The sequence below is a fragment of the Pelobates fuscus genome, chromosome 6, assembly GCF_036172605.1.
Source record: "Pelobates fuscus isolate aPelFus1 chromosome 6, aPelFus1.pri, whole genome shotgun sequence".
In the NCBI taxonomy this organism is placed as follows: Eukaryota; Metazoa; Chordata; class Amphibia; order Anura; family Pelobatidae; genus Pelobates; species Pelobates fuscus.
The window spans coordinates 53,581,355-53,869,567 of NC_086322.1; the positions used below are offsets into that span (position 1 = coordinate 53,581,355).

Consider the following 288,213-nt stretch of genomic DNA (forward strand, 5'->3'; position numbering starts at 1 on the left):
CAGGGGCTGCTGACAATCTTATGGATGAGTGTTTTGCTAAAACCACATCGTTGACTCTGATCCAAAAGGTCACTCCCTTGGCTGTGGAGGCCATAGACGGTAGACCACTGGAGAAACCTCTGGTGACCCATGAGACCAAAGAACTGGTTATGTCTGTGGGTGCCTTGCACAAGGAAAGATTGTCCTTTCAAATAATCAACTCCCCTACAGCCTCTATCGTTTTGGGCTTCCCCTGGTTGATTAAACACAATCCGATGATTGATTGGGGTTGTTTGGAGATTCTCTCCTGGGGGAAATCTTGTCAAAGGGAATGTATGACTCGTGTTTGTCCTGTTGGCTTGCTTAATGTACCCACAGTCAAACCACTATCTGTTTATGTTCCTCCTGTGTATGCAGACCTAGCTAAGGTGTTTGAAAAAAGGGAGGCAGATAAACTACCCCCGCACCGTGAATATGATTGTGCCATAAACCTCTTACCTGGTACTATGCCACCTAGGGGTAAGGTATACCCTCTTTCTGAAAAAGAGAACCAGGTAATGGAGGAGTACATACAGGAAGCCTTAAGTAAAGGTTTTATCAGAAGGTCCTCCTCTCCTGCTGGGGCTGGTTTCTTTTTCGTTGCCAAAAAGGAGGGTGACCTACGGCCTTGTATAGACTACAGGGGCCTGAACAATATAACGATTAAAAACGCCTACCCTATTCCCCTCATCACGGAGTTGTTTGACCGGGTCAAAGGTTCTAAATACTTCACTAAATTAGACCTCAGGGGGGCTTATAACCTTGTTCGTATAAAGGAGAATGATGAGTGGAAAACAGCATTCAATACACGTAGCGGACATTATGAGTATCTAGTCATGGATTTTGGACTGTGTAATGCTCCCGCTGTGTTTCAGGACCTCATAAACGATGTCCTCAGGGATCTATTGCATGTCTGTGCCGTGGTGTACCTTGACGACATCCTTATATATTCCCCTGATTTACAGACACATCATAATCATGTTAGGATGGTGCTTAAAAGGTTATTACAGAACGGACTTTATTGTAAATTAGAAAAATGTTTGTTCGATCAGACCTCGGTGCAATTTCTAGGATATATAATTTCCGAACAGGGTTTCAGTATGGATCCTGCTAAATTAGAAGCCATACTATCCTGGCCGCTTCCCCAAGGTCTTAAGGCTATCCAGCGTTTTATAGGATTTGCCAACTATTACAGGAAATTTATAAGAAACTTTTCACCACTTATCTCCCCTATAACGAAGCTGACTAAGAAAGGTCTACACCCTAGGGTTTGGACTCCTGAAGCCCTTAAGGCCTTCGACACTCTCAAGAAGGCATTTGCCTCTGCCCCAGTACTACGCCACCCTGATCCTTCTCTTCCCTTTGTTATGGAAGTGGACGCTTCTGAATCAGGTGTGGGAGCAGTACTGTCACAGAGGTCATCGTATGACGAACCCCTCCATCCCTGTTGTACTTTTCAAAAAGGTTATCTGATCCGGAAAAGAATTACGATGTTGGGAACAGGGAACTATTAGCTATTGTGTTAGCTTTTAAGGAATGGAGGTACTTATTGGAGGGTTCTAAACACAAAATCATGGTTATAACAGATCATAAGAACCTCTCCTATATAGCTGATGCTAGAAGGTTGTCCGCCCGGCAGGCTAGATGGTCTCTATTTCTTTCATGCTTCCAATACGTTATTACCTATAGACCTGGTTGTCGTAATGCCAAAGCTGACGCTATCTCTCGACAGTATGAACCTCTAGAATCTGTTAACCCGACCCCTGAACCTATTGTACCTGCGTCTCAGATAATAGCTGCTACCCGTTTGGTTGTTTCGTCTCTTGTTCTTGATAATATTAAGACATACCAAACTCGAGCACCCCCTGAGACGCCTGTTGGCAGACTATACGTTAAAGTGAATGACAGAAAGAAGTTGTTAGCTTTATTTCACACCGCCAAAACTGCTGGTCATCCGGGGGTTACCAAGACTTATAAGGGCCTCCTTCAACAGTTCTGGTGGCCTTCACTCAAGCGAGACGTAGTGGATTTTGTGCAGGCTTGCCGGGTCTGTACGCAGTGTAAGTCCCCTAATGTGAGACCCCAGGGTCTCCTGATGCCTCTATCGGTACCCAAGAAACCACTTATCCATGGATTTTATTGTAGACCTTCCTCCTTCCGATGGTCAGACAGTGATATTAACTGTGACGGATAGGTTCTCTAAAATGGCGCACTTTATTCCGCTTAGGAAACTGCCTTCTGCGATTCAACTTGCTCAGGTGTTTGCCAAGGAAGTGTTCCGCTTGCATGGGGTACCTCAAGATATAGTATCTGACAGGGGTCCTCAATTTGTCTCTCGGTTTTGGAGGGGTTTTTGTGCTGAGATGGGGGTCTCCTTGTCGTTTACTTCCTCCTATCACCCGCAATCTAATGGTGCAGCCGAACGTGCTAATCAGTCTGTGGAATTGTATTTGCGCTGCTTCACTAATGCGCACCAGGATGACTGGTCTCGCCTCCTTCCGTGGGCTGAATTTGCCAGGAATACGGTGTCTCATTCGTCTACTGGCTTAAGTCCTTTTGAGGTTGCTTATGGGTTTCGGCCTTCCGTCCTTCCCGGTGCGTTCTCCGACAAGGGAATGCCCGCTTTGGACCAGCACCTCGCCTCTTTGCGGAAGATGTGGGATCAGGTCCATGTTGCGCTGTCCCGTTCAGCGGCTGCTCAGAAGAAGTTTGCTGATCACCATAGGGGTGCGGCCCCTTCCTATGTTCCGGGTGATAGGGTATGGTTGTCCTCCAGGAACCTCCGCCTCAAGGTTCCCTCGATGAAGTTCGCTCCCAGGTTCCTTGGTCCCTACAAGGTGTTACGTAGGGTTAACCCCGTTTCCTACTCCCCGGACTTGCCCTCTTCCATGCGCATTCCGAACACGTTTCACGTTTCGCTTTTGAAGCCCTTGCTTTGCAACCGGTTCTCTCGTCCCCTCGGGCGGCCTGTTTCCCCTCGCACTGTCCCCAGTGATGCGAAGTGGCTGCCCTTCTCGACTCTCGTGTTTCTAGGGGTCGGCTGCAATATCTGGTGGATTGGGAGGGGTACGGCCCTGAGGAGCGATCTTGGGTTTCGTGCTCTGATCTGCACGCTCCCTCTTTGGTCCGCTCCTTTCATGCCCAGTTTGGCTTGTTATACTGACTTTGTGACTTTCTCCTACCCTTTGACCTCGGCTTGTTTCTCGTTATTCTGTTTTCTGGTTCCCCTTACTCGGCTTGTTCTCCTGACTATTCTTTGTGTGCTTAGCCCGGCCACTCTAAGGTCCGGTACTGCATACTTTCTGTGTGTGTGTATGTGTGTGTTAGCGTGTTGGGTTCCCCGAATCGTGACATGGATGACCCCACTGTGGGTTCCTCAACTGTTGGACGTGTGATCAGACCACTCCAAGTAAATTTAATCTCATTCACTATTCCATCACAAATCCAGGTTGGAATTGTCATGACCTAATATTGCAGAACCACGTCAAGCTAATGTTGTGGATGATTTTCATTATTTATGGACCATTGAAGGAGTTTTGGCGGAAGCTGTTGACTTACTTTCCATAGCTTGGGTTCCATGAACCAATTCATCTTACCTTTACACTTAGAGATCTTGTTGGTGCTTGTCATGGGGTCTTGATCTATTATCAATAATATTCTTCAGTTTTGCACTAATATTTTCAATTAAAGCAAACATTTTCAGATTTTAAACATATTCTGCTCTGCGATTTTAGACATCCATATTTTCCTGGATGATTTAACTGAGGGTCAACATCCTATCATTCCAGGAAAACATTAAGCTTTCAAGGCCTCCTAAACCCAAAATAGTTTTACTTGGGATGCCAACATTCTTCTATCCATTCTGGCTAACTGACCATCCAATCCTAAGCTGTCCCTCCAACTGTTTTATGCCAAATAAGTCTCTCTTTTATTTTAATTTCTTGTAAGAGATTCTTGGATGGTAATGCTTTGGATGTCTCCATTAGATTCTTAAACCCTTCTGATATCTCTAGAAGAACTAAGACTTCTATTAAATCTGTTTTCTATGCACTTTTTTCTCGTCTACCTAATCTAACTCTGACTAAGTATCTTTTAACATATGAGGTTTCTACTTCTTGTTTAAGCAATTTTATTTCAAGTCCTTTGAGTCTATTTCAGTGCCAGTCATTGATCAGCATTAAATGTGCATTATATGAGCCTCTGTGTCTTGTAATAAAATTAAAAGATTTCCTCTGTTTCAGAATGGAAAGTTGTGATTTTATTAATGTCATGGAGGGATGTATTAACCCATCTGTTATGTCAGATTTCTTTTTTTTCACCCAGCTAGCATTCTATGCATTTATGAATTTACTGTCGCTTTCGTTCTATTGTTTTTCACATAATTTTTGTTTCATTATCAATTATTTGCAGGTTTTCTCTTTCTAAAGAAGAATATACTCTAACGTATTGGATTTTTCTCTGTATCTTGAATGTCTTTATCTCTGTTTGTTTTGCTAGTGGAAGATGTGATTTGCATGGACCTTTTTACTGGCTGTTCTCTGTTGTTTTCTTTGAGTTTTCCGACGTTCCATTTTGTTTTTTGTTATATCTCTAACAGATGTCCTCTATTGTTCTTCTTCAGCATCTTCTGATAAATCCTTGGCACAGTTCTAATAAAGAGGAAGATCTACTTATAGACTGTATTGGCCGTGGATTGGTAATGTTTTACCTGGTTGATTTTGTGCAGATTATTTGTATGTTTTTTTTGCTGTTGAGGATTCAGTAAACAGAGAGTTAAGATAATACTATCCTCAGTGTCTTTAATAAAACCACATAGGAAAAACCTTGCATTGCAGCTCACGTCTCCTCTTTTTCCCATTGAAGGTACAACTAGGAGATCATCTGGAAACGAGATTGAGAACTAAACTTTTTTTTTTTATTATTTTCCCGGCAATGGCTCAGAATGCAATAAAATATAACCTGTTCTCGACATTGTAATAAAACTTTAATAGCTTGCTTAACAGAGTTGGGGTGGCTAACTTGATTTTATGGTTTTCTGATCTACAGCAAAAGAAAACTGCAGAGAAAACCTTAATATGTTCTCTAGCCCCGAGGGAGCTGTGTGCGCGTATTTCATATTTGCAAGTCCTCCTGAGAGGAGATCTTCCATATGAGCTCATCTTCATGTTGCTGATCAATGTGTTTTACTGCCCTATGCAAAAATCTAGTTTGTTGTTCCTATATTTGCCCAATACTTCTGACTTTTTTCAATCACTCTCTCCCCCTTGTTTCTAGATCTCTCACATTTTGTTGACCCTTTTTTTTTCTCACAGTTTTTAAAAAAAATGTAATTCCCTCATTGCCTACCGGGGCTCGCACATGGAGGGAGCACATTTGGTGGCCCATGCACTTAGGGCCACTGATGGGTATTGCTGAACAAGGGTGTCATTAACAATGTAACCATGCCCCTGTAATATCAGCAGCCTGGGAGGAAGTGAGGGGTGCAGTGTGTGTGATTGTGAGGGGTGCAGTGTGTGTGATTGTGAGGGTTGCAGTGTGTGATTGTGAGGGGTGCAGTGTGTGTGTGTGGTTGTGAGAGGGTGCAGTCTGTGTGATTCTGAGAGATGCAGTGTGTGTGGTTGTGAGGGGTGCAGTGTGTGTGGTTGTGACGGGTGCAGTGTGTGTAGTGTGAGAGAGACTTTGAAGTTTAGGATTGGGCTGAGTGTTGCCGGGTCTTAGAGGGGAGCATCTTTTTAATATATATATTTTTTTCTACATTTTAATTTAATATTTATTTTAGTGTTTCCCACCCCCTCCCTGTTTCTTACTTGCTTCCAGGGAGGGAGCGGGGCAGCATAGTCCATGGTGGTCCGGTGGTACTGCATACCCTGGTGGTCCGGTGGTACTGCATTCCCTGGTGGTCCGGTGGTGTTTTAGGTGGTCCCAATCTTCACCTCTGCAGCTCCGCCGGGTAAAAGGCTCTTCCCGCGAGTCCTGACACCACGTGGAATCGAGCATTGCTGTGGTAACCACGACAACGCTCTGAAAGCCAGGACTCGGCGGCAGACTTAGAGGAGAAGGCTGCCCCCCTTCCTGCTGCAAAGAACCCGGTGAGGGAGATCTTTGAGATCTTTGATTTCCCTCACCAGGTCTGTGTGTATGTAAGGCCCCTTACAAATGAAATCGTTTGGCGGCATATTTGGCACCCCAATAGCAAACACTGCCCAGAATGACTCCTCCAATCTCTTCCAGGCTGGGATATGTATATTCTGGTGCTGCACTCAGAATAGGGACCTGCACTGCACAGTGTCAGTCATGTTATGCAATAGGTAATGTGAAAATGTTAGCTGTTATTGAGATAGCAGGTGGAGGTCTACATCTGTATTCAGTGATACTTTGTCATTTTTAGTCACCAGTGCATGTATTCACCATAAGAGGTAAGAGCAGAATGTGTAATTGGAGGTTCTGCTTCCCTGCAGCACTGATAGTGTTAATAATATATAGGGTCTCTAAATAGACATTCTATATTTAATAGAATCGATTGTCTTTATTTAATGTATTTTTTTTTTTAACTGTTGTCCCTTCTTAAAACTTACCCAATTTTTCCACACAGAAATAAACCAGAAACTTTAGAAACTTCTCGTCCTGATTGCTGAAAACACATCTTATATGGGTTTTTACTTCAATTCTGATTAACGTAATGGTTGATGGGAGACCTGCAGGTGTGCATTCTGATAGCAAGTGCTAAAAGCTCGGCTCTGGATCTCAGGAAATTAGCTACAGATAATCTATTCATTAGTCGTCCCCAGTTGGTGCAACGGTTTCAAAGACTAATGAGTAGCATAGATTGAATAACAGGGATCACGATAAGAAACATTAAGCAGGTGTTGCAGGGATTTAGACCCCTTGCAAATATATCTACTACCTAAAGTCTAATAAACCAACTAATGAGTATATTAGACAAAACAAGTCCCAAAAGTAAAAAAAGAAAAATAAGACGAAGAAAATAACTGTATTCTAATAGTAGTGAATGGTACTTAGTAAATAATGCACAAATAAAATACTATTAAAACTAGCAGGAAACTAGAGCCTGTAGGAAGGCTTAGACTGCTATCTGGTGGTAATGGATCCATGACAAAGAATTCCTACAGTGTTAGTTAAATAACCAGCCTCTATAAGCACCACATGAAGCCTAACAGTATCATCAACATTAATACCCATTCACTGCTATCACAATAATGTCATGTTCACATTATTATTTTTCTTTATTACTTTAGGGACTTGCTTTGTCTAATAGTCTAATTTCCTGGTTTATTAGACTTCAGTTACTCTGAGTTTGTAATTTTTGAGTTACCCCCAGTCGCAAGTCCTCATTACACGACCCCTCGTAGAGACTATTTTTCTTAATATGTCTAGTAAGTTACAGTTGCCAGATTTACTTTTTTTTTTAAAAAAAATTATTCAAAGAAGATGTTTATTGGTACAAACTCATAAACGATAAAGAAAAAAGTAATTGCAAAATTGTTACAGTATACATAGAAGAGTATGGAAACATTAATGTTAACATACGTCACACAGTATGTAACGAGTTAGCGTTTGGGCTCACATGAGCGTGCAGTTTGATACAAGGGATTTTGGTTACTACCAGCTCAATCGCTTAGTAAGTTGATTGCTCGTTGGCTGGTGGACTTTAGTGGGGCAAAAACGTAAAAAAATTAAATATTAAAAAATATGTGCATTGGATTTGATCTATCTGAGGATGCGGGTCAGCACTGGCAAGTGAAAGAGGAGAAGGGAAAAGAGAAAGAGAGGATAAGAGAAAAAGAGGGGGAAAGAGATGGGGAGAGATAAGGAGCAGGAGAGAAAAGTGAATAGTGAAAAAAGAGAGAGAAAAAAAAGGAAGCAGGGGGAGTAGATTGTTTGCCCCACCTCGCTACCCTCCCCCCTCCCAAAGCTTCCCATGCAGTACCACTCCGTTCATCAAGTTGAGGGGGAACGTGGTCCAGGTCTGGCTATGTGTGCACGAATGTAGGTTCAGTGGTATGGTCACAGCTGTTAGGTCAGGAGGTATTAGCGGTCCAAGCTCCAGGTTTGTCTACCTGGTTGTCAGCCATTGGATCTAATGAAACCATATCTTCAGGTACAATTGGTTCCTCCCACTCACCGTCAGATTCAGTTCCTCTATGTTCCTTATGTCTTCAAGTCTGAAGAGGAGGGGGCTGAGGTCTGTTTCAAGGAAGTCAGGATGAGGCTACGTGCAGCGTTAACCAGATTTGGAGTTATTGATTCAGATTGACATTTTTAATCAGGAAGTTTATGAATTCTGCATGACCGGTGTATAGTCGCCATATGGGCAGTCGGAAACCTGGGACAAAACCCCCACATGCCTAATCCAATAATACGCTGACACTAGGGTATATGGGTAAAATTGTCCACAGTTTTTATTAACCATTATAATAATAAATATAATAAGTTTATCATTAGTAATAACAATCATAACAATATAATAATAATTTAACATATAAATATGGGTCATTGCCCCCATACTCCGCCCTCACATCCGCATCCTTCTTTTAATATGACGGGCAATGACCTTACTCCAACATAACAATTTAAGTGCCAACCATAAATAACCACGGCAGGGGTATACCCGGATTCCCCTACCCCACCAGGTTCTGAGCCACCTCCAGGACTCGAAACCTACCAACCACCAGTGACCACAATTTCCATGTCCGTGACGTTCCTCATGGGAGCCTATTTCCTCCTCCTCGGCTCCCTATCCCGCCGCTGTGACAAAATGGGATACCATTATTCATCTCAAAAAACCCAGGGAGGGTGGGTGGGACAAACTCAGCCAGGTAAGAAATTAAATGTGCTCTATCCAAAATGGCTGCCTACTTAAGTAGACCAACCCTTTTCTCCCACAATCCACCAGTCCTCCTCCTAGGCCTGCCTCCTCACCCCTGTCAAGGCCCTCCTCGCTAAGCTGTGCTTTGGCTCCTTGGGGCTACAGTTTGTTAGTCAAGATGTAATAGTACTGCCTGGTAGTTTGCCGGCAAAATGTGTATAAAATCAATTTTTTAAAAAAAAATGCTGGGATACCTGCAATCTCTGAAAACGACTCTCCTTTGTGTAATTCCAATAAATTCAGCCATGTAACACTGCTAATGGCTTTCTGTGTTTTACATAGTTACATCTGAAAACAACGACTTGTGTCCATAAGGTTCAGCTTTTCTCACATCTATTGCTGATGAAAAACTCAGTTTAAAGCACTTTCCAATTGTCTTACAAACTAAGAAAAAAATACATCTCAACCCCAGAATGGCCGTCAGATCTCTCAAACATCAAACAGCTGTTATTTTATGTATGTTAAACGTGTCATTTTGTACCTACACAATATGGTTTTGTGCATCCCTGGACATATTTGAAAATGAGAGAAAGTCTCATTAAAGAGCCATTGTAGGAGACATAACTGCTTTATTTGGCAGAAATGTTATGGTGCCCAGAGTCCATGAGCACTGGGACTTAATCACCAGCTCAGCTTGAGTTTCTCGCAGGACTGCCTTTCACACCTGTCTCATTTCCAGCAGGAGGTTTTTTATGTCTCGTTTCGTTGCCGGCGACGAGTCTTCGTCGGATTCAGACGCACTGTTTGTGGCGCATGTAACCTTGCCACGGGCTCCTGGAGGAGCCTGTTTACCAGACTCTTGCCACAGGACTATTGGCCCTGCAAAAAAAACTGCAAAATACATTTTAAAAGACTCGGTTCATTTGGGTTCCCTGTGCTGTTTGGAACCCAAACAGATCCACGAACTAAAGACCACCCGGGAGCTTGTTAAACAGTATTGACACCTTGTAACGATTCTGACAGCAGTGTTCTAAGTGTTCGTCTGGGTGCCCAAACATGTGGTGGTGACCATCTTGTTCCCACGAACACAGGGAGCGATGTTTGGTCATTGAGTGCATGGAACTAAAACCGGACACTTGACCTCGCGAACACCGCGGAACTTCCATCCCGCCCCCGTTCGGTACTTTACATCCGGGAAGAGCGCAGTTTGATGGAATCATTCGTCTGAATGAGATGAACAAACTCCACCTTATAGATTATGTTCGGTATTTTTGTCACATGGAACTCCCAAACGGGGCCGGCCGCAACCCCTAATTTCATGGAACTGTTTTGGACATAGGACCATGTGTGCAGCCGGTCAGAACAAACGATTTGGCTGTTTTCTGAGCGCTTTTTGGATATGTTGGGCGCTCAGATCCAGGCTTTAATTTTTTGTACAGTATGCTGAGTCACAGTGACACTGTATTTTATGGCACATTGTGGGTGTGTTTATGGGTGTGTTTGAGGGCATGTCACTGTCCTCAGATTCTGTATATAAGTGAGCCATTTGGCTGTAATAAACAGACTACCCCCAGCATTAGGTCTCGGCTCATGTGTGGGGGGAACAGCTATACTGCTATATCACTTGCTATACCTGCTTTACTCTCTTGGAGGAGAGGTATTCATACTGGGAGCTGGATCCTGGTGTTGGTCCAGGGTGGGAAGGGACAGCGAGATCCTAGCCAAGCTGTGGTGGCTAAGGGGACTACGGTGCTTATGGTGTCCAGTGCGGTGCTTATGGTACTCGGCGACAGCTAGGAAGCGCGATTGGCGGTGCGCCACACTGTTGGTGCAGCTTGCTGGGGTAGTCCCAGTGGGTTGCTCTGCATATTGAGATGCCTCTGAGGCCTCGTCCTCACTCAACTCTGCAGGCGCCATCTTGGGAATGGCTCGCAGAGTAGGCCTGTCAAACGAGAGCCTAATATCAGGCAGTTTTCAGGTCTCCGGTATGCAGATTTATTTGCCCTATAATGTAGGCTGGTGTGTGATGCCTGTTGGAGCTTTTAAAGTATTTTAGTCTGCTTTTTTCAGCTTCTTTGGCGAAGCTCCTCTCAAGCATGTCTTTCTTGATGCTCAGTCAGCCACGTCCCCTATATATATCTTTTTAATAACACCCATTTAACATATTTATTTTTTTAAAGATAGATATGTTTTGTAAAGAGTTTTAAAATGGTTTATATCGCTTATTAGGCAATATTTTTTTTTTATTCCTGTTTTGCAAGACTTCAAGGACGATACAGCAAACATTATTTACTAAATTATGCAAAGAGCACTAATGACTTGTTGAACACTTGAAGCTTAAAGCTGAGGACTTGCCTGTCTTAACTCAGGTCTTGACTTTGGACTTGACTCAGGACTTGAATACAAAGACTCGAGACTTACTTTGACTTGCAAAACAATAACTTGTTCCCACCTCTGATATTCGCTAATGGTTTATCATAGACAATCTAAGAAGACGTTGCAGGCAAGGATTTGCCAGAAGACTTATCTCATATTGGTGAGAGGTTAAGGCAAAGGTAAGCTGTAAGGGATAAACAAAATAAATATGTCTTGAAATTGGCTCACACTTTTCCTCTTCCTGAAACCACTAGTTCCAACAGAGCTGATGCCTTAAGGACTCGCTAAACTGTCTACTACCTATCACTCTATCTTGGAAGGGTTATATGGTTCACATTTAAAGGGACACTATAGTCACCTGAACAACTTCAGCTTAATGAGGTTGTTCAGGTGAGATCTATAGCTCCCTGCAGGCAATCTAATGTAAACACTGTATTTTCAGAGAAAATACAGTGTTTACATGGATTGATAGGAATACCTCCAGTGGCTGTCACTCAGACGGCCACCAGAGGGACTTTCTATCATGTAGGGCCCTAAAAAGGCCTTGTACACGTCAGAATTAAAATACGTCTGACGTGTGCAGGAGAGAGAAGGCACTGTGTGCGCGCCTTCTCTCTCCTACCTGTCAGCAGAGGAGAGGGGGCGGGCAAAGACTGCGAGCTGAGCTGTCAGTTAGCTCTGCTTGCGGCCGCGCACACCGCGCGCATGTGCGGTAGAACGCTCAGGACTTCATAGAGCGGCATGAATGCCGCCCTATGAAGTATGTGCGCATGTGTGGCAAAGCCGCGCATGCGCACAAGGGAGCAATGACGCTTCCAAATGGAAGCGTCTGATTGCTCCCTGTTCATGCCCGCCTTTTTCTGCATTTTGACGAAATAGGGGGCGCGGCTTCACGAGGCTCCCGGCGCTGGAACCAGGTAAGTAAAATCGTCTGCCTGGAGTGTCCCTTTAAGCTCTGATAGATTCAGGGAAACAGAAAACATTTTTGCTCTCTAGGGAAAAAGACACACTTGGCCTTCAAGGCCATAGATGGCAGACCATTCTAGATTCCTATAATAACTCAAGAGACACTTCCAATCCAGCTCACTGTTGGCATTTTACACAAGGAAATGGCTAAATGGCATGTTATCTTCTCTCCTTCTTTTCCTGTTACTCTGGGTTACCATGGGTTGCAGACTGGGTAGAGGGACAGATAACTGTATGGAGTGAATCTTTTTTTAGGAGATTATATTACCCTCTTTGTCCCATTTGGTTATTTACATACCTGTCCTCGTTTTATTAAGGTTCCTAAGCAGTATGTGGATCTAAGGGTTGCTTTTCAACTTTTGCAATATATCAATTCTGGTTAGGAATTTCAGATAGATCCTGCAAAGTTAGCATCTATTCTACAATGACCTCTTTCTATAGGTCTCAAAGCCATTCAGAGTTTAATAGGCTTTTTTAATTATTACCGAAGGTTCATAAGGGGTTTATCTACAATCAATGCTCCTATAACTTCCATGACAATAAAAGTTCAATACAAAAAATTGTTCTCCTGAAGCTTTGGAGAACCTCAATACATATTTGCTACTGTCCCATGGTGACACACCCTGATCCTGCTTGTCCTTTTATATTAGAGGTAGATGCATATGAGACAGGAGTAGGTGCTGTCCTATAACCTATAACAAAGACAATCCCCCTGATCTTCCTCTGCACCTATGTGATTATTTCTCCAAAACATTAACTAATACAGAAAGAAGATACAAAATAGGGGAGGGGGAACTTCTGGTCATGATACTAGCCTTTAAAGAATGGAGGCACTTGTTAGAAGGCTTTCCTTCTTCAGACCTGGTTCCAAAAATACAAAGGCAGATGCCCTTTCCAGGTAACAAGAACCTTTGGAAATTGAAGAAATTTAGTTTTCTCCTATCATTCCTATAGAAAAAAAATATTGCTGCTACTTCTGTGTAGTTAAGCTCAAAACCATTAGAAGGTATACAAGCTGCCCTAGGTGAAGCATCTCTTGTGAAACCTCCTAATATGCTGTTTGAGAAACCGCTTCACAAAACCACCTTTTCTGTAGCCAGGCAATTCTTGTAGTATTCTTTGTTCTCTAATATAAGGGCTTTTGTCAATGACTGTCAAATTTGTGCTCAGGCTCCTGCCGTGTAACCTTTCACAGCCCCTTTAGGTCCCCAAGAGACCCTGTTGCAGTTTATCCATGGACTTTATAATGAGTCTACTTATCTCTTGAAGTAATATAGTTATTTTAATGGTAGTGTAAAGATTCACAATTTTGGCCCACTTTGTTCCTTGCCTTCTTCCTCGCAAATGGCCATAATTTTTGCCCCTGAACTTTTCAGACTTCATAGTATTCCCAATTAGATGAATCTCTGATAGATGTACCCCGTTTATGTCATGTTTTTGGAGGGCATTCTGTTCTAAAATGGGTATTTAACTGGTATTCTCATCTGCCTATCATCCACAAGCTAGCAGGACAGCTGAAAGAGCTAACCCAGCCTTAGAACATTATGTGCGTTGTTACGTCTCACAGCGTAAGCACAATTGGTCTGAGCTGCTTCCACTAGCTGAATTTTCAGGTAATAATTCTACTTATGGTTCTTCGCTACAGAGTCCTTTTTTTTCTCAACTTTCGGCTTCACCCTACTTTTCAGAGCATCGGGGCTGTAACGTTAGGAATACAGATATGTATTCCTAACACTACAGTGTTCTTTTTAGCATTTTAAAAGTTATGGAGAAGAGCACTTTTTTAAAATTAATTGCACTAAAAGATAGTAATAAGCGCCAGTTAGTAACTTTTATTTTACTTTGGCATTATTTGTTCTCTTAAGGAAGCACTAGATGGCGCAATGAATAATTTTCTTCCAATTAGCAGTATATTCACGTGTCTGAACATCTGGAAACACTCGATTTGACTTTAAATTCCAACATATAAAAAGGGCTATGCTGTATGTAATGTAGAGCCCTGCTTGAAACACACTATCCCAATCCACTCATGCAGTGCATGACAGCACGCTCTAATGAAACCATACAGATTGGATTAGATGGAATGCGGTGTCATATATTCTGACTCTGCAAAAATTTTTTATTTTTTTTTTACTAACGACAGAACTGCTTACTGCGAATTTACCATCTTGTAGCAAACTAACAACAAAAGCAGATTCAAATGGTTAAGCTGAACTTAAACCATAGCTGACTTGGAGAATGTTTCCAATTCAGCTATTTTTTTGGCCTTAAATGCGAAATTTACATTGAATTCCTAAAAATTCTCAGTTTAGTAAAAAAAACAACCAAAACAAACAAATCCCTGAATGTAACAGTGTTGCTAGGAAGAGAATCAAAGTATTTGTGCAGGGAATATATGTAGCGGAGCCCTAGTCCTATCAGGGACTCCTCTCCGCTGGATCCACCAAAATACAATCAGGAACAATAATACAGCCAAGGAATATCCCACCTCCTACCCAGAAACCGGACGACACACAGTTATTGGAATACAATTGAAGTTTATTGACACATACACAGCTTTTATGCCCAGTCCCATGCAAGGGGATTTACACACAAATATGCAGGGGTTTCAATCCCAGGATTCTCTGTGCCTGGGAGATAATTGCCTGAGAAACCTCCTCTAATTTAATTATCTCCCAGGTACAGAAAATCCAACAAAATATCCTGTACCCCAAAAGTAACTTCAATCATGCCACAGAACCCCACGAAAAGTACATTCCCCGATAGCCACGATCTGAGTGTCCAACACATCCAAGAATGACTCAGATCGGTTCGGCAGAACGGGAATGCCATCGTGGTAAAGTTTTGACCGGCCAGACACGAGGCGCTAGCCCAAACAGTTCCAGGTAATTAGGTTCGGTAGTTCATCTCTCCCGAACATCATTCCTGTAGGTGGTCGGGAACTGGAACGAGCAGCGGTCTAAGGTTTACCAGTGTTCGCGCAAGTGCCTAGCCGAAAAGAGTTCCAGGCACTCGACAACCAAGTACAACTGCCCACGTTCAGGAGACAAGATGGCCGCCATTCTCTCTGCCACGGGTTCGGTTATACGAACTGGCGGCCATTCAGGGGAAGCACTCATTAATTGTTTCCCTTGCGGTTTTGCACTTAAGTGGTTGGTGTCAACGTTCTAGTGGGGCACAGGGGTGGTCCTCACGGATCACTTTTCAAGTTATGTCTGTCTGGACAACCCATCAGCATTTCCGTTTTGTTTCCCGGGGCGGTAGTGGATTGTGAAGTCAAAAGGCTGCTTAGCCAAACTCCAGCGCAGCAGCCTGGCGTTATCCCCCGCCACCCAGTACAGCCAGACCAATGGGTTGTGATCCATGAGCAAGGAGAAGGGCTGTCCGGACAAATAGGTTTGCAACTTTTTCAGGGCCCGCACCACAGCCTTCTCGATTGCAGTGTAGCTTACTTCTCGTGGTAACAGCTTGCGACTAAAGTGGGCAACGGGATGTTCTCCGCCATCGGGTCTGACTTGACTCAGTACTGCTCCCAATCCAAACATAGAAGCATCTGTATGGACGAGAAAGTGTTTAGTTGGATTGGGAGCTGCCAAGAGAGGGGCATTTGCTAGAGCTTGCTTTAACTGTTGGAATACCTGCTCACACTCCGGGGCCCAGACTACTTGACGGGGAAGGATTTTGCGGGTAAGATCAGAAAGGGGCTTGGCCAGTTCATAATAATTGGGCACAACTTCCTGTAATACCTTGCCATCCTGAGGAAGGCTAACACCTGTGTCTTCATTCTGGGGGTAGGTCACTGGGCCACTGCCTCAATCTTAGTGGGCTCATGCTTCTGTTGCCCGCAGCCTACTCTACTGCACCTCAACCGTGCCTATATTACATTTGCTAGGCTTAAGTGTTAAGCCTGCCTCCCTAATTCTATCCAGGACAGCTCCTATATGGGCCAAGTGCTCCTGCCAGGTATCGCTGAATATGGTGATATAGTCTAGATAGGCACAGGCATAGTCTTGGAACCCATCTAGGAGCCAGTGCACCATCCTCTGAAAGGTAGCCGGAGTGTATTTCATCCTAAATGGCAGACCTTAAATTGGTACAGGCCGAATGGGGTAACAAAGGCCGACTTAGGGTTGGTCTCGGGGGCTAGAGGGATTTGCCAATACCCCTTACAAAGATTAATTGTAGTGCGGTACCGGCACCTAGTCATCCGGTCTAATAACTCATCTATCCTAGGCGTCTGACACAGTCTTATCATTCAACCTCTGGTAGTCCACACAGAAATGGGTCGTACCATCCCGTTTCGGCAACAGAACTACTGGGGAGGCCCAAGGGCTGTCAGAGGACTCAATAACCCCAGGTTGGAGCATCTCATTTCACATACTCTCCTGCACCGATTCAGGGATTCAGTATTGGGGTTGGCGTAGTGGGAGTTGACCTGGTGTCTCTACCCGGTGAGTAGCCAAAGGGGTGTACCTGGGTACGTTGGAGAAGGTTGCTTTCTTCTCCTCTAATAGCTGTCGTACCTGGGAACTCTCCTAAGGGCTCAGCCGTTCTCCCAACTTGACCTCCTCTAACTCACCTGACTGACTCCCGTCCCATAGGAGGTCTGGTAGGGGAAAGTTGTCAAAATCCTCAGAGGCAGGGGCGCAGATCGCTGCCACCTCCTCTGCTCATTCATGGTAGGGCTGCAACATGTTCACGTGGAGCATGTGTCGCCCTCCCGCTCCAAAGAAAGGGCCGATCAGGTAAGTGTAGTCGCATTTCTGCTCCGCCACTTGGTATGGGCTCTATATCCCCTTCCCAATGTTCCCAGATAAGTTCTAGGGGTCCCCTCACCGCCTCCCAAAGAGTAGCACAAACGGGGAGAACCCTGTGGATTCCTGCGGCACCATCTGGTAGGCAAACAAGAGGTGCGGCAGGAATCTCTCCCAATCTCGGCTGGTGGCAGCGAACGTTCAGAGCATTTGTTTCAATGTCCTGTTGAACCATTTGCACAGGCCATGGGCTTGGGGGTGGTAAGGGGAGCCAATTAATGTATTTGCTTGATAGTTAATGCACTAGATTGAGCCTCTCTACCAGATTCTGGAGGAAGGGTGTTGTTTGTTTCCAATTCAGAGTTATCAGGTGTTGTGCTGCCAATGAGACATGGCTTCGTAGGGCATTGTGCTGGAACAAGCCCCTGTCTTTTGGCATGAGCAGTAAGTAACTAGTTGGTTTAAGAGGAATCGTAGAGACCAACATATTGGACAACAATTTATAACTCGAAGAGCGTGTTTTCTGTTTCATCGGGTGACTCCAACATATGTTCTCCTTTTTGCAGTCTGCCACACAATTATAGGCAAACACACACAATTACAGATAGTCTCTCTCTCTCTCTCTCTCTCTCTCACACACACACACACACAATTACAGACAGTCTTTCTCTCTCACACGCACACACACATACAATTACAGACAGTTTCTCTCTCTCTTCCCAACACACAATTACAGACAGTCTCTCACACACACAATTACAGACAGTCTCTCTCTCACACACACAGACACACAGACAGGGACGTATTTGCCGCGAGGCAAACAAGGCGAGGGAGCGCTGATTAGTGATCTCTCTACGTCATATTCCGGCTCCCAGCATCACTCTGCGGCGCGCCTGGATTTTTAGTTAGCTGCACGCCTGCCTGAATGCCTGCCTTCCTCCCTGCCAGAACTACTGGACCCCAGGTAAAAATAAATCCACCCAGCACTCCCAAATGTAGGACTTAATTTAAAATAGAAAAAGTAATGGTTAATGTTAATGTTTGGGGAGATGGGTGGAGAGGTCAGTGTGTGTATGTCTGAATGATTGTGTGTTTCTGGCTGTCAGTGTGTGTATGTCTAAATGATTGTGTGTGTCTGGCTGTCAGTGTGTGAATGAGTGATTTTGTGTGTCTGGCTGTCAGTGTGTGTATGTCTAAGTGATTGTGTGTGTCTGGCTGTCAGTGTGTGTATGTCTGTCAGTGTGTATCTGAGTGATTGTGTGTGATTGTCTGTCAGTGTGTCTGTCACTGTGTGGCTGTCTGTCAGTGAGTGAGAGTGTGTGTGTGTCTGTCGGTGAATATGTGTTTGTTTCTGAGTGATTGTGTCTGTGAGGGCGCCTGTGTGTCTGAGTGATTGTGTGTGTGTGTGTCTGAATGATTGTGTATGCCTGTCAGTGTGTGTATGTCAGTAATTGTGTGTGTCAGTGAGTCAGTGATTGTTTGTGTCAAATCAGTGTGTTTATGTCAGTGTATCTGAAAGTGTGTCTGTCAAAGTGTGTGTTAGTCGTTTAACAGGAAGAGGTGTGGAATTGACAGCAAGGGGTGGGACAAATTTAAATTAGGGGGTGCCCGAGTTCAGTCATGCCTAGGGCAGCACAGATACTAAATACATCACTGCACACAAGTACCTACTTCCATTATTGGCTGGCTGGGGGAACAGGGGCACTGCAGTCCCTGGTGTATAGGAGTCTGGGGAGCAGGGACTCCTACCTGCTTCCCCCAACAGTGTCCACAAGTTCCCAGGCAGCGGGGTCGGCTGTATGTAACTCAGCCCCTGCCGCTCATGTAGCCCCGCCCCTATGATAATTTAGCCCCGCCCCATGTCTTATCGTATAGTCCTGGCTGGAGGATATTGAAATCCTCCCCCCAGGTGCAGCGCGGCCACAACCAACATTATAAGTGAGTTCTGTTCACTCCCTCACACAAGTGTGTGATCTGTGTTGGCCACATGGCGCCCCCTGCTGCCATGGCGCCCAGGACCACGGCCTCTTCAGGTGGATTCAAACCCAGAATGTAATCATCGCAGTTTCTAAAAAATAAACAAGCTTCAATGTTTTACATTGCAGGATTAAAGCTAAAAGACTTCTGCACCCAGACCAGTAATGTAGTGGTCTGGGTGAGTTTAGTGGTCCTTTACTTATTGTCCCAAAACATTACTGTACAGTTTTCTTAACATGAAGGACCTGTCAGTTTCAGAAAAAAAACAACTGAATTTTAAATAATTTTATAAATGAATCAAAATATGCACAAATGAATTTACCGTGTCCCTATGTAACATTCTAATGCTATAATGTAATTGAATTTTTCAAGTTCAGATTGAAAAGCAAAAGGAGAAAGCTTCTTCCAAATGTGACCTGACCTTCCCGTGACTCTGTGAGTACAGCTTTTTCCTGAAATTGTTCACTGGGAATGTTTCCTGGACATACTGTGAATAATAAGTAAGCAGAGGAAAAATGCAATTTTGACTGAAATAATAAATATAGCATTTCTATTTTGTATTTTTAATTTTATCATTCTATACGGCAGAGTCTGCAAGTAATAAATTCTACAAACACATTTTATATGTGAGATGGCCATCCCTGGCACCTCACATGTTTGTGATCTATACTGCCAATAAAGTTTCACAAGTTGGGGTGGATAAGCATTATGAGAAGTGTAGGTCTCCATTTATATATGATGTAAATCTATTGTTTTCAAGGCGGTATAGTGACTATGGTGCAGGCTGCAGCTAGAGACTTAGAAGGTTATGTACAAAAGTGAGAATTCAAGGCCAGAGGAGCCGTATTGAAAGTATAGCTGTTTTGGAGATTTTTTTATACTTCGGCTATTTTGAACGTAAATTTGAAACTCACTTTAAAATCACTTTGAATTCTCACCTTAGTGAATAAACCATATTTATAAATATGATTCTTGATACGACCTCTAAGATAGATTATATGTTGGCGTATTTAAAATAGATGCCTGACGGAGGGCGTGGCTAGCCGTGCAGCACACCAGACGTGTCTATGTGGAGCTCCTGCTTCATCAACCTAAAATCAGCCTAATATACTAACAAAACGCAGAACTGAGACCCGAGAACCCAGCAGCCCAAAGCACTAAGACCTGCACAGAGATGGGAAAGAAAAACAAGAAACCTGCCCGCCTGGAGAGCTCCTACCAACCGGACATCAGGCGATCATTTGAAAGGCCGCAACAGTCTCCCAAAATGGCGCCGGGAAGGCCCCGAAGTGTCAGCGACTCAGAATCCTCTATGGAGGAGGAGAACTGCCAGGCCGCAATCCCAACCGCCGCAATATACGGGTCGGAGACGTTAGACTCGGACGACTCGCCTTCTACAAAGGGCGACATCAAGAAACTACTCCTGGACCTACGGGAGATGTGGAAGGCCGACTTGGCTGGGGGGAGGAAGGAGGTGGCTGACGTAAAGGGGCGCCTAGATGCCGTGGAAACCCGAGAAGGCACAAGAGATGCCCTATTGCATGATGCCAGTAAGCAAACGGACACACTAACGCTCCAACTCCGGAGACTCACCCAAGCGGTAACGGCAATAGAAACACGACACCGCAAGAGAAATGTCCGGATACGCGGAGCCCCTGAAGACATAGACCCAGAGGCCTTATTGCACTACGCGAACAAAGTGGCAGAGACAATGGGGGCAAACCAAGACGGAGACGCAAAACCGATAATGGCAGCGTTCAGAATCAGGAAAGCCCCGACAGCCCCAGCAGACGCATCTAGAGACATCATCGCCATCACCCGTGATATCACGGTAAAAGCGGCGCTGATGGCCTACTCCAGGAGGAATCTTACCGTCGCCGTAGACAACCACCACGTGAAAGTCTACGCAGGCCTCCCATTCACAACCCTGCTGGAGCGGAGGAAATTCTTGCCGATCAGCCCCAATTGAGGGACAAAGGCATCAGGTATCGCTGGGGAGCAACGGGCACACTGGTGGTCCCATATAAAGACTCTATATTCACGTTATCCGCAGACTAAGATCCAACAGGTCTGCTACAGACCCTACAGCTGCACCAACCAGCGCTCGTGGATGGGACAGGCGAGACACACGAGAGCAGCATCGGGACGGAAAAGAAGAGGCGCAAACAGCACCTGTAGCATCCCCCACCGACTTGAAGGGGCAAAGGACTGACCCACGATACTCTCCAGGCACTTAACATAAGACGCTTAAACGATCTTAAATGGATGACTTATTGCCTAGTATTCTTGCGATATATGTGGGTGTTAGTCCTAGTTGTAGTATATCAACCCATTGTCTTAGTACATCAGCTCACATGTCTTTGACAGCCCATAGGGACTACCAATGTATACCACACGCCAAAAACCTTGTCATGCACATCTATTTTTACTTAACAGGCCCTCAGAATGTTTAACCCAGTCACGTGAGGCTTCAAAGGTGCAACTTGCCATATACGTATATTTTAGTTTTTATATGTTTTTTTTATTTTTCTTAAATATGAACGTCTCAGTACCTCTCAGTCTTCCAATCCTCAGATAACATGTTGCTGTTTGTTATGAATGCAGCACATTCAAAGTGCTTAACACAGAGAGTCCGTCAGCATCTAGTGTGCAGCGAATATATGGGTACCATTTTATTTCATTTTAAGTCTAAACATGGAGAAAGCTTCATAACATAAAAAATGTATAGCCTGTTAAACGCCTAGTCCAACTCTTCGTTGTTACATAGAGGCATATCGTTGTTGCATATGGTATACGCTTGCTGTTCTTACCTTTTACATATTTGGAAGTGCTGAGAGCAATGTAATTTGTGGTACCTGTAGATACGATTGCTTAAAACGATTACTTCATAGGCCCGTTGATTGTCTAACCCAGTCATATGAGGTTTCAAATATGGATTTGGAGGTTCAACTTGCCATATACATATACTCTAGATTTTATGTTTTTTCGTTTTTTAATTTTCCTTAAATATGAGCGTCCCAGTAACTCTCAGTCTACCAATCCTCAGATACCATATTGCTGTATGATAGGAATGCAGCATATTTAAAGTGCTTAACACAGAGAGTCCATCAGCACCTAGTGTGCAACGACTATTTTTGTATTTTTGTATCATTTTAAGTTTTAATATAGAGAAAGTCTCATAACATAAAACTTGTGCAGCACGTTAGACGCCTAGTCCAACTCCTCGATGTCACATAGAGGCATATCGTTGTGGCACATGGTATAAGCATGTAGTTCTTACCTGTTCCATATTTAGAGGAGCTGATCGCAATGTAACTTGTTATACCTCTAGATATGATTGCTTAAAACGTTTAAATACTGTGTTATCATAAAAACCCAGAAAGACTGTATATGTCATTGCCAGATGCCGCGGGCATACCAAATGACAAACTTTGATCATCTTTGCAGGGCTTTTACCTGGCCCCAAATAGTGACATAGACCGGGAAGAGGGAGCCCATTATTATGTCCACTACCTATATGACCCCACTAGGTTATATTACCCACCCTGGCTATTGTTCAACCCGACTTAGGTTTATAATTGTGCAATTACTATGTACACCATGTCAGGGCTGTGTCTCACAAGCATATACCTGATCTTATGTATTAACTATATCAGACACGTACAAAACAATTAATTTCCCTTTCCTGGCTACAGGATACACAGTCCAGTACGGAATGCTCTAGGCCCGCTTAAGCTGCCAACAAGTAAACCCAAATACTCTAAAACCCCAAGTAGTGGATAGTCTAATATACCATACCGCTCGTACTAAGCCCAGCCTACCAGCGGACAAGACATATTACCTGAACTAAATCTAGGGCCTCACGAGCAGTAGGGGAGTTAAAGTGTACCGTACATCTTTAGCCCGATAGAGCCGCTACACCGCAAAGCCAAACCGGTACCCTCGAACCCAAATGGAACGCTAAAGAGCACCGCACACCCTAAGCCTGTACAAGCGGCTGGTGCAATGTACAGATATAGGCGTTACTATGGTCTCCTCCCCGTACTTGTCACTGAATGCACCAGAGACGTTAACATGCCCGACCAAGAGAGACTCATGTTTATTATTAATTGCTGTATTGTTTGATTCATATTATTTGTACTACTTTTAACTTCTTGTAATGAATGTTTGTAAATTTCCATCAAAACCGGTGGGCTTCTTCCCACCACACAAAAATAAAGAATTAAAAAAAATAAAAAATAGATGCCTGACAGTCGTTGGGATATGGATCTTTTATATCTTTTATAAAGTCTTTCTCAGCCTTTTCTTCCCGAGCAACCCCAATGACAGATTTTTCCAATAACCCAATTATCTAATTTCCTGGGAGTAGGGAATGAAATACAATGAAAATAAATGGTAAGTATGTCAAGAGAGCTCAGGAAGGAGATTAAACTAAGGGAAACATTTATGAATAGTTGATGTTAACAACAATAGATGATAGGAAGTGGTATATATAATTTACAAGCAAAGCTTGAAGGGGACAAAGAGTGACTATAAGTGTAATTGGGAAGGGATGTAGGAAGGAGGGAGTGGGGTTTAGGTTGAGATAGTGGTGAAGCTGGTGAGGAGTGTATTGAGAAATGGCTCAGAGTGAGTGAAGTTTTGTAAAAGGATTAACCTAAAGGATTTGCCTCAAAATTGGAGAAACTCAACGTACGTTCAGATAGTTTTCTCATACATCATGTGCCTAATTGAAAATAACTTCTTGATATAACTATAAAAAACACTTGTATCGTCATTGGTTATCTCAGTGACAAACTGCCTGTTTTTCTTCTACATACTTATGTTGGGACAAGCGAAAAAAGCAAAAAAGTTCAATTATAATTTCTCATAGCATTGTTTTATTATTGATTTATCGTTACACATGGTTGGTGCTTTGCATGCACCTTTATATTACCTGATACAACAACTATAATTCCCATGATGGCATGCATATTTTGGTGGGATAGGAATTGTAGTACATAGTTATAACTATAGTACGTAGTTATAACTATAGAGCTGAATTACCCATCAGGTGGCCACCTTTAGCTACAACTCTGGCTGTCAGGGGACCCTGCTGAGTTGGCAGGGAGATAAACAAAAAAGATCAGTTAGTCCCTAGCCTCCTCACCTGCTCGGAGGAGCTTTGTGGTTAGCACCAATATCAAGAGTCCCTGAGTGCTTCTCAGGCACTTAAAATTGATTTGCACCCAATATTGGTGCAGACCACAATGAACCCCAAACAGGAAGAGGAAAGCTAGATAGCGGGCGAACACCCACTCAGACACACTCAGTTTCCCCCCCACCCCAAACCGTTTTCAGCTTCCTCCACACACAACACTCAGCCACCACACAACATCACTCACAAAAACAGACCCCAGGGCCCTAGGAGGGGCCCCAGTTTGTCACTCTTCCAGATCCCAGAATGACTTTAATCCTGCTCAAATTATAACTACTTCGTTATCAAGAATGGGTTAATATGTCCACATAATGTAGATTTTTTTTATATTCTCGAGACTTAGAACCAAGAGTCCCGCACTCATTTTAAAACTATAGTTCTCTGTATATACTATTGGATAGTATACAAATATTACACCTACATATCCTTTTAATGACACAGCTCCTGAGAATATTGCTTTGTGGGTGTGTGGAGAATACTGGGGCTTTACATTTCAATGCTGACAGTGTATACACGTGCACACTGGAAGCTAAATGTTCAAATAGTTCTCTTGTTCTCATAGTATTATATCACTATTATTAAACATATTTCTCCTGTTTTGGCATGACAGGAGCACCCTAATATAAAAATACATTGAGCGGTAAGCTCATTTTCTGTGCTGTTCTGCTTTCTAGAGTTCCAGAAATATGACACCAGTCGTATTATTAATGAACTCTGTACAGGGCTCTCTTTCATATGTTCCACGTGAACAAGTCACTCAGGTAAAGGGCAGCAGGACGGGTAAGCCTCTGCTTTCAAATCTAGGCGGGAAAGCCTTCTCTGTCTCAATAGAGCTGTTTTGTTTCCTGGCAGCTACAATTAGAAAGGAGGGAAGGCGTGTGTGGATTAATAAAAACAAAACTGTTACATAACTGTTACAAGGTAACACCTAATAATATTGACAGTAAGCTTTCATTTTAATAGGACACTGTAGTCACCAAGACAAGCTTAGTTTACTGAAGCAGTTTTAGTGTATAGATCATTCCCCTGCAATTTCACTGCTCAATTCACTGCCATTTAGGAGTGAAATCACTTTTGTTTCTGTCCATGCAGCCCTAGCCACACCTCCCCTGGCTGTAAATCACACAGTATAGAAATCAGTCTGTGTAAACAAGACACATTATTCTTATGCTAAATTACTTTCCAGTTGCATAAATTGTTATTAGTAAGTCACCTAAACTTTCTCAGAACAGCCCCGCCCCTGGCCACACCCCCTTCTCAAATGAAAGCATGTTTGTCCATTTGACATGTTGGGAGGTTTCCATACCCAGTGTCCTTGTCCTCCATGCACAAGGTCCAAGTGTGACGCTATAAGGGGAAACACACCGTGGTACTCTTTCTATTCTGTCCATTTTCTAGCCCATCACCCAGTTACAATAACATTACAATAAATATCATCCCACTGCCTACCCCCACTTACCCTTATTGTAATTTTAACAGTAGAGGGAGGGTTGATGACACTATGTGGCCCCTCCAAAAGTGCTAAAGAACATTCTAAACACCATAACAACTATAAAGCACTATAATGGTTACGGCACTAAGAGTGTCCTGGCTTTCCCCATTGTAAATAGTCTAGCCATTTTAGAACAGTTTGACTTCTTACTGAGGATTCCACTGGACGAAGCTCCAACATACACTACAGGTGACAGAGAGTCAGACGTTCCTGCTTAACTCTCCTCAGCTAAGACCTGCCTTGCTGGGTTAACTCATTGGCTGAGAATGTCAGCTGATTACTCACCCTGTAGGCTGTAGTGGAGGCGGGGTGCAGACCCTGACAGACCCCAGGTAAGAAGTCAAACTATTCCAAAACATTTTCACTACTTACATTGGGGAGGTGAAAGGGAACTCCTGACACCATACCTACTACAGTGTGCTATAGTGTTTATACTGCTTGGAGTGTCCCTTTAACAGCAACAATACCTGACACCATACCTACTACAGTGTGCTATAGTGTTTATACTGCTTGGAGTGTCCCTTTAACAGCAGTTTGGTGTGGCCGAATCCTGTGTACACTGTACAAATATTTTGTATGCTGGAACATTTCCATATTCTATTGTCTTAAGCTGAGAAAGTGGGCTTAAGATGCCAGAGAATCCTTCAATTTTTATCAAAACTCTTGAAAACGGTTTGATGCAAAATAGAGGGCTTAAATCTATACAGTCATAAGACCATAACCACTACAATAAGATGCAGTGGTTATGGTGCAAGGTGAATCCCTCTAAAAGAAAACCATCACCTCTGGAAATCACACTATTGAAGAAAACATTGCAAATCATCTACAACTTCCATTATCCTTTTTTCCCCATGTGATGCTTGTTACGGACCGTTTCACTTACAAGAGGATAAAACCCAGTTTAAGCGATAATCCCCTTTTCCCAAAAAGGCACAGCTACTGTAAAAGCACCAAAACTCACGAACTGGATATAGGTGAATAAGGTAGCACTCCAGCTGGAACCTCACAAATAGCTGCTAGCAGATGAATAGGAAAAGCAGACATCAGCTTACACTCCTTAGCAATCAATCTCCAACAGCATACAGTGAATCCCCCCAAGAACGAGACAAGGCTCCGTGTTGAGGGTCAAGCAGTGGTCTGAGGTGCTGGGGCACCCAGCCTGGTTTTTATTACATGAGTACACATACAGGCCACACCCAGGGGGAGGCATAAAATAACCAATGACGTAGATGTTACATCCCACACATCCCCTCCCCTTAGTGTGACACATAATCCCATTATGCATACAGTTCAACATATACTTTTACACAACTTTCATAACTTTAAAACCATACATCACATTCACATAAAAATACATATCCTCAATCAATCCATTCAGGGGAACAACATATTAAAAAATGGCATGAATCAGACCAGGGGTTCAAAAGTTACTAAAAGTATCTTTTATTCCCCCTGGCTCAAACAGTAAAAGTAAAACATCCCCACAATGCATCCTGGCTTCCTCCCTTCTGCCCTGGAGATAATTGGAGAAGGAATCTAATTATCCAGGACTAGAGGCAGACTCCATTAACCACATGGTTGCAAAACAACATAAAACTCTTTAAAATACATAAAGTCACATTTTATACATTAAACACAGACATTTAACATATCCCCAGATAGCTCAGGTCTGCGTGCACATTATTAGGTGAATGGCACGCAGACCACACAAATACAGTTTAATTGCCATGGAGCCAAAGTCTTTCCCATAGTCTTTCATTATATGAATAGGCTCCATGGCATAGCCATCTGGGGGGTATCACTGCTCACACAGGGCAAGCACCGAATGGCCCCACTGTATTTAAAGGGCCAGAATGAGTGACATGCACTCTGTTAGGGCTGAATACTGTTTGTAAAGGGCCCAATCTCCCAGGGCCATAGTCCAAAGGCAGCAGGCAGGCAACCAGGCTCCTCCAATACAATGTGGCGAGATTGGTTTCGTCACATCTCTCCCCCTTTCCAAAAAGACTAACAGGGTACCTGACCTCCTGCCGGTCGGTGCCCTTGTTAGTCCAGCAACCCACCCACAAAGCAAAAAAAACAGTACAGCCCACCCACAATAAATAGTTACTACACCTGGGTAGAGGTGCCTCACCACGGCTGTGTAGGGGACTGGTAGGCTGCCTTGGTGGGTTGCTGAGTGGGCAGAGACCAGCGGTACTCTGTCCTGGTGCCAGCACTACCACCGGAGTAGTCTGGTTGGAGCCTGGTTGCTGGAGACGGACTGTTTCCCCCTTAGTTGCATAGCTCTGCTGCTGAGGGGGGAGACCGGTTGTCTCCCCCTTGGATACACAGCTCTGTCGTGGGGGGGTAGGACCGACCATCCCTACCCCCTGTGTGGTAAGTGCAGAGACCACGGTCCCATCTGCACTGGTGGGGGGTTTACAGTCTCCCCCTGGTACATTAAGCTGCCGCTGGGGAGAGGGGGTAACAAGCTCCTCTCCCGATAGAACACTCTGCCCATTAATGATCCGCCGCTGGGGAGAGGTGGTAACAAGCTTCTCTCCCATACATATTTCTAGTCTTTGCGGAGGGAGACCGACTGTCTCTCCTCCCAATACAGAGTCCTGCCACTGGGGAAAGGAGACAGGGCTCTCTATTCCCTGCTGGATACTCTGCCGCTGGAGAATGGAGACTGGGCTCCCAATTCCCGAAAAATCACGCTTCCGCTGGGGAGGGAGGACGCTGCTCTCCTCTACCTGTTTTCCACATTGCCCTCCTGGCATATCACTCTGCTGCTGGGGGGCAGGAACAACTACCTCTGCCCCCTGTAACTCAGCCTGCCGCTGGGGAGGGAGGACGCTGCTCTCCTCTCCCTGCACTTCACATTGCCCTCCTGGCATATCACTCTGCTGCTGGGGGGCAGGAACAACTACCTCTGCCCCCTGTAACTCAGCCTGCCGCTGGGGAGGGAGGACGCTGTTCTCCTCTCCCTGCACTTCACATTGCCTTCCTGGCATATCACTTTGCTGCTGGGGGGCAGGAACAACAACCTCTGCCCCCTGTAACTCAGCCTGCCGCTGGGGAGGGAGGACGCTGCTCTCCCTGTCCCGTAACTGTAATTTCCGGTGGAGGTCCACCCAACGTGGCAGCTGACCATCATCCTCTGCCCGGTATAGCAGAGTCTTGAACACTAGATCCCTCACGATCTTCACGTATTTCTCAGCTGGATTAGGTCCGTAGAAGTTCAGCCGCAACCACAGCATACGGTCAAATTCCTCTACAGAATATCTGTACTCCACTGCTGGTTCCATGCTGTTGCTTTTAGGGTCGCTGTACTGGGACATGCGTTGCCCTCAAATTGTACAATCCAGAGTAATGGTGTCTCCTGTAGCTGTCCTTCTGGCTGTAGGAACGATCCCACCACTGCCACCAATTGTTACGGACCGTTTCACTTACAAGAGGATAAAACCCAGTTTAAGCGATAATCCCCTTTTCCCAAAAAGGCGCAGCTACTATAAAAGCACCAAAACTCACAAACTGGATATAGGTGAATAAGGTAGCTGTAGAATATTGCATATTCTATGTTTCTATTCATTATATATATGGATGTGTGGATTGACAAAAGTAACAGATGGTATAAGTCACAAGGGTTTCTTTGTCTGAGAGCTCTGGAATGTGGATTTGGGGGTCTTGTCCTTATATGGCAAGAGTATGCTCTGACGTCAGTATGGGCACTTTTATATAGTAACAGAGGGACACGAGGTCTCGCTCTCTTCGCTCTAGGCTCTGGTCTCTCTCTGGGCTCTCTCTGGCTCTCTCTCGATGTAAAGATGTAAGGGTGTAAAGAAGTCCAGCAATTACCATCTGCTGTTGAACATCCATTATCCTGTAACATCCTTTGTTGTTTTATTATGTATCAGTAACTAAGAATAAACCTGAAGAAACCGTAAGTCAGATTGCGTATTATTACTTTTCAATAATATAGACATATATTATTGTGGCGAGCATTTGGCCCAAGACTATATACACAAAAGACGTATATATATATATCAATCAACTGAAGACAAGAAGAAATTAAGAAGATTTAACTGTGACGATTCCAAACGACATATTACAGTAGCACTCCAGCTGGAACCTCACAAATAGCTGCTAGCAGATGAATAGGAAAAGCAGACATCAGCTTACACTCCTTAGCAATCAATCTCCAACAGCATACAGTGAATCCCCCCAAGAACGAGACAAGGCTCCGTGTTGAGGGTCAAGCAGTGGTCTGAGGTGCTGGGGCACCCAGCCTGGTTTTTATTACATGAGTACACATACAGGCCACACCCAGGGGGAGGCATAAAATAACCAATGACGTAGATGTTACATCCCACACATCCCCTCCCCTTAGTGTGACACATAATCCCATTATGCATACAGTTCAACATATACTTTTACACAACTTTCATAACTTTAAAACCATACATCACATTCACATAAAAATACATATCCTCAATCAATCCATTCAGGGGAACAACATATTAAAAAATGGCATGAATCAGACCAGGGGTTCAAAAGTTACTAAAAGTATCTTTTATTCCCCCTGGCTCAAACAGTAAAAGTAAAACATCCCCACAATGCATCCTGGCTTCCTCCCTTCTGCCCTGGAGATAATTGGAGAAGGAATCTAATTATCCAGGACTAGAGGCAGACTCCATTAACCACATGGTTGCAAAACAACATAAAACTCTTTAAAATACATAAAGTCACATTTTATACATTAAACACAGACATTTAACATATCCCCAGATAGCTCAGGTCTGCGTGCACATTATTAGGTGAATGGCACGCAGACCACACAAATACAGTTTAATTGCCATGGAGCCAAAGTCTTTCCCATAGTCTTTCATTATATGAATAGGCTCCATGGCATAGCCATCTGGGGGTATCACTGCTCACACAGGGCAAGCACCGAATGGCCCCACTGTATTTAAAGGGCCAGAATGAGTGACATGCACTCTGTTAGGGCTGAATACTGTTTGTAAAGGGCCCAATCTCCCAGGGCCATAGTCCAAAGGCAGCAGGCAGGCAACCAGACTCCTCCAATACAATGTGGCGAGATTGGTTTCGTCACAATGCTCAATTTCTTTCAAATTTTATATTAAATATTCAGCATTTGCCACAGGACAGTTGCTTCCATTAGGCCACTTAGGGCGCTAGCTCACAAGGGGTGCCGTGACAGACTGGCAGACCCAGTAACGGATGGATGTACAATTACTGTAAATATAAAAAGGATGGCAGCTGGGCCACGGAGCAGCCAGTACTCAAGTTGACACTGCCCGCCAGTGCCCAGTGCACACAATCTCTATCTGTCTCCCCAAAGCCTGCTTCAGGCTGAAGGCTGCATGAGGATGAAGCTTCTGTGCCCTCCTGCCCCCTGCACCGTATGTGGGGACATCACATCATTAGTGATGTCCCGAACGGTTCGCTGGCGAATAGTTCCTGGCGAATAGTTCCCAGCGAACATAGCGTGTTCGCGTTCGCCACGGACGGCGAACATATGCGATGTTTGGTCCGCCCCCTATTCATCACCATTGAGTAAACTTTGACCCTGTACCTCACAGTCAGCAGACACATTCCAGCCAATCAGCAGCAGACCCTCCCTCCCAGGCCCTCCCACCTCCTAGACAGCATACAATTTAGATTAATTCTGAAGCTGCATTCATTTTTTTTTTTGTGTTTGTGTTTATTATACATTATCCTCCATAGCCAGTAACCTGTGTTTATTATACATTATCCCCCATAGCCAGTAACCTGTGTTTCTTATACATTATCCCCCCATAGCCAGTAACCTGTGTTTATTATACATTATCCCCCCATAGCCAGTAACCTGTGTTTATTATACATTATCCTCCCATAGCCAGTAACCTGTGTTTATTATACATTATCCCCCCATAGCCAGTAACCTGTGTTTATTATACATTATCCCCCCATAGCCAGTAACCTGTGTTTATTATACATTATCCTCCCATAGCCAGTAACCTGTGTTTATTATACATTATCCCCCCATAGCCAGTAACCTGTGTTTATTATACATTATCCTCCCATGGCCAGTAACCTGTGTTTATTATACATTATCCTCCCCATTGCCAGTAACCTGTGTTTATTATACATTATCCCCCATAGCCAGTAACCTGTGTTTATTATACATTATCCTCCCCATAGCCAGTAACCTGTGTTTATTATACATTATACCCCCATAGCCAGTAACCTGTGTTTATTATACATTATCCCCCCATTGCCAGTAACCTGTGTTTATTATACATTACCCCCCATAGTCATTTATCGTTGGACCTAGGCAGCATGATGTCTTAGGCCGGCCCAGAGAGTGAGTGAGTGAGTGAGTGAATAATATAATATATATGTTCAGAAACATATTAGTAATATATGTAAATCGGGTTCATGCAAAGAGGGTGAAAAGGTATTAAAGAAAAACAAACATCAAATTTACAAAGCCAAACTTTTAAAAGCTTTCCTCATTTCTTTCTCGGGATGAGGAATATATCGGTTGTAGACTGAGGATTTCCATCTGCCCAATCTTTTAATAATATGCACTGGAGTGTCAGTGTTGAAGGAGACCGAAGCTAGAAGACCGAAGCTATTCTAAATGAAAGACCCGAGACATGGATACAACCCAATCTTAGGAGTAGTGTTCTGATGTAGAAGATGAATTTAGCCGTAGTCAGAGGGATTCAGTGAGAGTAGTGGTGAAATGTGTGTGGCATGACTGAGTGTGGGTAAGTGAGTCAAGTATTTTAACTGGGCACTAGTTCTAGGTGGGATAAAGTGGTATAGCGGATGGATGAGTAGTTTGGTTCGTTTTAGAGGTTTGTAGAGAAAGTATATAGTGATCATGATTTTTTGCGATTTCCAATATTTTTAAGGTGGTCCCAGTGCCACCACTCATATCTGGTGTCACAATAGCTTGAATTTAAAAAAAACAAAAACTTTTTTGACTGTAATATAATAGCAGTCAGTTTCCTTCACACGTGTGCCTTTCAGGGCCTGCCAGGGCACAGTGTCACACCAGTGCAACTCATATCTGGTGTAACAGTAGTGTACATTTAAAAAAAAATAAAAAATACAGGGGGCTTGTTGTCACCTTTCGGGGACCCTTGGTGTTGTACGTGGCTGGGTGGAGGAAGAGACCTTCAATGACATCCGTGAGGACAAGGAACGGGGCTTGGTATCCAATCTTGTGCAAATGGGGAGTTTGCGGTTGTGCAAATGGACTGTTTGCGGTGCGTTAAATGGGGAGTTTGGTCTGTCACTGTGAAGCGGTACAACATCATACCTGATGTTTTAAAGCACGTTATTCCAAACAATTTAGAAATGTTAGGTGATTTATGTCCTTTATGGATTAAAACCAGACTCTGCATGTAACTATGTAATTTTCCATGGGAGTTTTGCCATGGATCCCCCTCCGGCATGCCACAGTCCAGGTGTTAGTCCCCTTGAAACAACTTTTCCATTACTATTGTGGCCAGAAAGAGTCCCTGTGGGTTTTAAAATTCGCCTGCCTATTGAAGTCTATGGCGGTTCGCCCGGTTCGCCCGTTCGCAAACATTTGCGGAAGTTCGCGTTCACCGTGGAGGAGTGGAGGGACCACAGATGCAGAGAGGAAGTGGGGCCTCACGGGCTGGACTTTTAAGCTGCCCCCCAGCCCCCTGTGTATGTTAATATGGGTAACTATGGAGGAAGGACTGCCTACTATAAATGACCATGAATACATATCCCAACCTGTGTACTTGTGGGATGGGGACTCCCTGCTGTGAGAGCCAGGTAAATACCTGGTAGGAGCAGACAATTGAGCCAGAAGGTGAGCAGGGCAAACAGCTGTAAGCAAAGGAACAGAGAATTCCCAGCCTCCAGAGAGACTGTGCTGTCTGTATAGCTAAGGAGGGGAGCCAGACCTGCCAGATCTAAGCCTCTTCTTGTGGTAAGTAGGCAATGGCACTACTCGCTAATTTACTACTGATCTTACTTACCTTACCACCTAAGTACGCAGTGCCACCTCAGTACACAGTACCACCTCAGTACACAGTACAACCTCAGTACCCAGTACCACCTCAGTACGCAGTGCCTCCTCAGTATATGGTAACACCTCATTGCACAGTGCCACCTCAGTACCCAGAACCACCTCAGTGCACTGTGCCACCTCAGTGCACTGTGCCATCTCAGTACGCAGTACCACCTCAGTGCACTGTGCCACCTCAGTACGCAGTACCACCTCAGTACACAGTACAACCTCAGTACCCACTACCACCTCAGTACGCAGTGCCACCTCAGCATATGGTACTACCTCATTGCACTGTGCCACCTGAGTGCACTGTGCCATCTCAGTACGCAGTACCACCTCAGTACACAGTACAACCTCAGTACCCAGTACCACCTCAGTACGCAGTGCCACCTCAGTATATGGTACTACCTCATTGCACAGTGCCACCTCAGTACACAGTACCACCTCAGTGCACTGTGCCACCTCAGTATGCAGTACCACCTCAGTACCCAGTACAACCTCAGTACGCAGTTCCACCTCAGTACACAGTACAACCTCAGTACGCAGTGCCACCTCAGTATATGGTACTAGTACTACCTCATTGCACTGTGCCACCTGAGTGGCTGAGTGCACTGTGCCATCTCAGTACGCAGTACCACCTCAGTACGCAGTACCACCTCAGTACCCAGTACCACCTCAGTACCCAGTACAACCTCAGTACGCAGTTCCACCTCAGTACACAGTTCCACCTCAGTACACAGTACAACCTCAGTACACAGTACACCCTCAGTACGCAGTGCCACCTCAGTATATGGTACCACCTCATTGCACAGTGCCACCTCAGTATGCAGTACCACCTCAGAACGCAGTATCACTTCAGTACGCAGTGCCACCTCTGTACGCAGTACCACTTCAGTACGCAGTACCACCTCAGTGCATTGTGCCACCTCAGTATGCAGTACCACCTCAGTACGCAGTACCACTACAGTACGCAGTGCCAACTCAGTACACCTCAGTACGCAGTGCCACCTCAGTGTGTGTTTATGAATGTGAGTATATGAGTGCATAAATGTGTGTGTTTATGAACGTGATTTATGTGTGTGTGTTTATGAACTTGAAGTATATGTGTATATGTTTCTGGTTCACAGTATGGCAGATTAGCAACTTATCATATAGCGGATCATAAGGATGCAACATTCTGATGTCACACAATAGGCAGAGCGTGCTGGGGAGTGCTTCATGTGATGTCACTTTTTGACACTGTTGCACATAGAAGGCGTATCAATAAACTGCAATCTTTAAGTTTGGATTCCAATATTGTTGAATGGGTGAGGCAGTGGCTGAGTGACAGGCAACAGAGGGTTGTAGTCAATGGAGTATATTCGAAGCTTGGGCTTGTCACCAGTGGGGTACCTCAGGGATCTGTACTTGGACCCATTCTCTTTAATATTTTTATTAGTTATATTACAGAAGGTCTTGATGGTAAGGTATGTCTTTTTGCTGATGATACTAAGATATGTAACATGGTTGATGTTCCAGGAGGGATAAGCCAAATGGCTAATAATTTAGGTAAACTAGAAAAATGGTCAGAGTTGTGGCAACTGACATTTAATGTGGATAAGTGCAAAATAATGCATCTTGGACGTAAAAACCCAAGGGCAGAGTACAGAATATTTGATAGAGTCCTAACCTCAACATCTGAGGAAAGGGATTTAGTGATTATTTCTGATGACTTAAAGGTAGGTAGACAATGTAATAGAGCAGCAGGAAATGCTAGCAGAATGCTTGGTTGTATACAGGACCGGTGCTAGGATTTTTAGTTACACAGGCGAAGATGCATTTTGGTGCCCCCCACCCTCGTTTAAAATAAGGTTCATACAAACACAGAAATAATCATACAAAGACATACAGACACAGACAGAGACATGCAGGCATATAAAGACATACATACAGAGGCATACCGTCATACAGACACATACATACATACATACATACATAGACATACAGAAACATACATACAGAGACATCCAGGCATACAGAGACATACCGTCATACAGACACATACATATATACAGGTATACAGAGACATACAGGCATACAGACACATACGTACAAAGACCTACAGGCATACAGACACATACATTTGTACATACAGAGACATACAGGCATACGGACACATACATTTGTACATACAGAGACATACAGGCATACAGAAACATACAGACACATACATTTTGTACAGAGACATACAGGCATACAGAGACATACAGGCATACAGAAACATACATACAAAGACATACAGGCATACAGAGACATACATACATACATACATACAGAGACATACATACATACATACAGAGACATACACAATTACATACTTACATCAGTTCAATCTTGTCCCCTGGATGCATGCTGTCTGGCTCCTTGGAGTCCTGTCCTGCAGCCCAGCCCCATCACAGGGCGCCAGCCGCGCTGTGTGGTACACAGGGAGCAGGGATATGATGTCATTCATATCCCCGCCCCCTCCACACAGCCTGCGGCAGACACCAGGGTAGGTGCAGTGGCGTACACATGACCCATGGGGTCCCAGTGCGCAAATTGATCCGTGCCCCCCCCCTCTCGCGCTTACTCTGCGCGGGCCGGGGCCGCAACACATGGCGGCGGGCACCTGGTCGCAGGGGTTGCAGGGCTGTGACCCCTGCGACCGCGGTATGTACGCCAGTGCATGCAGATGCACACACATTTAAAGGACCACTACAGACACCAAGATCACATCAGCTCAATGAAGTGGTCTGGGTGTCAGGTCCCTCTAGTTTTAACCCTGCAGCTGAAAACATAGCAGTTTCAGAGAAACTGCTATGTTTCACCGAGGGTTAATCCAGCCTCTAGTGGTTGTCTCCTTGACAGCCGCTAGAGGAGCTTCCGCTTTTCTAAAACACTGAACGTCCATAGGAAAGCATTGAGTAATGCTTTCCTATGGGCGGTTTGAATGCGAGCGCGGCAAGAGCATTCGGAGCTGAGAGGCAGAGGGATCCCCAGCGCCAAGGGAGTCCGGCGCTAGAGAAAGGTAAGTTCTGAAGACACACACACACTCTCACGAACAGATGCATACACACCAGCTAACAGACACACATTTACTGACAGACACACTCAGCGACAGACATACATACACACTCACTTACAAAACATACACTCTCACTGACAAACACACACTCACTAACAGACATCAAACAGACTCACTAATACACACACAAACTCACTCAGTAAGAGACACACAGTAACACACTCACTAGCAGACACACTCACTGACACACTAGCAGTATAGTTGTATAGGGAGAGGTATTAGCAGTAGAAAGAGGGAAGTGCTCATGCCATTGTACAGAACACTGGTGAGACCTCACTAGGAGTATTGTACACAGTACTGGAGACTGTATCTTCAGAAGGATATTGATACCTTAGAGAGAGTTCAGAGAAGGGCTACTAAACTGGTTGGTGGGTTGCAGGATAAAACTTACCAGGAAAGGTTAAAGGATCTTAACATGTATAGCTTGGAGAAAAGACAAGACAGGGGGGATATGATAGGAACATTTAAATACATAAAGGGAATCAACACAGTAATAGGGGAGACTATATTTAAAAGAAGAAAAACTACCACAACAAGAGGACATAGTCTTAAATTAGAGGGACAAAGGTTTAAAAATAATATCCAGAAGTATTACTTTACTGAGAGGGTAGTGGATGCATGGAATAGCCTTCCAGCTGAAGTGGTAGAGGTTAACACAGTGAGGGAGTTTAAGCATGCGTGGGATAGGCATAAGGCTATCCTAACTATAAGATAAGGCCAGGGACTAATGAAAGTATTTAGAAAATTGAGCAGACTAGATGGGCCGAATGGTTCTTATCTGCCATCACATTCTATGTTTCTATGTTTCTATGTCACACCATGGACAGAGCATATGGAGTGCAAACATTTTTTTTTTTTTGCCTAGGGTGGCAAAAATCTTTGCCCCAGCTCTGAGTTGCCAACCCAATCAAGTTCAGTCCAGTCACAGCCAGAGAACATACTCCACTGGAGGAGAAACGGAAACATGGGGGTTTATGTATAAAGAGCAATTCTGCGGCAAAGTTCTAAAAGTGGAACAATTATCAGGAACATTACATTGGTATTCATAGTTACTACCCCCCTTTTAAAACTTTGCCCCAGAATTAATTTATATATGATCCCAATTATTTATGATCCTTCTCCTCTCTCTATGCAATCTACATGCTGACAAATGCAGATAGATGACAGGGACGAGGAGTTCCAGCCAGGATAGGTGTAAAAATACTGGATATGGATTTTATATTTTTAGTTTTATTTTTCAGACTTTATGCAGACCTAGAAAGCATGGGCAGTGTACATTTGAAGTGCATTTACCGTGGTATATAACACTTCAATATGCAGGCTTTGAAAATGGCAGAAGGCTTAGAAGGTCTTGTGTTTATCACACCTTTGTACAAGTTCCCCAGATCTAACTCCAGTACCAGCAGGAATGCTAATAGATTCCTTTTGATAGTCAGCAGGGAGCAGATGCATGCTTTTCTACGGCAGTCTGTAATGTTTGTTTGTTATTTAGCATCAAAGCAGAAAATACAAACAGAAACTTGTGTCCTCACACAGCCCTATGAGAAAACCACAGACAGATTCCTTCTATTCTCAACCCGTCTCCCAAGATACCAGCTAACAAACGACCGAGTTAAAAAAAGGAGCCTTTAACTCCTACAGCACATTGTTTTCCAATCGTTCTGCTTCTTCTTTCAGTCTTGTTCCAGGAAAAGAAACTTTAAAAAAGGTTAACGTAAAAGTAATATTTAAAAGAAACCTACCCAAAAATCATTTGCAATGGTACATTTAAAGTTATTACACATTTTCTGTTGAAATCCAGGCTTTTCACAATTAAAAAATGAGTACCATTTATTTGAAACCTGGGGCTATAAAGATGCATAGACCAGAATCCTGGAACACAAAGTAGTTTCTCCACCGGGTAAAGACTGGAGATGGAGATGGTACCTGCCTCACCCCATCCTTTCAAACTCGCTGTCTTGGTGTCACTTTTGATCCTGGCCTCACCTTTGCGCCTCATGTCCAGTTTGCTGCTAAAACCTGTCGATTCCAACTTAAAAACATTGCCTGCATACGCCCCTTTCTTACGCAAGATGCTACCAAGGAGCTTGTTCATGCTCTAGTAATCTCTTGCATGGATTACTGTAATTCTCTCCTAATTGGTCTCCCCAGAAGCCGTACTGCCCCCCTAAAATCTGTGATGAATGCTGCTGCCAGGCTGATCTTTCTCTCCTGTCGCTCCTCCCATACCTCGCCCCTCTGTCGATTCTTACACTGGCTTCCTGTACCCTTCAGGTGTCAATTTAAAATACTAACCCTTACCTATAAAGCTCTAACCAACTCTAGCCCTTCTTACATTTAGTCACTGATTCATAGGTATGCCCCCTCTCTGTCTCTCCGCTTTACTGGCAAACTTCTGCTGTCTGCTGCTCGCACCCTTACTGCAAAATCACGCCGCAAGACTTCTCATAGGCTGCTCATTTCCTTTGGAGCAGCCTGTCTACCCCTGTCAGACTTTCCCTTAGTCTTCAATTCTTTAAGAAGTCCCTCAAAACCCATCTTTTCAGGATTGCTTATGGCCTCCAAGAGTAACTTCTATCTCTCCAGCCTTCCTCTCACTCTCTCCTAAAGAGCCACACTCCACTCTCACCTCCAGTTCTGTTACTTTCCCACCTCGTCTATTTGCTGTCTCCCTCAATACCCTTACTATTGTGTTTTTATGCCCCACCTCCTCTAGGCTGTAAGCTCGTTTGAGCAGGGTCCTCAACTACCTATTGTTCTTGTAACATTTTGTTATTGTCTCATTTGGTAAATTCCCCTTTTATTGTAAATTCGCTGCGGAATAAGCTGGTGCTATATAAATAATACTACTACTAATAATAATAATGGGGCACAGTAAGGAATATAGCCCGTGCATACATGTTAATGGGAGGGAAAGGGACAAATTGCAGCTGTAGTAAGAAAGCACCTCTGAACTCACAATGAGGATGGACAATGGGAATAGAATAAACCAGGGGTAGGTAACATGTGGCACTCCAGATGTTGTAGACTACATCTCTCCTGATGCTATACCAGTATTATAGCTGTAAGAGTATTATGGGAGATGTGGTTCATCATTATCAGGAGTGCTGAAGGTTGTCTACCCCTGGAATAAACAAACAGGTTTAATACTCAGGCGTTTAGGTGTTTCCGGTATAATACAACTCATTTTTAAAGATGTCTATAGCTCTGCACAAGTGAAACTAGCACTGGTTCTTGTGACGGCTTTGTTTGGATGTATATTTGCTATAGCCTACTGACGAAAACACAATTTACATTTTAATTACCTGTGAGTACTACCCTCTGATAATTAGAACTTTGAAGCATGTGGAATGTGGCTAGGTGCTTGTTGACTCCAGTTGCATGATACATTGCTGCGCATACTGTTGACTGTTGTACAAATCCCATGTCATTCTCTTTGATCGCATTATAGTATTAGCCAGCTTGCTTGATTGCCTTCAGAATCCTTATTATTGTTTATTTGGGACCAAGAGAATACTTTAAAGGGTAGCTGTGGTATGCAGCACAGTGGTAGATAATATGGAAAATAATCTTGGAAAAATCAATTTGAAGTTTGAATGCTACAATTTTCGTATACCAGAGAAATGACTAAGTCACCGCAGAGCAGGGTGTATCTCATAGCTGTGGCACGTCTTAATCATTAAAAGAAAATAAGCGTTTTTCAAGTATGCAATTTTGTGATGATGTCTTTTTTTGTCACATCCAATAGCTGCCCCAATTATGGCTTGGATAATCCGAGTAGCGTGGCTAGATTAAAGGGCTACTCCATCCACCATAACCACTGCAGCCCGCTATAGTGGTTAAGATGATGGAAGTACGCAGGGGCTGTTCTCTGGTAATGGGGCAAACCTTTTTTACAACAGTTTACCCTCTTATCTGGTTCTGCCAGTTGCTTGGAGTCCTGTGTAGCAGGGTCGACATCCAGCTTCCAGCAGAGTTACAGAACTCGGATGTCGATCCTCCCACTTATTCATTGTCTGAGAGCGTCAGGTGACTGTTCTCAGCCAATGAATGAGTGTCTGTACTTCTAAATTTGTACAGGATCGACATTGGCCAGCTTGGAAGTCTTATTCCTGGCTGGGTGATGATGCTCAATGACGCTGCCCGGGATAGAGACGGAGTTACACTTCCAGCAGAAAAGGGGTTTAACTCAGTACGTGCAACATTTCACAGCAAAATGCTGTGCGTACAGACTGCAGGCAACATGTCAAAACACTGAAGTGGTCATGTTGCCCGAAGGAACCCTTTAGGCTATTGAAGGCAGGACTGAGCCCATACTTTGAAATAGACCCAAAACAGCCACAATATAGATTTTAATTTTTTACTTTCATTCAATTATTATGAAATATGTTGCTACCGCTACATTGGAGCTCCACTGTGCCAATCTGTCTTTTTTATTAATTAAAGCGGCACTGTCACCGTCTGGGAACTTTTCATAATTTACAACAAAGACCTCCAACAGTGACCTCGCCACTGGTGATCAGGTGTCCAGGGGGGGTAAGATACACTTACCTGAGCCTGTCCCTCGCATGCATCACCATCTTCTTCTGGCTGGTTTCATTCTAGAGCAGGGAGGAAACGCCACTGCTGTGCGAGAGTACAACATTGAGGTCTATGGAGGGTGCGGGATCCTCTATAGATACAGCAAATATCTCTGCAGCCGTCACTGCTGACGGCTGGGAGATTCACACTTCGCCCAGTGTCTAGAAGTGTCAGGCCTAGAGAAAAATGAGTCCCTACTTTGTCTCAGTGTATCTTTTGACTGGGTTTCAGTGAAATCCCAACACAGTCAGTATGAGTATTTCATAAACATTTCATCTTTCTGAAATACTCATTTTGTGAGGGGAGTGACATGTGCTGCTTTAAAAGGACACTATAGTCACCAGTGCAACTACATGTATTCCTGGCCCTATAGTGTTAACACGACAATCTAGCCCCCCCCTGGGCCTCTCATGCCTCCATAAATATAGTAAAAATCTTACTGTATTCAAGCTGTAAATCTGCATGCTGTTAGACTCAGGAAAAACAAGCAGTCTGCTGACATGTGATAGCCTGATCCAAGCATAGTGCTTACCTATAGGATTGGCTGAGACTGACAAGGAGGCAGATCAGGGGCAGAGCCAGCATGATTCAAACACAGTCCTGGTCAATCAGCATCTCCTCATAGAGATGAATTGAATCAATGAGTCTCTATGAGGAAAGTTCAGTGTCTGCATGCAGGGTGAGGAGATACTGAATCACAGGATGCTCGTGCACAGCAGATCTGAGTGGATGGAGGCATATTATGCCTCCATCAACTCAGAAGTCCCTCTGGTTCACTCTGAGTGACTGCAACTGGAGGTGTTCCTAGCTTTCAATGTAAACACTGTATTTTCTCAGGGAGCTATAGTTCTCACCTGAACAACCTCATTAAGCTGAAGTTGTTCAGGTGACTATAGTGTACCTTTAACCCCTTAAGGACACGTGACATGTGTGACAGGTCATGATTCCCTTTTATTCCAGATGTTTGGTCCTTAAGGGGTTAATGGCTTCCTAGTATACAGCCTGTACTGTGGATTGAGGCTGGGTTTCATGTTTGTCCAGTCTCAAAGTAAGATATATAATATTGCAGTCACACAGGAAGCAAGCTCCAGAGGTTGTGCGTACCAGCTGTAAGTATGTTATAGGTCCATGACTGCTATGATCATGGACATGTAAAGAATACCTTGCAGCATTGTCAGTATTATTGCTGTGGACCTCTGTTATACACTGTTACAGACATACCAACAATTTAGAGCTGCTAGAAAAGAGGGACGTTAGGATAGAAAAGAGGGATAGAGGGATCTGTGCCCAAATGAGTCGCTTCTGAACAGGGACATGTGAGAGCTATGATAAAGTCAGCTTCTCTCACTATGCACATTACACGTTTCAGCTCCAGATCCATCAATCCCTCAATCAGCCTGTCACTAAAATCTGATGTTTCGCCATAAGCTGAGCAGTAAGATACATGATATCACAATCTATTGGGCAAAATTTACACTGTGCTAGCAATGAGTAGGCGGATTTGGTAGGATCAATTAATTATTTAATTATCATGAGCTTTATCATTAGTACTGGGAATTGTGGAGAACTGGCAAGGCAGGAATAGATGACCTGGAAAAACAGACGAGTTTAAATACAAAAGTAGAGAAGGAGGTATTTTTTTTTTTTTTTTCTAATTCATTATGTCAAATGTCATCTTTCACTGGGTTTGTAAATATATCAAATATATATACAGTAGGGCAGTTATAATCAGTGCTGACACATCCTTTAATAAGCATATGGTCACCCTAACACTAATGCTATATTATGCAATGCTGTCTATAATATGCAAAGCATGCATAATTAAAACACTTAGCTAATTATAGCCAGAATGTTGTAATACTACAAATCCATTGCCTCTGAAGTACAGAAGAGTGAGTTTATTTTTTTTTATTTTTTTTTTACCAATTTACAAAAGTGTCACTAATCAGCAACTATGGACTTTCCTAACCTGACTATGTAATTATGCAAAACCTATTTAACATACAGAAATCATGCATTGGAGCATGTGTGGCACGGTAGCCTAGGTTTTATTTAGCGGCTCCAGACCAGCAGCTAAGGGGTTAACCTCAGGCCATGCCACCTTCTCTAACAGCTAAACGGATTTGGCCGTTTGAACAAGTTTGTCCCAGTCACCGCCCCCTAGCAGAGGCAGCTCAAATCAGCCAGTCACGTGACCCCGAGCAAGGCTAACAGTTGCACTTGGCAGAGACAGCAAGGGTCACAATGGAATCCTGATACAATGTAACTGACTGATCGAACCCAGAGTCTCTCATTTGCATATGGCAGTTGTTATCCCCAGAGATGGTCACAATAAAGGAAACAATAGCTGGGGAGGGAACTCCATTGTCACCACTGCTTAGCTTCTAGACACTGCCAGAGACTGACAATGACAAGCGACTGCGTTAAATAAATGACCCACCAGCCAGTGTAAAATACAGGCTGGAGCTGCAGGTATTCATTATTTCTCAGATAGAGAAATAAAAAATTCTCTTTAAATATTGCAAGACCTCACTTCAGAAGAATATGCTAAACATTCTGCACTTTCTTACTTGCCAGAAACCAGGTGGGAAATAAACATGTAACCCTGTCCCAAATGCTAAACACCCCCCACCCCCTTGATATTTCTGTGGAGGCAGTGAGGATTAGATTGCAAGCTCTTCGCTATAGGCAAACATGGCACTGGTGTATTTGCTACATCGTGTCACATACATAGTGCAGTTTTGGCAGAACGTTTGTTACAACGTGGAACCCGTCACTATGGAATGTCCACGCTACACAATTCTCTTTATACACAAGTCCCAATGTACCTTCATGTTGTAAAACTGAGCAGTGATGGCAAACCTGTGGCACTCCAGCTGTCCCCGGGCTACGTTTCCCACGATGCTCAGTAGTCATCTTCCTATAGGGTTTCAGAGGTTATTCAAGACACACATAGCTGCACCCTACACCTGAATGGACCCTGAATGCATAAAGACCAGGATTGGCTGGCTGAGCATGATGAGTAACGTATTCCAGAATAGCTGCTGTGCTAAAGGATTGGTATTCCTGCCCTGATTTCCTAGAACATGCATTTACTGTGCACCTGAGTGACACTGCATGCATGCACAGGGGAGGAGGGCTTCTTTCACTCCTTGCCCCCTGCTTGTGCTCCAATAAGCTTTCCCCACTCCTCACAACACAAGCAGCTCCATGGAGATGGGTAGGCAGGCAATGCAGGGCGGACCTGGAATGGGATAGGCTGTAGCCCTTGCAGAAGAAAGGAGGTAGCAGCAGCAGGAGGAGGATCCTATTGTCAACTGGGAAGAAAGTTAAACGTTGGGAGGGAGAGAGATAACTTTTCAAATGCCATTTATCCTCAGCTTTGGTGCCCTGGGCAGGAACTGGTTAATGGATCTGTGATCTGTGCTGGTGAGTCTTGGCTGATGATGAGAATAAAGTCATTTTACTGAGTTAGTGTATGTGTGCTTGCTGGGTAACAAGATCCTGTGAGGATCTATTGTGTCTGAACCCCCCTGGACTGAGTATACTGTATGTCATGGGGCCTGGCCCAGCTTCTTTCTTAGCTCTCTTGGATACACGCTGTACAGTCTCTTGGTTGGTCCCTTGTAGCTATTGTGTTTTTGATGTTTATGGGACCCTTCAGCAGTGTTAGATGTGTTTCCATAGCAGCCAGTAGTGGATGCCCGTTTGTAGAGAGAGGTCTGTTTTTAGCTCACAATTTGCACTCTTGGAGTTTCTGCTTGGTCCATTAATCGTTGTTTAGCAATATGTCCATAGTAATATAAAAAAAATATCTGTGGGATAAATATAATGTATAAAAAGGCTGTCAATATTTGCTCATATTGTATTTAATGTATGTGTACGTGTATTTATGTTTATTTCTATGGCGCAAACAGGTGTACTCAATGGTGTACACACAGCATTGCAGAAAATAGGATGTAAAGTAAGTGAATTAGGTATCCAGACATCAATTGATCTGCGTCTATTAAAGGTCCTTATCCCGCTGTGGAGCTTACAATCTAATGATGGTCTTAGAAATACAGTCAGGACAACACTGTAACATTAGCACTGGTGTCTTTTTAAAAAAAATTTATTGTCACTGACAATTCCAATATGGCCACCTCCGTAGTGAGATTTAGTGGTCATTCCAGCGAAACTGTCTGTAACTTTGTTAGATGGAAATTATATGAATCTCTTGTGTAAAACTGATTTACAGAATAAATATATGTTTAACGGTACTAAAATAAATTTGTGTTGTTTTTTAAATTGTGAACTTGTAATGTTAATGTGTATCACGTCCTAAAGCAATACATGTATAATTTAATTATAAATATGTTGATTACTTTAGTACTGTTATGTTTATATTTGCCTCTAGTGATGAGCTGCCAGTACTGTCGTGTCAGAGCGCAGCTAGTCTGTGCTATCTCCTTTCCACATACATTGGCCCTTCTTAGGAAAGCTTCAACAAACAGGGCTCACCTAACCCAAGATGGTGCCATGATGGCGTCCTCACCTAACCCAAGATGGTGCCATGATGGCGTCCTCACCTAACCCAAGATGGTGCCATGATGGCGTCCTCACCTAACCCAAGAAGGTGCCATGATGGCGTCCTCACCTAACCCAAGAAGGTGCCATGATGGCGTCCTCACCTAACCCAAGATGGTGCCATGATGACGTCCTCACCTAACCCAAGATGCTGCCATGATGGCATCTGTGTCAGTGCATGTTAGAGTGGCGTGACATCGGTAACTTTATTCCAAAACTTGTCTAGCAAGTGCGGGATGAGTTTACCAGTGACCTATTATAACACTGTAGCTGCTATGATGGATAACTGGAGAACTGCCATGTCCAGAATAGTTTGACAGATCAGCGATCGGAACTTTGCATTTCGTCTTACTGGCATACTGCAGTCACCAAGATTACTTCATCTCAATCAGGGGCCCTGTCCTTTTAACTCTGCAATGTAAAACATTGTGCTTTTTCAGACACTGCAGTTTTTACATTGTTGGGCTAATTCCACCTATAGTGGCTGTCATCTTGACAACCACTAGGGCCTCAGTCACATGTCACAGAAGCTTATAGAAAAGCATTGAATCCATGCACCTCAGGACCTATGAGGTGCATTGATTGGACCATTGCTGGAACAGGTCATGCCTGCTCAATGACTTTGCAGGTGGCAGAGAGGTGAGCTGGAAAAAGGTAAGTAAAACTTTTTAATGTTTTGATTATTGCACATGGGAAGGGGAGGATTTTAGTGTTAGGAATACAGGTTTGTATTTCTAACACTATACTGTTCCTTTACGTAAATATAGATTTACTAGCAATTCTGGTAACATAATGTATAGATTATATTTTGTGGTCTTCCATTTTAACTAAAGTTTTGTACCAAGACAGGTACATTTGAAAGTACTCGGAGTAACCAGCATAGTCAAGGTCTTACATGCAGTGTCTGCGTCATTCCTCGAATGCCTTACGCAGTACTGATTATATTATCTCGAATGCAAGCCGTGCACATTTTATCTTTATTTAGAATATATCTTAATGGCACGGTACTATAGACTACAATGCATTTTACACTTTTTGTTTTTTAATCCAAGGACCATTAGTGTTCCCTAAGATAGAAGTAAATGATGGAAGTTTACTGCTCAAATTAAAATGTTTTTTTTTTCTTTCTAAATCCGTATCACACTGTGCTACCCTTTCACATTCTAAAACCCTTCGTGGACTACATTTCTCACAAGCAACTGAAGCATAGTCCTCAAAAGGATGGTATTCCAAAGGTTTATAATCACTGATCTGTATGGGATTTCCTAAAATTGCACCTTTAACCCCTTAAGGACCAAACTTCTGGAATAAAATGGAATCATGACATGTCACACATGTCATGTGTCCTTAAGGGGCTAATCAAAATCATTTGCCTTCAACTTGCGTCTGGCACAGTGCTCCCCTCAGCAATCACTGGACATCTGCAGACTTTGAGGGCGTAATAGATCTTAATGTATCTGTACACCTTAAAACACACGCTGGTAACATGGACTTTCAGCTGACTTTGCATCCCTATTCTCATCAGCCTCCCCAATGCAAAATAACCCTGCTATTTTCAGCTGGCGATATGGTTTGATGTGTCTGCAGCAAATTATATAGAATGCTGAAGTTTATAATTTTATGGAGGGTTCCTACCATTCAGCGTGGAATGACTGTCTACAGGACATGTGGGTCTTTCAAGATCACAGTCTGGGATGGATTCCAGATGTGCTTTTCAAATATCCTGTGCTTTTTTTTTTTATTCCATAACATGATATTATGCTAGAAAAAATGCTATTCTTTTTTGTGTGTAAAATTGCAGATGACCACCAAACTTCTTCTTAATAATTAAAGGCTCTATCTTTGGGATTCTTAAAGAGGCACTCTAACCACTAGTGGCAATGCAGTCACAAGAGACAGTCTCTGTCTCGTAGGCACTCTCACGTGTGAATGCACTGTTATACTGCACAGGTCCTACTGATGAACTTTGCAGGATTATATAATCTCGTAATCACATCTCACAGGAGTTTCGATCTGTCATTTCATATACCTCATGCTCACATGAGTATGACTGTCTACACACAATATGTGAGCTTCATGCGTAAACAGGACATGCATTTGTACTAGCCCCCAACCAAGGCTACGTCTCTTTTTTACACAGTATAATTGCATTATATTGTTAGTAAATGCAATGGTGTTTTATTTGTAGAAGGAAATTTAGACTAGTACTTCCATGCCTTTAGCACAAACTATAAATATGGCACTTGCAAAATTGGCACATGTATTGCCTTTTCAAAATTGGGATGAGGGGTTGTGTCAGCCTTCTTGAACCACTTGCACAAATATACCTTGATTGCTCAAATTAGCTATTTTAGTTCTCTCTCGTCCTAGGTAAGAGAAATAATCCAAGACGATCCCAAATCTTGTCTGCCCCTCCTGATCTATGATAGGTGCTAGGTATACATTGTGATGAGGCAATATTCTATTTAGACGAAGCACACCGAGGCACCATGCAGCCCATAGAACATAGTGGGATGCAAACGTCAAGTAGATATATGCTTTAGTCTGTACCAGTGACATTAACCTGCAGCCACCCACAGGTATAATTCTCTTACAGGCGATGGCAGACAGAATATTATGGGAATTGTAGTAGACAGCTGGAGGGCTGAAATCCAATATACGGTACCTCTTTATATCTTTAATGAGGATTTTACCAGCACAAAGAATAGACAAATCCTTACTAATAAAATCAAACAGGCCTGGAGGAGGAGCGGTACATTTTACGAAGAAGAAAAACGAAATAAAAATACTGATTGTTCACATTCTCTTATAGTGTTGTTACTGCCTTTATAAACGAACAAAAATACATTGAAAACAAAAGTAGTTTTGTCTGCTTTTCTTATACTACTTATATATAATGGTGTGCAACATTGTTTTAACCCCTTAAGGACACATGACATGTGTGACATGTCATGATTCCCTTTTATTCTAGAAGCTTGGTCCTTAAGGGGTTAAAGGGACACAACATACTGGAAGCTACCCCCTGTTTTTCCAATGCATTATATAAATAATACATAGAAGACTAACAAAAGCATAAAATGAAATGTCAGTGTCATTGTCAATATGTTGGCGCTACATAAATGCCACAAATTATAAGATTTCATTTTAAGGTTCTTGTACGTACTGCTAATCCAGGAGTGAGCTCTACTTAGACCAGGAAGACACTGTTCCAAACAGAAGACACTTATTCTAGCCCCCCCAATAAACCACTGCTGGACGTGTATTCCAGCCTCCATTTCATTTGTCCGATCATAGGAGATGGACTGCGGTTGTAGGTTTATTGACAGATCCAGTGACATATTTTTGGGGAAAGTGGCCAACCACGCATGCACAAGCCTTCAGCTCCCTCTGAGCATCTCTGACATGTGGGGAGTTGAAAATTGTTCCAACAGCATACTAACATTTATACATGCCGAGGAGTTAGCACAGCTTCTGATTCTCAGAGGGAGAGGGAATGGGCAGATCTATAACTGTAGTACTTTTAGGAAATCTTTAGTTATAAGCAACTGTGTACGTAGACATGAGACCTCCTTGTATCATGGCTTAATGTGCAATGATAATAAATTGTTAGAATACTCAGACCAATACATATTTGACTTATTTGGTATGAATTAATCATATCTTTATCCAGGAGCCAAACAAACTAGAACTGTGAAATTAGGTGCTATATGTTAATAGCATATTGTTAGAACATTTGGAATTTGCTCATGGAACTTGATAAAGGAGATATTAAAGTGCTGATGTCCATTTTTTTTATAGAACAAAACCCACACAGTGAACTAGTGGGCTGCTTTAGGTTCCTTCCTCATTTTTCAAGCTCAGTCCATTTGTAGCAATCAGTAGTCAGGGCTGTCAATACTTTGTTTTTTTTTTTTTTTTTTTTTTTTTTAATTTGCATTTTATAATATCAACATGCATTGCAGTGTTTAGTACAACAAGGCATCAATTCACGTAATGACAATTTTGTTCAGTTGTTGCGCAATTCTTACAATATATTTTGTGCTTTTCGAACAAGTTGATACTTTAACTTTTGTTAACAATAACGTGTTAATGAAGGGAAGGTAGGAGAGAGGGGAGGGGGGGGAAAGGAGAGTTTAGGGGTAAAGTTGTGTTCACCAGAAACTTGACATTTGTTGCGTAGTTGTCATTGCAAAATGTAGAATCACATTTAGTGTAGGTTGCGTGGTTACCTTATGTTACTCTCAGTAATTACATTCATCTGGTTGCTATGTGGCTAGAGCTACGTACTTATGGTCACAGCTGATGGAGTTGCGTTTTTGTCTCGTATTGATGGGTGGATTTGCATATTGCTAGCTCAGGGTTTCAGCCCTGTGAGGTGGCGAGGTATTTCTCCCATAGTTCCCAAGCTATAGTTATGGCTGGCTTCGGTTGTGCGGTTCTCCTTGCCATTTTTTCGTATAGTTTTGAGAGTTCTATCGCAGCAATGCATTTGGCTATTTTTGGTGGGCATGGATCCCGCCAGTGTCTGCTAATCGTTTGGAGGGCTGCAACTATGATTTGATAAATAAGATATTGGTGGGCTTTTGTGAGGCCATTTGGAAATAGTTGCAACAGAAAAACTTCTGGGGTTCGCTGGAGGAGGACTCCTGTGCAAGCCTGTATTACATGGATTACGTCTGTCCAATATTGCTGCATTATTGGGCAAGACCACCATATGTGGAGCATGGTTCCTTTGTCTCCCATGCAGCGCCAACATGAGTCCGGTATGGTGGGGTTACCTTTGTTAAGCCTTACTGGTACCATGTACCACCTGTACAGAATTTTGCGCATTATTTCCATATGGGAAGTGCACAGGGAAAGGTTCTTATGTGCCCGGAGTATTTGGCCCCATTGGCCCTCAGTGATGTGGACTCTGAGTTCTCGGTTCCAAGCTTTTATAAACGTGGGGACATGAGGACCTTCGTTGGCGCTAAGCATGGCATAGACCGTGGAAATCAGTTTTCTCCGTGGTCTCAGTTTAAGACATATTTTTTCTACCTCCGTCAGCTGTAGACCATTTACACTGTTGTACGAGCATATTGTTTGGGTCCTAAACCATGACAAAAGCTGTCTGTGCGAAAATTGTGCTGTGTCTGGTAGTGTATATTGTTTTTGAAGTTCCGCAAATGGTTTCAGTGTGGGGCCCTGATATATGTGAAAAAGATGTGTGATATTGTGGCTGTGCCACAGCCTGATGTTGAAGCCTGGTATTGCTAAAGACACCGATGCCAAAGGCATTGCTAGGGAGATGCCCCCTTTCAGGAGGTGTGCATCCCCGAATTTGTCCCAAGTTTGTAGCGTAAGCTGTGTTGTGGGAAGGGTATCCTTATGTTTAGGCCTAAATTTCCTAGACATCCAGGCCAGGGTCGGTAGTGTGAAGCCATTAGTCAATACTTTGTTTTTAAATGCAGATAACGCTTTCCCGCCTGGATTTGAAATAACAGGTTTATCCGTTAAATTGCACTTTTACCTGCAGCTTATCTCAGGCCGCACAAGTGAAGATCAAGTGACAGATAATCACATGCTGACATCATTATTTATTTACCTCCCAGGATTGTGTTCACAGTGTATTTCCATGTGAAGTAATTAAAGCTGTTATAATAATAATAGGAATAATATGGACATTAAGGCTTTTTATACATGACTGGGTTAGGGCATCATATGCTTGATTAAATGGACATCATAATGTAGTAGTTTTGGTGCATAGACCCTGTCCGTGCAGTCTGACAAATGCAAGCATTTCTGTTTCGGGGAAAGAGCAGTGTTTACATTTGTCAGTCTCTGTGCCTCTAATGCCTGTCAATCAGGCAATCAATCAAATAATCAGACATCCACCAAAATAAATAAATTGAAAGTGTTAAAGGACCACTATAGAAAACATACTCGTTTTCCTGGCACTATAGGGTCTCTAGGTCCCCCCCACCCTTAGGGTCCCCCTCCTGCCAGGCTCTAGGGTGAGGAAGGGGTTAAACACATACCTTTTCTCCACCGCTGGGCTCCCTCGGCGGTGGGGATTCTCCGCCTCCTTTCCCCATCATCGTCTGAATGCGCATGCGCGGCACGAGCCGCTGTGAAAATTACAGTGAGAAGCGCGGAAACGCCTCTAACGGCTGTCAATGAGACAGCCACTAGAGGCTGGATTTACCCTAATGTAAGCATAGCAGTTTCTCTGAAACTGCTATGTTTACAGCAGGAAGGGTTAATCCTAGACCTAGATGGACCTGGCACCCAGACCACTTCATTAAGCTGAAGTGGTCTGGGTGCCTATAGTGGTCCTTTAACAATCGGCATCATAACGCCCAACATGATGATGCTGATAATTAATATCATAGAGAATTGCAGCACTTGTGCAGTTTCTATGAAAAGCATTGGATTAAACGTAGATCATCACTAATGACATCATAGTTTGTGAAGAGACTGCCACAGTATGACCGGGACAGTGCTAAATTAACAGTGAGTTAAATGTTTTCACATTGCCAAAGGGAAGGACAATAATCTAAATGTTAAAGTGGAGCTGTAGCTACCTCACGTTTACCACAAACAAATAGCTAACTAAAAGTTAGTTATTGGTTGTGTTAAAACTTGTTTTGAAAAAAACCAAACACCTTTTATTTATATATTTTTATTTGCATACTTTGCTGGCCAAGGTCTGGGTACTTTGTAAATAAGTAAACTATAGCAGTGCTGCACACATGGCACATGCATTCACACGACACTGCGACACAGTTATCCAAACGCACATGCACACATACACGCCCAGATGTCTTCCAGATCTCTGGTAGCGGTAATTCCTCTTTAAAAGGAATGCTCTTAATTTATTTCTTCAAAATGTTAGAGCATTTCTTTTGTAATCCAAGCTAGCCCCTTTGCTTCCTCCACATTGCCTGTTTAGACTTGAATACATATTTTAAAATACTTTTGTAGGTTAAGGGGACACTGTAGTCACCAAAACAACTTTAGCTTAACTAGTGAAGTTTTGGTGTATAGATCATGCACCTGCAGTCTCACTGCTCAAATCTCTGCCTCTGCAATAACTTTTGTTTGTGTCCGTGAAGCCCCTCCCTTGGCTGTGACTTACAAGATCTGCGTGAAAGAAATTGGTTTCATATGCAATCAGATGTTAACTTGCTTTAGAAGTTTTAATCTCCTGCTAAAGATCTCCTGCTACATGACCGGGTTAGGGCATCATATGCACTGCCTACGACAGTCTGTTGGATGTTTTTTTTTTGTAGATAAATCATTTAGAAAGTTTTTCTAACCGTATTGAATAATTTATATAATAATAAAAAGAAGAATAAGTTGTAAAAATGATTAAAATCGAGGCCATTATTTGCAGAGTTGCTCTCTGGATTTCACTGTGTGGGAAAAAGGACAAAGTTCTTTGAATGTTGAAGGATGCTGTGTACCTACCATGTCCATGAAAAACACAGTTTATCTTAAAATCCTCCCAGTTAGATTTTATTTAAAAAGAAATAAACAAACAAAACAAACAAACAAAATATATATATATTTATATATCTATCTATCTATCCCAAATCCTCATAGATTGTAAGCCTGTTAAAGCGGACCTTCTTTACCTCTCAAATATCTCCTTTCTATAGTTGTAAAGGGCTGCAGAATATGTTTTCGCTATATAAATAATAATTATATATAATATTAATAATCTGCCTGTAAATTTATGACCTGTGGCTGTTTACTAGCTGACTTGCACTTTATATAGCTAACTGCTATATTTTTATGCTGCTGTGGTATGGTGAATATAGTAAAAAAAAATGAAACAAAAAAAATAATAAAATTAAAAATAAGAACATGGAAAAAAAAGGGGAAAGGGGCCCTAGATTATTCCTTTCAAAAGATCCAACATTTAGTGAAATGCCATAACTGTGTTCTGAATTTAAACCTTATATATCTGTATGTGTATATACAGAATTGAATTTTACTTATCATCTTTTTTGTTTGTTTGTTTAAAGCCAATGATCTGTCACCACCCCATTTAAGTACTAGTACCAAGTCAGTTACTTGAAAGCAAAGTTGGCTTATAGAATGCACTACAATGTGTTACCAATACACTTCTTTTCTTTTTGACAATTCAATGCTGCTGGAGTTATTCGGAAAATTGTGAAATTGTAGGTGATTTTGCTTTGAACCCATCTAATCCTTGCTCTGCTAGGGGGCTGGTTTGTATATCGTGCTATCTATTCTAAATTACTGTTTGAAATAGGAGATTTCACTAAAATAGGCTACACTTTGAATATGAAACCAACATAGTTGGTCTAAAGTCAACAACATGATCTATCAGAAAAGTATATATATCAGATTTCTATACCTATGTCACTTCCGGTGAACCTACGTCACCAGAAGTGATGCGAGATCAGCTGCGCGCATGCGCACTAGCAGGCCTCGGGATGGGGAGGTTAATAGGGGTTATAAACTGGGGAGGAATGGTTGGTGACAGAGGGGATGGGGGCTTTATGGGGGTGACACACAGGGGATGGGGGATTATGTAGGGTGACACACAGCGGATGGGGGGATTATGGGGCTGACACACAGGAGATGGGGGGATCATGGCGGTGACACACATGGGATGGGGGGGTTAATGGGGGTGATACAAAGGGATGGGGGTGATACACATGGGATAGGGGTTAATGGGGTGATACAAAGGGATGAGGGATATCCTAAACTCTAATAATTAATGTCACAGTCTGTATCCTATCCTCTAATAATTAATATGACAGCGTTAATGGGGGTGTCCCATTGGGGATAGAGGGGTTAATAATGGTGACACACAGGGGATAAGGGATCCCCTGACTGTCACTCAACAACCCCACATCCTCTGTCTGTCACCCCCATCCTCTGTGTATCACCTTATTAACCCCCCATCCCCTGGGTGTCACCCCTCATAATACCTCCATCCCCTGTGGGTCACCCCCATCCCCTGTGTGTCACCCACCATAACTCCCCGCATCCCCTATGTGTCACCCCCCATAATCACCCCCATCCCCAGTGTATAATCCCCCATCCCCTGTGTGTCACACCATTAACACCCCATCCCCAGTGTATAACCCCCATTAACCTGCATCTCCCCTATTTCCACTGTAATACTACACAGTAAAAGCTGTGGTATAGAAACCTGATTGATGTACCGCGCGCATGCTCAGTACACCCATCAGATTTCTATAGCTGAAGGATGCGCCGCGTGCATGTGCGGTACAGCCTTCAGGTTAGTGGCCCAGCTGATCTTGCGTCAACACGCTGCGTCTCCGCCAGAATTCTATCAGAATTGTATACCCTGAGGCCTGCTAGTGCGCATGCGCGCAGCTGATCTTGTGTCACTTCCGATGATGCAGGTGCACCGAAAGTGATGTAGGTATAGAAATCTGATAGATATACTTTTCTGATAGAACACTGGTAGATAATTCACTTTTATAAATACTTTTTAAATCGTAAAAAGTTCCTTCACAAATGTTTATGTGCTTTAAGATACTGTAATATGACTGATGTGTCAATGTTGCACCATCCACATATCCAGCAGGAAGTTCATTGCTGTAATGATGCAGTGAATGTCATATTTTTAGGGTTCTTTTGAGTGTGCACCTGGGTAATTATTTTATAAAAGCCCATCATTGCTCAGTCAAAAATAACATTTATGTGTTTGAAACCAAATTGAATCTAGAATTTACTAAAAGATAGGTAAAATGTGGCAACTTTTTAATTGGGTATAATCAGATCTGCTAAAATTAGAATTTTTAATGATTTTTATTAACAAGATTATGTTGCTGTATTATACAGGGACATTTAAAAACACACCTTTTTCCATGGCATTGTTTTAAAATGTATACGCAGCCGGTCCTCACAGAAATTCTATATCCTACCTCCGAACAGTCAGATTCGTTGTCATTTTGAAAGTGTTTGATAAATATCTGAAGTCTTTTACACTGAATTCATGTTTGGTGTAATTCAGATGTTATAGGGAGTTATATATTTTTTCAATTTATTGCGCAGTGTGTTTCAAGAGACACTATATGCACTAGAACATTAAAAGAATTATTGTAGTGGTTCTGGGGCAAAGACCCTGTTTCTGTAGGGTGAGGAATATAAATGCTGCCCTGTCTGAGTAAGAACAGTGCTTACACTACTGCCTAATGCTACCTTTAGTGACTGTGACTCCGACAGGCACTAGAAGGACTTCCTGGTTTCGGCCCTGCGTACAGGACTCCCCAAGATATTAATTGAGTCAATGCTTCTCTATGGGGAAATGGTGATAGTTGCAGTGCTGTGATTTATAGTGCATGCGCACTAGGATCCCAATGATTCCCTATCAGGATAGATGATCTCAGCTGGTGGATTGAGGGCAACAACGGTAAGATTAGTTCGCCTGGAGAATAAAGGAAACCAATATATATATAAAATATATATATATATATATATATACACACATATTTTTTTTTTAAATTGTGTTTGGTGTGGGCAACAATGTAAATCATTAACATTACACTCTAGCATTAGGAATACATGTTTGTTCCTTTAACAAATTTAGACTTTTTTTTGCCTCTTGTCTAGTATCCCTTTAATGATAAATAGATCAGAAAAGATGAACAGATTCTGAAAGAGGAAGTTTTAAGAATCGATGAACGTAAGTTTGAGTTGACAGAACCACTTTATGTCTGGAGTGTTAAAGCCCAGTGTATTGATGTAATTAACAAGAATAACTAGCCAATGACTGACACAGTGAAAGGAAAAAGCAGATTTCAATAGAACTACCACAGGCGTTATACCCCAAGGCATATATTTAACAGGCTAGTTTTGACATATTTTTATTTCTCAAAGGCGCTAATATACTTGAACAACTAGTAAAAACACAGCGGTGTAATAAACATTTTATTTATCATTGCAAAATGTTCCTAATCTGAATAACCCAAGATCAATTATTTATATTTTCTATGAATTAATGTAATGCCTAATTTAAAGAAGGCCTCTAATAAAAAAGAGGGAATTTTATTAATTTAATTACTTCTTTATAAATGTATGTAGAGCCCAAATAAACTGACATTTTTCGTGTTAAAACCCTACTTAAATCTGAATTTCGGAAAGGTGAAACAAAGCCTTTTGCAGTTAAAAGGTTTTGTATTGAATGTATTTCTTGTGATTTAAATGAGAAACACAAATTGGGATGAAAGATGGGACAAAATGTATCAGGGAGGGGTGCCATGGATTGAAAAATGGTGTGTGAGGTCTACAGGGTAAAGTAGATGGTGTTTGTTGATGAGAAAATATTAAGAGTAGTGAGTAGTATCTAGATTCTAGAATATAGTGGGAGTTGGGTTTATATTTGGGAAGTGTGTTTTTGCATTTAGAGAGACTGTTACCAACAGAATAACCCATTACGTACCAGTCTTAATCTTCATGTAGGTTCTTTTTTTTTTTTTTTTTTTTTTTAACTTTTATATTAAATGGACCACTAAGCAACATTCCCCGAGGCTCTGTGTGATGAAAACTAGTTTAGAAATGTTTTGCTGAAATGAATAAATTAACATTCAAATCAAAATATATTTTTTCTTCCTGGCTATTAATTAACCTATTGAGAAAAGTAAACAATGTCATCAGAAATTCCGGAACGCATGAAGGACACAATGATACAACCACTTAATGAATGCGTTTGCATGTTTTTACCGTTTTTGTTTTACTAAATGACTCGTTCTTAAACCAAAAAGTTACTTTTGGATAATATTTACGCCATTTGAAACTATTGTTCTAAAATGATTTCAATAGAAAACAGATGTCAATGTGTTCTTTATTTGTATTTTGTAGGAATCTACGGCATCCGCAGAAAGAAAATCTGTCCTCGTGCAAATGAGAAATTCTTTATGAAAATGCACCATTTCTTCTGAAAGCAATCTGATTTGTAAATTGAAAGAAATGAACCGGCCAATCGATCACATGAAGAGTCGACTAAAAATGCATTCGGCTCCCCGACTAAGGAGTGTGGAGGTTGCGAGAGGAAGATCGGGTTATGGTTTTACACTTTCTGGACAAGCGCCGTGTGTAATTGGTCGTGTTGTTAAGGAAAGCCCTGCGGAATTTGTGGGACTGAAGCCCGGGGATCAGATATGTGCGGTAAATGAGATTAATGTTAAAACAGCTTCCTATGAAGATGTAGTCAAGTTAATTGGAAAATGTTCTGGTGTTCTTCACATGGTCATTGCTGAAGGAATCCACCATCTAGACTCCTGTTCCAGTGACGAGGAGGTTGCTTACTATGAAGGAAAATCCTGTTTAAAGCCCAGGCCTGATTCTAAGGCACTGGGTATAAACAGAGCTGAGAGGGTAGTTGAAGAAATGCAATCTGGTGGAATATTCAATATGATCTTTGATCATCCCAGCATTGGTGCTGGTAAATCTGACAACCATGTCCCAAAACAAAGGTCAAGATCGATGTCGACTTCTCATTATGAAACCAGAAGAGAGAAAATGAAGAAACAAGACAGTTTCTCAAAAGGACATGAAATATCAAAGGTGTTGAGTAATGACTGTCTGTTCTCTAATGGACTACAGAACTTAGATGACTTTGAATTAGATGCAAGCATCCTAAATGTTGGCATGATAGTTGGGTACCTAGGTTCCATTGAACTCCCCTCTACAAGCTCGAATCTTGAGTATGATAGTTTACAGGCCATTCGTGGGTGTATGCGTAGACTAAGGGCTGAACAAAAAATACACTCACTGGTATTGATGAAAATAATGCATGACAGTATTCATCTTTGCACTGACAAAGCAGGGATTATAGCTGTGTATCCTGCTGAAAAACTGGCATTTAGTGCTGTATGCCCTGACGATAGAAGGTTTTTTGGACTTGTTACCATGCAGAGCAGTGATGATCAAAGTTTGGCTCAAGATGAAGGAATTTTAAGGACTTCATGTCATGTTTTTATGGTAGATCCTGAGCTTTTCCATCATAAAATACATCAAGGCATTGCCAGAAGATTTGGGTTTGAATGTACTCCAGATCCAGATACCAATGGTTGCTTGGAGTTCCCAACATCCTCTTTGCCTGTTCTGCAATTTATCTCTGTTCTATACAGAGACATGGGAGAATTGATTGAAGGCATGAGGGCAAGAGCATTTTTGGATAATGATGTAGATGCCCATCAGAACAACAGTACCAGTAGTAACAGTGACAGTGGAATTGGGAATTTTAACCAGGAAGAAAAACCAAGCAGAGTATTGGTTGTTGATTTAGGAGCAGCCCCAACAAAACATGTTCCTCATGCTTTATGGGAGAATCAAGTAGGAAGAGTGCCGAATTCTCCAGTGCCACACTGGAATGGCTATGGTAATGAAGAAGAAGGCCATTTCTCATTTCAGGGGGTACAGGCTGATAAACAACAAAACTTTAAAAAGCACTTAGGACCATCTGCTCGTATTGAAGTCCCAGTGATTTCTCCAAGAGGACCATTGCCACCAATGCCCTCATCAAAAAAGGCTAGCACAATGGATGCTGGAAGCCAGCGGTGGCTACCTGTTCATGTAATACGAGACTGGCAACATGGAAATGTTAGTGATCAGGAGTCATATGCCGAGTCTACTGATGGTTGGTCCAGTGTAAACTGTGGCACACTTCCTCCGCCGATGAACAAAATTCCTGCTGACAGATACAGAGTCGAAGGGAATTTTTCACAACCTCCACTTGCGACTCATAAGGATGACTGGTCTAAAAAAGTCTTTGATGTTCCCAAAATGTTTGGAGCATCACACTCCTCCAAGAAGGGGAAGGAGGATAGAAAGGTAAGGTTATTATATTGTATTATATTTTTTTATTTCAAATCAGGAGGATAAATAGAAACACTGTTTCATATATCCTCTTCTCTGTATGCTTTCTCTGTGCTGACTGCCAGGTACAAAGGACAGAGTGGGTCACAAGTGACTGGGATTGGGGTACCTATATATTATTTGTCCAATGGAGAGACGTGAACATCTACCTTTAATAATTTTATTTGACACCCCTCACAAACACACATTTGTAAAATGTAGGGGATAACTAAACCTGCAGAGTTATTCACTAAAGAGAGAATTCAAGGTGAATTTCAAATTTAAAGCCAGAGTAGCTGAGTTAGAGGAAGTTCCCAGTTCAGCTATTGTAACCTTAAATTAGAAATTTACTTAGAATTTTCACTTTCGTGAATAACCCTGCCAATTTTAAAAATCCTTAAGTAAAGAAGAGAATGCACACCAGAAACCAAAGGTAATATCTAACCTGTTCGAATTAACCAACAATTGGTTTAAACATATCAAGGGCGTTGATAAAGGCAACTAGGTGGTGCCGAAAAGTTGGGGGGTTCTTTCGGATTCGTGTTTCTGCCCTATTAGGCTTGTGAGAACTTTGTTAATATTATTTCTGTTGATTGTTGTATCTTGCCTATTTTTTGTCACTTTATGTGTTATTGTAATTTATATGTTTAAACCAATTGTTGGTTAATTAAACCGAGTTAAATATTACCTTTGGTTTCTGATGTGCATTCTCTTCTTTGCTTAACTATTGTTTATGGTGGTATTAGAGGGAGTACCATTGAGGAATAGCACCCAGGTTGTTATGGTCTTTATTAACAAATTGTTTCTCCATACCGTGTTTATTGTATGAATATTAAAAATCCTGGCAAGTGACTATTCCCCTTTAAAATGCCACAGTTTAAACAGAGTTTTAGATGTTGTAGCGATGTAGCAGTGTTGCTGTACTCACAGAAGAGTAATATGCCACAATTAAAGGGTTACTCCAACCACCACGAGCATTTCTGATGGTGGTAGGAATCTGTATGTGCAGAATTTAGGCTAGTTATACCACTGGCGCAGATGCCTAATATGAATTCTGTTCAAACATTGCGTTTCTCGTCAGCCGCGCACAGCTGGCAACAGATGTAATGAGTTTTCTCAATGCAGGCAGCATTCCTGCGAGGGGATGCTACAATACACCTTTGTCCCCATCCCTCCCACCAGTGACTGTTATTAAAAAAAATAAAAAAAAATCTCCTCCTTTCCTCCGTGCATTTCCTCCTTCCCCTACTCAGCTCCGATCACGTGCATGCACAATGAACCGCTGAAACGGTCTTCTCTGACCAGGGCATTCAGCAAGCTTCTTGCAGATTTATAAGGGGGTGGGGGAGGGCCTAATGAACAATTCTAAAATAATAATAATAATAAAAAAATTATAATGGCACCACTAGGGTAAGGTAAGGGTTAGAGTTGAGTGTTAATCCGTTGGAGTAACTGTCTCAATCATAAGGGGATTTTCATATTCTTGGTCATGAAAGGGTTCAAATATTGTCATATGTACACTTTGGCTGCAAACTCTTTTAAGTGGGTGACTTTCAAACTGTGTTACATGATCGTGGCTCATTGTTTCTTGCAACATTTACTGTTATGAAAAGCATGTGAGCGCGCAGAAATGACAAAAAAAAAACAAAAAACCATAAAACTTGCAAAAACAAAAGTCTATTCAGTTAATACATCTGCTGGCACAAGAAACACATTTCTATACTGAGTAATTATGTGCTTAGATTTTAGGACTGCTAGAAATAAAAGTTTTTTTTTAATGGGATTGCAATTTTCGATTTTGAACCGCCTAAAATCTGTAACAGGAAAAGCTGTTAACGTTACAATAAATCTCAGCATTAAAACATAATTAAAGCAAACCTGTTCCATAATAGTAGTAATCACCATCATAAAGTACGTTATCTTTCATTCAATGCCTCGAGCTGGCTAAAGGCCATGGACATAGTGGATTCGTACCAGTGTTATATTTTGGCACGTTGCATAGGTGGGTTGGTGCAGATTAAGGTTTTCACTGAAAGACTGTATTTGACGTGCAGTCACTGTATGGAATTCTATTTAAATTTTATAGTAAGAGTGCCTCTTTCTATGAAGTTCTAAAAGTGGAGCAGTCGCCATGGAAACCAATGGAATGTTCTTTTTTCACTTTTAGCACTTTGCCCCAGAGTTACACTTAATAATTGACTCGATAATCTTGTAAACATACGTGAAGCAGATGATCTTGGGGGACTAACATTTTTCCAGTTCACATAAGAATCCCATTTGTAAATAGTTTGATATCTGCAAATTCTTTTATACTTGACAGATAATTTCCTGTTTCCATTTTTTAATTCTCAACTGAACAGTAAGTAGATAAGGCTGCGAAGCATTGCAATAGTTATATGCGCCTTGAAACCCAATAACCCAATATTAAGATCCTCACTTGTGGACAGCTGAAAACCATGCAAATTCATTTAAATACATATTTTTTTTTTAGATGTGTTTGAACCAAAATGAAGCACAGATTGTGAATAAAAGTTGTTACATTTTTGTTCACCAAACAGCACAGATGTTTCAAGCAGCTATACAATATATTTTTAAAAAAAATTTTTTTCTCTCTAATTTAAAGGGAGACCATAACAATTTAGGTTGTGGAACAAGGAGGCCTACTGTCCTTGTCCCCCCACAAATCTTTTCTATTAACTAGGGATCGACCGATTATCGGTCTGGCCGATATTATCAGCCGGTATTTTGTATTTTCAGCAATATCAGTATCGGCAAATAAAGATACCGATATTGCCGATAATGCAGACCAAGGTCCATCAGGGTCCTGGGGGGCCCGTGGCGGTCTTGGGGGGCCCAGCACACTCTTACTTACCTTCCGTTCAGCTACCCTGTTTAACTCTCGCGCGGCACACAGGCTGTGAGCTGAAGGGAGCTGCTAGGAAGGGAAGTAAGAGTGTGCTGGGCTCCCTCTGCACAGTCCATGCAACTGGACAACCAGGGAATACCATATCCCCCATCCCTGGCCAGGTAGGAAGCAGGGAGGGGGGGGGGGGACTAAAACGTAATTTAAAAAATATATATATTTAAAAAAAAAAATTAAAAAAAATTAAATGCCACCCCCTGCCCCATTTTACAATTGTACACACTTAACATACCATTCACTAATCAAATACTTGTTTACTTACTTGTTACTCAAATACTTATTTTGTGCATTTACCTTAATAAAAAAAAAGATTTGCAAAAAAAGAAATAAATAATAAACATGTTCAGTTAACAGTAGATTTATGTAGAAATAGGTTTTTTTTTTTAAATGGTAAATGTACAGAATATCGGTATCGGTAAGTTTTTCGGCCTGAAAGTTCAAAGATTATTGGTATTGGTATCGGCTCTAAAAACAATCAATATCGGTCAATCCCTACTATTAACGGCAGAGATTTTAGAAATATTGTTGCAGCTATTAGCCCGTTCCTCTCTCACACAGCCATGCTTCACCTAACCATCCAGTTTGTTCGGTGTGTGCCAGTTCCATTAAGGTTTTCTGATTATTGGAACAGCTGCTATGTGTTAACCAATATGTCTCATTTCCTGAGAGTAGACTACAGTAAAAACATATACACAATTACATTGGCTCTCAGGTCGAGGGCACTCCCATACAAAATAGTTCAATCCCTCCCCTATGCCTGGGGGATAATTGAATCAAGCACTGTATTAAACTTAATTATCTCCAGGCACAAAAAACACACATTTTTACAAAACCCCCAAAATACCTTTGTTACGGGCGCTCTACAGATCGTTACTGGATTACCCTGTTTTATTTTACCGTATACTCTGTTTCAGTAGTATTACTGTATAAACACATTACACGAACAGTCAGGACTATGTATTCGTACATACGAACAAAGACCACCTGGCCCCTGGCGTGTGCCGCCACTTAACCTCTTTCACCTCTGAAACAACCGAACGGCCGACCACCTTATTATTATTATTATTGCCATTTATATAGCGCCAACAGATTCCGTAGCGCTTTACAATATTTTGAGAGGGGGGATGTAACAATAAATAGGACAATTACAAGAAAACTTACAGGAACAATAGGTTGAAGAGGACCCTGCTCAAACGAGCTTACAGTCTATAGGAGGTGGGGTATTAGAAACATTAGGACAGGAAATATCAAGTAGGAGTGAAGCAGAGCTGGAGGAGAGAGCAAAGCACTGTCCCATAGGAGAGAGCAAGAGACAGGTATGTAAGGGAGAGATTACTCTGGGAGGCCATACGCTTTCCTGAAGAGATGGGTTTTAAGGCCCTTCTTAAATGATTGAAGACTAGGGGAGAGTCTGATGGCAGTAGGCAAGCTATTCCATAGGAGAGGAGCCGCCCGCGAGAGGTCCTGCAAGCGCGAGTTGGCCGTACGGGTGCGAGCAGCGGTCAGGAGGTGGTCACGGGCAGAGCGGAGGGTACGAGGAGGGGCATACCTCTGGATCAGTGAAGAGATATAAGAGGGGCTGGAATTGTTCAGTGCTTTAAATGTATGGGTTAGCACTTTGAATTGACTCCTATAGGATACAGGGAGCCAATGTAAGGACTGGCAGAGGGGCGAGGTGTGAGAGGACCGACTAGAGAGGAAAATCAGTCTAGCTGCAGCATTCATTACAGACTGTAGCGGGGCAATACGGCTTTTGGGGAGACCAATCAGGAGAGGGTTACAGTAATCCATGCGTAAAATTATTAGAGCATGGACAAGCTCCTTGGTAGCATCTTGCGTAAGAAAGGGGCGGATGCGGGCTATGTTTTTGAGTTGGAACCTACAGGACTTGGCAACAAGCTGGATGTGAGACTCAAAGGTGAGACCAGAGTCAAGTATGACGCCAAGACAGCGCGCTTGCAGGGATGGACTTATGTGGATATCACTGACTTGAAGGGAGAGCGAGAGAGGAGGATCAGTATTAAGAGGAGGAAAGACAAGGAGTTCAGTTTTAGAGAGGTTAAGTTTGAGAAAGCGTGACGACATCCAGTCTTAGATGGTAGAAAGGCAAGCAGTGACACGTTGCAGGACGGCAGGGGAGAGGTCTGGGGAGGAGAGGTATATCTGAGTGTCATCAGCATACAGGTGGTAGTGGAATCCAAAAGAGGCAATAAGTTTCCCAAGAGAGGCAGTATAAAGAGAAAATAGAAGGGGACCAAGGACAGAGCCTTTGGGAACTCCAACCGAGACAGGACGAGGGGAGGAGGTATCCTTGGAAAAGGAGACACTGAATGAGCGTTGGGAGAGATAGGAGGAAAACCAAGAGTCACAGAGACCGAGCAATTGAAGAGTTTGAAGGAGGAGAGCATGGTCAACGGTGTCAAAGGCAGCAGAGAGGTCAAGGAGAATTAATATGGAGTAGTGACCTTTGGATTTAGCGGCGATTAGGTCATTAGTCACTTTGATAAGAGCGGTCTCAGTAGAGTGGAGAGGGCGGACCTTACAAGCGGAGTGTGCTTACAATTGACCACCGGAAAGCTGCAGTCTGTGTTTAACCACAAGCCTAATTGACTGCCTCAGGGTGGCCGAGGACCACCTACACTCAGGCGTGTGGCCCCAATTAGAACGTTGGGTCTGCAGTTAACCGCAAGCTAGGTACCCCCCTTCATGGCGGTCTCTGTTCGGCTCACGAAGGGCTGGGACAACCATCCACTGAGCGGTATTCGCGCAACTGTTTATCCGTTACTCGCTCCAGGGGCTTTAGGGCCAGGTCCCGCTCTCTATTCACCCGCTAGAAAACATGGCCGCCATCTCGTGTTCAGGACAAAAAGGCACAAAAGGACTTTGTATGGAAAAGACTGGCTATAACGTTCGTGAGATCTGAGCGCTATTCGCCTATCTGCTGCGCTCACATCTGGGCTATCCAACGAAAGGTAGAATATAAAATATGTCTACTAAAATGTTACAATTATGTATTTTATACTGTTTTACCTGTTATAATAACACGTGTGATTTTGGTCGCTTTGAGATAGTTAAATTGCCATAACCGTTAGAGTCATTATTTCCAAGCTGGGCGGTGACCAATTCAAACGATACACTATGATGCCATTGGCCAACTGTTTGTATTGTCCCTGTACCCATCAGGTCCAGAGGGGGCTGTCCCTGGACCTGAGGTTTTGCATAAATAGCGATGTCTGTGTGCCATTAAACCCAGTTCGTTTTGACCCTCAAATCGCAGCCTCGACTCGTTTTGTGGGAACAAGGGTATCCTAGCTGTACTATAGCTAGTGGGATTGCTTTACATTCGCAGATTCTTATGTTATGCTGAACGGAACGGCGCTTCCCTCTCTCCACACTCGTGAACCACGACATCCAAGCGGTCCAGCCTTCAGCTAGCTTGGAGGTAACCGTAACAACCTTAAAACACACAAAATCCCCACAAAAGTTACATCCCCTGATAGCCCTGATCTGGGTGACCAACATATCCAAAATCACCCAGATCAGTTCACGGGTTCAGGAATTTCCTGGAAGTCATAATTTGACTGACCGCCCACATGGTCCCATGCCTAAAACAGTTCCAGAGAATCAGGGCTTGTGGTCGGTCTAGTTTGGTAGTTTAAAAAAAAAAAGAAAAAAAAAAAAAAAACTACAGAAAAGAGTCAATAGTCTTGCCCAGTTCGTCTCAGTGTCTATAGCCTATCCTTGCAGGCATTTTTTTTTTTTTAAATTTGACAATTTTTCGTATTCGGGGTACAGAAGAAAAAAGGGAAGGTAGGTTATAATAGCTTTGTTCAATTGCTTGTTACACAGGGAACAAAACAGAGAAAAGGAGGGAGGGGGGGAAATGCATCACAATATGAAGCAGTCAAGCATTATATCAACAGTAGATCAACCTTGTTTTCCGGTAGAGTGTAAAGGGGGGGGGGGGGAGGGGGAGAGGGACATGTAGGAGGTCTCGTACATCTACTGCTTATGCAATTTGTGAACTTCCATCTCCTTGCTATTAATTGCTGCGCCATCAAGGCGATGTGCCGGGTCAGTTTCCTGACGTGTTGGGGCATCTCTCTAGGGAGATCTAATAGTAGCACGACTGCAAGGTGAATAGGAGGGGCTTTCAGTGATGTCTTGGATCAGTGCGTGGACTTCAGTCCAGTAACGGAGTAGCCGTGGACAGCTCCACCATATATGGTGCATCCAGCCCTCCGCTGCGTGACATCTCCAACAAAGTGGTGAGGTGGAGGGGAAAATCTTATGTAGTCTGGTCGGCAGTAAGTACCAACGGTATAATATTTGACGGTGTTGTTCAATGTGGGATGTCGATTTTAGTAATTTGAGTGGGTCGGATAGAATAGTATCCCAGGATTTATGTGGCACTGTACAGCGGAGATCGTTCTCCCATTGTTGGGCATATTTGGTGGTGGAGAAATGGCTATAATTTGCTATAGAGCTAAGACACATGGAGACCAATAATGGCATTAATTTTGCAGTTATACACATTTGTTCCCATGCAGTAATCATATTTGCATCCCTGGAAGAGTCTAAGCAGCGTTTCGCTTCTGTGGACATATAGGATTTTAGTTGGAGGTATGAGTACAGCGAGAACTGTGGGAGTGCATATTTGTTGGCTAAGCACGTGTAATCTAGGAGTCTTTTAGCAGTAAATAGGTGATAAAGGTGCGTTGCGCCTTTGCGGTGCCATGGTGCGGCATTGAATGTGGGGATGATGCGAGGTAGGGATTTGAGGGGAGTTGCCAGAGAGAGACCAGGGGTGCTGCCCAGCCTGGGTCTATACTTATCCCACATCTGAAACAACAACAGTACCTGGGGGGAAGCAAGTGTAGATCAGGTCAGATGTGACGGTGTCCAAAGAAAGTGTGGGATTTCATGATTACCCAATTGGTCTCGCTCTAGTGAAACCCATTGTGGTCTGGACTCGGAGATTATATGGGGGATAGCCGTGGCTAACACTGCTGCGTGATAATAGGCTTGGACATTATGTAGTGCCAGGCCTCCCAGTTTCTTGGGGGCTTGTAAGATAGTCACTGGTACTCTGGCTTTGCCTCCCACCCACACAAACTTTCCCATGTCTGTCTGAATTGTCTTAAAATAGGAGGGAGGGAGGCGGAGGGGAATGGTGCGGAAGAGGTACAATAGTCTCGGTAATATGGACATTTTCAGCGTCACTATGCGGTCTGTCCAGGACAGGTACATCGGTGACCACTGCTTCAGTAGCTGACTGCACTTATTCCAAACTGAGACATAATTTGCCACCATGAGGTTTGCGGGGTTTTTGGTAATTGCCTGCAGGCATTTTAATGTAAACATTGCCTTTTTAGCGTTCCTTAGTATTTTCAGATATGAGGCCCCTCCACTTTATGAAACAACAAAATGCAGTTAAGCTCGCTGCTAATCCGATGCCGGGCAGTGTTCCTATTTTTTTGTTTGTTTAAATCATCACCACAAATTATCACTAGTCCAGTCCAAGGCTTCTCATAGAGAGACATTGGGAACGTATGGCACACGCATGGCAATCAGATACTTCACACAGAGAAGCACATATTCTAATAAAGTATTCACAGCAATCGGTGATGTTGAATGTAATGACTTGCAGTGCAGCGTGCATGCTCAGGTTGGACTTTCTTTGTTTTACCAGCAGGCTGCCAATCAGCGAATGGTTGTTATCTTTAGTGGCAGTTGTCTAAAAGCAATAGGCTACAAACATTTAGTAACAAGGTTATACCTGCTACTATAACTGCTACAAGATTGTAAACAAGTCCTAAGTAATGTAGAACAACACCGGAGTATATACCGGTAATTTGCAGAAACACATTAGAAATATATTAAAATGGCATCTCTAAGCCTCTAAGCACTATCACCAATTAAGCCGATTTAGTGGTTATGGTTCCAGAGGCCCCCTGAATATTAGCAGATATATCTAATGCAGAAGGGGAATTTCTGCTTTAGAAATATTTCTAATGAGGGGGTGGACAACCTTGTGTCCATGGAACCTAGGTAAGTGTCAAACCGTTTGCAAACCTGTAGTGATTATGGTGCTTGGAGTAGCCCTTTATCTGTATTGTAAATAAACAGAACTATGACTTTAATTCAAAAGTAACACTGTTTTACACACCTAATTATGAGCCTTTCAAATAGAGGATCATTCCTACGTGAATGAAGAACAAAAAAGGAATTGATAATTTTAAAGGGAATTCTCAACTGCCAGGAAAACATATTAGTTTTCCTGGCACTGCAGGACCCTCTAGTACTCCTCTACCTCCCACCTCCTCATCCCAAGTTGCTGAGGGGGTTAAAACCCCTTCAGTGACTTACCGAAGTCCAGCGCCGATGTCCCTCGGCACTGGGTCAGGCTCCGCCTACGCTTCAGGAGACCTACTGTGCATGTGCGGCCGTCGGCAAGGAGACCTAATGCGCATGCACGGCAATGGCCACGCACCCGCATTAGACCTCCCCATAGGTAAGCCTTATTCAATGCTTTCCTATGGGGATTTCGGCGACGCTGGAGGTCCTCACATAGTGTGAGGACGTCCAGCGGTGGTTTTAAACCACTTTTCGTGTTCTATGAACACGGAAGTCCCTCTAGTGGCTGTCTAGTGGACAGCCACTAGAGAAGGACTTAACCCTGTAATGTAAATATTGCAGTTTATGAAAACTGCAATAATTACACTTGCAGGGTTAAGGGTAGTGGGAGTTGGCACCCAGACCACTCCAATGGGCAGAAGTGGTCTGGGTGCCTGGAGTGTCCCTTTAAGCAGGGATACTTGCAAAGTAAAAGCATCTGAATTCTACAATATTTTTTTTATGCAGTATAATTAGCTGCTTAGTGAATAAAACCCTAAACCACTAAACGTACATGACTTGGTGTCGGAGATTGCTTGTTGGGCACATTACCAATTTCTATACAGTACAGTTAACACAAAACCTTTATTTGAGCTCCAAGTCCTAACTTCTATTAGGCGGCAAATAAAAAAAAATAATTGAAACCTGATATCATATAAAGTGTCGGAGCCCAGAATCTGGGCAAATCCATTGAAAAAAGTAGTTTATAAGCAAGTAAAGCTACCGCACTTTATTTCGAGCTTTGCACGTTATTAGAGCATATCTGAGAAGTGGTGTTTTCATAAAATGTAAACGTTGGTTCTGTGTATACTGCACCATGTGATCACCTTATGATCAGCCACAAGAATGTACTGAAGACTCCGCAGATTCTTTATAGCAGGTTATTTTCTGAAGTGTGAATTGAGTTCAAAGAACATTTCAAATTTTAGGCCCAAAAAAAGAATAAATTACAAGTTCTCTGTGTCAGTAAGGTTTACAGTTCAGACCCTTTTGTCTAAAACTTTAAACGAACACAGTCCTGTATTTCTAATAATTTTGTGTCCTTGTCCCTAGCTTTTGAGTCCCCTCCTACCGTGTGCGCCATACAAATAATAAAACAAACGTTTTTACTCGTCTTTTCCCAGCGCCAAGACCTTTCCTCCTTCCACGAAGAGCTTTGGGGACGTGATATGTGCACATAGGAAAGCAATGAATCAATGCTTTCCAGAAGGGATGAAACGTCACACGAGCAAGTTTTACTCTGTCATGGCACAGAAATCGCCTCCAGTGGCTGTCAGTGTATCAGCCGCTGGAGGTGTGTTTAACCCTTCAAGGTAAACAGTGCCATTTCTGCCAAACAGCAATGTTTTTAACCTTGCATGGTTAAAATGCGACACCATCAACAACATGTTGATAAAGCGTCAGGGTAGACGTGAAACGCGTACACAACTCCCCCTCCCCCTCGAGCAGGCATAGGGTTCTAGGGTTCTGTTTTTGGACTGGTGATTATTTTTCTTGTATATCTACTACTTATTCTGTATTTTGGCATTTTGGATACCCTGTCATTTATGAGGTTTGCCTGCTACTTTGGTGTCATGCTATACTTTCTTGTGAAATAAAGAGGCGCTATTTACGATGTACTGTGTGAATATTACATGGATGGCAGTGAGTGCGGGCCTTCTGGAGTGATTTGGCGATATTACAAATATCTATATTGTGAATTCAAGCGAACATTCTCTCAGATTTAAATTTTTATAAAATTTGATTAACAAAAAATTCAGAACTTACAGGGCTACGCTCTAAACTAAGAATTCAAAGCGAAAATCAAATTGAAGGTACAAATAGCTACACTGGAAACATTCGCTCTTCCAGTTAGTTTGGCCTTAAATTTGAAATTCACTTTGAATTCGTACTCCAGTAAATTACTCTGTCATTGATAAACCCCATCACACTGTACTTTCAAGCATGACGTGGTAGAAAGGGGTTTAAATACAAATCCGAACCCCTGACTATCTTCATTCTGGCAGCCTAGCTATAAAGAAAAATAAACGTTCAAACGACATGAGAAAAGGGCTTAGTTCTCTTTAAATAGCAAAACATTTACTCAGCCTTTAAAGAAGTTTCAGTTTAGAGATTGTCATAGAGCTGCCCAATCTTACTTTGTTCTTAACATTGAATTCTCCCAGGATCGCCTGTATTTAATTACCTTATTATAGAGCTATTTGTAATTACCTTTTTATGGAGTCACCTTTAAAGAAGGGGAAATATATCCTAATGAACAGAAGGAATGCACATATTCTCATATTCAGTACCTTCATAAATTGTATAGTCTATGTAAAACGCAAGATACCCTTTATCACAAGTATTAAAATCAACTGAGCTTTTCAAATATGACAAGCTTAATGTTACGGAAACGAGGACGTTGGAGTGTTCTGCATGGAATATAATCAAAGAGTAATGGTTTTTGGTGGGTTAACATAGAGTACTTGAACCCCTTGAGGACCAAGGCTCTTTTGAGATGCGACCCTGTTGTGACCAAGGCTTTTTTGTCACTTTTGCCATGCATTCATTTTACCACAAATTCACCCATTTCAACCACAATGACACCCATACATATTATATTAAAGGAGTAGTAGGACTTTCTTTTAAAGCTCTGTTTGTATACATAACGCAGCGTTAAATGTGAATAAATTATTTTAAAAAAAAGTTAAAGCGGCATAAAGATAGAATCTTTATGAAATATTCATATTGACTGTGTTGGAATTTCACTGATATTCCAACCCAGTCAAGAGATATACTCAGTCAATTACGGACTACTTTGTCTCTGTGTTTCTTCTACGCTAGACACTGGGCGGAGCTAACTCAATCCCCCCAGCCATCACCAATGATGGCTGCAGGGAATTGGCTTTATCTGTAAAGGATCCTATGGTCTTGCAGGATCCTCCATAGACCTCAATGCTGTAATATCTCACTCCAGAGTATTGCAGTGACGTCCGCTCCTGGCATTAAACTACTAAAAGCTGAGGAGGATCCTCCAGAAGAAGATGGCAGCGCCTGCGAAGGACAGTTTCAGGTAAGTAGAACTTACCTTTGCCCCTTCCCCACCCACCGGACCCCTAGGGGCAATGTCAAAGTTGGGGTCTTTGCAAATTCTGTAAAGTCCCCAGAAGGTGAACGTGCCGCTTTAATAACACATTTTTCAGTGCATTAACTGCAGAACACCCACCAAAGTCTCGCAGGCAGAGCCAGAGACACACACTGCAGCTCCAGATCACCAGCCCCATCATGGGCACTCTATTCTCCAGCTGCTCAAGCACCTGACTGGACCCTCCTGCTCTGGGGCTCCCTTGAGCCTGAGACCCTGATGACCGCAGATGGAGGATCCCTAGACATGCGGCCACGGGTCCCACTAAGGCATTTGCTCTGGGACCATTGACATCTGGCGCAGCGAACCTACCGCAGCACTCTCAGCTCGGGTGCACCTGACCCCCAGGACTCTTCTAGCCCGCTATGGTGAGGTGCAGGCTCCTACTTGGGCTGGTGGGGATGCGGCACCTGGGCAGCTCAGTGTCAATTATCTTGTTCCTGGCATGGAGATGGACTCTCTGGCATGGCCCCATTGTAGCATCCAATGATCGCAAGCTAAACCACAGCATTTGATATACATGACAATATCACATTAAGCATTGCAGTGGCTTTCTATTTATATTTTCTCTGTTATTTTAGTTTTTAGCTTGACTGCTGCCTCTATGCTGTCTTAAATGTTACCCATATTTGCACATAAAGCCAATGATACATAATGGGCTATGGTTGTCATGGCCTGGAGCTTAATCTTGTTAATTGTTTTCATGCTTGCTTACATGTCTTATGCTGTGGACGTGCCACCCAGTGGTTACCTTATATTGTTGTTTTCACAGTCCACCCAAATCCTCATAAGCTATTGTTAACAGTCTCATTTACACAGGATGGGCTGCCTACCAGCTTTATTATTAACTATCTTGTCTTAATCAAGCCCAGCACTCATTACCCCTTTTGCTCTAGTTATTAGCCAGCCATGCTGTTGGACGTGCTTGTTTTGCCTATAATACTGAATTTATAAAATATGCAGCATTCTCTACATGTTAGGGTCCATAATCTGCTTCTTTTTTTTTCTCTTCTCTTATCTGACTTTGTCAACATGTCCTCACGAGCTTGTATGTATTTCTCTGCATGACATAAATAAAGAATGTAAAAAAAACAACAAACAAAAACATTTTTTCTCAGTTTTCCATTTAACAATTCCTACTCAAGTACAAAGTGCAACTAAGAAAAATAACTCCAAAAAGATTCACGAATTAGTCCCAGTTGTTAAAATGCCCAATATGTCTATGATTATAATTCGTTTTTAGAAGTTATTCAACAGATATTGCAAGGAGTGATTAATGGTTTTAAAGCAAAGAATTCGCAAAAAAGGCATGCCGAAAATACAACTTTAATAATAGTCACAGAATCCAAAGCTGATAAACAAAAATATATATTTGTAGAAAGTACATCCCACAGGCTATTAAACTATTGACTATTAAAGTATTTTGACACATTTCATTTAATCATTTTATCACCAACTTAAGTGAACTTACATTTTTGTTTATTTCTCACGTGTGTTTTATTGTCATGGGGAATTTTACAGACCACGTGTGTCCCACTACCATGAAGACACCATATTTGCATTCTGCTATTGTTCTCGAGTACAGTGATACTCCAATTGTATGTTTTTGCCAGGAGCTTGAGGAAATGTAGGGTCAAATAAACCTCTTTACTTAGTACACAGTTTGGAAAAGTGACACTATCGGTGTAAACATACCGAGAAGGGACAAACATAGGCCTTATTTCTAAGCCATATCCAACCCGTTATCCTACCCATAATGCTTATGAGGGGTTCCCTCTTCTGAGGTCAGTATAGACATTAACAGACTTATTTCCTAGTTCAAACAGTTAAGAGTGATTTGTGACTGCCACCTACTGGATAATTTTAGCAAGACAAGGAGATCGCCCTGTAATGCTAAAGCTCTGGCATGCTGTCCCTGTCAAGCACACTGCAATTGGTGCTGAGCAGCTGTAAAAGTTCAGCGATGATTACGTAAGCAGGGTGGGATGCAAGGGTCTTGCAAGGAGACCCTTTCAGGGTCTTCCTCAAACTGGCTACAGCTGACAGAGGGGAGATTTGTGTCTCCCTGGTGTGAGCAGGGGCCTAACCCAGCCCACACCAATCATTCCAGCGGGAGGGATTTTAGTAGAATTAAAGGGCTGTGTTCCGTGTTCACTTTAAGTGCTGCATACTGTCATCTGTCCGTCTGGGGCCACTAAGTGTGGTGGCGGCTGACAGAGGGGACCCTCAGTTGTAGTATGATACCTGGGACTCCCTGGTACCTGCAGGGATTTAGCCCTGCTGGTACATTTAATATGTGATGGTCCGTGATGTCAATAGATATTAAAGCTCTGTACTGCACGATGGGACAGCCCATCATGCGGTCCTTAGGTGATTAAGTTGCTGCCTTGCTATGTTCTAGCTTCTGGAAATTGAATTGAGCTTGCTTTACTTGAAGTTAACCACATTATAATACTTCTCCTTTTATATTTCATGGTTTTAAGGATTGCACTTCTAGAAGCATGTAGGTGATGGCTGGATCAAAGGGGAGGAGAGAGAAATGTTGTTTTGTTTTTTAAAATTGGATGAGTTCAATTTATTTATTTATGTTTTTGCAGAGCTCAAAATTTGCCCATAAGATTGGCTTGGCCCATGCTCCTCAACGATCATCAGGTCGAAGGTCATTTGGAAGATCTAAACGATATAGCGTCACCCGCTCTTTGGATGATCTTGAGGTAAGTTTACCAGTTGCTGAAGTATTTTCTTATTTGTCATCTACATACATGTAAATAGTTGAAATGCATTGCTGCATTTTTATTTGTTTAAAGGGACATGCATCAAAGTGAGACAACTGTCTCATTCAAAAGCTTTAGCTTTGAATGAGACAGTTGCCTCACTCTGCAGGCAGGTTAATATGTTTTCTTTATGTTTTATTTTAGATATTCCTGCTTCTCTTTCTTTTACTTTCCACACCCACTCCAGAGGGGACACTGATCTAACCAATCAGTTTCCTATCCCTAGGAATGCTAGAAAATTGCATTCACATATTTACACATGTGCAGTTGGAAGATCTCTTCACCTTGCAACATAATAATAATAATAATAATAATATTAATAATAATTACTTCAGTTGGCCTACTTTCTGACTTAAAAAGGAATGTCCCATGATTTTTGATTGTGTGTTTATTAATCCTCTATATTTAATAAATATGTGCTTTTGATGTGTAAAAAAAAAAAAATTAACACCCAAATCTCCTTATCCCACAACTTGCCTCTTCCACCATAGCTCTCTGTCAATCATTGCTTTGCAGTGAATGTACAGACTAGAAGGGCCAGTTGGTTTTAAATGTTGCTCAGTTATAGGATAAAGCTTCACCCAAAGACAGCACCATCCTTCGTGTATTTGGTCTACCTATCTTTAACTTGCTACTAATGGACCAATTTAAAGGGATCCTATAGTGCCAGGAAAACAAAGCCGTCAGGGGGGACCTATTAACTGTTGTAGGGTTAATAGGTCCCACCGCCCCCCCTCCCTCGTGCCCCCTCTCCCGCAGGGCTGGAGGGGTTAAAACCCCTTACCTGAATCCAGCGCCGATGTCCCTCGGCGCTGGGTCAGGCCCCGCCCAATCTCATACCACGCCGACGTCAGCCGGCAGGGGAGACCTAATGCGCATGTGCGGCAATGGCCGCGAGCCCATTAGACCTCCCCATAGGAAAGCATTATTCAATGCTTTCCTATGGGGAAAATCTGGCGCTGGAGGTCCTTGAGGACGTCCAGCATCAGATAACGGACCAAACGTCCGTTAGGATTCCGGAAGCGCCCCCAGTGGCTGTCTGCCACTAAGTGCAAAAGGGTCACAGAACCCAGACTACTTCAATTAGTTGAAGTGGTTCGGATGCCTACAGTGTTCCTTTAAGTAAAAAATCCCAGACCCCAAATATAAAGGACATTCACACTGATGTCACTTTGTGAGATTTGTGTACGGAGGGTTCCTTATTTGGAAATGTGTTTGTTCCTCTACATAAAATGGACAGAGTACCAGAATAACTGATAATAGGGTGAAAATCTGTGTAAAGCTAATCTACCCTCACTTCCACAATGACATTGAGCCGTGCCTTTGGGGAGATGAAATAAAGAGGGTTGTTTACCGTGCATACAATATGATACAGTGCCTGGAGAGATCGCTAAATAAAATCTTTATTAGGAGGTTTTAAAGAAAATGATTCATGTCTCTGCAAATGTGTAAGAGAAAGGTGGAATGTGTATTGCTCAGATGTGAGACTTGCAGCAATATACAGTTACTGAACGATTTGCTTGCTTTGATTTAGTTTGCCAACATTCCCTCTGCTATTGGCTAGAGATTTAAACCATTGTTTCTCAGTCCTGTCCTGACGTATCCATTAGAGGAGCACCTTAATGATATACCGTCCTAATCGTGGATGAAACCATGTGATTGAGTGAAACTTTGATAATCCTATGTTTGCTTTTGGTGGAGTACAAGAGTCTCGGACTTAAATGCTTAAATGTTTTTAACCTCTTAATAATGGAGGCAATTGTCCAAATTCTGAGCTATATGTCTGTTCAACCATAATTTACCCACACTTATATATCATTTTGTTCAGGAGAAAAAGGGATTTTATTTCACATCAAATATTTATATATCAAACATAATTTAAAGGGACACTGTAGTCACCTGAACAACTTTAGCTTAATGAAGCAGTTTTGATGTATAGAACATTCCCCTGCAGCCTCACTGCTCAATCCTCTGCCATTTAGGAGTTACATCCCTTTGTTTATGAACCCTAGTCACACCTCCCTGCATGTGACTTGCACAGCCTTCCATAAACACTTCCTGTAAACAGAGCCCTATTTAGGCTTTCTTTATTGCAAGTTCTGTTTAATTAAGATTTTCCTATCCCCTGCTATGTTAATAGATTGCTAGACCCTGCAAGAGCCTCCTGTATGTGATTTAAAGTTCAATTTAGAGATTGAGATACAATTATTTAAGTTAAATTACATCTGTTTGAAAGTGAAACCAGTTTTTTTTTTTTTTAAATTCTTTATTTTATTTGTGCTTGGAGTAACAGTAAGCGTGCAGAGCCCCAACAGCTGCTGCAAGCATAGTCGTAGCATTGTACATTGCGGCATTTCAAAACAGCACATTTTTTATGATATGGAATTAACAAGATCTGAGGTATCATCGATTAGTAGTGATTAATAAACACGCTAGAATACGAAGTAAGCAAGCTAGGTAATCTTGGTAGCTAAAAGTAAGTGGCAAAGACGCCAACATGCTAGTCTAGGTATGTATACAATAAAGGTTGCTGATCTTAAGATTATGCATCTGAGAAAGCGTTTCTATATATACAGAGGCCTAACTGGGTAGTCGGTAGTGCTTCAGCAGAGACCGTAAAGTTACAGAGTAAATATGCTTGGTCGGTTATGTCAGTAAGTCTGTAATGTCGATCACAGTGATACTAGTCAAGATTAAAATGTTGGTCAGTATGCGAAACTTAACAGTATAGTGTGCAGGCTATGTTGGCTGACCAGATCCATTACTAAACAGATAGGCATGTTTTCGTCTACATATTGGTGTGGGGTATGTCGTGTGTTTACTGCCTGAGTGGTATTCGAGAGCGGCAGCCTGTGAGACACCTATTAAACTCTGGCTAAGCAAGTAGTGTGAGTTTGTGATGGTCTGTGTAAATCTGAGTGCCACTAGGCAAGGTGAGCTGCTTGAGCAACTTAACATCAACTTAACAAGGAAAAAGATAAGGGATCACACGGGGTTTGTGTGCTGGCGCCTGAGAATAAATAATAATAATAATAAAATAAAGCTGTAGGCATAGCACGAGTGATACATTTCAAGCTGTTAATATCTGGATCTGTCAGGCTGTTAAGGCATCTAATATCTACCCCTGCCGGAATGTGCTATATAGTATGCTATTACGATATTAGTCTAGGGTTGCAAAGTGGCTAACTAAGCATGGAAACATAAGAATAAAAATCAAACAAGAAAGGTTACTAGTGTAGTGCACCAAGCATTAGAGTATCACGAGGGAGGGAGCACTTAGTCCTGAATAAGTTTCATGGTCATTAATGGTTAGTGCGGCCAGCGGCCGTTACTCTCAGTGAAGCAGTCCAGTTTCAGCCGACCCCCGCGGCAGGTATGTGCTTCGTCCCTTCTTGAGCCCGGCATGTTGCGTGCTTCAGGCACCATGCCTGCTTGGCAAGGCGGCAGGCTCTGTTTTCCCTGACCGGTTGCTTGGTCGCTGGTGTGCGTCTATAAACGCCGGTATTCCAGGACTGTTTAGCCCCCAGGTGCTGTCGCTTGATGAGAGAGTTAGCAGGTCTCTGCTGGGGCAGTAGTGGGCGCGCGGGTCTCTTCCTCCGCCTGTGTTGGAGCGTGGTCTCCCGTTGCTTCTGGGGTCGGAGCGTAGCCCTGTGCTTTGGTAGCTTGCGAGGTGTAACCCTCATCCCTCTCAGTGTTTGGGAGGGGGTCAAGCCCTTATTAGCACACGGCTCTGGATCGCACTTTAGGAGGGAGGCAGGATGCTGTCGAGGCCTATGTCTCTGGGGTGGACTGGGCCGGTTTGGTGAGCATCTTGGAGGGTGAGGAGAGTCGAGTTGCGGGTTTGCAGTTTGCGGTCTGCTCTCAAGCTTCCTCCAGAAGTCCGCAAGCAGCTTGTCGAGTCGGACTTCAAGTGGCTCCAGTAGGTCTCGTGTGGTGGGGGCCCGCATAGCATCAGCCATCTTGGGGTCTCTCTTGTTCTCGTCAGTGCCCTGCCAGGTAAGCAGGATTGTGTCTCGCTTATTTAAAGCAGATGTGTCCGCCATTTTGGAGGTTCCGAGCCCCACGTCGTTTGTATGCTTCGCTCGCGGAATCGGGGGTTGTGGGGTGGAGGGCACTCCGTCTGGTGGGGACCGGGATATCCCCCACCGGTCCGTAGGGGGGGGAGGGAGCTGTACATACTCTTGTGCAGTTTCATGCGGCTGGCGGGAAAGCGGCCGCCATTCCCCGCCGCCAGTTGCGGTAGGCCTCGCTCTGCAGTTGCGGTTCCCGGTAGACCTGGGTGTCAATTTTGGTATTGTCAGGCTCGGGATGCGCACCCCAGTGTAGTGGTCCAGATTACCAAATGCTTGAGGCATATCAGCTTGGATTAAACCGGAGTTTGTGCACTTGACGGCAGGAGCTCAGGCAGAGCACGACCTGTCCGCTTGCTGGTTAGGCTCCCGAAACCAGTTTTTTTATGCAGGCTCTGTCAATCATAGCCAGGGGAGGTGTGGCTAGGGCTGCATAAACAGAAACAAAGTGATTTAACTCCTAAATGACAGTGAATTGAGCAGTGAAATTGCAGGGGAATGATCTATACACTAAAACTGCTTTATTTAGCTAAAGTAATTTAGGTGGCTATAGTGTTCCTTTAATATGAATAAAATGTAAAACAAGTGTGAGAAATTAAGAAATGTTTTATTTTCCAAGTTAAACATGGCATTTTAACTGTGAATGTTATAATACTGTTAGCTTTAACAAATAAAACACTCAGATTTGTGTTTAGTGATGTCCCACGGGTACAACGATGCCCTCCATGTACAGGGTCATATAAAAAGCTTGCCCATTTCAGTTTTTACATATTGAACTTTGCAAAGATTGGTGAGCCTGTGTTGCCTTTGAGACCATATGGTAGCCCAGGAATGAAAATAACCCCCATCACTGCACATAGTTTGCTATAGTAGAAAACCCAGGGTATTCATATTAGTTAGTGTTCATATATGTTTGTTTTTTATTTTTAGTACAAAAACAGCACTTTCACTAATTATATCATCGTCATTATATGTTTTACTGCTCTAAAACTCAGCGATGTCTCACAAGTACAACAGTACCCCGATATCCAAGTTGTATGGCGCTTTGGAATGTTACAGGATCAAACATATGGTTTACAAAATAAATTCTACCTGGGGTGTCAGGCAGGTTCCCCAATATATAATAAGTTAAATAATATAATTACATTATAACTAAATCTATCTATCTATCTATCTATCTATCTATCTATCTACCTATCTATCTATCAATCTATCTATATATCATTTCATTCTACGTGTATTTTGATATTATTATATATAATTATACACACACACGCACGCTATATGTCAAGCACGTCAAACTCAAAGGCTAACATGGACCAAATAAACAAGGCTTACGTTTATGTGGGCCGCGAAAAAAAAAACAACTTCAATTTTCATAGAAAAGTACAATATAAAAAAAAGCAAACGAACAAGAACAACGATAACATTTGTTTTCTAATAAACTCCAGCCCTGCCCTCTACAAAACCTAAGCCCCCTCCTCTACAAAACCCCAGCACCCACCTCTACAAAACCCTATCCACCCCTCTACTGAACTCCAGCCCCCACCTCTACTAAACCCCAGCCCCCACATCTACTAAATTCTAGCCCCACCCTACTAAACCCCTGCATCTTTAACCCCTTAAGTCCGGCGGACGTATATTTACGTCCTTTTAAAAGCGGCTCTAAACGCCGCAGGACGTAAATATACGCCCGCCGTTTTTTTTTAACTTACCCGGTCGCCGGTGGTCCCACGCCGGCGATCGCGGTTGGGGGGACTCCCAGGGAGCCCCCCGAGGCAGATCTGCCTCCTCCGGTCCCTCCCGGTCATGTGAGAGTGAGGTCCTTGCGAGGACCTCACAATCACATGGCCGGTATAGCTGGCTCAGGCATTGCCAGCAGGGGGACCAACTGTAATGACAGTTGGTCCCCCTGCTGGCTGAAAATAAAATAAAATTAAGTTAAAAGTGTAAAAAAAAAAAATATATATACTTAGATCTTATATATATATTATATATATATGATCTAAGTATATATATACACATATACACACATACACATACACCGTCTAGGTGTATTTTAATATTAATATTATGTATAGCAAATGGTTGTGTGGTGAAATTATAAAGTGGAATAATCACTGTGTAAATTAGTGGAATGCTCCTGCAGATTTCATTGGTGTTTAAATCTAGAACTTTGTCCAACAGTTATACTACTGCTTTGACAGCAATATAAATATGAAATAAATATGTACAAAGAATCAGCGTTAATATACTAGATCTTACAGAGATTAAGGCAGCACACCTTAACAATAGGGTTCCCTCACAGGCCCTATAGAGTAGACAAAACTAAAAAAGGGGAAGGGGAAGGCGGCACCACAGGTGAAATAAAATATAAATAAATAAATAAACCTGATTATAAACTATACAAGCACATATACAAGACACTATGTAAGAGAAAATACATACAAGATAAAAAACCAAAAAGAGTTTGAAATACGGATAATGAATCAAGAGTCCAAAGATTAAGTCCAAAAGAGTCTATGCCTGATAAATGCAGCGAAAAAAGTCCAAATCAAACCTTGTCTATGAAATAAATAACCTGCAGTACTGAAAAGCAAATTCTTTTGTTCTTGGAGGCCCCCTGTGGTCATATATGGAACTTCTGTTACAGAAACTAGTTTTCCGTTTGCATCCTAAAAATTTTTGCAAATTTGGAATGTACCCTTTAAAACAAATCCAGCTTTATCCTTATCGGGATGTAGAGCATATCAAGAGTGAGGTAGGTGTTGAGAGCAGCAATGTTGGAACCCAGACTATGAGACGAAGAGAGGTATTCATGGCACTATGACTGTGGGAGATGCACTTTTTTTCAGATGCAAGTTGCCAGAAACGATTTTGTTCAGATGGAGTTTGTACAGTCCAAATTGGAAAGTTTTGCTGAAATTACAGCTATTACCTGTGAATATATATAGTGTATGTGGATATATGTGTGTGTATATATATTCAAATCATTTGAAACATTTTGCTGTGATTTTTACTTTTATGTATAACACAAAATGTAATATTTAGTGTTGTTGCTGTTTTCCGTATATTCCATGTGTTCTCCATACATACATGCATACTTACACCAAGCCCTATATAGACATGTATTATCCTTTGTCTATATAGTGTTCTCCACTATTTGGTGTTATTTTTGTTTATTTTTTTTTGCTGAGTAGGCAAGGTCAGATTAACATAGGAGCTGTTGGATCGGCAGCACCAGGCCCAGGAGAGAGGCTTAAAGCAGCCAAGATATTAATTTTCATTCTATTTTCCATTTTATTATTATGCTCATTACGGTTAATGGTTTCCCAGCACTCGGCATGTACTGTGCATTGAGGCAGGGTTTCATAACATTGCAATGACACAGGAGGGAGGCTCCAGAGGTTGTTTGGACCAGCAGTAATATGTCACACATGTAATATAAGGATGGGGATGTAAATTAAACTTCTCCATGAAGTCTTTAATCCAGTAAGTGACTGACAATGTGGATGCTCACTTAACCATCTATTGTACTGCTGAGTTTATCCCACAAGCAGTGCTTTGGGGGTACATGCTGCAGAAAGCCTTTTCTTTGGCATATTATGCATTGCTGCAGCTCATACAGTATCTGACAAAAGTGAGCACACCCCTCACATTTTTGTAAATATTTTATTATCTTTTCATGTGACAACACTGAAGAAATGACACTCTGCTACAATGTAAAGTAGTAAGTATACAGCCTGTATAACAGTGTAAATTTGCTGTCCCCTCAAAATAATTCAACACACGGCCATTAATGTCTAAACTGTTGGCAACAAAAGTAAGTACACCCATAAGTCGAAATGTTGCAATTCTGTTATCACCAACCACTGCATATCTGACAGGCAGCCCACAGCATCCCTGCCTTCTGAGAGATTTGATGAGCTCCAATTCTTTATGCCTTGATGCAGAACCCCTAGAGCAGTGATGGCGAACCTATGGCACGCGTGCCACAGGTGGCACGCAGGGCCCTTTCTGTGGGCACGCGGCCATAGATTTGCCATCGCTGCAGAGTAGGCACCTGCCTGCCCGAAATGGCAGGCGCCGACTCTGCTTCCGGTTCGGGAGGCAGGGGGAGGCAGGGGAGGGATCTTTGAAGCAGCTCCCCTGTCCTCCCGCGAGCAAGCTGTGTGGAGCGTTGCCGCGCGTTACCATGGCAACGCTCCACACAGCATCGCGCGGGAGGACAGGGGAGCTGCTTCAAAGATCCCTCCCCTGCCTCCCGAACCGGAAGCAGTACTTGCCACCACCGGACCACCAGGGATGACTGTGTCCCCCCCTCCTTCATTAAAGGTAAGAAGGGGGGGAGAAGATAATAATTTAATGTACTTTTTTTTTTTTTCAAACGTTTACCCCCCCCCCCCGCACCCCATCCCCCCACACACAGCACCCCTACCCCCCAGCAGAACCCCTACCCCACACACACAGCACCCCTACCCCCCAGCAGAACCCCTACCCCACACACACAGCACCCCTACCCCCCAGCAGTACCCCTACCCCCCACACACAGCACCCCTACCCCCCAGCAGTACCCCTACCCCACACACACAGCACCCCTACCCCCCAGCAGTACCCCTACCCCCCCCCCACACACACAGCACCCCTACCCCGCAGCAGTACTCCTACCCCCCACACACACAGCACCCCTACCCCCCAGCAGTACTCCTACCCCCCACACACACAGCACCCCTACCCCCCAGAAGAACCCCTACCCCCCACACACAGCACCCCTACCCCCCAGCAGTACCCCTACCCCACACACACAGCACCCCTACCCCCCCAGCAGTACCCCTACCCCCCCACACACACAGCACCCCTACCCCCCAGCAGTACTCCTACCCCCCCACACACACAGCACCCCTACCCCCCAGCAGTACTCCTACCCCCCCACACACAGCACCTCTACCCCCCAGCAGTACTCCTACCCCACACACACACAGCACCCCTACCCCCCAGAAGAACCCCTACCCCACACACACAGCACCCCTACCCCCCAGCAGTACCCCTACCCCACACACACAGCACCCCTACCCCCCAGCAGTACTCCTACCCCCCACATACAGCACCGCTACCCCCCAGAAGAACCCCTACCCCACACACACAGCACCCCTACCCCCCAGCAGTACCCCTACACCACACACACAGCACTCCTACCCCTCCGCAGTACCCCTACCCCCTCACACACAGCACCCCTACCCCCCAGCAGTACTCCTACCCCCCACACACACAGCACCCCTACCCCCCAGCAGTACTCCTACCCCCCACACACACAGCACCTCTACCCCCCAGCAGTACCCCTACTCCCCCACACACAGCTCCCCACACCCAGCTCCCCTCCTCCACTCGCAGCACCCCTCCCCTCCCCCACACCCGGCACCCCTCCTCTCCCCCCCTACACACAGCACCTCTACCCCCACACACAGCACCCCTACCCCCCCCCACACACAGCACCCCTACCCCCCCACACACACAGCACCCTTACCCCCGCCCAGCACCCCTACCTCCCCACACAGCACAGCACCCCTCTCACACACAGCACCCCTCACACACACACAGCACCCCTCACACACACCCACACAGCACCCCTCACACTCACACACAGCACCCCTCACACACAGCACCCCTCACACACAGCACCCCTCACACACAGCACCCCTCACACACACATACAGCACCCCTCACACACACACAGCACCCCTCACACACACACCCCTCAATGCAGTGTGTGTGTGTGTATTCAGCAGTCTGCGTGTACGCAGCAGTCTGCGTGTCTGCGTGTACGCAGCAGTCTGTCTGTCTGTCTGTGTACGCAGCAGTCTGTCTGTCTGTGTATGCAGCAGTCTGTCTGTCTGTGTACGCAGCAGTCTGTCTGTCTGTGTACTCAGCAGACTGTCTGTCTGTGTACTCAGCAGACTGTCTGTCTGTGTACTCAGCAGACTGTCTGTCTGTGTACTCAGCAGACTGTCTGTATGTGTATTCATCAGTCTCTATATTCAGCAGTCTTGTGTGTGTGTGTGTGTATTCAGCAGTCTGTGTGTATGTATTCAGCAGTCTGTGTATGTATGTATTGCATTTGTTGGAGATACTAATAAATATAAGCTTAATTTTATCTATTTATATAATTATTTAAAATTTATATCATTGAACTCTCTGTTGTTGTGTTCTTTTAAAACAAAAGTTGTTAATTAGTTCGGACAACAGTCCGAGTTGTTTTTTCTAAACTTAAACCTCAATATTCAGGTTTATTTGCCGTGTTGGCACTTTAAGGAAAAAAATTTGGCATGTATTGCGGTTTGGGCACTCGGGCTCAAAAAGGTTCGCCATCACTGCCCTAGAGCATGGGATCTCTTCTCTTTATGCCTCCCTTTAGCAAAATCACCCTGCTCCTGCTTTCTTTGGGTACTGTGGAACAGCCCTGAATACCACCTGTATGGCTCCTGAATTAGAAAAGACATGCAACTTGATAGACCTCTGTTTGCTGCTGAGCAAAACACAGGAATCTGCATACAAACCTCTATCAATGTTGTACAAACCCTGCAGGTCTTACCAACATTTGAACCCATTCAGGATGGTGAATGCTGGAGGTGCCAGGGGGCACTGAGCACTTACCTTCATATTTGATGGGATTACCCCCAAATAGTTCTGTTTTGGAGTCAATTACAATTGCTGATCACCCTCCACCTTTCAAGTTAGCATAATTTCTTCTTTACCATACCTCAGTGGCAACCTTGGCATACAAAAAACATACAAAAAACAAACAAACAAAAAACGACTATTAGAATTTTCAACATGGCTAAGCCTTTAATCCCATTATTCTGGCGTAGGCCAGACATATCAAATCTGTGGCTTTGGTTTTCTAGAATGGAGGAGCTCTTACTTGGCTCATTCAGTTGCATCTAAAGGCAGCATATGACCTGGGCCAAATGGCTAACCAATACGGAGTCATCTGAGTTTCAGGCAGTCCTTGAAAGCCCTTAACACAGTCCATGAGTCATTAATGGCTTGGTATAGCTGACATGAATGCAAGACGTCTTCCCCTTCTCGCTCCCCCCAACACCCCTTCCATTTTCACTCTCTGGCATGTTTCTTTGCTCTCTACCCTCTGTCCACCATATCTGGTATTTGTTTCCTAGATGGATGAGCAATTTCTAATATCACTTATGTTTTATATGACTGCTATACATCCAAAACGAAACCCAGTTCTGTATATTATACACGTTGTTTTTATTTCATATAATAATTAAGGGTTTTAACTGTTGAGACCTGCGTGTCTCGTTAAGTTTAAAATTAATTCTTACTCGGCCACTGGGCTCTTGTTCTAAATAGAGAATCTTCACAATAAACATGAAGTTACAAAAAAACAAAAAAAAACTAAACAAACCAAAAAACAAACAAAAAAAACACAACACTCATTGGAAGAGTTTTTGTTTTTTTTAAATTGAATTTTGGAATGATCATCAATAAGTACAGAAACAGGTTGAGAATTTCAACAAACAGACTTTCTTCTGTTTAACTAGGCGTATAAATCACAGAAAATAAACATTCAGGAGACAACATGTAAATCTCCCAGCTGGAACCCTGACCCCCTCCACTCTGAGTTCCCGAAGTGTCTATGGCTTGGAAGGAGCAACAAGCAGCAATTGTTAAACACTAATTTGCTTTCCTTTTCCCTTTCCAGTCCAGTCACATGCGTTCTGTAATAGAAAATGCATGTTTCAGTTTGTTTTCCAGTAATTATAAATAAGTAAAGAATTGCGGATCCATAAAATATTCCACAGAATACATTCTAGTACAAGGAGCTTTTTTTTTTTTTTTTTTATCAGAGAACCAAATGATATAAAGAGCTATTTTCAAATGCACACGCTCATTCCTCATTCAGTAAATCTCTATAGAGTCTCTATATCCAGGTTGGATGAGTCCCACAGGGCAGGGAGCCATGACTTCTAAAGTTTTACAACTGGCGCCTAACTTTGTTTGCCGTTTTACAGTATCTCTAAGGTTAGATCCCTCCTCCTGGATTTAAGTCTAGTCTAGCTCCCTAGAGAGTCAGTCCAAGTTCTGAATTACACCGAATAGTTATATCAGAATATTAATCAATGTATTAAGACCATAGCTCCAAAGCTCTGTAAGCAGACATGGGAGACAGGGAGACATGGCTGTGTGATTGCCTCTGGTGACTCTGATTGCTCACATCGCAAAGGTATGCTAGTGACGTACACTTTGGCAAAAAGGTCTGTAAGCGGATGCAGTGAGCACACTTTGCCATATCTTAAAAGAAATCAATTTAAAACAACATTCGCCAAAAGATTAATCTTTTAAAGGACCAATAAAGCCACCCATACCTCTTTATCTCAGTGAAGTGATCTGGGTGTAGCGGCCCTGTAATTTTAACCCTGCAATGTTAAACATTGCAATTCAGTAGAAAGTCCAATCTTAACTCGCTGTGCATGCGCATCACGTCCCCAGTGCTCCTCTGTGAAGCGCAGTAGATTGGACAAAAGGCAGGGGCGCAACAAATCCACAATGGCGTTGCGTAATGCAGGGCAGCAGAGCACTGAGGGAGTCTTTGCACTGAAGAATATTTAAAGGGAAACTATATAATGCTAGGGAAAAAAAAATTGTTTTCCAAGCACTATAGTGACCCACAATGTGCCTCCCCTCTACCCCCTATGACACTGGGAGGGATAAAAAAAAAAAAAACACCTCCGCTTCTCCACCTACATAAGCCGGCCAAACTTATGCGCAACTTATGAACACTCGCATTAGGACTACTCCATAGGAAAGCATTGCTCAGTGCTTTCCTATGGAGTTTTAGATGACACTGGACGTACTCATGCAGAATATGAAGACGTCCAGCATCAGCTAGGCGACCAAAAGTCATCTAACCACCATTTTGGTAGACAGACACTAGAGTTAATCCTCCAAGGTAATTATTGCAGTTTATCAAGATAAAATATAAGGCCAATCAGAACTAGAGTACAGCTGATTACTTCCCAGCTTTCTAAAAACAGAGCCCCAGTTAGCATTTAAAGGAACACTATAGGGTCAGGAACACAAACATGTATTCCTGACCCTATAGTGTTAATACCACCATTTAGCCTTTCCCTCCTCAAAGGTAATAAAACTTACCTTAATTCCAGTGCCGCATGGGTCCTCCAGCGCTGGTCACATCTTTGCTGATATTATCAGAATTTATGATTTTTAGCCAATCTAATGCAAGCATTGGATTGCCTGAAATCGGTAAGAAGGAGGGGACGGGGACGGGGCCAAACGTTAGTCTGGCCAATCAGCACCTCCTCAGAGATGCATTGAATCAATACATCTCTGAGGAAAATTCAGTGTCTCCATGCACACTGTGCAGCATTTCCCCAGGAAGCACTTCCAGTGGCCATCTGAGGAGTGGCCACTGGAGGTGTTCCTAGGGGGGAAATGTAAACACTGCCTTTTCTATGAAAAGACAGTGGTTGCATTAAAATTCCTGCAGGGAATTATTATACTTACCAGAACAACTACATTAAGCTGTAGTTGTTCTGGTGACTATAGTGTCCCTTTAATATTTATCTTTTATAAAATGAACTCTCAAACAAATATGTTAACACACTGCATAGTCTCTGCTATACAGAACATTTATGTTGCCAATTTTGTAGGCTGATAAATTGTGTACAACCGCTAAAGTTAGATATATCGATTGCTAGTGTGAAAATTACAAACACAGACGTGTGTGCAGAATATGCAAAACCTTTTTGTCCGTTTTTGTTAGCTTCCCAGAATGCTGTGTGTGAATCTGCCGAAAGTGAGCATTTTATTCCATTTTCAATCCAAAATTATATTCTAGAAGATCATAAAGCAGGTAAATTAGATATTTACTGTGGCATTGAAAGCTTACATTTCCTTGATCACTGGAGCCAAACATCCACCACACAGATAAAGCTAATGTGATAAGCTCCACAGAACAGAACCACATGCTCGGGAGCTGTATTTGTTTTGGGGAGAGGGCATTGAGATTCTGAGAACGTAGGCCTCCTGAGAAGATATCTGGGAGTTTAAGTGCTCAAAGGGCTCACTTTAAATAATTCAGAGTTTCGGCTCATGTTTATTCATCTCCGAAATTGACTTTCTCTCATATTTTACTTAAAACCGAGATCTAAAAATATTGCTCTTGATTATTTATTTTGTAAACATGGTTAAGAAACAAATAGAGGGTTAACATTTTTTTTGCAAATACTGAAGATTATAAAAATGTTTAAAATGCTGTGTGTATTTAAAATATTTCAAAGTACTTTCGAATTAAAGGGACATTCCATTGTCGGTATATCAATAATGTATACAAAATAAATAAATAAACTCAACTCTGAATACACCTTTTTATGCTGCAAATCCTAGTGCTCTGATCCGTTGGCAGTCATGTATAATATTCTATAACCAGGAAATGACTGGGATTTCCCAACCACCCCTAGTCTTTCTATAGCTTTCTAATTGGCTGCTGCTGTGCAGAAGAGTGCGCATGTACAAATGGAACAACTTTCTGTATGTTGTATCTGAAAAAAGAAATTATTTAATTAAAAAAATATCTTGCCTCACTAAATTGATGTCACTGCTTGCTATTGTTCTCTTTTTATATATATATATTTTTTTTTTCATATTTTTAATTGATAAACCTTGTCTGCATCTCTCTACGTACACTTGTCAGTAACTGCCCAATGAAAACGGTGTTCCCTCCTAGTTGCTATCACTAGCTTGTCTTGAATGTGGCAGACACTTTATTTTTTGAAAGCATGTAAGACATCATGCACAATAAGGGTCTTGTCTATTTTCAAGATTAGAGTTGTAGTTTAAAGGGTTACTCCAAACACCACGGCCAGTTCAGTGATTTAAAGTGCTCATGGTACCCCGGAGTCAGTATTTGCAGCATTTTGCTTTGATATGAACCCCTTTTGCTCCTGGAGGTGTAATGCCAACTCTGGCAGCGTTCTCAAGAGTCCCGGGCTGGCTAATGTCAATTCTCTGCATGTTCATATGCACAGAATTGCAATCATTGCCAGAAAGTGGTAAGCTGATGTTCTCAGCCAGTGAATGGCTGGTGAGATCGACATCTGACTTCTGCAGCTCTGTCACCAGTGGCCAGTGGAGGGCCATCAGTGCCAAGGTAAGAGGGGAAACCATTGCAAAAACTGTTTGACCCATTACCAGGAAAGGGGGCTATGCATTTATGGCATCCTAAGCACTACAGTGGGCTGTAGCAATCATGATGCTTGGAGTAACCCTTGAATAGCCCCTTATGAGCTACATAGAACATGTAATAAAACCTCTACCACTCATTACAATAAAGTAGGTACCAAATACTAAGCTGATTCACAGATTGAATAGTTCATATGATGTGCTAGAAAGATATTTAGGGTTCACATATACATTACAATAAGTTACGCTTTGTAAATGGTCATAAAACACCTAGCGATCTTACTAATTTAGTTTGAGAACAGTCCTGTCCCTGTAATATAAATATTCAGAAAAAAAGGGCAGCCAGAGCACATATTAATATAGTAGTTCATATTACATTAAATTTCTTCCCATTTCCCAACCAAATCTGGATTGTTTTGTATTTTAAACGTCACTATAGGTTGGCTGAAAATCCCATAAAAAGTGTGATGTAAAATGTTAGATACATGGTAAAAAAGAGCCCAATTAACCTTTTTATATGCTAATGTGTTTTCGAGCAGTAGTTCTTGTAATGTCTTTCTGTGTTTTGCTGTTTTTCTTCTTTCAAGACATCACATGCTTTATTTAATTAAAAAACAACAACAAAGGTTTTCAACAAAAAAAAAGGAAGCCACTATAAATATGTGTAATTTTAGCTTGTTCTGTCATTTACAAAAAGGCATTAATTATAACTAGACAAATGTTTAATAAAACAATGAACTGCAAACATTTTCTCCAAAGAAAATTGGAAAATTAATTGTTTTCTGAAATTCTTCACACCTAAGTTGACACATTGGTAACCTCACATTTTAAAGAAACACTCTGACATTTAGAATATATTTATTTCTAACATAGGAATGTTCCTTTTTTACTTTCTTAGTTTAGCTGAACCCCCCCCCCCCCACCCTTAATAAAAAAAACAACAAACCCGTCCCCAAAGTTAAAGTTAAAAAAGTTGTTAAACTTACTTTTATTCTAGTGCCAGAAAGACTCCTCGCTGCAGCTGTTCTGCTTCCAATAAAGTCCAATCAGAGTTTGTTATAGCGAAGAATTGGGGACATAGGGCAAATGCTTTCAATCAATGCACTCAGAAAATCCAATGCTTCTCAAAGGGAAGAATTGAACCTAACGCTTCTCTATGAGAAGCACCTGACTCGTTCAGCATGCTGATCATCAGGACGAATTAAAGGTCTTCACTGAGGAAGTGACTCTAGTGGCTGCCTGTATGACAGCCACTAGAGGCATGGTTTGTGCAAAATGTAAGCATTGCCATTTCTCAGAAATACGAAGTGATACAATGGTTCTTAACTGGGCAATCTAATGACATTGCAGACGTCACTGTGTGTTTCATTCCTGAAGTGACTTTGTCCATGTCTTCTTGCTTACCTTTGTTGTGAAGACATCTGGAATTGGCTTAAGTGTATTACTGTGTAATATACACGCAGTGAGTTATTATTTATTTATAAAATATTTTATTTATAAAATATTTTACACGGAAAGATACATTGAGATTTCTCTCGTTTTCAAGTATGTCCTGGAAATCATCCAGTTTGAGCGCAAGGTGGAATCATCGTTATTGAGACAACCTATCAATATTAAAGCGGCTCTGTCACTCTCTGTTGTCTCTGCATATTCAGCAAAGACCACGGTTAATGACTGCTCCGATTGCTGTGCGGTGGCTGGGGTTGCAGAGGAACCTGTCCCTCACAGTCACTAGCTAATTAAGGTAAGAAGTTGTGTTCATGTGCAGATAAGTAGATGTGTGTGACTGATGAGGTTTAGCTCTGTGTCTGTTATTTAAATGGTACTGTAGTCACCAGAACGACTACAGCTTAATGTAGTTGTTCTGGTGAGTAAAGTCAGTCCCTGCAGGCTTTTTAATGTAAGCACTGCCTAAAGACACCTCCAGTGGCAGTCACTCAGACTGCCACAAGAAGTTCTTCCTGAGTCAGTGCTCTGCATGGAGCCGCTGAACGTTCCTCATAGAGATTGATTTATTGAATGCATCTCTATGAAGAGATGCTGATTGGTGCAGACCTGCACTTTGGCCTCCCAATGCTTACCTATGGAAAAAATCATTGGATTGGCTGAGATAGTCAGTTCTGATGCTCTCAGCCAAGGGGGGTAGAGTGGGGGTGGAGTCAGCACTGGTTGACCCGCATGGCGCTGGAAACGAGAGAAGGGGAGGCTAGGCCACCTTAGTTGTGTTTTTAAGACTATGTTGTCAGGAATGCATTTGTGTATTCCTGACTATAGTGTTTTAAATTGTGTGAGAGATAAAGCTGTGCATTGTGTGTGCAATGAACATTTTGCTTAACTCCCGAATTCTAAAATCTGACAATCCTATTCTGACAGATGCACAATATTGCGTTTTAGTAATTTGATTTGACATTATCCTCTGCCCCACTGAATCTAGGCTGCACTCCTTCGTTTGCTGTGAAAGTCATTTATATATATATTTTTTTAATCAGGGTTTTTTCTTAATAGGTTTTTGGCATTGCCAGAGAAATTCAATTTTCCTCTCATTACCTCATTTGTTGTGATAACCATGTGTGCCTACCTTTTGAACATGTAAAAGGTTACAACTACTTGTGTTATGATACTCTATTCAGTAAGTCGAGCAGTGTCTGTACTGTTTTTAATTCACTGCTTTTTCTTTAATTTCACCCTAAAATTGTTCATAACTGTGTTTAAGATGATTGAGAAGCATTTTCCAACAAGAGCGGTCTGTTTTAAGAAACAGCTTTGCTAGTCCTACATAGCATGCCAGACTCTCTGATCTGTTCACCCAGAAGGAGAGACACAGATACTGTTTCTTCCATAATAAATCCTCCATCGATGTTCTTTGTAGGGGTTTAGTGTTCAGCAGTGTGCACATTGAAGACCAGACCGTTAAAACTGACAATACAAACAAACTTCCAACCTATATCCCACCACCATCCAAACATTACAAGAATTTGCCCATTGAATACTGCCTACTGAGCTAGTTTTAATGGGGGCATGGAGGGTCAAGTTTTATTCCTGGTTCCACTGTAAGTTGTATATTATTATCGAGGTTCACTAATTGTGATATTTATGGTTTGTACTGCAGAAATCTGTGGTTGGTTTATTACTTTTTTGTAACTTTTTTTTTTTCAAGGAAGATTGTTATTTCTGAACATTTCTTTAGTGTCTCTTTACTCTCCACCCCTCCCCCCTCAACTCCCCACCCCCCCCCCAAAAAAAATCCTACCTTCAGATTTTCCTGAAATTATTGTTGCAAAGGATTAATCTTTTTTTTTTTATTTCCCCTGCCATAAGTGATTTTTGGATCATGTGTTTTTTTGTGTAGGAGTTTTTAAACATAATTTGACATACCTTATATACTCGAGTATAAGTCGACCCGAATATAAGTCGACACCCCTAATTTTACCCCAAACTGGGAAAACTTATTGACTTGAGTATAAGACTAGGGTGGGAAATGCAGCCGCTACTGGTAAATTTCTAAATAAAATTAGATCCTAAAAAAAAATATATTAATTGAATATTTATTTAGAGTGTGTGTATATAATGAATGCTGTGTGTATATGAAAGCAGTGTGTGTGTGTGTGTGTATGAGTGCAGTTTGTGTATGAGTGCAGTGTGTGTATATGTATGCAGTGTGTGTATGAGTGCAGTGTGTGTATGAGTGCAGTGTGTGTATGAATGCAGTGTGTGTATGAGTGCAGTGTGTACGAATGCAGTGTGTGTGTGTATGAGTGCAGTGTGTGCATGAATGCAGTGTGTGCACGAGTGCAGTGTGTGTGTGTATGAATGCAGTGTGTGTGTGTGTGATGCAGAGTGTGTTTGTGTATGTGTTGCAGAGCCTTGGTGGGGGATGGGTATTTTTATTATTATTTTTTTAAATTATTATTTTAATATTATTTTTTTTGTTATATTATTATTTTTTATTTTATTATTTTTTTTAATATTATTTTTTTATTTTATTATTATTTATATTTTTTCGTCCCCCCTCCCTGCTTGATACATGACAGGGAGGGGGGCTCTCATTCCCTGGTGGTCCAGTGGACGGGCTTTGTAGGAGGGGGCTGGCAGGAAGCTGTTACTTACCTTTCCTGCAGCTCCTGTCAGCTCCCTTCTCTCACCTCCGGTCCGTGCAGCTCCCTTCTCCTCCAGTGTAAGTCTCGGGGCCACGCGGAGCGTTGCCACGCTCTGACCCCGCGGCTCTCGCGAGACTTGCAGTGGAGGAGAAGGGAGCTGCACGGACCGGAGGTGAGAGAAGGGAGCTGACAGGAGCTGCAGGAAAGGTAAGTAACAGCTTCCTGCCAGCCCCCAACAGGACCGCCAGGCTTGTAATGAGCCCGGCGGTCCTTGTCTGTATTATGGCAATGTAAGTTGCCATAATACAGACATTGACTCGAGTATAAGTCGAGTTGGGGTTTTTCAGCACAAAAAATGTGCTGAAAAACTCGACTTATACTCGAGTATACACGGTAATTATAGGCCATTTTGTTTGTCAACCAGTTTTTAATTGTAGTTTTATTTTTTATTTTTTTTAAAACATACAAATGTAATATAATGCAGAAAAATAATGCAAAAAGTAACGGATACGGATCAGCCTTACAGTTATACAGTTGTGCATACAACAATAGTATCTTGATGTGTACAGTAAATAGTATTATAAACTATGTACAGATAGCAGTGCAAGGTTAGTTCACTAAAATAACTCAGGCTATGTATAACCACTAATGGAGCAAGAAATTATTTATTTATTTGGAATGTGAAGGTGAGTTAAAGGGGGAGAATAGTGATCTATTGTGCACAAACGTGCAAGATTTATGGAGCTATTGCTTATGAGCAATAAAGCCTACTTGATCTTTTCACAGAGTTGTGTGGGATCCCTCAGAGTTGTGTGGGGTTTGGACTTGAGCATCCCCAGGGCGTTTACTTGTACAGGGGTGTCCACACTGCTTCTCCTGTCCATGAAGTGGGGACAGGTTGAGGATTTTGTTTATCTGTCATAGGTAGAACGTTCTCAATCATGTCCTCTTCAGATTCACTGTTAACATCATTTTTATATAGAAAGTGGCTAATGTGATCCCATTTGGTCATACTCCAGTTCCCGTCCTGTCCTTGTCGACGTCCTATCAAGTTGCTTTATGTCCACAATCCCCTTTGCTACTGTCCATATGGTTCAGAACAGTTTCGTACAGTACTGTGTAGTCAATGTCTTTTATTGACGATATTGTTGTGTCTGCCTGAGTATTCGACCTTTGTGTCTCCAGCCTAGGGACTATTAGGTATTATTGTTATGTTATAGTACCAATTATCATATTATATCACTAGCATACATCTGTTTGCAAATACTTTAGTAACTTTTTTTCAAAGTTGCTTTGGTCCTATATATCCCCCATTCTATTGTTTGATGGTACAAGTAGTCCTCTTGACCATGTCAGCTTATTTTATATTATTGTACACTCAGTGGCCTTTTTATTAGGTATACCTCTCTGGTACAGGCAAGGACTACACATTATTCCAGAACATTTTGAATTCTTTAATAAAGGTGTTAACAAATGAACAATTAACAAATTAATAGGAAAGGTTAGTAAAGTGGTGGCACTCTTATCACGTCACTGGCAAGGTCCACTAGAGTTTTCATTCTTTTAAAAAAACAAATGGTTTGTAAAGATGAATAATTCCCAGATTTTACTATTAACATGACGTAAAGTCATGATTTTATTAAAGACACGGAGGCGAGTATTATGCATAACTCTTTCTTTATTTCCTCAGCAGCAAAGATAGAGGAATATGAATATTGTAAAAAATGAAGAAAAAACAGTATAGATACACAGGCAACCAATCACATAACAGAGGAAGTGAGTATATAAGGCCTGTGTTTCCCACAATCCCCCTCTTTCTTGCGAAAACCGAAGATCAGGTAAGAAGAACGAAATCCAACTTGTCCAGAACAGTAAATGGCAACCAACCGATAACATCAAGCTAAAAGAGAGAGAGAAATATGGTAATATCCAAACTCCAAACTGTAGACTTACCAAAACAAACTGTAGGCAAATCAATGAGAGAAAACTTGAATCAAAACACAATGTCGATATCTCCAATCATAGAAAACTGGGATCTGAAAAACATAATGAAAATCATTAATATAACATATAAATGACATGCGTAAATCACAACAAAAGACAGACCGAATTGAACTTACCCAAAGAATCCAATAGCATCTCATCCCAAAAACTCACCTCGGGAGGGTGGGAGGGAATAATACTCGCCTCCGTGTCTTTAATAAAATCATGACTTTACGTCATGTTAATAGTAAAATCTGGGAATTTTATTAAAGACACGGAGGCTCCTATTATGCAAGTTTAAAGCTGTGCTATCACTTGAGATGCGATATGTTCAATAGGTCTGAAATAGAAGTTGCGGAAGGTCGATTCCCTAGACCAGTCCGCTGCACGCATGATGTCCTCCAGTCGACAGCCGACCGCGGACGCCTTTGAGGCCATGGCACCTCGAACGGAGTGAGGCGTAAAAAACGAAGTGTCAATACCCGCTGAAGACAAAAGCCAGCGCACCCAACGCGCCAGGGTCGGAGTTGACACAGGTCGATGAGGCGCTTTAAAAGACACGAATAAAGGATGTAGGTCCAAGGAGCGGATAGATTGGGTAGCATCCAGATAGGCCTTCAGGCAGTCAACCGGGCAAAGAGCCGGACACTCTGGGAACCTAGGGTACACGAACGATTTGGATGCCGATTTTGTCCTTCTGGATATGTTGAAAGCGACACCTTCTGGGGTAAAAGCAATAGCGTCCCAATCCAGGGCTCTAACATCAGACACTCTTTTACACGATACTAAACAGAGAAGCATCACTAGTTTTGAGGACAATTGTTTGAGGCTCAGTTCATGATTAGGGTACCATGAAGAGAGGAACTGTAACATGATGTTGACGTCCCAGAAGACCGAGAAACGGGCTCTAGGAGGGCGAGCGAGGCGGATACCCTTGAGGAGACGACATACAAAGGGATGCCTGCCGACAGGCGAACCATCCAGGCCACTATGGCCGGCCGAAATCGCCGAGCGGAAAAGGTTGATCGTGCGGTATGCCTTGCCCGCATCAAATAACAACGTGAGGAACTCCAGGATCAGATGGAGAGGGGCAGATACGGGATCCATTGCCCGTTCCATGCACCAATTAGACCATGATTTCCATGAAGCCCGGTAGGCTGATCTTGTACCGGGAGCCCAGGCGTTATCGAGGAGCAGGAGAGTTGACCTCGGAACGTCCGGGACAGTCCAGGTTCCCCTGAAAGGAGCCACGCTACCAGAGGTAGTTGCTGCAGGAGCACCAGACCGTGCGAGTTCCCGTCCGGATCCAGAAGCAGATCCGGGAAGCTCGGAATCAAACGGGGGTAGTCTATCGACAACTCCAACAGGCGTGGGAACCAAGGCCGTGATCTCCACAGAGGAGTGACCAATGCCAGGCAACAATCGTGGCGAGCCAACTTCGAGATCGTTCGGGCAATCATGTTGAACGGTGGAAACGCATACAGGCATCCCGATGGCCAGTCTTGGAGAAATGCGTCTGTTGCCACAGCCGCCGGGTCCGGCCTCCAGCTGTAAAACTCCGGTAGTTGAGTGTTCAGACGGGACGCGAACAAGTCCATCCTGAACCGTCCCCACAGCTTGTCTAAGCTTTGGAATACCGAAACGTGCAAGTGCCAGTCTCCCGAGTCTCTCAAATGTCTGGAGTTCCAATCCGCGTCCGAATTGTCTAGACCCGGAATGTGTTCCGCTGTCACTGAGACATTGTTGGAAAGGCAAAAATGCCAAAAATCCTTTGCCAACAGGGCTAACATCCTGGATTTGGTGCCCCCGAGATGGTTTATATAGCGTACTGCCGAAACGTTGTCCATCTTGAGGAGAACGCAGCAGTTCGCTCGTCTTGGGGTAAGACTGCGAATCGCGAATGCCCCTGCTAAGAGTTCCAGGCAATTGATGTGCAGGGATCTCTCTATCTCGGACCATCTGCCTCCGGTGGAAACGCTGCCACAGCGAGCACCCCAGCCGTGTAAGCTGGCATCCGATTCGATCACCACGTCCGGGACAGAACCGAAGATGGCCCTTCCGTTCCATGCTTCCATGTGTGCCAGCCACCACGCCAGCTCGTCCCTGGATTCCTCGTCCAGCTGTACCCGAGATTCGTAGGAATGACCCGACCGGAGGTGTGAACCTTTGAGCCTCTGGAGGGCACGATAATGTAGCGGGCCCGGGAATATTGCTTGTATGGAGGCCGCAAGGAGGCCAATAATCCGTGCCAAATGCCTGATGGACAGGTCTGATACACGAAGAGCCCGTCGCAACTCCTTCCGAATTGCCTTCACTTTCGAGTCCGGTAGGTATAGAAACTGGCGGACGGAGTCCACCTTGAAACCCAAAAATTCCATCGACTGAGCGGGTTCCAGGACTGATTTGTCCCAGTTGACCATGAAACCCAGGTTCTGAAGCAGATCGATCGTCCACCTCAGATGTACCAGGAGATGGTCTCTGGACTGGGACATGATTAGAATGTCGTCCAGGTAAATGATCAACCGCACTCCACGGGTGCGGAGGAACTCCATTACAGGCTTCATGATCTTGGTGAAACACCAAGGAGCCGAGGAGAGGCCAAACGGTAGGCAGGTAAAGCGCCACCGCCTTCCGTGCCAGGTGAAGTGTAAGTAGTCTCTGTAGTCCACCGCTATCGGGACCGTGAAATATGCGTCCTTCAGGTCCAACTTGGCCAGCCAGTCTGACTGTCGAAGGAGGTCCCTGAGGCAGTGGATACCTTCCATCTGAAAATGTTGGTAGCGGAGGAACGCGTTGAGAGGGCGGAGGTTTATCACTGGACGAACTCCGCCCCCTTTTTTCGGTACCAGGAAGAGATTGCTCGTAAAGCCCGGGGCGGCGAACGGCAATTCTTCTATGGCGCCTTTGGACAACATCTCCTCGACCTCCGCGGAGATCATCCTGTCCTGATCTGGGGGAAGAGACAGTTCCCTGGGGACATAAGATTGTACAGGTAGAGAGACAAAGTCCAGGTGATAACCTTTCACACATTGTAGGACCCAAGCGTCCGAAGTAATACATGTCCACTCTTGGTGGAACAGAGCCAGCCTCCCCGCTACCCGCCCGTGAGCGACAGGGGAAGAAAGGGTACTCACCATAAGGGCGTCTGCCCGAAGCGGCACCGCGGGGGTATCTGGAGCCCCAAGATCTCCCTCTGGCCGGGAAGAAAGGAGGCGTTTTCGAGTCCTGAAATCCCCGGGACGGGAAAAAGGAACCTCTGGAGGTACGGAATGAGCCTCGGTAACCACGGCCGGGTGGACGGTTCCTGCTACGCCCGGCCCCTCCAAAAACCTTGGGCGCGAACATGCGCTTCATGTTCGCCTGAGCCTTGTCTATGGCCGTAAAGGTTTTAACGTAGGACCCCAGGTCCTTAACGAAAGAATTACCGAACAGGGCCCCCTCTTCGGAAGGGCCCGGCTCCGCTACCGTCATGGCAGCCAATTTCGGGTCAATTTTGAGGAGAATTGCCTTGCGCCTCTCAGAGGACATGGCGGTACTAGCGTTCCCCACTAGGCATATAGCCCTTTGTACCCAACCGATGGCTACATCCATGTCTAAAACCGAATCGCCAGTTCTAGTGGCGTCCAGCAGCTCGTAGAGCTTTGTAAGTGGGCCCAGGGTATCCAAGATCTTGTCCTGACAGCCCTTAAGGGAGTAGTCTAGGCCCTTTTTGGATTTCCAGCCTGATTTATTCAGGAACTGGGCAATTTGGGGGTCAATATCGGGAGTCTTGCAGGCCGAGTTCGGGAGGGAAGGCCTGGGGCATTCCGCCCGCAGCTTATTGCGACCTTCCTTAGACAGGGGGGTACGCATGCGTCTGGCCACATACTGGGCTATGTGTTCTGGGGGAACCCATTCAGCCGACCGGGGATGGCGGAGGTCGTCAGGGTCGAACAGGGGGTTACCCTGAGGGTCAAATAGCGTTTTACTATCCCCAGCGGGGTCCTGAACGAGGCCCTTAGTAACGGTAGAGGAACCCGAGGGGGTTACGCCCGTAGGGGGCAAATCCTCTTCCGAGCCATCCTCATCATAGGAGTCATACTCCATAGCGTCAGACTCATTTTCCACACTCCTGTCGGAATCCGACATATCATTGAGGGCTCTAGCCCGTTTCCATAATCTAGCCTTTTTAGCCCGGCCAGGGGCTCTTTTGCGCGTGGTATGCGCGCTGTCTGTGACCGCGTCAAGCGAGTCCATCATGGCAGGCATAGCCTGCATCGGGGAGTGGGAGCTGACGTGTTTAGCCTTAGCCCTTGCCTTACGGGCCCCAGGCATGGCGGGGGCAGGCGGGGGGGTCCCATCACCCAGGGGGGAGGGAGCCGCCAACGAGGGCAAAAGCATACTCTGCAGAGATTGGGAAAACGATGTGGACACCGCTCCCATGGCAGAGGCAAAGGCCTTTTGCAAGGATGAAGCCATAGTGGCGTCCAAGAGGGCATGGAATTCTTGGGAAGCTATATTACCCTCTGGAGCATCCTGAGAAAAGGTGCCAGTAGGGCCTACTTGCCCTTCATCCTTGTCTTCCATAATGGTAACAATTACTCACAGGTGACGTTGGAAAAGGTATGTAGAGCAAACAGGGTTGATTAACCCAACGAGAACAGAGAAAGATGCTGCTAGGTGTGCCAGGGGACCCAGGGAACGGCAGAGGCGGACAGCAGGCAGACCGCGAGCCGCAGAAAAGCAGTGGTGTCGGCCGCGAGTGAGCTCCGCCTCCAAAATGGCCGCCGCACGAGGAGGCCGGCGGATAGCTCTCGCGGTCCGGACCTACTGGGGGAAGGAGCGCGTGCACCCTATCCCCGCGGCACGTATGCAGAGAGGGCGAGAGACATGCAGCCGCGGTCGGAACAAACAGACCGCGGCAAACAGCCGCCCGTGGAAAGATAGCGAGCGAGCACCCAGCGGGGAAAAAACAACCGCAGGGGAAGTAAGGAGGAAAATCCCCTCCGCGGAGAAAAATAGTAATAGAGGGATGGGAAACCCACTAGGCACACCAGGAGAGAAAATGTTAAATGCACAAACAAACGAGCAAAGTGCAAACAGCAATAAAATTCAATAAAATCAATAATTGCTGAGAACATGTAGAGCAAGGTAAAATACTTAGCTGATCTGAGGAAGCAGCAAAGAAAGAGGGGGATTGTGGGAAACACAGGCCTTATATACTCACTTCCTCTGTTATGTGATTGGTTGCCTGTGTATCTATACTGTTTTTTCTTCATTTTTTACAATATTCATATTCCTCTATCTTTGCTGCTGAGGAAATAAAGAAAGAGTTATGCATAATAGGAGCCTCCGTGTCTTTAATAAAATTCAAGTGGATGTGAAAAACATAAACTCAGACATCACTGAACCATCTAGTTTCTTAGAAAGTAATTTTGTTTTGCAACAAAATAATCATTTCATGCTGCAGTAGACGTTTTCTACACGGCTTTCACTAAGATTTATGTTTGCTGCTGGGAAAAAAAACTATGTGGTATATTTTTTTTCCTTTTTAAATTTTAAATAAAAATCAGCTTGCTACATTTTAAATGTTTATTCAGTTGGTATGTCTTTTTTGTGTGTACTTTTTTCTTTTTAGTTAAAACTGAATTTGTTTCTGAAAAAGGATTTATTTTCTAAATGTCACGCTCGTCAATGTGGACCCTCCCCCCCTTTTACATTTTTAGATTAATTACAGACTGACATAGTTAAAGGGACACTATAGCCACTAGAACAACTACAGCATAATGTAGTTGTTCTGGTGAGTATAATCATTGCCTTCAGGCATTTTCATGTAAACACTGCCTAGGGACACCTCCATGTGGTCACTCCTCAGATGGCCACTGGAGGTGCTTCCTGGCTCAGTGCTGCACAGTGTGCAGCCCTGCCGTTCAGCGTCCCCACGCTCTGCATGGAGACGCTGAATTTTCCTCATAGAGATGCATTGATTCAATGCATCTCTATGAGGAGGTCCTGATTGTCCAAAACTGCATTTGGCTCTGCCCCCGTGCTGATTTTAGCCAATCCAATACTTTCCCAAATGGAAAGTATTGGATTGTCTAAAAATCATTTAATTTGATGATGTCACAAAGGGGGCGGAGCCAGCCCTGACGGACCCTACCGGCGCTGGAAATAAGGTGAGTTTTATAGGGGGATAAGGGGGGGGGGGGGGGGACAAGCCACCTATATGGTGGGTTTAGCACTATAGGGTCAGGAATACATGTTTTTGTTCCTGACCCTAAAATGATCCTTTAAATATTTGAAAAATATATGAAAAAAGATGTTTGTGAAATATTCCTTAAAGGGTACCTGTCATACAGACTAGGCTTGCTTGAAAGAGCATAAAAGGTCATCCATACATTGTAGAAGCAGATTTGCTAGCCAATGTGGAGATTGGGAGAAAAACCTATCTGTCACCTCAAACTTTCCTTTCTCCCATTGCTTCCTCTTCTCTTCCTATTTCAAAAACATTTATTTTCTTCAATTCTGCTCTATTTCTCTTTTAAAAATAAAATAAAAGGAATACTGCACTCTTACTGGGATCCCTATGCAACCAGACCTGGGGCTGGCTACCCCTATTGTAATAGTTGAACAAAATTGTGGTCTGGGCATTTAAGAGTCAGTTATGCAGCAAATTTATTTGGAAAAAGTGCAACGTTTCGATCTCAAAGACATCTTTCTCAAGCTGCTAAAAACATAAAGAGGAAATAGGGTATACTTTATCGAGGGGAGCTTAAGGCAATTTGTCAAGTTAACAAAGGAAGTGGAGCTACCCTTTGTCTAGCGTTTCAAGCATAGTAAAAACACACAAGATAAAGTCAGAAATGAAGAAAAGAACAGCAGACTCTGAAAGAGAAGAAGAATATGAAACAATGGGAGAAAGGTTAGTTTGAGGTGACAGAGCCACCTGAGCTTGACAAAGACCTTTGTTTTGGTTGAAACGTTGCTCTGTTGTATTTTGGTTCCAACAAAACTGTCTTAAATTAGAACCCAGTGAGTGCCTGAAGCTTTTCTACTTTATATGATATATTGATACTGTGACTAGGTCCTCGATGTATTTTTTTTTTTACATTTTTAATTTCTAATATACATATGCTTTATATAAGTAAGTGAATACCCACTGAATAGTCACTTCACTCCCACATTCTCAGTCATGTACGATAATACAAAACATATAGAAGATGTCCCACTATATGTTTCATGTTATCGGCATCAGGCCCGGACTGGCCATCGGGCAAATGCCCGGTGGGCCGCGGTGGCCATGGGCCGAGGCCGGCAGGGAGATCACAGGATCTCCCCTGCTGGTCTTTGCAGGGCCGGCACTATCCGAGCGCCGGCCCTGCAGTAGTCCATGGCGGGCCGGTGGGGAGATCAGAGATCTCCCTCACCGGCCCACATGCAGGATATTGCGGCTGTCGGCGGGGAGAGAGGGAGGGAGCCAGCCTTCCAGCAGAGGAACCCGGCGGAGCTCTAACTTGCAACTCCACCGGGTTCGTCTCGCGAGATTCGGAGCGTTGCCATAGCAGTTCACTCACCACTAAGACCACCAGGGATGGATGCCAGCAACAGGATCCCCCCTCCCAGTCATAAGGTAAGCAGGGAGGGGGGAAATAATCACCCACATCACATCAGCCTCACAGACACCCCTAACACTCACAGCACCCTCACTCACACAAACACATACATTGCACCCCTAACACTCACAGCACACACACACTGCACCCCTAACACTCACAGCACACACACTGCACCCATAACACTCACAGCACACACACACTCACTGCACCTCTAACACTCACAGCACACACACACACACTGCACCCCATAACACTCACAGCACACACACACACTCTGCACCCCTAATACTCACAGCACACACACACACACACTGCACCCCTAACACTCACAGCACCCTCACTCACACACACTGCACCACTGACACTCACAGCACCCTCACTCACACACACTGCACCCTTAAAACACACTCACACACACACACACACACACTGCACCCCTAACACTCACAGCACACTCACTCACACACACTGAACCACTGACACTCACAGCACCCTCACTCACACACACTGCACCCTGACACTCACAGCACACACACACTGCGCCCCTGACACCCACTGCACCTCTAACACTCACAGCACACACACACACACACACACTGCACCCCATAACACTCACGGCACACACACACACTCTGCACCCCTAAAACTCACAGCACACACACACACTGCACCCCTAACACTCACAGCACACACACACACACACACACACACACACACACACTGCACCCCTAACACTCACAGCACCCTCACTCACACACACTGCATCCCTGACACTCACAGCACACACACACTGCACCCCTAACACTTACAGCACCCTCACACACACACACACACACACACACACACACTGCACCCTTGACATGCACAGCACACATACACTGCACCCCTGACACTCACAGCACACACTGCACCCCTGACACTCACAGCACCCTCACTAGCACACACATACACACACACACACACTGCACCCCTAACACTCACAGCACCCTCACTCATACACACTGCACCCCTGACACTCACACACACACACTGCACCTCTGACACACACAGCTTCCTCACACGCACATAGCACCCTCATGTAAACACAGCACCCACTCGCACACACACAGCACCCTTACCCACATAGCACCCTCACGCAAACACAGCACCCATCACTCACACACACACACACACACTGCACCCCTCACACACACACACACACACACAGCGCCCTCACACACACTGCACAATATGCTTTCCTAGCATTTTTGTCTCCTGGTATCCCAACTATGGAGACACCAGAGACAAATTTCAAGCAAACACAGTGCAAGCATGTTATTGAATTTGCTTGCGCTGTGCAGAACAAATACAGGGTCTTTTTCTCATGCCAGAGCTCTTCAGCAGAGCTCTGCGCATGGTCTACCCTGGAAGAGCATTGAACCAACATGCTCACTTTGTGTTGGGGCGTGCTTGTCGATGACAAAATACACCCTATCTGGCCCGCCCCCTTTTTAGTGGGCTGCTGTAATTAAAAAATGCCTGGGCCAAATTTTCTTCCCAGTCCGGCCCTGATCGGCATCTCTAAAACAGTTTATTGCTTGGTATAAATGAAATAGAATCACCATGTGACAAATGTGGCATCTTCAGCATGCAGATAGATAAAACTGATATTATAAAGCCAAAAATTTGTCTGATTGGCGTATGACTATACCTTCTCAGCCCAGCCACCCTATTAAATCCTTTTGATTACCCAGCGTTAATCTACCCTCTTCACCAGTCCATAGGTTTACCAGAAATCCACCTTTGTTCACCAGCCACCAAGGTTACCCAACAGCTTTCCTTATTGGTTGACTAGTTCACAAAATGGCCCATTTGCCTTCCTCATCAGTTGACTAGCTTTCTCAGTAGACTATCTGCCCAGGTTACCCAGTGGTCCACCTGCTGTCAGCACCCAGCAATTTATCTGCCCTCCTCTCCCGTTCCCAGCAATTTATCTTCCCTCCTCTCCCGCACCCAGCAATTTATCTGCCCTCCTCTTCCGCACCCAGCAATTTATCTGCCCTCCTCTCCTGCACCCAGCAATTTATCTGCCCTCCTCTCCTGCACCCAACAATTTATCTGCCCTCCTCTCCCGCACCCAGCAATTTATCTGCCCTCTTCTCCTTCACCCAGCAATTTATCTGCCCTCCTCTCCCGCACCCAGCAATTTATCTGCCCTCTTCTCCCGCACCCAGCAATTTATCTGCCCTCCTCTCCTGCACCCAGCAATGTATCTGCCCTCCTCTCCTGCACCCAGCAATTTATCTGCCCTCCTCTCCCGCACCCAGGAATTTATCTGCCCTCTTCTCCTGCACCCAGCAATTTATCTGCCCTCCTCTCCTGCACCCAGCAATTTATCTGCCCTCCTCTCCCGCACCCAGCAATTTATCTGCCCTCCTCTCCTGCACCCAGCAATTTATCTGCCCTCCTCTCCAGCACCCAGCAATTTATCTGCCCTCCTCTCCCGCACCCAGCAATGTATCTTCCCTCCTATTCTCCTGTCGCCTGTTACCCAGCAGTCAATTTGTTTTCCTCACCAGTCTCCTAGATTACCCAGTGGCCTATCTTTTTTTCTGCCTGGGTTACCCAGTGGTCCATCTAGAGCTGGCTGCACGTTCAATAATTGTAATGCAAAAGGGAAAAAAATTAAATTATATATAGATACGAAGCTTGGAACTAGAACCAATACAGCACATACTTGCTGCTAGCCTTTATACACATAGATTCTGGTTTTAAGTAGTCATTTAATTTGTTTAGATGTGTTTGAAAAAGTCTGCTGTAAAAATGCTTGTTTAAGCAGAGAGATTCTCACCAGCTGGTTTCTGCGAATATCACTCCTTGCTAAAATTTAATAGTGTGAGATTGTGATTTTATCCATGACTGGAAAATGCTCCAGAACATTGTATTCTATCACACAGGCTTAGGAAGGACCCTCCCTGTGTTACCTGAAACAGGGTTTTATTTTATCCACTTGAAGGAACATTGTTGAGTAAGGCAGGGAATGACAAATTTGCTTTGAATCAAGGAGCCAGCTAAAAAAGTTAGGAGCCAGTTTTTTTCAACGGCAAAAATACATTTCTTAAAGGAACACTATAGTCACCAGAACCACTACAGCTTAATGTAGTATCTCTGGTGTCTATAGCATGTTCTTGCAGGCTTTTCAATGTAAACACTCTGCCTTTTTAGAGAAAAAACACTGTGTGCAGCACTGGCATTGCGATGTCACATGGTGGGCATATGGGCATATGGGGTAGAGATGGCAAATAGTTTTTTGCCTAGGTGAAAAGAGAAAAGATAATGTTTACATTGTCAAAGAAAAGGCAGTGTTTACATTACTGCCTAGTAAAACCTCTAGTGGCAGCCACTCAAACGGCCACTAAAGTGTCTCCTATCTCAGTGCTGCATAATGTGCATCACCTACATGCAGCATCTTCACGCTCTGCATGGAGGCGCTCAATGTTCGCCATAGAGATGCATTGATTTAATGCATTTCTATGATGAGATGCTGATTGGTGCAGCATTTCGCAGTGCATGCTCAATAGCTTCCCAATGCTTTATAGGAAAGCATTGGATTGGCTGAGATCATCAAGATTAATAATCTCTGCTATGGAGGGGTGCCAGACGCGGCGAGACCGGCGCGCTGTTTGAAAGAGGCCAGTAAAAACACCATTTCCATGGAATCGGAGAAGAGCTGGTGACCTAAACATACACACAGACAGACAGACACACACAGACACATTCTCACACACACTCACAAAGTTTACATTTTTATTTTTTACTATTTGATACACTCAAATAGATACACACACAAAGATTTATAGATGCACACAAACAAATACACATACATACAGTTATTTACACACACTGTCATAGAGACAAACACCCTGCTGCCCATTATCAGTTAAATAAATCAGAAGAAAAAAAAAGAATACATTACATTGTCTCCTCAAACTGCGTCATCCTGGAAGCGTGCATCCGGAATGACAGGCCATTCTAATGTTCCTCATTGGGGAAAGTAGGTGCACGCGCAGGGCTTACACAGTTAGCATACAATTATTTCAAAAAGAACCATTGTAATCCATGATTCTCTATGGCCGACCATGACGACACTGTTTGTGACTTCACAATATTTTATGGTATGAGAGCCGTGGAGTAAGATTCCTGGCTCTCATACCCAGAGTGCTTGGATGCGTAACTTGAAGCCACGCTTCCAAGCCTTTTAAATAGTTTAATATTGTTTTTTGGATGGGGAGGCAGGGTAGGACCAGGGGGCAGGACTGCAGGCACTATACTGTACTGTGTCCCTTTAAATTAAATCAGCATAATTAAAATGTTCTAAACTATTTTTTTGAAGTCTAGTATTCTGGTATTGCTATAATACCATAATACTACTGGTATTATCAATACCCTATGCTAGGACTAACCTGGGGTTGGAATCCAGAATGCAGAGATAATCCTCACCCTTGCAAAATATCACAGCCCACTGTGACAAGTTAAATAAATCACCCGGAGAGTGAACATGTGCATGGGGGCTGTGCAGGAGAGAAGACCCAGAAGCACAGTGCAGACATGGAACATCCAAACTCAGAATATAAGACAAATTCAAAGGACAGGGCCGGCATCTAGTTTGCATTCACGATACTCCAAAATAGAGATACAAAACCAGAGAATCAGGAATTGGTAGAATGCTTCCAGTAACTGAAACAATGAACTGACACTGAAGCTGATGACTTGCAGTCCTTTAAAGCCAGTTAATGTGCCACATATGAGGCAAATAGCGGCAGGTAAGTCAGCAGGAGTCCAGCCCCATAGAGATGGAGGCTAAACAGAAAAACAAACTGACAGGTATCATGTAATGACTGGAAATGATAAGGACCAGAGTTCCAGAACAGCCAGGTTTCCAAAAAGGGGTGGCCGTGCCTTGCAGTCTGCAGAGATAGGGTTAAACTGTGACACCCTGGCCTAGACTTGTGCACAAATGAGTTTCAGCTTGTACGAACACATTGAATGCCTATTAATATGCGCCTAGACAAATCAATTCGTTCGGGACTTGAAAATCCTGGAAAGATCAATTTGTTGAGCCTTAGATTAAAAGGTATTTGATTGTTCGTACCATCATTGGTGCTCAAGTCTAGCCCTGCCTGGATTTGTTCTCACTGTTTTTGATTACTTTCTTGCTTTCTTTCTCCATCGATTTCTGCTTTTCTCCCACCACTACTTTATTGTTTCTTTAACTTATCAGGGTACCATCACGCTGCATTATCTCGCTTGCGAAAACATTAAAACATTACTCTGCATTGACATTTGTTGATGTCACCCGTCACTGCTGCACAGTTTGCACCAGTCTGTTTTAAGACTGTATTGTTCTAAAAAAAAGAACACTACGAAACCAATCATAGATAACTTAGGAGTGATTTAATGTTGTTGTTGTACATGGTTACGACGTTGCCCATCTTGCATAGCTTCAGCTCTGTAATCCTAAATTTGATTTTATATTATGTAAATCATAAAAAAAGGTTTCTAAACAGCGTTGAGGAAAAAAAAAATATATATATTATTTCCCTCATTCGGAAATACTCATCACAAGTCAAGGAAAAAAAACAACACAATTGGAACTGAATTCAGAGGACACTTATCATGTAGCAGGGACACCTTGTAGGTATATTATATTTTATCTATATTGTGCAACCCGTACTGCTAGCAGATGTATAGATTTTATTATGTGCTAGCTTACAGGTCATTGACGCTGGTATAGTTAGAAAAGGCAAGCTCAACTCCCAGTCCTACTGCCAGTTTCTGGAAGACACCTTCTTCAAGCAGTGGTACAGGAAGAAGTCTGCATCCTTCAAGAAAAGCATTATTTTCATGCAGGACAATGCTCCATCACACGCGTCCAAGTACTCCACAGCGTGGCTGGCAAGAAAGGATATAAAAGAAGAAAATCTAATGACATGGCCTCCTTGTTCACCTGATCTGAACCCCATTGAGAACCTGTGGTCCATCATCAAATGTGAGATTTACAAGGAGGGAAAACAGTACACCTCTCTGAACAGTGTCTGGGAGGCTGTGGTTGCTGCTGCACGCAATGTTGATGGTGAACAGATCAAAACACTGACAGAATCCATGGATGGCAGGCTTTTGAGTGTCCTTGCAAAGAAAGGTGGCTATATTGGTCACTGATTTGTTTTTGTTTTGTTTTTGAATGTCAGAAATGTATATTTGTGAATGTTGAGATGTTATATTGGTTTCACTGGTAAAAATAAATAATTGAAATGGGTATATATTTGTTTTTTGTTAAGTTGCCTAATAATTATGCACAGTAATAGTCACCTGCACACACAGATATCCCCCTAAAATAGCTAAAACTAAAAACAAACTAAAAACTACTTCCAAAAATATTCAGCTTTGATATTAATGAGTTTTTTGGGTTCATTGAGAACATGGTTGTTGTTCAATAATAAAATTAACCCCTTAATGACACAACTTCTGGAATAAAAGGGAATCATGACGGAATATATCCGTCGTCTGTCCTTAAGGGGTTAATCCTCAAAAATACAACTTGCCTAATAATTCTGCACTCCCTGTACAAGGATACAATAAACAAATAATTTATCCTTTCCAAGATGACCCTAAATAGAATTTGGAGGCAGAAAAATAATCCAGTTGGCTTTTATAATCTCCCTCTAACTAACAAGCCCAATCCCCTAAACTATGTGGGAACATTTGTTCTGAATAGCACTGTACGTAAACTGATAAGAATTGCTCCCACTGAGTTTGACACATAAAAAGGTTCTAAAAAGCAGCGTCGGCTATTTCAACATTATATCACTAGGTGTCGCTTTTGTAATGTATAGGGAAGACATGTACTTGCATTTTCTTTCTATAAAATAAATACTCTTCGGAGGCTTATTTTTTTTATTCTCTCTGAAAGATCCTGTTTAAAGTCTTTACGTTGACCTCATGTCGCGTGAGACAATGACCTGAACATTTGATAATAATAATAATACATTATTTTTCTGTTCCCCGGGCACATGACCAGTCCGATGATTTGATTCTTCTTTCTATGCGTTCCCCTGTTTACACTAAGCATTCGTGGAAATTGAATTGGCTGTGGTCTGCAGGCTATGACATGATAATGTTATGGGGTCAGACAGCGCATCAGGATTATATCTGCAAATATCTTTGTCCCAGGATATTAACTGCGTTCTCTGCTTATTTGTAACACATAAAAGAGCTAATATAGTATTTGTCTGTTGGGGACTTGACATGCAGCTTAGTCAGTCGTCTTCTTTACCGCTGTCAGAGGCATCCCTGTTCCTAGCTGATTTAATAATTGCTTTTCTGTATAGAAATCAGGAGTAACTGTTATATTTTGCCAAGATATGTAATGTTTACAACCTATGTTTAAAGCCAATGGATATTGTTTTTAATTGAAAATGGAAATAAAACTACAATGAAAATTTGTAATATGTTCGGAAAACCTTATCCTCGCATCTTAATATCAGCAAATAGTTATTTCTGGATGGTTTTAAAAAGCATTTGGTTATCATTTATAAAGTGCTCATGGATGATGCAGTACTGAGCAGTTCTACTAGGCTACAAGCAAACTAATGTACATCGAAGAATGATCAATAATTGGTTTTGGTCCAACTGTTGTCCTACGTCTTACTCCACCTGATTGCATACTTCCCAAATGTCCTTATTTAGGAGGGACAATCCCTATTTTTGGTCCAAGTCCCTCTGTCCCGCTTATTTATCCTAATGTCTTTCTGTTCTAGGAGCTCCATATTGTTGGTGTGTCTGACGGCGCATGCATAACGGCGTTTCACAGTAGTAAAACTCACATTAATGTGTCTTTAACCCCCTTAAAGGGACACTGGAGGCATTGTGACTGCTTTATCTCATTAAACTGTTTTTACTGTCTGGAGTCCCCTGACAGTTCATTCAGCATTAAACCGTTTTAATGTTATTATGTTTTAATGAATGCTGCCGCCAGACTAATCTTTCTCACCCGTCGCTCCTCCCATACCTCGATCCTTACACTGGCTTCCTGTATCCAATAGGTGTCAATTCAGAATACTAACCCTTACCTATAAAGCTCTAACCAACTCTAGCCCCTCTTACATTTCTTCCCTGATACACCCCTTCTTGGTATCTCTGCTCTTCCGGTGACCTTCTCCTGTCCACTGCTCACACCCTTACTGCTAACTCGCGCTTGCAGGACTTTTCGCGGGTGGCTCCCTTCCTCTGGAACAGCCTGCCTACCCCCATCAGACTCACCCCTAGTCTTCAATTGTTTAAGAAGTTCCTCAAAACACATCTGTTCAGAAATGCTTATGGACTCCCAGAGTAACTTATCTTTACTTATCCATATCTGTCTCTTGCTCTCCTAAAAGAGACATACTCCACTCTCACCTCCAGCTCTGATACTTTTCCACCTTCTTTGGTGACTGTCGCCCCTTGCTGGTCTGTTGTGTATTTGCACCCCACCTCCTGTAGACTGTTAGCTCGTTTGAGCAGGGTCCTCATCTACCTATTGTTCATGTGTAACTGTTTAGTTGTCTCATTTATTGTAAATGTCCCCCCCCCCTTTCATAATATTGTAAAGTGCCGCAGAATTAGTTGGCGCTATATAAATACCAATAATAATAATAATAATAATAATAATGCCAAACAAGAGTCCCCAGCAGCCCATCCCATCTGTGCTGCTCTGGCTAATGAGGAAGTATTAGCCTGAGCAACAATAGACAACTGTGATTGGCTGAGAGTGTCAGCCAACAGAGACTCAGTGGTTTAATTAAAGTTACACTAAAGCCACTCAGGTTATTTATCTCAATGAAGTGGTCTGGGTGCAGTGTCCCTGTCCTTTTAACCCGGCCATGTAAAACATTGCAGTTTTTTAGAAACGAAAATGTTCACATTGCAGAGTTAAACCAACCTTCAGTGACTGTCTTCCCGATAGCCACTAGAGGCGCTTCCACTACCCTGACCGAGGCCCCATAGGAGAGCATTAAGAACAATGCTCTCCTATGGGGAAGCTTAAATACGCATGTGGCACTTGCCGCTAATTCCATCTGGTCCCCATTAATGATCTATGTAGAGCAGGGGTGCCCAAAAGGTAGATCCCAGATGTAATAAATCTGCAACTCCCATGATGCATTTCATCACTTTAGAATGCCTTAGAATGACAAAGCATCATGGAAGCTGTAGTTCTACAACATCTACCTTTTAGGGCACCCTTGATGCAGAGCAATTAATTGGACCATGCCTTCTTGATGACATTGCAGGAGGTGGGGAGGTGAGTATATATACATTCCGACTGCCAATTAGAATGGGAAACTGTCCCAACAATGTCAACATACTAAAGTCATTCCTAGTGATGCGGTCATTCCACTGGTAGGACTATCACATTGAAAGGGCTGCAGATATTACAATTAGAATCTGCTCTGAGAACATAAATCAAACAACTCAATATTAAAAAAACAAAGTGGCATTTATAGGAAACCAAAGAATGAAACGATATATTTCTCAGTACATTATGCCGATACAGTGTGCTACTTTAATATCGCTTTTCAAATAAATGCTTTGACGCATAGCATGGACTGTAAATCTGTCCTCCAGACAATGAGAATAAATAAAAATTTGCTCCTTTTTCTGCTTGGTTAAAAAAAAAAAAAAAAAGAATAAAACACAATTCAGCAATGGAGAATGAAATCAATTATCTAATTTCTAAGAAATAAATTAATAAGATAGTCCTGAGGAAAAGCCCATTTATTCCAGAGACCAATGACAGGGAATCAATAGGGAGTAAACAGAAAGAAGGTTTGCATTAAATGAAGTCTTTGAAAAGGGAATCGCAACTTTTTTCTCCCTGGAAATTGCACCAATTAAGGAAATAATACCAATTAATTAAACACTTAAATAAAATCACCAAATACTTTTGTCAGTGGTGGAACTAACATAGAGAGGACCCTGGTGCAAGAATATTTTGTCTCGCCCCCCCTCTGCCGCCACCACGTTCCATTAGGTGGCCAAACGATAGATGATAATGCTTTGCCAACTGGGAATCTACTATTTGGCCATCCTTGCATGGTTATATTTAGCACCGAGCTAACTTAAACGTGTTTTTGTATGAAGTATATGTGTGTGTGTGTGAATGTAGGGGTGTATTGTGTACACTGTAGGCATTTTAATGCAATTGTGTTCTTTTTATGTACTGTTGCCATGTGAAAGCAGTGGTGTACTTGTGTGTTGTGTTTGCTTTTGAATGTAGTGGTGTATTTTTATGTAGTGTTGTTTTTTTTTAAATTCTTTATTTTTATTGTGCAGGTAGGTACATGACATTTCTAGACGCCACAACAGTGTTCATATAGATATGCATACAAGTTTGTTCGTGGCATTAGTAAGTGCACATTTTTTTTTTTTGTTTAAACAAATTCGAGATAACAGGCTGAACAATGGTTAACAGTTACTGCACTGTAGTCTAGCACGCAAGTGAGTTAAAATGAAGTTACTATGTACTATCACCGTATAGTATGAGCGTTAACCTACAAGTCTGGGTAAAAACAGTCATTGCCGAGTAGTTAATGTAACATGCTTATAATACAGGAAACATGACTGATGAATCATTCTTGGGAAACGGCAGACATGAGAGTGTTAATAGAATAGGTGAGATTAGGTAGCGCTGTGTACTATAGGAATAGATCAATCAGGAAGAAGGTGAGCATAAGCGTATAACAGGCATGTGTACAAATGCTATTGATGATTATAGATTTGAGGTGTTCTAAACAAAGGAAATAAAAATACAAATAAAAGTGAATGCAATCTAAGTTATAACATGTTAGCAAGGTAAAGCTGGCTGATACCCTGTTTGGTATGATTCTGCACAGGACATTTAGCCCATGCCACTTAGAGTCCAGGTCTGATGAGGTAGCATGGTACCGGGTTCTGCCCCCCCTCCTTGCTCTTTCCGTGTGCGGCGTTGAACTTGGAAAGATGGTGACCTCCATGGGCCGGCGTTCTTGGGTCGCAGCATAGTGGCTAGCTGATCAGAGGTGCTGCATTTTTACATACTGCTGGGGCCTTGGGATTGTCCGGTTTGTTTGTCACCGCTTGTGTATATGTGCCCTGGCTGGCGCGGTCTGCTTCCAGCCTGCGTGTTTGTCCGTGTTTGCGCCGTCATACGCCCGCCTGAAATGTCTGCTGTGGGACACCGTAGTAGCTTCGGCGGGTCGTCATGCGGATCCACGAGGCCACTGTCCGGGCCGCTTGATGGTGGGGCATACTCCGACTGCGCATCAGCTCGTAGAAGGCCGAGCAGAGCCGGTCGAGGCCCTCTAGGTAGTTAGGCTTCAGACTGCTGCTCGTGGTCTCTCTCTGTGGCTGCTGACGGGCGGCTATCTTGGACGCGCTCTGACTGCCCCTCGCTTCTTCTGTGTATTTATTTCAGCTCGCTTGCTGTCTACGTTTGTCCACTTGTCTTTGGGGACCAGGATGTCCCCCACCGGTCCAGGTGGTGGTGGTGGGGGGGGGGTTAGGAGGTTAGCTGTGGTTGCTGGTGTATGCGGTGTCGGAAAGCGCGGCCACCTCTCTCCGGCTCCCGTTCCTGCAGGCCTCAGATTGTTTGTCGCTCAATATGCCCTGACAGGCTCCCAAAGGGTATCCCCTGAGACCTCGGTGCACCCCCAACGTGGGTAGCACACCTCGGGATGTCGTTGGGCTGTATAGCCGCCGCTAGTGCCCTTTGTTTCTCTCGCCCGCCGGAGCTCTTACCCCGTGCGTCTGTTCGGCATGGCGGTAAGACTCCGCCCCCCGTAGTGTTGGTTTTTAAATGTAGGAGTGTATTTATATTTAATGATGGTGTTTTTATACAGAGTTGTGTTTGTTGTAGTATTGCCATTTGAATGCAGGGGTGTATTTGTGTGTAGAGTTTCAATGCCCAGATGTATGCACATGTACAGAAACACTTTTATACATATATACACTCTGACACACATACTGATACACAGACACACACACTGACACACATGCAGGTACACACACACACCGATACACACACTGACAGACATACAGGTACACAGAAACAAACACTGATATACACTGAAAAAATGTTTGCCCCCCATTTTTCATGAGCTAAACTCAAAAGGCCCAATTTCTCTCATATATTGTTCACAAAGCTGTCTAAATCTGTGTTAGTGAGCACGTCTCTTTTGCAGAGATAATCCATCCACCTCACAGGTGTGGCATATCAAGATGCTGATTAGACAGCATGATTATTGCAAAGGTGTGCCTTAGGCTGGCCACAATAAAAGGCACTCTAAAATTTGCAGTTTTATCACACAGCACAATGCCACAGATGTCGCAAGTTCTGATGGAGCGTGCAATTGGAAGATACACAGACATACATACAAACACTGACACATGCAGATACATAGACACACAGACACACACAATGACATACATACAGACTTACATGCTTCTGCTGGCTGGGGCTGTTGGGAGTCAGTTTGCACCCACTCCCCCAGGCCTCTCCCTCTCCATTTCATGCAGTTTCATGTAAATTAGCTGGAAGTGACAGCTGCTGATGTTAAAGCCACGCAGCCCAGTCACACTGTTTAGCCGTTGCAGCATATAAACAGGCCCCTGAGGACCCTCACCCTGGCTGTAGCAGCGGTAGTTCCGCTGCTTTCTGTTAAATTGTTTCCAGTTTTCTGAAATGTGTATGTGAAAAATGTAGGAATTAGCATCATAATCCAGTTCTAGCCTCACATATTGTTAATAATATTTGTTAGAATAGCACCATGATCTATGCAGTCACTACAGTGTTTACATTAAATGCAGTGCCCCTTTCAAATAGTTGATATTAGATTGGGGAGTAAGATACTACCAGAGGTGGTATGATAGAGGACACCCACCCTATGGTATATAATGAGAGGTGGGCAAATTTTCTTTTTAGGCAAGGAGCTTAGGTGATGTAAATATTGGCTTGCTGACTGCACTGGAATTTATTTGGTTAAAATATTTTCTTTTGCTAGATATTTAACATTATGTTTTTATTTTTTATTTTTTTTATTTATTGTAATTTTCCTCTCTTTGCCAATTAGCTTTAATCTCCATCCGTCTTCTAATAAGTTCACATTATAAAAGAGGTAATCAATATGCAGCTCTTCAGTTGCAGTGGAACTTAGACTTTCAAAGCCTGTGCTGTGCGGAAGCGTACGTGTATTCGTTGAGATACCCTGTAAATATACTCCACTGACTGTGTGATGGGAGCTGCATTCCACTGCTACTTGAGTATCATTAATCAAGCAATCTCTGGCATTCCAGCTCAATCATTGTTTTTATTAACCCCTTAAGGACACAACTTCTGGAATAAAAGGGAATCATGACGGAATATATCCGTCATCTGTCCTTAATTAAAGGTGTATTCCTCCTCTAATGTTTTTAGGCACTTTGACATAAATGCACGCACTTAGCATATTGCTGTTGGGAAAGTTACACTTTTGCATTAGCAATATAAGTTCAGTCCTAATTTGGATGGCTTTCATTGGATGAGCCTGACAGCTGACATGCTCAGCCAATGAATGCTGCATAACTGATATTACTATTGTGAAAGTGTATCTTCCTCGGTTTGTGTCAAACCTCTGGAAAATGGTTTGACACAGTAACAGGGTACGTCGTCAGGGGTATGCTGGCACCATAACTACTTCATCAGGCTGTACTAGTTATGGTTCTTATGATGATTTTAAAATCGAGTTTTAGGGTGGCATAGGGAATTTTCCCCCCATTTATATTTTATTGAGAATTTTTAGTTTGTAGTACACAAAAAAAACAATATAGGAAGAAGATACCTTTCAAATATACAAAGTCTTTATGGAAAGTATACAGCTATGTAATCTGAAAAATATAGACATTTATTGAAGAAGACACAAGGAACACTGTACATAGGACAATGATGCCTCAGTTCCCTTTAAAGTGTCTCTTCCAGTCCACTGTCCTTGGCTGCCAGGTTACATCGATGTCGCGCAAACCGTCCTCGTTATATTAACAATGGCTGTAATTTTTCCGTGCAGACCTCGTATAGCTCAGATAACATGGAGCAACACAAAATAGAGTAAATTAAAATGACATGCGTCAAGCAACCCTAAACCAATCTAATTATTTGCGCACAAATTCATCGCTCAAAAACACAGTCTCCCAACCTTTCCACACTTGGTATCAGAAGTTGAGTTCACTCCCACCACTCTCCGCCCGGTGTAAAGTGAGACACTTCTGCCCTCTCTCGACTTTTCCATAGGAGATGCGGAATCAAGGGATATTTTTTCATACAAATAGTTTTGTTCTATTTTGTCTATTAGTTGTGTAATGGAGGGACAGCTCGTCTGTTTCCAACTGATAATTAAATTTCATATTTAAAGGATCACTATAGGGTCAGGAACACAAACATGTATTCCTGACCCTATAGTGTTAAAACCACCATCTAGCCCCCCTGGGCCCCTCATGCCTCCATAAATATAGCAAAATCTTACTGTATTCAAGCCTGAAGCGGTAACTCTGCATGCTGTTTTCCTCAGAAAAACAAGCTGTCTGCTGACATCATCAGAAGTGGGGGCCTGATCCAATCACCATGCTTCCCCATAGGATTGGCTGAGACTGACAAAGAGGCAGATCAGGGGCAGAGCCAGCATGATTCAAACACAGCCCTGGCCAATCAGCAGTTCAGTGTCTGCATGCAGAGGGAGGAGATACTAAATTGTTTGGATGCATTTTAGGCAGCCATGACCCAGGCGGCTATCTAAGGAGTGGCCAGTGAAGTTATCACTAGGCTGTAATGTAAACACTGCATTTTCTCTAAAAAGACAGTGTTTACAGCAAAAAGACTGAAGGGAATGATTCTAGTCACCAGAACAAATTCAATAAGCTGTAGTTGTTCTGGTGACTATAGTGTCCCTTTAAAGAACTTTCCAGTTTACATCCTGGTTAGTTTGGCCTACATTTTGTTCATTTGTTCTGCTTATCACAAATCACTGTTTAATGAACCCTCTCCCCCCCCCAAACCCTCCCCCTAATCATACCCATCGTAGAGATAATTTTCCCATAACATATGGTTCAAGAACCTTGCTAATGTGTCTTTGTGCTTGCTGTTCTGATGGTATTTTATTCATTGGTAGAGCATTTAATATAGTGAGTGGAAATCAGCGTGTTTTCGAAAAACACATGGCCAAATCTTCAACAGGATGCTTCCCATAAACTACAAACCCAGGCAACAGTACATCCACTAATCTTTACACCTGTTCAGACATTCTTTGTAGAAACAAAATGTGCAATTTTCACAAACATGTTTATAGTGTTCTTTTGTGTGGGTGACACTTTTCAGGGAAAATAGAAGTCTTCTCCATTTTAAAGGCTGATGAGAGCAGAGGGAGCAGTTTGATAAAAACAGACAGACAAACAAAAAAAATCCCTAAATATCCTCAATCTTGAAACATACACAAAATGTATTTTGTGGTTACATTTCAAAGAAATATCTGTCTAAGGTGCACCGTTAAAGAGACAGTCTAACTGCCAAAACAACTTTAGCTTAATTAAGTGATTTTGGTGTACAGATCATGCCGAGGCAGTCTCAATTCTGTGCCATTTAGGAGTTAAATGATTTTGTTTATATGGTCCTAGACTCACTCAGCCTTCCTATACGCTTCCTGAAAAAAGAGTCTACATTTTTAGTTTCCCTTAATGTACAGTGTGTTTCATTTAAAAAATGTCTTATCTCCTATTCTGTTAATAGCCTGTTTGACCCTGCAATATCCACCGTGTGTGATTTAAAGTAAATTAACAAAGCAGGAGATGAAAACTTCTAAAGTAAACACGATGTGCTGTAAGAGAGAAAACCTGTCCTGGAGGGAAAACACTTTTTTTTATCTCGATACCCAGTGCATATTATTATTATTTTGTTCAGTTTTGTTTTATTTATTTTTCGCTTATAATAAAGTTAATATAGTTTCTACATATCTTTTTGAAGTATTTTTCCTTAGCAGCGTTGGGGGGCGCCTCACATTAGAAAGGCGTACTGAAAATAAAGAGAGCTTAAGTAGAGGCTCAAGAGCATGTGAGTGGTTTCAACTTTTTAAAAATGTAAACCATTTATTTATTTTTTGTTTGTAATTTTTTTGTCTTGGAGGTTCTAACCTTTTCGGGTATTGTAGTATAGCACTTTTTATTTATCATTTGCTTTGGTACTGTTAAAGGTAACATTTTATAAGAATACTGGCACTTTATAAGAAAATTCATGAGTTTGATGTGAGTTGAATGCAAAATATTTGTTTAAAATATTTGTACACTGAGAAGGTGTATTCTATATTGATATCGGCACTTATACACATATTGTTGATTTTAGTATGTAGTTTTCTGTGTTTCTGGACTTTATTGTTCATTTGCACTATATTTATTTTAACACTAATTAGTAATTAGAGTCCCACACTGGATTTATTTTAGCGCTACACCACGTTTCTGAATTTGGTTGTTTTGGTGTGAGGGAACCACTTGGTAGTATTCAGCAGCTGATTTATATTATTAACATTTCTTGGAATTCTTAAGAATAAGGCATCCAAGTGCCATTCTATATACTTCACGATTTTTTACAATGTGTTGTAAGTACTGATGGAAAATTAAACCATATTTTCATGGAGGCTGTGTGAGTCGCAGCCAGGGAAGGTGTGGCTGTGGCTGCATAAAAGGGACACTATAGTCACCAGAACAACTACAGCTTAATGTAGTTGTTCTGGTGAGTATAATCATTATATGCAGGTATTTTCAGAGAAAAGGCAGTGTTTACATTGCCCCCTAGGCCAAGTGGCCACTGGAGGTGCTTCCTGGCTCAGTGCTGCATAGTAGGCAGCAATGCCATTCAGCGTCTCCACGCTCTGCATGAATTTTCCTCATGGAGATGCATTGATTCAATGCATCTCTATGAGGAGGTGCTGATTGGCCAAAATAGTGTTTGGCCCCGCCCTGTTGCTGATTTCAGCCAATCCAATGCTTTCCCCATGGGGCATACAGAGCACCGCAATTATAGAACAACCTTCCGGACATAATTAAAGAGACACTGTGATAGCACTGTCCTAGGTTGCTTAACCCTGCAAAGGTAATTATTGCAGTTTTTAGGAAAATGTCGCAATTACCTGTTAGACAGCCACTTAGACAACCACTAGAGGGACTTCCGGGTCGTTAGGCAACATTTTGTCACCTAACTGACGCTGGACGTCCTCACCCTATGCATGGGGATATCCACTGTCACCCAAAATCTCATAGGAAAGCATTATACATGCTTTCCTATGGGGAGAATCCCTAACGTGAACTCAGCAGGGGGGGGAGCATAGTCGGAGCCCAAGCCAGCGCCGAGCGTGACATCCAGATAGGGGGGCACTATAGGGAGCTATAGTGCCAGGATAAACAACTATGTATTCCTGGCACTATAGTTTCCCTTTAAATCTTCCTCCACACAAATTATTTAAGAGATTCCTGTCAACATATCTCAGTACAGAATGCACCTATAATCATGGTTGATTGTATCGCTGACTCGTTCTGTATGAAATGTATGTGTATTTTAATATCACTGTGTACCCTGTTGTAACAATGCGATGTTTGTGGGCCTAGGACATATTTAAAAACAAGATAAATCTCAATGTATCCTTCCTAGTAAAATATTTTATAAATAAATAAACAAAATGTATATGTTGTTCACTAATGTAAAGATTTCCTGAAGCAATGCAGCTTTGATGTGAATAATTTTGATGTGTCAGCGAGTATGGGGATGGAATCATTACCCAAACGTGTTTAATAAAGTATTTCTGAGGCTGACATCACTAGTACACATGTGGCATTCGCACTTGAAATAAAACATGAAATATTTTGTAATTGTAGTTAAGCCTTTGTAATGGAAGAAAATATTTTAGTTATTATGACACACAGACACAGCCAAGGCAAGTCAACATAAATTTAGTTTGAGTCTTTTCTCATAATATGAATACTCTCAAACTAGGTACCCATTGAAAAGGAATAAGGAGCCAACAAGGAGAGAATCATGGGAAAATATATTGTTTATGAATATATACACATTAAAAATTATGTTTTATTCTATACCATTTGACAAAACAATATACATCAGTAGTGTTTACTGAGATGGATGTAATATCATAGGTTGGATATAATCTGCAATATCAAAAATAGACGTGTGAAATTTCGTTTTTAACCCCTTAAGGACACATGACATGTCATGATTCCCTTTTATTCCAGAAGTTTGGTCCTTAAGGGGTTAAATCCCTGATTCCTTACAGATAATATTGACACAGATAAAAATGTAAATGTGGGCTATATGAGACTATGACATATTGGCAGGGTCAGAGAGGGGGTATGACTGTGACAGGATACCAGATAAATAAAATGGCTGTCCCACCACACTTGTGAGTTATAGACCACCCTCTCGTGTAAAGGCAAATTATACCACCTAAGAACAATAAAGAACTATAAAGTACACATTTTTATTTCTGGTGTTATTGATTACCTGTTAATATACTTTGATTAGGTAACTAATATTTTAGTCCAAGTGTGCTTAATTTAATAATCCACAAAGATGTTTAGTAAATGATTACATTATATTGAAATATAAATTTACTAATTATTAGCATAGTTTAGCATGAAGTAAGTGTTTTCACAAATTATATTTTGAATAAAAAAAAGTACAGCTATAATAGTGGATTGTTTAGTGAACAAATGCTACTGATTGCGACTAATTCACCAGATTCACCAAGGTTCAGTCCTAAAGGGAGTGCATCCTTGCACTTTGCTCTGAGATCTGGAGATCTCTTGGACTCCGCAGGAGACCTGGGGGCTCAGTTCACTAGTAACACAACAGAACTGCAGGGATCATTGGGATTCAATGGTATTGAGGAACTGTATATTCATGCCAAATGGAGCTCAAAAGTTCAGTTACTGCAATGGCAATGTCGGTTTGGCTTGTCAGAATGTGGCAGTGTTTGCCCCAGTGGGGGAGATTTCCAAATGTGTCCATAATCGAAAAGAGGTGCAGTGGGCTAAAAGTGGAGCTATCACCATTAAGATTACTGGAATGTTTCTGCAGATTCAATTGGTTACTGTGGTGATTCCTCACTTTTTAGGATTGTGATTCCTTCATGTACTTGAATGATTGACTGATACTTGAGCCCCTTAGCTGGTGAATCTTTACTGGTAGTTCACAAATAGAACCTCTTAATGACCACATGTACTTAAAGGTATACTACATGCACTCCCCAGGTTCAGTGTGTAAGTCAGTTAATGTAGGATTTTAAATATTTTTTGCCATATCACATCCTTACTATGTACAATGGGAACCACTGACTAGACGCAGGGATAGGCAACCTTCGGCACTCCAGATGTTGTGGACTACATTCCCCATAATGGTCTAACACACATAATGCTGGCAAAGCATCATGGAAGGTGTAGTCCAAAATATCTGCAGTGCTGAAGGTTGCCTATGCCTGCACTAGATTCTAGAGAAGCTGCCTCTCTGCTGGTAAAAGTTAGATAATCATTAGGGTGGTTAAAAACATTATACATTTCAATATTTGTATGTATCTGGTGTGTTTTGTTTGTATATCTGTGTCTGTCTAGCAGTGTGTGAATGTGCATCTTTGTGTCAAGAATGGTGTCTGTAACTGTGTGTGTTTCTGGCAGTATGTATCTGGGTTTGTATCCTGGTGTGTGGGTGTCTATGAGTGTATATCTGTGTCTGGGAATGTGTGCCTATAGGTGTGTTGGAGTCTGTGCACATCTGTGTGCATGTGTGTGGGAATGCGTATTTGTGAATATGGGTGTGTGTGTTGCAGTAGGGAGTGCAGTCACTGGTTTTATAAGGGGCCCTAAAAGTATGATTGCTGCCCTGCTGTGAGTTTTAGTACAGCTGCTAGCTTTATACACAGTATATTTGATATAAACTCCCATAAACTTTTCCTGTGCACCCAAAGCAATGATTAGGGGATGAGTTGAAAAGTGCTGTAAAAACGTTAGACAAGCATCCTTAATTCAAGTGTGAGATTTTCCTTTAAAATACTGTATGAAAAAATATCTTTTTGACAAAAGTAAGAAATAGGGCACTTCGCCAAACACAAAGAAACTAAGAAACAGCAACAACATACTACTGTATATATCTGGGTGTGAGCCGTAAAAGGAACATTCAAAGCACTATAACCACAACAGCCTGCTTACGGTGTGTGGCGTGCTCTAGCGCCACCCCATGGTTAGATATCAAACAGAAAATTCACCTGGATGGAGCTGGTTGCCTACAGCTGCGTCTGGTCTTCCCCAGCAAGAGAATCCGGATAGATCTATAGAGCAAAGCGGGACTGTTATCACTGGCTGAGAGCTCTTAGTTGACACTTAGCGCGCCCCTGTTTCCCCATGTTTTATTCTACAGAGACATCCAGCTTCTCTTTCTGAAGAAGACTGGATGACGTGAGGGAACCTGGCGAACTCAGGAAGGTTGTTAAACCGTACTAAAATGGTTTGACATCTTACCAAGGGTTGTCGCTACGGCACTTGTGGAACAATGGTCACTAAAGCAGGCTGTAGTGGTTATGGTGCTTTGACTGTTAATTTTAGAGAGAGTTGTGAACTTGAAATCAAATCTAAATTTACTAAATAAAACACATTTTATACCATATGCCCCACGCGGCGATTAATTCTCCCTCTGCAGCACATAGAGGGTTAATGGGAGATTAGGAGAAGAACATTGAATGTCAGAGAGTGAATTGAAATTGAAATTTGCAAAATTTAGCCAAGGAATGTGGAATTGGAGAATTTTTCCGACTACACTTGCCATGGCTATTTTTTTTTTTTTTTGCCTGGCACAAGCTGTCAAATCCAGAGAATTGACCAGAGATCTGCAAATTTTACGACAAAATAATTGAAAACATTGTGCAACTCAATGTTTTTAACAGGTTTGCTATTTTTGGCCCAAATTTTCCAGTTTCCTTAGTCAATTCTCAATTGCTGGTTTGTTTCATCAAGCGCATGAGCCTCTGCATTGTATAAGGGGTTACTCCAGACCTTTTCAAGGACAGTTTCTTTTAATTCTAGAATGCCATATTGGGTATTAGTGATTAGGTCCCCCCTTATAAAACTTTAAAATAAAGCATAAACTTACATGAAATCCAGCGCCGGCTGATGGTCCGCGTGCTGATTTCCACGCCACGTCTTACGTCACTGTCTCCCTCACAAATATTTAATTGGACTGTTCTCACCAGTCAGAGTACATGCACACACTCTGATAATAGGATAGGAGGGTATTTAAAAAAAATAAAAAATGTGATTCATTAAAATAATAAAGCACAATGGAGGGAGGGGTTAGTCAAGCTTTCAGATGCAGGCACGCTTCCAGCGCTATCTGCAAGGGTAGAAGCTGATAAAATCTGCCGCTAGCGCGCTCGCGACAATCTGTTTTTTGTGCACAGAATTAACATTGGGCAATCTGAGCAAAATTTCAGGCTACCTAAGTCACATGTGCCAGTGGCTCAACGAACCCACAGCAAAAAAAGTACAATTATTTCTCTCTATATACATACAGCTTTTTAAGCAGAAACACTGGACATAATGATTCCTACCACCATAACCACTTCTAAAAGCAGAATTATTTATTTATACTTATTATTTATTTATAAAATATTCTACCAGGATGGATACATTGAGATTTCTCTCATTTTCAAGTATGTCCTGGGTCCACACAACATTGCATTGTGACAATAGAGTACAATAAAATACAAAAAACAATATTAATACACAATACATACACAATTTAACATAGAACAGGTCATGGAAGATGTGGAGTAGTCCTTTAAATTCATACAAAAAGGATGTTAATGCTCACATTTAACAGGAGACGTGTAGGGTAAATGTATACTGAAGCTGTGCTTGAAAAATTATAACTCTGCATAGCCTCCTCTTTCATAAGCCCTCTTTAATTAAAGGGGCAGCATGTTTTTATTACTTGTTAGAAAGTATCTCAAAACTGAAACTTAGTTAAAAAAAGAAAAAAAAAAAAGAAGGAGGGATTAAGCAGTTGTTAAAAATAACTGCACCTTAGTGTTTGAACAGGGGGATCTCCTGAAAGTATGTCAGTGGCTGTCTGAGCCATTGTCCTAACCTAGCAAAGTGGGAAGCACTCCTTCTCATGGGCGGGGAGCACAGGGGAGGGCAGATGGAGAGAGACTGGGAGCAAGGCTACATTTGTCTGTATTGAACTGATGTGGGGCGTTCATCTGTATACAAGAGCTGGGAGAAAGGGGGGAATCAGTGTGCAGTCATGAAAGAAACCTTTATTGAGGACCTGCTGGGCGGTGAGGACCCCTTTAACACAAGCCAGTTGTCGGTGAGTGAATTGAGAGTCACTGAGGTTGGAGGGAGCTGCAAGTCCCAGAGCATCTGGTTTCTGGGATTATACTGTGCCAATTCAATACATTTTGGGGGGTTTATTAACTGAACAGTGATTTGTAGTTTGAAAAAAAAATCTACTCTAAATTAGCCAAGTTTTATTTATTGTATTTTTTTTTTTTAAATTGTAACATTATAACACACACAGCTGTTTGGGATACATTGTGTAATAATTCAGTTTTCAATTTATTGTTTAGTAAATGTTAAAACAAACTTATTGTGTTACACTCTCCAAGTCAACTGTGAGGACTTGATTAAATGTAAATATTCTACTAAATCAGGCTTGGCCAAAACGTCTGTCCCTAGAACTCCAACTCTCATCATTCCAGGAATCTGTGTTTTGTCTACCCCAGTGTGTGCATGTGTCTGTGTCTTTTGTGTCTGTTGCAGACAGAATATGCTGTAATTCTTTGAATATCAATGTATTTTTGCAGTGAAGGTGCCTGAATGAGTTCTTTTCTCTTGCCATCTGTGCATGGCTGGGTAATTAAATTGACTGCCACTTACTGATGTTTAATTAACAAACTGCTTTTAATGTTTTCAGTTGATAAGATGTTGCTGCCACATGGGGCATTGTGGCAAGTCTGACATGAATGTTTTTTTTTTTTGCTGCTTTGCACATGCAGTTTATTTTACTAACTGATTAGCAGTTGAAGGAGAGGAGTTTCTATAAATCCAGTATTCTGTTTTCAAAGGGCCTGCTTGATGTCTGCAAGGAATTAACCCCTTCCTTTCCTCATGCAGGCTTCTCCTGGGCTGGTGAGTGTGTGACTAGACAATGTAGCACACAATTATTGCATAACAAGGCATCTAGCAATGATAATATTCCAATTAGTGAGATGCTAAATGTCTTGCATGCTGGGGGTGCTAGACAGCTCCATGTGGATTGAAGTTTATAGCTGCTAGCATAAAAACCACAAATTGAACACTCATTTGATCCAGAATATTATTTTGTGAAAGTGATTTTGCGAACATGTTACTGACTCTATAAACCCAATCTGTTTATTACTTTTAGGAACACTACATTCCCCCCCATCAATTGCAGAGATAGAGGGGGTTGAATACATTTGAACAATGTAGCATTAGAACAGGGAGATACTAGAACAGGGTATGTTAGAAACTTGAATGGTTGCAGTGGGAGAAAATGCTACGTTGCAGACAGGGGCTATTAGCTGAAATTGCAGTTTCATTGTAAGTAATAGTAGTAGGCTAGTTTAAATAATGTTTGAGTTGTGTACGAGGTTCCCCTGTAAAGCACAGGGTCATTAAATCAGGCTGGTATTTCTTTTCTGACACATATGACGAGTGCCTGTAGTTCTTGGATGCTGACACACACTGAAGGCTTATTTACTAAACTCAAAATTGTAGCCAGTTGAAATACAAAAGGTAAAAATAGCTGATCTAAAAAGTTCTCCAATGCAGCTACAGTGACAGACTGGTTATGTGAAATTTGTCTTTAATGCGCTACAATTCCGAGTTTATAGAGAACATTTGTTTGATTGGAGTTTATTTACAAAATTGGGAGCTAGTGAATTGAAAAATTTAGCCTAAAGTAGCCAAATTTGAGAATAGTCTCTACTCTGTGTGACAAATTAAGATTCCCATGACCGTTTATACGTTTAATTAACATATATAAACACTAAACATACTACATTATTATTATTTTAGTAAAATGAGTGTAATATTTAGTATTTACTCATTTCCTGAGTGTACTTGCGCAATCTATGGCTATGATGGTTCTAAATGGTTTTGATTGTTTGTTTAGTTTGTTTTAACCCTTCCATTAATTTGCCAAACGTAGCCAATGTGCTGTGCAGCAAGTTTCTAATGCTTAAAGCTCTTTATTTATCCCCAACCATCCATAGTGGTGTGCTGCTGTCTTTTTGTGGGGTGAATCTACTGACTGTAATTCTTACATTTTTATTTTTAATACAAATGAGTAACGTTTACTAATCTACCCGAACAGATGAAGGATTATGGGAGTTGTAGTTAGCAGGATCATTAACTGTTGGGTACTGCTGCTATATATTGAAATTGTTGACTGTCAGTCGAATATTATTATTTGGAATTCACCTGTTTATTTGTATCAGTGGCTTGTGTGTGTGTGGTCACAAAGTTGTGGAATGCCTCTGTGTTTTTAGCTAAATAGTGATTTATAATTATGTTTGGTGTTTCCTTACTGGAATTCACAATTTGTGCTATGGATGAGTCACTTATGAGGGTTCTGTAATGACTAGTTAAAGCGCAGGTCAAAATGGCATGATGCTGGCTTCTGTCATTTGGTGACACCATGGCATATAGCTCATTGTCATTAGTCAAAGAAGCTATGCCTTTGTGATGACTAACATATATAAATATTTTCTGTGTGTTTTTTTTACGGACTTTGATTATTTTTAACAAAAGCCACTTTCATTCTGGTGTCATTGCCAAACTATGCAGATTGAAACTGCACTTTGAAATGTCCATACTATTTTTTTATTTTTTTTTAACACACAATTTAACTCTGCATGATTTAAAGGACCACTATAGTGCCAGGTTAAAACTCCTTCAGCCACTTACCATTCTCCAGCACCAGACTCCCTCGGCGCTGGGGAACTCTCCTTTGTCTGCCGACGTCAGCTCCGAATGCGCATGCTCGGCAAGAGCCGCGCATGCATTCAAACCGCACATTGGAAAGCATTACTCAATGCTTTCCTATGGACGTCAGCATCTTCTCACTGAGATTTTCACAGTGAGAATCGCGGAAGCACCTCTAGCAGCTGTCAGAGAGACAGCTACTAGAGGCTGGATTAATCCTCAGTGTAATTCTCTGAAACTGCTATGAAACTGCTATGTTTTCAGCTGCAGGGTTAAACTAGAGGGACCTGGCACCCAGACCACTTAAATGATTTAGGGGCAATCACTCAGCCTTTAGATGCACTTCTGCTAAAATAGGAGAGACTATCTGGAACAGCATCCAAATTTTCACATGTGTTGAGACCATTGCTTTTGGCAATCTCAGCCATGGAGGCAGAGCATCCACACAGACACTGGCACTGCAAGGGAGAAAAGGCAAGCAAGCCTTATTTTTATTTTTTATTTTTTTTAAACTCCCTAGAGGTCACTGTCACTACGACAATATGGCGTTAAGGATACAAATCAGCTCATTGAAGTGGTCTGTGTGCAATGTCCCTGACCCCTTAGTCCTGCAATGTAAGTTTTAGAGAAACGGCGATGATTTAAATTTCAGGACTAAGACTGAGCACTTCCTACTTGCTAGGCATCCTCACACTCTTCATGGGGACATCCAGCATCAGTAAAATCTAATAGGAATCTCATCCCATAGAAAATCCCCATAGACCAGCATTGCAGAAATGCTTTCTTATGGGGAGGGCCCAATGCACTTGCAGCGCTCGTCGGATAACCTCAAAGGAGGCAGAGTGCCAACGCAGCGCTGAGGGACATTGCTGCTGGAATCGGGTAAGTGACTAAAGGTGTTTTTGTTTTTGTTTTTTTTGTGTGGTTTTTTTTTTTTACAACTTTATTGGCTGGGGGACACACATTCTATAGTGTGAGGAATACAACTTTGTATTATTCCTTACACTATAGAATCCTGTAAGAGTGAATTGTCATACAATTATTATTATTTATATAGCAAAAACCTATTCTGTAGCGCTGTACAATAGTATTTCAGGCCACAGAGATAATGGTGCCTAAGGGCAAACTATCACCCTCATGGAAGGACCTCAATTTGTATGTGTGGTAGAAGGAGACAGTTTTGTGACCTAGCTAATTAGCAAGTAATTAACCAACTTCAGACTTTCTATTGCTGAACAATACATTTATGTGCAGTGTCCTGGAAAGCTGGCCACTCTGACCCCCACCAGGAAACAAATTGGGCCCCTTCCTCTTTGGGTGCAAGGCACCTACTCAGTTATTTTTATTATGGTAAATGGTAGAAAGTAAATTGCATTTCCCTTTCATGCTGTCAATTAGACTGTGCATATGCAGACTTTTATTTCCATTTTCAGTGGTTTATTTAAATTTTAAAATGTTTCGAAATCAGCATCCCATTATCCTAGAATAAAGTGTGAGCAGCTGATCTTTCTCCCATAGAGACATAATGCTTTATTATAGACGTTTGCCCTCCAGTCCAAGGGGGGCCGGAACCAAGCATGGCGGTGGCAGATATCCTGCCCTATGGTATGCTTTGTGGCCTCAACTCAGCTACTTGATTATGCATTTCATCCATTATTTTATTTTTGGCCCTTGTTTTCTGTGTTCAATATAGATTACTGAGCCACTCCTGAAGAGGGGGGAAAAAGCTTAAAATGGTGGTTAAATTTGCCTGTAATCCAGCGCCAAGACAAAATCCTCACTGCAGCCCGATGCACCCTTCCCAGAGTCAACGCATTTGCTAGCTATGGGTCAGGCAAATGCGCTGGACAACCACACCGTATCCAGTGTCCGCAGACTTTGCATATGGACACCATACTTAAACTAGATTAAACTATTGAATCAATTTTGTTCTGAAGCCTCTAGAGGCAGAATCTGCGCCCCACAATGAAGTCATGAAGAAGTAATTTTTATGTTTAGACTGTTCCTTTAAGAAACTGTAAGGCACCAAATACGTGTCCACTTCACCTTCCCAACACAGCCCTGCGCGCGCGCGCGCGCGCGCGCACACACACACACACACACACACACACACACACACACACACACACACACGGAAGCTGTAGGGAGTATGCAGAGTCCTGTACTATCCCTGATGACGTAGGGCACATTCTCACAGGTTAGGGCTAGTCACTAAACACAGAACTCTTGGAAATGGACCAGCACATTCTAGTTTTTTATTTTTTTCCTTCCAAAATATCCTGATTTGGAAAAATACTCCAGCTGTATTTGGGATGAAAATTTGTGATTCACTTTTCAATTCAGATTTTTTTTTTTTTTTTAAAGAGAAAATTGTTTAAAGCCGATAGGGCTACAGGCCAGGTGACATACTGCACTAAGTTTGCTAGGTTTACCTCTACTCCCATTGGCATTTCATAGCAGAGCTGTGAGTGGGGTGTTTTTTTTTTTTTTTTTTTTGTCTATTTCTGTTTTTTGTTTTTGTTTTGGTGTGTGTTTTTACCACCAAATCACCTTGGATCTCTCTGCCATACAATAATCTCTAGTGGGTGATTTGCAAATCACCTCTGCCCTTGATACTCCAGATAATATGCAGATGGTCGCTTGTGTTAGTGTCGTCGTTCCTATTATGTAGCTTTATACAATGTTTTAATTTTGTCTGTCATTTGATTAGATAGGTGGTTATAATGTCTCCACACCAGCATTTTGCCTGTCTGACCATTGTCCCCTTTTTAAATACAGTTTATCTGTGTCTGTCCTCCAAGGTGTGAACTTGTCTAACAAATTGTCTGTGTTTGTCTTTGTTAAGCGTAATGTGCACCTTGTCATTCAGTTATTTTGTTTTTGTTGATGAAGGCAGCATGTGGCCAAAGTGATGTTTGCTTTGCATAATCTGAGTTAATTCTCAAAACAATGCAAACCGCTGTAAAGCTTTGAAGGTCCAGGCTGTCTAAGCTGGAGGATGAGATGGGAAGGACTTTGTAGTTTACACCTGGGATCCATGCCCTTGAGTAATGTTTACTGTGAATTTGCCATCTCACAAAATACTCCTGTCAGCCTTGAACACCCAGTAACACGAGTGACCGTTTTGTTTTAATTGCCAAGATGTTCCTAACAGACAGCATGGCATAGTTATTTACTTCCTTATGAATCTTTATCGTCTGTAAAATTGGTGAATGACCAATTGATATGTTACTATAGAAAACACAAAGAATGGACAAATGAATTTAATTTAGGGTCAAAATACGTTCTAAACATTCTTTAGAATTCCTTAATAAACCTGGTGGAGTAAACCTCATGCACACATTTCTACCTTTTTATGGAAGAATTCTATTTCTTTCTCTGAAATGGGCAGTGACACTGTATCAAGAGTTTATCAGTTTGTGTTAGAGTTGTATGATGTGTGTAACCCAGCACTGCAAGATTTGAACTGCAGATTGGGCACTCGCCTTTTTAAAGGGACACTCCACTGCCCAAATACAGAATAAATAAAATCACTGTTTAGTAGATATACCCTAAATGACAGCAAGCATTGTTTTTTTAATTATGCATTGTTTCATATGGGGTAAATCTAAAAACCTCATGCATGAGTTATTTGACCCTGCAGGAAGTGTAGGACCAAAAGGGAGTGTTGGCATCATGTATACGTGTATTCTAGTCCAATCGGCAAGAAGTGAGCGTATTAGAATGGTGAACGTGGGACAGTGGAGGCAGGGATACGATGCAGTATTCAGCAAACCAAATTTATTTCTATTTTTTTTTGTAAAATCTATAGATTTGAACAAGAAAAATATAAGTAGTTTATTAAGGCCAAAAGTTTGAAATGCACACAGGTGGCATTGGTGCCTGAATTGTCCCTTTAAAATATATATATATCTATCTGTCTGTCATTATTGGTTAAGGGTCCAGCAGAGTGCTTCTTGAGATACGTTTGCCGGGCATTCTATCTGAGATTCATGTAGCCTGCAGGGGACATCAGTGGCATTCTGACTCATTATAAAGTCAGCATGAAGACATCGATATGGCTCCGGAAAGTGGAATAGGATTCACTTTGAAATAGACTAAATCCTATTATATTGGAGACCCTGCAAAGTAACCTGTAGAAAAATGATGCCCTGTATTCCTTCCTTCCTTTGTTGTTGTGCTGTCCTCAAGTAACCTCTCTGTAGAACTGCAAAAAAAGCTGTATCACTCAGGACCACATCACAAAATAAAAATTGTCATACAGGTGGCTAAAATACAGTTTACTTAAAGGAACACTAACACAAACTTATTCTTGACCCTATAGTGTTAAAACCACCACTTAGGTTGGTTGCAACTCCCCTTTCACCCTTAAAAGGTAATAAAACGTACCTTATTGCCACCGCCGCACAGGTGGGCTGGCCATGCCTCTGATCTGTCTCTTTGCTGACATAATCAGAATTTATTTCTCCCAATCCAATGCTTTGCATTGAGCAAGGCAAGGAGGTTGGTTGGGGCATGGCCAAATGCCGGCTTGGCCAATCAGCACCTCCTCATAGAGATGCATTGAATCAATGCATCCCTATGAGGAAAGTTCATCGTCTCCATTTAGAGCATGGAGGCGCTGAACGAAGTGTACAGAACTGCCCCAGGTAGCACTTCTAGTGGCCAGTGGATATGTCCCATTAACCCACATACTTTGAAAAGGCAAGGTTTACATGAAAATGCCTGAAGGGCATGATTATTCTGACCAGAATAACTACATTAAGCTGTAATTGTTCTGGTGACTAATACTATAGTGTCCCTTTTACATCTTTATTCATCCAAGAAACTAAACATTTTATTTATTTTTACTTTTTTTTTTGTCTTTCCTATACACTACCGAACAGTTTTACTCCAAAGCCTTCAATCCAGCTCCTATCAGCTCTGCCCCATAACTTTAGATCAGTCTAAGGCTTTCATCAAAAAGCTTCAGACTGGGTACCATTGACAGACTGAGACTTATCAGTAACTCCTAATTCACAAACCCATGTGAAAAGTACAGCATGTACCTTTTTTTGTAAATTCCAGTTTGTGAATGGGAAGCGCCTGCCATTCGACAGCTCCCAGTCCGGGGATTCCTGATTGAAGCCTCACGCTGAAATGGACATTATGGCACAGCTGACGGTAGCAAGATTGAAGATTTTGGAGTAAAACTGTCTGTTACTGTACTTAATGGAATGTATTTTAAAAAGGGACAATGGTCATCACTGGGATCAACTTGCAACCTAGCAATTTAATTCCAATGAACTTGTTAAAGTACCCAGTGCCACTTTAAACCCTTATGGACACATGACATGTCCTTTTATTCCAGAAGTTTGGTCCTTAAGGGGTAATGAAATATGCACATTGGTCCCACCTCCTTGTATCCTTCTTTCTACCGTAAAGTGTGTGCAGTAGCAGAGTCAGTTGCAAATAGTCCCAATCCCGTGCATTTTATTCAGAGATTGAAAACACTCAAGCAGGGGAATGGAAACATCTGTGGCTTTCCTGTCATTAGGCAAGACTTTCGCTTTCATTGTGTTTGTTGACAAACCCATTTATTTATGCATTCTACTGCTGGTACTATGTGGGTCTCATCAAATCAACTGCCCAGGAGCTCATCAGACATGGAGATTTCACATTAAAGAGACACTTTCGGCACTTTCTTGCAAACAAGTGGAACTCAGGGGTACCTTTTTTTAAATGCATTATCTTTTCTATTAAACTGGCTACTGCACCCTGGACTGATCCTTTAAAGATTTTATCGATGCGCCTACTTAAAGCACAATCACTTAACTCCTAATTAGTTTTGTAATCCCATCCAGCAAACATAGTCTCCCCTTTCCATAGCCTAAGGTACTGTTAATTTGTTACTGTCTCTGCTAAGGCCAAACTGGGGGAGAAAAGAGAGCTGCCACAAAATGGATTTTAAGCTGATAAAACCTATTAAAACTGCCAAGTTTTAATATTGGACTATTTGTTGTCCCGTAACCCAACTGTGGCTGTAACACTAATATAGATCTACACTAATCACTGTTACCATCTGACAGACGTGGTACAGACATGACATTTTGAGATAATTAACTTTTCCCATAATTCCTTGTATTATAACATTGTGTCAGTGAGCATGCTTTGCAAGTTAGTGTTTGATTTGCATGAAAAGGCAATTTTTCAAATTTATTTTTTTGGTATATATAGTTCTATGGTCAGTGTACAAATGTAATAAAGCATATAAACGGGATAATTAAAAAAAAAAAAATAACTTTTGAGTCCTTTAATAATTATTTGGAATGTAGCCTTCCATTTACTTATTTAAAGTTGCAAAGAACCGTATATTTATTTAACTAAAGTGACCGTTTTAGGAATCCCACTGAAATAGTTAAATAAGTCACACGAGGTAAGAGCCCTGGGAAGTTACTGATTTTTAAATAATCCTTGACAAGATTAAGCGCCAAACGCAAACTTACCCATAGTGGAAAAAATGAAATCCTGACGAGACGAGGAATTGAAACCTCGTTTTATTGCTGGGATTAAGGTGAAATAAAGTTTAACGTGCCTTCTTTCTTTTTGATCAGTTTTTATGGATCGTGGATTTTACTAGAATTCCATTTGCCAAAATCCTCTTCCAATATTTTTAAAAGTAAATATGAATTTAGTCCAAACCCGACACAGCAGCCAAGTGTAAATTCGGGTTCTCCTCCTGCCTTTTTTGGCTTTGGTGCTCCTAGTCATGTTTTGGAAACTTGACTCTTAAACTTTGGAAACTTTACCATCATTGAGAAAATAAGCTAAAAGTAAATAATACATAAAATATAAGTGGACATGTACTTCAATGCCAGTGAGATGACTTAGTAGACAGGCCTCCAGATGCAGCATCTGAGTTCCGTGTTAAATTTGTGGCATGGTCCCCTGATATTTTCATCCTTCCAAGTCGATAATCTTTATACTTAGACGCCAGGGCTTGGAAACTAGCAAAACAAAACCAGAAATACACTTTTATAATCCGTATATATTTTCGCTAATAAAGCTGCATTCTGACGTTCCATCTCTATGTAAAAGAAATGTTAAAAATGTTCCTTTTGTGAAATTGAAACAACGCTATTTGTTACTGAAACTGGGGGCCTGATTTTGTGCTGTTGTAGAAAGAATAGAAATCTCTCGGTAAGCGTTGTCCAGAGTGCAGAGCGTTGTTAGTTAATGCTACACTCAAAATGGCTTTGTTAGCACATCACACAACTTGCTGCTAGATTGTTCACTGTGAAAACCTATAGGGCACAAATACAACCATAAAAGGCAGACAGCAGACTGGAGATCACCTACCCCGTTTTTTCCTAATGCATTAGTTGATAATGGATTACAGGAATACCCTAATATTCTAAATAAATGCATTTTTTTTTTTTTTTTTATTCTTTATTTTTGTGGTGCAAGGAAAAGAACCTATGCAGGTAAAGACGTGGCATTGACAGATAATGCAATAAAAGTAGTTTGCGTGTACAGAGCATGTTGAAAAAGTTGCACCATTTTTTTTGTTTTTTAAAGCAGTAGGCCAGGAATCCTGGCTTGAACCATACATTTCACAAATATAACAATAGTAAACGTTTAGTTTTTATCGAGGGTACCCAGTGCTATGATATAGTATGCTATAGCATGTAAAACTAGGCTTAAGTACCGCTTGGACTCCGGTGCCCCTCTCGGATTTGCGTTTCAATCTAGTGAGTGCTGCAAGAGCGTCACTATCCAGACCCTGCGACCTGTGCTTGTGGGTGTGTGCTGCCTGTATGGGAGCTAGTTGACGTGACTGAGAGCTGAGTTGAACAACTCTAAACTAGAACAAATAGAATTGCTACTGTCATTCAGGTGTTGTGTCGCTTGCCGTGAGCTGAAGTACATGAGTGTGAGTGTCAGCTAGTGCCTGAGGTGTTGAGCACGCGTTCTGGTTTACTGTATATAATAGTTGCGGCTAATAGAGGTTGGGTCGTTTTTAGCTATTAGTGCCCCCTAACCAAGGGGGCTGCGGGGGTGGGGGGGAGTCGTGGTTGGTATCTTGCCCTATTCCTATCTTGTGTGTTGTTACCCCTCTTTGTAAGGCCTCATATGGAGGACAGACATTTGGCAGTTTTTAAGCAAGGAGGGTATTTTGGGTTTGGTAACCATGGCTAGCCAGAGGCTAAACAAAAAGCAGAAAGAGCTAATAAAACAAGGAAAAAATTGTGGAATGGGTGCAGTCCATAGCTGCCCTTTGCCTGTTGGGTTCTGAGCCCAGTCATGTCCCAGTGCCTGTAGTTGTGCGGTCTCGTGGGGTGAAGGCGATTACTGTGGCTGGGTTAGTGTTCCCCCTGCGGTTTCTTGACTCCTCGGCAGGGGCGGACAGTCCCAGTGCCCGCAGCAATGCCGGTGCCTCTTCAGCTGAGGTGATCTTGTGACTAGTCCCATTGTGGCTCACCGTGAAAACTTGTGGTGTGGTCCATTGGTATAGTATTCCCGCGTTTCTCAGTTGGCTCGTAGCTTGGAGGAGTGTTCTGCGCCACTGCAAGGTGGACCTGGATAGGTCCTGGTAGAAGGACAATTCAGCACCTTCAAATGTGTAAGGTGTTTGGTTTCGTACGGCTGAGAGGAGTGCCTGTTTGTCTTGGGCTAGAGCGCAGCGGACTATGATGTCACTTACTGCAGTTGTTGGGGCCCGTGGTGATTTTGGTAGGCAAAACATGCTATCAAATGCAAGCTTTTTGGCTTGTTGTGGTGGCAGTAGTGAGGCTGTTAGTTGTCTCAGGTAGTGGGGCAATTCTGCCATGGTGACAGACTCAGGCACCCCCCTTATTTTCAGGTTATTATGTCTGGAGCGGTCCTCCATCGTGGCAAGGTGCGTGGTGAAAGCTTGTCGCGTCTTTTGGACTTTTTTCAGTGAGTCCTTCACATTGGACACTTCCTGCCTTACATCCATGATGTCCTCTTCAGTGGCTCTGACCCTGTCTGTAACCACCTGTAGGTAAGCCTGGATGACTGCTATGTCTGTGGCTAGTGTCTGGCGAAATTTGGTGAGGTAGTGTTTTATGTCCTGCTTGGTAGCCAGGGCTGTCAGATCAGGGAAGACTGCAGCTGTTATCTCTGCTGCTTGTGGTAGGGTGTGAGCTTGAGGGGAGTCAGGTGTTTGGGTATGAGGATCGACAGGGACCTCCTGGTATGCTGGGCCTGGCGTTGCAAAAGAGCCCCGATGTCTTGGGATTTGCTTGGTGTACCTGGCTGAGGTTTCTGGGAGCGTCTCCCCATGGTTGAGGGTTGATTTGCTGGTGAGGGGTGTTCTGTGCTCCAGTCCCACTCTCTCTGGAGGGGGATGCGCCCCAATAGGTTTTCCAGGCGTGCAGGGAGATGGTAGGCCGCGGTCTTTTTCCGTCGCCGGTTTTCTCCAGAGTTTGCAAAGAACGGCATGTGCCGACACCGGTGGACGTCTGTGCGTGGATGCTTATGTTGGATTGGTTGGATGGGCTGGATATCTTGTGATTTTCCTAAATAAATGCATTTTTAAAAATATATTAAATATACTATTTTTCCAGTGTTTATTTGTCACATTATAGTTCTCTGGGGGTAGAGTTGTAGAAAGACCTAAAACTTACCTGTAATGCTAAGCCCAGAAGAGTCTGTTTCATTTTCATGTAAACGCTTCCGCCTAGGAAAACCTACAGTGGCAGTCACTCAGACTGCCACTGGAGGTGCTACACAATGCGCTCTGCATGGAGGTGCTGAACACTTCTCATAGAGATGTAGTGATTCAATGCATCTCTATGAGGAGATACTGATTGGCCAGCGTGGCGTTTGGCTCAAAGTGTAATAAAGAGAGTTTAAATATTAGAGCGCTCTTTACAGGAAGTGTTTAGGAAGACTGTCCAAGTCACATGCTGGGAGGTGTGGCTAGGACTGCTTAAACTAAGTGGTTTAAAGTGGCTGTCACTTCAAACTTACCTTTCTATAGTCTCCTCTTTTCTTTCTCTTTCAGAATCTGTTCTTATTTTCTTTTTGTCATCAATTTCTACTTTGTCTTGTGTATTTTCCCCACTCTTGGCAAGTTTCACCCTTTGTTAGCTTGAAAAAGGCAATGGAGCTTCCCATAAGCTCCACCGTTTTGTCACAATTGTCAAGCGTAGGAAAAATACATAAGACAAGTAATCTCTACAATAGAAGAAAGGGAAGTATGAGGTGACAGAGCAGTAAGACCCGAGGGGTATGATCTATACACCAAAACGGCTTAAATAAGCTAAAGTTGTTTTGGTGCTTATAGAATTTTTAAGGAGAAAGAGTTTGTAGTGGTTATCAATCTGACAGCTACTAAATATGTTTTCGGACAAATGTAAACATTACTATTTCTTAGAAATGGCGGTGTTTTATGTTGCCAGAGAAAAGAGACTGCATGTATGCACCGAAACCACTATGTTAAGGTGAAATCTGGGGTTATTCCTTATGCATTACATTTTTTTTTTAATTTTGATTAACAGAATGATGGATCAGAATATGGGAACATTTTTCACCATATATCAGTGTGCTTCCCTTTAATGCCCTTTGCTGAGATCTAGCCAGTCGCCAGATATCTAATACATGAATAAACTGATAATCTTACCCTCTACCCTTATTCTGTGACAATCAGAACTATAATTTCAGCTAGCTAGTAAACACACAATAATATCACAGGTTTACGGGTCCACAAATTACGAATTCGATTCCCTGTGAGACTTGACTCATTACAGTTTGCACCAGCAGGTAGAAAGCCTGTAAAGTATGTACACGTTCTCTACCTTTTATTTCTATACCTCCTGGTTTTAAAAATTCTTTTACCGATACTAATCTAGAAATACCGGTTTCTAAATTGCAACAAAAGCTCTAATCCTACCTGTGCTGTATCATATACATAAACAAAATAAAAACACATTGAGAAATGGTAAAAAGAGAAGAATCAAGGTGACTGCTCCCAGCAATTGTTACTTGCAGATCTTATTCTTATATGTTAGAAAAGTTCAACTACACACCCTGATAAGGGGTAAATGTACACATTCATACGAGAACAATCTCATAATTTTAATACAGTACCAAATGTGTTCTTAGCACAGCCAGCTGCAGTGATTATAGTGCTGGGAGTGCAACAGTTTGGTTTCTTACCTGGGGAGGCGGAGAGTGGCACTCGGGGTGGGGATGCTGAGAATTGGCTAAAAATATCACTCAATCGTTGAGTTGATATAGTGATCCCAGCTAATTTGTTGCTATATTTGCCAGATACTAGTTTAATGCTATATAGTTCAAAGCTTAGCAAATAAAGCCCTACCAATGTCTTGATGCCGATTGCATGTCTGAATACCTCCTGTAATTTCTCTGTGCTCGGCCAACCAAAAAAATAACTTTTGGCACTATATTGCACATATCTATATACATTAATCTCTTTCCATGGCTTAAGACCCATTCGTTTGCTCCACCTCAGTCTGATTTACTTGTTTCCACAAGCCCTATCAACATTGGCAGGAATTGGTTTCCATGTGTTTTCAGCCCTTAACATGTATCGAAGCATTTCATAAACCTGCAAACACACATTAGGTGTTCTTCTGAATAAAAACTGCATGTAAAGAGTTCAAAACACATTGTATACAAAGAACAATGCACATTCGTTTCTCTGTGTCATATAGGTAAGCAACTCTTTAAAGGAGCACTATACTGTTAGGAATTGAAACCTATATGCGCCACTGTCCCTAGATGTGTGATGTTCACCTCCCCCCCTCCCCCCCATCATAAAAATAAACAATTTACTTCCCCTTTTCAGCGCCGAAACTCGGTCGGTGCTGCTCAAGCCTAACTACCATAAGTTTAAGGAGGCCTGGCTCAATCTAATGCTTTTCACAGAAGGAGCATTAGGGACCTAATGTACGTGCGCAGCAAGTGACACCCACATTCATGCATCCACATAGGAAATCATTGTATTCATTGCTTTCTTATGGGACTCCATGTCATATAACTGTTTGATTTACTAGTCAACACAGAGGAAGAGTCTCCAGTGAATTTAACTTTTTTTCTTTTTTCTAAAAAGCTGCAGTGTTCTACATTGCACGATTAAAAGGACCGGGTCGCTGCACCCAGACCCCTTCATTGAGATGGAGTTGTCTGAGTGACTATATAGTGTTTAAGTTGCATAGGAGTAGACAGCAAAGAGATAAAGTACCGTATTTATCGGCGTATAACACGCACCGGCGTATAACACGCACCTCATTTTTAGAAAGAAATTCCAGGAAATTTCCCCCCCCCTCCCATAGTATTCCCCCCCCCTCATCCCATAGTATTCCCCCCTCATCCCATAGTGTTCCCCCCCTCCCATAGTATTCTCCCCCCTCCCCTCCCATAGTATTCTCCCCCCTCCCCTCCCATAGTATTCTCCCCCCTCCCCTCCCATAGTATTCTCCCCCCTCCCCTCCCATAGTATTCTCCCCTCCCCTCCCATAGTATTCTCCCCCCCTCCCATAGTATTCTCCCCCCCTCCCATAGTATTCTCCCCCCCTCCCATAGTATTCTCCCCCCCTCCCATAGTATTCTCCCCTCCCATAGTATTCTCCCCCCCTCCCCTCCCATAGTATTCTCCCCCCCTCCCCTCCCATAATATTGTCCCCCCTCCTCTCCCATAGTATTCTCCCCCTCCCCTCCCATAGTATTCTCCCCCCCTCCCCTCCCATAGTATTCTCCCCCCCTCCCCTCCCATAATATTCTCCCCCCTCCTCTCCCATAGTATTCTCCCCCTCCTCTCCCATAGTATTCTCCCCCTCCTCTCCCATAGTATTCTCCCCCTCCCCTCCCATAGTATTCTCCCCCTCCCCTCCCATAGTATTCTCCCCCTCCCCTCCCATAGTATTCTCCCCCTCCCCTCCCATAGTATTCTCCCCCTCCCCTCCCATAGTATTCTCCCCCTCCCCTCCCATAGTATTCTCCCCCCTCCCCTCCCATAGTATTCTCCCCCCTCCCCTCCCATAGTATTCTCCCCCCTCCCATAGTATTCTCCCCCCTCCCCTCCCATAGTATTCTCCCCCCCCTCCCCTCCCATAATATTGTCCCCCCTCCTCTCCCATAGTATTCTCCCCCTCCCCTCCCATAGTATTCTCCCCCTCCCCTCCCATAGTATTCTCCCCCTCCCCTCCCATAGTATTCTCCCCCCTCCCCTAATATTGTCCCCCCTCCTCTCCCATAGTATTCTCCCCCTCCCCTCCCATAGTATTCTCCCCCCCTCCCCTCCCATAATATTCTCCCCCCTCCTCTCCCATAATATTCTCCCCCCTCCTCTCCCATAGTATTCTCCCCCTCCCCTCCCATAGTATTCTCCCCCTCCCCTCCCATAGTATTCTCCCCCTCCCCTCCCATAGTATTCTCCCCCCTCCCATAGTATTCTCCCCCCTCCCCTCCCATAGTATTCTCCCCCCTCCCCTCCCATAGTATTCTCCCCCCTCCCCTCCCATAGTATTCTCCCCCCTCCCCTCCCATAGTATTCTCCCCCTCCCCTCCCATAGTATTCTCCCCCCTCCCCTCCCATAGTATTCTCCCCCCTCCCCCCCCATAGTATTCTCCCCCCTCCCATAGTATTTTCCCCCTCCCCTCCCATTCTCCCCTCCTCCCATAGTATTCTCCCCCCTCCCCTCCCATAGTGTACTTCCCCCTCCCCTCCCCTCCCCTAGTGTACTTCCCCCCCTCCCCTAGTGTACTTCCCCCCCTCCCCTAGTGTACTTCCCCCCCCTCCCATAGTGTACTTCCCCCCCCTCCCATAGTGTACTTCCCCCCCCTCCCCTCCCATAATGTACTTCCCTCCCCTCCCATAATGTACTTCCCTCCCCTCCCATAGTGTACTTCCCCTTCCCCTCCCATAGTGTACTTCCCCTCCCATAATTACTTACCTGTCCTGAAGCGTGGGCCGGCTTCACAGCTTGCACCGCGGTACAGGAACTTTAATTTCATGTTCCGGTTTCCGGCGGGACTGAAAGGAAGTGTGCACACTATATATTCTCCCCCCTCCTCTCCCATAGTATTCTCCCCCTCCTCTCCCATAGTATTCTCCCCCTCCTCTCCCATAGTATTCTCCCCCTCCCCTCCCATAGTATTCTCCCCCTCCCCTCCCATAGTATTCTCCCCCTCCCCTCCCATAGTATTCTCCCCCTCCCCTCCCATAGTATTCTCCCCCCTCCCCTCCCATAGTATTCTCCCCCCTCCCCTCCCATAGTATTCTCCCCCCTCCCATAGTATTCTCCCCCCTCCCCTCCCATAGTATTCTCCCCCCCTCCCCTCCCATAATATTGTCCCCCCTCCTCTCCCATAGTATTCTCCCCCTCCCCTCCCATAGTATTCTCCCCCTCCCCTCCCATAGTATTCTCCCCCTCCCCTCCCATAGTATTCTCCCCCCCTCCCCTAATATTGTCCCCCCTCCTCTCCCATAGTATTCTCCCCCTCCCCTCCCATAGTATTCTCCCCCTCTCCCCCCCTCCCCTCCCATAATATTCTCCCCCCTCCTCTCCCATAATATTCTCCCCCCTCCTCTCCCATAGTATTCTCCCCCTCCCCTCCCATAGTATTCTCCCCCTCCCCTCCCATAGTATTCTCCCCCTCCCCTCCCATAGTATTCTCCCCCTCCCCTCCCATAGTATTCTCCCCCCTCCCATAGTATTCTCCCCCCTCCCCTCCCATAGTATTCTCCCCCCTCCCCTCCCATAGTATTCTCCCCCCTCCCCTCCCATAGTATTCTCCCCCCTCCCCTCCCATAGTATTCTCCCCCCTCCCCTCCCATAGTATTCTCCCCCCTCCCCTCCCATAGTATTCTCCACCCTCCCCTCCCATAGTATTCTCCCCCCTCCCCTCCCCTCCCATAGTATTCTCCCCCCTCCCCTCCCATAGTATTCTCCCCCCTCCCCCCCCATAGTATTCTCCCCCCTCCCATAGTATTTTCCCCCTCCCCTCCCATTCTCCCCTCCTCCCATAGTATTCTCCCCCCTCCCCTCCCATAGTGTACTTCCCCCTCCCCTCCCCTCCCCTAGTGTACTTCCCCCCTCCCCTAGTGTACTTCCCCCCCTCCCCTAGTGTACTTCCCCCCCTCCCCTAGTGTACTTCCCCCCCCTCCCATAGTGTACTTCCCCCCCCTCCCATAGTGTACTTCCCCCCCCTCCCATAGTGTACTTCCCCCCCTCCCCTCCCATAATGTACTTCCCTCCCCTCCCATAATGTACTTCCCTCCCCTCCCATAATGTACTTCCCTCCCCTCCCATAGTGTACTTCCCCTTCCCCTCCCATAGTGTACTTCCCCTCCCATAATTACTTACCTGTCCTGAAGCGTGGGCCGGCTTCACAGCTTGCACCGCGGTACAGGAACTTTAATTTCATGTTCCGGTTTCCGGCGGGACTGAAAGGAAGTGTGCACACTATTGTGCACACTTCCTTTCAGTCCCGCCGGAAACCGGAACATGAAATTAAAGTTCCTGTACCGCGGTGCAAGCTGTGAAGCCGGCCCACGCTTCAGGACAGGTAAGTAATTATGGGATATCGGCGTATAACACGCACCCACGATTTTCCCCCTATTTTCAGGGGAAAAAAAGTGCGTGTTATACGCCGATAAATACGGTATGTTTAAAGGACAACTGTCATCCTATTTTTACTTCTCGTTTATTACATTTAATGAATACATTTCACTTTTTACCTGGCTTGGTAGCCGTTTTGGATCAGACTTTACGGTTATATGACCAACGTCTAAGCAATCGAACTTGCCCGTTTCTATGTTCTGTGTGAGACTGCAGCAGCATTAATGTTGGGTAGAACAGCAGAGTCTGACGCAACGAGGCGGCTCAACTAGATAAGGTGAAATTAAGGCAGTGCTGGCTAACTTGCAACACTGCAGTTTATATGGATTACATATGGTTGTGCATTGACTATGATCTGCATCAGGAGTGGCCAAAAGGTAGGTCCCCAACTGTTGTAGCTCTGCTACAGCTGAGAATGTTATAAAACATTTTCAGATCTGGTTGTGAAATGTACGGTTACATTTCAGTCATTAACATCCTCCAAATTTATGGATTTCTTAAAGTCCCAGGTGTTTCAACCATGCATTAAAAAAAAAAAAAAGTGTATCTGTAGAATTCCACAACATGTACAGGCACAGCCCATAGTTTGGAGCTGTTCTTCCCATCTTATGAGTTATGACAGCAGCTCAAAAATAAATAGAGTACTAGGTGACATGCAAGGGCTGAGGAAAGGAATCTGGAGAAAAGAGACCTATAATTTCTGGGATGAAAAGGTGAGGAGTATATTATAAAAAAAAAAATTTCTGATTTTAATTGTTTTAGAAAAATCTGCTTTACAGCAATGCGGTGCAATGAGTTACTTTTTTTTTTTTTCCAATTATATTCTGATGTAACAAATGGCTCAATTTAAATCATGGTCCACAATCTCCTTGTCAATGGACACCCTTTAGTAATTTGATATAAACCACTGTATCCACCTCTATTGTAACATGCTAATTACTACTCCATGCTCTTGGCATTGCTCTTCAAACTAAAACATCTGCATCTAAGAAACTTCAATTCATAAATATCTCCTTTAAAAGTCGGCGTGGAGGTCTGCATTATCCCTTCCTGTTGTTTTCTTATCTGTGTTATATATATATATATATATTTTTACTTAATATCTCTATTACTTAATTAAAAACAGCTAGTTTTGTTCCAACTTTTCTGACTATCTAAACATGCAATGTTCTCTGTTAAATAAATAAATTGGATTGTGTCCAGCTTGGAGTGTCCCTTTTTCTGGCTCCGGTCCTTTAATAAGAGGTTTTGGGAAGCAGAGAATTGCAATTAATGTGAGCTGATTACTCACTGATCTAGACTCGTTAAGGGATGGGCTCTGCAATGCGCCCTCTCATTATCTCCAGACCATTTCCCCGTCATGGAAAGTCATAAGACCCAGGTGTTTTGATATATTGACTTGAATTTTGTGTTTTCTTTATAAATGAATTACAAAGACTATTGGTTAAAAGTAAAATAAATGTTAAAAATTGCAGCGTTGTGGAATATTTCAAACTTTCGGTTAATTTGAACATTTTTTTTTCCCCCTAATTTTTTTCGGTTCTTAATCTCCAGTTCACTGTTTAGTTAATAATTACCATAATCCTCTAGGTATTTCTCAGCAAAACCGGTTAAAAAAACAAAACCCAAAACCTTACTTAAAACGTTGGCATTCTAATGGTGTTAACTCATTAAGAACAGAGGCAATTTTCCAAGTTTTGAACCAAAACAAAACCTGGAATTTGATAAAAAAAAAAAAAAATGAAAAATTCAGCGCTTGTACAATACTGATATAGTCCAAAGGCAGCTCAATCCCCCAAAACAGAGTCTCTCTTGTCCAATAGGGGGCAGGATAAAACAGGAAGAGAAGGTGCAGAAAACGGTCAACCACCTATTTCATAGATTATTCTGATTTTTGTGATTACATTTTTTTTATTTAGATAGAGATATATATATATATATATATATATATAATATATATATATATAGCTCTTGCCGCTCATTCCTCAGAAAACTAAGTCTCTCATTAGAAGTGTGTATCAATGTATCTGAAGCTCAATGTGTTTTCTCTAGTGATCTGTAGAGTTTTTATGAAAACTTCTAAAATATCAGAGTAAGTGTAACAGACATTCTGTTTCTCTGGAGTCTATGTAAAAATTTTGGCATGTGTACACATGGATTACTAACAGTTGTACGATTTACTAGTATACGTATTTAACACGTGTAGATTGCTTTGTTGAATAGATGGTGCACTTATTAAAGAGCAGGGATGACAAATGGGCACCCAAAATCTCTCCTCTTTAACACAGTTTACAGGACCAGTGACTCAATTGAGCTGTTTTTTATGTTCCTTCTAAACTGAAGTGTTTTGTCACCAGAGGTGACAACTTTTCTACCAACACATCACCCCTGATGACTGGCTGATCCATACAGAGCTATTGTCATAATGCCATTTGTTGCAGTATAGTCTGCGGCCGATTGGCACTTTGGCAGTTAGACAGATGATGTCTTTATGCTGTTGGTGTTAAAGAGGAAAGGTGAACCCAAACAGTTGTCCCTAAACATATGGTCACTATAATAAAGGCTCATGGCTGTGTGTTTATTTTATTTTATTTTTTTTTATACTCTTATTTAGTACATTGTATAGTTTGACAGATGCAAAGGTTATCCAGACTTTTATGGTTCTCCATTAAGTGGAAACCTTAATTGCCATTGTACCAGGAGGTATATTACCTTATCCATGGTAATGTATTTGAAAAATGCCAAGGAGAGGCATAGTAACACTTTCCGAAACTGAACTATAGTATTTAGTGAAGACATTGCTCAGGCACATTCAGTATGTCACGGTTCTGAAGACATTCGATAAATTACTAATCAATGAATTACTAGCATTTTGTCGAATGTTTCCCATACATCGAAATGCATTAAAATATTGTCTTTATAGGCCTTGTCCTTTTATCAATACGTTGGTGAATTGTCAAATTGCACCAGAAACTCTGTCCGTTTTGATTATTCCTCCCAACCAGTTGAATCAACAATGGTGTGTGTGAATCGTTTAATCCCATGAGTAAACAGAATGTTGGCCAACTGTAAGTGAGTAGAGGACCTTGGACAGAAAAGAACCCTAGCAGAGTTGCGATTTCAACGAAATCTGCAGGGCTAGAGTTGAGATGTCTGCTCTAGTGACTGTCTGTCTGACCCATAAAAGGTATGGTTTCAGACCAATGTAAACATTGCTGTTCCTCTGACTTCGCAATGTTTTTCCATTGTCTGAAAAATAGGGATTGCATCTATGCGTCAAACCCTTACATTAAGGTTAAATGGTTTTGTTTGGTAGAGCAGTGTTTCCAACCTTCGGTCCAGCAGATCACTTGTAGTCCGCGACTGTTTTGACAATAATATAAAAATTTTCAGCATTAATCTAATTCCCATCCTCCGATGGTAGCTACTGAGCATAGAGAAGTAAAGTGAGATGGCCGTCAGCTAAGAGAGAGTAATCACAAACAAGCTCTGCTGTATTTCATCATTGGTGAAGTAAAGAAAGGTATTATGCGTGCATATACTTCTACATTTGTCGATTTATTTTGTTCTTTTGTTGGTCCTCTGCTACTCAGTCACCTGACTTTGGTTATGTTTGAGCACATGGGCGTCCACATGATTTTTCCAGGGGGAAATTCCTCCACCCCATTGCCTGCCTTTGTTGGCTCAAGAAAGACATTTCATTGTAAATGCAATAATACGTTTAGTTTTTGGATGAAAATTTGTTAAAAATATCCAGCAATGAGTGAAGTGTCACCTCAAGAACACCTTTCTTTCCCACTAGGTGTAAATGTGTGAAACTACATGTTATGCCCTTAGTGCTATTAAAACAAAACAGAGAATCGGTTTGGAAGTGAAACCACTGGCCATTTAGCAAACCTACAAAAAAAAAAAAAAGGTTTAAATATGTAAAGTACCCTGCATCAAGATGGCAAATGCCTATGGTTGTGCCTCCCTTTTTGTTTATAACATCGAGGATAACCCCTTCACAGAGCTAAGCGAAGAGGAATATTCCTATGTGTGACCTAGTAAGAGAACTCATGGCACCTCCAGCTTGCTGTGCCATCATCATTCTAATAAATGGAATACTTTAACATGTTGGCAAACCTTGGTATCCCAGATAATTTTTAACGATTTTTCCCATTTATGTTCAGTAACGTTTGAGGCTGAATAATAATTTTGGGTAATGTAGTTAAAAAATATCTGAATTGTTAGTGTTGTGTCGAAATATAAAACGTAAGCCCCCTCACTCAATGTCTGTGCTTTACTGCAAATTCCCGGTCCAGTGATGCAAGATATGTCAATTTTCTTTTGAATCACTGTTCTACACTGCTACCAAAAATGCTGGGAACTAAGAAATTACTATGTTTTGCGTTATGAGAACAGACAACATAAATATAGTGTGATCATTTAGCTGTGTTTCAACAAGCCTGCTTAGCAAGAGAACATGATATGTTGTGCAATGTTTAAAATTACATGTGACTCGCACATTACTATACCAAACCCCCTTCCAATCTTCAAAGATCCAATAATTGCATTTATAATTTCTAGGCTATGCTAGGCTTAAGATAAGGCCAGGGACTAATGAAAGTATTTAGAAAATTGGGCAGACTAGATGGGCCGAATGGTTCTTATCTGCCGTCACATTCTAGGTTTCTATAATATCATTTAAATTTTTTTTTAAATGTTTGTGTACTTCATTTTATTACAAAGAATGCATTTTTATTAGCAAGAGAAAAGGCAGTGCATTGCTGCCTAGTAACAGGCAGACACTAAGGCGACCACTAGAGGTGCTTCCTAGTACAGAGCTGAACAGTGTGCAGTACTGGTGTTCAGTGTCTCCACATTTTGCATCTGAGGCGCTGAGCATTCCCCGTAGAGATACATTAATTTAATGCATCTCTATGATGAGATATTAATTGGCGCAGCATTTTACTGCACATGTGCAATAGCCTCCCAATGCATACCTATGGAAAAGATTGAAGATCTCAGCCTTGGGAGCAAGGCCACCCACGGCAAGTCCAGCGTGGAGGTGAAGAAAAGGTAAGTTAAAAACCTTTTTATCTCCACAGAGAGGGTGCGAAAAGCTAAACATTTCAGCAAAGACACTATAGTGTACCTATATAGATATTAGTCATAAGGCTTTGGACCTTATGATTGGATATCTTTGCTAAAGCTCTTAAACACTCTGTCTGCAGTCACATGACCATTCAGGATATGACTTTGCTCATTGCTTCTCAATTTGCCAGAAATAATACAGGACTTTTTATATTTTTAAAATAAATTTTTTAATGGGAAACAATTGGGGAGAAGGGCTTTCCTGATCTTTTAAATGCATTAAAGGGACACTCTAGTCACCAGAACAAGTATAGATTATTGTATTCTGGTGAGTATAGTCAATCCCTGCAGACTTTTTGCTGTAAATACTGTCTTTTCGGAGAAGAGGCGGTATCTACATTACAACCTAGGGACCCTCCAGTGGCCACTCCTGTTATGGCTGCTTGAGGTGCCTCCTGGGGCAGTGCGGCACACCGTGCAGCACTGACGTTCAGTGTCTCCACCCTCTGCATGGAAACACTGAACTTTAATCTGAGGAGATGCTGATTGGCCAGGGTGACAATTGGCTTTGGCCCGCCTCCTTGGCTGAGATCCTATGGGAATGCATTAAGATTGGCTGAGATCAGCACTTCCAATTATGTCAGCCAAGGAGGCAGATCAGGGGCAGAGCCAGCACCAGCAGACTGGCATAAAGTTATGTTTTACTAATATTTAGGGATGCCAGTGGGGCTACATAGTGTTTGTAACACCATATGGTCAGGAATACATGTTTGTGTTTCTTTAAAAAATGCAAAGGAAAAACAATTAAATGATGAAGCACTGTACAGGAAGACCTCTTCCTAACCAGGAAGAGACTGTAATATATGGGATAAGCAATGTGTCTCCTAGAGAAGTTCCATTCCTCACATGGGATGAGCAGTACGGCTCTGTGACTGGTTAGCTGCCATACTGTGGCTGCTAGCTGTTTATACACAGCCCTGTTCACTGTTTAGTGCATATACAGCATGCAGAAATGGGACAAAATTGGTGGTGAGTACTGCTACTGGGGGTAGGTAATTAAATATCTAGCTGTGTCATTCCAGCCCAAGTTTTATCATCCCCCCCCCCCCCCTCCATAAACCAGTATGTTCATCTGACAACTTAATTATGCCCTTTTGCAACCAACTCCTCTTGTTAATTTTCTCACACATACTATTGATAAGCGCCATTATATATACACTTGTGTTATTGACAATATTCCTCTTGTGCACATTGAGAATACAATTAGGCTATTCTGCCAGGAAAGCCCTCTGAATAACAAATGCCAAAATATCAAACTGCTTTGTAAAAATGCAACAGTCAAAACATAGAAAAGTCCTATACACTGTGCCAGTATTGAATAAAGGCTATGCGCGTAAGGCAATCATTATACGTTATTTTACCTTGAATAGGGAATAATTACTGTATATTATAGGTTATATCCATTAAACCTCCACACTGTCACCTTAATTGTTGGAAGTGTCCCTTAAACAAAATACAGGCAAACTAGTGTAGTTACTTTTTAATTTTTTACATTTTTTAATTTTTTACATTTTTATGTGTACTGAACCAATCCGCCAACATTATAAATGTTAAGTAACATCTAGCTTGACAGCAGTCTTAAATAGATGGACTTGGAGTGAACCTCCGAGCTTTTGTTTCTGAAGATATTTAAAGGAACACTGTATGGACTATAACCATTTCATCTCATTTAACTGGTTATAGTCCTAGGAGTCCCCTGGCGCTGTCTAATCATGCAGTGCTAAACCATTTTCAAGCAGTTTGAAACTAAATAAGGGTCCTTGGGCATCCACCGTCTCGCCGGCCGCTATTAAAGGTGTGGCTAAGGCACAGATTTCACACAACCTTCTAGCCATTTAAACCATTAAAACCCGTTTCAAACTGGATGGAAGGATCACACCAGGAGACTACAGACACTATAACCACCTCAATCAGATGAAGCAGTAGGCTACTGGCATCCACAATGATAAGATTACATTTTTAAAAAGCTATCCGGCTGGTACCTTCTATGCTTCTTTACATTTGTGGTACTAATGTTTTTACTTTAAATTATATATGTGCAATATATATGTATGTGCAATATATATGTATTATTGCCAAAATGTAGTAGTCACTGGGCATACCTGTTTGTTGCTTTATTAAAGGTTGCTAAATACCCTTGTTCATTGTCATAGTTTGTGTTTAAAAACTACAGAATTCATAGACTCGCGTAATGGTGATGCAATAATTATTTAGGAATTCTTAAATGAATGCTTCAGTCCACGTGTCTTTCTTTGGCAAGCCATGATATCATCCTGGTTACATATACAGCGGCTACGTATGCTTTAAAGACGAGTTGTCACTTCTTCAATTTTAGCACGTTGTATCCAACTAAAAAAGAACCATATTGATTGTACAAATTATTTATTTATTTTTTTTAAAACCATTCTATGTTTTTTCTTTTTAATTGGCAAAAGACTGTAAATGAGTTAACTCTTGTAGTACAGGAGAAACTGGCAAGGACACATACGCATGTAAAACATTTTCCAGATGCCAGAGTGTGCATGCCTGCTCCTAGGGAATTATGGGATGGGGGAGTGCAACAGAAGTGATTTGTCTTTAAAGGGATCCTATAGTGCCAGGAAAACAAAGCTGTTTTCCTGGCACTATAGAGTTAATAGGTTCCCGCCTCCCGCGGGGCTGAAGGGGTTAAAACAGTGAATCCAGCGCCAATGTCCCTCAGTGCTGGGTCAGACTCCGCCCACGCTCCTCCCTCGCCGACGTCAGCCGGCGGGGGAGACCTAATGCGCATTAGACCTTCTACTTTCCTATGGGGAAAATCTGACGCTTGAGGTCCTCATGCAGAATGTGAGGACGTCCAGCATCAGATAACGGACCAAAAGTCAGTTTGGATTCCAGAAGCGCCCCCAGTGGCTGTCTGGTAGAGAGCCACTGAGGGCAGACTTGGAGCTGCAATGTAAACCTTGCAGTTCTCTGGGAGAACTGAAGTGGTGTTGCTGCCTACACTGTCCCTTTTAAATACATGTCTCCGCTATGTTATTAATTTTGTTAAATGCTGAAATGGTGTGCATTGGGGTAAAGGTACTGGCAACTGCCCTTACTGCATTGGGGTAAAGGTACTGGCAGCTGCCCTTACTGCATTGGGCTAAGGGTACTGGCAACGGCCCTTACTGCATTGGGCTAAGGGTACTGGCAACGGCCCTTACTGCATTGGGCTAAGGGTACTGGCAACGGCCCTTACTGCATTGGGCTAAGGGTACTGGCAACGGCCCTTACTGCATTGGGCTAAGGGTACTGGCAACTGCCCTTACTGCATTGGGGTAAAGGTACTGTCAACTGCCCTTACTGCATTGGGGTAAGGGTACTGGCAACTGCCCTTACTGCATTGGGGTAAAGGTACTGGCAACTGCCCTTACTGCATTGGGCTAAGGGTACTGGCAACGGCCCTTACTGCATTGGGCTAAGGGTACTGGCAACGGCCCTTACTGCATTGGGCTAAGGGTACTGGCAACTGCCCTTACTGCATTGGGGTAAAGGTACTGTCAACTGCCCTTACTGCATTGGGGTAAGGGTACTGTCAACTGCCCTTACTGCATTGGGGTAAAGGTACTGTCAACTGCCCTTACTGCATTGGGGTAAAGGTACTGGCAACTGCCCTTACTGCATTGGGGTAAAGGTACTGGCAACTGCCCTTACTGCATTGGGGTAAGGGTACTGGCAACTGCCCTTACTGCATTGGGGTAAAGGTACTGCCAACTGCCCTTACTGCATTGGGGTAAAGGTACTGGCAACTGCCCTTACTGCATTGGGGTAAGGGTACTGTCAACTGCCCTTACTGCATTGGGGTAAAGGTACTGTCAACTGCCCTTACTGCATTGGGGTAAAGGTACTGTCAACTGCCCTTACTGCATTGGGGTAAAGGTACTGGCAACTGCCCTTACTGCATTGGGGTAAGGGTACTGGCAACTGCCCTTACTGCATTGGGGTAAAGGTACTGGCAACTGCCCTTACTGCATTGGGGTAAAGGTACTGCCAACTGCCCTTACTGCATTGGGGTAAAGGTACTGCCAACTGCCCTTACTGCATTGGGGTAAAGGTACTGGCAGCTGCCCTTACTGCATTGGGGTAAAGGTACTGCCAACTGCCCTATATGCATTGGGGTAAAGGTACTGGCAACTGCCCTATATGCATTGGGGTAAAGGTACTGCCAACTGCCCTATATGCATTGGGGTAAAGGTACTGCCAACTGCCCTTACTGCATTGGGGTAAAGGTACTGCCAACTGCCCTTACTGCATTGGGGTAAAGGTACTGGCAGCTGCCCTTACTGCATTGGGGTAAAGGTACTGCCAACTGCCCTTACTGCATTGGGGTAAAGGTACTGGCAGCTGCCCTTACTGCATTGGGGTAAAGGTACTGCCAACTGCCCTTACTGCATTGGGGTAAAGGTACTGGCAACTGCCCTCACTGCATTGGGCTAAGGGTACTGGCAACTGCCCTTACTCTGGAAATTAATATGGAAATTAGACTTTAATTACTTGATTTGTATGGAAAGTGATTCCATTGTTTACTTTAGCCGATCCTAGTGCAATAAGTAGAGTTTGGTCACTCAATCAACAGAACAGAAGGCTTTAATTCATGAAATTTTGACCGTAGTTGTTGTCAATTCATTTTCTTTCATTTATTGACCCCGTACGTAGCATGAAGCAGCCAATTAATCTGTACTATGGCTAGCTGAGAATGTCTGTAATAACTTTTATTTTTGAGTTGTCACGCAACAATCTGAACTCAATAGTATAACCAGATGCCACAAGGTACTTTCTGAATGTCTGAATAGCTACCGCTTTTCCAGAATTTAAGTTTTAATTGATATTCTGCCGTGATAACAGAGCACACTTCCTTCTCATAATATATGCCCATGTTAATGAATGCAGAGTATTTTTAGCCCCCGTCTCTGATTAGGATTTTGTGCAAACCCAGCATCCCTTTTATGAACTCTGTGTGGCTGATAGCTCTGAAATCCTGATTATCTAAGGAGGAGCAGCTGGGTTCTCCAGTAGCACGGAAGAGTGTCGAACTGATGAGTCTATCAAGTCCTTTACCAGAATGTATAGTGGGTCTTGTGCTTAAACACTAATTCATATTTATTTTGGTGTTTGTATGGAATGTGCTTTTTCTCTCTCTCTCTATATATCTCAATGTTGCTAGACATGCTTTTGTAACTCATGTCTTTCTCTTCTCTCTTACAGGCTGCTACAGTCTCAGACGGAGGTAAGATCTGCCTACTTTTCTGCTTTGACACTTTGTAATTATGTTAAAGCAATGTGTTTGTTTTGTTTCTATGAAGTTTGCCTTCAAAGACCGGTCGGTGTCTATATTTATTTATTTATTTATTTATTTACCTACTGCTGCTGTGATACTACTGAGATTTACTCGCTAAATGAGGTTTTGCAAGGAAATGACACGGGGATTGCACATTTAGACGAAAAACTGCCAAGTTGTGATTTTTTATTTTCCCTGTTTAGTGAATAGAATTCTAAAGTATTGGATATTAAAACTGTTTGTGTGGTTGAACATTGCGTACAGCCTTTCCATACCCAAATGGTTAACCTGGTCTTGCTGAATGTAGAAGACAGATTGCCAAAGGCATAAACTGTATACCTTGTAAACTCAAATGTATGAACACATTGAGACAAGTTGTTTCCCATCTACATTCAAGTCATGCACAGCATATGAATACCGCAAGGTTTGGCAATGCTGGCCTGTTTAATCTGACGCCTAGTCACGGTTATTGTATATTCTGCATGTGGTAACAAGCTGATCGTCAAATACCTCTTGTGAAAGGTGGAACTTCCTGCGAAGAGTGCCGTTGCTTACATGTAACATCTTCAAGTGAGCTCGTTTTCGACTGATTATATTATTGATAGTGGCCAAAGTTCTCTGGATATATGCAATGTGAGGATACCATACAAAACAGGAGCTGTTATAGGAAATTAATTTGCAGACGTGTATGGTTTACATTTCAAAGGATGTCTATCCATCTCAAAAGGGATGACCTTCAATGTCTCTGTATGAATTCAAGGTCATAAAAATATATTGGAATATTCCATCATTATGTGCTGGATATTTTGGTGAAATTGCCAATAGAGTGCACCTGGAAGTACGTCCTAGCTTTATTACGGGGATAAAATATAGTTTGTATCCTTCTTGCTTCACCAAGTTTAGGAGATGGAGTCCATCATCTGTTTGTATGAATCTTTGGACTAATCCATCCTGTCTCGACCCTTGAACGCTTACTAAATTACATTTCCCAGATATCTCTTACATAAAGATTCTGAGAATTCTAGTCCAGCATTAGCTGGAAGCCAAAGGTAGACAGACACCCGTGGGCCGAGCACCAATTATCAAGTAACAGCCCCTTTAAACATTGTTCCATGTCTTTTTGGATTTGTAGTAATTTACAGTCTGGTCATTGGGTTTTAGGATCTGGTTTGTGGTTTGCCGTCTCTGCTCCTGTCCCCTGCTGTAGCAGGCAGGGAAGACGTTAAACAATGATTTACTGTAACACAAGTTTAACCAAGGCTATTAAACACAACTCTATAAAAACTCAGCCTGAGAGCATTCTAAGATATATGTGATACTAATTCATTTTATTTTGTTTTGTATGTAAACAGATGCTTGTTTTGGGAGAAAAACAAAACATGTTTACGAGAGAAGCATAAGGAATGGGGGAAAATGTTGATATTTATGACATTTCTTTTTATAGTGAGAATAACCAACTTATTACATCATTACACAGCTACTACAATAAAAATAACGAGAAACATGTGCTGGTTTCTTAACATAACAGATCATGCCCCCCCCCCACCACCCTTTTTTATTTTTTATTTTTTTTAATTTTTTTTTTGGTTGCGGTTTTAGTTTTAATATAAATTTTGTGTTTAATGTATAATGGACAGCATAGTCACACTACTGCTGCATCCCGATCTGGCTTTACTATAAAAGAAGAGATCGCACCGTTATAAAACTATTTCTTTCTTCTAAAAAAATACAGAAAGAAGGTATAAAAAAAAATCCCTGATTACAGAATAATTAATAGTGGGGAAAAATTACTTGTACGTCATTTTACTTACCTTATTGGCTTAGAATTTCAGTAGATTGGACTAGCCTGGCCGTATAAAATCAGTAGGTTCACTAAATCATTTCACCAGTACTATTTTCCTGATGATGGTGACTATATATTTAAAGAGAACTCCTTGAAAAGCATTCTACTCTAGCGTTCAGTGCTGACCTTTTCATACAATACTGTATGTAAAAATAAGTGAAATGCACGTCACGGAGATTATAGCATCACGCAATGTCCCTTTGCAATCACTATTCTTGGCATGATTAATGTTTCTGTGCTACATTGTACACAATAATCGATTTACCACTAAGGAAATCTAGTTCAAAAACATCTGGAGCAAAAAGTTTAGCCGTAGCAGGTCTACCTTTACCGTTATTGCTTTACAGTTAATTGGCTAAAATACCGACTGCTTTTAACACTAGTTTAAACAAGGAATTTTTAATTTAAAAAAATATATTTTACATAGATATATTTAATGTTGATCAAAATGCTTCTTTAGTAAGTGATTGCAGGTGCATTTGTATACTGAACATAAAATTTGTATTATACATCACTAGAAACTGTTACTTTGATTAGCGAAACCTTCTGCTACTTTATAATCAAACCTAATTAACATTTAAGAAGATTTTAGATGAAAATGATTTTTATTTTATTGATAAACTTTATGCAATTTCAGTACCGTGTCTTAGATGTTGTCTACAAATTTAAATTTGTAATAATTTTAGAAAATATCTAGGCATCTAAACTGGTTTGTATTTTTTTTTTTTTTTTTAAATCAATTTTTATTATGAGTCCACTTTCTGTCTATCCTCTAAGCCTTCCATCTACAGAACAGCTTCTGACTATTTCTTTTCTACTTTTTAACTTGTCTTTTCCTCTGAGCTTTCTTTCTGTGGACCTGCTTTTCCTTCTGCCATTTGACTGATCTTTATTTTCTTTGGGCTCCCTTTCCCAGTATTCTCGACTCTTGCTTTTCTTTCGATGACAATCTACTTTTACCAACACCTTCACTTCTAGATCTGCTCCAGTTTGTTCTCTTTTCAGTTAAACCGTAAAGTGGAACTGTCACTGTCTGGGTACTTTGCAAAGACCCCCAAAGGTGACATTGCTGCTCGGGGTCCAGTGGTCGGAGGAATAAATACTTATTTTTCGGGGGAAAGGGGGGGGGGGGAATTACAGTGCCAGATTAAAGGGACACTGTTGGCACTCAGACCACTTTAGCTCATTAAAGTGGTCGATGTGCAATGTCCCCTGTCCCATAACCCTTCAGTAGTAATTATTGCCGTTATTGAGAAACTGCAATAATTACTATCCAGGGTTAAATCCACCCCTAGAGGGCTTCCTGGTTTGAAACTGACCTTTGGACCGTTATCTGACGCTGGATATCCTCACGCTGTGCATGAGGACCTTAAGCATAAGATTTTCTCCCATAGGAAATCATTGAATAATGCATGCGCATTAGGTCTACCCCGCCGGCTGACATCCATGGAGGAGGTGCATGGGAGGAGCCTGACCCAGCACCGTGCGAAATCGGCGCTGGATTTAGGTAAGTGACTGAAGGTGTTTTTACCCCTTCAGCAGCGAGGGAGGGGGGCACCTTAGAAACCTATAGGCTTTGTTTTCCTGGCACTTTAGAATCCCTTTAATACTTAATTCATGCCATTTCATTCTACTATCTTTTTGAATACTTGTACAAGAGTTTGATGGGTTTAGTGCTGCAAGTTTAAAGCATCTCCTTATATCAACACAGTTTGGCCAGTCACTGCCTCATTAAACCTCAAATCTCATTGACTGCATAAGCACCTCGCCAATATATAATTTAATTAGGCTGTGACCATCTGCATTTTTTATTTTCTGCATTTTATCATTTTTAGTTTTCTGGTGTTGGAAGTATAATTTTTGTAACGCATTATTTTTAGTGTCGTGTCAGTTTAATTAATAAATGTACATGCAATGCGCAATTACCCTACACCAGGGGTACGCAACCTTCAGCATTCCAGATATTGTGGACAGAATCACCCCTGATGCTTTGCAATTATTGCTGTGGGAGCATTATGGGAGTTGTAGTCTACAACATCTGAAGTGCTTAAGGTTCCCCACCACAGACCTTTTTTCATGCTTTCTATATATATATATATGTTTTTTTTTTTTGCTATCCTGTTCTTAGTCTCCTTTTTTGGGATGTTGTTATAGTTTGATCCACCAACCACACACATTCCAAATGTTTTTTCAATATTGCTGAAATCTCTGAATGTCAATTCAGCTGAAAAAACAGACCAAGCTTGATCTACCTGGTCAGTTAAACGTGTAGACAATACTCCATGCAGGGGCAGTTAATGAATATATTTAGGAAAGGTTTAGGATCCTCCTGAACTTTTTCCCATTACATATTTCTGAAAGCCATTCAATGTGATCATCAGAATGAACGTGTGCTCACTGTATCGTATTTCCACCAAGGCAATTCCCAGAACCAAAGGTTAATGCACAGGATCAGAGAGCTGACATTGATTTACTGCTTTTACCCTCTGCTCTGCCGCCTGTGTTTTCAGCTCGAACGAAAAGCAAAGTAGCTACTGCTGAATATATAGCACTTTGTTTTGACTTGTGGACATATGCCTTGCAGGGAGGCAAGACGAGGCAGACAGCATAGTGTGAAGATGGTAAATTCGATTTTCATTCTTGTGTAGCGTGGCATGCAATTCCTTCCTATGGATGGATTCTTGTTGCGAATCATCTCAGTTGTAGCTAAACGCTTACCAAAATTTGAGGAGCCGTTTCAATCTTAAATATAATACTCCTCGTTTAAAAAAATATTTGCCATGTTAATATCCACCTTCATTATGTAACATGGATGTGAAGTTCTAGACTTCTAATTATGGGTCACATGGAATGATGAAGCCTTATATAAATTTGTATTTAATATATAATAATACTAGTCTTACTACAATCTTTTTTTGGTACCTAGCTATATGATTTCACAGAGACTTTAAGAGATTTCTAGGCTAGAACCGGCACTATACTAACCACAAGGTTGAAACCGCAGTCCATGGCTGGTTTCGGGCCACTAGTCGTTTGAATCATAGTCCCTGCTTTGGGTGGTAAAAGAGCCGCTTTTAAAACCACACCCATTGCGAAGGTTATCTAAGGAAATTCAGCATAACAAGGGTATCAATCAGAGGTGATTGGAACCTCCTTTTAATATTTAATCCAAGTTCATTTGTCATAGCCATATATGCTTATACCTGTCCCATCAATCATGAATTCTCCTGCATTACTTTCACCTCCACATCTGCTGAAAGTCTTTTACCGTCCATCCCACCTCTTTCTTTACAGTAGACTTTGTAACCCTTCATTGTTGCATTATATCGGATAGCTGGCCTTGTGTTTTCTGTGCAAAATGCTTGTCTTATATTTGAGCTTGCCAATTGTGTCTCTATTAGATTGTAAGCTTGGATGTGTACTCATTTTACATTATATATTGTTCTCATGGTAGAACAGAATATGTTGGTGCTATGTTACACATGGTAATATGCTGCTTAAAGGTATTCCCCAGGCTAGACACTGCATTGTATCTTCTACTGTTAAACTATAAAGCAATATATAATGTAAAAGAATACTTAAATTTATTTATTTTTTTAAATATACCATAAAAAAAATTCCTCACGTTTTGTCTTGCATTAGCAGTCTTTGCAGCTTTCTCAATGAGCTGTTTTTAAACCAGAACATCACTCAACAAATTATCTTCACTTAAAGCAGGGGTTCTCAACCTTGTCCTCAAGGACCCCCTACCAGTCCAGGGTTTAGGGATTACATGGGTGTGTCTAAGGTGTTTAGGAAAAAAAAAACCACCTTAGAGTCTAATGTGTTTTTTCCCCCCTTTTTCTATACACCTTAGACACACCCAGGTAATCCCCAAATCCTGGACTGGTAGGGGGTCCTGAGGACTGGGTTGAGAACCCCTGACTTAAAGGGAACCTATAGCCCTCAAAATATTTATTGCAGCACTACAGGTTCCACATAGTAACATGTAATCACACTCCATCCCTATTCGCTGTGTAAATTTGAGTGAAATAAAAATTACTTGCCTGTTCCAGCGTTAGGACTCCTCCATTGCAGCCTCCAGCTCCGCCTCCAGTGATGTCCGCATCTAAGCTGACATCACCTACAATCCATTGCTTTTCATAGAGAAGCCATAGATTTAAACTAGGCAGGTGTGGCCACACACCACATCCTCCAATTAATTGCTGCTCACTCTGTTCTAGAGGGGGAAGCGCTGTCGGGAAAAGATGGATTTAAAGGACCACTCGACTGCCGAAATGGGCAAAGAAGTAGAAATCACCGTTTAGTAGGTAGATATACCCCTAATGAATACATGCATTTATTTTCCAGGTATATATTCATTCGTGGGTATATCTTAAAAGAGCTTGTGAACCTGTGAACCGCAGCCTTAGCAAGTCCTCCCTTTTTCTCCGGGATAAACTTTGTCTCTTCATGGGAATATTAAATCGGAGGCTTCTTATTGAGTAATGTCTGAAGGTCTCCCTCTGTACATGCACTTCCTTGTGTGCACGCATTTACGCACCTAAAGCATTCTGATGTGAGGTATATAGAGAGAAAGGCAGGTCCTCTCAAGTAGAGCATGCCTGTCACTTCCATTGGCTCAGGGGAGCTAACGAAAAGTTGGAAGAAACCACCCTGGCTGTCTTATTTATTATTTTTAAAAGTGCCGATTTCTCATAGAAATCAGCGCATTTATAAACTGCCATTGTAATGGGATACACCTCATCCAACAGGATGAAGTGCTTTATGGTTGTTAGAGTTTTCATTTAAGATTCAAATGTAAACATTGTGGTTTCTACAAAACTGCATTGTTTTACGTTGTAGGATTAGATTGACAGGACCACTGACATTGAGATGAAGCACTACTGACTTTATCAGTTTTAGTCGTGCTTTGCAAGGAGTGTTGTGTTTCAATGATTGTTTAAAAAAAAAAAAGACACTTAAACAGTATACCTGCATATACCGGTATATATATTACCATAACAACCTACACATTGCACGAAAAGTTGGGTTTTTATATACAACTCTTTATAGAAACATAGAAACATAGAATGGCAGATAAGAACCATTCGGCCCATCTAGTCTGCTCAGTTTTCTAAATACTTTCATTAGTCCCTGGCCTTATCTTATAGTTAGGATAGCCTTATGCCTATCCCACGCATGCTTAAACTCCTTTACTGTGTTAACCTCTACCACTTCAGCTGGAAGGCTATTCCATGCATCCACTACCCTCTCAGTAAAGTAATACTTCCTGATATTATTTTTAAACCTTTGTCCCTCTAATTTAAGACTATGTCCTCTTGTTGTGGTAGTTTTTCTTCTTTTAAATATAGTCTCCTCCTTTACTGTGTTGATTCCCTTTATGTATTTAAATGTTTCTATCATATCCCCCCTGTCTCGTCTTTCCTCCATGCTATACATGTTAAGATCCTTTAACCTTTCCTGGTAAGTTTTATCCTGCAATCCATGAACCAGTTTAGTAGCCCTTCTTTGAACTCTCTCTAAGGTATCAATATCCTTCTGAAGATAGGGTCTCCAGTACTGTGTACAGTACTCCAAGTGAGGTCTCACCAGTGTTCTGTACAATGGCATGAGCACTTCCCTCTTTCTACTGCTAATACCTCTCCCTATACAACCAAGCATTCTGCTAGCATTTCCTGCTGCTCTATTACATTGTCTGCCTACCTTTAAGTCATCAGAAATAATCACCCCTAAATCCCTTTCCTCAGATGTTGAGGTTAGGACTCTATCAAATATTCTGTACTCTGCCCTTGGGTTTTTACGTCCAAGATGCATTATCTTGCACTTATCCACATTAAATGTCAGTTGCCACAACTCTGACCATTTTTCTAGTCTACCTAAATCATTTTCCATTTGGCTTATCCCTCCTGGAACATCAACCCTGTTACATATCTTAGTATCATCCGCAAAAAGACACACCTTACCATCAAGACCTTCTGCAATATCACTAATAAAAATATTAAAGAGAATGGGTCCAAGTACAGATCCCTGAGGTACCCCACTGGTGACAAGCCCAAGCTTCGAATATACTCCATTGACTACAACCCTCTGTTGCCTGTCACTCAGCCACTGCCTTACCCATTCAACAATATTGGAATCCAAACTCAAAGATTGTAGTTTGTTGATAAGCCTTCTATGTGCAACAGTGTCAAAAGCCTTACTGAAATCGAGGTAAGCAATGTCTACTGCACCACCCTGATCTATAATTTTAGTTACCCAATCAAAAAAAACAATAAGATTAGTTTGGCATGATCTCCCTGAAGTAAACCCATGCTGTCTCTGATCTTGAAATCCATGTGTTTTTAGATGTTCAACAATCCTATCCTTTAACATGGTTTCCATCACTTTCCCCACTACTGAAGTTAGGCTTACTGGCCTATAGTTGCCCGACTCCTCCCTATTACCTTTCTTGTGAATGGGCACAACATTCGCTAACTTCCAATCTTCTGGGACTACTCCTGTTATCAATGATTGGTTAAATAAATCTGTTAATGGTTTTGCTAGTACACCACTAAGCTCTTTTAATAGCTTTGGGTGTATTCCATCAGGTCCCATTGACTTATTTGTCTTTACTTTTGACAGTTGAAATAGAACCTCTTCCTCTGTAAACTCACGTGTAATAAATGACTCATTTATCCTTTTTCTTAACTGAGGTCCCTTTCCTTCATTTTCATCTGTAAATACCGAACAAAAATATTCATTGAGGCAGTCAGCTAGACCTTTATCCTCATCTACATACCTTCCTTCTTTTGTTTTTAATCTAACTAATCCTTGTTTTACTTTTCTTTTCTCATTTATGTATCTAAAAAAGGTTTTGTCCCCCTTTTTTACTGACTGTGCTATTTTCTCTTCTGTGTGTGATTTGGAAGCTCTTATAACTTGCTTAGCCTCTTTCTGCCTAATCTTATAGGTCATTCTGTCTTCCTCACTCTGGGTTTTTTTATAATTACTAAATGCTAACTTTTTGTTTTTTACTATTTTGGCTACATCTGTGGAGTACCACAGTGGTTTCTTGAATTTTTTGCTTTTACTGACAAGCCTAATGCAATTTTCTGTTGCCTTCAGTAGTGCAACTTTTAAATAATCCCATTTCTTTTGGACTCCATTTAAATTGCTCCAGTCTGATAATGACTCCTTTACACATTCTAATTTTGGAAAAGTCTGTTTTTCTAAAGTCTAAAACTTTTGTTTTTGTGTGGTGTGACTCAGTCACTGTTCTTATATTAAACCACACTGACTGATGATCACTGGATCCTAAACTTTCACCTACAGTAATATCTGATACCAAATCTCCATTTGTTAACACTAAATCTAGTATGGCCTCTTTACGAGTTGGCTCCTCAACGACTTGTTTTAGAGACAATCCCAGTAGGGAGTTTAGAATATGTGTGCTCCTGGCACAAGTAGCTATTTTTGTTTTCCAATTTATATCAGGAAGATTAAAGTCACCCATGATGATAACTTCCCCCTTCATTGTCATTTTAGCTATTTCTTCAACTAATAGATTATCTAACTCTTCAATTTGTCCTGGGGGCCTATAAATCACACCTACACGAGTTACTGTGTGATTACCAAATTCTAACGTAACCCAAACTGACTCTATGTTCGCCTCACTACCCTTTATTAGGCTAGATTTTATGCTATTCTTTACATACAGGGCCACCCCTCCCCCTTTCTTGCCTTCCCTGTCTTTTCTATATAAAGAGTACCCTGGTATTGCTATGTCCCAGTCATTTTTCTCATTATACCATGTCTCCGTAACAGCGACTAAATCTACACTATCAGTTGCCATTATTGCCACAAGTTCATGGATCTTATTCCCTAAACTGCGAGCATTTGTAGACATGACTCTAAGCTTATCATTTTTTAACACACTTGCTACAGGCACCTTCTGTCCTTGTTTTGGGGGACAATTGGATTGATGTTTTATCACCCTTTTGCCCCCCCCCTCCTAGTTTAAATACATCCTAGCAAAACCTCTGAACTGCTCACTGAGAACATTTGTTCCCTTTTGAGAAAGATGCAAACCATCTTTTTTGTACAGTTTATTTCCATTCCAAACAGAGCTACCATGAGCAATAAAGCCAAATCCTTGCTCCCGACACCATTCACCAAGCCACAAGTTAAAGTCCCTAATACGCATCCGCCTGTCATTCTGAGTGTTATGCACAGGCAGAACTTCAGAGAATGACAATGTGGAAGCAACCTGCCGTATATCATTGGCAAAAACACTAAAAACTTCCTTAACCTCTGAAACCTCATTGCAAGCCAAGTCATTTGTCCCTAAATGGACAAGTACATCCAATTCCCCTTCCTGCTTTGCTTGCTTAACAATATTACCGATACGTCTCCTGTCTCTGTGAGCAGTAGCTCCGGGAAGACACCTCACAAGACCACCATTGTCCATCTCCACACCTCTTATGATGGAATCCCCCACCAACAACTGCTTTCTATTAGGCCTCACCAAGCCTCTCTGCACAACACCACTAGCCTCAGTGCCTCTCTGCACAACACCACTAGCCTCAGTGCCTCTCTGCACAACACCACTAGCCTCAGTGCCTCTCTTCACAACACCACTAGCCTCAGTGCCTCTCTTCACAACACCACTAGCCTCAGTGCCTCTCTGCACAACACCACTAGCCTCAGTGCCTCTCTGCACAACACCACTAGCCTCAGTGCCTCTCTGCACAACACCACTAGCCTCAGTGCCTCTCTGCACAACACCACTAGCCTCAGTGCCTCTCTGCACAACACCACTAGCCTCAGTGCCTCTCTGCACAACACCACTAGCCTCAGTGCCTCTCTGCACAACACCACTAGCCTCAGTGCCTCTCTGCACAACACCACTAGCCTCAGTGCCTCTCTGCACAACACCACTAGCCTCAGTGCCTCTCTGCACAACACCACTAGCCTCAGTGCCTCTCTGCACAACACCACTAGCCTCAGTGCCTCTCTGCACAACACCACTAGCCTCAGTGCCTCTCTGCACAACACCACTAGCCTCAGTGCCTCTCTGCACAACACCACTAGCCTCAGTGCCTCTCTGCACAACACCACTAGCCTCAGTGCCTCTCTGCACAACACCACTAGCCTCAGTGCCTCTCTGCACAACACCACTAGCCTCAGTGCCTCTCTGCACAACACCACTAGCCTCAGTGCCTCTCTGCACAACACCACTAGCCTCAGTGCCTCTCTGCACAACACCACTAGCCTCAGTGCCTCTCTGCACAACACCACTAGCCTCAGTGCCTCTCTGCACAACACCACTAGCCTCAGTGCCTCTCTGCACAACACCACTAGCCTCAGTGCCTCTCTGCACAACACCACTAGCCTCAGTGCCTCTCTGCACAACACCACTAGCCTCAGTGCCTCTCTGCACAACACCACTAGCCTCAGTGCCTCTCTGCACAACACCACTAGCCTCAGTGCCTCTCTGCACAACACCACTAGCCTCAGTGCCTCTCTGCACAACACCACTAGCCTCAGTGCCTCTCTGCACAACACCACTAGCCTCAGTGCCTCTCTGCACAACACCACTACACTCTGAAAGTGCAGAAAATGAATTATGCAGAGCAACAGACTGTGCAATATGCCTTTTATCCACAACTCCAAGTCTACCAGATCCTACAGTAATCCATCTGCCATTCCTAGTATGTCTCTGCGGCAGTGGCTTTGCAGCAGTTCCAGCCTGAGTTTGTTTACCAGATAATTTACAAATCTCAGACTTCAAAAATACAATCTCCTGCCGCAAAATAGAGAACTGTCTACAGATTAGACAACAACCAAACCTCCAAAAAGTGGAACGTGAAACAAATGCAAAGCAACTATTACACTGAACTAAGTCTGCCGATCCAATGAGGTGAATAATTTAAATCAAACAAACCTTAACTTTTTATTTATCCTCCTGAATACCTCGGATTACCTCCAGCTTATCTCCAGAATATCTCCAACCACACACACACTTAGAAGCAACACTCTCCAGAATATCTCCAACCACACACACACTTAGAAGCAACACTCTCCAGAATATCTCCAACCACACACACACTTAGAAGCAACACTCTCCAGAATATCTCCAACCACACACACACTTAGAAGCAACACTTAGATGAAGCAACCAAGCTCTATTAGCCAAGCTAATGACAACTACCCTTATATACTCCTAAAATCACCACCCACTAGGAATGTTTAACACCTGGGTAGGCCTCTGCTTATTAGCAAACAATAGCTAATTTAAATAGCAATCAATAGCAAGTAGCTACCTAATCCAATCAAATGCCTTATAATTACCAACAGGAAATCAAACCTTGTGCAGTCAGTAACCTTTTCCTACAGATGAATCTTACCTGTAACAGTAAAAAAGAACTCTTAGCACAGCTCTTAGACAGTTGAAGCTTCTGTAAAACTCTCCAGAATATCTCCAACCACACACACACTTAGAAGCAACACTTAGATGAAGCAACCAAGCTCTATTGCTTATTACTTAAAGTTCATATCATGGTGGTGCCCATCTTAATGTCGTTTTGCGTGATTAATTCTCCTGGTTGATGAATTCCAATAGGCCTACATATATTGCTCCCAACATTCCAATAGTGTGTGCTGCTGAGCTGCCATGTAGATTGTTACCCCATGCTACACTGAATAGTAGGAGCAAGTCTATCATCTTGCACTTGGACAGATTAGCTACAATTACTGAGTTTTTATAAACTAATCCCAAAACATGACTACTTAACTGGACGCTTGGGAGGTAGAACCTTGGCTTGAATATAAGAAAAAAAAAAAAAAATGAGCTCAGAGACAGAAACTCAATATAAATTAGTTTGTGAAATGGAATATAATATTTTCTCATAATTCTGTGCCATGATGACCTCTCCCAAGAAGCAGTATGCGAAGATGCTGTTTCCAGATTTAAATTCAGTTTGTTTCCCTGTCGTATAATTCCACTGCATGCTGAACATCTCCCATAAAAACGGTAAACTAAACTTATTCCCGGATTCAGTTGAGAACAATTATAGACCTGTAAGACTGTACAGTTTAAAGGACTTGTTCTTTTTCTAATCTTGTTTATTCAACATCGCATCACTATTTGCACTAGTACACGGTATAAAGCCTGCCGTTATTAGATGTGTTTCACTGTGCATCAATAATTTAGGTTCTTTTATCTGCGGCAGGCTAAAGGTCCTTCTTTATTCAATAATTTAGAAGGCATTCGTTCAGCTCTTCTGACTGCACTATCAGTTTTCTCTGCCTAGAACCACGAAGCAGAGAATTAATTTGTTCAAACAGCCAGCCTTGCTGGGGTTTGCAGAAAATTGCCTTAAATTTGTCCAAACCTGAAGGCTTTACAGTGAAACCATGGTCCGTTTTATAACAAGAGACTGCAAGGCCCGTCAAATTGGCAGCTGACTGTGGCATGGAGTCTGATGGATGGTTTTCAGTGAACGATTTAAAGTATCTGGTCAGGTGGCATCACACTGGTTCTTACCAACTGTATCCAGGTAACAATTTGGCTTATAATTGGATGGAGAGAGAGAGTGAGTGTGTTTTTGTTTGTTTTTTGGGGTATTTAGCAATTTTAGAGCATTTATTTTTTTATTTTTTTTGTGTTTTAATGCCAGGCAGTAAATAACATGAATGTAAACAGAATACAGGTTATGTCACGTAAGAGTGCTGGCAGTGGTACAAAAAGTGTACGGTTTGCCTTCTGTCTGTCCAAATACGTGTTTTTGTATTGTATTCAGCACTGTGAGTTTAACACTTTATTAATAAATGGAGAATTGAAGGTTATGTTAAATAATTCTAGAAGTGAAATAATCACCATGACAACCAATAGGATGTTCCTGCCTATCACTCCACTTTTTGCCTAGACGTTTCACCTGAATTATAATGAAGCCAATTCCTTTAAACACCTGTATAGGCTCCTCCATTGTAAAATCTATTGGAATTGTATCTGTTATGATGGCTTGCTAAATTTAGAGTGCTGGTGTGTTTGGTTTTTAACTGAGCACATTAAGTCTCCTTCATATCTTTTAGAATAGGTCTAGTGTTTTTTTCCCAGTGTCTAGACCAGGGGTAGGCAACCTTTTAGCAGCACTGTGCCGATATAGGATTGTGATGTCCCGTAGCATGCCGGTCCTATTTTTTTTAAAATTGAGGTGTGTATGCTGCAGGATTCTGCTTGTGTTATTTATACTGTAATTGCTTTGTATCGTTGTATTTGTGCGTATATGAGCTATTACATTGTATAAGTTCAGGAGTAGTTTGTGGTATCGTGTATGATACATATGAATGTGGGCTGTGTATGGGGGCTGCTTGTGGAATTCTGTGTGGATGGATATGTCATATTGTATGTTTGGTAGTGTGTGTATTTGTGGGGGCTGTTTGGGGTATTGCATGTGGGGTTTTGTGCATGTATGTGGATTGTTAGTGGGTTATGTTTGTGCGGATTGTGTGTATGTTTGTTTGTGGGCTGTTCGTATTATTTGTAAGAGGGGAGGGTTATTGTGCAGCTCTGTGTATATCTAGCATTATGGGTGACTTCCCTAGGTTCCAGTGGAGACCAGGCTGGCCAGGTACAGGTCAAGGACAGGAGCTGCAATATCCGCCGTGGGCTGCTCTACCACAGTGTGGATTCCCATTCATAAGTGCTGGGAGGAAGTGAGCTGAGATCATTTATTCTATGTGCTGCAATGCATAAATTGAGGATTGTCCTTCACCACCGTTTCCTATTAGCGGATATCTGAAGATTTACTGGAACACCTGATAGGCCAGAGCCTTTTTGGCTCTAGCAACCTTGAGTGCCGTGCAAAGAAATCTTGAGTGCCGTAGGTTGCCTACCCCTGGTCTAGACTCTAGACCAATGTTAAAATAGTCTTCGTTTAAATCTTTTGCTTCAGTGCTGGTTCTATGTGTGATTATATGCTGTGTGCGGCGGGATGATTTACTGGGAGATCTGTGCATTGATTACCTGCGGGTCATCGCTTTTTCCATTTTCTACGAATATGGCAGTAGGTAGCTTTTCTGCTGCTGTGGATGTTCAAATCCTCTGATGCTTTGCTAGTCATTTCCATATAGCAACCCCTAAATTATAGGTAACCATACCATGTGTGGCAAAATTACAATCCTGCTTAGAGCACTCACACTCACACTCACACACACACTCACACTCTCTCTGTGCAAAAAAAGAAGATTCACACAAATGGTCATTTAACATGTTATGTGGCACCCTGCTTTGTGTACTTTTCTTATAATTGCTACTCTGTCATTAGTAAATAAAATATGTGAGATATGTGTAATTGTCTGTGCTGTTTGTTTTTACCAGACTGTGCAAATAAACAGAAATCCCCAGGTCAATAAGTAGCCACAATGGGTTCGTTGATGTATTGATGTATTGTTATCCGATAGGAAGCTTCCATTTTAAATATCCAGGAAGCAATTTGACAACCGATATCACCAGTTCAAGAGCTAAAAATACCCCAGGTCTTCCCAGGAGGCATTGCACATTTAAATTTAGCTTAGAAATATCTATAGAAATTAGTGGAATAGACCGGTTTCTGTCTGACTTTTCCACGTTTAGAAATGTCAACCAATAATTATTATTTTTTTAATCTTTTTTAATTTTTTTTTTTTTTTCGTCTTTTTTTTTTTTTCTCATTTAATATTTACATTTCTATATATATATATATATATATATATATATATATATATATATACACACACACTTGTGTTCGGGGCATTCTCATATGATATAGAATAAGATGGTTGTAGCTTTAGGAATAATCGGTTGAGGTGTGCCAAAACCGACGGATGCTATAGGCCGGTAAAAAGTGGGCAAAAAGATTTAATCACATCTCCGCTATAACTGTCTGTTCTATCTATCTATCTATATATAATCTCCATTATTTCTCATATTTTAAAGATTAAAATGGTCTCTCCATAACGGACCCTACACATTTCTATGCGACAGCCATCTTTCCCGACATTCCATATATCCCCTCTCTATAAGATTGTAAACCATATACAGTATCTGGAATTTTAACAGGTGACTTAACAGAATGAATCCGTCCAGAGTTGAGATGAGCAAAGTACCAAATAGCTTCTACATTTACCATCTTTACTGCATATTTGGAATGAGAGGAGCTACGTACCAGCCATATAATTAAGTAAATATGTTTTTTAAAAAGCATGTTGGCTCCAGCTTTACCTGTTTTGCATTCCCAGTGTAACACGATATAGGGTTTACTATTTGTTTTATAACCCCTGTAAATGCCAAGTCGTTAAGCTTCTTAATAAATAAGACCTGACAGGTTGGCATTCTTCATACTCGCTCTTCAGCAGTGTGATTGTTTGGAAGTGAAATGCAAGCTGGCAAAGAGATGTCCTTTCTGATCTATGCCTTTTTTAATTCTGTTACCCTTTTCTGTCCAATATCCACACAGTACTCTTTAAGATCTTTTTCAATTTTTTTTTTTTTTTAAGGTGCCTGGCCAGTTTTCTATATGCAGTGGTGGGCAGAGATGAGGCTTTGATTTTGCTCAGTTTTCGATATGCAGTGGTGGGCAGAGATGAGGATTTGATTGTTTGTCCTCAGTTTACCTCTCAGCATAATAGAGGATTAGGATTTGGGGCAGAAGAATAGTTCAGGCAGATTTATTAGAAATTAACGCACAACGTTTCGGTTCCAAATAAACTTTCTCAAGCCTTTCTCTTGTGGAGCTGAAATGTTGTTGTCACGTTCTAATAAATATGCCAGAAGTATCCTTATGTGCTCTGTGTCTATTCTTCTTTGTGCTGATGGAATGGGTCGCGTCTACCGTGGAAGCACCCTTGGTGGTTGTTTTGCTGTGTGCCATCCTTTTATCTTTGTGTAACACATTGCACTGTGGAGATTCACAGCGTTGCAGTAGATATTACAGTACAGTTTCCCTGTAATAAGTACAAAAACCTTCTGCTTTTAGTTGTCAAAGCGGCCAACTGAGTGTTGTTATGCCACCTGGCTAAAATGTTACTATCTGCTGCTGCCCAATGTGGATGCCAGTTTCATTACATCTGTACATCACTTTGCCCCCTGCGTCAGGCTAAGTGGATCAATATGGCACACTTTCCCATCTTTCTGTTACTCAATTGAGTGTCTTGGCAGATTTTAAATAACCACTAATGAAAATAACAGGCTGCTTTAACGTTTCTGTTCAGTTCTAAGAGCAAAAGACTCCACAGGGATTTTTTTTTTCATTTTGTATTTTATTTTATTTGCGCATGTTAACATAATGATAGGGCTTCAGTGTGTATTCTTTCTCTTGTCATGCTGATTGCCCGTAGACTACTCCCCTACAGAATTTTAAGGGGGAGGCTCAATTATCTTGCCAGGCTTTTATTTCACAGCTTTGTGGGTCTTGTGAAGACTTGAATGCTTGCTGTCAAATGTGGCGCATCCCCTGTATTAGATCACACCGCAACACATGTTCGCTAAATAAAATAAGTAAATTCCATAGTGTTAAGGGAGCGTCTTGCTCCATGTGAAATTATTTAATATCTTGCTTTGCATTTGTTTTTGGGTAGGGTTGGACTACATATAACTCTGATGGATAATAATTTAGAACCATAGAATGTGATGGCAGATCAGAACAATTTCGACCCATCTAGTCTGCCCAATATTCCAAATACTTTAATTAAAGGGACACTATAGTGACCAGAACAACTACAGCTTAAAGGGACACTATAGTCACCCAGACCACTTCAGCTCAATGAAGTGGTCTGGGAGCAATGTTCCTCAGGTTTTAACCATGCACATGTAAACATAGCAGTTTCAGAGAAACTGCTATGTTTAAATCGCAGGGCTAATCCAGCCTCTAGTGGCTGTCTTCCTGACAGCCGCTAGAGGCGCTTCTGCAACGCTGGATACGAAATTCGCATCCCGCGTGCAGAACGTCTATAGGAAATCATTGAGAAATGCTTTCCTATGGACTGCTTGAATGCGCGCGCAGCTCTTGCCGCGCATGCACATTTCGCTCCACTCAGGAGCCGACGTCGGCGGGGGAGGAAAGGTCACCAGCACCGAGGGAGCCTGGCGCTGGATTAAGGTAAGTGGCTGAAGGGGTATTAACCCCTTCAGCTCAGCGGAAGGGGGACCCTGAGGCTGGGGGTCCCCCCAAGGATTATATAGTGTCAGGAAAACGAGTTTGTTTTCCTGACACTATAGTGATCCTTTAATGTAGTTGTTCTGGTGAGTATAATAGTTCCCTTGAGGCTTTTTTTCATGCAAACACTGCCTTTTTAGAGAAAAGGCAGTGTTTACATTGTCTCTAGGGATACCTCCAAGTGGCCACTCCCTAGATGGCCACTGGAGGTGCTTCCTGGTCAGTACTGCACAGGAGGCAGCCCTGCCATTCAGTGTCCCTACGCTCTGAATGGAGACGCTGAATTTTCCTAATAGAGATACATTGATTCAATGCATCTCTATGAGGAGGTCCTTATTGGCCAAAACAGCATTTGGCCCCGCCCTGTACTGATTTTAGTCAATCCAATGCTTTCCCTATGGGTCAGCAGTGTCATTTGAACAGGTCTTAAATCCTTTTATCAGTCATGCAATAACTTCTTCAGTAAAAGGGTTTTTATATTGAGCCTTGATGTCGTCAAACTCCCATTTTTATTCAAAGTTAATTTAACTCCTGGAATGCTCTGTTAATTGTCTTTTTATAATGGCATCACTGGTTGAGTTGGAGAAATCGGTGACAGTGGGAATAGTTGTGCCAAGACAGTATTTGGATGACGTAGAACAAATTAAAGGAGATATATTCACTAAATCGTGATAGGCTAACTGCAAATGTTCTGCCAAAATATCAGTTGGACATTTTTATACCAGTTTGAGTCTTTTTTGCCTTAAATTTGCAATTCCTTTATCAAGTCTCCAGTTTCCAATATATAAAGAATCCACATCAAATCTGTTCAGCAAAGTAGCTTCCTCCCCATTCCTTTTCATTGCTGTTCGTATTCCTGTATCCAACCAGGAATGTATATGTGCTTTTAGAACGATTTTCAAGAAAACTGATAAACCAGACACCAATAAATGCTTTGTGTATTTTTTATTTTTTTTTGAATTCTTTATTTTTGTTGTGCATTCTGTGTGATACATAGGTGTTTTCATTGCCACAACAGCAATAGCGCAATAACATCTAATAAGAGATTGGTACATGGCAAGCGGTAGTACTGCACATTTTTGGTATGAGAACATAACAGGTTAATTAAACATTTCAGATCAAGAAACGGTGAAAAATATTGTAAGCTAACAATATAGGATGGGTTAGTCGGTAGAGCAAAAATGAATGCGGCAACATCCTATACCAATGAGAAGAGTGCTCAAGCGGCATTAGAAAATAAAAACATATAACAAAACATGAAACGTGCGATAATAATTGCAGCATCATCGTGTCACTATGTAAGCGTTGCCCCATACTATCTAGTGCTTTAAGGGTAGGCTTAAGTTGATCGCTTAAAGCGATGTGCGCCTTAGGATGGGCTATTGAAAGAGCCCATAGGGGTGGACTAATACTAGGGTGCTTTGCTGAGATTGGGGTCCTATTATCTGGCCCGGAGGTGACCCATGGCAAAACGCCCTAGGGGACTGCTTACTGTCTGTCATGAGCTTAGTATCAAGTTAATTAAGCTTTTCAGATCAAGAAACGATTGAAATATTGTAGGCTAACAATATAGGATGGGTTAGTCGGTAGAGCAAAAATGAATGCGGCAACATCCTATACAAATGAGAAGAGTGTACAAGTGGTATTAGAAAATAAAAACACATAACAAAACATGAAACGTGCGATAATAATAATTGCAGCATCATCGTGTCACTTTGTAAGCGTTGCCCCATACTATCTAGTGCTTTAAGGGTAGGCTTAAGTTGATCGCTTAGTGCGATGTGCGCCTTAGGATGGGCTAGTGTAAGAGCCCATTGGGGTGGACTAATGCTAGGGTGCTTTACTGAGATTGGGGTCCCATTATCTGGCCCGGAGGTGCCCCATGGCAAATCGCCCCAGAGGTCTGCTCACTGTCCGTCATGAGCTTAATAGCTGTGTGAGGTTTACAGTAAGTGTATATGCCTGGGTATGTCCCCTATGTGGTATTGTCTTGCCCTGGTGGCGTATAGCCAGGGGCAATATAGAGGCAGACCGACTTGGACTGTAAGTGGGGGATCCCCTTCATACGATAGTTGTTTGGTGGGGACGAGGGGGGGGTGCATCTCAGTGTTCAGGTGTGTGGCTCGGGGGAAACTTGTCTATCATACTGTAGTGACTGCGTCTATAGTACTAAGTGTAATGTGTTCCTTTAGTTGTGTGCTCAGGAAGACATGCAATAGGTCGTGTCTTTTGGGGTTAGTCCAGCAGTTAGGTTGTGGCTAGGACGTATGAGTCCGGAGTGGATGTCCTCGGGACAAATGTGGGGGCTCCTGCCGGGTTCCATGCGTGCCTTTTCCTGGGCTCTATGCCCTGTTCTCCTTGGGTCAGTGCTGCAGCTTGGATTCCTAGTTTCTGAAGGAGAGTCTCGCTGTCATGCGGATCGTTGATCGTGAGCATCTCGTCTCCGTGTGGGACAGATAAAGCACGGGAGGGTCGCCACCTGTATTGAATATCGTGTTGTTGCAAGAGAGTGGTAAGTGGACGGAAGGTGCGTCTCCATGCTAGGGTGTGTGCCGATAGATCTGTGAAGAGTGTCAAGTCCATCCCTTCAAAATGATATGGGGTCTGTCCTTTTGCGGCGGCCAGCACCGCTGTTTTGTCTTTGCCATGTTGGAATTGGAGGATAACATCCCTGGAGGCAGTGGTTGGTGCTCTGGTTGGCCGGGGTACTCTGAACAGGTTTGTGAGTATTATTGTTTTGGCGGTTTTCGGCGACATCAGGGTCGAGAGTAAACGCCTCGCGAAGTGCGGCAATTCGGTTTCAGGTAGGTTGTCTGAAACTCCTCGTATTTTAATATTATTTCGGCGCTTGGCATCTTCTAGGGCAGCAAAGCGGTGTTCATGATTCAGGTTCTGTTGTTGCAGCACCTTGACTGTGTGCTGTAGTGATTCAATCTGCTGAGTGCCTTTGGTGGATGTGGTTTCTAATTTGCTTATCCTGCCTGTTAAGCCTTGCAGGTCTCCCCTGAGTGCTGTCATGTCTGCCGAGATCTTTCTATGCAGGTCTGCCAGCAGGTCTTTTAGGACTGCAGTGGTGACTGGGGCAGTGTCTGCAGCTGTACCTGTTTGTGAGGTCAGTGTGTGGGGCTGTGGCCGCTGGATTGGAGGAGGGAGAGTGCTCTCTACCTGTTCGTATAGCAGGTCTTCAGAGAAGTCGGAGCTCTCATCCCCAAGGGACGCCATTTTAGGTCCGCGTGTATCTTGGGCCTGCCGCCACAAATCTCCTATCGTCGCCCCGAACCGGGGCTTGTCAGGTTTGGTTTTTCTTGCTTTCTTCCCCATCGGGTCCGCGGGAGCTGGGGGGGTCCTGGGTACAGTTTTTTACGGGTTTCGAGGTGGGTAACAGGCTTAGAAGGATTTTATTATCCGGAGCTCCGGAGATATGCGACCGCTCGCTGTTGCTGCTAGGCTCCGCCCCCGCTTTGTGTATTTTTAAGCATAAGTTTCATATTGTATTTTTTTTCCCCATTACAAAGTCGGACATATTTGACAATATAGGATACATTTTGGGTAAAAAAATTGACTGCATCTGGTGACTCTTGGAATATTTGGCGCAATTTCCAGGTGACCAGCAGGGCGGTGGAGCACCCCTCCCTCCAGTCACACAGTGTAGAGTGGCCTCACAGACCGTAGTAACCCACCTGATCAAATACCAGTCTGGATGTTAAAGCAATTAAAAATAAATTTTGATGAAAATGTGTAATTTCCAGCATAATTTATAGAATATTGCTTAGGAATGCAAGATAGTCCTCTCGCCTTACTTCTATCCAGGATATCCATGTGATATCTTTTATCTAAGCTGTACCTGACCATCCAGTTAAAGGGACTCTATAGTCCCCAAAACAACTTTAGTTTAATGAAGCAGTTTTGGTGTATAGATCATGTCCTTGCAGTGTCACTGCTCAATTCTCCGCCATTTAGGAGTTAAATCACTTTGTTTATAAACCCTAGTCACACCTCCCTGCATGTGACTTGCACAGCCTTCCTAAACACTTCCTGTAAAGCGTAATTTAAAGTTTATCCTTCCTTTATTGCAAGTTCTGTTTAATTTAGATGTTCTTATCCCCTGCTATGGTAATAGCTTGCTAGACCCTGCAAGAGCCTCCTGTGTGTGATTTAAGATCAATTTACAGAGAAAGAGATACAATTGTTTAAGGTAAATTATATCTGGTTGAAAGTGAAACTAGTTTTGTTTTCATGCAGGATGTGTCAATCAGAGTCAGGGAAGGTTCTGCAAGGGCTGCATAAACAGAAACAAATTGATTTAACTCTTAAATGGCAGTGAATTGAGCAGTAAAACCTGAGAGGTATGATCTATACAACAAAACTACTTAATTAAGCTGAAGTTGTTTAGGTGACTATAGTGTTCCTTTAATCTTTGTACATTTAATCCGTAAATGAGGAATCATTCATTTGCAGTTTCTTCTGCACATGAAGTGAAATATTACAGAACAATATGAAATTGGTATATTTTTTGTTATTGTTATTAAAAGGAACACACAAAGCTGCCCACTTCTCTAATAGTTTATGTTCCTGTGTCTGTTGCTGCTAGTCTGGGAGTAGCTCAAGTGTTAGTAAATAGAAATGATATCCCTGTCTGACTATAATGTACTGAATTCCCTGTGTTTTACAAACCTGTACTTTTACATGTTGCTAGTCCTAGTGCTAGGACGGGGCATTGATCTACAGATCTATAGGGCACATTCTATCTTCCGACTCTCCTGATCTTGTGTATATATAGAAGTATGTTGGGAGAAATAAATTAGACACCTGTTTTAAAATCAAACCTTTATTTGCCTGGTTGTATGTTATGTACAGCCAATCGGCATTCAGGTTGAATGGAAATCTGATTAGCAATTGGAAAATTGACAGGTGAGTTTGAATTAAATGTAATGATGCACTTTTGAATGATTTATGTATCTTGTCCCACAGCACAGCAGACTGTCATTAGCTTACAAAGAACAATTAGCATCATCATTTTTTTTTTTTTTTTTTTTTTTAACTTTAAAGGACCACTATAGTGTCAGGAAAACTATATAATCCTTAGGTCCCCCCTCCTGCTGGCCTGAAGGGGTTAAATTCCCCAGCCACTTACCTTTATCCAGCGCCGGGCTCCCTGGGCACTGGTGACCTCTCCTCCCTCTCCGTCAGCTCCGTCAGAGTGGAGCCGCGTGCGAATTAAAAACGCTCATAGGAAAGCATTTCTCAATGCTCTCCTATGGACGTTCTGCGTGCTCAATGCGATTTTAGCATTAGGCGTCGCAGAAGTGCCTCGAGCGGCTGTCAGCAAGACAGCCACTAGAGGCTGGATTAAACCTCAGTGTAAACAAAGCAGTTTCTCTGAAATTGCTATGTTTACATGTGAAGGGTTAAAACCTGGGGGACCTGGCACCCAGACCACTTCATTGAACCGAAGTGGTCTGGGTGACTATAGTGGTCCTTTAATGAAACTTAAGGATATATATATATGTTTATGGATATCTATTTATTTTTTTATTAAACATTCACTTGATATATATTTATTTATTTTACAAAATTTCACTTTATCTGACTGTGCAGCCATCTTGGGCCGGATTCTACTGTTATCTGACCAGCATTAAAGGACCACTATAGACACCCAGACCACTTCAGCTTAATGAAGTGGTCTGGGTGCCTGGTCCAGCTAGGATTAACCCTTTTTTCTATAAACATAGCAGTTTCAGAGAAACTGCTATGTTTACATTAGGGTTAATCCAGCCTCTAGTGGCTGTCTCATTGACAGCCACTAGAGGCGCTTGCGTGCTTCTCACTGTGAAAATCACAGTGAGAAGACGCGAGCGTCCATAGGAAAGCATTATAAATGCTTTCCTATTAGACTGGCTGAATGCGCGCGCGGCTCTTGCCGCGCATGCGCATTCGGCCAAGGAGGAGGAGAACTCCCCGCCCGGCGCTGGAGAAAGAGGTAAGTTTAACCCCTTTCTCCCCCTAGAGCCCGGCGGAAGGGGGACCCTGAGGGTGGGGGCACCCTCAGCGCACTATAGTGCCAGGAAAACAAGTGTTTTCCTGGCACTATAGTGGTCCTTTAAGTGTCATAGGGAAGATATCTATAGGTACATTCTATGATTTTCAAATAAATATATAGTAATCTTTTAATGTTCTGTGTTTATACAAACCGTTAAACCATACTTTAATTGAAGCATTACGGTTTATTTAAATTGTACATGATGTTCATGTCTAAACAATGGCTTTAGCTTGAACTTTTTTTTTTTGCGAAGAGATGGTTGATTTTGCAGATATTCTGTGTCTATGGTGAAAGCAAAACATCTGCAAAGAGTAGTTATTGGTGGTGGCCTGTGATTTCTGAAATTTGCACGTAGCTTGTCACTTGTCCTGGATGTTTATTTAAAAAGTTCCAGAACTAATATAAAGTCTTAGGAACCAAGAGGTGAGAATGTTCTCTAAATCACTTTGAGTTGGATTGAATGCAGTACAATTATGCTGGGCGTTACAGTTTACAAAATCGTCCCTTTATTGATTTATTATCAATAATTACTATTGTGCCTTTTTCTTGTATCCCTCAAGCAAATAGATCTAAATAAATATAGTCTATAATTATTTGCTTGTGGAATACTAGAAAAAAAGGCTAGGTTAGAATTATTGATAATAAATCGATAAAGTGATGATATATGTAGTCTGTTTTTCATTTAAATGCAATGGATGACTGATACATTTAGGGTCCCTTGTTTCCTGTTTCCAGATTAGCAGGTGACTACCGTAATTCCAGTGGAAACCTTCCTCCTTAAAGTAATCCTGATGCCATTGTTTCCGTCAATGACAAACTATTATCCCTTATGAGTTGTATAAAAGCGTTTGAGTGGCCAGATCTCACCCCACGAGCCGGGCCATCTTTACCTTTTGTATCGGTCTGTATTTATTGTATTGTTTTCTCTTCCCCCTATTGTACAGCTCTGTGGAATATGTCAGGGCTTTATAAATACCAGTAATAGTAAATAAATAAAATTAAAAAGATCACCCACAGTTTTTCAGCCATGTTTTTCTGCTCCTAGTGCCTTGAAGAAAAAAAAAAAAGTAATTCACTATGTACAAAAATACATAAACTACTGCTCAAAACATAAATATATTTTATCCTATTGGTGTTTCTCTCATCGTAATATTCTGGGTTTAAATTGTAAATGAAAGGGACACTATAGCACCCAGACCACTTCAGCCCATTGCTGCGCATGCACATTAGCGCCCCCTCGTTGCGGGACGTCTGAGAAGGCGGAGTGAAGATCCAGCGCCGAGGGATATTGGCGCAGGGATCGGGTAAGTAAAGTATTTTAACCCTTTATTGACCACCACAGGGGGGGTGCGAGGGGCAGAGGGAGCTATAGTGCCAGGAATACAGCTTTAAGTAAATGACTATGGTAAATGTACCCTTTGTGTCCAGCGTTGGTAGCAGGGACTGCTAATTAAAGGAACAGTGTTGTCTTTAAAGGTACAGACTATAAATAACACATAGTAAATGCATGGTTTGCATCTTCTATTACTAGAATATTGAAGTGGTATTTCTTCTTGTTGATCCTTGGTATGTTGTGACTATAGTTTCAGGAAAGATGTTTACGTTTTTTTTTTTTTTTTTTTTTATTGGTTCACAGCTTAGGATATCATGCCCCAGAGCATGGAACTTCTCTGTTAAATTTGGGTGGAGATCTATCTCTACGAAATATCTTTTGTGTTTTCCTCTTGTAGTTTAGGGTGGATCAACATTTGCGTCATTAGGTGACTCATTTAAAAAAATAAAAAATAACCAGGCTGTTACAGAGGCCTGCATGTTTTCTCTATGGAAATGTTTGACACGTATTTGTAGATTTACAGCATTGTCTCACAATTGGGACTCCCTGACTCCCTGATTTATGCCTGTAACATTGCGTATTATATATATATATTTTTGGTTCTACCCTTCTATATTGAATTGTTACCTGCTATGTTCTATATTCGACTATTCAGCGTCATAGTTTTGTGAGACCTTTATGTTTATCTAAACAATAAAAAACGAAAAAAACACAATTAACAAAATCGGATCTCCCTAAATTATGCTTAACTGCAAGTTTAATCAACTACATGATTCTTCACCAAGTGTTTGACTTAATGTGAGGTGGCTACAGGTCACTTAAAGGGACACTCCAGGCACCCAGACAGTTTCTGCCCATTGGAGTGGTCTGGATGCCAACTCCCATCACCCTTAACCCTGCAAGTGTAATTATTGCAGTTTTCATAGACTGTAATAATTACCTTGCAGGGTTAAGTCCTCTCTAGTGGCTGTCTATCAGACTTCCGTGTTCTTAAAACACAAAAAGTGATTTAAACGACGCTAGACGTCCTCACGCTCAGCATGACGACCTCCAGCGTTGCCGGAGTCCTTATAGGAAAGCATTGAATAATGCTTTCCTATGGGGAGGTCTAATTGGCCTCCCCTGCCGGCTGGCGTTGGCTGGGGAGGAGCGTGGGCAGAGCCTGACCCAGCACCGAGGGACATCGACTCTAGATTCAGGTAAGTCACTGAAGGGGTTTTAACCCCTTTAACAACATGGCATGGGGGGTTGGAGGGAAAGGGGTTTGTTTTCCTGGCACTGGAGAGTACCTTTATTCCCTTAAGGACCAAACTTCTGGAATAAAAGGGAATCATGACATGTCACACATGTCATGTGTCCTTAAGGGGTTAAAGGACCACTATAGTGCCATGAAAACATACTCGTTTTTCTGGCTCTATAGAGTCCTTGGGTCCCCCTCCCGCCGGACTCTAGGGTCAGGAAGGGGTTAAATTCCTACCTTTTTCCAGCGCCGGGCTCCCTCTGCGCTGAGTAATCTCCTCCTTCTGCCGTCATCGGCTGAATGTGCATGTGCGACAAGAGCCCCGCGTGCATTCAGCCAGTCTCATAGGAAAGCATGCTCAATGCTTTCCTATGGACGCTGGTTTCTTCTCACTGTGAAAATCACAGTGAGAAGCGCGGAAGCGCCTCTATCGGCTGTCAATGAGACAGCCACTAGAGGCTGGATTAACCCATTTGTAAACATAGCAGTTTCTCTGAAACTGATAAGTTTACAGCAGGAAGGTTTAATCCTAGATGGACCTGGCACCCAGACCACTTCATTAAGCTGAAGTGGTCTGGGTGCCTATAGTGGTCCTTTACGTTTTAGTTGAGCTGTTTTCCTTACTGAATATTGGAGGTTTATACACACAAAGTTATACATCTTAAAAAATTGTCTGTTGAAAATGATGGGAGTATCTTTTGGGTCACAGTTTGGCATCCTTGGTATAGAAAGGTTTGATATTTCTAAAAAATGTATAAAATATGCTTATTTTAATAAAGATCAGGTTTTCAGACCGAGTTCTCCAGGCTTTATGGTGTGGCAGTGCAATAAAAGCCACAATTCTTTGCGTATTTTCCTTTATATTTTGTTTGTACCCTAAAAATCTTTGAGTGGCTTACCTGTTACATGCGCAATTATTTTCTGTATAAAAAAATAAAAAATGTAAGAAGCACAATAGATACACTAGTAATGATACTACACTATTCTCAAGCAGGCATAGATCTTTACTGATGTGCCACCTATGTCTTGGGAAGGAAGATCATTAATTGTCGTTTTGGTAACAAGAGAACTCCTAAGAAACACAATCCAATGTTTCTTTTTCCCTCCAACAGAATTAAATAGCACAGATCTGAAAGGATGTATCAGCGAGAACAGCCTAAGCAGCAATGCCAGCCTTCCCAGTGTGCAGAGCTGCCGAAGACTGGGAGAACGCAGAGTAGCCAGCTGGGCCGTATCTTTCGAACGTCTTCTCCAGGACCCAGTTGGTGTTCGATACTTTACAGTAAGTTTCAGAACTTGAATGAGTGCTAATACTCATATCCAGGCTCTTTCTTTTGTGCCCTACACTAATTTTTATACTTTTTTTTTTCTCTCTTCACCACTTCTTATGTATGTGTTTGTGCCATTACTGAATTGGCTGTCAGAGGCAGCTAGACTGCCATACTTGTGATACAGTCGTAGCAGTTGGTGTTCAGTAGCCATCGGCCAATCAGGAGTGGAATACCTTCAGTGCAACTCAATTTGTGATGGTCTTTCTTGTTGTCTTTCTTGTTGTCTTAAGACGTCCTAATATAATTATTACCAAAAAACATCCGAGTCCGGCGCATCCAGTATAGGTGTGCACACCCAGGTGCTACCACAATTTATTTGAGGACAAAGTAAAAGCAGCAAATGTCTCTTGTTTGTTTTTTGGTTGTATATACACTGTTGGGACTTCAGTGCGGAGTATCTGCAGCACAGGTCCAATTTTCTTTTTTACTTTGAATTTTGTAGGCATTTTTTGCCTCTACCTCACCCTATATATAGGTATATAATTATTATTTAGCTTTGCTTGATTGTTCGTAAGTAGTGCTTGCTCTTTGCAGTTGGGTCCAAGACATGACTCCTTTCCCCAAAAAAGACACAATGCTGCTGTTTTGGGGGTAGACCAGAACAAAGCTGTTTTGAAGAGAAAACCAGAACCATATAAATATAATGGTATTTTAGTGTAACATCGAAACATACCAGTTATCTGGTGGGATTTCGCTGATCTAAATAATATATCTTGGTTTCTTTCAGTGGCCTGGATCCTTCTTTTATATGGAGAAGAAATCACCAGCTCAAAATTATATATCTACTTCAAGATAGCTTGGGGCTGTTATTTGCCGTGTTTACAGCTACATTCAACGTTTGTAGCAGTTATGGTACTTCTGATTTAAAGGAACACTCCCACCCCATAACAACTTTATCTAAAGTACTATTGAGTTGTTATGGTGGGCAGAATGCCATGTCGCCTTCTGGTCCTAAGAGAATAAAATATTCTCTGAACTGAAGTCAGCCAGCTCTGCCTCCTCTGCCCTTTGATACTTATTGATAAGCTGAGTGTGTCATCTGACATACTCCTGATCACTGGCCGTCCATTGTGAGTAATAGTACAAAATGTTACGTGCAATGGGCAACCAGTAATATGCTGGCCGCATCCTCTGGTGCTTTCAGTCTATCACGGACCACCTTGGGAAACCTCCATGGACTGCATAGTAGCTAGAGGATGAGAAAGGAAGCAAAGCTGTTACCAACTCTGGGATCAAACCGTTTGAAAATGGTTTAACCCCTAAAGGTAACATGACTCCCAGTGACCCTAGGCACCCAACAATTTTAAGCAGGACCTACTGAGCAAACTTTGCGCAAGACATTATCATGTCTGCCTTTACAATAGGGTCCTAAACACACACGCTAAACCCCCCCCCCCCCACCTCTGACACACTCACACTAAACACACATTTGTGGATATCCCATCTTAAATATGTAGTTCAAAAAACCCTAAAGGGACCGTTTAGGCACCATAACAACTTCAACTAAATGATGTTGGTATGGTACCAGGAGGCCCCCCAGGCGAACTCTTACCTTAAGGGACTAAACCTGCATCCGTGTGCCTCCATAACTTAATTTGCTTGAAGTTGTTATGGGGACCGGAGTGCCTCTTCAAGACAGAGGGCTAAGAAAAACAAATTCTTGTCTGCAGTAATTGTCACATGCATAATCTTTATCTTTAAACTTGACATCTGCGTGAGTGGATACAACAGGTCTAACAGTGACAATACAAGTTCATTTTAATTATATTCACAGCTCTGCTTGTCCTTAACGTAGCAATGAAGGCTCCAGTTTTATGTCTTCTTATAATGAAATGTGTGTTGGCCGGCCCTGAAAGCACTCAGTAGTTCATTTATTTAGTTACATTTTTTTATTTAAAACTGCATCTGAACTTTCCTTGGGTAATTTTCTATATATTTTTTTTCCCTTGGAATCTAAACTGGCTCCCATGCCAGGGTTACATTATATCCTGACTTTTACATGTAATCAATCGTCATGCCAAGAACTCTGGCCTTCCTTGTGAAGTCACATCCCGACCAGAGCTCTCTAATGTCAGTGCGGTTTTTATTTATCATTTTAACTACATCTTGAGAACTAAAGCCTACAGTTATGTTATACCATCAGGTTCACAAGCCTGAGTACCTAGCTAATGTCTGAATTAATAGAATTCCATAATGAGATAGATATATATATATATATATATATATATATATATTATTATTTTTTTTTTTCCATGATTAACCAAAAAAAATGTGTATTTTTCAAATGTCTTCATTTTTGTTGAAATTATGGCTTTGCAGGTTACATTTTAAAGGAAACCTAAATCTGTCTACCTTCGCTTATAGTGACCAATTAAAAAATCTTCTTTTGTCCCTACAGGAATTTTTGAAGAAGGAGTTCAGTGAAGAAAATATTCTTTTCTGGCAATCATGTGAATATTTTAGCAGGGTGCCAGCTCATGACAAAAATGAGGTAATTATGAAACTAAATTTGTGGGGGGGGGAAATATTATTGGAAATGTTTTTGTTTTACTTGTTTTGTGAAGCCAAACTGCCCCGCTACAATTTGTAACGAATGCTGCCGCCAGGCGGATCTTTGTCACCCGTCGATCCTTACACTGGCTTCCTGTATCCTATAGGTGTCAATTCAAAATACTAACCCTTCCCTATAATGCTTTAAACAACTCTAGCCTCTGTTACATTGTATCATTGATTCATAGGTATGCCCCTTCTCTGTCTCTTTGCTCTTCCGGTGACCGTCTCCTGTCAGCTGCTCGCACCCTTGCTGCTAACTCGCACTTGCAGGACTTCTCGCGGTCGGCTCCCTTCTTTTGTAACAGCCTGTCTACCGCCATGAGACTCACCCCTAGTATTCAATTGTTTAAAAAGTTCCTCAAAACACATCTGTTCAGTAATACTTATGGACTCCCAGAGTATCTTATCTATACTTATCCCAATCCGTCTCTCACTCTCCTAAAAAGCCATACTCCTCTCTCACCTCCATCTCTGATACTTTTCCACCTTGTTTGGTGGCTTGCTGCCCTTTTGTGTATTTGTACCCCACCTCCTCTAGACTGTAAGCTCGTTTGAGCAGGGCCAGCATCTACCTATTATTCCTGTGTCACTGTGTAATTGTCTCACTTATTGTAAATGCCCCCTTCTCATAATATTGTAAAGCACTGCGGAATTAGTTGTCACTATATAGATACCAATGCAAATAATAATAATTGGATTCCAATGGCTTTAAATAAATCTGAAAGGGGCACCCTCTCCAGCTGACAATCCAATGACCCCTCAACTCTGATCCCTGTTCTGTTCTATCCAATAAATATTACACTTTTGTTTCAATATTTAATGTTAATTTTGTCTGTATTTATTGTTTTTGCAGCTTTCCTACAGAGCACGGGAAATATTTAACAAGTTTCTGAGTAGCAAGGCAACCACCCCAGTTAATATAGATAGTCAAGCCCAGCTGGCCGATGATGTACTCAATGCTCCTCAACCGAATATGTTTAAAGAACAACAGCTTCAGGTATTTTGATAAAGATGTATATGATTGGTAATACTTCATTGTAAAGGTTCCCTTCCAGTGATACATTTTATTTAAAGGTTCCACAGTTGTCAGATTAATTGTTTTTATTGATTTAGCACATTCATAAAACAAAAGCCTGGACCACCACTATTGCAACCTCCATATTAATCTACATCAGAATAATCACCATACAATAGTATTATGCTTTTTTTTTTTTTTTTTTTATAAAGCTCTTAAACATACAAGTGCATATTTTAATACTTGTATATCCAGTATGAAAATACATTGTCAAACTGTTTTTGTTAAAAATCTGTAAAAAAAATACTTGATAGTGCAGTATGCCTGTGCTATATTATATTTCCCTTTAAAATTTCCCCAAAGGCAATATACTCAAACTGGCTCTGGGCATATCAGCTTAAAGTCTTTGAGGAATTTATCACGTCACTTCAATTTCATATGTTGCTCTGTATCAGTTAAACAATAAATAGAGAGAACACAAGAATGCTTCAGTAGCATTATATCATTCTTAGATTATGTGAAAATTATAAAAAAAACACAAAAAAACAACAACCTTACATTCAATTTGTAAGTTCACAGCTTTAAACAATTCACTTGAAAAGCCGAAACCCGACCAAATATTACTTTGCTCCTCCTATATCCGCGATATGTAGAGCTCCGGTCATGTAGAGCGTTCAAGGTCCGATTCCAGCCATAGTTACTTGTGGGCTTCCTCAGACAATTGATCCTTATAAAGGTCCTCCTCCTATTGTGCAATCCCTCATTGGCGTTCCAATTTAATTTAACTAAACCTGGGACTTCCCACGTGGCCAGTGTGCTACAGATCGCCCTGCGAGCTTCTTTTCTTAGGGCATTGGTTACAGTAATAGAGAGCGCACCTTTTGATTCCTGATTCCCCAGATGCAGTCCCTACTTCCAATATACAAAGCAGTATACATAGAGCATGGAAAAAAGTGGTGTTGGATATGGTCCATAAATACCTCTAGCAATTCTTCCTTCATTCCCTCAAAAGATATATATATATATATATATATATATATATATATATATATATATATATATATATATATATATATATATATATATATATCTCATGGAAAAAAGTGGTGTTGGATAAGGTCCCTAAATACCTCTAGCAATTATGCCTTCATTCTCTACATGAATCCTTTTTCAAAAATATGCCTGTAATTTATTACTTTTTTTTTTTTTTTTTTTTTTTATTAGTGTTATATGTGACAGTCTATATATTGTATTTTGTGTACCAGACAGACTGAATATAAATTAAACTGCTGAAATGACATAATTGTTCCTTAAACCACTAATAAACGTTTTATTTTATTTACATTTAAAATGTTTATATATTATATTTTGTGTCAAGTTCATATTAAACGAATGTGTACGCTGGTGACATTTAACACCGTTAATGAATATTAGTCTATTGTATGGTTGAGCTGTCATCCTTCACATTCATTAATTTCTAAGTAGTTATTTTGTTGCAGCTCCAGCTATTTTCTCAAGCCTTCCTTTCAGCTGATATTTTTGTTGCTGCTATTTATATTGTCCCTTTTGAATTTCAGATTTTTAATCTCATGAAGTTTGACAGCTACACCCGGTTCCTGAAGTCCCATCTATACCAGGAATGTATGCTTGCAGAAGTCGAGGGGCGCTCTTTACCAGACCCTCAGGAGGTTCCCAGCAGCCCTACCTCAAAGCACAGTATCAGCTCAGACCGTTCCAACATCTCCACTCCAAAAAAGGTACCCATCTGTGATGTGCAATATTGGCCTGAAGCTTTTCTCATGTTTGTCAGGACAACCGCTGTACGAATATTTACATCTATTTTTTCCAGTGAAGAATTGCAGAATTCTTTCGATGTGCAGAATATTGGAAATTCATATTTGCCCCTGGGCTGTATAGTGAACATAAAGCTGTAATCTGACTTACCATTCTTTATTTTTTTTCGTCTGAAATCTCTGCAGAATTATAGGTTAGCTATAGGATTTGTTCTTTTGTTTTGTTTTTTTATTTATCAATCTGCAAAAAGAAAGCATATGCTGATTCACTAGAAGGCAAGGTAAAACAAAATGGCATAAATAATTAAAAGGTATTTTTTTTTTTTTTTTTAAAGCCTTAAGCTACTCTGCTATATGGTTTCCAGTAATTTAGGACACACAAATGTGTTAATTATGATTTAAAAAAAAAAAAAAAAAAACATTTATAGTGTAATATTGTATTATCCAGAATAAATACAAATCCAGTAGGCTATTGACAAGGTCATGTGGAATATTTAAAAAAAAATACCTTCAATATTTTCTTCAGAGTCTGGTTCCATTTTCTGTTACTGGCAATTCCCAATATGTAAAAAGAAAAAAGAAAAGAAAAACGTACTGGAAATTAAATTAAGTTATAAAATATGAAAACACACTTTATTGCACTTCCAGTGACTAGTATTAATGCTTATTTATCCACTCTGCGACTACTCACCAGATGTTCGTAGCCCTTTCCACGGGAGATGGATTTGCCCTACATTTTGTCTTCTAAGACCTTTTGAGGCACATTATAGAATCCTTCTAAAACAGTTTAAATGGCAAGATGAATGTCTGATTGTTCCTGTTTAAATGCTGTTCTTTATTTCTTTATTGGTGAGTTGCATCACATGGCAGAGGTCTTCCTGAGGTCACGTGACTCGCACCCTTGCGTGTTGCTTATACTGGACATCCTCCCATTCTGATTGTATTTATTATATTGATGCTAAATTTATTATATGTATTTATTATATTGATGATAAAGACTTTAGGAGTGGTGAAGATTTTTATATAGCACAGTATGTATTTTTTATTTCTTTAGGTGTGTCGTTCACAAAAAAAAAAATCACATTATTTATTGTTCACTCCAATAAACCTTAGAACCAACCTAAAATAAAACAAAACATTGGCAACACTTTATATTTTCTGGTTTGCATGGTTTTTTTTTTTTTTTTTTAAATAAAATAAATAACCCTGTCTCAGTGATATTTAAATTGTTATTTATCCCAGTATTTAACAAATATATGTACTTGTGAAGTATTAAAATTAAATGTCGAACTCCACACCCTTTAAGCAATTAGGCACCTCCATCGTAGCCCCCTGTAAATCCTTATTATAACCTCTGTGCTTTGCACCTGACCGTCCGTATAGAGAAAGCAAACGGAGAAGAGGAGTAATGAAGCCATGTTTCCATTTATCCTGTTCACTTGCCGTTTGGATTATGATGCCATTTGCTAGACATTTAATAAAATATTAAAAGACATCAGAACATCTCGTGAAGAAAAGATTAATACATGGTATAGACCATTTTCAGTCTTGTATCCACTGGTGTATTTCAGAGAAGTAAGTCCCCCCCCTTTAGCTTTTTTTGAATAAAATATATTTTGCATATATGCATGGTGTATAGTTTACTATGTATTTAGCTCTCCTAATGTCAAATGAAGGGTTCTTGTAAATTATGCACTGTGATCCTTCCAATCGGGTTTTGGCAGGACTTCGTTAAAAACATCTTGCTTATCTGCCGCTACTGTTTACATGAGACACTTATACACACACATTCTCTCTCAAGCAAAACAGGATAAAAATATCACTTCTAGAGATTAAGCATTGTTATGGATATAATGTGCTCAACTCCCCGCTTTCCTGTATGTTAGCAGCAGCTCAGTAAAAAAAACAAGTCCGGAAGATCTCTGAACGAAGAATCTGGGGGAGAGGACGATGGTGATAGGAAGAAGAGGGGGGCATTCTTCTCATGGTCCCGGAGTAAAAGCATGGGAAGGTCGCAGAAGAAAAAAAATGAAAATGGAGATTTTTCCAATGGTAAATCTATTGGATTTGAAAAACTTTTTTTTTTGAGTAACCCTTATTTTCAGTTCACTAAATAAACATTTCTTATTTAACTGTTTGCGCGCCACTGGTGTATGAGAACCGTAGCAAAGATACTGCCTCATTTTCTAACTCCTTTTCTGGCTCCCCCAATCTTCCTTTCTTTATTACACTACTGGTACCATATGAATGCTCGTTCATATTTTCTCGTCTGTGTCTCCGATTCCTGGCACATCTGTTCCCTCCCCACCCCCATGTATTTTTATTTGTTTTTGTCCACTCACTACAATCCTTTTTCTTATACTCGCTCATCAGATCCACTATCACATTGTTTTTTCAATTTCTTTTCCTCCTCTCTGTGTCTTGGCAAGGATTGCTAGGTTTTCCCTGGCGGACGAAAAAGTTACTTGTCAGGTTGGGAAAGTTATTCTAAATGTGCGTTGACTTACTCACTAACACATTAAATCGTTTTCTGGTCACTAACTTGGATATTTTCCACCTGCTGTATGTAGCAGTTGATATTGTTGGAGCAGTAGGAAGATTGACCGACATGGTGTTGTTTGTTTTACATTAATGCTTTAGAATCCCAAGCTGACCATTGTCATTATACAGAAATAAGGTATACAAATTATACCAAACAAGTGGAGCGCTCTAAACAATATTGGGGTTTACTCACCCCTTTGGTACAGTGACAGTCTTGAAAAACTTGATTGTACATATAAAAGGAAACAAAAAAATATAGTGCAGATGTTCCAAAAATGGATAATTGGTAGTAAGTAATGACTGAAACCACTCACATGGACAGGAGCCTATATGGTATTGGCTCCGTAAAAGGATCCTTTATGCTCTTAGGGCAGCAACACACCCCTTTATCCCAGTATTGGTATCCCTCCAGGAGTATACAACGTAGTTTTCTCTGACCATTGTCATTATCTATATTACTGGCAGAATCTACGGTTATCAACGGAGTTTCTGGCAGGAGACGGGAATCGCAAGGCTCTGTGTCCTCTTCGGCAAGTCTCGAGCTGATTAATGGTGGCACTAATGGCACTATGCTTGAGGTAAGGCTTGCATTAAAACCGTTGTTTTCCTAGCCAGTGGTATTAGCAAGCAATTTGACTTAAATCTCATCTTGTAATCGCTTCGTAAATGGCCTATAATTTTAGGGGTGTGTGTGTATATGTGTGTGTGTGTGTGTGTGTGTATATATAAATTTTAAATTTATTTTTTATATATATATTGTGTTAGAATGTTTGTGTGGTTCTCTTCTTTTATACCAGTGTGTTTAAACTCTGGCACCATAACCACTGTAATAGGTATTGTGTTTTTAGTGTTCTTTTAATAACAGGACTTGGGTACAGTTTAAATAATACCAAATTGAGGATCTTGGCACTGCAGATCTTTGTGAATTCAATTTCCCACAAAGCCGTAAAGGCTGACTGAGCATCACGGGTAAAGATGGTTGTATTTTCCAGTGGGAAGAAATATCTTGCTCCACAAGTGGGAATTGTATGATTTAATGTATGTTCTCTATAATTTTTTTCTTCAGTAACAAATTCTGTGATGGTGCCTGTTAGGAGAACAATAAGCAGGGTTTTTATTCCATCGTATTTGTGTTTCCCAAGTAGTATGCGGCTGCGCAGTCCTAAACCTGTTGGCCCTCAACAACTTTGTTCAGGTTTCCTATTCTCGGGAATGACATTCACAACTAAATGTCACACTTGCATATTTGTTTTTACATTCTCAAATAGTACAAAATGCACATTAAGTACCCATGTGCGCCAGCATATGTAGTGTGCTGCAGCTTCAATAAGCTGAAATGTGTGCTGTTTGGGACATGTGATGCCTTCCATAAATGGATTATAAATTTGCACTATATATATTATTCTACTACTACAGATAGAATACTAATTTTAACAGTTTTTAAATATCTGGGGACTAAGCATAGATGTTCATGCAATCAAAATCGGCTGTTATAAAAGGACTTATCATAATAACATTGTATACATAGAACTAGGTGCCAATACTCCACAGCACTCCCTCAAATGCCCAAATCAAATCCAAGATAATAATAAGGAGATTGCACACTAGATTGCTCCTAAGAGATACAACAAAGTGTTTCATTAGACCACATGAGTTATAACGAACACAAACCAAAACACCAAATGGAGCATAATAACTATTTAAAGTGACAACCATAAGGCAAATAAATTAACCAATGGCAATAACCACAACTTACACAAGCCTTTTCTGGCAGAAACACGAGCCCCTAACACCCCCAACGTTTCGGCACCTCCTGGCTGCCATTCTCAAGGTCATAAACACCCTTGAAAATGGCAGCCAGGAGGTGCCGAAACGTTCAGGGTGATAGGGGCCTTTGTTTCTGCCAGAAAAGGCTTGTGTAAATTGTGGTTATTGCCATTGGTTAATTTATTTAACTACAACTCCAATGATTCTATGAATGAAATAGTCTGAGAATCATGGGAGTTGTAGTTCAGCAACATCTGGAGGGCCAGAGTTTGGGGAAGCCTGCTCTAGACCAATAGATGGCTGGACTAAAGCAGAGCAAGCACTACTTCATAAAATCACACTGGCAGGCAGAAGCTCTTTAGCTCAAACTTGGCTTTGACCTACAATACCCCCCGTAGACATGGTACTCCTTAACCCCTTAAGGACCAAACTTCTGTAATAAAAGGGAATCATGACATGTCACACATGTCATGTGTCCTTAAGGGGTTAAACTGAAAGATAATTATCTCATGAGTAAATTGACAGCGCAAGTAAGGGGGACCACAACAGCCTTTAACCCCTTAAGGACCAAACTTCTGGAATAAAATGGAATCATGACATGTCACACATATCATGTGTCCTTAAGGGGTTAAAAAGATATGGGCACCCTTGGAGGACTACATTGATTCAGAATAACAGAACGGGCACACTTGGGAGGTCCTTGGGAAGCTTACTTACACACCCCGCCCCCACCCAGATCGCTAGCACTCACCGATGCCTCACCCCAGGGGGCACTTCTTACATAAGACACACCCTTAGTGAGTGGACACACACACACCTCCCTGTAATAACAGATACGTTGATGGTCTCAGTGATACCTAAATCATTGCTTTCTAGGGCGCTGCCTATTCTTACGCAGTTAATTATACAACACACTCTAGTGAATACGCGAATGCGTATATCACAATAAAAATCCTTAACCATCTTCTAATGCGAACTGCGACGCCATATTGAGATGCCAAGAGACCGATTTAGACTCCGTTTCCAATAGATCGGAGTACCGTCATTTAGTAATGCGACGTTAAGACATTTTGCTCTTCTATGTACCACCCACTGTCTAAGGTCTAATTAGAAAATAGGAAAGGTTTATATGAAAAAAAAAAAGGAAATGAGAACTAGGAATTGGGGGCGACGGGGCGGTAGCAAAGCATGGTGACATTAAAGTACATGTTGCCTGCATGCAACATATGGCAACTGTTTTTTATAAAGTAATTGCAACACTGTGCAAAATATCTCCTTGATACATGTATTTCTTCAACGCCTGATGTACAAAATGGAATGCATGATATTGTCTCTCCACCTGATTGCTCATTCAAAAATAAAGAATTAAAAAAAATAAAAAAAATAAGTCAGCTCTATTTTATTTGGATTTTGTTTGTGAGTGTTGTATAGCAATGACTGCTAACTGGCTATCTTGGTAATTATAGTTTTTGTAGTGCATCTCCTGTAGCAAGATTGCTATTCATTGATCTGTGAATCTCTCAAAGCCTCCCGCAATTTTTAGCATTTAATAATAGTAATACAGATTATGTTAAGCCATTTGTCACATGGAAAGGCATTGCAGCTAATATAATCATACCGTCATCTGCCCATTCTCTGCGTAAGGATAATTTGTTGAGCTGTGTAAAGGATGGAAGTTCAATAGCAAAACACTAACACACTCATCTTTCAAATGCTCCGTATACATTTTATAAAATTGTGAAATACTGGAATTTATAAAAGTCCAGCTGATGAACATCAAGAATTTTAAACATGCCGAGTAAACCGGTTTTATGAGTACGTAGGGATGGTTTTATACTTTGCAAGTTCAGATTTTCTATGGATGCATAAGTGGGCTGTAAAAAAATAAACTGTATGGTTTGTTTCCCTGCCTAGAGGCTTGACACCGTGACTAAGTTTTAATAGGTTAGTGTTGGACACCACCAAGGATCTGACGATTACTTATTAGTTGTAGGATCCTAGTTCTGCATTGTACAGCGCTACGGAATCTGATGGCCCTATATAAATAATGAAATAATAATCATTTATACACCAATATCATTGAATATTTTCCTGTTTGTTATAGATTTGTTCTATATACCAGCACATGTTGAATTTAAATTCTGTTCTGAAATATAATTTGCTAAATCTGTTGGCTTGCACAAACGTATTCAATCACTCCTGCACGAGGGATTTTCTGAAAGGATGTATTTTGTTTTAATCCCAGGAGCTCATTATAAGTTTGTGCATTTCATTACTTGTCTCTCTTTGTCTTCCACAGTTCGAATCATCAAGGGTGTCCTCGTCTTTATCAGAGAAAGAGAAATCATCTAAGCACTGTTACATCACTCTCCCGGACGCCTCTTCCTGCACTATGGTCGTTAAATCTGGATTTTCTATTAAGGACATTCTGAGCGGTCTGTGCGAGAAACATGGCTTCAATATTGCCGCTGTTGATCTGTTTTTAGTTGGAGGAAGTAAGGTAATGCATGGCTTTTTCAAAGTCCGCATAGCATTTAACTTGCTGTCTGGAAAGGTCCCTCTTAATTTACCGTCTGACTCGTACGGATTGGTTGCTAACCTTGGACTGAACATCTCGTTTAACTACATATCCCATGATGCTCAGATTGCCATTTAACTGCCTAAGAATAATTGGAAATTGCTGTACCACGATTGCTCACCCCGACTTATTTTTAAGTATTTCTTCCATTAGGTTTAACCTAAAAATGCCTGTGCAGAATTTAATCTGCGCACCTCTCAAAACACACGTTTGCTTGTAATGTTTTTAACCCTGTTACAATCTTCAGTGGCTGTAAATGATATCCTGCCCTTTGGGCTGAGCAAACCAGCCTAGGAGCTCAGTGTTTTAGGTCTCCTGTCTGCTCCAGCATGTAATTTATGGTAGATTTCTGTTTATTTTGTCTCCACATTTTAATGAAGCCTCTTGTACTGAGCCAAGACAGCAGCATTTTAGAATCCCGAAATCTAAGAATAGAAAAGCGTACTTTATTTCGGTAAGTAAAACAAAATGAATCTAACAAATGTAATGTAAATGTGATTTGGGCTCTGGGAAGGTTTTTCCATTGCAGACTGTCCTGGCAACGAGGGGTTTCCTTTGCCGTCTGTATAATAAATACATTTCACTGTAAAATTCTGTTACATGGTTTGCAAATTAACTTCTGAAAGCCAGGGGTCCTTTGGGATCTGCTTTGAAGGAAAACGATTACTATGCATTATCTGGATTCTGTTTTTCATATATTTTTTATCATTTGCAAAAAGGAAGTTACATTTAACTTAAACAAGAAGCCAGTTGGTGCGCGTTACATTGCTACCATTTGTAACTTTTTTTTCTTTTGGTCGAACATTGACTATCCAGATTCCCACAACAGGATGGGACTGTCAAAGTAGTTGGTGTACTTTCCCCTTACTTAACAAGATCTACTGTATTGCCAAGATACATTACATTTGTAACAAAAAAACAAAAAGACATGTGGCTGTACATTTAGCCAGTGTTCGTTTTACTTAGATTTATTTTGTTTCCTTCCTAGTTTGGACCTTGTACCAATTAACAGATCCGTGGGGCTGAAAGCCAAACCGACCAAACCTGTGACTGAGGTCCTACGTCCTGTCGTGGCGAAATATGGACTGAATCTTAATGATCTGGTAGCAAGACTTGTAAGTGTTATTTCTAAAAACCATAGAAGAGTAGAGTCCATGGGTTCAACAGATATGGGGCCAAATAGAGATTAATCTTCCTATCTTCAATAAATCTCTATTTGGCGCCTTGCCTGTTAAACCAGTAAATTCTATCCTTTTATACTACCAATTGAAGGTTGCAGGCCTCTACTACAGAGTACCAGGTAGTGGACTGGTTCCTACTCACGTTCCCCTAGAATGCAACACTATTTTGCCTTTTGGACTTTCTAAAATACAAACAAACAAAGAACACTTCTTTGATCATCTGCAAATTAAATAACATTTTACAGACAGCTGTTTTTTATTTATTTATTTATTTATTTAATTGTGTTTTGAAGGGTTTCTTTGCCATCTACCTTTAAAGCAGGGGTTCTCAACCCAGTCTTCAGGACCCCCTACCAGTCCAGGATTTGGGGATTACCTGGGTGTATCTAAGGTGTTTAGAAAAAGGGGAAAAAAAAAACTTTTTCTAAACACCTTAGACACACCCAGGTAATCCCCAAATCCTGGACTGGTAGGGGGTCCTGAGGACTGGGTTGAGAACCCCTGCTTTAAAGGGATACTATTGGCATCAAAACAACTTAAGCTTAATGAAGCAGTTTTGGTGTATAGATCATTCCCCCTGTATTCTCATGATCTATTCTCCAAAACTGCGTCATTAAACTAAAGTTGTTTTTGTGCCTATAGTGTCCCTTTAACTTGTGATTCTCCTCTCTTCAGGTGCCTTGTAATTGTTCTAAATTGCACATGATATAAGGCATGCCGCTTTCTAGAATTACATTTAAGCTTTACAAATTTACAGTGAAAGAACATTTGGTGCATTGACCTCGTGCTTTATTAACCAAAGAAAAATGAAGCTCTATACATTCAGTTTTTTTTCCCAGTGTGACGTACAGTGTTTATTCCTCAGTTCTTGTTTGAAGTTCCCAACTATGCAAGCTTTAAAGATGCCCTAATTGGAACGGGTGTACATTTTCTCAGTCACACATCTTCAAGGGTGTCTGTTGGTAAACATTGAAAGCTGTTTAATTTCAAGGCATAGAAACTATCTCTTGCAAAACACTAAAAGCAAGTGTATAGATGCGGAGAGTTGGCCGTTTTTGGTATCAGATCCGTGCAAACAAAGACACATTTCTCTTGTATTGCTCTGCCCTTTTTATTTGGGATTTTGGCAATGCAGTTTATTAATGGTTTCCACAGGTTATGGACTAATTCTGGACACTGCATATGATATTTTCTTTGACTTCTGCTGAAACAATGTCATAAATGTGTGAATTTTTTTTTCATTTGCTTTTCCCCAAAAATGGGAAGACATATTATTGAGGGGAGCAGGGGAGGACTTTTTTTTAACTAGGTTTATATGTTAATGCTGGCGTTTTTATTTGCAAACTCCATTCTAACTCCTGTGAACGAGCTCTAGACATGGTCATTCTCACTTCCTTGGTATATCTATCTAACTTGTTACGTTAAGCATGTTTCTCACCATCTGGACTTTGCCAAGGTCCACATGAACTGCGTCTCCAGCAAATGGCCCAATTCTCACTTCTCATAACCAACTGTAGCATTGAACTGCTGAACTCAAATCCCTTAGTGGTTGATGGAGCCCTAAATATTGTTAGACTCAGGGCAACCATAACATGGCTGGTGAATTTGCATTGTTTTAATGCAGGCTGTAAAATGTGTTTTTTTATGAACAAACAAGCATTAGCAATAAAATTTTATTTATTGTTGTAGCAATTTTTCGCGTGTCTAATCTCTTTCCTTTTCATTGCAGAGTGGGGAGCAGGAACTTCTAGATTTGGGAGTGCCCATTTCCAATCTGGATGGACAACGTGTTGTACTGGAAGAGAAGGAGAATATCAGGGGGAAAGGTGAGGATAATTTTTATTTTAAATATAATCCTCCTGTGCAATATTTACTGAGAAATATTTATAAAATGTCAGAAATCATGCACTCTAAATACATAGCTTGTAATGCAAACCAATCTACTATATTTGTATAAATGTTTTCAGTGATTTATCATTCAAGGTATGAAATCAATACTAAAGATAGGGCTGGTTAGCACTTACAGCAATACCGCCAGAGTACAGCCTTGACTCATAATGTAACCATCCTATTGTCTTCTTTAATTTGCATAGATTTCCTTTACTCACTGTAACTATGATTTAAACAAGTATACATTTTTTTTTGTTTGTTTAGGTAAGTTAGTTAAGAAGCTCCCTTTGAGCTTCTTACCTCTCCGCCTGTTGTGACTTCATAAAAGTTATGATGCGCCTACGTCCAAGCTGCTTTCCAATGGGAACTGTAATAGGCTGCGTTTTACTCTTTCATTGCACCTCCAGTGGTACAGCTGTTGGAAGTGCATTTAATTTAACGCTTCTGCAAAAGGGCAATGTTTTACCTTGAATGGTTAAAATGATAGGACCAATGCACCCAGGCCACTTCATTGAGATCAAACTCTATCATTTCAAGAAATTCATAAAACATCCAAACAGTGCTGCTCGTAAATATTTACATCTAAACAAACATAGGAAGGTTATTCTTAGAGGAGGGGGGGGAGAGAGAAAATTAGTTTTCCAGAACTACTTGATGAACAGCATGGTTGGAATTTGTGATACTGGCTCCAAATTTTAAAGTACCGTATATACGAGTATAAGACTAGGGTGAGAAATGCAGCAGCTACTGGTAAATCTCTAAATAAAATTAGATCCTAAAAAAATTATATTAATTGAATATTTATTTGCAGTGTGTGTATGAGTGCAGTGTGTGTATGAGTGCAGTGTGTGTATGAGTGCAGTGTGTGTATGAGTGCAGTGTGTGTATGAGTGCAGTGTGTGTATGAGTGCAGTGTGTGTATGAGTGCAGTGTGTGTATGAGTGCAGTGTGTGTATGAGTGCAGTGTGTGTATGAGTGCAGTGTGTGTATGAGTGCAGTGTGTGTATGAGTGCAGTGTGTGTATGAGTGCAGTGTGTGTATGAGTGCAGTGTGTGTATGAGTGCAGTGTGTGTATGAGTGCAGTGTGTGTATGAGTGCAGTGTGTGTATGAGTGCAGTGTGTGTATGAGTGCAGTGTGTGTATGAGTGCAGTGTGTGTATGAGTGCAGTGTGTGTATGAGTGCAGTGTGTGTATGAGTGCAGTGTGTGTATGAGTGCAGTGTGTGTATGAGTGCAGTGTGTGTATGAGTGCAGTGTGTGTATGAGTGCAGTGTGTGTATGAGTGCAGTGTGTGTATGAGTGCAGTGTGTGTATGAGTGCAGTGTGTGTATGAGTGCAGTGTGTGTATGAGTGCAGTGTGTGTATGAGTGCAGTGTGTGTATGAGTGCAGTGTGTGTGTGTGTGTGTGTGTGTGTGAGTGCAGTGTGTGTGTGTGAGTGCAGTGTGTGTGTGTCCGTGTGTGTGTGTGTGCAGTGTGTGTGCAGTGTGTGTGCAGTGTGTGTGTGTGTGTGTGTGTGCGCAGTGTGTGTGCAGTGTGTGTGTGTGTGTGTGTGTGTGAGTGCAGTGTGTGAGTGCAGTGTGTGTGTGCAGTGTGTGTGAGTGCAGTGTGTGAGTGCAGTGTGTGTGTGCAGTGTGTGTGTGTGCAGTGTGTGTGTGCAGTGTGTGTGAGTGCAGTGTGTGTGAGTGCAGTGTGTGTGAGTGCAGTGTGTGTGAGTGCAGTGTGTGTGAGTGCAGTGTGTGTGAGTGCAGTGTGTGTGAGTGCAGTGTGTGAGTGCAGTGTGTGAGTGCAGTGTGTGAGTGCAGTGTGTGAGTGCAGTGTGTGTGTGTGCAGTGTGTGTGTGTGTGTGTGCAGTGTGTGTGTGTGTGTGCAGTGTGTGTGTGTGTGTGTGCAGTGTGTGTGTGTGTGTGTGTGTGTGTGTGTGTGTGTGTGTGTGTGTGTGCGTGTGTGTGTGCGTGTGTGTGCGTGTGTGTGCGTGTGTGTGCGTGTGTGTGCGTGTGTGTGCGTGTGTGTGCGTGTGTGTGTGTGTGTGCAGTGTGTGTGCAGTGTGTGTATGTATGTATGAATGCAGTGTGTGACGCAGAGCCTTGGTGCGGGTGGGCATTTTTATTATTTTTGTATTTTATTTTAATAGTTTGTTATATTAATTTTTTTTTAATTGTATTATTTATTTTTATTATTATTATTTTATTTTTTTTCGTTCTCACTCCCTTGTGGTCCAGTGGCATTGGCAGTTCAGTGGGGGGGAGGGGGGCTCTCAGAGAGCACTTACCTCTCCTGCAGCTCCTGTCAGCTCCCTTCTCCTCCGCGCCGGTCCGTGCAGCTCCTCTGTCAGCTCACACTGTAAGTCTCGCGAGAGCTGCACTATGACCCCGCGGCTCTCGCGAGACTTACACTGGGAGCTGACAGAGGTGCTGAAAGGACCGGCGCGGAGGAGAAGGGAGCTGCAGGAGAGGTAAGCGCTCGCTGCCAGCCCCCTGTCTGTATTATGGCAATGTAAATTGCCATAATACAGACACTGACTAGAGTATAAGCCGAGTTGGGGTTTTTCAGCACAAAAAATGTGCTGAAAAACTCGGCTTATACTCTAGTATATACGGTAGCAATTTGGAGTGTAATTGTGGGTGGAACCATATGTCTAAATTTGTAGAGCGATTCATGTCCCAGCATCAACCCCAACAATTCATGGTTATGAAAATGTGCTGCTCAGGCATCTCTTGTATTTTTAATATAAAATAATATTTGATTGCAGATAAACAGAAGGCACCATTGTTGAAATCTAATCCCACCATGATGGGAAACTCCAGAAGTTCGACTTCACCGGTAATACTTAAGAATGTTTTTTTTTGTTTTTTTTTAAGTTGGGTGAATGGATGTTGTGGTTGTGTTTTTGTTTGTTTTGAGTTGAACTATCATGTGAACCTTTTGCACAGCTGAATATTTAACTAATATTTAGCTATGGACTGTACTATTATTTATTTAGTCTTACTGTGCATTCCATGACGAGAACATGTAAATTGGGTTAACCCACGCATGTGCCACATGATTGGCGTATGCACACCTGCAACAGAACTGAAGTATGAGTTCACTTGCATGTGTACCTGCATTCGTACAACACATTTTTGTAGACGCTCAAATGTGTATGAGTACATCCAAAGCATCAGAGTAATAACGTCTCCCCAAATGCAGCATTGGAGGTAAGTATGTTTTTACCTCCACAGCATTATGCACCCCCTGTAAACGCTTTGACAATGTGTCTGGGGTGGAGAATAAGGGGATGTACCTTCCAGAGAAGTGTTTCATTTAAGTTTCTTGTGTTGCTGTGAATGAGTCATAGGGTTTTTCTTGCCTTTTACTTAATGCAATGTGCTGAATATGCTTTAACGTTGACATTTGCTGTGATGCTGAGGCATCTATAGTCCACAAGCCTCTGTGCTGGTTAGTCATTAGTGCCGTATGCTGACATCACCTCACTTGTCACCCTAGGAAGAAGACAGACCTCTGGTAAAATCTGCCTCCATTAGGCTGAAGGGAGAAAATGGAAAGCTTGGGAGGGATGCACGAATGATGAGAAAAGATGAAGTTGTTATGAGGACAGGTAGAAAAAAGCAGCAGAGAATTAATTTGGACGAAGCAGAAGGTAAGCACGTAAAAAAAATATTTTGTTTATTTACATTTTCTGTTCTGTTTTTTTTTTATTCATTACAAGAAGTTGTAACATATATATATAATAAACAATACACAAGCTCCATAAAATATAATTTTATTTTTAAATGTGGTAGAAATTCAGTTTCCTTCTATATTAGGGTTGGCTGACCATTTTCCAGTGCCTGTTTGTGTGGATTATAGTGCAATGGGAGGAACTAGATTCTGCAAGAAGGTTGAGTCAAATTGTGGTTAATTTTAGGAGTTTGGGTTTTCATATTGGATCCTCCGTAATCTAAATGCAACAGAAAAACACAATCCTACACTGCTCCATTTCACAAATAGTTTTTTCATTCGCAAGGGTAAATGCTAAGATTTTGCATTACTCTCCAATACACCGCTTTTTACTTTTCTTTTCTTTTTTTAAATTTGTGGTTTTTTTGATTGCGTAGATTTTTCATTTCAGGTGATTTAGAAAGGAAAGTTAAAGAAAATAGTCCAAAATGTTGATTTATAGGATCTACAGCTATGGTGTAACAAAATCCTGAACTATTCTAAATTTCAACAAACTTTTTACCTCTTTTGATACAGCATTTTTTGAGCTCATTTCTAAGGCTCAAAGTAACAGAGCAGAAGATCAACGTGGCCTTCTCCGTAAAGAAGACCTTGTTCTTCCAGACTTCCTTCGTTTGAGCCCAGCCGATCCAGTTTCTTCCAGCTCATCTGCTCAAAACAGTGGCAACAAAAGGACAGGAAAGAATGATGGGTTTGATAAAGGAAGTCAACCTTCTCGAGCATCTCATGATGTAAAACCAGAGTTTTCACACAATGGCAGCGGTAAACCTGTCAGACCAAGTTCTTTGGATAAAAGAGACAAATCAGACTTTATGCCACCCAGCTCTAGAAAAGCCTATGCTCCATTCACTGCTCCATTGTCTCCAATTCCTCATTTGCAAGTGCAAAATATCCCAAGTCGGGAGAGACAATCAAAAGACCTGCACTCGGAAAACATTCAAACCATAGAGGATGATAATGTAGCGGACCTAACATTAATGGCCGAAGGAGATATTAACAGCCCTAACAGTACTTTGTTGCCATTTCCACCAAGTCCGTCTTGCAATCTGAGTAAGCTATCAGAAGCCAACTATTCACCACCACCTCCAATCACTGCTAGTCAAGATAAATCTCCATATCAAAGACCAGGTATTTCTAGATTTTAATGTATCTCTGTACAGAAGTCCCTTTTTTATGTTTTATTTCAAGGAAAGATTTGCACTTTTGGAATATTGCAGAATTGCACATTGTAATATTTTTATTTTATTTTATTTTTTTTTAATGATCTTTTTATGTTTTTATTCACAACATTTTACTGTAGGGAGAAAGCAAAGTGCAGTGAAACCAGTAATGTTTACAGCTAAAATTTTAGGATTGCCAAAAAATAAATATCCAGATTGAAATGACATATTGGCATTTTCAGAAGGTTCATTTTTTTTGTTTTCTGCACCATTTAGTAGATAAATATTGAAGAAATCTTAATTTGGCATTTTTTAAGATGATTTAGAAAGCTTGCATGAGTATGGGGGGGGGGGGGGTGACAACCAATAACTGATCCTTTAAAAAAAAAAAAAAAAAAAAAAATTTAGATTCCCTGTAAATGTATCCATTGATGTATACATTAATGAGGGTTTATTTTTAGGGATGTGTATGAATAATATGATTTTTATTTTCTCAGAATTACTCTGTTTTTTGCAAACTGACAAATATGGCCAACCCAGCTACCATTTGGCACAATTTTATTATTATTATTATTTTTATTTTTTTTAAATCCACCAGTGATTGGGTTAGTATGCCATGTAGACTTGTAAATATATAAGGTGCAATAACTGTATTATTTTGTCCGTATTTCTTGCACGTCCCCCTTTTTATCATTCTGTTTAATATTCTGTAGAAATGTTTTATGCTCATGTAAAAAAATACATGTGTGTGTGTGTGTATATATATATATATATATATATATATTTACTCCAGTATTCTATATATATATATATATATTGCAATACCTCGATTTTAGATATTTGTGAGCAAGACACAGTATAAGAAAAAAACTTGAATTATTTTTGTTGCAGTATAATTATTTTTGGGAGGTAATTTACTTCTGTTGCATCTTTTCTATATATTGTTGAAAGAACAAAAAAAAAAGATGGGGTATTCTCTGTACTGCTGGGGTTTTTTTTGTGATTTTTTTTAGTTTCTTTAAAATTTAATTTGTAAACAACGTTTTGCTATACATAATTCTAAAACATGCCCTTTTGATGCATGTACTGTGTGTTGCAATATTGTGTTTTTTTTGACAATGATCTATACAGTGTCTATTTAATACCAACGCGTTTTGAACACTCCTACAAAGGATTCTACGCAGCACACACTCCCTTCCAGAGACAACATATCTTTAATTGAGTCTCTTTTGGCTGCCACTGGTCCCACTTTCTCTCATATTTAACACAGATTTTTATTTTTTTATTTAATTTTTTTATCCATAATTGTTAACCCTTTTAGTAACCCAAAATAAGAACAAATTATATAATTAAACGTGTAAATAAAAGAACACTTGGAAACTTAAATTAGTTGACCATGTGACCATTGCTGCACATTACTCAGAAGGCAAAGAAGCTAGTTAACCCTGTTAGCCATAAATAAAATCCCAGATTGTAGAATTCCTTCAAAGGGTGATCTCAACGCGTTTTGCATTTAAAACCTTGATATGATCTTTAGTGCATGTAAACCAAATGCTTTTGTAATCTGTAGACTGTGCTGGTCTTTTTCTGATTTGTAGATATTCTGATTTGTAGATATCTTGTGTGCATTTTGTATCCATTCTTTCAAAATGTAATAAACACTGTCCTTAGATCTGGTTTCATTCTCTAATTTTCTCTCTCAAAAACCGATCTTCTGTGTGTGGAACATTTCTAATTCTTTCATCCAATACAAAGCTTAAACACTATTAAGTAGTGGTTAGAACACGCGCGTGTAAAAGTAATGACACATCTTAACCGTTCAGTGTCCATATTTAATTCTTACTACATCTCTGCATGCATTGAATAATCATTTTTTGTATTGTGTGCTATTCAGCCATCAGATCTGGTACACTCCTGTATGGCTCCTCAGGAAAATGACGTGTACTGAGTTTGGGTGTTTATCTCAAATAACTTATTTTTCTTCCTGTTACATACTATTAGGAAGGAGCTCCAGGACTCCAGCCTCCATAACAATTTCGCTGAGTTGAAGTTGTTATGCCGTCTGGGCTCCAGACCAGCCACAGTGTTCCATTAAGGTAGGAGGTGGTTCCCAATCCACACATTTGTTCAGGTTTTTTCTGTATCTCCATTGGGACAGAATTCCTAGGCCATGAATAGGCAACCTCCGGCACCCCAGCCATTGTGAACTACATCTCCCATAATGCTCTTAGTCATACTGCTAGCAAAGCATCAGGGGAGATATGGTCTACTACATCTGGAGTGCCATATGTAGGGGGAGACACTTTTTTTTTTTTGTATAAACTCTGGGAGGAGGAAGTGACATTATATGCTTGCATGTTGCTGTAATACAAGTGGGAGCAATGATTAGAACGGTCATCTCTTCTCCTCTGGGGCACTGTTCGCAGCCCCTTTAACTTCCGTTGTTAAGCTGACGATTAAACACATAGCAGTGATCCAACCCTAATGGAACAAGTTTCTAAAGGCATGTGTGCAGCTAACGCCACCTGTTGGCCTTGCAGTAGGTTTCACAGCAATTGAAATGAGAATATTGTCCTTTCTATTCCAATATACATCTCATCACAATGAAGTTTTAAGAATATTTTAAGAATATCCGGTGTCCGTCACAACACAACATGATGTTAAAGACGACTTGACTCCCTATTATTTCTAAAAATCTGCTTTTATCAACTGGGATCTTTTGTAACGGCAAAGATGGGAGGTTCTTCTGTGTTTCAGCCATGACATTTCTCTTTTTTCATATTACCTGTTGAAAACAAACAAACACACACACACATATATATGTATATATATATGTGTGTGTGTGTGTGTATATATATATATATGTGTGTGTGTGTGTGTGTGTATATGTGGGAAAAGTATTTGATCCCCTGCTGATTTTGAACGTTTGCCCACTGACTAAGAAATCAGTCTATAATTTTAATGGTAGGTGTATATTAACAGTGAGAGACAGAATAACAACAAAAAAATCCAGAAAAACGCATGTCAAAAAAGTTATAAATTGATTTGCATGTCAATGAGTGAAATAAGTATTTGACCCCAACAACTTAGTACTTGGTGGCAAAACCCTTGTTGGCAATCACAGAGGTCAGACGTTTCTTGTAGTTGGCCACCAGGTTTGCACACATCTTAGGAGAGATTTTGTCCCACTCCTCTTTGCAGATCCTCTCCAAGTCATTAAGGTTTCGAGGCTGACGTTTGGCAAATCGAACCTTCAGCTCCCTCCACAGATTTTCTATGGGATTATGGTCTGGAGACTGGCTAGGCCACTCCAGGACCTTAATATGCTTCTTCTTGAGCCACTCCTTTGTTGCCTTGGCTGTGTGTTTAAGGTCATTGTCATGCTGGAATACCCATCCATGAGCCATTTTCACTGGCTGAGGAAATGAGGCTCTCACCCAAGTTTTGACGGTACATGGCCCCATCCATCATCCCTTTGATGCGGTGAAGTTGTCCTGTCCCCTTAGCAGAAAAACCTCTCCCAAAGCATAATGTTTCCACCTCCATGTTTGATGGTGGGGATGGTGTTCTTGGGGTCACAAGCAGTATTCCTCCTCCTCCAAACACAGCAAGTTGAGTTGATGCCAACGAGCTCAATTTTGGTCTCATCTGACCACAACACTTTCACCAAGTTCTCCTCTGAATCCTTCAGATGTTTAATGGCAAACTTCAGACGGGCCTGTACATGTGCTCTTTTGAGCAGGGGGACCTTGCGGGTGCTGCAGGATTTCAGTCCTTCACGTAATTGTTTTCTTGGTGACTAGTACCAGCTGCTTTGAGATTTAATTAAAGGACCACTCTAGGCACCCAGACCACTTTAGCTTAATGAGGTGGTCTGGGTGCCAGGTCCCTCTAGGATTAACCCTTTTTTTTTTATAAACATAGCAGTTTCAGAGAAACTGCTATGTTTATACTGAGGGTTAATCCAGCCTCCAAAACCTCTAGTGGCTGTCTCATTGACAGCCGCTAGAGACGCTTGCGTGCTTCTCACTGTGAAAATCACAGTGAGAGCACGCAAGCGTCCATAGGAAAGCATTGTAAATGCTTTCCTATGCGACCGGCTGAATGCGAGCGCGGCTCCTGCCGCGCATGCGCATTCAGCCAATGACGTCGCAAGGAAGAAGGAGAGGAGGAGGAAAGCTCCCCGCCCGGCGCTGGAGAAAGAGGTAAGTTTAACCCCTTCCTCCCCCCAGAGCCCGGCGGGAGTGGGTCCCTGAGGGTGGGGGCACCCTCAGGGCACTCTAGTGCCAGGAAAACGAGTATGTTTTCCTGGCACTAGAGTGGTCCTTTAACAAGATCCTCCTGTGTAGTTCTGGACTGATTCCTCACCGTTCTAATGATAATTGAAAATCCACAAGGTGAGATTATGCATGGAGCACCAGACCAAGGGAGACCGACCGTTATTTTGTGTTACTTCCATTTGCGAATAATCGCACCAACTGTTGTCACCTTCTCACCAAGCTGCTTGGCGATGGTCTTGTAGCCCATTCCAACCTTGTGTAGGTCTAAAATCTTATCCATGACATCCTTGGACAGCTCTTTCGTCTTGGCCATGGTGGAATCTGATTGATTGCTTCTGTGGACAGGTGTCTTTTATACAGGTAACGAGCTGAGATTAGGAGCACTCCATTTAAGAGAGTGCTCCTAATCTCAGCTCATTACTTGTATAAAAGACACCTGGGAGCCAGAGATCTTGCTGATAGGGGATCAAATACTTATTTTACTCATTGACCTGCAAATCAATTTATAACTTTTTTGACATGCTTTTTTTTTCTGGATTTTTTTTGTTTTGTTATTCTGTCTCTCATGTTAAAATACACCTACCATTAAAATTATAGACTGATCATTTCTTTGACAGTGGAAAAATGATCAAAATCAGCAGGGGATCAAATACTTTTCTCTTCTTCTTGGGTGGCTCGCTGTGGTTAGATAAATCTGTATTATAATTTTAATGTGTGTAAGTTAGAAACATCAACATGCATCAGACTTGTTTTCTTTGGGTTTATTCTGCTTACAATAACACCATTTGCAAGAAAGAATATCTGGTCTATTCCCTCCACACCCTCACCCCAAGTGAAGTATACCCTTATGCCTATCCCATCACTTATTTATTTGTTTATTTTAAATCCTCTATTAATAGGGCATTATTCCTATAACTATAAAGAATAATAATATATAAATCTCTTGATACAAACTTTCCAGATTGGTATGCAAATGTCATATTTACGTGTTTTTTACTTTCCAAAATTAAGTCCCTGTTGGAAAATTTCACTGAAGAATTTAAGGTAAATTTAGAAAATCAGCCTGCTAGTTTAAGTGACCTGTTGATTCCTTTGCAATGGAGTTTATCTTGTCCTACTGATGATAAATTAGAAGACTGGGGAAGTAAACATTGGAGTCCATTGTTCTCCAAGGTCCTTAAACAAGTAGTGGAAGATGGTCCTTGAGATAAGACCAACTGAATTAACTTGAGGTCATTCATCATAGACTTGTCTTTTCGATGCCAAGACTTTTTGTTTAGGTGGGGGTGAAGGGGGGGTTGTGGCATTCTATGGATGATTGCATTGAATATAATGGCTAGATATAAGTTAATTCATTTGAAATGAGATTTGTTTGTATCAGAATTTGAGCAACAAAAGCATGTACTGATCTCTCTTTTTATATATATCTCATACATTTTTATCACCACACCTAATCTCCAATTGTCTTGGAGAGTGGGTTAGCTGCAAGTCACCGTAGGATAGGAAAGCAGGGGATAATAGTGGAGGATTTCAAGAGCCATGTTTTCAGTCGGTACAAAGAGGTTTAATATATGTTAGCTGGTAGGATTTGGAGGAAAGTGGGTAGAGCAAACAAATATGTGAAAATTGCTTGGGTAAAAACAAGGGTTGAGGGGAGAATAGAGAAAGCAATAGGTTGATGTTTGTCGGGAGTAGCAGATAAAAGAAACCGTATAATATAAGAGGGATAATTTGGTAAAAGCAAAAAGAGCATAAAGAAGTAAAGACAAAACTAAGGGAGATGGTGGTAGGTAGTAACTAAATTGGACAGTACGCTGGTGAGAACAAGTAATGGAATATATAGAAGGCAGGTAAATGTTGGTTTGTGTGGTGCTGGAAGGAAAGAGTCAACACCTGATGACCTTAATCATGCAATCCTAAAAGACTATATAACGGAACAGAATCTAGGTTGGAATGGGAGGAGAGACTGCTGTGACTTAGATTGCACAGGAGATTGAAGGGACACTAAAGGCACCCAGACTACTTCATCTCAACAAAGTGATCTGGTTGCAGTGACCCTGTTGTTTGTAGCCATACAATTAAAACATTACAATTAAGTAGATACGGCAACGTTTTGATTGTACGCTCGAGGTGCTTCGGCACTCATAATGGAGTTTGACTCTGTTATGCGAAGTTCTATGTCAAATGTCATAAACTGTTGATTGTAGGGAAATAGTGGATTCAGTGCTTCTATATGAGAAGCATTGGATTGGACAGGAAGCCAAAGAAGCGAGGCCTGCGAGACAACATCAATGGAGGCGAAGCAGTCAGCAGCGCAGAGTAAGTCATGGTATTGAGGGGGAAAAAAAAGATAAGTAAAACTTTTCAACAAAAGAAGAGAATATGAGAACTCTCAGAATTGGCACACGCTCAGGTCTCAACATGTCACTTGTGCTGCTAAAAAGGGAACCTATACTGTTTGCATATCAGACTGGTCCTACCCATAAGGGCAGGCCAGGCCCGAAATGCCAGCATGTTCCCTATGCATGAGAGATCCAGCAACTCCTGACAATCGTTTCGACCTTCTTTGGGCCTTATCAGCGAGGTGTAGCTGATACCTCTCTATGCACAGTGAGAATGGGTTCCACATCTAGATTACCCCTTTTATGTTGGGGAAGGCAAAAACAGAATATGAGAACTCTTGAGAGGTGGAATAAGCTTAGAGAAACATCAGTAGCTTGCCCTTCGGTTTCCCCGCTCAGGGTTCAACACGGGTTCTACGTCTGGATTTAAGCTTCTCTAAGCTTTTTGTCCATTCATGGAGTTCTCATATTCTGTGAATTTGTTGCAATGTAATTTGCTAGGGCTCTCCCAAAGTAAAAAGGGTAACCCAGACGTGGACCTTCTGCTCACTGTGCCTAGAGAGTTATCAGCTATGCCTAGCTGACAAGGCCAAAAGAAGGCTGAAACGATCGTCCAGGGTTGCTGTGTCTCTCGTGCAGAGAGAACCTGTTGGCTTTTTGTTTTTGTTCTATCCTTATGGGTGGGATCAGTCTGATATGCAAATGGTATCTGCCTACCTCCTCTTCCATACGACTAATTTCTATTGTGTTCATACCGAGGCGCAGTTGTACCTAAAACACCATTAAGAGCCATAACAGTAACCGTGTTCTGCTAGTGTTTGGTTAGACCAGGGGTAGTCAACCTTTTTCTACCTACCGCCCACTAATACATCTTTCTTGATGGAAAAATTTCCTTACCGCCCACCAGTTTTCGCACAAGTACGCAATATTTTTTAGAAAGGAGGGTGTTTTTAAAAATAAAATAAATGTACGTACATTTATCTTTTTATTTATACTTTATCCATGTTTATAATGTTTTTAACTTTATAAAGTTTAATGAGAAAAACAATAAAGTAAATTGAAATTACCTGTGCTAGTGATTAATGAGGTTGATGCTGTGAGACTAAATATTATCTGGTTCGATTTTCGTAAGGTGGATGGGGGGGCTGTAAGGTGGGTAGGTGTTCTCTAAGCTGGGTACGGGTTCTGTATGGTGGGTATGGGGGCCGTATAGTGGGTACAGGGGCTGTGAGGTGGGTACGGGGACTGTGAGGTGGGTAGGGGGCTGTATAGTAGGTAGGGGGACTATGAGGTGGGTAGGGGAGCTGTGTGGTGAGTAGGGGGGCTGTATAGTGGGTAGGGGGACTGTGAGGTGGGCTCTATAGTGGGTAGGGGGACTGTGGTGGGTAGGGGGGCAGTGTAGTGGGTAGAGGGACTGTCTGTGAGGTGGGTAGGGGGCTGAAAAAGGTAAATACCTTTCAGTGTCCTCTTGGTCCGGTGGGCAGCTTCCCAGTAACGTGAGTGGGGCGGAGCTTGTGGGCGAGAGGCAGGGCTTCCATTTGGGGGCGGGGTATGCAGCCGGAATGATTTCAGAGTGTGCAGGGAGACTGAGAGGTCTCCCTGCAGCTGCTGGCAGCCACACCAGCCCCCAGCTCCTTCCTCCTCCCTCCCCTCGGACAGACAGGCTGGCACAGTCCGAGGGGAGGATTAATCATAACTAGAAAAGCTACAATTTCTGGGGAAATTGTGTGAAGTGTTCTTGCCTCCACCAGTAGTCTACAACTGGAGTGGGCTGAGTAACTGTTATTATTTATATAGCACATTTAATTGCAACGTTGTTGCACAGTTACATTAAAACATACATTTATAAAAACATTAGCAGGTGTACAAAAGGCCCTGTCTATGACATCACTTGCTGCTGCAGCCTGGCACAGGTCAGAGTATTTTGGCGGTTGCCATCTTCAAACGGTCGTATTTTTAAAACTATACATCCTACAGCGAAGAGCTTTATATTGTGAGAATCACAATACCCAGACCTACATGTTGATGCATAGTATGTCTCTGAAATATTAACAATGAAGGCACAGTCGCAGTTTAGAAATTGCCCTTCAAGTTTGAGCTGGCTAGAGTGGAGTTTCAATGAATGTCAATGGACGGCGTGAGTTTCAAACAAATGGTCATATTGTGAAAACAATCAGGACTATGGCTTAGCCGTAGACAATTCTAGTGGCAGCAGGGATAGCTGAACATTTTGATATAAGATTTGTGTAGGTGGGCTTGAAAATGAGGGAGTGGTGGCAGTTTAGAAATCATGTCCTGATTTTTCAGCTTTTGCCAGCTCCCACTCTAGCTTTGAACATTTGTATATTTTTGTCTATGTAGTGTAAAAACTGTGGGAGGAGTTAGGGTGGTAAATGTGGCTATAAGAATAATAATAATATATATGTGAGATAACATTAAGTGGTCTTGCTATGCAAGAACACTTAATAATCATTAGGGCTGTCAGCCCGGCACCAGCCCAGCCACCCATTCTCTCAAACAGAGGATTTAGCAGCTGAAATTCCTACCGCCCACCTGGAATCCTGAAACGCCCACTGTGAAAAAATATAAACATATGTACAAGGGTTCAAATGCAGAAAGAAAAGTCCTGCGCTCAACTCCCATCACTACTGGGCGGCTGCAATGACTACAGTACACATCAGCCCCAATACATAGTAAAAACCAAAGAAAAACATGTTACTTGCGCTCTATCCTTTATCCCTATGTATTTTTTTTAAAACAAATGGAGGTCTTTTAGTTACCTCCAATGGCCAGGAGAGGATTGAGCCCACCTGCCACATCAAGGCAGACCCCCCTAGGTGGGTCCTAACTCTAACCATTCACCTTGCTTCCTTGAGCCTCTGGCAAAAATCTCTAATGAGACAGAAAGGGGTATTTTTTATATGCACCCCTACACATTATTAACCCTTAATAGGGAACACATGGGATGGGCGGCTGCATTGTAACAAGGCTGAGTAATACAAAAATTGGATACAAATGCAGAAAGAAAAGTCCTGCGCTCAACTCCCATCACTACTGGGCGGCTGCAATGACTACAGTACACATCAGCCCCAATACATAGTAAAAACCAAAGAAAAACATGTTTTTTTACATGTGTACAAGGGTTAGCTTTGCAATCCGCTTAAGTGGTATGTTCATGTAAGTGTTCTTCAACCATCTTGCAATGAGAACTTGAAGAAGAAACAGAAAGCGAGGTCATGTGTGAAGGAGGAGCATAACACACGTGTATAAACCATGATTCACTGTGCTTGTACGAGGATACGTTGGAGAGGTGTATAATTCATTGCATCAGCAACAGTTGTGTCAAAACCTTTGATCTCCGAGAAGCAGGTTCGATCAGAAGAAAGGGTGCCATTATGGTTCCTAAGCCACATGGGCTCAGGTTATATTATGCAAGGATCAGGAATCGGCTAAAGTGAAGGTATACTGGGAATCCCAACTAGAAAATGTGTCTCAATATGTGTCACCAATCACACTGGACCATAGTGAATCCATCCAGTCATCTTTTCCTCAACACAATAAGGACAGCTACTCTGGGCCCAAACTACACAGACACCCATGATGGCAAAACACGGTCCTATAGTGAATTGTAAGTGCTATTTAAACAGGGTAAAACATATTGAACTGTTCATTGGACTTGCTGGAGGCTAATACTCCATCTTCATATGATGCACAGAGAAGCACCCCTTGCGATCCCTGAAGAGCTAAAAATAAATACATTTTTATTATTGTCATTTTATAGCACTAACATATTCAGAAAGGCTTTAAAATTACACAGTGAGGTTATATAACATCAAGCAGCTGGCAAGCAAAATACCAACAGAATAAAGAGGTAAAGACGACTGCTCACATGAGTTTATGTGCTTTCAAAGTTTATTTGAGTGCAGTGTAGTTATTCTTGATGTACTTTGTGAGTTCATCAGCTGCTAACATTTCTGCAGTTCATACTTATATATGAGGCTCAAAATATGAGGGTAGAGTGGACTCATTTTAAGCTCTGTTTGTGGGGACTGGTGGCAGGGTGTGACTGTAGGTAAGACTGCACAAATGTGATCTAAGAGTATAGCCGTGACATTTATTCAATACACCCTGTATCACAAAATGTAAACTGAAATAACCAAGCAATAAATATTGCCGAGTTGGAGGAATCACCAAATCCGTTATTTTAACAAAACACATTGATGTTTAAGGGTTTAGTGAATTTAACCGCAACATTGCCTGTAAGAGTTGCTGAGATGGCGTAAATATGGTTTTATCAGATATTTGGGTGGGTTTGCTAGAAAGATTGAAATAAAATGGAGCAAAAATGAGATGGTAGAGCAATGTTCTTAATTAATGGTTAAAGAATCTGCAAGAGTAAGTTGAGAGTAGAGTTAGGGGCACAAATAGAGGCTTGCCCAAATTGTAACTCTTAAAAGGTGACCCTTGGTAGATATGGGGATTTTTTTCCTACAGTTTGTAATAAGCAGAACTCTACGAAGGATGTTTGTTTCAAACAACAAAAAAGGACAGCTCAGATTTTAGGTGGGCGAGTTTTGCACGCCCTGCTTTTCACGTTTACACGCGGGGCAGACATACTTGCATGGTTGGTTGTAGAAAAGCAATGTGAGCAGGAATCCTGAAATCCAACGACCATTTTTGATGACACATTAAAACCATTTGCACCAACACAAAGTTGAATAGACTAGAGTTTCTCTAGAACTATTTGCTTTGATTCCACAAAAATAATTTGTGGCTGGGCTCATGGGTTTCCTAGGCAGACACACACACTAGCTTTTACTTTTTGGATGAGAAAAAGAATCCCTAGTGCTAAATCATATTGTATCTAAACGTTCCATCCAAGTTTCCATCCAATTTGCCAGTCAACCGTTTGATCTCAAATGTAGTTCAAAGGATGCTTGTGGAATACTTGTGCTATTTTTAAATTCTGAGCAAGGTCATCGCCCTCACATTTATTCGAACTATTTTTGAGCATGTACTCAAAACAGTTTGTGCTATCAAACAATACACACGCATTCACACCACCTCCTATCATCTGCTCAATCTGTGTGATGAACTAATTATCTGTCACAGAAAAGATGCATCTGGATGCTGGAGAAATACCTCATGTCTGATAGCAACACATTCTATTTCTGTAAATAAAATAACGTAAATCTCTGGACTATTTCTGAGCCTCTTTATTTCTCTATAGTCGCATTGATATAAGTTTTGGCAAATACTGCAGACTGTACCTGAGCCTGTATCTATAGTTTTACAACTATTGCTTTAGATACATTTCTCGAAAGGTAATGTTAGCAAATAGGGTATCTCAGAGGTGATTGAGGTAATACTACAGCTGTTCTAGAATATTATCGTTGCCTTGTATTCCCAATGTCGCTCTTCTGGATTGATAAGTTAACTTTGTCTTCTTCTGAACAATAACGCCCAAGTTTATATTATTATAAACTCCTGTGTTTGTTTTTTTACAGCAAGTTTTATCCATGTGCAAAATAGGAATAATAAGCTCAGGAATGAGTAAATGCTATAATTCTGTATTTCTGTTTCTTTCCAGTGATCGGTCCACCAACTGCTGTATCTCAGATTTGAAGGTCTATTTGTTGGCAATTGATGTATTGAATAATATACAAGTTATATATATATATATATATATATATATATATATATATATATATATATATATATTAGATTTTATTTTTTTCTTTATTTCATGCTTAAAAAAAAAACAAAAAACAATATTTTTGATCAGAAACAATTACCATTTACACACGCGTGTATTTACCCGCGTTAATATATGTATAAATATGTGTGTATGTGTGATTTCTTTGTTTATTTCTGATCAAAAATAGTGATTTCTTTGGTAAAAAGAACTGAATGAAATTAAAAGAGAGAGTTAAACTGATGCTTTTTGAGGTCTTGGAATGCACCACCAATTTAACGTAGTTGAAAATAACCTATGAACGGAACCAAAATGTCATCAGTTTGAAAGAACTACCGAGAGTCTACTTCCCATTGGGGGGCAACAGGGTGTTTTCCATCTTCTCATGTAGATACTGTGGCAGGTTTATTTATGTACTTCTTCTTTTGGTATTTTAAACCCATGTGGAAAGTGAAAGAAGTGTTTAACTAGCCAAATCCATCCACTTCTGTCTAGCTCCTTCACCCTTGTTATACCAGTGAAAAAGGAAGAATATTGGTTTAGTTTCACAACTTTAAAACATTGCAGTAAAATTAATACTTCCAGGCTTTATTCGTGGATCCACTATGTATTACAGTAATATTACAATATTTAACCAGAAACTCTTTCCTTATAAAACTACCATCAGCTTTTTGAGATGACTCCGAAAAGTCATCTCAGACTTTTTAAAACCCATGTTCCTGATGTCTTTCTCTGCACCGAGGTGTTGTATATATGGCAAGGAAAGTGAAGCTCCATTAGCAGGAAGTTTGGGTTGTTTAGAGAACTTTAGAGAAGTTTCACCAGTCTAAAAAGTTGACCATTTTGTCACCTATGTAATTGGGGTATGTGTAAAAAGCCAACAGCTCAGTTTTTTTTTCCCCGTCAGCCTAACAAGACCTTTTTTTTTATCACCCTCTCTAATTGACGCATGCGTTCAAAGCCAAAAACTCAGATATTTTGTCAGCTTAACAATTCTGACATTTTTTGTAACCATCTCTAGATAACTTATAAAAAAAACTGTTCTCTATGTATGACTCTTCCTTTTGATATATTGTATTAATGATACATAAAAACAATATACAGGACAAAATAATGAATTCAAAATTAAAATACATTCTTGTTTCTTTCTTTTCAAAGTTTCCCCACGAGAGCCATCCTATACCAGCGTAGAAAAAGGGGTGCTGTGTTTGTAGGTCAGATGGTTCCTCTACTAAATTTCAAAAACCAGGAAATGTGCAAAATCTCACAGCCATACATGGTTTTTACTTCTATCTCATGAAGAGTTGGTAGGCTGTGTATATGTATGACATAATGTGTGCACGATCACTTAGCCCCCTAACAAAGTCCCATACTATTTGTGCATGAATGAATGTGTACACACTTTGACGCTTCTATATGACACTTGATTTTGGATTAATAAAAACAGACAGACGATTCCTGGTATATTGCTTCCTGTAAATATTTTATAGGGGTTAAGTAAACGATAAGGTTATAGGAATTTTTTTTTCGGAATATAGTGTAAGAGTGTATACAAGTAATATGTGGCAAATAAAAAATAATTAGGAAAAAATGTATTGTGTTGAATCTTTAAAAAAGATAATACCATATTCTTTTACTCCTAGGCAACAGTGGAAAAAAGAAATCACTTTCACGCAGCTCAGAGAGCTTTTGGGAGCAGACTGACATTAGCTACAAGGACAATGCGGTTCTGAAGAAGGCGGACAGGTCTAATAGATCGGCTAATCCTTTTCCATCTAGCAGAGTCATTGACGTAGACGAAGTTAAAGAGGGAGCAAGGAGGCAATATTCCAAAGAGGACACAGAGGGGAACCTAAGTTTTGAAGGGTATATTTCAGAGCTGAAGTCCTGTAAAGGCCGCACACGTACAGGTGTATGCAGGACATCTGACCTCCCATCAATGGTAAAGGCTAAGAGTGAAAAAACAAAAGAGTCAGACAAAACATACAAAGCAACGTTTGTGTAACACCGTCACTGCCTATGGAAAAGTATCTATAGACAACTTAGTTGGTCTCTGTGAAACTACTGAATGTATACAAGAAAGGTGTTTGGCTTGTTCCAGCCAATTTATCCAGATCCACACTACATAACGAAACAAAAACAAAACAAACAAACAAATGAATCTTCAGTACATAGTTTTGAAGGAACATTTATGGATTGTACTTTTTTGCCAACTTCTTGTTGATCAATACCAACATGCAGACGTTCCCTTTACGCTTTTTTTAATGCTCTTTTACAAGGTTTGATGCAATTCATAATACTGGATTATGGAGCATTGATCACAGATTACAGTATTCCTGAAAATATGTTAAATCGACATTTAATTAGGTGTCATTAACAGACGCTGATAATGTCCCAGATGTGTTACGGTAGCCCGCTGGTACATGTATATTTTTTTATATAGTTGTGAATATCTTTATACATTATTTTAAACCCAAGTAAGTAAAAGCCTTTGCTTGTTGTGATGTTGTATTGTTCTTTAATCTCAAAGATGTGACAAAACCATATAATTCCATTCAGCAAATTCTTAGTTTTAGGGGTTATTTTCATATTTCAGTTGTTCAATTATTAAATGGTTTATATGTCTTAAAGGGACAGTCTAAGCACCAAAATGATTTTGGTACAGGCCTGATACAAAACAGCGGCTAGAAGCCATTTTGAATCGGGAATGTACAGGGGTGAATGCTATGTGTAGACCAGGGTTCTCCAAACTCTGGCCCTCCAGATGTTGCAGAACTACAACTCCAATGATTCTCTGGCTTTCTATTTCATTGAAAGAATCATGTGAGTTGTAGTTCAAGGAACACTATAGTCACCTAAATTACTTTAGCTAAATACAGCGGTTTTAGTGTATAGATCATTCTCCTGCAATTTCACTGCTCAATTCACTGTCATTTAGGAGTTAAATCACTTTGTTTCTGTTTATGCAGCCCTAGCCACACCTCCCATGGCTATGATTGACAGCCTGCATGAAAAAAAAAAACCTGTTTTCACTTTCAAACAGATGTAATTCACCTTAAATAATTGTATCTCAATCTCTAAATTGAACTTTAATCACATACAGGAGGCTCTTGCAGGGTCTAGCAAGCTATTAACATAGCAGGGGAAAAGAAAATCTTAATTAAACAGAACTTGCAATAAAGAAAGCCTAAATAGGGCTCTCTTTACAGGAAGTGTTTATGGAAGGCTGTGCAAGTCACATGCAGGGAGGTGTGACTAGGGTTCATAAACAAAGGGATTTAACTCCTAAATGGCAGAGGATTGAGCATTGAGGCTGCAGGGGCATGTTCTATACACCAAAACTGCTTCATTAAGCTAAAGTTGTTCAGGTGACTATAGTGTCCCTTTAATCAGGTGATTCTATAGGCATTGATCCTGCCCTTGAATACTTGCTGTTCTAAGCAGAGAAACAACACTGTTTACATTTTGCAGTTTCCAGACACACTAACAGCTGTCAGGCATCCTCTGTACTAGAATTGATTCAATTATTGAATCTTATTTGAGATGCAGAATTAGCATACACTCTGTGTATACCAAGAACTTCAATTAATTGTATCGGATTCACAAATAAGCACAGGACTGGCGGATTCGAGGGGGATTGCTCTGCAGTGAGGGGAATTTGCTAGCGCTGGGATAAAAGATAAGTTTGATGATTTTTTCATTATTTTTTTAACAAGGGGCCCAACATTATAAAAAAGAATAAGAAACACAGCCAATTAATATATCACTTTTGTTGAGTGACTAAAAGATGCGGAAATCAAGTATTAGACCTGTAGACAGCTGCAGGTCTCAATTAGAGTTAGTACAATTTTCACACTGCCTGGTTTTATGCTCAATTCTTTCTGAACTGAATTGCTGTTGAACTTGCAAGGTTATGCACTACCTTGTGAATTGTTGTGAAATTAAAGTGAATTTTAAATGTGAGGACTAAATAGATAACAAGGAATTAATTTCAGTTCGGTTACAGGGCTCCCAATTGTTTTGCCGTGTCGTGTTCCGCCGTACTTATTCTGTTCCTTGCCATCCCGTATCTGGGACACCGGGGAACTGTGCCCAAAAGCACAGCGTTAGCGCATAACACTTCAGCAGTGCTCTCTGCATGGTCTACTGTTTTGGGGATTGGCCAGAGACTCTGTGTGTCAACCTTAACGACTTGTGTCATTGGCGATGCCCTCTTAGGGGCTGCCCACTTGTCCTGATTCAATACAGCTAAAATTTCAATTTGTTTTGATTTACTGACAATTCACACTTTAATGAATTAACGTTTTAGTAGGATTTCATAGCGCCTTAAGCATATTGTGTTTTTCCAGTGTTTTCCCTAAGATTTACTCTAAAACGATGAGGAGTTGATTGACTTATCTGTCCATTATATTGAGCCAACAATAGACCTGCATTTAAAAACACAAAGTTCCATCCTCAGTTTTGAATCTTGACTTCAAATAACCACAATATACTGTGTAGCAAATAAACCCAAAACGGTCAGAGTATCAGACAGTTTATAGCCGTGCCTCAGCCTTGTCATGGCATTAGTGAGCATTTTTTGGCTTTGGTAATAAATTTATTATTAGCACATACTTATGATAAACACTTGGCGGTTCCAAACTGCTTTCCAAAAGAGGGTGGGTTCTAATGGTAACCCTGCTTTTGCACAGGTGCCACATCCAAGGAAAAAGGATTAAATCATCGCCAGCCGCGCAGACTTGTTTGTATATAAAATGCCATTTTGTAGAATTATTTTGCCAGCACTTTCATGTTCTCTGCCTGTAGATGGTCATTATTCTTAGGAAAGTGGTAGATCAAGCTTCACAAATGATAAGAAATATACTATTACTTTTGTAATTACATCTTCAAGCGACCATAGATTTCCTATTTTCATTTTACTGCTATGCTAGCTATACCAGCTGTATCATGTTAAATTATTTCAAAAACATATTATATAGCCGTGTGCAATGTGTTCTTCAAAGTGAATTGTTTTACTTATAAAATTGGTTCAGTAAATAAAAAGATACTATTTTTGTAATTCTACGTGTTTTGGTTTCTAATTCACCCATCACTGCCCCATAAGGCCATTATTCATTAAACAAGCAACTTTGCAGAAATGAACAGGACGTTTCACATGTTAGGCCAACATAGCTGAGTTTGAGACATTGGCCAACTTCACTGTATGACTTTTACGTGCCTGGTCCTTTACCCGGCCTGTGAGTGTTCACGGATTAATTGTTACATCCACTTCCACTGTTCATGATTTCACACGAATATAGCAAGCGATGGGTTAATGTTGTTGAAATTAGAAAGTGATGACCATGCTCAGGTTACTATAGCAACTTAGTTTTATAACATTTTATGCTGCATAATTTGATGTAAGGTTGACATCTTGTAACAGAACACAGATTGTTACCAGTTAAAACAAATACAAGTTCTAAAGAAAGAAACACAAAACACACACAGAGTAGTAATGTTCACATGACAAAATACACACTTGTGTATATTGCACTCACAAGGTATTAATTAGTAGGAGGCGTATCACCAGATAACTAATTCTCTTCCATCAATTCATGTAAAATAAAAAAAATAATAAAACCATATTGTGCAGATCTTTAAAATACCAATATTTAACATAGAATTGCACTTACAAAATATGTAAATATGTAAAGTTCCTAAAATCTAGCGCCAGCAGCAGCCAACCTGCCATGTCCAGCGGTGCCACTACGAGCAGCACATTCAACATGGCGGATGCCTCATGCTCTCCATCTAAACAGGGAATGGGGTCTGTAACTTTGACACGTCTGGATAGCCTCTTTGAGGAATTCTGGCTGAAGCTGCGCCTCAGACACCTCACACCAGTCCTACAGACCCAGGGCCGGCCTTAGGCATTTGGGCGCCATGTGCGAAAAATCTTCACAGCGCCCCCCCCCCCCTTCCCATCCCCCCCTCCCCCACTCCTTCCCCCTTCCCACACACCCTGTCACACACACACAGGTAGACAGCCATACACACACACACACACACAAACACACTCAGGCAGTCATACACAGACAGCCACACACAAACACACACACACACACACACAAACACAGACATAGAATGTGACGGCAGATAAGAACCATTCGGCCCATCTAGTCTGCCCAGACAGTAACACATAGGCAGTCACACACACAAACACACACACACACACAGGCAGACAGCCACACACACACACACAAACACACACAGGCAGACAGCCACACACAGACACAAACACACACAGGCAGACAGCCACACACAGACAGCCACACACAAACACACAGAGGCAAACAGCCAAACACACAGAGGCAAACAGCCACACACACAGTCACACACACACACACACAGACAGCCACACACACAGACAAACAGTCAAACACACACTGGCAGACAGCCACACACACACAGGCAGACATCCACACACGCACACACACACACACACACGCAGACAGTCACACACACAGTCAGACACACACACACACTCACTAACAGACACACACACTCACAGGCAAACACACTAACAGACACACACTAACAGACACACACACACTCACACTAACACTCACTAACAGACACACACACTCACACTAACACTCACTAACAGACACACACTCACACTCACTCACATTAACACTTTTTTTTTTACTTTAACCCCCCCCCCCAGCCTCCTTACCTTTGGGAATGCTGGGGGGGTCATCTTTCTCCCTGGTGGTCCAGTGGCAGTCGGGCGGCGCTGCTGGGCGGCTGGTGAGGGAGCACTTCCTCTGAGCTGCTCAGCTCCCTCGCACGCCGCACAGTGAGGCTGGGAGGCGGAGCCGGAATATGACATCATATTCCGGCTCCCAGCCTCACTCTGCAGCTGGCGAGGGAGCTGAGCAGACAGCTCAGAGGAAGTGCTCCCTCGCCAGCCGCCCAGCAGCGCCGCCCGCCCGACCGCCCGCAGCCCAGCATGTCTGTTAGCCGCAAGGCCAAAGCGGAGGTTAGCTGCACTCTAAAACGCCCACGCATGAGCAACTGTTCACCCCGAATGTGGAGCATTTGGCTCCATCAACCCCCGGCACTACCAGCCTGATCTGGAGTCCTCTCTCGTGTATTCTACACATACCTGTACCGGCACTGCAACGTACCCATGGCTGGAGTTTGCTCAACGCAGGGATGAGACTCTAGCATGTTTATCCACAGAAACACACATATGTACCCAAGATGCTAAAGAAGTGACCTAGAATTTAATGTGCATGCATACTGCAATTTACCTTTTATTATTATATATTCATTTTTTCCTCGTGCCCCTTCATGACTAGCTTTAAGTAACGCAGAGTACTAGCGATGGCATAGCCCCAGTAGAGATCCTTTATGTCAGAAACTTATACAGACATGCAGACTCTCATGTTAAACAGCTGTGACCCTATAGCGAGCAGCATTTTGCATAGCGACAGCTTAGCTTGTTAAGCTTATATTATCTACCCTAGCTTGTCTCCTAGCCATGCCAGTCCCCACTCTATGTTTGCAACTAGCCTGGATTACGAATGGTAGCTAGAAAGACCTGACTAGAAACCTTTCCATCCTGTTATCTCTTGTTCATTATATAAAAATGAGCTTTCCTAATCTACTACTCCAATTGTATTACAAGATGCTTAGCCTAAGGATTGCCTTTGGGGTACCTCAAGCCTATCTGTATTACTCTTATGCACAGCAAAAAAAAAAAAAACAACAAATAACAAATAAAACAACATTAAATACATACACTGCTTGCTCCTTGCTTTATAGAACCGCTAAGCTTCAAATAAAATACGCTGTTAATCATCTGATTGGTTAAATTCATTGGGATTCATTGAGTGTGTTTAAGATTAAATTTTCTATTCAAAAATAAATTTAAAAAAAGTCAGTTTTGCAGACTTTATTTGTAAATGTTGGGGATATTTTTGTTGTGTTTTTTTTTTTTTTTATTGATTTAAAATAAATTAATAAAACACAAAAAAAAAAAAAAAAAAACAACATTAAATAAACAAACAACCCTACGCGTTTCATCTAGTGTGATAACACTTCCTCAGGGATTAAATGGTACAACACACCTCACTAGCTAAATGTTCATTTATACCCTTAAATCCACCCCCTATTTGCTGTCCACCAGTTATCTTCCTCGGCTTCCACGTGTAGTCCATCATTCAGAGATTGCATTCCATTCCTCTTTTCTATATGCGTTCCTTGCCTATAAAATGCCCTCTACGTCATGCACTACACCCTGCGCGTCTGACGTAGCTTGCGTGAATTCCAAAAATTCACAGTCTGTGCACTCAGGATCCATGTATGCAAAAGTCCCAATTAAACTGTTACACCTCTTAACGAAATGACTTATACATACAACAAGTGTAGAGGGATTAAATACAAATTATACATTAGATATATTGTCTTACTTAATCATAAAATGGAATGGTATACAGATATTTGACAAAACTAAAGTACCCTAAATCTGGTCTAAAAAATCTAAAAAATAATGTACATTTATACCAAAATGTGTGGATGCTGGACTTCTATAACTAAGTAGAGAGAGGACACTTGCGAACAAATGTGCAACAACGGTGTGTCCTGAGCCAGTCCAGGTCACTAAAGGCTTTCATCAATGTCATTCATCAATGTCAAACTGTAGCAGTTCCTAAGCAAAATGTTAAAAATGGGGCAAATTCCAGGCATGTTCAGCTAAACAGTATCTAAACAACTTGAACTCAGGAAGTTGAAAAGGCAGGAACCACGTATATCAGGAAATCTGTGCTTCTGATAGAAGCAAAGTCAATGGATCCGGAGAACATTCTTGATGAGCCAGCAAGTGGATCAGAATAATAATTAGCTAATTAGATAAAGGGTATCAAATGTAAAGGTATTGCCACAAACAGAACGGAGCACAGAATCAGAAATAGTCTAGATTGAAAGAGAAAGAAATACACTCACTTTCAAACTCTTTGTAGAGTGAAGAAGAGTATATTGTTTTTTACATTTTGTTCAATATCAGCCTGCACCATATCTGTATCTCTCAGTGGGATACATTGTGATGCACTGCAATACATGACAGAATATCATTTGGAACAATGCTTTTCAAACCATAATTATACCCCGAGCAATAGAAAGTGAAATCTAGTCTTTTTGTAAAATAAATTTAGTTCAAACAAATTCAGGTTCAAGTGAAATGAGTAATTTAATCACTGCATTTTGAAAAAAAGCAATTTTATAATATTTGCTATGTGCTAAAAAAAAAATATATATATATTTATATTACTGGTTACCAGTAGTGATGTCGCGAACATAAAATTTTCGGTTCGCGAGCAGCGAACGCGAACTTCCGCAAATGTTCGCGAATGGGCGAACCAGGCGAACCGCCATAGACTTCAATAGGCAGGCGAATTTTAAAACCCACAGGGACTCTTTCTGGCCACAATAGTGATGGAAAAGTTGTTTCAAGGGGACTAACACCTGGACTGTGGCATGCCGGAGGGGGGTCCATGGCAAAACTCCCATGGAAAATTACATAGTTGATGCAGAGTCTGGTTTTAATCCATAAAGGGCATAAATCACCTAACATTCCTAAATTGTTTGGAATAACGTGCTTTAAAACATCAGGTATGATGTTGTATCGATCAGGTAGTGTAAGGGTTACACTCGCTTCACAGTGACAGACCAAACTCCCCGTTTAACGCACCGCAAACAACCGCAAACAGTCCATTTGCACAACCGCAAACTTCCCATTTGCACAAGGTTGGATACCAAGCTAGCCATGCCCGCTCCTTGTCCTCACTGATGTCATTGAAGGTCTCTTCCTCCACCCAGCCACATACAACACCAAGGGTCCCCGAAAGGTGACAACAAGCCCCCTGGGACGCCTGCTGTGTTTGGTCTTCCACCTCCTCAAAGCCACCTTCCTCCTCTAACTCCTCTTCTTCAGACTCCTCTCTCTGCTTTGCCTCTCTCTGCGTTATTATAAGGTGTGTTAAGTAGTACTATTCCTATCAGTTTAATCCCTATTACGTCCCCTATCAGGGGACGTGTATATAAGGCATCGATTTTAGGAAGCGGGAGATGGAAAAAGATGATTGGTCGGTCCTCCTACTTCAAATTTGGGGCACTGCGCGTGCAATCTAATGTGCCACCAGATAGGAGTGGTGTGTTAAGTAGTACTATTCTTATATCCATCAAAAACATTATCACTCCTACCCCAATTGCCAGACACATCCAGAATTTTCATAGTGGCAATTTAGACTGCTTGAAATTCCAAGCAATCGAAAAGCTTCTTCCTCACCCTAGAAAAGGAAATCTAAATCGACTTTTTTTACAAAAAGAGTCACAATGGATCTTTAAATTTAAGACTCTGACCCCTTGTGGCTTGAATGAAGAATATAACTATACCCCCTTCATTCATAAATAATGTCAGATCATTCACTGATGGCACATGTATATATAGGGACAGGGGCGGACTGAGAACCCTCAGGGCCCCCGGGCAAAATAAATCAAGGGCCCCCTTACAGGCCCCACCTATACTCCGCAGCAAGCGCCACCCATGTCCCGCCTCCATGCACCGCCTCCAGCCACACCCTACACAATCTTTAGACACAAGGAACAAAAGTACAATAATCCCTTCAAGGCCCCAGTAAAGACTACAATTGAGGGCTAATGGGCCATGGAGGGGGGTCTTTCTAGCAGAGGCTATCTCAGTGTCCTTTAGAGAGTGTGTTAGAAAGAATCCCCTCCAGGCCTTATTAGAGACTACAATGGAGTCTAATAGGCTTGGAAGGGGGTCTTTCTAACAGAAGCCATCTCAGTGTCCCTGCTGGAAACAGTCGCCTCCAGGCCCCAGTAGAGACTACAATTGAAGGCTAATGGGCCATGGAGGGGGGGGAGCATTCTAGCAGAGGCTATCTCAGTGTCCTTTAGAGAGTGTGTTAGAAAGAATTTCCTCCAGGTCCCATTAGAGACTACAATGGAGTCTAATGGGGCCTGGAGGGGGGTCTCCAACACTCTGGTTCCTATTCACAATATAGCAACACAACATAGCTCGCTGATACCTAGGCCAAGTTGGCTCCTCTTACCTTAATTACTGTTGCTGGCTGGCAGTCTGTGGGCTTGCTGGAAGGCTGTGGGCTTACTGGCTGCGACTGGCAGGCTGTGGGCTTGCTAGCTGCGGCTGGCAGGCTGTGGCTTGCTGGCTGTGGCTTGCTGGCTGTCAGGCTGTGGCTTGCTGGCTGCGGTTGGCAGGCTGTGGGCTTGCTGGCTGTAAGCCTAACTGGTGGCCTGTGGGCTGGCTGGCTGGCTACTGGTCAGCCTGTGGGCTGGCTGGCTGGCCGGCCTGTGGGCTGGCTGGCTTGCTGGCTACTGGGGCACTTGTAGATTATTTAAAGAAATAATCCATGCACAATAACCACTACTGCTCTGTGTAGTAGTTATGGTGCCAGGAGGGCCGGGCCCCCCTCCCAGAGTAAGTAGTCAAACCGTTTAAGAACAGTTTGACAACTTACCTGGGGTCTGCTGGGATATGAGGCTGTAGTAGGGTATAGGAGCAGTGGTGCAATGTGTAAGGGGTGCAGTGTGTGTGAAAGGTTCAGTGTGTGTGAGTGGGTGTAGTGTGTGAATGTGTAGGGTGTGTGGGGCAATGTGTGTATGAGGGGGCTGTGTATGTGTGTGGCAATGTTAGTATGGGGGGCTGTGTGTGTATGGGTGGGCAGTGTATGTGTGTGTGAGGCAATGTGTGTAAATGTGTATGGTGTGTGTGGGGGCAGTGTGTGTGTGTATGGGGGGCAGTGTGTGAATGTGTATGGTGTGTGGGGGCAGTGTGTTTATGGGGCTAGAGTTCACTCTCACCACTGCGACCACCAGGAATCCCTGGTGGTCACAGTGTTGAGAGTGAACTCTAGCCCGTAGCTCCAGGGCTAGAGTTTACTCTTGCAAGAGCCGTAACGTTGCCGTGGTAACCGCGGCAACGATCTGTGCTCGTGCAAGAAGGACCCAGAGGAGCTGCAGGCTGAGCTCCCGGGTCCTCTCTTCCTCCCTCCCCTGCCGGCTGCCCGCACGGAGCCTGCGGACAGGGGAGGGGGCAATTGCCCTCCTCTTACTCCCCCCTCCCCCTCTTCTTACCCCCCTCCCCCTCTTCTTACTCCCACCATCTTCTTACTCACTCTCTTCTTACCCCCCTTCTTACTCTCCCCCTCTTCTTACTCCCCCTCCCTCTCTTCTTACTCCCCCTCCCTCTCTTCTTACTCCCCCCCCTCTCTTCTTACCCACCCTCCCTCTCTTCTTACCCCTCCCTCTCTCTTCTTACCCCCTCCCTCTCTATTTTTACCCCCCCTCTTTACCCCCTTCCCTCTCTCTTTTTAACCCCCCTCCCACTCTCTTTTTATCCCCCCTCCCACTCTCTTTTTAATCCCCCCCCTCCCACTCTCTTTTTAACCCCCCCACTCTCTTTTTAACCCCCCCTCCCACTCTCTTTTTAATCCCCCCCACTCTCTTTTTAACCCCCCACCCCACTCTATTTTTAACCACCCGACCCCACTCTCTTTTTAAACCCCCCCACTCTCTTTTTAACACCCCCCACTCTCTTTTTAACCCCCCCTCTCTGTTTAACCCCCCCTCCCACTCTCTTTTTAACCCCCCCACCCCACTCTCTTTTTAACCCCCCCACCCCACTCTCTTTTTAACCCCCCCACCCCACTCTTTTTTTAAACCCCCCCACCCCACTCTTTTTTAAACCCCCCCACCCCACTCTTTTTTTAAACCCCCCCCCCCACTCTCTTTTTAACACCCCCCCCCTCCCACTCTCTTTTTACCCCCTGCGTGGCCGAGCTGCTGTGCGGTCCGCGGTGCCCGGCCGGAGTGATAGGAAGGTGCACACTGAGTGTGCACCTTCCTGTCAGTCCGGCCGGGTACAGGAAACAGAAACTCCTGTTCCGCGCGGAACAGAAGTTTCTGTTTCCTGTACCCGGCCGGACTGACAAGAAGGTGCACACTGAGCACCTTCCTATCACTCCGGCCGGGCACCGCGGACCGCACAGCTACAGGGGAGGGGAGGTGAGAAGCTGCAGCCGCCTGAGGCTCTTAAGAGAGCGCTCAGGCGGCTGCAGCATTTAAAGGGGCGGCCGGGCCCCCTGATGGCGGGCCCCCCTCCCGGCCGGGCCCTCGGACCATGTCCGAAGTGCCCGACCGGTCAGTCCGCCCCTGTATAGGGATATTCCCTTATTACCTTGCAGTAATTGGGTATTTTACCCCCCATTTCTCATTACTCTCAAATTCTATTACTTTTCAGTAATCCTCTTTGGAACCCACATATTTATCTCTGTCTGCCATATTGGGTTCTGTAATGATATATTGTACAGAATACCACCGTAGCTATTGATTATACAGGGCTCAGCAAATCACATGTACTTCTGGAAAGACCAACTTTATATGCTAGTCTGCACCTTTTAGGATTATCATCCTTATAGTCAGTATTCATCATGAGCCTTGACACTGCAGTAAAGTATGTGCCACTCCACCTCTAATACTAACAGTGCAACAGCCTTGCATTACTCAGCAGGCTTTTGGTAGTATCATATTGACGACCAGGATAAATCTGTATCAACTGGTGTAGATACTGTATCCAAGCACGTACCACTCTGCAACTATGCGATGTTGCAATTATCACATTGTTATTACCATCTCTTTACTACTATAACGTATAGTTTATAGTTAGGGGACTTTTCACACCCTGAAATTAGGGTTGGGTTAGTAATCCAACAATTTTTTACTAATCCCTTATGGTATTATTACACATCAAGCATATATCCTTATTGATGTATGGTCATAATTCAGGTTTTTCCCTGTATTACCTTTGTATACTAGCTGTCTGGGTTCCAATAATGATCTACCCAGCATGGTAGGAGTTAATCGGACCAAATTTTCGTTGCTTCTCCCACCAACCAATCAGGACGCTTGGCGCCCTATTTAAAATCGGACACACGAGGATTTTATTCACCCCTTGAAAAGCCGCTCACAGGCGAAACGCGCGTCGGGGCTTTGCTTCGTGTAGCTCTATTTGACAAGCTGTGTTATCTCACTGAGCCAGATCAGTATAGCTGAGCTTTAGAAATCTTTAGAAATGTTTGCAGTATTTACTAGCGGTTCTTTAGACTCTCACTGATTGTAGATCCGTCATTCAGCATTTGTTAGTACCATACTAGCGGTCTCTCACAGTCAGACGCTCCGGACTTATTAGCTCAGCTCTCCCTATCTCTATTTATAATTTGGGCAGTGGCGTCTCCAGCATTCATATTTAGGGGGGGCACATGGGGGGCCAGGGACAAAAGTAGGGGGGCAATTACAATATGTGTGTGTATGCGTATGTATGGGGGGGGTAATTTTTAAAATAATTTACAACAATTAACACTTTTATATAAATATTTCACAAACATAGAAAATGGTCACTTAACAGTGTATTCTCTACACTACAGTTTAAGCATTTTAAAGTGACACAAAGTTGTATTTTGAAAGGCTAACTCAAATGATTTTTTCCTGTAAGAAGAGCAGATTTAGCTCTACTTCCGTGAACAACTAAAAATGGTTGGCACTAAAGTTTGTGCCCTGACCTATAGTTGGTGAATAGTATACCAACACAAACTAAAATTACTTGTTTCATTCTCATGCTCACAATATGGAATCCTGCTTACATACATATCATTTAATCAAAAGCTGCAATTAAAGTTCACGTTACTTACAGTAGTAGTGCCACTGTCTGGAGTGTCTGCTCCGCTCACTCAGTCCCTCAGCAAATTGTACTCTCAGGTAGGTAAGGTTTCACACCTTATGTGGGGCCGCACTGCAAACTGCCTGCAATCTCTGGTCACACCACTGTCTGCAATGTCAAGAGTAAGTGCCACTGTCATACCACTCACTGTCTGCATTCAGGGGTAAGTCACTTTTGTCACACTCACACGGCACTCACTGTAATCACGGCAATTAACTCACTTTTATCAGAACCTAGATGTGGCACAGGACACTGGCCACAATACCTGCTCCTCTCTGCTTGCTCTGCTCTGCCTCCTTTGCTCTTGCTCCTTTCTGCTTGCTCTACACCTCTCTGCTTGCTCTGCTCCTCTTTACTTGCTTTGCTCTGCTTCCTCTCTGCTTGCTCTGCTCCGCTCCTCTCTGCTTGCTCTGCCTCCTCTCTACTTGCTTTGCTCTGCTTCCTCTCTGCTTGCTCTTCTCCGCTCCTCTCTGCTCTGCCTCCTCTCTGCTTGCTCTGCTCCTCTCTACTTGCTTTGCTCTGCTTCCTCTCTGCTTGCTCTGCTACTCTCTACTTGCTTTGCTCTGCTTCCTCCCTGCTTGCTCAGCTCCTCTCTACTTGCTTTGCTCTGCTTCCTCTCTACTTGCTCTGCTACTCTCTACTTGCTTTGCTCTGCTTCCTCTCTGTTTGCTCTGCTCCTCTCTACTTGATTTGCTCTGCTTCCTCTGCTCCTCTCTACTTGCTTTGCTCTGCTTCCTCTCTGCTTGCTCTGCTCCTCTCTACTTGCTTTGCTCTGCTTCCTCTCTGCTTGCTCTGCTACTCTCTACTTGCTTTGCTCTGCTTCCTCTCTGCTTGCTCTGCTCCGCTCCTCTCTGCTCTGCCTCCTCTCTTCTTGCTCTGCTCCTCTCTACTTGCTTTGCTCTGCTTCCTCTCTACTTGCTCTGCTACTCTCTACTTGCTTTGCTCTGCTTCCTCTCTACTTGCTCTGCGCCGCTCCTCTCTGCTCTGCCTCCTCTTTGCTTGCTCTGCTCCTCTCTGTTCTGCCTCCTCTCTGCATGCTGTGCTTCTATTTGCATGCTCTGCTTTTGCTCCTCTCTGCATGCTCTGCTCTTGCTCCTCTCTGCTTGCTTTGCTCCCCTTTTTTTGCTCTGCTCCGCTACTCTCAACTTGCGCTGCTTTGCTCTGCTCCTCTCTGCTTGCTCTGCTCCGCTCCTCTCTACTGGCTCTCCTCCTCTCTGCTTGCTCTGCTCCTCTCTACTTGCTCTGCGTTGCCTCCTCTCTGCTTGTTCTGCTCCTCTCTGTTTGCTCTGCTCCTGCACACCTATTGCATAATACATACACCCATACACGCACACTGCCTAATACATAGATCCATACATCTATACACACACATTGCCCAATACCTACACACATATTGCCTAATACATAGACCCATAAACGCACACTGCCTAATACATACACCCATACATGCACACTGATTAATACTTACATCCATACACACATACTACCCAATACATACATCTATACACACATACTGCCTAATACCTACATCCATACACACATACTGCCTAATACATCCATCTGTACACACATATGCACAATACATACATCTATACACATATATTGCCTAATACATACACCCATACACACACTGCCTAATACATACATCCATACACACACACACACACACACAAATACTGCCTAATACCAGACATCCCAAGTCTCCCGTTAGTCCTGGTAGACTCCCGCATGTTGAAAGCAGCTCCCTGGCACCCGCAGATCATACACAATATACCGGAAATCATGATTTCACTAGGCCCCCGAGGTTTGCTGGTCCATTAAGAGCCGGGCCCCTGTGATATCAGGCTGTCATCACTTCCTCCCTGCCAGCTATCACTTTCTCCCTGCTTCACACTGAGCTGCCACCCGGGAGGAGGCAGCAGCATGGAGGCAGTGCAAAAGGCTGGAGTGAGCTGCTGCTGCATGCTCACTCCCATCAGCCTCAGCCAGCAACAGAACTCTCAGCAAGCCACCCTGGCTGGACACAAAGGTAAGCTAACAGGAAGGTGGCTGCAAATCAATAAAGTATGACTTGTGTGCATGTCAATATCAATATGTGCGTGTATATGAGTGTATGTTTATCTGTGTGTGTGTGTATCTGTGTTTCAGTGTGTATCTGAGTGTATGCATCAGTGTGTGTATCTCAGTGCCAGTGTGTGTGTGTGTGTGTGTGTGTATCTGAGTGTATGTGCCAGTTTACGTTTCAATGTCTGTATCTGTGTGTCAGTGTGTATGTGCCAGAGTGTGTGTGTATATACAGTACGTGTATCTGTGTGTGTTGGTGGAGCGGGGGCGGCGCTGTAGCTTGTGAGGCCACCTCCCTGAAATGCATTTTTGCATGTTGGGATGTCTGCAATACATACATTTTACATTGAATATATAATTTATAGCTGTGATAATGTTTTCATTCATTTGGTGGGATTTTATTTATAATATTGTGGGATTTACGTAATTTATGGGTTTAATTTAAATAAAGGATCACTATAGTGTCAGGAAAACAAACCTGTTTTCCTGACACTATACAATCCTAAGGGTCCCCCTCCCTCTGGGCTGAAGGGCTTACTTTAATCCAGGGCCGGGCTCCCTCTGTGCTGGTGGCCTCTCCTTCCCCCGCCGACGACAGCTCTCGAGTGGAGCCGCGTGCGCATTCAAACAGTCCATAGGAAAGCATTTCTCAATGTTTTCCTATGGACGTTCTGCACGCTGGATGCGATTTTCGCATCCAGCGTCGCAGAAGCGCCTCTAGCGGCTGTCAGGAGGACAGCCACTAGAGGTTGAATTAACCCTGCTATGTAAACATAGCAGTTTCTCTGAAACTGCTATGTTGACATCTGAAGGGTTAAAACCTGAGGGACCTGGCACCCAGACCACTTCATTGAGCTGAAGTGGTCTGGGTGACTATAGCGTCCCTTTAATGTTACAGTGAACCTGTCTGACAGGTTCACTATAAGTAAAACATTTTTTTCCTTATAATCTATAAAATGTATTATGAATATAATGGGTTGCATGGTCACTCACACACTCTTCAGTAAGCGCACATTGTCACTTACACACTCTCACTAAGACACACTCTTACTGAAGTATACACACAATGTCACACACTCTCACTAACACACACTAATGTTAAGTATACACACAATGCGACTCACTAACACACACTATTATTAAGTATACACACAACGTCACTGACACACACTATTACGTATACACTCAATGTCACAAACTCTCACTAATACACTATTGTTAAGTATACACACAATGTGACACACTCTAACTAACACAGACTGTTAAGTATACACACAACGTCACTGACACACACTAATACACACTATTGTTAAGTATACACACAATGTCACTGACACACTCAATAACACACACTCTTACTAAAGTATACACACACAATGTCACTCACACTCACTGTAATTAAGTATATACACACACAATGTCACTCACACTCTCACTAACACACACTGTAATTAAGTATACACACACAATGTCACTCACACTCACTGTAATTAAGTATATACACACACAAATGTCACTCACACTCTCACTAACACACACTGTAATTAAGTATACACACACAATGTCACTCACACTCACTGTAATTAAGTATACACACACAATGTCACTCACACCAGTTTACAGTCACACTTTATACACAAACATACACAAAATCAGCCCCCTTAGGCTCCATGTGGGCAATACCTGTGCTGGTGCTGTGGAGGAGGAGCCTGCAGGAAGTCTCCCCTTCGTGTCTGCTGGGGGAGCAGGAGAGCAGTGCACAGTGAGCACAGCCTGCTTCCTGCTCCCTCCTCCCTCCTCTCTCCTCCCTCCAGTGTCTCTCTGTGTTTACAGGTAGGGGGATTCCCCTGCCTGCAGGATCCATCTGCTCAGGGGCTGGGCTCTCAGTAACCTGGAGGGAGCCCAGCGAGCAGTAAGTTCATTTACATTTGGGGGGGCACAAAGGGGGGCACAGTCTGAACTAGGGGGGGCCATGGCCCCCCCTGCCCCCCGTAGTGACGCCACTGAATTTGGGGGACGTTTATGCTCATGATGTAGAATTATTAAAAATCTTTATTGAACCTGTATTGAATTATTGCACTAACTCCATTTTGTCCTCATAACCTGACTTCTCCATTTTAAAACTACATTACATGATAGAATTTCCCAGCACATCTAACACAATGGACAAAGACTGTATTTTCTATAAAGACATGACTAACTCAGGAACTGCTGAATTTCCCCTAACTCGCAACATAGTATAATTTGAAGGCCATGAGAACACTGTAGTAATGAAATGTTCTATTCATAAGAGACCTTGCACCTGACCACAAGACCTGACATCACTGACTGTGTAAAATGACGCTCAAGCCCCCCTTTCCACCGAGTAAACCTCATGCTAGGGAAGATGGCGCTTGAGCCCCTTGTCCCCACCCGTGTCCAAAACAATACCACCTCTCGGTGGGTGGACACTTAGCTAACCACTTAGTTTTTGAGCCAATTAATTATATTGATAGGTGGACACTAACCCAGACACTTAACAATTAATCCAATTAATGATGTTTATTTACTGATATCTTGATAATCAATGATGACGCAAAATGCCTCTTAAAAGGGCCTGCGAGCCCGTTCTTGCTTCACTTGCCAATAAATTTCCTCGAAGTTATTTTAACCTGAACTCCGTGTGTCAGTCTGAATTACTTCAGCGTATATACGCAATTCAATTTTCTTTAATTTGGACAGGAACAGATAGACATCTAAACATCTTTGTTTACTGCTAAAAAGTACCATAACAACTTTGGCGCCCAACGTGGGGCCCCGGGCTATGTCTGGCCGGTGAGCCGTCCTAAGGAAGACGCTGTTGGACGGAGGAATCCGGGGGGAAGGAAAGGAGATTGATCACCTCCAGGTACACGATAGAGACTTCTGCAGAGCCACCGGTATGTTCCGGCCCCTTTGATTGACCCGTCCACGTGTCTGTGACTGCTTCCCGGGAGGACATCAAAGACAGGTAATATCTTGCCCGGGGTCTCGTTACTCACTTGTTTACCTGCATTTAGTCTATCTGTTGCCTGGGTGTGTTTGTATTGGCCTGTTTTAGCTAAGTGCCCGGCTTGAGTGTTTGTTTATTTCCCCTTTTTGGGATAAAAGGGGGGTGGACCTGTGGTAGTTTGCCTGGGGGTCCTCTGTTTGCCTGTTTGCTTGTTTACCCCTTTTGGGTTAAAGGGGGGTGGACCCGGGCGATTTGCCTGGAGTCCTGTTGCCTGTTTACTCCTTTTAGGAGCCACGTGGCTGTGGCTGTAGGGAAAAAGGGAACCTGTGGAAGTTTTCCTGGGGGTCTTCTTTGCCTGTTTACCTCTTTTAGGAGCCTCGTGGCTGTGGCTGTATGGAAAAAGAGGAGTGTTGGAACTGTGGATTTTGTGTAGACTCATAATTTCCTGTGATCCTTCTTGTGTCACTTTGATAGCCTAGCTAGCTCCATTGTGCACGTAACTCTGCTTGCAGAGAGGTGGTAACCCACAGCTTCGAGCGCTGAGGCTGGTGGAATTCCAATTTTATTTTATTTGTGGCGGGCGGATTCAAGCAGGCATTGCTTGTCTCCAGCACCACGTAGTAGTGAGACTTATGAGTGGGTTCATAGGGGCACTACGGGAGTGAGGATAGAGGTGGCCACACTTGGTGGACTGCTGTAACGAGGGAGGCTAGACAGGATTCGGGTCGGAGAGGATTGCTGTTTCCTGTGGCCGCTGGTAGTGAGACTTGAGGAAGTCGTTCTCCGAGCGGGGACACTACGAGGTTGAGGGAGGTGACTTAGGTCACGCGAGTAAAGGAAAGGATTACTGTTGATTTTATTTGAACTGTGATGCATGCACTGTATTTCAATTGTATTGTTGTCTTGTTTGTTTAATTAGGAGTCATTCAAACTCCTGTGTCTGTCTCTAAGGATTTCTCCTTACCTTTTTACCTTCTCTACACTTCCTATATTATTACTCTATCCACTCCTATTTCTCTTGATAGAGAAGTGATTGGTCACACACTTCTCACCTCGCTCCAATCCGTGTCTACCACCCCGGGTAGGCGGATTCAGTGACTAGTCTACGTTTTGGGAAGACGCACTTGAGGGGGGACCCACCCTTCCTCGAGTGGCAGTCGAGCATTGTAGACGTTCTTGTTCATTTTTCCTTCTCTTTCCCTATATCTAGGACGCTGGTGTAGGGGGAGGGGGAATATGGGGCAGGAATTGAGTAAGCCCGGTAGGGGCTGGCTCGCATGTGATTTAGTTGAAGACAGAGAGGGAGAGGAGATGGTTAGAGGTGTTGAAAGAATCGCTAAAGTGTGTAAAATTGCTGTGCCTTCATGTGGTAGATTACAGCCAGAAAGCTGGCGTAGATTACTGACAGAGAAGAAAGGCAAGCTCACAGATAACGATTTATTAAAGACTGCTGAAGCGTGGTACAGAGTAGCGAAGGCTATTCAGCAGGAAGGTTGGGTTGAGGAAGAAATAAATCACAAAGGTGTGAAATTGTTTGTGTATCATAATAACTGTGTTGCTGGGGTATTCCCTCAGCCAGCGCCCCAAAATGGCGCCCAGGGGATGTCTATCCCCAAGGTTCAGTCAGCAATAGGTGATAGCCAGCTGACTATGTTCCCCACTCCCAATCCTCCCGATGCCCATCCCGTCACCTCCCCTGTCTGCCCGGTCCTGAATTCTGATGGATCTTTCTTTTCCCCTTCCCCATCTCTAACATTCCCATCATCCTCATCCATCCCTACACTATCTTCTGTACCTAATCCTAATATTTCGTCTGCCATTTCTTCTCTACACTCTCTCTCCGTTGATAACCCTACCCTCCCATCTGCATCCGCCCAGCTAACTACCCCCTCCTGCCTTGCTGCTGCCAATTTTACTACACCCGCTCCGGCTCCTCCTTCTACACCCACCCCTACCAATCCCTCTCCGTCCTCTCCCGTACCCGCCCCTACCCCGGCCCAATATCCCACCTCCTTCCCAAATCCCCACCCAACTCTCCTGCCCTCCCCAGCCTGGCCATACCCTTTCCCATATCCCATGGCCCTGCCCTATCCAAATTATCCATACCCCCTTCCCCAAGCCACTCCCCAGGTTCCGGTCATGCCCAGTACGGCACAGTCTGCCCCGGATGTGCCCACATCCAACATGGCCGCCACTTCTTCCCTTAACCCCAATGCAGCTTCCTTTCACGCCCCCAATATGGCGGCCCCCAGTCATTCAGCACCCCTGATGCCGGTACTTCCCGGTGACTACTTATCCCAAGACTATGACCCACAAGCCACCCCCGCATCTGGGACTCCCTCCCATCCCCCGGTTCTGTCACCTCAAGCGGGCCCCTCACGTAGAAGGGCCCAGATCGTAGAAATAGAGGAGGAAGAGGATGACAGGGTATCCCAGGACTCATTGGAGGCTGCGGGAGCCTCAGCTCATCGTTCCATCGATGATCCTTTTGGACACAAGGGTCGGGGAGAACGGGCCCCTCCTAAATATGTTGCCTTTAACCCCACTCAAGCTAGTGCATTAATGAAATCACTCCCTGACCCAGAAAAGCAGCCTATGCCTTTTTACCGAGGGATAGTTCAAATTCAAAAGACTTATTCCGCCGCATGGCGTGATTTACTGAGCATTGGTGCTATTAAAGCGGGGGATGCATATTGGCCCAGCATGGCCCGCCACCTCAGTACAGATCTGCTCACCAGTGATGTTGATTACCCCTCCGGAGTAACTTTTTGCAACCAATTGAGAGAATGGGCTAAGGACAAACTTGCAGATCAGGCTGCTGGCCTTACTGATGTTATACAAGATAAAGGAGAATCAGTAGAAAGGTTTCATGCAAGACTGTATCAAATGTTTACAGATTTGGGGTTTGATCTTACTGATAAGATCCATTCACAAATGCTGTCTGGTGCATTTGTCCAAGGTGTTAAAGATTCCATACGCAAGGGAATCATTGCTGCACGCCCTGAATATAAGGTTGTTCCTCTGGATACTTTACTTTTAGTTGCTAGAGGTCTGGAATCTGCCCAGACCCCAAGGAGACCCACCTCAGCTCCTCTCATGGTGTCCCGCTCCACTCCTGTCCCAAAAGGCACCAAACCTGAGGATGGACATTGCTTTAATTGCGGGGCCAAGGGACACTTTAGAAGTGATTGCCCTGAACCCAAGAAAGAACCCAAGAGGCTGCCCAAGCCTGCCCCGGCTCCCAAAGCCACTAAAACAGTTCCAATAGTTGAGGAACCAGATGATTAGGAAATTGGCAAGCCTGTGTCATTAACCCCTGTCATGGCAGTGTCTACAGGGGACAAGGGGGGGCCACTTGCTACAGTGACTTTACCTATTGAAGGCCAACCCACCACATTCCTTGTTGACACAGGTGCAGCCCGAAGTGTTCTGCGAGAACAAGACCTGCCAGACCCATCTTTTCTGTCAAATATTGATGTCTCTTGTGTTGGAGTGGATGGCCAGCCAAGACACAGTCCTTTAACAACTCCACTACGAGTTGGCACTAGCCTGCTTGCTCGTTTTGTGGTATCCTCCACATGCCCAATTAACCTGTTAGGCGCTGATGTCCTCTCACGCCTGCAGGCATCTATCACCTTCACTCCAGATGGACAAGTAGAAATGTCTACACCTCTATCTGAATCAGACACCTCAGCCTTGTGCTCCCTACCTCTGATGCTGCATTTAGAAGGACCCCGTGGGGAAGCAGCAGAACCGAGGTCCAATTTCCCAGAGGTAATAAAAACACAGGTGCCTGCTAAATTATGGTCCTCAGGCCCAGAGGACATAGGTCACCTAAATGTCCCACCTGTGGTGGTAAAGCTTATCCCAGGAGCTAAGTTACCAAGAAAACCACAATATCCTTTAAAACCAGCACAGGCTGCAGCCATTTCTATTCAAATCAAAGCACTCTTAGAGAAGGGTGCTCTAGTGAAATGTAAATCAGAATGTAATACTCCATTATTCCCTGTGAAGAAGAAAACTCCAAAAGGTGAGCCAGAGAAGTACAGGATGGTTCAGGATCTCCGTGCTGTCAATGAAGCAACTGTCCTGGACACCCCTCTTGTACCAAACCCTCACACTCTGCTCTCTGGAGTCCCACCATCTGCAAAGTACTTCACGGTCATTGACCTGGCTAATGCCTTCTTCAGTGTTCCACTGGACCCAACCTGTCAATACCTGTTTGCTTTCACCCATGAAATGCAACAGTATACATGGACTGTCATGCCCCAAGGGGCACAAAATTCTCCAAGTCAATTTGCAAAGGCCATGTGTACCATCCTTGACCCATGGCAAGCTGAACACCCAGAAGTTGTTCTGCTCCAGTATGTGGATGATTTACTGCCCTGTGGAGATGATATACCCACTACTGAAAAGGGTTCAATTAGTCTCCTTTGCTATTTGGCAGAACAAGGATGCAAAGCTTCACTCCTCAAGCTGCAGTTCTGCCAACCTTCAGTAATTTTCCTTGGTCATTGCCTATCTCAAGGTACCAGACACCTTACTCGGGACCGTGTAAGGGCAGTACTGGATATCCCACCTCCAAGGACTTCTAAATCTCTTCATGCCTTCTTAGGCCTCATTTCCTACTGCAGAGCATGGATCCCAGAAGCCTCTCTGCTTATGCAACCTCTCTATGATGCACTCAAGTCAGACCCATTCTGCCTGACCAATGAAGCTCTGGATAATTTCAAATCTCTTAAACGTGCCATAGCTTCTGCTCCTGCCTTGGGTCTACCAGACTATACCAAACCTTTCAAATTATTTGTCTCTGAAAGACAAGGCCATGCTACAGGAGTTCTTACCCAAACTAATGACTTAAGAGGCCGCCAGAGGCCTATTGGATATTTCTCATGTCAACTGGACATTGTGGCCAGAGGGACCCCTTCCTGCCTTAGGGCTGTTTTTGCTACAAGAGAACTCATTGAAAGAACTGCAGACCTAGTCCTTGGCCACCCTCTGGTTGTTTTGGCCCCTCATGACATCTCTGCCATTATCAACCAAGTCCAGCTCAAGCACGTGTCTCCTGCTAGACACTTGCGTCTGCAATGTCATCTTCTTCTGCCTGACAACATTTCCATACAAAGATGTCAAGTTCTTAACCCATCCACCTGAGGGGGGTATCTACTATGGATTTGTCACGGATGAAACCTACATCTACCTTCTCTGTGGGTGTATCAAGAAAATAATGCATCCACATTTAACATTTTATGAAGACAAGACACCTCTCTGTGAAGGCCCGGATTATGCCTTCTGTACCATGTGGTACAAGCCAAACACTACTCCTGAACCTTGCTACGAAGATGAGCTTTACCACTGGATTGATGTGAAGCTCACTGCTCAAGATTTCTATTGTGACTCTGAAGGCAATAGCATGGTCCTGATCCAACTACCTCCAGAACTCAATTACCTGTACCGTCATTGGGATACTGCTATTCCACATATTCCCGTTACCAAGTTGAAAACAAGGTCATGGAATGATCTTGGGCCCATGGCAAAATTATGGGCCACCATGGATGAAACACAGCTACAGGAAAATGGTATTGCCAAATACCCAACAACTGATCTTCTTGAAGCATGGCCACGCCATTTCCTGGAAAAGGAATTTCAAGATCTGGTCATAGTGAATGATTATGACCCAGAAACACCTCATGACTGTTTTGAACAAATGAAAATGGAGACAGTGCACTTACCAACTGTGCATGAGAATCCATTACCAGATCCAGATTTTACCCTGTTTGTGGACGCTTCAAGGTATGCTGATGAAGAAGGAAAATACCATACAGGGTATGCCGTAACCACAACAGATGAAGTTATCAAATCATCATCTTTACCTCCAGCAATGTCTGCGCAAGAAGCTGAATTACAAGCCCTGACTTCAGCATGCAAAATTTCCGAAGGAAAACGTGCCAACATCTATACAGATTCAAGATACGCTCTGGGTGTGGCACATGACTTCGGCCTCATTTGGAAGACAAGAGGATTTCTTACCACCGCCGGTACACCAGTCAAACACAGCTCTGCAATCAAGGAACTAATGGATGCCCTCCTACTCCCTGAAGAAGTGGCCGTTTTGAAAGTCAAGGCACATGGGAAGTTGGATACAGATGAAGCAAAGGGCAACCATTTGGCTGACCAGGCCGCTAAGCAAGCAGCCAGAGATTTGCAGGAAGTGGATGAAGAAGTGTCCGGACAAGAAGAAGAAGTTCCTATTTTTGCTCTGCAAACCCTTCCTACTGATTTAAGAATTTTGCGAGAACAGCAAGCTGCAATTACCCCTGAAGAAATCCAGAAATGGAAGAAGAAAGGAGCTATCCTAAAGGACGGAATATATTACAACAACTTTAAATTCTGCCTTCCCAAAAATTTATATCCAGCAGTTGTCCAATGGGCACATGGGCCTGCACACCTGTCAAAAGACTTAATGGCCGCTCTCATACAAAAGTATTATGAAGCACCTGGAATCACAACATTGATCAACAGCTTCTGCAGGGCCTGTGTCATTTGTGCAAAATGCAATCCAGGAAAACCAATCAAAGTGCCTTCAAAACACCTGGCAAAACCCATGTACCCATTCCAGAGAATTCAAATTGACCATATCCAAATGCCCAAGAGTGGGCCTCATGAATATGCACTAGTAATAGTGGACATGTTCTCAGGCTGGCCAGAAGCCTACCCAGTGGCCAATATCACTGCAAAAACAACCGCAAGACGCCTACTTACAGATATTGTATGTAGATTCGGACTTCCAGAAGTCATTGAAAGTGATCAGGGCCCAGCTTTTACAGCAACAGTGACTAAAGAAATTTGGACTGCTCTGGGGGTGACCCTAGCCTTTCACACCCCTTACCACCCACAAAGTAGTGGTAAAGTAGAGCGCATGAACGGCACTTTAAAAGCCAGAATGTTAAAAATGTCACAAGAAACAAAGATGCCCTGGCCAGAAAGCCTGTCAATAGCTTTATTCAGCGTTAGGCACACACCTAGAGGGAAGCACTCATTATCCCCATATGAGATTCTATTTGGGACAGCACCCAGACTAGGTTGTTATTATCCGCAACAGTTACAGCTTCAATCAGATGTTTTAGTAGACTATGTAACTGAACTTGCAAGTGCCTTAAACAAAATACATGCCCAAGTTTTCTCTTCAATTCCAGATCCCGATTTGGATACAGGTACCCACAACCTGCTTCCCGGAGATTGGGTTCTGGTTAAGAAATTTGTGCGGAAAAATACCCTGGAACCAAGATTTGACGGTCCATTCCAAGTTCTCCTGATCACCGCAACCTCCGTCAAATTGGCCGGCAGGCCACATTGGATCCACGCTTCCCACTGCAAGAAGTCTCCTGCCCCAGAGGAAGCAGATACCGCACAAGCATGTACCTCTGGTACATCATCTCCTTAATTAGTTCAATTAAGGCCCAGCAAGTAGCCATCACCAAAGATGTTAGTGGGTACACCTTCTGGTATAATTCATCATGTACCCACGTGGCTACTTATACCTTTGATTATTGTGACATCGTAGAATGCCCATTCCCTACATCACAAATTCAGAATATCTATAGAGATATCCCTCATGCAAAAGACCCATATGTTTGTGTAGTTGACAAACAATGGGGGCACAATTGTGACCATTGGGGGGCGGCGGGATGGAATGCCGGGCCTGCCTGGGGTTACAAACCAAAAAGTGCCTTATCTAAAGTAGATGATCATGGTAGATCCCTTCTCCAGAGAATTACTTTGAGAAAGCTTGGGGGGGGGTACACCATTGAAATTAATCCTTAATATTGAGCATCCAAGTCCAACAGATGCAGACCAATATGTAATGGGAATGTATTGGAAAAAGGGTTCCTACCACAAGTTAGGGCATTTCTACCTCAAAGATATGTGCAACTCTTCTGAGTGGCAAGGGGCCACTCATATGGTCCCTAACCCATTAAAACCACACATCCAGACCTTTCAAGACATGATGGCCATTGCTAACCCCACCTTTGAAGATACCATGGCCGCTGAAACAGGTTTTAATGATGTTAACCTATGGTTAGAATGGATGAAATATAATGCTAATAAGCATAACAGAACCGCATGCTATGTGTGTGGCGGTGCCCGGCCTCACCTGGGCACTGTGCCTTTAACCCTGCCAGTAGATATAGAAGAATGTGTTTTGAGTCTTTTTGCCTATCACTACGATTTCAACAGGTCCATATGTAAAGCATGGACAGTAGAGTATCCTCTTCTAACCAAGGATGTCAAACCCCCAGATGGTATTACAGTATATAAAGGTAATTACACTTGTTATGCTAATTATGATGGAATTGGTAGATTCTTGGGTAACTTCTCTAAGGGGTATTGTGCTACCTACAGAAATGTCTCCATGAACTTGTTGCAGTTTCATACTAGGTCATTAGGGGATATTTACTGGTTGTGTGGGGATTTACAGCTAAGATCCAGAATGGACAAAGAGTGGTGGGGGGAGTGTACTTTGGCTAAAGCCATTATGCCCATACACATTATCTCTGACACACACCTCAACACCCATGAGTCCAGTCACACTAAGGTTAAGCGCGAAGCCCCAGTGAAAGGAAGTTTTGACCCTCACGTTTATATTGATGCCGTTGGGGTTCCTAGGGGGGTGCCCAATGAATTTAAAGCAAGAGATGAAGTTGCTGCAGGATTTGAATCACTTTTTACCATAGTTACCGCAAACAAGAATTTAAATTGGATAAATTAAATTTATTATAACCAACAGCGCTTTGTTAATTATACCAGAGATGCCCTCCAGGGATTAGCCGAACAGTTGCAGGCCACATCCCAAATGGCCTTCCAGAATAGAATGGCCTTAGACATGATTCTAGCTGAAAAAGGAGGAGTATGTAAAATTTTGCCCGACACCATGACATGTTGTACCTACATCCCAGAAAACACAGGCCCTAATGGTAAAGTTACATTAGCCATAGAAAAATTAAATGAACTCTCTGAAGAGTTAAAAAGGAATTCTGGGATAAAAGATCCCTGGGACAGATGGTTTGGTTGGATGACAGGATGGCAAAAGGCTTTAATGCATATTGGTATAGCAATACTAATTTTTCTTTTTATCTTTGCTCTTCTCTTTTGTTGTGTCCTCCCTTGTCTGCGAAAATCCCTCATGAAGACTGTTGACCAAGCGGCACCCACTTTCACACATCTCGAAGTTGATGACCAAGATTTCCAAGATCTCAACTCACCCTGTTTACCGCTGCAAACTATCCCTTTTGTTGATAATGTGCGAGAATTCTAGGAAGGGACCAGCTTAGGGACAGCATCTGTCAGTGAATGGTAAAGACCCCGTGTGGAGAAGTGGTGGGCAAGCCACCATGGGCCACCCATGGGAGTGAAGTGTTCGAGAGCCATACTGACGATGAGTTAGCCTATTAGGGTCAGATTTAGGGACAGACTTGCACTGTGCATTAACACCTAGCTAGCGGCCACGGGGTTTCTGTGCCTTTGGGTTAACACGTCTTCTGGTATTAACAAATAAAGTTTATCTCTTAGAATCTAACATTTCATAGGGGGGACTGATGTAGAATTATTAAAAATCTTTACTGAACCTGTATTGAATTATTGCACTAACTCCATTTTGTCCTCATAACCTGACTTCTCCATTTTAAAACTACATTACATGACAGAATTTCCCAGCACATCTAACACAATGGACAAAGACTGTATTTTCTATAAAGACATGACTAACTCAGGAACTGCTGAATTTCCCCTAACTCGCAACATAGTATAATTTGAAGGCCATGAGAACACTGTAGTAATGAAATGTTCTATTCATAAGAGACCTTGCACCTGACCACAAGACCTGACATCACTGACTGTGTAAAATGACGCTCAAGCCCCCCTTTCCACCGAGTAAACCTCATGCTAGGGAAGATGGCGCTTGAGCCCCTTGTCCCCACCCGTGTCCAAAACAATACCACCTCTCGGTGGGTGGACACTTAGCTAACCACTTAGTTTTTGAGCCAATTAATTATATTGATAGGTGGACACTAACCCAGACACTTAACAATTAATCCAATTAATGATGTTTATTTACTGATATCTTGATAATCAATGATGACGCAAAATGCCTCTTAAAAGGGCCTGCGAGCCCGTTCTTGCTTCACTTGCCAATAAATTTCCTCGAAGTTATTTTAACCTGAACTCCGTGTGTCAGTCTGAATTACTTCAGCGTATATACGCAATTCAATTTTCTTTAATTTGGACAGGAACAGATAGACATTTAAACATCTTTGTTTACTGCTAAAAAGTACCATAACACTCATATACAACTTGACCACATTACCAGATGTTGTTAGGCAGAGGCAGGGACTTCTAGCCTACTAAGTTACACGACTAAGAGTTAGTCCAGGCTAGTTCAGGGTATTTGAACGGTCTGCCCGTTCTGGACAATCTATTTGGTCCAGACTTGATGTTTATCAGAATACCTCAATACCCTTTGGGATTTAGACATAATATTTATCTATTTATATCTCTTGCTAAGCCTGTAGTACTATCTATATGTATATATTTTTTTCCTTTTCTGTCCCTACTACCATCTTTTCTCCAGTTGTACTGGCTGTTACTTGTTATTATTATATCGACACTCTCCAGGGAGCTTCCCTGCTCGAGTTTCCGCCAGCACTCTGTATGTCTCTCCTATTAGACTTAGACACTGTTTAGATGATTTCGTGTTACCCTATATCATCTTCCAGCTTACTATTCAGTGCCATTCAGTGCTATTCAGTGCCAGTCTGTACTTTCAGTCCGAGAGACTTATTAACTCAGTAGGGACTTATACCTTAATTGATTTTCTCTCTTTCTCTCTCTTCTATGTTATGTCTGTTTAGAGCTTGATATCTCTTCAGCTCTTATTATCTTGAGAATTTATTAAAAGTTAATTTTTATTATACCTAAGGTCACTGGACAGTCCAGTTTTTTGTTTACCATTCAGCTCTATGGGTTAATCCCTTTAATTTCTGTCTAGCTACTCTACTCACAAGCTTCATTCCACTCTCCATATTTACTATTCTTATCAGTTTAATCCCTGTTACGTCCCCTAGCAGGTGACATGTATATAAGGCATCGATTTTAGGAACCGGGAGATGAAAAAGATGCTTGGTCGGTCCTCCTACTGCAAATTTGAGGCACTAAGCGTGCAATCTAATGTGCCACCAGATAGGAGTGGTATGTTAAGTAGTACTATTCTTATCAGTTTAATCCCTGTTACGTCCCCTATCAGGGGACGTGTATATAAGGCATCGATTTTAGGAACCGGGAGATGGAAAAAGATGCTTGGTCGGTCCTCCTACTTCAAATTTGGGGCACTGCGCGTGCAATCTAATGTGCCGCCAGATAGGAGTGGTGTGTTAAGTAGTACTATTCCTATCAGTTTAATCCCTGTTTGTCCCCTTATCCACTACTTATCCACAAAGCGTTGTACGATCAGATTACACACATGTGCCATGCACGGCACATGTGTCAACTTGCCCAAATGCAATGCCGCCAACAAATTTCTTCCGTTGTCACAAACCACTTTGCCGATCTCCAGTTGGTGCGGAGTCAGCCACTGATCCATCTGCTTTCAGGCAAGTCAACCCCAAGACAGCGTGACACTGCCGTATCCGGTATGTGGAACAGTACCTGGGGAGCTGGGGGGGGGTGCCGTTGATGTGGAGCAAGACGCAGAAGAGGACTCAGCTGAGGAGGTTATGGAAGAGGATGGAGTAGGAGGAGTAGAGGAGGTGGCAGCAGGCCTGCCTGCAAGTCGTGGCGGTGTCACCAACTCCTCTGCAGAGCCACACATTCCATGCTTGCATTCCATGCTTGGCAGCCGTCAGCAGGTTTACCCAATGCGCAGTGTAGGTGATATACCTGCCCTGACCATGCTTTGCAGCCCAGGTATCAGTGGTCAGATGGACCCTTGCCCCAACACTGTGCGCCAGACATGCCATTACTTCCATTTGCACAATCGAGTACAGGTTGGGGATTGCCTTTTGTGCAAAGAAACTTTGTCCGGGTACCTTCCACTGCAGTGTCCCAATAGCTACAAATTTTTTGAACGCCTCAGACTCCACCAGCTTGTATGGTAAAAGCTGGCGGGCTAAGAGTTCAGTCAAGCCAGCTGTCAGACGCCGGGCAAGAGGGTGACTTTGTGACATTGGCTTCTTACGCTCAAACATGTCTTTGACAGACACCTGACTGTGGGCAGATGAGCAGGAACTGCTCAAGGCGAGAGACGGAGGGGCGGGTGGTTGAGAGGGGGCAAGGAGGACAGCAGTGGTTAACGTGGCTGAAGATGCTGGACCAGGAGGAGGATGGCGGCTTTGAGTTTGTGTGCTGCTTGTACTCATGTGTTGATCCCATAGGATAGCAAAGCAGTTGTACCTAGGTGGGTGTTGGACTTCCCACGACTCAGTTTATTTTGGCACAGGTTGCAAATGGCATCGCTGTTGTCAGAGGCAGACACACAAAAAAAATGCCACACTGCTGAGCTGTGACTGCATTCTGGTGGAGGCATGCGGTCTGGCTGACCCGGGGTTCCGATGCATGCTGTCTGACTGTGCCAATAGCTCCTTGCGACGACCTCCCCCTGCTTCCAACTCGTCTCCTCCTCCTCCTCTCTGTCTCCCCATCTGAGCTTTCCCCCTGTTCTTCTTCTCTTCTAGCGGGCACCCACGTGACTTACACGGACGCATCGTCATCATCAACTGCTTCACTTGTATCTGACAACTCAGCAAAGGAAGCAGCAGCGGGTACAACATCATCATCATCACACCGTACGTGTGTAATGCTGCCTGACTGAGACATATCACTGTTATCTACATCCTCTGGCAATAATGGTTGCGCATCACTCGTTTCTTCCAACTGATGTGTAAATAACTCCTCTGACAGATCAAGTGAAGCGGCTGTGGTGCTAGTGTTGGTGGTGGCGGCAGGCGGGCGAGTGATAACTTGAGAGATGCCCGAAGCTAAGCTGGAGGAGGATGGTGCGTCAAGGTTCCGAGCGGAAGCTGTAGAAGATTGGGTGTCCTGTGTTAGCCAGTCAACTATGTCCTCAGAACTTTTCAAGTTCAGGGTATGTGGCCTCTGAACACTGGGCATTATTCTAGGGCCAAAGGGAATCACAGCACCACGACCACGACAGCCCCTGCGGGGTGGCCTGCCTCTGCCTGTCATTTTTTTTTCGATTAGTGGTACTATACGTGCAAGCTACTGTGACAACAGATATGAGTGGCACTGGTGTGACACTGTGCCCTGGCAGGCCCTGAAACGCACACTCGTGAAGGAAACTGACTGCTATTATATTACAGTCCAAAAAGTTTAGTTTTTTTTAAATGCAAGCTATTGTGACACCAGATATGAATGGTGGCACTGGGCAAGTGGGCACAGTATACGCTGTGAGCCTGACACACACGCTGGCAGACAACTAACTGCTATTCAATCTATTACAGTCAAAATTTTATTTTATTTTTAAATGTACACTACTGTTACACCAGATATGAGTTCCACTGGTGTGACACTGGGCCCTGGCAGGCCCTGAAACGCACACTCGTGAAGGAAACTGACTGCTATTATATTACAGTCCAAAAAGTTTTTTTTTTTTTAAATGCAAGCTATTGGGACACCAGTGAGTGAGTGGTGGCACTGGGCAGGCCCTGAAACGCACACTAGTGAAGGAAACTGACTGCTATTATATTACAGTCAAAACTGTTTTATTTTTTTTTTAAATGCAAGCTATTGGGACACCAGATATGAGTGAGTGGTGGCACTGGGCAGGCCCTGAAACGCACACTCGTGAAGGAAACTGACTGCTATTATATTACAGTCCAAAAAGTTTAGTTTTTTTTAAATGCAAGCTATTGTGACACCAGAGATGAGTGGTGGCACTGGGCAAGTGGGCACAGTATACGCTGTGAGCCTGACACACGCTGGCAGACAACTAACTGCTATTCAATCTATTACAGTCAAAATTGTATTTTTTTTTTTAAATGTACACTACTGTTACACCAGATATGAGTTGCACTGGTGTGACACTGTGCCCTGGCAGGCCCTGAAACGCACACTCATGAAGGAAACTGACTGCTATTATATTACAGTCAAAAAAGTTTTGTTTTTTTTTAAATGCAAGCTATTGGGACACCAGTGAGTGAGTGGTGGCACTGGGCAGGCCCTGAAACGCACACTCGTGAAGGAAACTGACTGCTATTATATTACAGTCAAAAAGTTTTGTTTTTTTAAATGCAAGCTATTGGGACACAAGATATGAGTGAGTGATGGCACTGGGCCGGCCCTGAAACGCACACTCGTGAAGGAAACTGACTGCTATTATATTACAGTCCAAAAAGTTTTTTTTTGTTAAATGCAAGCTATTGTGACACCAGAGATGAGTGGTGGCACTGGGCAAGTGGGCACAGTATACGCTGTGAGCCTGACACACGCTGGCAGACAACTAACTGCTATTCAATCTATTACAGTCAAAATTGTATTTTTTTTTTTTTAAATGTACACTACTGTTACACCAGATATGAGTTGCACTGGTGTGACACTGTGCCCTGGCAGGCCCTGAAACGCACACTCATGAAGGAAACTGACTGCTATTATATTACAGTCAAAAAAGTTTTTTTTTTTTTTTTTAAATGCAAGCTATTGGGACACCAGTGAGTGAGTGGTGGCACTGGGCAGGCCCTGAAACGCACACTCGTGAAGGAAACTGACTGCTATTATATTACAGTCAAAAAAGTTTTTTTTTTTTTAAATGCAAGCTATTGGGACACCAGATATGAGTGAGTGATGGCACTGGGCCGGCCCTGAAACGCACACTCGTGAAGGAAACTGACTGCTATTATATTACAGTCCAAAAAGTTTTTTTTTGTTAAATGCAAGCTATTGTGACACCAGATATGAGTGGTGGCACTGGGCAAGTGGGCACAGTATACTCTGTGAGCCTGACACACACGCTGGCAGACAACTAACTGCTATTCAATCTATTACAGTCAACATTTTTTTTTTAAATGTACACTACTGTGACACTGTGCCCTGGCAGGCCCTGAAACGCACACGCGTGAAGGAAACTGACTGCTATTATATTACAGTCCAAAAAGTTTTTTTTTTTAAATGCAAGCTATTGAGACACCAGATATGAGTGAGTGGTGGCACTGGGCAGGCCCTGAAACGCACACTCGTGAAGGAAACTGACTGCTATTATATTACAGTCCAAAAAGTTTAGTTTTTTTTAAATGCAAGCTATTGTGACACCAGAGATGAGTGGTGGCACTGGGCAAGTGGGCACAGTATACACTGTGAGCCTGACACACGCTGGCAGACAACTAACTGCTATTCAATCTATTACAGTCAAAATTGTATTTTTTTTTAAATGTACACTACTGCTACACCAGATATGAGTTGCACTGGTGTGACACTGTGCCCTGGCAGGCCCTGAAACGCACACTCATGAAGGAAACTGACTGCTATTATATTACAGTCAAAAAAGTTTTTTTTTTTTTTAAATGCAAGCTATTGGGACACCAGTGAGTGAGTGGTGGCACTGGGCAGGCCCTGAAACGCACACTCGTGAAGGAAACTGACTGCTATTATATTACAGTCAAAAAAGTTTATTTTTTTTTAAATGCAAGCTATTGGGACACCAGATATGAGTGAGTGATGGCACTGGGCCGGCCCTGAAACGCACACTCGTGAAGGAAACTGACTGCTATTATATTACAGTCCAAAAAGTTTTTTTTTGTTAAATGCAAGCTATTGTGACACCAGAGATGAGTGGTGGCACTGGGCAAGTGGGCACAGTATACGCTGTGAGCCTGACAAACGCTGGCAGACAACTAACTGCTATTCAATCTATTACAGTCAAAATTGTATTTTTTTTTTAAATGTACACTACTGTTACACCAGATATGAGTTGCACTGGTGTGACACTGTGCCCTGGCAGGCCCTGAAACGCACACTCATGAAGGAAACTGACTGCTATTATATTACAGTCAAAAAAGTTTTGTTTTTTTTTAAATGCAAGCTATTGGGACACCAGATATGAGTGAGTGATGGCACTGGGCCGGCCCTGAAACGCACACTCGTGAAGGAAACTGACTGCTATTATATTACAGTCCAAAAAGTTTTTTTTGTTAAATGCAAGCTATTGTGACACCAGATATGAGTGGTGGCACTGGGCAAGTGGGCACAGTATACGCTGTGAGCCTGACACACACGCTGGCAGACAACTAACTGCTATTCAATCTATTACAGTCAACATTTTTTTTTTTAATGTACACTACTGTGACACTGTGCCCTGGCAGGCCCTGAAACGCACACGCGTGAAGGAAACTGACTGCTATTATATTACAGTCAAAAAAGTTTTGTTTTTTTTAAATGCAAGCTATTGTGACACCAGTGAGTGAGTGGTGGCAGTTGGCAGGCCCTGAAATGCACACTCGTGAAGGAAACTGACTGCTATTATATTACAGTCCAAAAAGTTGTTTTTTTTAAATGCAAGCTATTGGGACACCAGATATGAGTGAGTGGTGGCACTGGGCAGGCCCTGAAACGCACACTCGTGAAGGAAACTGACTGCTATTATATTACAGTCCAAAAAGTTTTTTTTTGTTAAATGCAATCTATTGTGACACCAGATATGAGTGGTGGCACTGGGCAAGTGGGCACAGTATACGCTGTGAGCCTGACACACACGCTGGCAGACAACTAACTGCTATTCAATCTATTACAGTCAAAAAAATTTTTTTTAAATGTACACTACTGTGACACTGTGCCCTCGCAGGCCCTGAAACGCATACACGTGAAGGAAACTGACTGCTATTATATTACAGTCAAAAAAATTTTTTTTTTTTTAAATGCAAGCTATTGTGACACCAGATATGAGTGAGTGGTGGCACTGGGCAGGCCCTGAAACGCACACTAGTGAAGGAAACTGACTGCTATTTTGACTGTACACAGTACTGGAGACCATATCTTGTGAAGGATATTGATACCTTATAGAGAGTTCAAAGAAGGGCTACTAAACTGGTTCATGGATTGCAGGATAAAACTTACCAGGAAAGGTTAAAGGATCTTAACATGTATAGCTTGGAGGAAAGACGAGACAGGAGGGATATGATAGAAACATTTAAATACATAAAGGGAATCAACACAGTAAAGGAGGATACTATATTTAAAAGAAGAAAAACTACCACAACAAGAGGACATAGTCTTAAATTAGAGGGACAAAGGTTTAAAAATAATATCAGGAAGTATTAGTTTACTGAGAGGGTAGTGGATGCATGGAATAGCCTTCCAGCTGAAGTGGTAGAGGTTAACACAGTAAAGGAGTTTAAGCATGCGTGGGATAGGCATAAGGCTATCCTAACTATAAGATAAGGCCAGGGACTAATGAAAGTATTTAGAAAACTGGGCAGACTAGATGGGCCGAATGGTTGTTATCTGCCGTCACATTCTATGTTTCTATGTTTCTATTATGTTACAGTCCAAAAAGTTTTGTTTTTTTTAAATGCAAGCTATTGTGACACCAGATATGAGTGAGTGGTGGCACTGGGCAGGCCCTGAAACGCACACTAGTGAAGGAAACTGACTGCTATTATATTACAGTCAAAAAAGTTTTTTTTTTTTTAATGCAAGTTATTGTGACACCAGTGAGTGAGTGGTGGCACTGGGCAAGTGGGCACAGTATATGCTGTGAGCCTGACACACAGGCTGGCAGGCAGGCAACTGCAATTACATTACACAGAAAAAAAAGCAGACTGATGTTCTAGCCCTAAAAAGGGCTTTTTGGGGTGCTGTCCTTACAGCAGAGATCAGATAAGTCCTTCAGGACTGTAGTGGACACTGAATACACTAGCCTAGCTATCAATTTCCATATCAAATCAGCAGCAGCTAAACTGTCCCTCCTCTCACTAAGAATGCAGCTTCACAATGAATGTAAAATGGATGCTGGGAGGGAGGTGGGAGGGTCTGGGAGGGAGGGTCTGCTGCTGTTTGACTGGAATGTGTCTGCTGACTGTGAGGTACAGTGTCAAAGTTTACTCAATGATGACGAATAGGGGGGGGACCGAACAGCGTATGTGTTCGCCATCCGTGGCGAATGCGAACAAGCGATGTTCGCCGGGAACTATTCACCAGCGAACAGTTCGGGACATCACTAGTTACCAGATATACCTTGTTGGATGTCTTACCTTTGGTCAATTACAATATCAAAACCTAAGACACCCTTACAAAATTTTAATATCAAAAACCTAATAATGAGGCTCCCATTGAGAACCGCTTTAGCCCCTCTTGAATGGCCGTTAGCCACATTCTAATCTTTTTGTGTTGGGATATTGCACCATTCTATGAGAAAAAAAAATGTTCCTCTGGGATGAACGAGGTACGAATGTTACTCTCCATGCTCTAGATGTTGGTATTACGAATGATGTGGATGTATTTGACTTTATCCTAGTGTTCATTTGACGCCTCTTGAATATAATGGTGAACATGGAGGAATCATCATGCTGGAATATGAGATGATCATATGGAATCAGTGTTGCACCATAGTATTCATCTGGTCTATGAAATGGACACATACTTCATTTTCATATGACCACGCAGAACAATCATCAGATATACCGAATCCCACAGGATGGCGGTGTGGGACATTACAAACCTCTCATCATGTTTTACCGTTTGCAAAGTTAGCAGATAACATATAACGTGGATTGGAAGATTCAATAGTGAATATTGGTATCACAAGGGACGTTCCCAACGTCAAGTGTCACAATTATTCAAAATAATGTGCTCTAGAATATAAAACGTTTAAAAATCAATATTTTAATGAGTAACAGAAAAACGTTCCTAAGGTAAACTGTCCCCAGTGTATTTAATCCAGTGTATCGTGGCTAACTAGTAGCTGGTAGCCAGAGTAATGGATATAACACCTATGGAGGCGTGTACCTAGGGGGTGAGGTGGGAAACAGGAAAACGAATGGGGGAGGGTTGGGAGGACAAAAAGACACAAAGTGTAGCAGAAGATGTGTTGCCACGATAAGTGTGATCCACTACACCAATACTCCCATAATAGTTAAATCTCTCACTAAAATGGTAAGCTTGTAGTGACAACCATTCAAATAATTTGTCGGTTCCAGTACAGGTAGTCTGGATGGACCGGGATGAGGATATACCTCTGAGAATCCCTGTGGTCCAGACCTTACAGCCAAACTATTAGCCAGTGTCAAAGCCTCAGTAGGAAATCACTTAGTGAATCTCTAGCGCTACAGGAAGTGTCCAAGCCTCAGTAGGAAATCACTTAGTGAATCTCTAGCGCTACAGGAAGTTAACCAAGTTATCCTGAGGTGGTCACTGTAATAATGTATCGTTATAGATACTGTGTTACAATGGGGATGATCCGTACAAGTGAGTCTAGCGGTCTCAGCAATTTCACAGGTGCTACGGTAAGCAGTGTAGCCCTTGGCACCACACCAAGATACTTTGGGGGGTCCGTACAGAGGGATAACTATTGCACGGATCATAGAAATCCTATTGATCCTGATAGTTCTCAATGCTACAGAAGTTTTGTTGGCTAGATACGGAGTGTGGTAATATCTAGTCCAGCATAGGGTGATAGCTGAGAGAGCGCCATAGAGATACAAATCAAAGCCTTAGGATTGCTACAAAGTAGGAAAAAATGCCTTCATGGGCATTTAGTCATAGGAAAGAGAGGTTTAGAAAGGGTTTGAAAGAACTTGCTGGTATAAAAAGTAAGTACTGGCAGAAAGTGGCTATAGTACCAGATGGTTGGCACCACAAACGGTATGGAGCTCAATACTGCTCGTCACTTACTACCATCAGGTAAGTATGCTGACGAAAGTGCAGAGAGCTTAGTAAAAGTGCGTATGTATATACAACCCTGGTCGGAATAGCACTCAATACTACTCGTCACTGTACTACCTTCCCGGTACCACGGTCAGTAATGCGAACAAATTGGTTTGCTCAAAAACCCAGGAGGCAGTCATAGATGAGTATCTTGACGAAAGTACTAAGAGCTTTGTCGGAATGTCTAGAGACCCTCTAGGGGTTTGTTCGCATTACTGACCGTGGTACCGGGAAGGTAGTACAGTGACGAGTAGTATTGAGTGCTATTCCGACCGGGGTTGTATATACATACACACTTTTACTAAGCTCTCTGCACTTTCGTCAGCATACTTACCTGATGGTAGTAAGTGACGAGCAGTATTGAGCTCCATACCGTTTGTGGTGCCAACCATCTGGTACTATAGCCACTTTCTGCCAGTACTTACTTTTTATACCAGCAAGTTCTTTCAAACCCTTTCTAAACCTCTCTTTCCTATGACTAAATGCCCATGAAGGCATTTTTTCCTACTTTGTAGCAATCCTAAGGCTTTGATTTGTATCTCTATGGCGCTCTCTCAGCTATCACCCTATGCTGGACTAGATATTACCACACTCCGTATCTAGCCAACAAAACTTCTGTAGCATTGAGAACTATCAGGATCAATAGGATTTCTATGATCCGTGCAATAGTTATCCCTCTGTACGGACCCCCCAAAGTATCTTGGTGTGGTGCCAAGGGCTGCACTGCTTACCGTAGCACCTGTGAAATTGCTGAGACCGCTAGACTCACTTGTACGGATCATCCCCATTGTAACACAGTATCTATAACGATACATTATTACAGTGACCACCTCAGGATAACTTGGTTAACTTCCTGTAGCGCTAGAGATTCACTAAGTGATTTCCTACTGAGGCTTGGACACTTCCTGTAGCGCTAGAGATTCACTAAGTGATTTCCTACTGAGGCTTTGACACTGGCTAATAGTTTGGCTATAAGGTCTGGACCACAGGGATTCTCAGAGGTATATCCTCATCCCGGTCCATCCAGACTACCTGTACTGGAACCGACAAATTATTTGAATGGTTGTCACTACAAGCTTACCATTTTAGTGAGAGATTTAACTATTATGGGAGTATTGGTGTAGTGGATCACACTTATCGTGGCAACACATCTTCTGCTACACTTTGTGTCTTTTTGTCCTCCCAACCCTCCCCCATTCGTTTTCCTGTTTCCCACCTCACCCCCTAGGTACACGCCTCCATAGGTGTTATATCCATTACTCTGGCTACCAGCTACTAGTTAGCCACGATACACTGGATTAAATACACTGGGGACAGTTTACCTTAGGAACGTTTTTCTGTTACTCATTAAAATATTGATTTTTAAACGTTTTATATTCTAGAGCACATTATTTTGAATAATTGTGACACTTGACGTTGGGAACGTCCCTTGTGATACCAATATTCACTATTGTGTTTTCATTCTTTAGGACAGTGTTCTCTCTCTTTGTTCTTGTTCAAACTTTTGAGGGTTACCCCCTCTCTGTCCAGTTACATCATAATTATCGTATGGGCCAACCCATTTTCCTATGGATTGGAAGATTTATTCGGTTTCCTTCAACTTACCCGAACTTAGGCCTCGGTTTAATATTTTGGAATACGTTTTTCAATTGAATTAAGATTTTTTGATAAACTTTTAAAAATCATATCATATTTTGAAATATATCTTTATATTTTGATCTATAGCTATATTTGTATATGTTGTATATTTTTTGATATTGTAATAATTGGAAAACATTATTTTAAAAGATGATCGAAAAAAATAATTTGGAAAGCTTATGAAAAATATTAAAACAAGGTCTTAGATATATAAACAGGTTGAAGAGATGTCTCCCTGGTTTACCTGCTATATATCCACTAATCGGGCTTTGATATTTAGTGTTCCGTCATCTTGTTGTGAAGCCATTGTGTTTAGCACGTAGAAAGGTATTTCATTATAGGAAACTGCTATAATTTCTGAGTATTTAGTTTAAATAAGAATGACGTCAAGAAATAGCTACACTGAAATACAATTGAAAAAGTAGCTTATGTAATATTTAGACATTAACACTACAGGGAAGCAAACACTAAGAACGTTCAACTCATTTCGAAGGTGATTACCTTTCCGTAAACCATTTGGCAAATAATTGCTCCAGTCTTGTCTTTGTGAATAGGTCTATAACCCTTTGAATGAGACGAAAGGTGTCGGACAGTTTGGTCAATGTAAGTGTTACCAAGCATGTATCTGTTTAATTATGACTCTTCAATAAAATCTATTGAACTCTTCAAATTGCTGCAATCCAGCCATCACTGATGTCGTCAAGGAGTGTGTGAGAACACGTACTACGATAACGTGTTGTTTGTTGTACTGGGGCTGTGAAATAAGAAATGGTCTACAATATCTAAAGCAGCTTTATCACTGCTTCAGTATGACTACTTTAAAGTGTAACTGACTCTGCCCAGAATTTATAATATGATGTTTACTTATCTTTATGTTTAACAAATATTTATTTTTGAGGAGTGAAAATGTTTTATTTGAAAATGGCCCCGCTTTATCTTACTTCCCTGTCCGTCACGGTTATAAGCGCTGTCTTTTGAATCTGTCAATCGGTGAAAGGAGAAATAAAACAATGTTTCCATTTATCCTCTTCTTTTGTAATGCTTATCCTGTTTATACTAACGTTTAGCCTTGTCTAAACTGGATTACGATACAATTTGTTGTCTTTTATATAAATTAATGAAAACTAAGAATCTCACGAAAAAAACGGTGAACACAAGTTATAAGTGACTTCCAATGTTTTATTCGATGTAAATTTTAGAGAAATGGCAGTCCATCTTTATTGTAGAAAACGTCGTTAGTCCAGCATCCAGGCACATCCACTAATGATTGTGGAATAAAACGTTGTTTCCCCGGCTAAGTGTAGTTAGTTCGTGTGTGGACCTTTCCTTCATTGCATTGCCGCTCTCTTAGAACATCACTCCGTGCTCCCGATAACACGTGTTGAGAGACGTAGAGTGGCTGTTTCCAGATTATACTTACAGTATGACCACTGAATTACAAGTTAAGAGAAATAATTAGTCTTATGAACAAAGCAGCTGTTTCAAATAAAATTGGACTGACGGACGATAGTGATTGACCGTAAACAATCACTTTCATTTAATTATATCACATTATAATATAAGCTTTGAAAAAATACTGTTCGGCGATTAAATAAATAACAGGGTAAGGTGAGCCTTTTAGTCTAAAAGTGAGATAATCATTTAGAATTCTATGAAAAAACCAACAAAGAAAACAAACGAAAAATAATAAAATTGTTATAAGCATGATTGTCTTGCCTGTACTTGTTCCATTATCATAATGCCAGCAGAATGTATTACTCACATTAAATAAACATCGAAATGAGTAGGGTGTGTCCATAGATTTATTGTGATTGTCCTTTCCTTGTGATACAGTTTATTCAACTAATAGTCATGTGTGAGGTCATTCCAGAGGTCAGTATAAATCTCCCACCGATTTATGGAGATAATAAACAGTTAGAATGATATCATTGCCTTGAAGGAGATCATGTGTTGTGTAGAGTGCAGCCAGCCATGATGAAGTATATTTAATGCTTAATTTGTTATTCGAGATATGTCACAACCTGTGAAGTCATGTGAAATAAATCAAGACTGGTCAAAAATGCGATCAGCAGTATTCATTAAAATAGGGATCGTGGATTACCTACAAGGGAATTGCAAATTAGCAACAACAGCAAAGAATAGGACCCATTTGGTCTGCATGGTTACAATGATAAGGCTAAAAAGCACCCCGAACGAACACAAAACGAAACATTTCCGTAGCTAAAGTAGATATTTTGTATTTCAGAATAAGATAATAGGGTTAACTTAACTAAACAATTGGTCAAAGGACCAACGTGAAAATATAGCTTTCTCTCTCTATATATAAACTCTAGATTATAAACATTTAAGGGTGAAGATGGTATTTCAGTTACGAATCCTGCTTAATAACTGCAAGATAAAGCAGAAATAGAATGGAATGAAGCACCTGGACACCTCGGCTAACTCCACAAAGGTAACATGCCTAAACCATTAGGAACATGTAGGGCCATGGGCGTAGGAACCCCAAAAAATCTGGGGGGGGATAGCATTTTTACTCGCCGGGTATATTCTTATTCCGTAAACTAGGAGTTGTTTATCCCATTGTACAGCGCTACGGAATTTGCAGGCGCTATATAAATGATTAAATAATAACATTAAAGGGTCACTACAGGGAAGGGGTTTTACTTACCCGGATACAGCACCGGGATCCTTCTGATAAGAACCACCCCTACCCTTCCCATGAATATTAGAACCACCCCTACCCCTTCCATGCACAAAAGAACCCCACCTACCCCTTCCACGCATATTAACCCCCTACCCCTTCCATGCATATTAGTACCCCCTAACCCCTTCCATGCATATTAGAACCCACCCTACCCCTTCTATTCATATTAGTACTCCCCTAACCCCTTCTAATAATTTTTCTACCTCCCCCCTCCACCCATCCATATTAGTAGCCCCCCTAAACCCTTCCAATTATTTTTTTTCCTACCCCTCTCCCTCTATCCTTATTAGTAGCCCCCCTAACCCTTTCCAATTATTTTTCTGCCATGTTAACTAACGCCAGTGCTGGAGTGCCGTCGTGTTTACATTAAAAGGCCTGCAGGGACAGGCTATAGACACCAGAACCACTACATTAAGCGGCAGTGCTTCTGGGGACTATAGTGTTTCTTTAATGTGAGGTAAATTAGAGATTAGTGCCACGAATAATATGCTAGATTGCCTACTTACAACCAGATGAGGATGATGATGGGCTCTAGCTGCAGTCTGGCTCCACTGGTCTGGTGTAGAACAGGCTCTCTGGAGGCTGTTTGTAACTGTGGTCACAAAAATCAATGTTCTGGGAGAACGGGAAGCAGCTCCATTTTTTGGGGGCCCTTTACACAGCTCAAGGTCTGGGTCCCAGGGTCCACCTTCATGTTCCACCAATGAGTTTGTTCACAGAGGGTGGAGTGTGTAGGGGATGTCCAGATATGTGTGTAAAGAATGCATTGTGTGAATCTGTGTTTGTATGTGTAAAGGCTGCAAGGTGTGTTTCTGTGTATGTACGGGATGCAGTGTGTGCGTCTGTAAGGGGTGCATTGAGTGTGTGTACGGGGTGCATTGAGTGTGTGTAAGGAATGCATTGTGTGTTTCTGTGTGTGTAAGGGTTACATGATTGTGTGATTGTGTGTGTGTGTGTGCACGGGGTGCATTGAGTGTGTGTAAGGAATGCATTGTGTGTTTCTGTGTGTGTAAGGGTTGCATGATTGTGTGTGTGTGTGTGTGTGATGGATGTCAATCTCTCTCCCTCCCTTGTCACTCTCTTTCTCCCCCTCCCTCCCTCCCTTGTCACTCTCTTTCTCCCCCTCCCTCCCTTGTCACTTTCTTTCTCCCCCTCCCTCCCTTGTCACTTTCTTTCTCCCCCTCCCTCCCTCCCTTGTCACTCTTTCTCCCCCTCCCTCCCTTGTCACTCTTTCTCTTTCTCCCCCTCCCTTGTCACTCTTTCTCTTTCTCCCCCTCCCTTGTCACTCTTTCTCCCCCTCCCTCCCTTGTCACTCTTTCTCCCCCTCCCTCCCTTGTCACTCTTTCTCCCCCCCCTCGTCACTCTCTTTCTCCCTCGTCCCCCCTTGTCACTCTCTTTCTCCCCCTCCCTCCCTTGTCACTCTCTTTCTCCCCCTTCCTTGTCACTCTCTTTCTCCCCCTCCCTTGTCACTCTCTTTCTCTCCCTCCCTTGTCACTCTCTTTCTCCCCCTCCCTCCCTCCCTTGTCACTCTCTTTCTCCCCCTCCCTCCCTCCCTTGTCACTCTCTTTCTCCCCCTCCCTCCCTCCCTTGTCACTCTCTTTCTCCCCCTCCCTCCCTCCCTTGTCACGCTCTTTCTCCCCCTCCCTCCCTCCCCACTCTCTTTCTCCCCCTCCCTCCCTCCCTTGTCACTCTCTTTCTCCCCCTCCCTCCCTTGTCACTCTCTTTCTCCCCCTCCCTCCCTTGTCACTCTCTTTCTCCCCCTCCCTCCCTTGTCACTCTCTTTCTCCCCCTCCCTCCCTTGTCACTCTCTTTCTCCCCTCCCTCCCTTGTCACTCTTTCTCCCCCTCCCTCCCTTCGTCCCTTGTCACTCTTTCTCCCCCTCCCTCCCTTCCTCCCTTGTCACTCTTTCTCCCCCTCCCTCCCTTCCTCCCTTGTCACTCTTTCTCCCCCTCCCTCCCTTGTCACTCTCTTTTTTCTCCCCCTCCCTCCCTTGTCATTCTCTTCCTCCCCCCTCCCCTACCTCTATTGTAGCGTGGCCGAGCTCTGTATGGTCCGCAGGTACAGGGAGCTTTTGTTTCCTGTACCCGGCCGGACTAACAGGAAGTGCACACTCAGTGTAACTTCCTGTTAGTCCGGCCGGGTACAGGAGACAGATGCTCCCTGTACCCACGGACCATACATGGCTCGACCACGCTACAGTGAGGGAGTGACAGGAGGGAGCGCTGAGCGCTTCCCTCCCGTCAGCCCCTCTCCTCATGCTGCGCCCGGGCGGTGCGCCCTCATGGACGCACCAGCCCGGGCAAAGCTGCAGCCGCCTGAGGCTCTCTACAGAGTGCTCGGGCGGCTGCAGCATGAGGGGGGCCGGCGGAGCTGGGGGGGATTTCCCCATAACCTGTCCCCCCAGCATGATTTGCTGTGGGGATGCGTCCCCCCCATCCCCCTTGGTTCCTACGCCCATGTGTAGGGCTTGTATATATCATCCAAAAAGAAATTAATATCAGTGTGCATCTTAGTGGCTAGCTGAAACCATGTGGGTGAGTTAAATAATTACATTGCAGGGTTAACTCCACCTCTAATGGCAGTCTACTAGACAGCCACTAGAGGTCACTTCCTGATTCATAGCAAAGATTTTCTTTGCTAGAGCGTCGCTGGACGTCCTCACGCTGTGTGAGGACCTCCAGCGTTGCTCATTTCCTCATAGGAAAGCATTGAAAATCTTTTTCAATGCTTTCCCATGGGCAGCGCTAATGCGCATGCGCGGCATTGCCGCACATGCGCATTAGGTCTCCTCGGCCTGTGGGCGGGATCAGTCTCGCCCACTGTCCGACGGAGACAGTAAGAGGAGCGTCGCGGAGGAGGAGACAGCGACGAGGGACATTGTTGCTGCCTCAGGTAAGTGACTGAAGAGGTTTTCACCCCTTCAGTAACCAAGATTGGGGGGTGGGAGGGAGAGGGAACCTCCAGTGCCAGGAAAACGGATTGTTTTCCTGGCACTGGAGTTTTCCTTTAAGAGTGCATGGTGGCACTCTGCGTTTCCTAAATTCGAAAATTCAGAACCCAGCTGCTGCTAGGGTGGGAGTGAAGATTGCAAAGTTGCTGGAGGCAACTTTGGGGTTTAACCATTTGAGAACAGTTTAACCCTTTTGAAGTAAGAGTGTCTTCGGGGGCCATAACAACTTCATTTAGAGTAAGTTGTTTTGGTGCTTTGAGTGTTTCTGTAACTGATTAAACAACTAAGTAGATACAGACCCTTTCTAGCCTTATAGCCCACTCACAGGACTTACCATATGACTACCTCGACACACACTAGTAAAGAGTATGCAAACACATAACCAATGATAGAGAGTAAACAGATTTTTTTTTTATTAAAATGTGCTACTAAAAGTGCTTCCCCTTGTGACTGCTTAAATTATAATAAAACAAGACATAGCCCATGTTTATTGCAGAATTGCAATTTGTGGTTGTCTTGACAGTTCTCCAAAACTCCTGCACCTTCCTGATGTGATACTTACTTCCCATAATTTTTTTAATATACCATTCTTCTTTTTAATACCTTAGCAGGCTGTACACCCTCACAGTACAAGTACAATTATTATACAGAATGAAGTGTTAATTAGTGGTCTGCGCTAACTATAGAGGCAGGATGGGGAAATGTAGGCATCAACTTGAGACATTAGGAGAAGAAGACAAAAGACACCTTGAAAAAGTTTATATTAAAAATAGTTCAGGGTTTATTCAAGCAGTCAGGCTAATAATTATTCTTTCTTTATTCAGTAAACTAGCGCTATGTCTATTTTTAACTAAAGTTCAGAGAATGTAGAGACAATGGTACAATGAAAATGAGGGATTACTAATGCACTGTGTGGTGCTTTTGGACTACGTGCTCAGCAGGCCAAAGACCTTGAATGTTCCAAAACACTTAGATCCACAGATATGATGCCTACACTTCATTTAATCAAATTCAATTAAAGCTCCACATACACGTTTTTCATTAGTGTCCGATAATTTGCCTTGGTGTTTAAGGAAATGCTTCAACTAGACTGTGAGACTCGTGGGCACTCAATGGAGTATTGTGATAGGTAAGAAACTAAGTTGAAGTGTATTGATCTGGTGACATGGGGCATTGCTTATAAAAGTACTTTTTTTTTGCACATTATTTTTTTAGTTTTTGGGATTCTAAGGACGAGATGGAAAAGAGGAAGCCATCACTTATAGTCACTTTATATTTTTCTGTTACCTAAAACCAGTGGATTTGCCATCTCCTGACCCATTGGAACAAGTTAGAGATTTGGCATTTCCTGATCCATGCAGTTATTTTAATGTAAATGTTGAAAATGAATTACCACAGGTCTTTTTTAAAAAAAATTTATTGTACCATATTAGTTGCTTAGATTACCACTGCAGACACTGTAGTATAATAGTTACAAGAATAAGGAGATGGAGATTAGAGAGGTGGTCCTTTACCCACCCAGTTATACATACCTCATATACCTTAACACACAAGGCAGGGGAATAAGGTACGTGTACCTCAAGCCGTCTACCTAGTTGTTTATGGGCACCAAATCAGGGATGATAGCAAGGTTGGAGCCCACCATGGGGTTCCTGAGGACAACAATGCTTTTTTTTTTTTTTTTTTTTTTTTTTTAATTCTTTATTTTTCCATCTTGGCAGACATAGTGATAAATCATCAACATTGTGGCTTGTGCAAAAGCCGAATTACATGTCATGCATTTGTACAGTGTTATAGACTAGGCAACCTGGGACACTGCCTGTTCAACTTCCATCACAACTTCATCACTGTCCGTCAAGGAATTTTTCATTTTTTAGAGAAACAATTGACAACGAAGAATACAAGTGCTCATTACACAACTGTTGGTCAGCGTTATGTAGAGAAAGTAGGTTTAATAGTGTAGGGGGGAAAGAGGTCCACTGAGAGTGGAAAAGAGAGAAAGAGGGGGAGAGACGTCCATCACCAATTTTGGTGGCATTGTGGGGAGGGGGAGGACGCCCTCTCGGGCTTTGTAGACTACCGGGGGGGGGGGGGTATACCCAAGCTCCCCAGGCAAGTGACAAAGTAGGAGTGCGGGCTTTGTTCTAGCTGTAGGAAGCCCACTGCTAGGGATATATGCATAGAAGCGCCCAGCTAGGGGAGTTGTGGGCACTGCCGCCGGGGGGGGGGGGGTGAGGGCAGACAGGGTGTCCGCGCGTTTATGTTGTTCTTAGTGAGTCCCTGTATTCCACCCAGGGTTCCCATGTTTTGAGGAAGTGTGGGTACGTGTCGCGTACCTGGGCCGTCAGCTTGTCCATGAGGCATGCCTCTTTAATGTTCTGTATTACTTTGTCCATGTGCGGGGTATCCGTATGGAGCCACGTTAGTGCTAAGGCCCTCCTGGCTGCTAAATTTATTTTGTTTAGGAGCTTTTGTTCTTTGTTGGTTAATGTGTCTATTGGTTTGGCTATGAGAAATGTCCAGGGATCTGGTCTAATTGGTTTTTTGAGTATGTTTGTAAGGAGTCTGGCCACTTCCTCCCAGTAACTGGTTAGTTTCGGACAAGTCCACCACATGTGCAAATAGGTCCCCTTGTCCCCGCAGCCTCTCCAGCACACATCCGTGGGGGTCTTGCCCATACGGTGCAGCTTTACTGGGGTTGTGTACCACCTCATGAGTGTCTTGTAACACTGTTCTTGGTGTACAACACATATTGAGGATTTGGCTGCGGCTTCCCAGATGTCCTGCCACTCCCCCCCCTCTAGTGTCTGCTGAAGATCCGCTTCCCATTGCAGTATGTAAGAGGGTACCTGGGTGTCTTTGGTAGGTGCGCTTAACTGGACATAGAGGCGTGTGATGAGGCCGGCACGTGGTCCCTCCGCCATACAGAGTGTTTCAAAAAATGTGGGCTTAAGTCTAGCCGCCTTTGCTACTGTGGGTGTTTTGGCGAAGTCCCTGAGCTGGATATACCGGAAGTAATCTTTTGAGGCGAGTGGGGCCAAGGTTTTCAAGTTTTCAAATGTGCGGAAAGTATTTGCCTGGTACATATGGCAGTAGCGTTGTACACCCGTGTCCTCCAGGCCCCGAAAGTCCCTAGGGGACATTCCCGGTGGGAACGCTTTGTTTCGGAGATATGGAGTCAGGGGTGATATAGGGTAGGTAAGTGCGTATTTATGTGCCGTGGCATTCCAGACTCTTATAGAGTTTAGGATGGACGGGCAGGTAGTGTGCAGGTCAGGGCGGTCTGCTTTGGGCACCCATATCCAAAATTGCGGTAGGTCGGTTCTCATAAGGAGCGTTTCTAAGTCGACCCATCTATGTCTATCCGGGGGCGAGTGCCATTCAATTATTTGCGCTAGGTGAGCTGAGAGGTAATATAGATGGAGGTTCGGAAGGCCTAGGCCTCCGTTGCTCTTAGGTGTGTACATTGTATGTCGTGCCACTCGATGCCTTTTCCCTGCCCAGACAAAATTATCTATCGCTGTTTGGAGCGCTTGTAAATTATTTTTGGATACTGCTACCGGCAACGCCTGAAAAAGGAACAATAGACGCGGCATGAGATTCATCTTAATAGTGTGTAATCTACCCAGCCACGAGATAGGTTTTTCCTGCCACCTGTCTAGGTCCTGTCGTAGGGTGGTTAACAACCGGTGATGGTTTTCGGCATATAAATCAGAATAGTTTGGCGTGAGTTTGACTCCCAGGTATTTGATAGCTTGTGTACTGATTTTCAGATCAGTCGCATGTCGTAGCCAACGGACCTCGTCCTCAGAGAGGCCCAGGGGCATGCCAACCGACTTTTCTATATTTACTTTATAACCAGACACCAGCTGGTACGCGCGTAAGATGCGGAGAACATGCGGGATTGACTTTGTGGGGTCTGTAATGGTGAGCAACACGTCGTCCGCGTAAGCCGATATTTTGAACTCCTCAGTCGCGACTTTGATGCCTCCAATTCCCCCCTCCGCTCTGATCATGCACAGTAAGGGTTCAAGCGCCAGAATGAACAGGAGGGGGGAGAGGGGGCAACCCTGACGGGTACCATTTTTGAGGTTGAAAGGCCGGGGGTACGTGCCAGGAAGTGAGATTTGGGCTCTTGGGACCGCGTAGAGCGCTTGAGTGGCCCTCACAAACATGGGAGGCAGCTGCATCTTTTCTAATACTGCGAACATATATGGCCATTGGATCCTGTCAAAGGCCTTCTCTGCATCCAGAGAGAGGATCAGAGAAGGCGTTTGTGTTTTATTTGCCCACCACATCAGGTCTACTGCACGTCTTGTGTTTTCGTAGAGCTGTCTGGTCGGGACGAACCCCACCTGGTCAGCGTGCACAAGTCTAGCTAGTATCGAATTAAGTCTGATGGCAAGGATCTTTGCATACACTTTCAAGTCGAAGTTGATAAGGGATATGGGGCGGTAATTTGCTACATTTGTGTTATCTCTGTCCGGTTTGGGGAGGAGTGCTATGTCAGCTGTGGACAAGTCAGCGTTAGGTGAGTCTCCGTCGGTCCAGGTTTTGTACATAGCTTTCATGTGAGGTAGCAGTTGGTCTTTGAAAGTCTTGTAATAGGAACCGTCAAAGCCATCCGGACCCGGGGCTTTACCCCCTTTGAGGTCCGCTATGGCCCTGCTGATTTCAGCGGTTTCTATGGGCTCCCCTAAGTGGGCTGTGGCTTCTGCCGAGAGGCTCGGTAAATTGGCGCTCTGTAGGAAGTCGTTGATTTGTGCCATGTATGTGTCGTTGTCAGGTGTGAGTGTTGGAGAGTGATTGTAAATCTGCGTGAAAAACTTTGTGAATTCCCGATTAATATCAGTGGGACTGTTAAGGACTTGGCCTTGCGCATCTTTAATGGACGTGATGGTGGCGGCGGTCCGTTTGGGTCTAAGAGCTCTTGCTAGTAATGTGTCCATTTTATTAGATTTTTCGTAAAACATACGTTTCGTGTGGATCATGTCCCTGCTCACTTCGTCCAGCATTAGTTCCCTAATTTGTCTCCTGATATCGGTCAGTTCCCTAGCTGTGCGGGAGGTCGCTTGTTGTTTGTTTTGCATTTCGGTTTTTCTTAGTAATTTTTGGAGGACTAAAAACTGTTTGGATTTTTCTTTCTTTAGGATTGTGGCCGTTTTAATCAAGATTCCCCTAATCACCGGTTTATGGGCTGCCCATACTGTCGTGGGTGATATCTCGGGGGAGCAGTTTTCCAGGAAGTAACGAGTTATTTCCTGTTGCATGGCTTCCCGTGTCTGGGGGTTTTTAAGTAGGGAGGCGTTCAATCTCCACTTCCACGGGGCGCGTGGGCCTGGTATCGTGAGGGTGAGTGCGATATCCGCATGATCGGACCAGGATATCAGGTTGATCTCCGAGGTCTTGACAGTTGACATGGCTAGCTGGTTGACTAGGAAGAGGTCTATTCTGGAGTAGGTGGCGTGGACTGCGGAATAGAATGTATAATCCCGCTCGCTCGGGTGCTGGATCCTCCAGGGATCCAGTAGACCTGTTTGGTTCATGAAGGTGTGTAAAAGTCTGTCCTGTCCCCCTCTATTCTGTGACCTAGGAAGGTGACGCCCCCCTCCACGATCTGAGGCCGGGCACGGCGTTGCATTAAGGTCCCCTCCTAAGATTAAGATCCCTCTGGGAAGCTGTTGAATCAATGATTCTAGGGTGGACCAAAATTCTTTGCTCGGGGTGTTAGGGGCGTAGACATTAATCAGGTGATACGTGTTTGCATGAAGCGTACCCGTCAGGACCACGTACCGGCCCTCCGTGTCACTCTGCACCCTGGTAATGTGTAACGGGCATTTTTTGTGTATAAGTATGTCAACACCGTTCCTCTTACATAGTGCCCTGGAGGTAAATGATCTGGTAAATAGGTGGTTGGTTAATTGTGTCTTAGCTGTGCGCGGTAGGTGTGTTTCCTGTATAAAGACTACCTCTGCTTTCTGCCTTCTAAGTTCACGGAAGAGAAGTCTCCGTTTGTTAGGGCTGTTAAGCCCATTGACATTAAGTGAGGTGAGTTTTAGTTCCATGGTGGTGTTGAGGTGTCAGCGTACCCTATCTGTCCGACGCGGTGCGTTTACCTGTGTGAGGAGGGTGTGTCGGGAAGGTCTGCGGCCCCCGGCAGCAGGCCCCTTAGGTTGTTTCCGGGCGTAGGTGCAGAGGAGAAAAGGAGGGGGGGGGAAGAGTGTGATTGGGCAATGAGAGGTCTCGGTTCCCCTTGAGAAGAGAGAAAAGAGAGTTAAGATCAATCAACAAATATATACACAAATTTACTTAAAAATAAAAAAAAACAGAAAATAAAACGTAACAGTAAATTGTACAATGGTAAACTGGTACAAGTAATTAGGTCTTTTCAGTACTGTGAGTCGTCCTGGTCTTACAGCTCGCCGGGAGTTCTGGGGGTGGGCATCCACCGCACCGAGGGAATCACCTCTGGCGGGGGGGAAACTCAGCCGCAGAGCACCCCGGCATCGCTCAAGTGAGAGGGCTTCACAGATCCCGATCCCTTAGGGCGCACTGGGGTGGGGAGGGGGGCACAACACCGGACCCTTACTGCTTGTAGAGTGTAGTCACTGCTTTCATATCATATCAGGGAGTTCTCATAGCCCTTCCAGGGACCCACAACAGCGGATCCTAAAACGCAGCCACGGCGGGGTGGCAGAGGACCCCCAGGCTTGGGTACCGCAGAGGGCCATGGGCTTGGATCATCTCCACTTGATCAGCGGCATGGGATGGCGCCCGGTTTGGGCTCGGGACAGGGTTGGGTGCGTCGGCCTGTCGCTAATTGCTTCAGGGAAGCTCTAAGAGGGAACTGTTGTGGGTCAGCGGGCCATACAGCACGCAATATTTAAGCCAAAATAAATGTGCACGAGTATCTTAATAAACTACTGCACCAAGGTATACCAACCGTATTGGCGTAGCATTAACGTTACGACCACGCGACATCCAATGCAGCCACCCCCACCCGGTGGGCTGAGAGCTTTCAGAAGGTAATCCGTGATGGCCATGCAGTATTACGTCCCCAGTCCGCAGACACTAGCACCGGAGTGGCGCTTCTCCACCAGGGCCATCACGGAGACCTACAGCAGTTAAACATGTGTGTGTATAGGCCAAAAATACAAGAATACCTCAGGGCCGTTGCTATGGGGATGGGTGCCCAAGAAGAGTGGGCCTTGTCACATTGCTAAGAACGATAGCCTGGCTTGTTAAACAGATGGGACACGCTAACGGGGTCTCTATAACGGCCTATTCTTCCCCCCTGAGATGGTGTAGAAATTGACTCATAATAGCTTCCCTGTAACAGAGTTGTGCATGCAAATTTCAAGCTAGCGCCGACACCATCAGCGCACCGACATTTGACAGGGCAATCTACTTTAGCTCACCCCGGAGGGAAAGGGTTACCCCGGCCCCAACCAGGTGTCGGCATGGGTGCACCCCACGACGTGCGGTCGTCTATTCAAGGCCCCCAACCCCCCTTTCTTCATTCTTCCCACCCCCCTCAACTTTCCACATGCACATGCGGCCTATTTTTCTGCCGCCGCCATCAATGGAGAAATACAGCCCGTTACCCTGCAGTGAAGCGCTTCATCCCCCCAGAGTCCCCCCTCCCCCCCACCCCAGACCCCGTACATCACGTTAGCTGCTCTAAAATCAGAGTGTGCAACCCAAGGTTAATTAATTTAGCCTCAATTATACATATAAAAAACTTTGCATGTGATATGGTATTATGGCTTTCTGAGCTAAGCAGTCTATCAGGTAAAGAACAGTGGTTGATAGAGAGCTGGTAACTTGCGTGCGGTCCCCGCGCCCGGTCCCGGGCAGGCACCGGCTTCTCCCGGTAGGGTTCTCCTTGTTCAGCGTGTCTCCACCGGGTCTTCAATCAGGGCGAGAGTGTCCATAGCGACTGGCGGTACCTGAAAGTCCGGCGGAGGCTCAATGCCCAAATCTGCAAAAAAGGCGGGAATGTTCATCGACGGTAGGAGGACGGTTGGTTTCGGGCCATTAAAAACGAGAATCTTAAAAGGGTATCCCCACGCAAATCGGATTCCACTGGACCTCAGCAGGTCTGTGACAGGCTTCCAAGCTTTTCTCCGGAGGAGGGTGGCAGGTGCAATGTCCTGGTATATCTCGATGGGGTGTCCTTCTGGCATGTAGGCCTGTGCTCTGCTGTGACGCAGTATGGCCTCCTTGGAACAATGCTTTTTTAAATGTAAATATTTAGATTTGCATTGCAACAGCTGAAAACCTCCTAAAAAGGCATGTGGTGCACACGGAAGTCAACAGAGGAGCCCCTCAGAACCACTTGGTAGCCAGGAGATGTCTGTGGAGAGAAACCTCGACAGGAGTCTACAGGACCTGTACTTGAGGATATCTGTTAATAAGTAGAAGTAAGTGAGTGGTAATTATGGGTTCTATATTTAAAGGAGGTATTTTTTTGCTGTGCGGAAATTCTAACAGAAGAAAAACTTCTGAAATGTGTACAATAATAAGATATATTTCCCCATCTCCTGTTGATATAGTGGGGGTTTACCAACAGTTTCCTTTCTACCATCAATCCTCAGATGGTGGTAGTGGTAATATGAGGAGTTAATTGGGGGTGCCCACAGCTACCCCACCAAAGATTTATGTTAATATGCAGGGAGCTCTTCAGTACAAAATCACACTTGGCAAAGTGCTCATGATGTAGAAATTCACCTGCTCCCTGTTTTTAAACAGCTCTGCACAATTATCTAAAACACAGTTCATCGTTATAATGGAAAACGCGGACAGCTGTGTGCTGTTTTGTGTGAGAATGATGACAGTAATGTAGCTGATGACGGTATTGTGAATAATAATCCTAAAAAACGTTTAGAAAAAGAAGGATTTATCACCCAGAACATCCTTTTCACTATTTTCACAAAGGAAACAGGTTATTTCTGCTCAGCTGTTCTCGTAACAATCTGTTCTTGGACCCATTTAGTAATCAAATACCTAGTAATCAGCGATAGACAGATTGTAGATTTCCCACAGGCTACGGCAATGTCTAACTAACTTTTTATACACAGATTTACATGATCAAGGCAAACATGGCCCGATTCCAATCCATACCTAAAACTAATATCTATACTATATTATCCTATTAAGGGGAGGTACAGAGTTGGTCTCTTATCCCAAGGAATAAGGAGAGGTATAGAGTCCACATATTATCCTATGGACTGAGGAGAGGTACAGAGTAGGTGTCTTGTCCTATGGACTAAGGAGAGTTACAGAGTCCACATCTTATTGTATGGACTAAGGAGAGGTACAGAGTAGGTGTCTTGTCCTATGGACTAAGGAGAGTTACAGAGTCCACATCTTATTGTATGGACTAAGGAGAGGTACATAGTTGGTGTCTTGTCCTATGAGCTGAGGAGAGTTACATAGTCTGCATCAAATTGTATGAGCTAAGGAGAAGTTACAGAGTTGGTCTCTTACCTTATGGGCTAAGGAGAGGTACATAGTTTGTTTATTTATGCAGAAATTACATTGTTAGTTAATGCACAGAACAGGCACATCAGGCACATCTTGTGTTATAGGCGGTATGGCTAGAGAGAGAAGGACACTGGATTTGGATGACCACATTGCCAAACATATGGAATTGGTGTGACTGTCTGAGGCACACAGGATAACAAAGCAAGATAAGATAAGAACATTTAATGAACAAGGGTATCTCTGCACAGGGATAAAGAATAAGCATATGACATATATTTGAAGTGACCAAAAACATAGAGCATTATAGGACATACTATGCACAGGAGCCACATGACACAGGAGCAAACAAGGCAGGAATTGCTTCACTACAAAGCCACTGTATAATATTAAACTTTAAAGATTAAAGGTCCTACGAATGAAAAAGTACTCTCATCCTTGACTTGGTGACTTGGGTTGCCGTCTATTAAATACAACTGAAATGTTTAATCCAAAGCAATGTAAAACTACTAAAGTGCTGCTTCCCCATTGTATTTTGCAGGGAAAACCAAAATTAAAGAGATAATAATAAAAAAAAAAGTACAAACAATGCAATTGGATGTGTAAATATATGGATGATCCAGGGCAAATAAACCATGTTTCAACAAAAATCCAGATACATGGAAAATGAGGAACATGTTGTACTCTTGAGAATCTCCAAAGTGAACAGGGATGATCTTCGTAGTTGCTGAAGAAGCGTCTCCTTTTAGACGAGAAACACTTTCTCGTTTAGTGGTGTTCCTCCTCGTTATTTGATTTGCCTGTATTTGGATTTATCTTCCTTGTACATTATTTTGTTTACTGCCTGGTGTATTTTTATTATCTTTTTCCCCACAATAAATAAGTAACTGCAAAGATTATCCCTGTTTATTACTTTGGAGATTCTCAAGCGTTCAATATATTCCTAATTATTCATTATTCTGAAATGTTTGTTTACTGTACTGAGGTTTCCAGTGGAAGCAAGTATAAGACATACTTACCTAGCCAACTCTCATTAGTACCGGGGCCATCATATTCCCGAGATGCCTTCTGTGTGTATGAGCACTTGGCATCTTCCTTCTAGAACGGTGTACATACACATGCATAAAGCATCATTATAATATCGCGATTTACATTGTATGCCAGTCTGTGCCACGGCAGCCAAGTTTAATTCTAAACACACAGAAAGTCTGTCTGAGAATGTCAGTTAAATCACTGTAAACTTTGAAACAACCCACCGGATCTGGGCGACATTAGTGAATCGTACACCTTTCAGGGCAGTGACTTGTCTCGACTTTTACTGACTCTCTAATGACTAAACCAGTTCATAGATTTGGTTGTAGGCTGTTCACCACCATTATATTCTACGAAGTCAGTTTGCATTTCACACCATGCAGTGTGTGTCTAACTTTGGATAGACAAAGGGCAGAAAGAAACCTCTTACTTGGGTTTTCTAGCATCTCAACGCAGAACTTTATTGGTTATTAGGTTTAGTGTTGCATTTAATGACTGTGCATGCTGAGATCAATTTCTTCTCAAAATGTTAATCTTCATTAACTCGGCATTCATTTATTGCTTTAGTTAATTAAACTATCTTTGTAGTTTGAAGCGAACACCTTGGAATGAGTAGGGGCTCCTTTATAAATGTTGTTAAATTGAAGTGGACGTAGCTTCTTCCACCTTTATACAGATGCTCCTGCCTCTGCATTCCCGTGTAACCTCACACCACCTAAAGACAGACTGTATAACGTCCACAGAAGCAAGGGGTCCATTCAGACTGATAGTAACCAGCAGGAACACCTCAAGATGAAAACCAGATATCAAATTGTAACCTAAGTAATTGTTCTGCACATTCAATACAAATATATACTGCATCCTATATTTAATTCTCAGTAGACTCAATGTGTGACTGTTTAACTTAAAATCAGGGTTCTAAAATACCCGCTCTCATACAGAGGGACATAATTCTATTTGAAATAATTCGGTAAATAAAACCTCCAAATGACTGGATGGTATGACACTTACATAGTTATTCATTAATGTGCGAATTGTTGAGCATTAAAAGTATTATAGATTTAGGAGTGGCTGCTGATGTTGCACAAATCTGACTCCGTCTGAGAAATAAATAAATTATAGTAAAAGAAACTGCACTACGGGTTCACTTTAATGCATAGTAGCACCTCACACCCTGTTCAGTGATGCACCAGATACAATAAGAACTCAGACGAAGACACCAGACACACAATGAAATTCTTAATGAAGTCTATACGGCACCATACATAGGCTGAGATTTAGCATTCTCAAAATGATTATTTTATTTAAAAAAAACAACAACAACATAATACAAACGTCTGTAGAATGGGGGATGACCATATTTAGATAAACAGTAACACCACCAGCACCCTTCTCAAAAAATCTTCATCTTGTTTTTGACTTGACCCAATGTTCCAAGCTGGTGGCACCATAAATACCCTCTAAATAAAATAACCTCCTCATCCCTACTTTTGCCTCCACCCATAATTGGATATAATTGTTCCTGTCTACCTTCTCTTATTAAATGTGGATTTTTCTCTGAGCTAAAACAGTTCTGCAACTGTGCAACATGTTCTTATAAAATGGAATAAAGTGGAACTATGATGCAGGACCGAGATAGACAATGCTATGAATTTTGGAACAGTGGGGGCTGTAATTTCCCTACATCTGTTATTTATTTCTTCATCCACAATACATGATAACCGCCCACAGATAGCATCGCTGATCCAGCTGTAGCTTGTTTTCTCGGTGAATGAAGAGGAGGAACGAAGAGGAGGACAATGTGTGAGAATAGCATGTGAAAAAGACACGGAGAAGCTCCAATTAAACCCTTTTAGAATAGTAAATACTATGGGGCACAACTCAAACATCCACATCAAAACAAAAAGATAATAACTGAGCAAAAGCAAGGAAAGCCTTTTAGAAAAGTGCGTAGAAGGCATAAATGATTTAACCCGTTCGCAATGTGCCCTGTCGCCTTGCAGTGCGAGGACTGCCAAATTTCCATTATAAATATTTTCATTCCCGCTTAGCAACCTAAGCCGTGGTGACAAAATTGTCAAAACATAGATATGTTCTAGTGTTTGATTCTTTGTATCTGTTTTCTGTGTTCAGAAGCTTTTTCCAAATATTGAAAATTATCACAAGATGAACGTTTAGTAAAAGAGCAAAACTATGTCCTGCGAAAATAAGCTTTGTAAATCCAGGAGAAATGAGTAAGGGTCTTCCTTCTGACAGCGTTTAGAGAGAATGTCCTTAAAGGGACACTATAGTCACCTGAACAACTTCAGCTTAATGAGGTTGTTCAGGTGAGTGCTACAGCTCCCTGCAGCCTTTTTCTTGTAAGCACTGTATTTTCATAGAAAAATACAGCGTTTACATTGGAAGCTTGGAACACCTCCAGTTGCAGTCAATCAGACGGCCACCAGAGGAACTTCTGAGTTCAGAAGCCCTAAAAAGGCTTCATTCACGTCTGACGTATCCACGCATGGATGAATACTTCAGACGTGCTATCAGCACACAAAGCACTGTGAACGCGCTTTGTGTGCTGAGGCTGTCAGCACTGCTGTGGGAGTGGCTTGAGCTGACAGCTGAAGACCGAAGAGGAGGAGGAGGAGAGGATTCAAACAGTAAGTAAACTTATTTATTGAGTGTGGGTGGGTGACCGAGGGTGAGTGGGTGAGGATGGATGGATATGGATGATGGGAGTGGATGGATATGGATGATGGGAGTGGGTGGCTGGATATGGATGATGGGAGTGTATGGATTTGGGGATGGATATGGATGATGGGAGTGGATGGTTTTGGGGGTGGATGATGGAAGTGGATGGATATGGATGATGGATGGATGGATATGGATGATGGGAGTAGATGGATGATGGGAATGGATGGATGATGGGGATGGATATGGATGATGGGAATGGATGATGGATGATGGGGATGGATATGGATGATGGGGATGGATATGGATGATGGGAATGTATGGGTGATGGGGATGGATATGGATGATGGGGATGGATATGGATGATGGGGATGGATGGATGATGGGAATGGATGGATGATGGGGATGGATGGATGATGGGGATGGATATGGATGATGGGAATGGATGATGGATGATGGGGATGGATATGGATGATGGGTATGGATATAGATGATGGGAATGGATGATGGATGATGGGGATGGATATGGATGTTGGGAATGGATGGATGATGGGAATGGATGGTGGGGATGGATATGGATGATGGAGATAGAAGGATGATGGGAATGGATGATGGGGATGGATATGGATGATGGGGATGGATGGATGATGGGAATGGATGGATGATGGGGATGGATGGATGATGGGGATGGATATGGATGATGGGAATGGATGATGGATGATGGGGATGGATATGGATGATGGGTATGGATATAGATTATGGGAATGGATGATGGATGATGGGGATGGATATGGATGTTGGGAATGGATGGATGATGGGAATGGATGGTGGGGATGGATATGGATGATGGAGATAGATGGATGATGGGAATGGATGATGGGGATGGATATGGATGATGGGGATGGATGGATATGGATGATGGGGATGGATGGATATGGATGATGGGGATGGATGGATGATGGGGATGGATATGGATGATGGGGATGGATGATGGGAATGGATGGATGATGGGGATGGATGGATATGGATGATGGGGATGGATGATGGGAATGGATGGATGATGGGGATGGATATGGATGATGGGGATGGATGATGGGAATGGATGATGGGGATGGATATGGATGATGGGGATGGATGGATATGGATGATGGGGATGGATGGATATGGATGATGGGGATGGATGGATATGGATGATGGGGATGGATGGATGATGGGAATGGATGGATGATGGGGATGGATATGGATGATGGGGATGGATGATGGGAATGGATGATGGGGATGGATATGGATGGATGATGGGAATGGATGGATATGGATGATGGGGATGGATGGATGATGGGAATGGATGGATATGGATGATGGGGATGGATGGATGATGCATGCGCAGCGAGACATTAGGGCTTCCCCACAGGAAAGCATTGCATCAGTCCTTTCCTATGGTGGATTTTAAGATGCTGGTCGTCCACCTGCAAGTCCTACAACATTTCCATGTTTTACATTGCAGGGATGAAGATGACACAACCACTGCATCCAGATCACTTTGTTGAGATACATTGGGAGGATTTTAGTGGTCTTTTAAACTTATGCCTTTTTCACTAGAACAGTGAGCTTTGAGTGTGTTGTGTTTTCTCGTACAATAGACATACAATTATAATATGAATCCCTTTATGTATGAATGTTTTTACTTTAATTTATTTTGTAAAATTAAATTTAGTCTGTAAACCCTCGCTTATCTTGGATATTTGGATATTTGGATATTTGGATAAATGGATATTTCCAAGCTTGTAGAGGGACACATTTCTCTACCAGAACCTCATTTAACCCATTTAATGTCTGCAAATGTACTGAAAAATACAAAATTATCCCTTTTACCATTACATTAGCCATACAAAGATTGCTACAAATTTGGTAAAATACCTTTTATTGTAGGAATATATGATTATCTGTACTTACTGTAAGTGGGCATTACATTTAATTGCAGACATTCTTTTTGCATTCTTTGTGATCTATAATGCTGCCAACACCATTAGGGTCCTTACAAATACTTACAAGCATTTTATTATCTATTTTTGTCACACCACCGGTATGTAAGAATTTTTTTTGCTTTTATACTATGTTTCAGACCCTGTGTGAAATATCACAAGATAGGAGTATTGCATGCTATCTATAGCTATTCATTCCATATTTCTATAAGTGATAAAACAAATAAAATGAAAAATAATAATCGTGTAAATCTGCATACTTGTAATTTCTCTGCTTGTCTGAACAGCAATCCATACACATAACTGCTGAGAAGCCGGATTAAGAGCCCATTGGGCCTGGTGCTGACAGTTATAATGGACCTAATTACAGAATCATATCGACAGAAAACACTAAAACAGTTATACCTCCCATGTATCATGTATCTGGAGGAGGTGGTTCTGGAGAGAAACTTACAGGATATAGCTATAAGAATAAATATATCCTATGCCTAAGCTAATCCCTCAGCCAAATCCACATCCCCCAGCATTGGTGTCCTGTGACGTGGGATGCTCATGGGCTGGGTAAAAGCAGGTGGGCCTGTGATGCAAATTACTTCCCTGGCACTGGCCAGTGCCAGTCTAATGATGCCCTTACTCTAACTTTCTGGGGTCTGTTCCCTGGTGTGCCCCAGCACTCACTTGCCCACTCCTCTCCTTACAATCTTACTAGCCGACAGAAGCTATGTAGTATGGGACAGAGAAAAAGGTGGATGCAGTGTGTGTAGCCGAAAGGGGACGTGCCACACTGTTAGAGAGACTGAAACAGCAAGAGCATTTACACTGTGCGTAAAGTCAGCTGTACCTTAACCAATTAATAGTCAGCCAGTCCACACAGGTTTGTTCCTCTACATCCCTCCTAAGTTCCCATTTCTATCTTTAACTCCCTCTGCACAAAGCAACAGCATGTGAAAAGCAGTAAAACATAAAATAAATAATAATAAAAACAATATATATATATATATATATATATATTTTTTTTTTTTAAATCAATGGGTCTATTCCACAATCATGAGCCTGGAGCTTCAGCTCAATTAGTCCCTATGTTAATCTGACCCTGAACTGCTGATATAGCACATCATGTATTTATGTTATAGCAATGCACCTCTTGTTTCCAATAAATGTTCTGCTTATATTTTTTAAACAATAATTGCTTGGTAGGGAAGTGGTTATTTATCTTACAGAGGCGGCAGTCTCTTTCTGGTCCATTGCATTAGGGAAGGCAATAATGCTACAGTGAACTTTATATTGTAGGCTGCTGACGTGATGACTAAGTTGCCTCTTCAAAAGAATAGGACAATGTCTCACCCTTTGTTCCTGACCATGGTTGCATACATTAAAAAAATAATAATAATAAATCACATTTCCTGATGAGGAAACTATTTAGTTTTTTATACCATCAAAAAATGAATAAAATAATACTAAAATGACTGCCCCAAATTAAATAACCCAAAAACGAAATAACCCCCAAACGAAATTACTTTTCCTGTCCCATAAATCCTGACTCATTAATACTTAATAGTTCTTCCCTGTTTTTCTTAGAAAGAGGGGGAGATGAAATTCTAACAAGGAATATTCGAGCATAATAATATTTTTCAAATGTTGCAAAAGCATATTTTAATAAAAAATATTAATCTAACTAATGCATTAAAAATAATAAATGGGGGGGCGTGGCCCAGAAGCGGAGCGGAATGGCTGCCTAATCTCTGAGCTCCTCCGTGCTCGCCCTGCAAATCACTAGAAAGCTGCCCCAAACGCAAATATGGGGAAACACACTAAGACTGGGGGTACCCCCAAACCATCGGGCACCCGCCCACCTGCAATCCAGGCGTCGGTCAGGCAATATATGACCACACAGCCGGACCCATCATCCCAGGCCTCCGCTGAGGCCTTCCTGTACTCGGAGGCCTCATCCATGAGCCCGAACTCCCAGGTTGGCGAAGTGAGCGGAGAGGCCACAGATCACCCACCGGCAGACTGGATGGCCCTGCTGAGAGCATTGCCCACCAAAGCCGACTTGACTCAAGCCACATCAGCCCTCCATGCCTCGATCCGGGCCGACCTCCAACTGATGAGAGCAGACATGCAAGGTATGGCAGACCGCATGGCACGGCTGGAAGAGGAACAAGACAACCTCACCGTGGCCCACACAACCACAGAGTCCACGCTTCACGGCCACACTGCCCACTTGCAAGCCATGGCTCGCCATGTCGGAGATCTCGACAACAGGGGCCGCAGAAACAACCTGCGGATCCGAGGCTTACCTGGCGGCGAAGAACCCTCAACCCGGCTCACTGACACACTTACCATCTTATTTAACGACCTCCTGGGCCGTCCTGCAGACACACCGATCGATTTTGTCCGAGCACACAGGGCACTAAGACCCAGAGGCCCTGAAGGAGCGCCGCCGAGGGACGTCATATGCTGCTTAACTGTTTTCTCCCTCAAAGAAGACATACTACAGGCGGCTCGCAATACGGGACCCATCACTCATGAGGATCACCCTATCCAAATATTTCCTGATCTTTGCCCGGCTACATTGGGCTACCGCAGGGCTCTGAAACCCCTCACTCGTGCCCTGACAGCACAGAAGGTGAGATATCGATGGACTTTTCGACCGGCCTAATTGCTCACACTCCTAGCGGTCCCATGCCGGTACGCAATCAACAGGACCTACGGGATCTCACTGTTGAGCTCCAGCTACCACCCTTAAACATGACATGGCCTGACCCGCTAGACTTCTACACTGGCCCACCCAGGCCGGCACGAGACGACCCGCTGCCACAAAGAAGAACCAGATCCAGAATGGAGACGGCGCGACCCCCGTTGAGTTCCGCGGCTCCTGAGAGACTCTGAGACCCACCGACCGGGGTATCTGCCTATGTACTATACTCTGCTGGGGAGCTTGCCATAAGGTACCTCACTAACCACACCGAACTGCCAGACCCCCTCTTTTGTTTCACTTTTGGGCGGGGGGCTTGAACGGGGGATTTGACGACCCAGCGGCCTACGCTATGCTCCGACCACCACTTCGACAGGGAACATACTCTTAACCAGCCGAGCTGCCGTAAGGGGACTGACTCTGCCACACCACCAAACACGGGCCACAGAGACGTAGAGACTCGATGCCACCGATACATCTTGAGAACACTGGTAACGGAGACATTGAGCCTTTGTCGGAGGGCCCAACCTCTACCTTTATAGAAGTGGATGGGAATATAGGATGAGGAAAGGTAGGCAGGAGAGGGACACAGCCACCACACACACACTTGCCGCTAGAGCTCAGGGCCACATCACGACACACCACCTAACTAGACACGCCATGAAGCTCACACACACACACGACTCATAAGGCTTGACGCCTGGTTCGCACGACACACACAAATTTTAAAATACCCCACTCACAAGACAAGGATAACCTAGGGGCTAGAGCACTCTTTGGGCGGGGCGGGTAGGGGGACGCAAGAGGGGCCTTCCACGTGGGAGTTTTTGTCACCGCTATAGGTGACCCCGCGGGGAAACACCCCGTCTTTTTCTTTCTTTTTTGTTTCTCCCCTCTCTGAACCGGGACCCCGGAGAGGGGCCGTGTACATCCGAGAGACATTTTGTAACCAGTAGGCCACGTTCCCACCTGGCCGGGGTGTCAGGAAGAAAGGCAAGGGGACTCGACCGAACCGCTAGTACGGACGGGACGACTCCACCACTGCCTACACCCGAGCCATTACTTTATACGTTGTTGTTTATTGTTTGACTTGTGTTTAACTTTATTTTGTCTCTGCACCTACTCCTAGGCACTGAAAGTCCGGCTGCGGTGTCCGCGAGGGGACTCGGGAAGGGGCCTCATCAGGGACCACCCGTCCAGGTAATACTCTCTCCCTACACCCCTGAAACGCACCTCCCCTGACCCACCCAACACTTGGATAGTAACACAGCCCGTAGGCCCACCACTTATTTGTCCCTATTACCCCTGACAGAGAGGTCAACCGGAGTTACGCCATGCAGACCCCGAAACCACTAGCTAGGGCGGACATCAACATTATCTCTATTAATGCCAAGGGCCTCAACCAACCTGAAAAACGATCACAGGCGCTCCGCCACTTCCACAGCCAAAGAGCCCACATAGTATTTATACAGGAGACCCATTTTAAGGAAGGTCTGACACCTAGAATGACTGACAAAAGGTTTGCCCAATACTACCTCAGCAACAACCCCATAGGGAAATCCAAAGGTACGGCCATCCTCCTTCATAAATCCCTACATTTTACACCCACAGCAACCCTGAAAGATGACTGGGGAAGGTTTATATGCGTTAAGGGAACGATAGCCGACCGTACATACACGCTAGCCAACCTGTATGCTCCTAACACTGCCCAACACCGTTTCATGACTAGATCGCTGAAAGCCATCATGGCCTTCACGGAAGGTTGTCTGATCATGGGGGGAGACCTTAATGTGGCCCTACAACCAAGCCTAGACACATCTGCGGGCACCTCGACGATACCCAGACATGTGTTGACTACTATCAACAAAACCCTTAGAGACCAACGCCTGACAGACTGCTGGAGGGCGATACACCCTGACGACAGAGACTTCACCTTCTACTCCAACCCAAACAAGACATACTCCAGACTGGACTACTTTTTCATGCAACACTACTACCTGACAGATGTTAAGACAGTGACGATTGGAACCGCGACATGGTCAGACCATGCACCACTCACCATGACGCTGACATCTCCCCTCTACAAACCGACGTGCAGCAACTGGCGACTGAACAAAGCCTTACTTAATGACCTAACAGTAACCACAGAATCCTGAACCAATATTACTCAATACTTCGAAGACTACGTTACCCCAGACGTGACACCCCTCTGTGTGTGGGAGGCCCACAAATGCGTTATACGAGGCTACTTCATAGCTAAAAGCGCAGCCATGAAAAAGGAAAAGGCTGCTAGAATGGCGACCATAATCGCGGATATACAGGTGGTGGAGGCCAGGCACAAACTAACACGGCTCCAGAGAGATGGTGCCAAGATACTGACATTACGCAGGGAATTGGCATCCATCATGAACGCAAACCACCAAAGGGCACACCTGCGCACCAAAGCTTTCTTTCATACACACGCCAACAAATGCGGGGCCTTGTTGGCCCGTATGATCGCCAAAAGGAGAGCAGAATCCTACATACCTAAAATTCGCGACAAAGACGGACGACTGAAACAACTCCCGGGGGACATGGCAGAGACTATACGGGAATACTACACGGGGCTTTATGCCATACACCCCGACAGGGAGCCACCGCGCCCGGGAGACGTCCTACCAGAGACCAGACAATACCTACACACACGCGTACATAAACGACTTCCCCGGGAAGTCACGAGTGCCCTAGACGAACCGATCACACCGGACGAGCTGGCCTGGGCCGTAAAAGAGTCGAAATTGGGCAAATGCCCGGGCCCTGACGGTCTACCCACTAGATACTATAAAAAGTTTGCTGACGTACTATCCCCACACCTCCTGACTGCCCTTAACGCCCTGTGAGACGGAACCAGCCTACCCACACAGACTCTAGCGGCCAACATCTCCCTAATCCCAAAGAAAGGTAAAAACCCGGAACTCTGTGCAAGCTACAGACCTATCTCCCTGCTAAATTGTGACCTTAAATTCTTCACAAAAATCCTAGCCCGCAGAATACAAACCTACCTCCCTGATCTCATACATAGGGACCAAGCAGGGTTCACGCCCCAGAGGGAAGCGAGAGACAACACCATCAGGACACTCAATCTCATTCACAGGGCACAATGCGGTCGGGGAGGCCTCCTCTTGCTCGCCACAGATGCGGAGAAGGCCTTCGACCGCATTGATTGGGGCTACATGCTAGCAGTACTAGAAGCAATAGGTCTGGGCCCGCATATGATGAGCTGGATACGAGCCCTGTACTCTAAGCCCACAGCAAGGGTATGCGTGAACGGGTTGTTCACGAACCCGTTCCCCATTCGGAATGGCACGAGGCAGGGATGCCCTCTGTCCCCACTGCTATTTGTACTGGCACTGGAGCCCTTTCTTAACTCTGTCCGGGACAACCCGGCCATACGAGGGATGCAAATAGGGCGGACGAGATACGTAGTGGCTGCCTTTGCAGATGATCTGCTGTTTTATGTCACTCAGCCTGAAACGTCAATGCCAGCAATCATGGCAGAGTTCCAGCTCTACGGCCAACTATCGAACTTCAAAATTAACCTCTCCAAATCTTCAGTCCTGAATGTCTCGATCCCACCCAGTAGAGTAGAAGCCCTGAAACACACACTCCCATTCCAATGGTTTGACACCACTATAAGATACTTAGGCACCTCCATACCAAGAGACCTGGCACAAATATACACCGCTAACTTTCAACCCCTCCTGACCACAATACGCAGAGACCTGGAGGAATGGACTAAAGTCCGTCTTTCCTGGTTTGGTCGCATTGGAGTATTGAAAATGAACATTCTACCCAGGCTGCTCTACCTGTTCCAGACACTACCAATCCACATACCCGAGGCATATTTCTCAACGCTGCGCTCCATGGCACTCAGATTTACATGGCACAACCTGCAGGCACGGGTCAAACATGACACACTCACGCTACCAAAACGGAAGGGTGGCCTGGCCCTCCCAGACTTCCAGGTCTATTACAAAGCAACCCACCTCCAGAGGGTAATGGAATGGTCCAAATCGGAGGTCCACAAGTTGTGGAAGGAAATAGAGTCAGACCAGATAACCAGACCGATAGGGCTCTTACCGTGGCTAGACCACCACCAGGGCAGACAGCTGGCTAACCCACACCCACTAATTAGAGCGACCTTAATGGTTTGGCATAAAGTGGGGACACCCTCCTCCCTCACCACACCCATTTCCCCACTCCTCCCCCTGACACATAATGACGCTTTCCCACCCGGACTAGACGCAGGCCCGTTTCAACAAATGCTAGGAAACTCGCTACCTAGACTCTGCCACGCTACCACCAACGGCACGATACGGACTCTTGAGTCCCTGTTGCCCGTGGAGAGACCCACGTTCATGATGCAGTTCAGATACAAACAACTAATAGCCTACCTACTAATAATCACCAGGGACGTTCACGCACACAGGCCACTCACAGACTTTGAAAGGCTCTGCCACGACCCAAGCCCACTGGCCAGGGGGCTGTCCACACTCTATGGCCTCCTCATGGACGCAAAGAGACTTCCCCCACCGAGCTTCATGAGTAAATGGGAAATTGACCTGGGAATCACACTCTCGCCAACCCAATGGGAAAAGATCTGTACCCTTTCCCTTCACTGTGCAACATCCAGTGGCATACAAGAAACGGCCTATAAGGTACTATCCCGCTGGTACCACACGCCACTGGTCACCCATTCCTACGACCCAACCGTCACCAACAACTGTTGGAGATGTGAGAAAGCTCTAGGCACTCTCTTCCATATCTGGTGGACATGCCCCTTGATACAACCCTACTGGGCAGCGATCCACTCGATCATCACGAAATTTTCTGATACTCCACCCCAACTGGACCCAGCAGCCTTCCTCCTACACCACACCTCCACCCGTAGCTCAACTTATAAAAAATCCCTAACGATCAGGATATTAAACACAGCTAAGAGCCTAATTCCCTTATACTGGAAACAAAAAACCCCACCACCTGTGTCTGCCTGGTTTAAACGCATGGAAGAGCTCAGGGCGCTAGAGGAACTTATCTCACACGCAGAGGGGAGAGAACAGTCGTATATGACAACCTGGACACACTGGATACTGACTACGACGAAACCCGACTTCCAGACACTTCTCACAGACTGAGTAGACATCAGTGGGAACACAGCCCGAGACGATAGGTAGAGGTGACAGGGAATGACCGCAAAGACAGCGCACGTCCTACATGGAGCCACCACATACAGAGACTAACGCGACAGACTTAGCCCTGACGGGGACAAGGGGCCACACAGACCCATTGGGCAGGGATGACGCTTCCCCAAACGCTGAAGATTCCCCCCCCCTTGTTTTCTCATCTCATCTCCCCTCCCCTCTCCTCCCCGCCGCCCCCCCCCACCCCCCCTGGCCCGGGCGAACTTGCGGGCCACGCAGCCGGACCAGGATACAGCGGACCACAGGTATACCATTAAAGGCTTAACTTTACATGCTTCGAGCTGGAAACCTGCGCGTTTCCTTGCATTGATGTACCGATACTTAAGATTCGCTAATACTGTACCTGATAATTTGTATGTGCCATTTACTGGAAACCTGCGTGTTTCACCGAACCACCTTTGAGACATTTACTTTTATTATTGTTCGAATATATACTGTTGAAAACCTGAATAAAATTTAATTCACGAAAAAAAAAAAAATAATAATAATAATAAATGACTCCTGGTGTGTCCCTTTAAGGTTCTGCCTGATTATTGTTTTTTTTATGACTTTTTAATTATTTTCAGTAGTACAGAAAATGTAGCAGAATTTTAAGAGCTTTCAAACCAATTGTCTTTAAGTATCTAATCTTTCAGAAAGCTGGAGTGTTTGAGTATTATTATTGAAGTGCTGACACCTACTGGTCAGATGGAAATGTGCAGCCAGTTTTGTCCACAAAAAAACGAGATAGGAAGCTTTGAGTGGTTAGTTTGAGTGGCTTTGTTTACCAATCTTTATAAACTGGCCCGATAATGACAAAATTGGTAGTTTTAATATACTTTGTGTGGCATTATGGGTCATTTTTTTCAGTTTTGCAAGAATTTAGAGTTAGTGGTTACTTATCACTGGTCATTTTTTTTTATTGAGAGAAATTGCACTTGTGGATTTAAAGGAAAATCAGTCTCATAATTAGGTCATATCTGCTATTGCAGCTTTCCATCTTGCAAGCGTCAAACAATAGTATTAATAAATTGGCCAATAAGTAGGAGTTAAGTAGGCCCCCTTTATTAATGCATTATTGAAAAAAAAAATCATAAAAACAAGCAAAATACAGTTAATCTAGCTGTTACAATTATTCTCTTTACCTGATATATATTGGAGCCAGGCACTGTGAGTTATAATATTGGCTGGCTGATAATATTGCAAAATAGCTGCTGAATTTTTCTAGTTTACATAGCCTATTAGCTATCCAGTTTCCTTTCATTGCCATCTACTTTATCATATGTTGGTTGTACTGGGCATGGCGGGCTAATAGTGAGAGAATAGATTTTGGGTAAGGGGTGCCCTCGAAGGCACATTAGTCTGATTCTCTTTAGAGATCAGGGTTACCTATTAAATCTCTCCTGACCTTCCTTTCACCGTCTTCACACTTTTACCGGACTGTTTACTAATTATACAGCTTTTTGATTATGATCACATAAGGCCTTCACTATGAAGGCATGCAGCCAATTGAGGTCCAGGCGGACGACGAGTGATGTCATATTCCGACTCCCGTCATCACTCTGCGTCTGTGTATCTGTACGTGCGGCAATGTGTACATCTGTGTATGCATGTATATTTCTATGTGTCTGCATGTGTCAGTGTCTATCTGTATGTCTGCTTGCATGTCAATGTGTGTATCTGTGTGTCTGTATATCTGCATGTGTATCAGTGTTTGTATATGTATCTGTGTATCTGCATGTGTGTCAGTGTGTGTTTCTGTGTATCTGTATGTGTATCAGTATATCTGCATGTGTGTCAGTGTTTGTATATGTGTCTGTATCTGCATTTGTGTCAGTGTGTGTTTCTGTGTATGTATGTGTCTGTGTGTCTGCATGTTTGCCAGGGTTGTGCATCTGTACATATGTCAATGTGTGTATAGGTGAGTCTGTATATCTACATGTGTGTCAGTGTATGAATCCTTGTGTCTGTATCTGCATGTGTGTCAGTGTGAGTTTGTGTATCAGTGTGTTTCTGTATATGTGTGCATACATCTCAGCATTCAAATTTCAACACCGCATACAAACATACCTCTGTATTAAAAAAAAAAAAACATTACATATAAACACACCCCACGTTCAAAAACCAATGCTACAAGCAAATGCATCTACAACTATAATGATCTTAACTGGAGGTGGGAGTCCAAAGTGATGAGTTAAGGCACACCCTTGCAGTTTAACATGAGCCGAGGAGACTCTAGGAAGAAATCTCCAAGGTTATGAAACAATGCACTATGGCTTTGCAGGAAAAGTACTCCTGGATACGCAGAACAGACAAGGGAATTCCAATAGAGTAGTCATGTACGGATCCAATGGTCGGAGCAGGCGGAAATCAGGCAAAGCAGGAGTCAGATGAACTAAACAGTTTCCAAGACAGGTAACAAAATGATCTGACCAGGAGGAAGTGGCAAGGCAGGGCTTATAAAGGTAGCTAATCAGCTATTTAATCAGGAACCACGTGCAGGTGTGATAGAAGTCCAGGCTTAGTGATGCAGATACCATAGTATGAGCAAATGAAGAAGAGAAGT

General features: G+C 42.6%; 1 protein-coding gene across 2 annotated transcripts; it reads left to right on the forward strand.

Moving 5' to 3' along the window:
• The first annotated feature begins 44,632 nt into the window (after window positions 1-44,632).
• RGS12 (regulator of G protein signaling 12) lies at window positions 44,633-218,155 on the forward strand. 2 transcript variants are annotated; one of them, XM_063457724.1, is made up of 18 exons: window positions 44,633-44,764; window positions 57,749-59,722; window positions 74,787-74,903; window positions 154,955-154,976; window positions 182,774-182,943; window positions 185,391-185,483; window positions 186,399-186,542; window positions 188,138-188,317; window positions 190,240-190,405; window positions 191,360-191,472; window positions 194,961-195,161; window positions 195,620-195,693; window positions 196,228-196,354; window positions 198,150-198,246; window positions 201,060-201,130; window positions 201,794-201,947; window positions 202,544-203,155; window positions 217,148-218,155. In XM_063457724.1, exons 2-18 carry the CDS (start codon window positions 57,857-57,859, stop codon window positions 217,507-217,509), a joined length of 4,569 nt encoding a protein of 1,522 aa, XP_063313794.1. In that variant the 5' UTR covers window positions 44,633-44,764; window positions 57,749-57,856; the 3' UTR covers window positions 217,510-218,155. The 2 variants fall into 2 exon arrangements, with proteins under 2 accessions (XP_063313794.1, XP_063313795.1); XM_063457725.1 differs by having other exon boundaries at window positions 190,243-190,405.
• The last annotated feature ends 70,058 nt before the right edge of the window (window positions 218,156-288,213 follow it).

Coding starts and splice junctions, on each gene's coding strand:
- RGS12 (XM_063457724.1), top strand. CDS start 57,857: ATGAACCGGCCAATCGATCACATGAAGAGTCGACTAAAAATGCATTCG. Junction 186,543..188,137: donor TTAAAGAACAACAGCTTCAG/GTATTTTGATAA, acceptor TTTGAATTTCAG/ATTTTTAATCTCATGAAGTT. Junction 196,355..198,149: donor ATGATCTGGTAGCAAGACTT/GTAAGTGTTATT, acceptor TTTTCATTGCAG/AGTGGGGAGCAGGAACTTCT.